This window comes from Balaenoptera borealis (genome assembly GCF_965194805.1).
Source record: "Balaenoptera borealis genome assembly, chromosome: 2".
Taxonomy (NCBI): Eukaryota; Metazoa; Chordata; class Mammalia; order Artiodactyla; family Balaenopteridae; genus Balaenoptera; species Balaenoptera borealis.
This window is the reverse complement of record NC_138867.1, coordinates 178,637,961-178,912,335: the sequence shown is the minus strand read 5'-3', so window position 1 is coordinate 178,912,335 and position 274,375 is coordinate 178,637,961. Positions and strand designations below refer to the sequence as shown.

General features: G+C 40.4%; 7 protein-coding genes, 2 long non-coding RNA genes and 3 pseudogenes across 40 annotated transcripts; 3 read left to right on the top strand and 9 right to left on the bottom strand.

The window, feature by feature from the left end:
- Positions 1-14,339: 14,339 nt before the first annotated feature.
- Positions 14,340-15,597, bottom strand: ACTL9 (actin like 9; the record flags this gene model as incomplete). The annotated part of the gene is made up of 1 exon (XM_082381970.1): positions 14,340-15,597. The coding sequence occupies exon 1, from the start codon at positions 15,588-15,590 to the stop codon at positions 14,340-14,342; it is 1,251 nt and encodes a 416-aa protein (XP_082238096.1). The 5' UTR covers positions 15,591-15,597.
- Positions 15,598-20,521: 4,924 nt separating this feature from the next.
- LOC309624184 lies at positions 20,522-23,150 on the top strand. Its single transcript, XR_014241806.1, has 3 exons — positions 20,522-21,233; positions 21,444-21,608; positions 22,029-23,150. It is a non-coding gene; the product is annotated as an uncharacterized lncRNA (long non-coding RNA).
- Positions 23,151-48,003: 24,853 nt separating this feature from the next.
- On the bottom strand, positions 48,004-72,258 carry ZNF558 (zinc finger protein 558). 5 transcript variants are annotated; one of them, XM_082381967.1, is made up of 11 exons: positions 72,015-72,258; positions 71,114-71,201; positions 63,905-63,991; positions 63,666-63,782; positions 62,899-63,024; positions 62,253-62,341; positions 61,527-61,613; positions 61,189-61,315; positions 55,608-55,703; positions 55,013-55,095; positions 48,004-54,510 (listed from the first exon to the last, which is right to left on the bottom strand). In XM_082381967.1, the coding sequence occupies exons 5-11, from the start codon at positions 62,927-62,929 to the stop codon at positions 53,728-53,730; spliced, it is 1,296 nt and encodes a 431-aa protein (XP_082238093.1). In that variant the 5' UTR covers positions 62,930-63,024; positions 63,666-63,782; positions 63,905-63,991; positions 71,114-71,201; positions 72,015-72,258; the 3' UTR covers positions 48,004-53,727. The 5 variants fall into 5 exon arrangements, with proteins under 5 accessions (XP_082238093.1, XP_082238091.1, XP_082238094.1 ...); XM_082381965.1 differs by having other exon boundaries at positions 63,673-63,782; XM_082381968.1 differs by lacking the exon at positions 63,905-63,991 and having other exon boundaries at positions 63,673-63,782.
- Positions 72,259-87,572: 15,314 nt separating this feature from the next.
- Positions 87,573-90,684, bottom strand: LOC309624183 (vomeronasal type-2 receptor 26-like; annotated as a pseudogene). The gene is made up of 2 exons: positions 89,579-90,684; positions 87,573-88,343 (listed from the first exon to the last, which is right to left on the bottom strand). The product of its transcript is annotated as a vomeronasal type-2 receptor 26-like (transcript).
- A 361-nt stretch (positions 90,685-91,045) lies between these two features.
- LOC309624177 (olfactory receptor 7E178-like) lies at positions 91,046-104,907 on the bottom strand. The gene is made up of 2 exons (XM_082381971.1): positions 98,667-104,907; positions 91,046-93,090 (listed from the first exon to the last, which is right to left on the bottom strand). The coding sequence occupies exons 1-2, from the start codon at positions 98,679-98,681 to the stop codon at positions 92,128-92,130; spliced, it is 978 nt and encodes a 325-aa protein (XP_082238097.1). The 5' UTR covers positions 98,682-104,907; the 3' UTR covers positions 91,046-92,127.
- A 13,923-nt stretch (positions 104,908-118,830) lies between these two features.
- Positions 118,831-136,778, bottom strand: ZNF699 (zinc finger protein 699). 8 transcript variants are annotated; one of them, XR_014241801.1, is made up of 8 exons: positions 136,480-136,778; positions 136,337-136,398; positions 130,523-135,310; positions 129,503-129,629; positions 125,033-125,131; positions 124,448-124,631; positions 121,219-124,092; positions 118,831-120,352 (listed from the first exon to the last, which is right to left on the bottom strand). XR_014241801.1 is itself a non-coding variant. In XM_082381949.1 (8 exons), exons 4-8 carry the CDS (start codon positions 130,568-130,570, stop codon positions 122,634-122,636), a joined length of 1,917 nt encoding a protein of 638 aa, XP_082238075.1. In that variant the 5' UTR covers positions 130,571-130,575; positions 132,214-135,310; positions 136,337-136,398; positions 136,480-136,778; the 3' UTR covers positions 118,831-122,633. The 8 variants fall into 8 exon arrangements, 7 of the variants coding, with proteins under 7 accessions (XP_082238075.1, XP_082238072.1, XP_082238076.1 ...); XM_082381949.1 differs by having other exon boundaries at positions 118,831-124,092; positions 130,523-130,575; positions 132,214-135,310; XM_082381946.1 differs by having other exon boundaries at positions 118,831-124,092.
- A 10,063-nt stretch (positions 136,779-146,841) lies between these two features.
- On the top strand, positions 146,842-180,448 carry ZNF177 (zinc finger protein 177; the record flags this gene model as incomplete). Of its 6 annotated transcripts, XM_082381955.1 has the most annotated exons (8): positions 146,855-146,966; positions 155,413-155,502; positions 157,455-157,537; positions 175,909-175,994; positions 176,601-176,727; positions 177,164-177,256; positions 177,769-177,960; positions 178,389-180,448. In XM_082381955.1, the coding sequence occupies 6 exons, from the start codon at positions 157,480-157,482 to the stop codon at positions 179,492-179,494; spliced, it is 1,662 nt and encodes a 553-aa protein (XP_082238081.1). In that variant the 3' UTR covers positions 179,495-180,448. The 6 variants fall into 6 exon arrangements, 5 of the variants coding, with proteins under 5 accessions (XP_082238080.1, XP_082238081.1, XP_082238083.1 ...); XM_082381954.1 differs by lacking the exon at positions 155,413-155,502 and having other exon boundaries at positions 146,842-146,966; XM_082381957.1 differs by lacking the exons at positions 155,413-155,502; positions 157,455-157,537 and having other exon boundaries at positions 146,891-146,966; positions 178,389-178,549; positions 178,710-180,448.
- Positions 161,980-182,188, bottom strand: LOC309624182. Of its 3 annotated transcripts, none has more exons than XR_014241803.1 (4): positions 182,111-182,188; positions 181,362-181,472; positions 180,936-181,003; positions 161,980-163,371 (listed from the first exon to the last, which is right to left on the bottom strand). It is a non-coding gene; the product is annotated as an uncharacterized lncRNA (long non-coding RNA). The 3 variants fall into 3 exon arrangements; XR_014241805.1 differs by lacking the exons at positions 161,980-163,371; positions 182,111-182,188 and adding exons at positions 179,161-180,298; positions 181,615-182,076; XR_014241804.1 differs by lacking the exon at positions 181,362-181,472 and having other exon boundaries at positions 182,111-182,163.
- Positions 182,189-182,229: 41 nt separating this feature from the next.
- LOC309624174 (olfactory receptor 7D4-like) lies at positions 182,230-270,958 on the top strand. 7 transcript variants are annotated; one of them, XM_082381959.1, is made up of 6 exons: positions 182,230-182,540; positions 194,784-194,867; positions 195,460-195,586; positions 196,190-196,273; positions 197,342-197,406; positions 197,885-200,340. In XM_082381959.1, exons 2-6 carry the CDS (start codon positions 194,838-194,840, stop codon positions 199,232-199,234), a joined length of 1,656 nt encoding a protein of 551 aa, XP_082238085.1. In that variant the 5' UTR covers positions 182,230-182,540; positions 194,784-194,837; the 3' UTR covers positions 199,235-200,340. The 7 variants fall into 7 exon arrangements, with proteins under 7 accessions (XP_082238085.1, XP_082238084.1, XP_082238086.1 ...); XM_082381958.1 differs by having other exon boundaries at positions 182,230-182,625; XM_082381960.1 differs by lacking the exon at positions 182,230-182,540 and adding an exon at positions 182,635-182,980.
- Positions 213,946-221,239, bottom strand: LOC309624179 (olfactory receptor 7D4-like; annotated as a pseudogene). The gene has a single exon. The product of its transcript is annotated as an olfactory receptor 7D4-like (transcript).
- Positions 228,729-259,486, bottom strand: LOC309624178 (olfactory receptor 7D4-like). 5 transcript variants are annotated; one of them, XM_082381974.1, is made up of 5 exons: positions 259,410-259,486; positions 239,268-239,688; positions 237,737-237,824; positions 233,684-233,798; positions 228,729-231,061 (listed from the first exon to the last, which is right to left on the bottom strand). In XM_082381974.1, exon 5 carries the CDS (start codon positions 231,043-231,045, stop codon positions 230,071-230,073), a length of 975 nt encoding a protein of 324 aa, XP_082238100.1. In that variant the 5' UTR covers positions 231,046-231,061; positions 233,684-233,798; positions 237,737-237,824; positions 239,268-239,688; positions 259,410-259,486; the 3' UTR covers positions 228,729-230,070. The 5 variants fall into 5 exon arrangements, with proteins under 5 accessions (XP_082238100.1, XP_082238098.1, XP_082238099.1 ...); XM_082381972.1 differs by lacking the exon at positions 259,410-259,486 and adding an exon at positions 258,638-258,654; XM_082381973.1 differs by lacking the exons at positions 233,684-233,798; positions 259,410-259,486 and having other exon boundaries at positions 239,268-239,804.
- Positions 259,118-267,326, bottom strand: LOC309624181 (acyl carrier protein, mitochondrial pseudogene; annotated as a pseudogene). The gene is made up of 2 exons (XR_014249957.1): positions 266,029-267,326; positions 259,118-262,331 (listed from the first exon to the last, which is right to left on the bottom strand). The product of XR_014249957.1 is annotated as an acyl carrier protein, mitochondrial pseudogene (transcript).
- Positions 270,959-274,375: the final 3,417 nt, after the last annotated feature.

Here is a 274,375-nt window from a genome sequence, read left to right as displayed (position 1 = left end):
TCTGCCTCAGGTTTCTGTCCTTGCTGTTTCCTCTGCCTATAATGCTTTTCCCTCAGTCTTTATATGACTCTCCTGGGGACTTCCCTGGCAGTCCAGTGGTTAAGACTCCGTGCTTCCACTGCAGTGGGCATGGGTTCAATCCCTGGTCGGGGAACTAAGATCCCACATGCCATGCAGCATGGCCGAAAAACAACAACAATAACGAAAAAAAAATCCCCCCCCAAACCAAAAAACTCTCCTTTTCCATTTTTAGGTCTTGGTTCAAACACTTTCTTAGGAAAGGCTTTCCCTGAATACCCACTCTAAAATGCCTCTGCTTATTTACATCTATCCTACACACAGTAGGTATTCCATAAATATTTGTTGAATGAATAAACGAACTGGATAAGAACAGTTGATCCTCCTAGTAACAACTTCAACTGCAGTTAAATCCTGTGTCACCAGTTTTGTCTGTCTCCACCTCGAGGATGAAGGTGCCATGGGAATAGGGGGGTCCGTCTGTTGTGTTCCCTGAAGGAGCCCGAGTATCTGGGACAGGACCTGTCAAAGAGCAAGTGCGTGATAAATACTGTCGAATTGAATCTGAGGATTGACAAGGAAGTTGAGGCCACGTTATGGGGGCAGAGAGAGACAAGGAAGGACAGCGTCACGTGAGTCATTCATTCAGTCACTGCCAACTTTTCAGAGAGGATGAAACCCAATCCTTGCCTTTTGGAGCCTGTGTCTTTGAGGAGAGGGACAGCCTTTGAGTGAACAAATAGACGGCCAGGATTATGTCAGATGCCGCTGAGGGCTGTGGGCTGAGGCATTTGGTGGTGGGGGAGAGGTCAGGGAAGGTCCCTCAGAGGAGGTGACATTTGAACCGAGATCTGGAAAACATGAGTGAGAGAAGCCAGTCACCAAAGGCCACGTGTTGTATGATTCCATTTATACGAAATATTCAAAATAGACAAATCCACAGAGACAGAAAGCAGGTTGGTGGCTGGTTGCCAGGGGCTGGGGAGAGTCAGGAATGACTGCTTAATGGGCAAAGGGATTCCTTTTGGGGAGATGAAAATGTTTTGGAACTAGAGAGAGGCGGTGGTTGCATAACCTTGTGAATGCACTAAATACCCCTGAATTGTTCACTTTAAAATGTTAATTTTCACCACCTAGAGTGGTGGGATAGGGAGGGTGGGAGGGAGATGCAAGAGGGAGGGGATATGGGGATATATGTATACGTATAGCTGATTCACTTTGTTATAAAGCAGAAACTAACACACTATTGTAAAGCAATTATACTCCAATAAAGATGTTAAAAAAAAAAGAATAAAATGGAATAATCCTGACACACACACAAAATGTTAATTTTCACCTCAATTTAAAAAAAATGCCATTGAGTCTGCCATGCACAGAGGACAGATGGGCCCTCGAGAGATGGAAAAGAAGAGATTGACCAGGGAACTGGGCACAGAGCGCAGAGGGGGATGTGGAAGGACATGGCCCCCTGTCGGCTCCCAGCCTGGACACACTGACCTCAGGGAGATGGGGGAGGGGCTGATCTAGGGTGGCTTTGGCCTGCAGCGGCTTGAAGCAGGACTTCGGTCCCCCGGCCAGAGATTGAAGTCAGGCCGAGGCAGTAAGAGGGCTGAATCCTAACCACGAGACCACCAGGGACCAGCGGCCGGTGACATGGCCCTGGCCTCTCAGCACTGTAGAAGTAAATTTCCACAAAGGGACAGAAAGTGGTGAAACAAGTAAAGTGTTTATTAGGAAGAAAAAGAGTACGTGTGGATAGACACGTGGGCGGACTCAGAGAAAGAGTCGAGCCCTCATGGTAGTTTGAATCACTCATATGGGGCTTTTCTTCCGGGTCTCCTTTGGCCAATCCTCTTGCTTTGCCTGGTTCTGAGTCCGAATTTGGTTTATCTCAGGGTCCTCCCGTGTGTGAGAGCACATCTCTTAGCCAAGGTGGATTCTAGCGAAGAGGCTTATGGGTAGGTTGACATCAGTCCCTTTTTGACCTCCAAGGAGCCTTTCTGCACATGTACAGTCAGGAAGGTCTCCTTGACCTCAAGACTGAGAAATATGTGGTCTCTGTCTTTTATCTGGGCAGGGCCCAGCCTCCTCTCTGGCTCCTGCTATTTTGGAGTATCTGTCCACAGGGGACAAACTCCAGCTGCCCAGCCTGGGACCCATCTATCTCCTGCCTCAGGGGAACTCCACCAGCCCCCCACTTTGTGGTGTGCCTGGGTGACTGGGGGTGAAATGCCTGGGTCTGCTTGAGTTGACTCTCGCGCGCGCGCGCGCACACACACACACACACACACACACACACACACTCTGGCCTGGGTGTGCACGTGTGACGTGACAAATGCATGCACATGTGTGTGCTAGGATCTCTGTGGGGACATGAAGCACACACGTGCACACATATGCTAGAGCCTGGTGTGCAGGGAGCCTCTCGAGTCTCTGCATACGTGGCCCCCTAAGCCCTCTCGCGGGGGTTGAGGCTCAAAGAGGTGGGGGGATGGAGGAGAGCGGAGCCCCCTCGCATAAGGCGCGAGCTGGGCCCCCTCGCCGCCCACTCTCTCCCGTCCCCTCTCTGCCTGTGGCTCCGCAGGTTCTGGGGGCACCCCCAACCTCCCCTCCCCCCATCATACTGTAAATTCTGAGAAATCCTGTCCGCGGTTTGGCCCGGCCCCTCCCCCGCCCTCTAACAGGGCTGTCCTGGCCACCGTCTTCCTGTCTTGGGGCCTGGGCGTGCGGCTCGAAGCGAAGAGGGGAAGACTAGGAACCACCCACTCGTGGCCCCGGTCCCCAGACCCAGGGGAGAGGGCTCTGCACTGCTTCTGGGGCCTTCGCATCCCCTCCCTGGGCCTCAGTTTCCCCTTCTGTAGAGTGGAGATAATAATAGTTCTAACCTCAGAGGGAGAAGAGGAGGAGGTAACGCGCCCTGGGTGGTTAGCGCAGCAGCGTCTGGTAGGTAGGAAGGGCAGATACTTGCTAGCAGTTATTATTCTCCACTTCCTGCACCTTGCTTTCCTGCGGCTTCCACACCGCTACCTTTGCTGTTCCCCTACCCAGCATGTCCTCACTCCTGTCCCCCTAGCCAAACCCAGGAATCATTCAAATTTCAGATCCTCAGGAAATAAGGGAGAGCAGCGAGACCAGCTGGATCCGGGAAACAGGGAACCTGGGTTCGAATCCGGACTCTGCCAGGGGCACGCTAGAGGGCCTCAGGTTCCCTTGTCGGGTTCTGATGCTCTGTGGTTCTAAGCCTTCCTGATGAACGATCTTCGTGGGGACCCTCACCCTGTACCCTGCCCTGCCCCAAGCTTATCTGTCCTCTCCCGATGCTGAGCCATCTTCCTGGGCTGTTCTTGCCGCAAACAATGAAACTTTTGGAATATATCATGCAGGAGGCTTGGGGACCTTCAGAGACCTGCCTCTAATTCTCATGCTTCTGTCCACTCGCCCTCCAAAATGCAGCTTAAATCCACCCACTTCTCAGCTTGACCTACGGCTTGGGCATCTTCACAGTTTCCCTGGATCCGCTTGGTTGCCCCAACGGCACCATGGTCCCTCTTCTATTGCTCCTACGAAAAAGAAAAACCCAAAGTCCTTCTTGCAGCTGTCAATAAAAAACAAATCTGGACTTAGTAAGGAGAGCCTTTATTCAAAAGGATTATCGCAAGGGGAGAGGAAAGGGACTATGCCCCAGGGAGAACGCTCTGACTGTGAGGTCTGCAAGCCGCCCAAGGGTGAGGCGAGAGGGTTTTCTTTTCATAAAGCGGAATGAACAAGCCAGAGAGGACCAGGTGTGGGGGAGTGGATGAGAGGATGGCAGGATGAGATACCAGATCAGAGGATGGTTTACTCTGGGGCCATCCTGTTCTCAGGAGGGGTTGTCTGCTGGCTTGCGTGAGGGAAGGGGTCTAAGTTTAGGGGCCCAAAGGAAGGAGAGAAGCTTAACCAAAGTTTGGTTAGCAAGCTTTTCTAATTGGTCAGTGGGGACATGCAGTTCAGCTAACAACTTATGAGGCAAAGAATGGGAATTTTGGAGGGTTTGCATTTGGCCTTGTCATACGTACACAAGGAAATCTGTTCTGGGAGTATTCAGAGATAGAACCAATAGAATGGATCTATCTATCTATCTATCCATCCATCCATCTGCAGTTCTCTCTCTCTCTGTATCTGCCATATATATCAATATCTATCTATCTATCTATATATCTATGTATCTATGTATTTGTCTACCTATCATCTATACCTATAGATATATAGATTATATAATATAGATATCTATAGATCTTAGAGATATATAGAGATCTATCTATATCTTAATATAGATATCTGTTGACTATACATGTCTATACATTTATATATTTATACATTCTATATATCCATATCTATACATCAAATATCTATACTATATATAGATATCTATATTCATCTATCTATTTAGATTATCTATCTAGATATCCATCTATGTATATTGATATCTATCTGTAGATCTGTCTATTGATCTAGATATATGTCTATAGCCTGGCATATATATTTATTATAAGGAGTTGGCTTATGTGATTATGGAGGCTGGCAAGTCCCAAGAGCTACAGGTTCAAGACTCAGGAAGAACTGATTGTTCAGTTCAAGTCCAAAGCCCAGAAAACAGATGAGCCCGTCAGGGCTGTCAGGCAGGTAGAATTCTCTCTTAGTAGGAGGACGGTCAGTTTTCTGTTCTAGTCAGTCTTCAACTGATTGGGCGAGGCCCACCCACATCAGGGAGGGCAATCTGCTTTACTCAGTCTACTGATTTAAATGTTAACTCATCTACAAACACCCTCACAGACACACCCAAAATAATGTTTGACCAAATATCTGGGCTCCCTGTGGCCCAGTCAAGTTGAGATATAAAAGAGTAGGCATCTGTGAGACTCATCTAAGTCATATGAGAAGGTGGTTCCTTATACTAAGCAGTTTCCTGGAACATGAAGGGTGAGGAGGGGGAATTCTTAATCTTCACCGTTTCCCAAGATCACAGAGCTTGGGTAAAGTTTAATATTGTTGTGGCCCACAGGGGCCTGCACGACCTGCCCTCACCCCCTCCCTTTTTCCCCCCACTCACTCCACTGTGTTCTCCAAACACACCAAGTGGGTCCTGCCTCCAGGACTTTACCCTTGCAGTTCCCTAGGCCTGGAATGCTCTTCCCTCATCTTCTTGGGTCCTGTCTGATCACCCATCACATCACCCTGTTTAATTTTCTTCAGGGCATATTGTTTTTATTGGAGTATAGTTGATTTACAATGTTGTGTTAGTTTCAGGTGTACAGAAAAGTGAATCAGTTATACATATACATATATCCACCTTTTTTCAGATTCTTTTCCCATATAGGTGGGAAAAGAATCTGAAAAATATACTCTACAGAATATTGAGTAGAGTTCCCTGTGCTATACAGTAGGTCCTTATTAGTTATCTATTTAATATATAGTATTGTGTATTTTTACCATCTAAAATTCTTATTTCTTTTTGTGTTTATTATCTGTTCCTTCCACTGGGCAGAAAGCAATCAAACTGTCAAGTAAGTGTTGGTTGAGGACCTACTATGTGCCAGTTTCCAGACCTCCCAGAAGTCACAGTTCACTGGGGGAGGCTGACCTGGGCTGAGTCACATGCACAGACATAATGTACAATCCTGATAAATGTTAGGTTGGACTGATGCCTGGTGCTGGTGGATCTGACCCACCTGGGCAGTCATAAAGGGCTTCCCAGAGCTGAGATTTGAAGCAGGGATATAGGCATTAACTAGGGAAAGACAGGAGAAAGGAAAGTGTTCCAGGTGGAGGGAACAGCTTGTGCAAAGGCTCTGAGGCGGGAGGGAAAGTGCTGAGTTCCAGGGAATGAAAGAAGCATTTGGGAATGGAATACAGAACGCAATGGGGAGCCGTGGGGGGTTAACAGGGCTTTGGTCCAGGCTTTACTGGGGTTCTGGGAAAATTATTTAGCCCTAGGGCCATAGGGAGCCATGGAGGGATATTGAGCAGGAGAGGAGTGTGATCACATTTGCTTCTTGCAAAAGAGATTCATGGGTTTCTAAGGAGGGGGGCAGGCAGAATGGAGGAGAAGGAAGGGATGCTGGGTGCCCGTCGTGAGGAAGGGGGTGGCAACCTAGGTTGGGGAAAGCATGGACTGGTGAGAAGGGGGTGGAAGATAGTGAGGCCCTGGAGCTGACTTGCCCCCTGAGGGGTAACTGCCAACCAGGTGGGCTGGGCTTTTCCACCCATTGCTTGGTGGCTTGGTCAACTGTGAGTGGGGTTCCTGGAAAATCCATTAGCCCCTGATCTTGAACCCTGTCACCCTGCCCAGTACCCCCTCCTCCACCTTTCTTCCCCACATCTGGCAGCCTCATCTGTCCATACAAAGTTTCAAGAGGCCCCAGGTGATAGCTGGGGTAAGGGTGTGTGTGTGTGTGTGTGTGTGTGTGTGTGTGTGTGTGTGTGTGTGTGATTGTGTGAACAATCCTGCTAAAACCAGAATTCCCTGTCTGTCGGGAGTTAAACTTCCCTGTTGGGTTTAAGTTCACTGTGCTGGGGTGGGGTGGGGTGTTGGCTGAGTCCTTCTTGCTCCTGGCGCAGTGACCTGGCTGGGGGTGGGGGTGCGATCAGCAGCTGCAGGTACCCCACTGGGGGTGTGGGTGGTGGTGTCGGTGATTTCCTGGTTTCCGTGGGAAGCAGGCCCTGCGGCCAAGGTCTAGAGGAGTCTGATCTTCCTGTCTCTCTTCCTGGGCCAGTCTCACGAAAACCATCATCTCCTCACCACCTCCTAGTGTGTTTGTCCACGCAGCTGGGTTTAGGGTGAGGCGAGTGAGGCATTCTCATGAGCAAATATAAGGGGGATCCCAACATCTCAGTAATCAAAGTGAAGAAACTTTGAAATATATTTTGCATATAACATTGTGTAAATTTAAGGTGTACAACATGCTAACTTGATACATTTATATATTGTAACACGATTGCCACTGTAGTGATAGTTACACCTCTGTCGCGGTCCATTATTATCATTTGTCTTTAGTGGTCGGAATAATTAAGTTCCAGTCTCAGCAAATCTGATGATGATAATACAATATTGTTATCTATATTCACTATACTGTGCGTTAGATCTCCAGGGCTTATAAAGTAAAGAATATTTCGGGGCAATGCTTTTAATCGAGATTATCTCCCATACCGTACAATTCACCCTTTGAAAGTGTACAGTTCCGAGGTAGTTAGTACATTCACAGGGTTGTGTAACCATCACCCCTGTCTACTCCAGAACAGTTTCATCACCCCAGAAAGAAACCCTATACCCGCAGGCATCACTCTGTCCTCCTCCCTACCCCCAGCTCCTGGCATCAATGCAATATGTAAAAAAATAAAAATTAATGCAAAAAATTCCATGATAAACAAGCGGTCAAATTTTAAAAGGAAGCCAGGCTTTGATGCTGTACTTTTTGGCCATGCAATCTTCACTCCACCTTAATCTCCAATTGGTCTGTGATTTACCTGGTGGGATGACCTCCTCTCCTCCAAAGACTTCCTCTGCTGGGTCCCCCAAAGGACAGGCAGTCTGGATTAAGGTGACTTGGTGGATTCTCTCTCTGGTCAAATTCTTGGGGGAGGGCCTCCAGACTCTTGGTGGCCAGTGGGCTGGCTGGACGACATGGACTTTGTCTTTGGCACACTCTAGTTGAAATGGCAGCCTCATCACCATGTATTAAGCACTTGCTGTGTACCGAGTGTGTTAAGTCCATTTTATGCATTACTCAAAATGGTTTGAAGGAATTATTTCTATGGAGGCATTTGCAGTGTAAAACATTCAAACAATGCATTAATATACAGAGTAAATGCAAAAGCTCCCCTGTCCCTCCTCACAGCCCCAAAGACAAGGGCAGTTTGACATGTATCCTTCCATACTTCCCAGAGCACCTGTGTGATCTGACTTAATCCTTATAAAGCCTCCCTGCAGTGAGCACTGATGTCACCCTCACTTTACAGGTGCGTTGAGTGAGACTCAGAGAGGTCTGGTTACTTGTCCAAGGTTGTACAGCATGTGAAGAGATGAGGCTAGAACCCTGGTCTCTATGACTCCAGCGTCAGGAGGAAGAGAGGAAGAGGGGTCCATATGTAGGAGGATTCCTCTTAGTTCAGCCAAAGTCATAGCTTATTCGTTTAGTCATTCAACAAACGTTTATTGGGCATGACTGTGCGCTGGGTACATGATACACATGGGGCCTCTGCCCTCCCGAAACTCAAGACCAAGGCGGGAGATACCATCCATTGACAAGAAATCAAACAAATCAGAGGATCACAGCTAGGGAGAGAGAAAGAAAACAGAGCTACCTGGGTGGACACCAGAGGAACCTAAAATAAATCTCCATATTAAAAAAAATATATTCACAGGGACACACAGTTTTGAGGGCATTACCCATTGTGGCCCCCTTCGCCTGGCAAAACAATAAAGCTGTTCTTTTCTACTTCACCCCCCAAAAACATATTTACATGTTTCAAAATTTTAATACAGTAAGTCCCTTACGTACGAAGGAACTTTCAAAGATGCAAACGTGCGTTCTCATGTCCAATCACGTAAGTTAGTTCACGTGTCTGGCGTACATTGTCATGTGTGTTCATCCTCTACAAGTGGTTGTGCTTTTGTGTACTTTACTGTATCTTTATTTCAAGCCCAGGATGTCCGGAAGCAAGCGTAAACGTAGTGGTGATGTAGCTGGTGCTATTGTACTTTTCAAGGTACTATAGTGTAAGATGAAAAATGTTTCCTTTATTTTTTGTGTTTGTTTGTTTTTTATGTATTATTTGTGTGAAAAGTATTATAAACCTTTTACAGTATGGTACTATATAGCCGATTGTGTTAGTTGGGTACTTAGGCTAACTTTGTTGGACTTACAGACGAATTTGACTTACGAATGTGCTCTTGGAACGGAACTTGTCTGTATGTAGGGGACTTACTGTACTTCACAAGGGAAGGCAGTGAGCAGTCTCCTTCCCACTTTACAAAGGCTCCTTGGTCACCTCCCCAACAGCATCAATCCTCAGGAGGTGATATTGTCCCCAAAGGAGTGAAAATTGGTTTGGGGGTGTGTGCAAAAAAATCTGTTTATGTATAAAGCACAGGTATACACAGACTATATATGTATAGATATAGTATAGATACATAGTAGCTCTGTTGTGTTAAACTTTTGTACGGGTCAATTAAGAAAAAAAATGTCTAAAAATGATTGTTCCTTGAAGCGTAATAATGAAATAAAACTTGAGAAAATTTGGTCTAGCAGCAACCACCACTCAGATTTCTTGTGAGAGCATCTAGAGATATTCTAGGCATTTCTAAGCAAATATCTACATATCCCTTTAATCCTTTTTTTATTTTTTTTTTTACATAAATGGTAACATACCATTCTGGGCCTTCTTTTTTTTTCACTTAAAATATATGTTGGCTTGCACTCCATGTCAGTGAACAGAGCTTGCTGGTTCCTTTTTAAGGGCTGTGTAGTATTCCTCTATGTTTGAATGACATTTATGTAACCAGTTCCCATGGATGGTCACATAACGTTGGCAACACATAATGTTTTTTCCTATGTTTTGCCACAATAAAGTGCTGCAGCGTGCAGTGGATAATTGCACTGATGTCATTTCACATACAAGTGAGTGTATCTGAAAGAGAAATTCCTGGAAGTGTGATAGCTGGCTTGAAAGTTGTGTGCATTTGTCATTTAGGTAGATATTACCATTTGTTCTGCCTAAGGGTTTGTACCAGTTTCCTTCTTCATCATCAGAATCAGAGAGTGCCAGTTTCCCCAGAGCCTCACCAACCTGGGGAGTTATCAAACCTTTTGATCTCTGCCAATCTGATAGGTTAAACATGGTCTTGCAGTGTAGTTTTAATGTTCATTTCCCTTATGAGATTGAGAATCTTCTCTTGTGACTAAGAACCATTTGTGTTTCTTTCTCTGTGAGCTCAAAGTTCATATCCTTTGTTAACTTTTCCATGGACTGTTGTAATATTTTTCTTATTGATTGTTTCCAAGAGCTCTTTATATATTATGGACACTGTCCCTTTGTGTTATGAGCTATAGTTTACTCCATTTGTCATTTGTCTTTTAAAAATTATTTATAATTTATTTAATTTATTTTTTGAATGGTCATTTGTCTTAACATTGTTCAGGGTGAGGAGATAAAGTAATTGAGTTACGTTTACCCTTCCCTTTGATACCCTAATTTAAATACTATGATGTAAAGTGAACAATATTTAAATACTATGCTATAAAGTCAATACATCTTATGTTACATGATATGGAGATAAAAGGCGGAAGAAAACAAAGATATTTAGTTTATATATATATATATACATATAGATACATATGTGTGTATATATGTACTATACACACATATTCATAACAAAACAAGAGAGAAATACTCATGACAGTTACAGCCCTCATTTCTGTAATTGGCCACATGGTTGTAGCTGGCATTATAACTACCTTCCGAACCACACTTGGTAAAATCACTCTTAGTCTACTGGGGTTGCCATAACAAAATAGATTACAGACTAGGTGGCTTATACAACAGACATTTATTTTCTCACAATTCTGGAGGCTAGAAATTCAAGATCAAGGTGTTGGCAGGGCTGGTTTCTTCTGAGGCCTCTCTCCTCAGCTTGTAGATGGCTGTCTTCTTGTTGTGTCCCTCACATGGTCTTCCCTCTGTGTGTGTTGTCATAATTTCCCCTTTTTATAAGGACACTCGTCCTATTGGATTACGGCCCGCCCTAATGGCTTCATCTTAACTTAATTATCTCTTTAAAATCCCAATCTCCAGCATAGGAATTCTGGGGGGGGGGACACATGCAGCCCGTAACAGTATGTTTGAGGAACAGAAAGGAAACTGGTGTGTTGGGGGTGAAGGTGGTGGGAGGGAAAGCCAAGGAGAAGTCTGGAGAGGTTGGCAGAGGATTCAGAGGTATCATAAGAACTTGGGTTTTGTTTTCCACCAGAGGGTTCTAAGTTATGCTTTGCAGAAATCCTCTGCAAGGACCTTCCAGAGGGTGAGAGAGGTGACCAGGGCACCAGGGAGGAGGGTCCCACGATCCTCCAGGTGAGAAATGAAGAGGCCTGGGCTGGGGTGGGAAGGAAGTGGGTGCTTTTGAGGCCATAAGAAGGAAAGGACTTGTGGGTCAGTGTGTGGAACAGATATCAGGCAGCTGGAAGTTGATGGAAGAAGTGACCTGGTCAGACCTTCCGAGGAGGGTCTGGGAGTTTGAGACCCCATTTCTTGTTCACTGCGGTTTCCTTAGATTTGAGCACGGTGCCGGGCATGTAGTGGGTGGCCAATGAACGTTTGTGGAATGGATGCGTGAATGACTTAAAGCCAGAAATGGAAAAAGTTGAGGATGTTGAGTTTGGGAGAGAGTAGAGTCCAGGGGTGCGTGTGGGCCTGAGTGGGGGGCTCAGGGTCTCTGGTGCTCTCAGTGCTCTGGATGGGGGTTCGCAAGCAGACTGCAGAGGTTTACCTAAGACTCCTGGGATGACTTGAGATGTTTTTTTTAAAAAAATTAATTAATTAATTTTTGTGGGCTACTCTTCATTGCGGTGCGCGGGCTTCTCATTGCTGTGGCTTCTTTTGTTGCGGAACATGGGCTCTAGGTGCGCGGGCTTCAGTAGTTGTGGTGCACGGGCTTAGTTGCTCCAAGGCATGTGGGATCTTCCTGGACCAGAGATCGAACCCGTGTCCCCTGCATTGGCAGGCAGATTCTTAACCACTGCGTCCCCAGGGAAGTCCATGAGTTGAGATTTCTAACACAGACTTGAAGTAGTGAGCTCCCCATCCCTGGGAGTGTGCAAATGGGAGGACACATTTCCAGAGGGTTGTGGAGGAAACCTCTATCCCAGGGAAGGTTTGGAGCTGGGGGAAACTTAGTCTGGTCTAAATGAGTGTCCTTTGGGTTTCCCAGCAGCCCAAAGGTGGCAGGGGTTTCTGCATCCTCCTCACTTCCTGTGACTTCTGAGACTCAGCCTGTCCCACATCCCTTCTCTGTGTGTGTGTGGCTGGCAGTGCCCTGACATCATGGTTTGGGGTGGGTCTGGGGTGCCAGGTTTGCTGCAGCCATCGTGGTTCTAAATTCGGCTCTGCCCTTAAGGCCTTGTGCTTGGAGGTGCTGCCCCCTGGTGGGAAGAATGAGCAGTTCTCCTCACCACTTCATAACCTCCTGGGAGTTCTTGCTGATTCTACAGGTTGAGGCTGCCTGCAGGAGCGAAGGCAAGGGAGGGGGTCCAACCTTGCATGTTTGTGATATGGGGATCTGAGCCTGTCTGTGAGGCTGTCCTCTCAGCTGAGGACCACCCACTGGCCTGTGAGGGGGCTGGAGCCACTGCCCAAGACACAGTGGTACAGGGTGGGTGGGGATGACCAGGGCCTTCACTCCCTCCATTGCCTGATGGCAGATGCAGGAGATAAGTGGGGTGGGCTCACACGCTCCATGAATATAGGAGTTTCCAGTCTGGAAAATTCCTGCATAAGAACTAGTGCTGGCAGGTGAGTCGGAGAGAAAAACACATCAAGTGAGCAAATAAAAACCAAAAACAAAGAGACACACAGAAAGACTCAGGGAGAGACCAAGACAGCCTGTGAGTGAAGCTCAATAAGCATTGACTGTTTGAAGGAATGAATGAATGAATGAATGATCCCTTGGACCCAGCGTGAACGTGGATAAGCTCTGGCAGCTCAGGCTTATTTTGTTAAGGATGGGGAGGATGTGTCCTGGCTGCTGGCCAAGGGTCCTGACATTAATTGGGCTGGGCTAGATGGCATAAAGGCAAAGGGCCCTGCCTCCAGCAGGGGCCTCGGTGGCTGAGGATAAGGGCAGAGCAGGGAGAGGGGACTGAGGCCACCCTGCGGGGAGAATGTCCAGCCCCTCCACCCTGCAGGTGGGGTAGTAGAGGCTTCATAGGACATCCTCAGGGCAGGTCCCAGAGAAAGCCCCTGGGGTGGCATAGTAGGAATACGCCGAGAGAGGTCTGGGGAGATGGTGAACTTGGAATGAAACACTAGTGGAACGGAAGGTGGTGGGGATGGACAGCCCAGGACGACTGGCCCTGGAGACTTGTGTGGGGTTGGCAGGAGCGAGCCAGTGTCCAGGGGGACCCCCCACCTGGGGTATCTGCCTCAGGGTCACATTGCGTTGGGCAATCCTTGTGAATGTCACTGGCCGTTGGTGTCTCAATTAATGGGATGGGACCTTGTGGCTGGTCCTGGAGGTGAGTTCCAGGAGTCTGAGAACACCAGGGTGGGGTGTCCTGGGGTTCACCAGAGGGCAACCCTGGGAAAATGTCTTTGGGGAGGAAGTTGGGGGATTCAGAACACAGGTGCATTACTGGGGTCATCACACGATGGTCCTGGGGGCCCTAGCCTTCCTGGGAGGATGTTCCAGGAGCTGAGGAACGGGGTCAGGAGATGCACTGAGAAACCGCGTGGGAGTATTTCTGGAGGAGTTACAGAGCAAGGTGGGGTGGGGGGGTGGGCTGAGAACAGAGGGGGCCATCTTGGGGGCTTTGGGGGTCTCAGAACTTGGTGTTCTTTGGGGGTAAAGATGGGGGATGGGATGTGGGAGCTTCTGGATGGAAGGAGTTTGGGGAAACAAATCATGTAGGGAGGTCAGAGCTTTGGAGGAGGGTGGAACTTGGGGGATGGACTTTGAACACTGGGGGATCCTTTAGTGTGCCGTTGTAGGGGAGACCCTTGAGGGTCAGAATTTGGATCTTTGTGGTGGTGTGGGGATGCAGCACTTGTGGGGGGATGTTCAGAACATCAGGCTGTCAGAGAACTTTGGATAATCAGACCCGGGAAACCAAAGAGTGGGTGGATTTGGGGTGCTGAGAACCAGGATATCTTTGGAGTGGGCTTGGGAAGGGGATCCCAACCTGAGTGTGGTGGGAGACTAGGATTGTGGGAGATGGCTTTGACAGGGTTAGCACATGGTGGTGTGTGTGTGTGCGTGTGTGTGTGTGTGTGTGTGTGTGTGTGTACGGGGGTTGATCGTGGGGGATGGAGGGTCAGGGAGTCAGAACTGGGGTGTCTCAGGGGATGGCTCCTGGGAGGTGAGTCAAGGCAGGGCAGAACCAGGGATGTCTTGGGAGGTGACCCACCAGGGCGGGTGGGTCTGTGGGGTCAGAACCAGGCGCATCTGGGTGGGTCCAGCAGTGGACCGGGCCAGGCCCTGGGGGAAGGCAGGACGGAGCCGGCTGGGTAGCAGAAACTTTACTGCCCATAACTCCCCCCATCCCCGCAGCGTCCACACCCACCCCTGCCCCAGGTCAGCAGCATTTGCGGTACACGACGTGGGGCCCCTGCTCCTCGTAATGCTCCCGCAGGACCCAGCAGAACTTGAAAGCGCGCAGCGAGGCGAGGATGGAGCCGCCGATCCACACGGAGAAACTCCTGATGGGCTGGGCCGCCACTACCACGTGGGCCTCTGGGGGCAGAGCACGCAGCAGCTCAGCGCGGAAGCGACCCTCAAACCCGGCGAAGAGTGAAGAACCCCCGCAGAGCAGCACGTTCTGGGCCACGTCGGTCCGCACCTCCAGCGGCACCTTCTGAAGGCTCTGTTTCGCCATGGTGGGGACGCCCACGGGCGACAGCCCTGGGATCTCGGGGGGGCTGAACAGCAGCTCAGGGCACCGGAACAGCTCTTTGCCCAGCGTGACCGTCCGCCCGTCAGGCAGCTTCAAGGTCTGGCGGCATTCCCCCTCGGGCCGGGCCTGTGCCTTTAGGAAGTCGGAGGCCACATAGCAGTAGCGGCGCTTGATGTTCTCCACCGTGTCCAGGTCCTGCTGCCCCAGGGGCAAGCCGGAGCCCAGCAGCATCTCCGCCAGGAAGGCGGTCAGGTGGGTGCCCGCCAGGTCCAGGCGCTGTGTGGCGTGAGGCAGGTTGTAGCCCTGGAAGACGGGCACCGTGTAGGTGACCGCATGGCCCGCGTCCACCACCAGCGCGCTGACCCGCCCGTGCGCGTAGGCGGAGAGCACTGACTGGGAAGCCACGTACATGGCGGGGGAGCCCAGCGACTCGAAAACCACCTCCACCAGCTTCTCGCGGTTGGTGGTGGGGCTGAAGGGCGGATCGGAGAACAGCAGCGGGTGGTCCCGGGGGGTCACGCGGAGGTCGTGTTCCAGCACGTGGCGCCAGATCAGCTCGGCTGCGTCCCAGTCTACCACGATGCCGTTCCGCATGGGCTGCACCCGCATCAGCTCGGGGCGAGTGCGGGCTGCTTCGCCGATGAACGCCTCCAGCACCGGCGGCCCGGTGGTGGTCGGCTTCTTGGGCTGGCAGCCAACGACGGTGGGCACGGTGTAGGTGGGCCGGGCCTGCCCCGCGAAGCCCACCTTACAGGTGCCTGTGCCCATGTCGATGACCACCGCCCGGGTCTTTGGGGGCAACCTGTCGCCCACCATGCTGGGGGGGTCCTGCGGCATGGTATTGTTCGCCAGGATTGAGCAGGGGTTCAGGCTAGGCTTGGGGGCCTCTGGGGAGGTCTGGGGCCCCGGGGGGTTGCCCCGATTTGGATCCATGGCTGTTAAGTGGTCGTGTGGGTTGCTTGGCAAGGCAGACCACTTTCCTCTGGGGTGAGGGGGGTGTGGAGAGAAAAGGCTGAGTCAAGGCCTGGGGCAAGCACAGGCGGAGGGAGGGAGAGGGGGCCGGGCCGCTGGTCTATGACATCATTTTGCCGCTCACAATGCAGGAGTGGGGTGGTGGGGTGTAAGGGTGGGCCCTTCCTTGCTCCAGAAAGCTCCCAGAGTATTTAATCTGGGTTCCCCTCCGCCCCCCTCCCACCCCCAGTGCCAAATCTGGAGAAGGAGCAGGATAGAAGGCTCCCAAAGAGGGACCTCTGACCCAGTTCCCTGATTCAGAACCCGGTAAGACCCAGGAATCCTTCTCTTGGTGCCTTGTCTTGAAGTTATTTATAGTGTGGTATCTGAGAGCTGGTCACAGACCTCCTTAGAATATTAATGTATTAATCCTTCAAATATTAATTTGAAAGTAGTTGGCTTTAGAGTGGCTTTCTGGTTTCCAAGAGGAAACAGAAGCCAGCCCGGGGTGGGGGGCAAGGAGAGGCACAGACACCCCTATACTAGATTCTTTGACACTTCTGCTCTTCCTGCTTCCCGGAGCAGCCTTCCCATTCCATTCCTGCAGGGCAGGAATTTGCTCTTCAAATATCAGCAGGACACCACTGCCTCCTGTAAGTCTTCCTTGATTTCTCCTCCCTCTCTCTACCACCTGGTGGTGGTAGGAGGTGTCTGCCTTCACTCCAGGGACTTTATCTGCTTCCTCTTGGTGGAAGGGGGTGTCCGTGGAATACAAAAGGGGGATTTCAGGGTAGATAAAAGGGGGATGCATTTGAGAGGAAGACACGTTCGACAAAGGACAGCAGGCTCCACAATGGATCAGGAGTTGCTTTGAAAACTGTTTTTGTGGTGATAGGTATGACCTGTTAGTTAAAACAAATAAACAAATAAAAATCTGTGTGTGTGTATTTGTGTGGAGTGCTAGAAATTACCGAGACTAGTGCTGAATGAGTCACAGGGATATCAAAGTGAGGAGGCTTTACTTCCTAGCTGTGTTGAGATTTACTATCCTGACCAAAGAGTGATGTTGAGTTTTTATTAAATTAATTATTTTTTGTGTGATCTAATACATGTTTTTGGAAATTTTCATTTACTCAGCTATTTATTGAGGGTCCAGGCAGTCCCCCTGCTTCCAGGTTTATTGAGATGTAATTGACATATAACACTGGGTAAGTTTAAGGTGTACAGTGCGATGATTTGATACACTTATATATTGCAAAATGAATACCACTGTAGCATTAGTTAACACCTCCATTACCTCACATAATAACCATTTCTTTTTTTGTGGTGAGAACATTGAAGATCTACTCTCTTAGCAACTTTTAAGTATATAATATAGTATTGTTAACTGTAATCACCATGTTGGACATTAGATCTGCAGAAATTATTCATCTTCTAACTTGAAGTTTGTACCTTTTGACCAACATCTTCCCATTCCCCCCACTCTCCAACCCCTGGTTACCACCATTATACTCTCTGTTTCTATGGCTTCAGCTTTTCTAGATTCCACATATAAGTGAGATCATACAGTATTTGTCTGTCTCTGACTTATTTCACGGAGCGTAATGCCCTCAAAGTCCATCTATGTTGTCACAAATGGCATTATTTCCTTCTTTTTTCATGGCTGAATAATATTTATCTATCTATCTCTCTGTACATCTACATATCACATCTTCTTTATCCATTCATCTGTTGATGGACACTTAGGTTTGTTTCCATACCTTGGCTATTGTGAATAATGCTGCAATGAATATGGGGGTGCAGATATCTCTTCTAAATCCTGTTTCTTTTTATTGAGGTATAGTTGATTTATAATATTATATTAGTTTCAGGTGTACAACATAGTGATTCAAAATTTTTGTAGATTATACTCCATTTATAGTTATTATAAAATATTGGCTATATTCCCTGTGCTGTACAAAATATCCTTGTAGCTTATCTATTTTATACATAGCAGTTTGTACCTCTTAATCCTCTGCCCCTATCTTGTTCCTCTGCACTTTCCTTTCCCCACTGGTAACCACTAGTTTGTTCTCTATGTCTGTGAGTCTGTTTCTTTTTTGTTATATTCACTAGTTAGTTTTATTTTTAAGATTCCACATATAAGTGATATCATAGAGTATGTGTCTTTGTCTGACTTATTTCACTAAACATAATACCCTCCAGGTCCATCTACGTTGTTGTAAATGGCACAATTTCATTCTTTTTTATGGCTTAGTGGGATTCCATTATATATATATATATGCATGCCATGTCTTCTTTACCCATTCGTCTGTTGATGGAAGCTTAGGTTGCTTCCATACTTTGGTAATTGTAAATAATGCTGCTATGAACATTGAGGTGCATGTATCTTTTCAAATTATTGTTTTTGTTTTCTTTGGGTATATACTCAGGGGTGGAATTACTGGATCGTATGGTAGTTCTATTTTTAATTTTTTGAGGAACCTCCATACTGTCTTCCATAGTGGCTACACAAATTTACATTCCCACCAACAGAACAAGGATTCTTTTTCCTCCACATCCTCAACACTTGTTATCTCTTTTTAAAAAATTAATTAATTAATTTTTGGCTGTGTTGGGTCTTCGTTGCTGCGTGTGGGCTTTCTCTAGTTGCGGCTAGCGGGGGCTACTCTTCGTTGCGGTGTGCGGGCTTCTCATTGCCGTGGCTTCTCTTGTTGCGGAGCATGGGCTCTAGGTGCATGGACTTCAGTAGTTGTGGCACGTGGGCTCAGTAGTTGTGGCGTACAGGCTTAGTTGCTCCGTGGCATGTGGGATCTTCCTGGACCAGGGCTCGAACCCATGTTCCCTGCATTGGCAGGCGGATTCTTAACCACTGAGCCACCAGGGAAGTCCCTGTTATCTCTTTTTGATGCTAGTCATTCTAACAGGTATGAGGTGATGTCTCGTGGCTTTGATTTGCATTTCCCTGATAATTAGTAATGTCGAGCACATTTTCATATACCTGTTGGCCACTTGTATATCTTTTTTGGAAAAATGTCTATTCAATTCCTCTGCTCCCATTTTTAAATTGAATTGTTTGTTTTTTGTTATTAAGTTGTATGAGTTCTTTATTTTGTATCCAGCCGTTTTTTGGACTGTTCACAACAACGAGAAATATACTAAAGGACAGCACCTTGTTTATCGTTTTCAAACTTGGTTTTCAGTTTCAGGTTTTAAATCTAAAAAGGCAGAAAAACACAGCCTGAGAAGGTGAAACCACCCCTAATTTCATCACATAAAACTTATATAAAGAAAAAAGTTAAGGATTCTGCCTCTGATCTTTTTTTTTTTTTAATTTTTTTATTTATTATTTATTTATTATTTTTATTTTTGGCTGTGTTGGGTCTTCGTTTCTGTGTGAGGGCTTTCTCCAGTTGCGGCGAGTGGGGGCCACTCCTCATCGCGGTGCGCGGGCCTCTCACTATCGCGGCCTCTCTTGTTGCGGAGCACAGGCTCCAGACGCGCAGGCTCAGTAGTTGTGGCTCACGGGCCCAGTTGCTCCGCGGCATGTGGGATCTTCCCAGACCAGGGCTCGAACCCGTGTCCCCTGCATTGGCAGGCAGATTCTCAACCACTGCGCCACCAGGGAAGCCCAGTCTCTGATCTTTTGATGCCTCTGCTCAGAGGTGCCCCAATTAACATTTTGTTGCACAGCCTTTGTTTTCAAGTGTTTTTAAACTAAAGAATAAAAATAGGCATTTTGGCTGGAAGAGTTTTCCCCCCTCATGTTTATAAAAAGAGCCATAGTACTATGTAATCAATTTTTTTTTTCTTTATCCTTCAGAGGGTTTATTGAAATCACACTTTAAAAAATATTTTAAAGAAAAGTTTAACCCAGCAATCCCACTACTGGGCATATACCCTGAGAAAACCATAATTCAAAAAGAGTCATGTACCACAATGTTCATTGCAGCTCTATTCACAATAGCCAGGACATGGAAGCAGCCTAAGTGTCCATCGACAGATGAATGGATAAAGAAGATGTGGCACATGTATACAGTGGAATATTACTCATCCATATAAAGAAACGAAATTGAGTTATTTGTAGTATGGTGGATGGACCTAGAGTCTGTCATACAGAGTAAAGTAAGTCAGAAAGAGAAAAACAAATACCATATGCTAACACATGTATATGGAATCTAAAAACAAAAAAAAAAGGTTCTGAATAACCTAGGGGCAGGACAGGAATAAAGACGCAGGCGTAGAGAATGGACTTGAGGACACAGGGAGGGGGAAGGGTAAGCTGGGACGAAGTGAGATAGTAGCATTGACATATATACACTACGAAATGTAAAATAGATAGCTAGTGGGAAGCAGCTGCGTAGCACAGGGAGATCAGCTTGGTGCTTTGTGACCACCTAGAGGGGTGGGATAGGGAGAGTGGGAGGGAGATGCAAGAGGGAGGGGATATGGGGATATATGTAAACATATAGCTGATTCACTTTGTTATAAAGCAGAAACTAACATACCATTGTAAAGCAATTATGCTCCAATAAAGATGTTAAAAAAAGAAATGTTTAATGATAAAATAAATATAACATAAAATTTACCACGTTAGGGACTTCCCTGGTGGCGCAGTGGTTAAGAATCTGCCTGCCAATGCAGGGGACACGGGTTCAAGCCCTGGTCTGGAAAGATCCCACGTGCCGCGGAGCAACTCAGCCCGTGTGCCATAACTACTGAGCCTGCGCTCTAGAGCCCCCGTGCCACAACTACTGAAGCCCGCGCGCCTAGAGCCCGTGCTCCTCAACAAGAGAAGCCACTGCAATGAGAAGCCTGCGCACCGCAACGAAGAGTAGCCACTGCTCACTGCAACTAAAGAAAGCCCGTGCGCAGCAATGAAGACCCAATGCAGCCAATAAATAAATAAATAAATTTAAAAAAATTTTACCACTTTAGCCATTTTCTAGTGTACAATTGAGTAGTGTTAAGTACATTCACATCCTTATGCATCCGATCTCCTAAAGTCTTTTCTATCTTATCAAGGAGATTATCTTCAAGGTTCATCCATGTGGTAGTGTGTGTCAGAATTTCCTTCCTTTTAAAGGCTGATTAATATTTTGTTATATGTGTATACTTCGTTTTGTTTTTCCATTCATCCATCCATGGACACTTGGGTTGCTTCCCCCTCTTGGCTATCGTGCATAATGCTGCTATGAACGTGGGTCATGAGTCTATGATGCCAAATCTCGGCTCCCTGTGCACCGATGCCGAAGAAAAATACGGAGACAGAGATTTGGAAGATAAGAAATAGAGAGGCTTTTTATTTTCTTTGCCAGGCAAAGGGAAGACACAGTAGGCTAGCGCCTCAAGAACTGTGTCCCCCTGTCCTGGGGAATTACAGGGGATCTTTTTTTTTTTTAATTAAAAACATTTTTTTTAATTAATTAATTTATTTTTGGCTGTGTTGGATCTTCGTTTCTGTGCGAGGGCTTTCTCTAGTTGTGGCAAGCGGGGGCCACTCTTCATCGCGGTGCGCGGGCCTCTCACTATCGCGGCCTCTCTTGTTGCGGAGCGCAGGCTCGAGACGCGCAGGCTCCTTGTTGCGGAGCGCAGGCTCGAGACGCGCAGGCTCGAGACGCGCAGGCTCGAGACGCGCAGGCTCGAGACGCGCAGGCTCGAGACGCGCAGGCTCGAGACGCGCAGGCTCGAGACGCGCAGGCTCGAGACGCGCAGGCTCGAGACGCGCAGGCTCGAGACGCGCAGGCTCGAGACGCGCAGGCTCGAGACGCGCAGGCTCGAGACGCGCAGGCTCGAGACGCGCAGGCTCGAGACGCGCAGGCTCGAGACGCGCAGGCTCAGCAATTGTGGCTCACGGGCCCAGTCGCTCCGCGGCATGTGGGATCCTCCCAGACCAGGGCTCGAACCCGTGTCCCCTCCATCGGCAGGCAGACTCTCAACCACTGCGCCACCCGGGAAGCCCGTTACAGGGGATCTTATAGGTGGAACTCACAGTCCAGGGTAAGTGATAAAGAGAAAAGTGGTGAAGGTCTTGCATTCTTCTTATTCTTGCAATATTTTAAAACAGTCACTGCTGGTGTCAGGTGGCCTGGTAATGGGGTTCAACAGCCTGGTAGTTGGGTCCGTTCATCTCTGGGTTATCGGTCTGTGACCTCCTTTCTGAAATGCAAACAGCTACAAGGGGTGATTTGCACCAGAGATTATAGGGAGAGTAAAGAGTAAATACCAGGTGCAGGATGTAAATTACCTAAATTACACAGGATTATGGGTGACAGGTTAGCTTTGTGAAGGACAAATCTAACTATAGACACTACAGATTAGTAACAGTTAAAATAAAACTAGGAGCGATTAACTCTTTCAGGCCAGGTTATGTTTCCTCTTTAGCCTGTTCACTGTTCCCTTTATATTCCTTGTTCTCAGTAGAGAGAAAACTTCATTTTAATTTTTTTGCTGCAGTTTTCGAGAGACCATCATACTGTTTTCCATAGTGGCTGTTATCGAACTAAACTTGGGTCCACTCGCCCTCAACCACCGTTCAACTAATGTTCTATTGAAGACTTCAATCACCTACCCTCTCTGATTTTCTAAAAAATAATTCTTCCAGGATAGAATTCTCCTAAACTAATGTTACCTTGTTTGGCAGTAATGTCTCCTCCTGAATTCCGATTGCCTCAGATTGGGTCACTGAGATGGACATTTGGGTGTAGAAAGTTTATTGGGAATAATCCCAAGATGCACCTGTGTGGATGTGAGAAGGCTGGATTGGGCAGAAGGAGAGGATAAATTCAATATAGTTATAACTGAGTCTCAGCAGATCCTTCAGTGTGGTCCCAGATTGAGACCACATATCCAGGCCTGTGTATCCCCATATCTGCCAGTCATTGGTCTCTAGCTGTCCCCTGAGATAGGTGTAAGCTGGAATGGGGCAGTTCCCCTGGCTGTGGCTATTTCCTAAGAAGCACACAGCTGTCAGATGTCAGAAGTCAATATTCCCAGCAGCTGGGCAATGGAAACAATGGCCCTAGGCAGGAATCTGGATGGAGGCTCACAGCATCCCCTGTACTACCCCTTTCCCTCTTCCTCCTCCTGTCACAGTTTATCATCTCACAACCCGAGGAATTCCCTAGGCTATATTTTAAACTTTCGTGGGATATGTAAACCTAGCTTCTACATTTCCTTTTGATCAGATGAAGGAAAATGGTACTGGTGAAAATCCAAACTTTTCTCCTCAGAATTAAAAACCCACTCACCTGTGGGCTTCTGTAGAGCTCCAGAACTGTTCCTATCTCGGCTGAAAAATGCCAACGCGGTTCCAGTAACAATGGCCACAGATTTTCTCTGTCTCTGGCAGTTGTAGTTAGGGAGAGTCTGATTTCCTCCAGAGAGTCCAAACAGGGCACTCTCCAAGGTCCTCTGGTCACTGGGAAAGGCATTGTAGAGGTTGAAACCCAAGGACAGATTGGGGAGCAGATGGGAGTCCTTATTGATTTCCTCAATGGCAAAGAGAAATGCCAGGACGTATTGGTAGTTCTTCCAAAGCCACCTGAACAGAGGGCGCAGCATTAGGGAGAATGGCCCAGTCATGTCATCTAGGGGCAACTGTCTCTGATGTACTACTCAAATCCCCAAAATTATTGCCATAAAATGTTTTATTCCATATTTTGGCTAAATGATAGAGAAAGAGACAAAGAGGGAAGGACACTTGAGATGAAACAGCTAGAAAGGATACATACTGGGCAGGCAGAAGTCCTCACACAAAGGAGAGAAAACAAAGCTGAAATTCCATCACAAAGATCAGCAGCCCTGCTATCACCTTTCTCCATGGCAAGGGTACCTGCTGACATGACCAGAGTTAACCACAAACTTAACCGCTAAGGATAGAGACGCCCCATGGAAACAAATTGCATGTTGCCTAACCCTCTTCTGAGGACGTGGGCATGGTGGTAAATTTAATGCCTTGGAAGCATAGTCTCCCTTGCAAAGTATGCACAGAGCATTAATGCAGTTTCTGCATGTTACCTGGAGAAGTTAGTAATCAGGATAAAAGAAAAGGGCATTAAGTCCCTCTGAAAGATGATCTCCTTTTCTTTTTTGACTTTCCAGATCTTGGACCAGAATGCCTCATGGCCCATAGGATATAATTACTGGTATTTACTGGGATATGTTCTGTTTAAGGTAGTAGATCTCAAAGACCCATGACGTCTCCAGGAGGCTCATGTCACAAAGTCCTTGTTGGCACAGGACACCCAGACTGAGCCCCTGGCTCCTGATGCTGACTTCAGGCCAAGAGGGTCAACATTTCAGGATGCCTCTGTGCCCTAATCTATGGGTCCTGGCAGGGAGAGGGCGTGGTGTCCAAACAGTCTCACTCATTCTAAGCCATCCAGGTACTGATCAGGGTAATCAGACTAACGGAATAGACAGTAAAAGTTGTTAAGTTCTCTCTTCTCTCATGAAGGTACTGAGGGAAAAAGGAAAAAGAATAGACAGACCCTCATTATCCACTCGTCTGCATTAATGCCATCTCTGTGCACACTTTACATAATTATCAAGGAGATTAAACACCCCCCCCACACACACACACACTCAAACACACACACACACACACAAACTTACACATTAGGTGTCACTTGCTGTTTTGGTCTGAGTGCAAAAGATACCCGCATCTGTCTGGTTCCTGTTCCAAGGAATAAAGGGGGAAAAATACATCCATCACCAGGTCCCCATCTCTATAGACACTTGGCTTCATGTTTCTAAAACATGTCCAATTAGGCATCTCACATGGAATGTGTAAAGCCTGCAGGAGCAGGAAGAGACTAATCAGACAGAACAGGGGCTTCCCTGGTGGTGCAAGTGCTTGAGAATCCACCTGCCAATGCAGAGGACACGGGTTCAAGCCCTGGTCTGGGAAGATCCCACATGCCACGGAGCAACTAAGCCCGTGTGCCATAACTACTGAGACTGCACTCTAGAGCCCGCGAGCCGTAACTACTGAGCCCGCGAGCCGTAACTACTGAGCCCGCGTGCCACAACTACTGAAGCCCGCATGCCTAGAGCTCGTGCTCTGCAACAAGAGAAGCCACCACAACGAGAAGCCCGCACACCTCAGCGAAGAGTAGCCTGGCTCACCGCAACTAAAGAAAGCCCACGCCCAGCAACAAAGACCCAGTGCAGCCAAAAATAAATAAATAAATAAATTTATACGTATATAAAAAAGAGAGAGAACAACATGGCAGGGTCTGTCCAACAGGGGTTAAAAATACCCTGTGTCTAAGTTGAACTGAGGAGAATTTGGAGCTGGAGCAAATCTACAGTTTCTGCCCTCTGAAGGGAAAAGTGATCTCTGTGTAGAGCTCAGCAGACTCCCATCGCCAGTGTAAGCCTTCAGCCTGGAGCCTGTGCCAGGTCACAGCTAGAGCCGATAAAGGCATGTATAAGGGAGTCGTGGTATTGAGACCTCGCCTTTAGCATCCCTGTGATGAGAGCAGCCTGGCTTCCCCTTCTTTTCCCTGCTTCACTTCAGTCCCATCGTGGAGCTCTGGGGATGCCCTGCCTTGGGGCTCTGCACCTGTCCCTCTCCATCCTGGTGAAAAACAATGAGGAAAAACATGTTTAGAACTCTGCTCTCCTGGAATCTATGATTTCATCATAGTCCAGGTAAGCTTTGGGGACCACTGTATCCTGGGACAAGGGGGCTCTGCAATCCTGTGCCCAGAGGGGGTTGTGGGTAGTTATGACAGAAGACTGCTCTGAGGGCTCAGGCAGAGTTCAAAAGAGCTGGTGTTGAAATCAACAGAAAAGCCTAGAAACATATCCCATATGATGCTTTAGCAAAAGGAAAACACCAGCATCAGTTGTTGAGGACCACCTGTACCATCAACAGAGGGCACTTCATCACCCTGACCTAACATCGCTTCCAATTCTGCAATAGCATCCTGGAAGAAAATGGGCTCATGACTTACAGACCAGTAGTCTACAATCCAGAGACCATTAGGTCATTTCCTCCCCACAATTAAACTACTTATCCCTCAGCCTGATGTTCTGTGCTCTGCCTATTTATAATTCTGCCACCAAACACTCAGCATTAAATGGTTTAACGTGTCATAACTGAAAAGAACTGTGTTCTTCACCCAACATGTTCCTCCTGCTGTCATATCTTTTTTCTACCATGTTTCACCGAAAATGTTCTCGAGAAAATTTTTTCTAAGGACACACTTTCCATCTTCCATTCTCTCATGAACATCTTAAATCAGACTTGTATTACCCCCTAACCACTGGAGTCCAAAATGCTCTTTTCAAGGTTATCAAGCTTCTCTTGTATTCAGTAGCCTTTGCTGTGTAAGGAACCACTACATGATTTAGTGATTAAAACAGTTATTAACTCAAGTTTCTAGAGTTCAGCAATGTGATCTGGGCTCAGCTCTGTGGTTCTTCTGTAGGTCTTTTCTCACCCACTCTTGAGTCTGCCACCAGTGGGTGGATGACCTGGGGCTGCCGGGTCTAGGATGGCATCACTCACAAGTCTGGTGACTCATAGGCTAGCAGCATGGGTGTCTTGGTTTTCTCCCCCGGGTCCTCTACAGCAGGATAACTCAGACTTATTCATGCGGCAGTAGCATTCAAGAAGACAGGAGAGGAGCATGCAAGTTCTCTTGAGAACTGGGCTCAGAAATTGTACAGTGTGCCACATTTTGTTGGCCAAGCCAAGACCATCCCAGATTCAAGGGGTTTGGAAGAAGATTCCACCTCTTGATGGAAAGTAGCTCTTTTTTTTTTTTTGGAAAGTAGCTCTTTGTAAGGTACCTCAACTCTATGTGTCCAGATCGTCTTCTTACTTCATCAATTAGCATGATTTGACCCCATCAGCCATTGAACCCTCTTCCTCCTTTAATACAGCTTTATTGATGTGTAACTGAAATATAATAAATTACATCTCTTTAACGTGTACACTTTTGTATGTTTCATCTGCAAACAGTGACAGATTTACTTCTCCTTTCCAGGTTTGGATGCCTGTAGTTTCTTTTACTTGTCTGCTTGCTGTGGCTAGGACTTATAATACTATGTGAAATAGAAGTGGGGAGAGTGGGCATCTTTGTCTTGTTCCTGATTTTAAGGAAGAGCTTTGAGCTTTTCACCATTGACTATGATGTTAGCTGTGGGTTTGGCATAAATGGTTTTTATTATTTGGAGATATGTTCCCTCTATACAAACTTTGATATTTCATTATTTTTTTATTTAAAGAATTGAAGTATAGCTGATTTATAATATTATATTAGTTTTAGGCATACAGCATAGCGATTCAGTATTTTTGCAGGTTATACTCAATTATAAGTTATTAAAAGATAATGGCTATAATTCTCTATGCTATACATACATTCTTATCTATTTTATACATAGTAGTTTGGATCTCTTAATCCCAAACTCCTTATTTGCCCTTCCCTTTTCCCTCTCCTCTAGTTTGTTTTCTATATCTGTGAGTCTGTTTCTGTTTTGCATCATACTCATTTGCATTATTTTTTAGATTCCACCTCTAAGTGACATCATACAGTATTTGCCTTTCTCTACCTGACATTTAACTAAGCATAATATTCTATAGGTCCATCCACGTTGCTGCAAATGGCAGAACTTCATTCTTTTATATGGCTGAGCAATATTCCATTGTATATATATACCGCATCTCCTTTATCCATTCTTCTGTAAATGAGCATTTGGGTTGCTTCCATATCTTGGCTGTTGTAAATAGTGTTGCTATGAACATTGGGATGCATGTATCTTTTTGAATTAGTGTTTCATTTCTTTTCTGTATATACTCAGGAGTAGAATTGCTGGAACATGTGGTGGTTCTATTTTTAGTTTTTTAGTTTTTTTGGAACCTCCATACTGTTTTTCATTGTGGCTGCATCAATTTACATTCCCACCGACAGTGTTCAAAGGTTCTCTTTTCTCCACATCCTCTCCAACATTTGTTATTTGTAGATTTTTTGATGATAGACATTCTGACAGGTGTGAGATGATAGCTCATTGTTGTTTTGATTTGCATTTCTCTAATAATCAGTTATATTAAGCATCTTTTCATGTGTCTGTTGGCCATCTGTATGACTTCTTTGGGAAAATGTCTATTCAAGTCTTCTGCCCATTAAAAAAATTTTATTTTTGATATTGAATTGTAAGAGCTGTTTACATATGTTGGATATTAACCCCTTGTTGGTCATAACATTTGCAAATATTTTCTCCCATCCCGTGGGTTGTCTTTTCATTTTGTTAATGGTTTCCTTTGCTGTGCAAAAGCTTTTAAGTTTAATTAGGTCCCATTTGTTTATTTTTGCTTTTATTTATTTCACCTTAGGATACTAATAAAAAAAATATTGCCATGATTTAGGTCAAGTGTTCTGTCTTTGTTTTCTTCTCAGAGTTTTATGGTTTCAGGTCTTATATTTAGGTCTTTAAACAATTTTGAGTTTATTTTTGTATATGGTATGAAGGAGTGTTCTAATCTCATTGTTTTATGTGTAGCCGTCCAGTTTTCCACTAGTTGAAGAGACTGTCTTTTCTCCATTGTATATTCTTTCATCCTTTGTCATACATTAATTAACCATAGGTGTATGGGTTTGTTTCTGGGCTCTGTACTGTGTTCCATTGATCTCTGTGTCTGTTTTTGTGCCAGTGCCATGCTGTCTTGATTGCTGTAGCTTTGTAGTATAGTCTGGAGTTTGGGAAGGTGATACTTCCAGCTTTGTTCTTTTCTCCCAAGATTGCTTTGGCAATTCAGAGTCTTCTGTGGTTCCATATAAATTTTAGGGTTATTCTAGTTCTCTGAAAAATGTCATGGGTATTTTGATTGGGATTGCATTAAATCTGTAGATTGCTTTGGGTCATATGGCCACTTTAACAATATTAATTCTTCCAATTCTAGTGTATGGTATATCTTTCCATTTCTTTGTATCATCTTGAATTACCTTCACCAATGTTTTATCATTTTCACAGTATAGGTCCTTCACCTCCTATGTTAAGCTTATTCCTAGGTATTTTATTCTTTTGATACAATTTAAATGGGATTAAAATTTTTTTCTTTTTCTCATAGTTCATTATTAGTGTATAGAAATGCAACAGATATCTGTATATTATTCTTGTATCCTGCAACTTTGTTGAATTCATTTATTAGTTCTAATAGTTTTTTTTGTGTGTGTGGAGAGTTTAGAGTTCTCTAAAGTATCATGCCATCTGCAAATGGGGACAGTTTTCCCTCTTTCTTTCCATTTGGATGCCTTTTATTTCTTTTTGTTGTTGGATTGCTGTGGTTAGGACTTCCAATACTATGATAAATAGAATTGGTGAGAGTGGGCATCCTTGTCTTTTCCTGAATTTAGAGGAAAGACTTTCATCTTTTCACTGCTGAGTATGATGTTGGCTGTACATTTTTCATAAAAGCCTTTATTATGTTGAGATATGTTCCTTCTATACCAACATTGATGAGAATTTTTGATCATGAATGGACATTGAATTTCATCACTTGCTTTTCCTGCATCTATTGGGATAGCATGTGATTTTTATCCTTTGTTTTGTTAATGTGGTGTATCATATTGCTTGATTTGCAGATATAGAACCATCCTTGCATCCCTGGAGTAAATCCTTCTTTCTTTTTTTTCTTTCTTAAGGACTTTTTTAATAGTAGTTTAAAAATTTTTTTAAAATTATTTACTTATTTTTGGTCACAATTGTCTTCGTTGCTGCACGCAGGCTTTCTCTAGTTGCAGCGAGGGGGGTTACTCTTCATTATGGTGCACGGGCTTCTCATTGGGGTGGCTTCTCTTGTTGTGGAGCATGGGCTCTAGGCACACGGGCTTCAGTAGTTGTGGCTCGCAGGCTCTAGAGCACAGGCTCAGTAGTTGTGGCACACGGGCTTAGTTGCTCAGCAGCATGTGGGATCTTCCCGGACCAGGGCTCAAACCCGTGTCCCCTGCATTGGCAGGCGGATTCTTAACAACTGTGCCAAGAGGGAAGTACAGTAAATCCTTCTCGATCTTGGTGTATGATCCTTTTTATATAATGGTGAATTCGGTTTGCTAACATTTTGTTGAGGATTTTTGCGTCTATATTCATCAGAGTTAGTAGTCTATAATTTTCTTTTTTGTAGTGTCTTTCTGGTCTTGGTATCAGGCTAATGGTGGCCTCATAGAATGAATTTGTGAATGTTCCTCTCACCTTTAATTTTTTGGAATAGTTTAAGAATGATAGCCATTAACTCTTCTTTATATATTTGGCAGAATTCCCCTGTGAAGCCATTCAGTCCTGGACTTTGTTTGGAGAATTTTGATTACTAATTCAATTTTAGTACTCGTAATTGGTCTGTTCACATTATCTATTTCTTACTGATTCAGTTTTGGATGATTATATATTTATAGAAATTTATTTTTTTCTTCTAGGTTGTTCAGTTTGTTGGCATATAACTGGTTGTAGTATTCTCTTATGATCTTTTGTATCTCTGTGGTATCAGTTGTTATTTCTCCTCTTTCATTTCTTTTTCTCCCCGACATTTTCAGCTTTTTAATAGTGGTAGTCTTACTGTTACAAGAAGAATACAAAATATGGCCTTGGTATTGCTTTAGGCTATAGCATCACCACCCGTTTCTAATTTTCTAGTCCTGTGGTTTTGCTGTGATACCCAAAGCATTTTCAGCTTTTCTGTGTAATCACTCTTCTGATTTGTGAGGGATTTCTCCATGCACATTCTACAAAGTGATGATTTTATGGGGATGATAGGATACACGTGGTGGCTTTTAGTGTTGGATAGATTTTGTATTATACACTTTGCTCTAAATTAAGCCTCTATCCAACTGAAAAGAATGAGGTTACAAGCATTGGTGCAATTACCATGGGATGTGTGTGTGTGTGTGTGTGTGTGTGTGTGTGTATTGGAGAGAGAGGTGAAGATATTGAGAGAGAAAGAAAGAGTGAGAGAGAGAGAGAGAGAGAGGAATATGAACAACAGGCTGCCTCAGGCACATGTAATCAAAAGGACTATAGATAAAAACAGACCCAAGAGGCTGGATTAGAGCTTTCTTTAGTGGACACGAGGACAAGGCTTAATTGAAAATCTTAACTGGAGGATTAAGTCTCTCTGCTCAAGTTCAAAACTGCTAAGGTGAAGGAAAGGGCCATGTCAAGCCCTAGCCAAACTAAATCCAACGCAAGCTTTATGGAATGGAGGCATATGCCCAGTTCCTTTTTCTCTTGCAAATACCCTTCACATGGAGGAAAACCTAAGAGCCACCCGCCACAGGCACACACCAAAGGCAGGAGAGAACATTGAGGGAGGGCGTTGGGTTTCAGTTGGAGAAGTTGGAAAGCAGGCAAAAGACAGTAGGACAGGGACTTCCCTGGTGGTGCAGTGGTTAAGAATCTGCCTGCCAGTGCAGGGGACATGGGTTCGAGCCCTGGTCTGGGAAGATCCCACATGCCACAGAGCAACTAAGTCCGTGCACCACAACTACTGAGCCTGTGCTCTAGAGCCCCCGAGCCACAGCTACTGAGCCCGCATGCCACAATGACTGAGCCCGCATGCCTAGAGCCCATGCTCTGCAACAAGAGAAGCCACCGCAATGAGAAGCCTGAGTACCGCAATGAAGAGTAACCCCTGCTCGCTGCAACTAGAGAAAGCCCGTGCGTAGCAACGAAGACCCAACTCAGCCAAAAAAAAGACAGTAGGACCGTCTCAAACACTGAGAGCATAAGCTACAGCTCTGCAGATGAACAAAGCCACACGCACCCCATGGTGTGCAACACCAGGCACCACATTCACCACGGCTCCAATGTTTCCCAAGCCCTCCGCTGACCTCAGCCTTAGTACAACTCCAGAACCAGCTCTCCCCTCAGGACACACCTGACTTCTCTAGCAGCCCCTGATACTCATTCTCCCATATCTGACATACCAAGAGGCAAGGAGACCCACCAGTATTGCACAGTTCCCCACTTCCCCTTCCAGGGTGTCATACCCTCCAATTCCCTTCAGAAGCCCTTCCTGGCCAGGGCTCATCATCCTGCCCCACAGACCTGCTCTCATGTATCATATCTCCTCCCAGGGAGTGACACCTTCCAAGCTAGGGACCTGAGAGACATGTTAGAGGCCACCCTGGTCTAGTACAGCCCACATCCAGGTGGTCACATGGTCCTTTGAAGTCTACCCCCTACAACTCTGGAATACCTTCCACTTAGCTCTCTTCCCAACTGTTACAGACCAGGTCCTTCAGGTCTTATGCTTAGGTCACAGTGGGAAGAGCCTTGGCTCCTCTTCCAGGCCATGACTACCTTCTAACTTCCAAGGCTTCGTTTGATCAGGTCTCCAGCAGATGAAACATGGTGAAAAAGAGCTGTGGACATTGTCTTGTCAGCCAATAAGCCCTAAAGACCCACAATCAGCTGGATCAGTGTTTTTTATTGTCCTAATATGTGCAACTAAATCAACCATGGTGGACAGATATGGCCAAGAGAACAAAGAAATATCAGGTTACTGAAAATGTTCCAAGTTCCATATCCAACAAGCAAACCATTTATAGAAAAAGCACAGACTTCATAAATATTCAAATACTCTGGCCTCACCTCATCCCAACAAAAACAAGACTTAGCCTTGCTAGGAGCTTCCCATGAACTAGTGCCAGTAATACACGATGAAACGATATTTTAAATGTGCCAGTTTCTAGAAATATAATATCGACCAACTTCGAGCAAAACTGTAAAGCAAGCTTCCTGGACCAGGTCAAAGCTTCAAAATGAGAATGCTAATTTCCAAAAAGATGCTTTCCTGGGCCAGATCTAAGGAAGAAAACATGCAACTTGACATGCCAGGAAATGACCTAAACACCCTCTGAAGGCAAACGGGGGCAAGTCGATTAAGCTCTGAGGTACAAAATCCAGCCCCAAGAATGTGATTTTAATGGCACCAAAGATAAGACATCCAGGCCAGCACTGAGAAACATCCCAGGAAAAGAGAAGTGACCAAGAGAAGGATTCTGACCAGTCCCTGTTTCTATGTAGTATCTGCAGAAGGATCTGCAGCTCAGAAAAGAACTAGTCTCAGGCTAAAATAGTCATCAGTTAATCAAAAGCTCAGACTTTAAAAAAGTGATAAAAAACCCCATAATTATTGAGCATTTTCTATTAAAAAGGCAGTAATACCAAAGGAATGCCATCAGACTGTCCTCTAAAGGTGAAATGTTTAGTCAACCAACCAGCTGTTTAATTAGCACAGTGCCAAGCAAAAAGGGCTGACAAATCGTTTCTCTGAATCAGCTTTGTTAACATTCTGGCTCTGCTCATGTATGAACAAAGTCAGGATGAATTTCACAGACCCAGGTTTACACCAAAAACTCGACTTAATGAAACTTAAATGAAAAAGATATTATCTTCCCTTATTTAGAAAACAAAAATTTAAGAAACATCTCAAAGCAAAAAGTCAAATATGAGAACTCAGGTATAAAGCAGTCAAATTAAAAGGAAGTCATCAAAGAACCCAGTCCTGGACTTCAAATCAAAGGAAAATCAAATCTAATGGACCAAAAGTCAGGACCTCAAGAAAAAAGATCAATTATTAACCAAATCTTCAAATCCAAAAGAGAAGAGAATTTTTACCATTTGATTACCTAAACCACTAAAGTGGTTTCTAAAATCTGTTTCCTGACAAGATCATGTGAGCCCTGGATTGATCACATGTCAATCAACACCAAATAGTTACTGACCTGTTTCCACATATATGACAAAGTTTTTTGTGGTATACCGAAAAAAAAAAAACCCCTCTTACTTGAAATTTTACCATTTTTAAAGTAATTCATACTCTATTTGGTTTATGACAATATTTGTTCAGCAACTGCAAAGGCACTTAGGCTACTAATGGTTACCTGGCTCTTCTGGAATGAAAAAGATGGGCAAATACACATGTTTTAATTATTTACTTCATTTTAACTCCCAGGTAGAAAGGAATAGAAGTGGTCACAAAGATTGTGTCTGGAAATGACCTAAGGGGTCTACCTTGCCAACTTGATACTTCTTGCACCTTTGAAGATCTGACTTTCTTTCTACAGTGAGTCAGTCTGCATTAGTCCTAAGTCTGGAGCAAAACCCTCAGACAGAGACACTGAGAGCAAAGACAGCTGAACAGTATGCCTGGATCATGATGTTGGCAAGCTGCCCCGGGGCCCCCCTTGGAAAGCAGCATTTGGTCGGCAACCCTGTGCATCACAGAGAAATATTTTGTAGGGGAGGAAAGAAAAGGAACTCAAATCTTTTACAAGTAGCATCTACTCTAAATGCTGACCTGACAGTAACCCATTTTCATCTTTGAATTAGAGGAAGAGAAAAGAAACAGAAGAGGGAAAGACTGAAGAGAAAAAGAGACAATAACAAAGAGTGGTACAATATAAAACACTGGTTAACCGATTCATGTTGCTGTACACCTGAAACCAACACAACACTGTAAATCAGCTATACTCCAATAAAATTGAAAAAAAAAAAAAGTTCTGGAGTCAGAGAGACTCAGGATTGAGTCCTGGCCGTGACATTTAACAAGTTTCTGTTAGACCTTGGCCAATCTGCTTAATCATCATGAACCTTTGTTTTCTCATCTGTAAAATGGAGTTAATAATACCCTACTGGGTAGTTGTGAGGAATAAAAAAAAAATTATGTAAACCACTTAGCATGCTGCCTGCCACAGGGTAGGGGGTCAATATAAAGTAGCTGAAGAAAGAAGAGGGGAGTGGAGAGGAGGGGAGAGGAAAAAGGTCTCCAGGGTTCAAAAGAATAGCCTAAACTCACTCAGGCCTTCTACTCTTTATAATCGGTCTGACAATACTTCCCGATGACTTACTACATAACGAGCACTGTGCTTCATTCAGAAATGAATGTGCCCTCCTCCTCTTCCTCTCAAGGTGCATACAATCCAGCTTCAGGAAACGGAAATCACACACGTGTAATACGTAAAAAATAACCTAAATTGTGCTAAGTTGTTAAATATTCCACATGTAGTAAAGCAAGCACTGCAGCCATTTGGAGAAGGGGGCCAGCGAGCGCTGGCTTCTTGGGGAAAGCGTCCGGGAGTGGATGGTAGAGACGTGAATGGACTTATAGGAGAAGGGGGGGAATGTCCGGCAAAGAAAAAGTCACATGTCCCAGCCTGAGTTTTGCCACTGGAACACTGAGAATCCCAGCAGTGAGTTGTGGAGTGAGGAGAGCCTGGGTTAGGGAGGGGACAGGCAAAAAGCAGCAAGCACAGGAGCCTTTCAAAGCAGAAATGGACAGGACTTCAGAATGGAATATGAAAAAAAAACAAAAACAGAGAGAGAGAGAGGTCTGCCTCCATCTCTTCTGGATTTCTCATTTCTATTTGAGGCCAAGTGTGCTTATTTCTACCTTCCCAGTATTTCTTTTTTTTTTTTTTTTAAATTGAAGTATAGTTGTACAATATAAGTTACAGATGTACAATATAGTGATTCACAATTTTTAGGTTGTACTCTATTTATAGTTATTATAAAATATTGGCTATATTCCCCGTGTTGTACAATATATCCTTATAGCTTAATTTTTTAAAGTTAATTTTTATTGGAACATAGTTGCTCCACAATGCTGCATTAGTTTCTGCTGATTCATAGCAAAGTGAATCAGCTATATGTATACATATATCCTCTCTTTTTCCGATTTCCTTCCCATTTAGGTCACCACAGAGCACTGAGGAGAGTTCCCTGTGCTATACAGTAGGTTCTCATTAGTTATCTATTTTATACATAGTAGTGTATATATGTCAATCCCAATCTCCCAATTCATCCCACCCCACCCTTCCCAACTTGGTATCCATATGTTTATTCTCTACATCTGTGTCTCTATTTCTGCTTTTCAAATAAGTTAATCTGTACCACTTTTCTAGATTCCACATATAAGCGATATTATATGATATTTGTTTTTCTCTTTCTGACTTACTTCACTCTGTATGACAGTCTCTAGGTCCATCCACATCTCTGCAAATGGCACAATTTCGTTCCTTTTTATGGCTGAGTAACATACAGGTACCTCATCTTTTTTTAAAAAAATTGGAGTATAGTTGCTTTACAATATTGTGTTAGTTTATACTGTACAGCAAAGTGAATCAGCTACATGTATACATATATCCCCTCTTTTTTTGATTTCCTTCTCATTTAGGTCACCACAGAGCACTGAGTAGAGTCCCCTGTGCTATATGGTAGGTTCTCATTAGTTATCTATTTTGTACATAGTATCAATAGTGTATATATGTCAATCGCAATCTCCCAATTCATCCCACCCCCTTTTTCCCCCTTGGTGTCCATACATTTGTTCTCTACATCTGTGTCTCTATTTCCGCTTTGCAAATAAGGTCATCTATACCATTTTTCTAGATTCCACATACATGCGTTAATATATATTTGCTTTTCTCTTTCTGACTTAACTTCACTCTGTATGACAGTCTCTAGGTCCATCCATGTCTCTACAAATGACCCAATTTCATTCCTTTTTATGGTTGAGTAATATTCCATACATGTACCACATCTTTGTTATCCATTCCTCTGTTGATGGACATTTAGGTTGCTTCCATGTCCTGGCTATTGTAAATAGTGTTGCAGTGAACATTAGGGTGCTTGTATCTTTTTGAATTATGGTTTTCTTAGGGTATATGCCCAGTAGTGGGATAGCTGGGTCACATGGTAGTTTTATTTTTAGTTTTTTCAGGAACCTCCATACTGTTCTCCATAGTGTCTGTATCAATTTACATTCCCACCAACAGTGTAGGAGGTTCCTTTTTCTCCACACCCTCTCCAGCATTTATTGTTTATAGATTTTTTTGATGATGGTCATTCTTATCAGTGGGAGGTGATAACTCATTGTAGTTTTGAATTGCATTTCTCTAATAATTAGTGATGTTGAGCATCTTTTCATGTTTGTTGGCCATCTGTATGTCTTCTTTGGAGAAATGTCTATTTAGTTCTTCTGCCCATTTTTTGATTGGATTGTTTGTTTTTTTTCTGATATTGAGCTGCATGATCTGTTTGTACATTTTGGAGATTAATCTCTTGTGTGTTACTTTGTTTGTAAATATTTTCTCCCGTTCTGAATGTTAGATGTTCATTCCTATAAACTAACAATGAAAGATCAGAGAGAGAAATTAAGGAAAGAATCCCATCTACCATTGCAACAAAAAGAGTAAAATACTTAGGAATTAACCTACCTAAAGAGGCAAAAGACCTGTACTCAGAAAACTATTTTCCTTTCCCATATTAGGGAAGTTTTCAACTATAATCTCTTCAAATATTTTCTCAGTCCCTTTTTTTTTTTCTCTTCTTCTTCTGATTCCCATGTAATTCGAATGTTGGTGTGTTTAATGTTGTCCCAGAGCTCTCTAAGACTGTCCTCAATTCTTTTCATTCTTTTTTCTTTATTCTGCTCTGCAGTAGTTATATCCACTATTTTATCTTCCAGGTCACTTAACCGTTCTTCTCCCTCAGTTATTCTGCTATTGATTCCTTCCAGAGAATTTTTAATTTCATTTATTGTGTTGTTCCTCATTGTTTGTTTGCTCTTTAGTTCTTCTAGGTGCTTGTTAAACGTTTCTTGTATTTTCTCCATTCTATTTCCAAGGTTTTGAATCACCTTTACCATCATTACTCTGAATTCTTTTTCAGGTAGACTGCCTATTTCCTCTTCGTGTGTTTTGTCTGGTGGGTTTTTACCTTGCTCCTTCATCTACTATGTGTTTCTCTGTCTTCTCATTTTGCTTAACTTACTGTGTTTGGGGTGTCCTTTTCGCAGGCTACAGGTTCGTAGTTCCTGTTGTTTTTGGTGTCTGCCCCCAGTGGCTAAGGTTGGTTCAGTGGGTTGTGTAGGTTTCCTGGTGGAGAGGACTGGTGCCTGTGTTCCAGTGGATGAGGCTGGATCTTGTCTTTCTGGTGGGCAGGACTGCGTCCAGTGGTTTGTTTTGGGGTGCTGTAACCTTATTATGATTTTAGGCAGCCTCTCTGCTAATGGGTGGGGTTGTGTTCCTGTCTTGCTAGGTGTTTGGCATAGGGTGTACAGCACTGTAGCTTGCTGGTTGTTGAGTGGAGCTGGGTCTTAGCATTGAGATGGAGATCTCTGGGAGAGCTTTCGCCATTTAATATTACTTGGAGCCATGAGGTCTCTGGTGGACCAATGTCCTGAACTCGGCTCTCCCACCTCAGAGGCACAGGCCTGACGCCCAGACGGAGCACCAAGACCCTGTCAGTCACACAGCAGCCCAAGAAGATTTTCTGCTCACCCGCCAGTCGGGACCCTTCCACCATTATTTGAAGAGTATGTCTGCTGGCAACAAATTCTCTTAGTTTTTCTTGTTCTGTGAAGTCTTTATTTTCCCAATATTACCACTAAATATAGAATTTGGGGTTGACAACTACTTATTTTTTCATCACTTGAAATGTATTTTGCCATTTCTTCACAACTTTGGTGGTTTCAGATGAGAAATCCACTGTCGTTTCAATCTTTGTTCCCCTATAGATAATATGTCTTTTCTCTCTAGACGCTTGCAAAATATTTTGTCTTGAGTTTTCAGAAGATTAATTGTAATGTGTCTTGGCATGGGTTTTTGGGGGGAGAAGAAGGGCAGAAGACCTGTTTGAGATCTGCTCTGCTTATTAAATCTGTCATTTTATGTCTATCACCGTGTTTGAGATATTTTTAGCCAATATTTCTGAATATATTTCTCAGCCTCACACATTAGATCTTCTGTTTATTGGACTCCATAGACATAAATGCTACATAATTTGCTATAGTCTCACAGGTCTCTGAGGTTTTGTTCACTTTTTTTCAATCTATTTTCTCTCTCATGTTTAGACATAGTAAATTCTATTGACCTAAACTCAAATTCACTGATTCTATCATCTGCCATCTCCAATCTAGTATTGAGCCCATCCAGTGAGTTTTTCTTTCAGTTATTATAGTTTTCAACTCTACAATTTTCATTTGGTTTTATGTCTTTTATTTCTTTGCTGAAATTTTCCATATTGTTGTTTCAAGATTATTTCTAATTTTTTAACCAAAAAACTTTGTGCTGGCTGCCTTAAAATCCTCATCATTTAATTTCAAAATCTGAGTCATTTCAAGGTTGGCAACCTAAGACTGTCTGTGTCCTAGTTGTGATTTTCCTGGTCCCTGATATGATAAGTGATTTTTATATTGTATTCTGGACATTTTATATATTATATTGGGAGACTCAGTGTCCTATTTAATCTTCCATTTTTGCAGAATTCATCTTGGTTAGATTTATCACTCAGGTCCTGATACAATTTTGTGTGCCATCATTCCCATGACAATGTAGTTTTCAGAGCCCTTGGAGTGCTACTCTGTGCTGCCTCATTTGTGTTCTGCTGGGAGGACATGCTGAAAAGACAGCATAGGCTCTCACCCTGCAGTTCAGGTTTTACACTTTGACATGTTCTATCAGTTCATGTTTGCATCATGAGGTGTCTGCCAAGCACTAGTTGTGCTGCACTGAAGAGTCTCTTTCTCCAGCTCCTTCCTCTCCAAGGTTCTCCCTTCCTCTCTAATTGGAAGAATGAAGAATGCCCCATGTCACCTCTGAGTGGGAGTGGAAGTTCGGACTCCTACTCCATCTCCACTGAGAAAAGAGAAAGGGAGCGCCACCCTGGGTTGCCAGCTGCCACTGCATGGGAGCAAATGTCCAGACTTCCTTCTCCGTCTTCCCTGATATTGATCCAGTAAACTATGTCCTACAACACCTGTGGGAGACAAAGGGGCAGACTCCCAGCTCCGTCTCCACTGATGTACATTGTATAAGAAAGCACCCACCTGGACTGCTGGCTGTTGCCTGGTGGAGTGGGGAGTGGGCAAGAGACGAGGTATCTGATCTTGTTCTTGTTGATGCTGCCCAGTGGGACAGGAGAGTGAATTCCTCAGCCACTTGCTTCTCCTGGATTAGAGAGTCAGTTGATACCAGATCAGTAGGCAAGAAAGTGCCTTCCTGGGCTACCTGATGCTCTTGGATGGGTAACAGGCATCTGTACTTCCCACTCAGCCCCCACTGACGTCATGGAGGGGGTCATCCATGTTGTTTGGGTGGAGTAGGGCAAGTGTTGTCAAAAATGCTTCTGTTCTCCTGAGATTCCCATGCCCTGTTCTTTTGGCCAAAGAGAATAGGTTTCTCTTAGGGTTCTTTTGTTCCTTTGTTTGTGTCTGTTGGCAATTCCAGGTTGCAAGCTTTTCTGCTGAACAGAGAAATGGGAAATTCAAAGACCATATCGTTGTGTTATTCCTCAGGTACTGAGGTCCTTTGCCAATCTACCTTTGTCTTTCCAACCTTCAGTCTTCATACAATTTTATGCTGAATGATTTCCCAGGTTTTAGGTTGTATTTAGCAGGGAGAAACAGGAAAAATTGAGTCTACACGATCTTGTCCAGAATTTAATATTTTTTAAATTTTGATAAAATATAGACGTAAAATTAGCCATTTGAACCATTTTTAAGTGTACAATTTGGTGGCATTGATTACATGCACAAAGTTGTCTACCATCACTATTTAGTTCAAAACTTTTCATCATCCTGAGCAGAAACTCTTACCCACTGAGCAATGACTCTCACTTCTCCTGGTCAGTTTGTGAGCTGTTGGTATTTGTGAAGCACTTTTCCATTCATATTTTCATTCAACTGACCCTGATGGTACAGGCTCTGAGGCAGGTGGTGGGTACCACAGTGACAAGACAGGCACTGCCCCTGCCCAAATTGAGTGAGGAAAACAGATACCTAGCAGGGGAATAAATGCCTAGGTAAAGTGATTTCAAATCCAGTAAAAGCATAAATAAACAGAGATGGGAAAAGCAGCTTTATCCAGGGGTCTGGGTTACCTCTCTGTGCAGGCGACATCTGAGTTGTGTCCCAATTTGGCAAGAAGGATTTGGCCATAAAAACTATTCTAGACAGAGGGAACAGCATGGGCCAAGATCCTGAGGTGGGAATGAGCTTGGCATAGTCCATCAACAGTGAGAAAGCCAGTGTGGCTGAGCAGAGAGACAGCAAGAGAGAGGGAGGAGATGAGATTTGAGACAATCAGCAGGGTCTACACCAGGTAGAGTCTTGGTGGATGTTGATTTTTTTAACTGTGGTAAAATACACTTCACGCAAAACTCATCATCGGAATCATTTTTAAGTGTACAGTTCAGTAGTGTTAAGTATACTCACAGTGTTGTGCAACCAATCTCTGGAACTTGCAAAACTGAAATTCTATGCCCATTGAACAACAGCTCTCCATTTCCATCTACCCCCAGATGTTGGCAACCAGATTTCTATTTTCTGTCTCTAAATACTTGACTGTTCTGTGTAGGTCATAGAAATGAAGTTATCTGGTATTTGTCCTTTTGTGACTGGCTTATTTCATTTAGTATAATGTCCTTAAGGTTCATCCATGTTGTGGCATGTGTCCGAATTTCCTTCTTTGAAAGCCTGAATAATATTCCACTGTGTAGATATACCACATTTGGTTTATCCATTCATTAGGACTTTGGTTTTTACACAGAGCAGGCAATGTGCTAGGTGCTGGGGGTTCGACAGGATAAAGGTAAACTAGATTGTCCCATTCCCTGACCTCATGGAGATCACCATCTGGAGGGAACAAGGACAAATAATAGATGCTCACATAGAAGGTAAACAGGGCTGTGATGGAACAAGCAAGAGGTATTGGGGAACCAAAATTGGTCCCTGACCCAGCCTGGGAGGGTTCTTGGAGGAGGAGGAGGCATCTAAGTGGAGACCTGAGAGATGATCAGGAAATTACCTAGATAAGGAGAGAGGGGGAGAAACGTCCAGACAGAAGAGACTGCATGTGCAGAGACCCCAGGCTGAGAATGTATGACCGGGTGGAGAAAGTGAGAATGATTAAAGGAGACTGGAACACAGGAAATGAAGTGTGCAGTGACCACAGAACGAGAGTGTCAAGGGGACTGCATCCCCCCAAAGTCAAGCATTTGCAAGGGTGACCCTGAACAGGGCTAGTGACGGACAGAGCATGGCTATGGTGAGGTACAAGAATAACTCAGCTTCCCTCCTCTCTGTCCCCAACCTGGGAATGGAGTTTGGCAACTCACACTTTCTTATCACCATTGCCCCATCAGGTGGACAGGGAGACATCCTGGTCCTTTATGACTCCCATTTTAGCAAAGAGGAAAACAGAAGTACAGAGAAGGGAAGGGACCTGGTCACACCACAGTAGCTTTGTGGCCAGTGTGGGTATTAATATTCCCTTCACTTTGGCCATTGCAGGGGCCAGTTTATGATTTCTCTCCCTTGTAAACTGCACAACTTACATGCTTCATTGTGTTCACTCATTCAGCATTTACCAAGCATCTACTATAAACCAGCCTCATGACTAGCACCAGGGACAGATAGGCTACATGTACAACCTATCTAATGGAAGCTCCAGTGAGGCAAAGACTTTGGTTCAGCAGTATATTCCCTAAATGTAAATGGAACCTGGTACATTGTAAGCTCTCAGTAAATATTCTTTGGCTGCAGGGACAGATTGGAGGGAGGGTGAAAGGGCAGATGGTAGGGAAGATGGATATTTGGGGGCAAAAGTGTGTGAACATAAATGTGATGAGAGTCTCTTGTTGGGGGCATGCTGGAGATGTGGGTAAGGAAGGGTGATTTATAATCCAAAGGTCTTTATAGTGGAGATGACATTTGAGTCTGACCCTAGAAGATGCACAGATGCTCACCTGGTACAGAGGGAATGGCATCCAGAAAGGAGCCCTACACGGACAAAGGCATAGATATCTGGGATTGTTCCTCCACCTCCCCTTACTGTGTGACTTCTTTGTTTCCAGGTGAACATGGTCCAGAAGAACCTCCTACAAGTACACATCTTTGCATCCATTCCTTGTTTTAGCGTCCGTGGATCTTGGGTCAAGCTTTTCTTCTCACTGACAAAGGGAGCTTGCCCCTAACTCAGGCCGGTCTCCTGAGTGGAGCCACGGTGTCAGTTGGAGGAAGAATGCTGAGTCTTCGGTCTCCTTTTGGACCTGCAGCAATGGTGTTGGCTTACCGAACTTTATTTTCTACACTTTTCTGGGTTGGAGTGTGACCCACCTGGGTTCTTGGATTCTTTAATCAATAGAAAGTGGTAAGAGGCCAGATGAGAAATTCAGGCAAGAATTTATTGGCACCTGTGCTGCAATAAATTGGTCTTGGATGGGTAACAGGCATCTGTACTTCCCACTCAGCCCCCACTGACGTCATGGTGGGGTCATCCATATTGTTTGGGTGGAGTAGGGCAAGTGTTGTCAAAAATGCTTCTGTTGTGGGGGGTGTTGAGTCCAGTTCATTGAGCAAGGAGTAGGTCTTGTCTATTACATATTTGGTTTATGGAACGGTATCTGTGCTAATTTCAAACCCTTGTTTTATGCATCACCCCACCTCACCTTTCCCCTTAAGCAGCCATAGTGTGTTTTCTAAATGTGTGACTCTGTTCTGTTTTGTAATTCAGTTCATGTGTAGCGATTTTTACATTCCCTCTATAAGTGATAGCTTATGATAAGTGTCTTTTTCTGTGTGACTTATTTCACTTAGAATCATCCAGCTAAATCCACTCATTATGCTGCTACTAGCCTAATGAGCTGGTCCTTAAACAGGGTGAGGGTAGGGGCTGGTCCAGGGATCAGGCCTGAAGGATGGCTTGGGTGGTCTGCTCACCCCTTTGGTGATGCCCTATTCAGCGATCGTGTGCAATATTCTGCTTTTGCTCTGGATACCTCAAAAGTGGCAGCTGGGCTTTTGGCCTTTTTGTAGCTTGTTGTTCATAATTTGCCCCAACTGCCCATGCACCCAGTTATTTTTAGTTCCTTATAGTTTCTTTGTATTCTGTTGCGCAGGAGCCGCTTGTCCAGGTGCAAGCACTGCAGCAAAGGGCCCCAGGTCAGAGCCTGTCTCAAAATGCAGAGGGATCCCCATGGTGCGGGGACACCCGTCCTCCTCATGGGCAGAGAACACATGGCTGTCACAGACAGATCACCCCAGTGGGCAGTGGCAGGGCCTGAGGAGCAGGGAGGAGAGCAGCGGGAGAACTGGAGCTCACGACCGCTTGCTGGTGGATGCTGCCGGCAGCTCCGGAGCCGGAACTGCACAACCGCCCCCATTCTCTGCGGTCCTCGCCTCCGCATCCCGCAGCGGTGCCGCCGGCCTGTCCTGTTTCAGCCACCCAAGGTCCTCCCAGCAAGGCATTGGCTGGGCTCTCCACCACTTCTTGGTTTTTCAGCCACGCTGGGCTCCCGAAGCCAGACCTCGGGTCCTTCCGTCCAGCCTCGGCTCTTCGCGCCAATCTTCGGCCTTTCCCCCCTCGCCTCGGCTCCCTCCGCCTCTCTCCACCGCTTCTCGGCTCAGTTTGTTGATTCGGCTCCCTCCGCCTGGCTTCGGCTGTCTCCGATCTCACAGCTCTTCGCTGGGCTCTTTGTGTTCCTCCCCGCCCCGCGCCCGGCTCCGCTGGGCTCTGCCTGCCCGGCCAGGTTCTTGTGTCTGTGGGCAGAGGTTGTTCAAATTCACCTCCTTGTTATTGTGGTATCGGAATGCCACTTTCCCCACATCCTGGCTATTACATTAAACTTAAAAAAAAAAAAAAAAAGTTCGTAATCTGATACATGAAAAAAGGAATCCCTGTGTTTTACTTCGTATTTTTCTTTTGACGTGTGGATTTGGGAATTATCTCTGATGTTAAAAGTATTCATTTCCCGTGAACTTTTTGTTCTTAGCATTTGCCCATTTCTCCAATGCATTCTTGGTCTTTTCCTTTAGTTGGTAGGAGTTCCTTAATATTAATAAATTAGCCTTTGATGTTGCCAGTATTTTCGTGTGTGTGTGTGTGTGTGTGTGTGTGTGTGCGCGCGCTTTGTCTTTGCCTCCAGTTGCCGCGCAGATTTTTATAAACGAAATCAAATGTATTGATTTTTGTTTCTTCTTATTGCATGTTATACTTTAAAAAGACCATCTCTCCTCTGAGAGTGTATACAAAATATGTATCCTTTGGTTGCTTCAAGGATTTTTATAGCTTGAATTTTTGTATTTAAATCTGTGATAATCCCTGTTCCACAGACCAATTAGTGGTTCCAAGGTGATTTCGTTTTTTTAACAATCTATTTTTTCTTTACTGACTTAGCACACATACACACACACACACCCCCATTTTATTATGAAAAAATTTTAAGTGTTGAGATTATTTGAAATAGTTTTACAGTGAATATACATGTTATGGACGGTATTGTGTCCCCTCCCTCCATCCCTTCTACCCGCTCCACCACCCACACATTTATATGTTGAAGCCAAATTCCCTAATACCTCATAATGTGACTGTATTTGGAGCTCAGGCCTTTAAAGAAGTAATTAAGGTGAAAAGAGGCCATTAGAGTCGGCCCTAATCTAATCTCACTGGTGTCCATATAAGAGGTGATTAGCACATACAGACCTAGAGACGCCAGGGGCATGCATGCACAGAGTGACTACCCTGTGATAAGGCAGCTAGAGGGTGGTCGTCTGTAAGCTAAGGAGAGAGAACTCAGGAGAAAACAACCTTGCTGGTACCTTGATCTTGAACTTCTGGCTTCCAGAACTGTGAGAAAATTAATTTCTGCTGTTTAAGCCACCCAGTCTGTGGTACTTTGTTATGGCAGCCCTAATGTCCATCACCTAGATTCCATCAGTAACATTTTGCTGTATTTGCTTTGCCACTTCCATCCCTCTATCATCCATCAGGTCATATTTTTTTAATGAATTAAAAAACATTTTTTTTGGGCCACACTGCGTGGCATGGGGGGATCTTAGTTCCCGAACCAGGGATCAAACCCGCACCCCATGCAGGGGAAGCTCAGAGTCTTAAACACTGGACAGCCAGGGAAGTCCCCAGGTCATCTTTTTTTTAAATGCATTTTGAACTAGGTTGCAGACAGCAGTAGATTTCACCCCTAAACGTTTCAGCACACGTATTAATTAGACTTCAAAATTTGACTGGGGCTGGAAAATCTTCCAAGGCGGCTCATGAAATGGCCAGCAATTTGGTGCTGACAAGCTGTTTCTTCTCCACGTGGACCTCTCCACGGGGCTGCTCATGGCATGGCAGTATCCTCATGGCATGACAGATGGCTTCCCTTAGAGAGGGAGCAATCTAAGAGACCAAGGAGGAAGCTTCAGTGTGTTTTATGACGTAGCCTCAGATGTCACAGCCGTTTTTACAGCATTGTATTGATCCTGTGGGTCACATCTAAATGTGGGAGGAGACTGCACAGGGCATGAATAACAGGTGTCTCAGATCATTGGTGACCATTTTGGAGGGTAGCCAACACACCCTTTTCTCCGGGTCACATCTCCACATCAGCCCAGAATTTCTTTTATTCTGCTCAAGCTTGCCCCTGAGTGACTGGTTTGATTGTAGCTGTTCAGGGCCTCTGGAATTCATGGCTGGGGTTGGGACAACTTGGAAGGTCTCCTTTCCCCCTTTATTTTACTCCTCTTCCCTCTCCATCCTCCGCCTTACTCCAGCTCCAGCCTTCCTTTTCCACAAGTCCTCTTCGAACAGTAGAAGATGTTCTGAGGGCCAGCTGGGAATGCAACAGGTCAGGAGGGTCTGCTGGGGCAGGAAATGTTGGGGAAAGGTTTGCTTCCTGAGATTCTGTCACCTCCTGTGTAATGGGAGCTTGGAGCAACAGTTGGCTTGTCAGAACTGCTGTTGTGTTCCTTATTCTGAGACTGGGGTCCTCAACATTTCCTAGGGCAGGGGACACTTGTGTTGGTTGGGCTCTACCCACTACAGTTGGGGACAGAAATATCTGCATTGCAAGAGGAGGCTGAAGAGTTGCCAGCTGGGGCTCAAAATATGCCTTGTGTTTGGGATAAAGGAGGGTTTACGGAAAGGGCAGGCATCTCTCCTGTTGGGAGGAACTTGAGAGACTTGCATCCTGGGGTCCCGTCCTCATTTGTCTTGAGAATGTTGCTTACTGATGCTTCTATCAACTCTTATTTTGCGATAATGAGAAGAGAGGTACTTTTCTGGGGATCTATTTGACATTCCTTTTTTTTTTTTTGGCTGCACCACGCAGCATGCAGGATCTTAGTTCCCCGACCAGGGATCGAACCTGTGCCCCCTGCAGTGGAAGCACGGAGTCTTAACCACTGGACCACCAGGGAAGTCCCGACACTCATGTTGGAGAACCTGGTGGGTTGCCTGTTGAGACTCTGGTCATTACTGTTCTTGGGGGACACAGGGGATACTCTTTGCTGGGGATACTTTTATATCCAGTGTTGGGGAACCAAGGGAGGCAAGCTGGGGTTTGTGTTGGGTGAGAATGGTGTGGCATTTTTTGGGTGCCCTTTCTTCTTTAGTGTGTAGGGAGTTGTAAATTGCTCTTTGGGGTTTCCATCATCTCTAACCTTGAAGACATACGGGGGGGATCACTTGCTGAACGTTCCACCATGGAACCGTTATGATGTTGGAGTAACTGGGTGGTATGAGGCGAGGGTTCTTGTTTCTCTGGTGCTGGGAGACTCACTGCTGTCTGGTGCACTCATTTTTCAAGCGTTGGTGTGACAGGGAGGGGTTCACTGGATGGAGATCCCATTGTCTCTAACTTTGGAAGAGAATTGGAGTGACAATTGCATGGGATTCCATTTATCTCTAGTCAGGGGACTGGGGGGTCTTTTACCTAGAAGGGAGGGAATGACTAGAAGAGTCACTTCCTGGGCCTCCCCTTGTCTATATTGTGTATATAGTTGGGGTCGGTCTTTGAGCTGGGGTTGAGAATCGGCTGAGGGACTCACTTATGGGGCTGCTGTCATGTTTAGTATTGAAGTGAGTGGGGAGGGATGTTTGCTGGCGTTCCCATCATGTCTAGTTTCGGGATGATGCAGGTCTTGTTTGCTTGGACTCCATCATTTGTGTTTGAATGACAGTTGTCTGAGGTCCTGATGCCTCGTGTCGGGGGTGAGGGGACAGGTGATCACTTCATAGGGCTTCTGTGGGCTCTACTGTTGGATGCAGACTGAGCATTACCTGCTGGAGCTCCCATCTTGGGGGTGGATTGGGGGGTTGCTTGCAGTGGTTCCCATCATCTCTAGTGGGGTATTGGTTTAATGTGTTTTTTAAAATTATTTATTTTTATTTATTTATTTATTTTTATTTATTTTTATTTATTTTTATATTTATTTATATATTTATTTATATATTTATTTTAATATTTATTTATTTATTATTTATTTTTATATTTATTTATTTTATTTTTATATTTATTTATTTTTATAATTATTTATTTATATATTTATTTATTTATTTTTATATTTATTTATTTTTAATATTTATTTATTTACTTACTTATTTACTTATTTATTTATTTATTTATGACTGTGTTGGGTCTTCGTTTCTGTGCGAGGGCTTTCTCTAGTTGCGGCAAGCGGGGGCCACTCTTCATCACGGTGCGTGGGCCTCTCACTATCGCGGCCTCTCTTGTTGCGGAGCACAGGCTCCAGACGCGCAGGCTCAGTAGTTGTGGCTCACGGGCCTAGTTGCTCCGTGGCATGTGGGATCTTCCCAGACCAGGGCTCGAACCCGTATCCCCTGCATTGGCAGGCAGATTCTCAACCACTGCGCCACCAGGGAAGCCCCGGTTTAATGTGTTTTTAAAGCATCTTTCTTTGACAGTGAGAAATTAGCTCTCATATTCTACTATATATTTACTTAGTTGTTCAACACTAGTATACACACAAAGTAGTTTCAGAAGTGCTAACGCGTGTCATCTGTAAAACAATTTTTTTTTAGAGTACAGAATTTCTGGACAGTTCTTTTTGTATTCAACTTTACATTACCCAATCAAAACTGTCTTCTAAAGTAAATTTGGTTTCCTTTTTGCCCCGTTCGTTGTGGTTATGTTATTCATTTGTCATACAGTTAGGTTCATTTGTTATAGTCTGCATTCCCTCCACTATCTGGGGGATTAATTTTTTCTTTTTAAACCCACAATAATATTTACTCTCTGTGGTGGTACAGTTCTGTAGGTTTTGGCAAATGCTAGAGTTGTGTATCCATCGACACAGTCACGACTGAACATGATACGCACAGGAACATCAACACATTTGTAACAGAACAATTTCATCGCTCTCAAATCCCTTTGTTCTGCCCCTTTGTGGTCACCACACCCCCTCTTACTCCTTGCCCCTAGAAGCCACTGATTTGTCCTTCCCTAAAGTTTTGCCTTTTCCAGAATGTCATACAATGGAATTATACAATAAATGTCTTTTCGTCTCTGGCTCCTTTCACTTGGCACTAATCTGATTTAAATTTAGGTATGTTACATACAGTACCATGTACAGATCTTAAGTGTTCAGTTCAGTGTGTTCTGACAAATGCTGTACCTGTGCTCCTAAGATACAAAACATTCTCCTTGCCCCATAGAGTTCCTTCAGGTCTCTTCAATCCCTGCTCCTCCCTCACAACCTGAGCTTAGATGCAACCACTGTTCTGATTACTTTCCTATCACAGATTTTTTGCTTGTTCTTGAAATTCATACAAATATAACTGTACAATATTTACTCTTTTGAGTGTGGCTTATTTTGCTCAGTATAATCCTACAGTGAATTTTAATTAATTCATAATAAAAGATGAAATAAATATACAATGTTTCCTATATGCCAAGAAGTCTCTTAAGTGCTTTACATGTATTAATTGAATCCTTAGTATATGTCTAAAAAGTAGGCACTCTTATTGTTTCCATTTTACAGATGAAAAAACTTTGGCATGAAAAATTTGTCACTTGCCTAAGGTAACTATCTCTAAAGTAGAGAACCGGGATTGAGCAGAATAAGAGATTGAACTGTGATAACTTAAAAATGAAGACTACCCTTGATCCCATGGGGAGTTCCGGAGCTGGGGCTGACCCTTCAGGGGTGTCTCAGATTGAGGCAAAGTAATTGTACCTTTGTACCCCCCAAATGAACCAGTCATTGGAAGTGGACTGGCCCCTGGACAGTTGCCATAATCTTAGGTGTGGCACTTTTCTTTGGCCCAAGGGAATTCCCAGAGAGGCTGTCAGCATAAGCCATTAGCAGCCAACACTTCCAGCAGCTGGGGAAGTGACTTAGTCCTAAAAGAAGAAACTGGGAAATATGCTGGTCTCCCTTATGGTCCTCCAATTATGCCACTCAGATGTACTTGCTTCTTACAGCGAATGCACATAGGATTCTGGTTGCTCCTGTTGACTGGAGAAATTTACAAGAGAAAGATAAATGGGACAAACTACAGATAATTGTCCACAGCAGCTATTCTCAGCTGTTCTAAGCGTCAGCTGCAACTGACACTTATCATCACGTTCCTCTACTACCCTACCCTACCCTACATTCCTTTCACCCTTGACTAGCATCTCCGCTGGTCTAGGTGGCTTACCTGGCGGGATGATCCAGATCCTCGTCGAGGAGTCTGAACACCTGGTCACCGTACCTTTCTCAGGATAGAGCTGCTACACTTGTTCATCAACAAAATTGGGAAAAGAATATCAAGAGACATCTCATTGGATTACCTGAATGCCGAACGTTTTCTTTGCCCTCACTGTATAATAGAAAACCCACATCTTCTGGGTGACAGGACTAATTACCCATGCCAAAAGCCATGGTGACGTCTTTCCTTGTGTGCTGGCCTCATAGCAGCCATAAAGTTCAATGGGGCTCTTACTTTGTCTCCCGGTGGAAGTGTTCGCCTTCTGGGAACCAGGACCCTTAGGTTATTTTTTGCACTTTCCTCCCAAGAACCCCATATCCATCTTGAAGAACACTTGTAGAGGAGACTATTTTAGACCACAGATGGGAGTATATCAGCACTTTGACAGCACCCAGGATGCTAGTTGATGGAATTCCTGGGTAGGGACATGAAGTTTCCACCCAGGTGACTGTTAAGAGTAGATTCTAAGAAGCAAAAGGGGTGAGTTCTGGTTTTCTTCCCCCCCAGAGAACCCACTTACTCTACCTTGCTGCATCTTAGAAGGTTAGTCAGTATGAACTGTTATCAACGGGCTTTCTTGCCTTATGGCTTCTGGTTGGGTTTAGTCAATGGGGAGCCTGGGCATGAAACAGGAGGATGAAAGAGACTGAAGTCTGACACTGGCTATTTCTTACAGAACCTGGGTCTGGACACCACCCCTGTCATCCTCTCAGCTCCTGGAATACAATTCTCTCCTCTCTTATCTCTGGATTTCAATAATCATTCCCTCCCCTTGCCCCTTCAGGCTTAGGGGTGTTAGAGCACTGCCTTTACCAGCTACTGGATACCAACCGCCTTTTGTGGTCCTTTTATTGATACATCCTTCCTACACTACTCTGTAAGTAGCCCTTTTACGAAAACTCTACTTGAATTGCCCTAGTCTGAACGTCTCAGTTGTTTCCTATTGGGGCTCTAAGAGGCCAACTCATTGAAAGTATAAGGGAAAGTCCTAACAATAACCCATAAAACCCAACAAGAGCAGGATCCACCAAGTCTTTTCTGCCACTCCATCTTCTCCCACTCCCTCACCGTCCCCAGCTTGTTCTACTCCATTCACACTGGCCTCCGTGGTGTGGGCCTCGGCATATGCCAAGACCGCTCTTGCCACACGAATTCATGTGACTCACTGTTCCAACTCATTAAGGTCTCTATTCGAGTGCACCTTAACTAGGAGACTTTTCTTTCCTATTCTACCTAAAATAGCAGGATCCCAATCCCCTTTATCTTACACTGCTTTAGTTTTCTACATCACACTTATAACAACATATTTTCTTGATTTTTCTGTAGGGAAAACCATTAGGATGTATTTTAATGGCAAAACTTGAGTTTCATTCATTGCTATAGACACCAGTGTCTCAAACAGTGCTTGGCATATAGAATACACTCAATAAATAGGCTAGTGGTTAAGAGCACAGACTGTCTGGATTCAAATATGGGCTCTATCATTTACTAGCCAGTGAACTTAGGCAAGTAATGTTAAGTGTACCATGACTGTTTTCTCATCTGCAAAATGGGATATTAATAGTACACTTCTCTTAAGCTTATACTGAGTACTAAGTTAATATCCATAAGGCATTTAGAAGAGTGCGTGGTCTTTGGGAAGAGCTATATAAACGTTCAACCATTTATTATTGTACTGAAATACTTTGCTATGAAAAAATACGGCCCCTACATAAAAAAGAACAATTCACAAAACAATACCTAACCATTTATGTACCTATTTACATCAAAATACGTAAAGAAAAAATGACAATTACCAAAAAGAATTTGTCAATCCATAACAACGGTGGAAGACTTTAATTCACATCTATCGCTAAATAAGCTTGAGAGAAAAAAAAATACCAACCTGAATGTACATACTATATCTGAACATCATAAAGTCCACTTACTTGATAAAAATGTCATTAAATTAGAAAAAGGTATGTAGCAAATATAATCTAATTTCTACTAGGATAATCTAAATCACTCAGGAGATAATCAGAAATACCTTTATGAATAAGCAATGTGTTAATATTTTTAGAGTAAATGATGATAAACATATTACATATAAAACTATGGAACATAATTTAAGGTTTATCTTAGGGTATAGCTATAGATATAAATGTTTATACTTAAGCAAAGACTGAAAATTAAAGAGCTAGTTGCCCCACCCTAAGGATGAGACACTGATAAAGGTAATCCCATGCTCATAATATTTACACTTTTCATTCCCAGTTTAAAGTATTCTGTGGCCACTCAGAAAAGAGCTGAGGCAATCTCATGTTGAGTATCTTCTAGGGTTCCCCGCCTGCGTGACTTCTCAGAAGTCAACAGACAGGACTCACCCAAAGATTTCCCAAAATTAATCCACAGGTTTTGCATCCAGGAATTTAATAGTTTTCCTAAAGTAAGAGCTATCATTAAAGGCATTCCCTCATTCTTTATACTCACAAGTTTCTCTGCAACGACTTTTCACAGTTTAAGGAATGTGGGAAAATGGAAGGCTTTCCAATACTGATGCCATTCAATGGGACTTTCTCTCCAGAATAAATCATCATATCTCTTAAAAATTGAGAGAACATTGAAGGCTTTCCCATAGTACTTGCACTCGGAATCTCTTCATCTTCTGTTCAATAATGTAAACGCTTGTGCTATAGGGTTTTCCACATTCCTTATATGAGTGAGTGTTCCTCTGTAGTGATTCCTCACGTGTGTTCTAAGGGATGAGTGTCCCTGAAGACTTTTACATTCTGATGATATTCATAGGATTTTCCCCTTAGTGTGAATTGTCACATGACTCCCTAGATATCACCACTGTATTCCTCAGATTTATACCTAATACTTAATCTTTTGTGTACATTAGGGTGAATTTGAGCTGAAAGCTTATCACAAAGACTGGACTCATGAGGTTTCTTTCACGGGTGAATTAACACGAAAGTTATTAAATATTACTTCATACTGAACAGACTGAAAGAATGAGGGTCTCCTGAAGGCCTTACATCAGTGATTTCATGGAAAACTTCTCAGATGGTTCCCAACAATCTGTTTCCTGGTATTCATACTGAGTATGGTCTCTTCCCACACTGTATCAGGATTGGTCTGTGTGACCATTAAAATATGGAATAAGTGATGATATGTCCTTCTGAGACTAGGTCATAAAAGACACTGTGGTTTCTGCATTAGCTCTTCTTTAAATCAAATGCTTTGGGAGGAACCTGCTTCTATGTCATAAAGATACACAGCCCTGTGGAGAGTCCTACATGGTGAGAAAATGAAGGTTCCCTGCCAACAACCAGCACTAACTTGCCAGGCATGTGACTGAGCTATTCTGGAAGTGGACTCCTCAGCCAGCAGTAAAGCAGATGACAGTAGCTCATGCTGACATCTTGACTACAACCTCATGAGAGATCCTGAGCTAGAACTACACAGCTAAGCTGGTTCTGAATTCCTGACCTATAGATAATATATGTTTGTTGTTTAAAGCTACTATGTTTTGAAGGGAAATTTGTTATGCAGCAACAGATAACTCATACATCTAGTGTGAGTTATCACAAGTTGTCTGAGAGATAAGAAATCAGTGAATGTTTTCCCAGTTATTGTAGTCATATCCACCTGTTATGGATTCTCTTGTGCACAGAAAGGTAAGAGTTAGTGGTGAAAGATTTCCCACAATGATTACATTCATAGGGTTTTTCTCCAGTGTGAGTTCTTACATGTTTCTTAACAGCTGAGAGATTATTAAAGGCTTTCCCACAGTTACTGCATTCATAGGGTTTCTCACCGGTATGAATTCTCTTGTGCACAGTAAGAGAAAAGCTACTGCTAAAGGATTTCCCACACTGATTACACGCATAGGGTTTTTCTCCAGTATGAGTTCTCATATGCTGTGTGAGATATGAGCTCTTCCTAAAGGTTTTCCCACAATCACTGCACTCATAAGGTTTCTCTCCTGTATGAATACTGTTGTGCCCAGTAAGGGAGGACCTTGTGCTGAAGGCCTTGCCACACTGATTACATTCATGGTGATTCTCCCTCGTATGAATTCTCTTGTGGCTTTTGAGGTTACAACTAGTACGGAAGACATGAAAACACTGGTTACATTCGTAGGGTTTTTCTCCAGTGTGGATTCTCACATGCAGTCTGAGGGAGGAAGGATCATTGAAGGCTTTCCCACAGTCATTGCATCCATAGGGCTTCTCCCCATTATGTATTCTCTTATGAATAGTGAGGTAGGATCTACTGCTGAAGGATTTGCCACACTGATTACAGTCATAGGGTTTTTCTCCAGTATGAATTCTTTTGTGCTGAGTAAGGTTAGATTTTGTGCTGAAGACTTTAAAACACTGATTACATTCATTGAGTTTCACTCCCAGATGACTTCTCTCCTGTTAAGAGATGAATGAAAACTATAATTTATAATATTTTTTAATATTCAATGCTGTTATACAAATTCTCTCTCCCAGGAATTCTGTTACATTATTATAATTGATGCTTTGGTTACCTATTTTAAATGCTTGTCAAACTGGGCTTCTGCCCAGTTTGAGCTCTTAGAAGTTAAAAAAAAAGAGACACATTGCCACAAGTCCTTATCATATTCACAGAGCATTTTCTGATAAATTTAAGACCACTTTATATTTCAACAGTCAATATTTTAATCACATTTAAGGAAATATTTACTTGTGGAAACTCTTAGTAAAGAAACAAGTCTGGAGTTAATTTATAGTTTTCTCCAAATTCACAACTGATTTACAGTATCTCTCCTGAGACACCATTATCTCATATGTAAATGACATTTCCCTTTAATGACTCTCCTGTTTATTCTGTGGCTTTCTATCTTATGGAATTCTCCTACTGTGAAAAAACAGCAATCAAGCATGTTAGTCTTACCACTTTTACACCATTAGAATGTTCTTTTCTAAAAACATGTTTCTTAGGAGTTAACCATTTTGCTTTAAGTACTGTCTCCAAATCTGAAACAAATTGAAAAGAAATTTAAGTTGACGGAGAAAAGAAATACAAAAGTACACACGAGTATAGACAGACTGAGGGATTAGGGTTTTTGAGGAAGTTTGCAATGAAAGGGATATGAGTATTCAAATTACAGGTATTAAAAAAGGATTCTAAAAGGATTAGGACTGATCAGAGATTTACAAAGGGAGGAATTATCAGGAAGGTAAAGTAGGAAGGAATCGGATAAAGAGCTCATATGAGACTTAAATTTAAAAAGGAAAAGAGACGTCTTTATTTTTTCCCCCACTGAGTCCAAAGTAAAGTATGAGATGTTGAACAGAAAGTTAAAGAGGAAAGAAAGAAGGTGCATGAGGAAGCTCATAACAAATGTTCGTGGCCATCTCTGTCAGAAAAAAGGACATTTTACAAAGTTCCGTGATTGGCATTTCCGAATGTAATACTCCCATGCCCTGAATCATTGGCTACAGCTATTCCTCAAAAAGACTATTTCTCATATCTTCCTAGTGCTCACCTGGACAGGTGCCTGGAAGAATTCCTCTTTCCTCTGTCATCACCTTGTCTTCTTGCTCCAACTGAGAGATCAGACTGGGTTTATCAACGTGATACCCTATTTGTGGAAAAAAGATGTGTTATAGGGGGGCTGTGCAAGTGACAAGCAACTGCATGAAACTGAAGCCAAGAATTCTGAAGACGGGCAAGTGTGGCTTTGGGAGCAATGAAATAATTACATCTAAATTCTAATGAATATAGTAACTCTCAGGAAACAAAAATACAAGCAACTCATTCAATATCCAGGTGACAGGGCACACATAGGCCCAAAGTCCATGCCCAGGTTTTTAAAAAAAATTATTTATTTATTTATTTTGGAGCAGAGAAAGGTTTATTGCAAGGCCATGCAAGGAGACGAGGTGGCTCATGCCCTAAAAAGCCTCGAGCTCCCCGAAGGGTTTTGGCAAAGCATTTTTAAAAGCCAGGTGGTGGGGGTGGGGGGGGGGTGGGGGCAGGGGGCTTGCAAGGTACATGATCAGATCGTGCACAATTCTGATTGGCTGATGATGAGGGAACAGGGTGGTGTCACAAGGGTTAACTTTATCAGTCCTTAGGCTCCAGGAGGCCTGAGGCTATGTGCTCATGGTCATCAAGTAGTTAACATCTTCCATCTGGTAGTGGTGGTGTGGGGAAGGAATCATGCCCAAGTTTAAATACACACTTCAAAAGCTATAAAGCTTTTAAATATGGAGAATATAAAGTCAGGGTAAGGAAATATTCAGTTCATAGGGAAGGAATTAAACAGAAAGCTCTATGAGCATGGGGACCATGTCTGTCTCCATCACTGTACTCCTACACCCCAGTAACAGACCCAGAAACAGACACATGCTTGAAGTCTTGAGAGAAATGATGACAATGAAAATCATGGAATATGGAACTTCAGAAGTCCCCTTCTCTATAAAAACAGTGAACAAACTGGCAAAAACTGTCAGAACAACTTTATCGCAACTCTGAAAACTTATCAAAAGTCTACAGCAACCAGGAAAATACTTAATCAAAGACAAAAAACAGCTGACATTTTAACTGACCCTTGCCTCATCCTCTACTCCTTGCTTTGGCTGTGACATTGCAGACAACTCCTAGTACTAGAGGGAGTAGGATGGACCTTATTCTCAACAAGCTGTGGTTGTTTGTTTTGACCTTTCTGGTGGCTCCCTGAAGGACTGGCTCAAAGGGCTTGCCTTTACTTATCTAACCCCAAACTCTCTGAAGGCTGAGCTGGTTACCCAGCAGGCATGTGCTGAAGACATTAAAAGGCAATATATTAGCCACTACTGCCTGAGGCAAGTAGAAACAGCAAAGGAAAGCAAAAGGCAAACCAAGAAGCCTGGAGGAAAAGTATAGAATAAAATGTTTTGGGGAATTTTTGAGAAGTTTTCTGAAAAGCTCCCTCATACTCCTTTGAATCTAGAAAGCCATGTGCATACCCAGGCTTGGGCACATGCTCAGAAAAGACATGAGAGGGCACTAAGTCCTCACCTTTGGCAGACCTTCAGGCTCTGCACAAACAGGAAGTGAAAACTAAGGCAGAGTTATAAACTGCTTGATTTTGAAGGTATGCCCCTGTATAGAGAGACTAGGAGTTTTTTATTTTTTGTTCCAAGTGTTCAAGGAAATCTGATAAATCACTAGCTAACCATTAAGCTAACAGAACAGAGTCTTCAGTGGCCACATACAACAAATACTGACATTACAAAAATGAGTTCAGAAATATCACTAAACATACATACCACACCAACTAAAACAAGCAACAACAACAAACTCTAGGGATGGGGAAAAATGTGATTCCAGAATTACTATGTTGTAATATTCCAAATGTCTAGTTTTCAACAACAAAAAGTTATAAGGCAGGCCAATACACAAAAGTATGGCCCATTACAGGAAAAAAACCCCAAAATTTAGTAGAAACTATCCTTCAGGAAGTCCAAACATTGGACTTGCGAGACCAAGAATTTAAATCAACTGTTTTAAATATGCTTAAGGATCTAAAGGAAACCATAAGAACAAATTCTGACCAAAGAGAAAACATCTTAAAGAGACAGAAATTATAAAAAGAAACCAAACAGAAATTATGGAATTGAAAAGTACAATAACTATAATGAAAAATTCAGAAGAGTGGTTCAACAACAGATTTGAGCAAGAAGAATCAGTAGCCATGAAGATAGGACAACTTATATTACTCAGTTTGAAAAACAGAAAGAAAAAAAGAATAAACAAAATACGACCAGCACCTAAAAGACCCATGGGATACCATTAAACATACCAACATACACATAATAGAAGTCCCTTAAATGGAGAAGGGGCAGAAAGAATATTTAAAGAAATAATGGCTAAAAACTTCCCCAAATTCGATGAAAGGCATAAATGTACACAACCAAGAAGCTTAACAAACCCAAAACAGGATAAATTCAAAGAGTCAGAATCCATCCTGAAACATATAATCAAACTCTGGAAAGACAAAGGCAGAGTATCCTGAAAGCAGCAAGAGAGAGGAGATTCATCATGTGCACAGGACCATCAGTGAGAGTAATAGATAATTTTGAATCAGAAACCACAGAGGCAACAGGCATTGGGATAATATACTCAAGCTGCTTTTAAAAAAAAAAAAAAAAAAAAGAACCAAAAATTCTGTCCTTCGAAAATAAAGAAATAAAGACATTCCTATAAACAAAATCTGAGTGTTTGTCACTAACATATCTATCCTACAAGAAATGCAAATAGGAGACTTGCAAGCTCAAATGAATGGGCAATGAATACTGACTCAAATCCACACAAAGATATAAAGAACACCAATAAAGGAAAATAAATAGGTAAATATAAGTCAAAAACAATTGTTTATTTTTGGTTTGTAACTCATGTATGTTTGGCTATGACTCCTCTTTTTTTCTAATATGATTTAAAAGAGAAATGTCTGAACTAAAAATTATAAATCCATGTTAATGAAACAATGTATAAAGTTATAATTTGTAAAAAACAAACAAACAAAAAACAGCATAAGGAGGGGCACAGATATACAGGAGCTAATTTTTTGTATACTGTTGAAATAAGCTGATATGAAATCAAAATAGATTGTTTAAAATTAAAATGATAATTGCAATCCCTCAGGCAACCACTAAGAAAATAACTAAAAAATATAAACACAAATGAGAAGGGAATCAAAATGGTCCACGAGAAAATACCTAACACAAAAGTAAACAATAATGGAGGAACTGAGGAATAAAAATGATATAAAGCATGTAGAAAACAAACAGCAAAATGACACAACTAAGTCCTTCTTTATAAGTAATTCCATTAAATGTAAACAGACTAATCTGTCCAATTAAAAGGCAGATTTTGGCAGAATGGATAGAAAATAATCAATTATATGCTATCTATAAGAGACTCACTTTATATCTAAAGACACTAACAGGCTGAAAGTCAACAAGTGGAAAAAGATATTCCATATAAACCACAGCTAAAAAAGAGAGAATGTGACTATACTAACATCAGGCAAAATAGACTTTAAGACAAAAATTCTCACAAGACACAACAAAAGATATTATATGATGATTAAAAGATCAATTAATCAAGAAGATATAATAATTACATATACGTATCTAACAACAAAGGTCTAAAATACACAAATTCAAAACTGACAGAATTGAAGGGAGAAATAGAGTTCTACAATAATAGTTGCAGACTTCAATGCTCCACTTTTAATAATGGGTAGAACAACTAGTTAAAAGACCAACAAAGAAACAGAGGACTTAAACAATCCTATAAACTTACTAGACCTAACAGACATAAAACACTTCACCCAACAACAGAATACACATTCATCTCAAGTGCATGTAAAACATGCTCCAGAATAGAGCACACGTTATTCCACAAAACAAGTCTAAATAAATTTAAAAACAATAAAATCATACAAAGTATCTACTCTGACCACAACAGAAGCAAATTAAAAATAAGCAACAGAGGATATGTATTGAAAAATTTAATATTGTTAAGATGACAATAATAGCCAAAATCATCTACAGATTCAATGAAATCGTTATCAAATTTCTAACAGCTTTTTTTACATAAATGGAAAGGTGATCCTAAAATTCATATGGAATTGCAAGGCATCCTGAATAAACAAAGCAGTCTTGAGAAAGAACTAAATAGGAGGAATCACACTTACTGACATCAAAGCAATGGTAATGTGGTAATGGCACAATGCTAAACACAGATTAATGGAAAATAATTGAGAGAACATAAACTCGCATTTTATGGTCAAATAATTTTTGACAATTGTGCCAAAACAATTCAATGGGGGAAAGAATAGTCTTTGCTACAAAGATGCTGGGACAACTGGATTAATACATGCAAAAGAATGAAGCTGACAATTTCTCCTAAGCCATATAAAAATTAACTCAAAATAGATAAAAGATTTCATTGAAAAGGTAAAACTATAAAATTTTTGGAGGAAAACATAGAGGTAAATTTTCAGGACCTTGGTGGCAATAACTAGGTATGATACCAAATGCATAAGAAAAAAAAGGAAAAAGTACATAAATTGGACTTTGTCAAAATTAAAACTTTTGTGTATCAAAGGATACTATCAAGAAAATGAAAAGATACCATACAATGGAAGAAATCATTTGCAAATAGGATCTAGTATTCAGAATATAATAAACCTCTAAAACCCCAAAACAAAAAAGATAACCCAACTAAAAAATTGGCAAAGAACTTGAATAGACATTTCTCCAAAAACGATATACAAACAGCCAACAATTACATGAAAAAAATGTTCAGTGTTATTAGTAATTAGGGAAATGCAAATCAAAACAACAGTGAGATACCACTTCATACCCAAGAGGATGGCTATATTCAAAAAAGCAAATGTTGGGGAAGATATGGAGAAACTGGAACCCTCATATATTGGTGCAGCTGCTGTAAAAAACAGGTTGGCAGTTCCTCAGAAAGCTAAACATAGTAATCTATAACCCAGAATTCCACTCCTAGATACATACTGGAGAGAACTGAAAGTAGGTGTTTGAACAAAGACTTGTACACAAATATTCAAAGCAGCATTATTTACAATAGCCAGTAAGTGGAAACCACCCAAATGTTTATCAACCAAATGAATGGATAAACAAAATGTGGTATATATCCATAAAATAGCATATTATTCAGTCATAAAAAAGAATAAAGAAACTATACATGCTACAACATAGTTAAACCTTTAAACATAAAGTTGCCTGAAAGAAATGAGACATAAGGATCACACATTTTATGATTCCATTGGTATGAACTGCTCTGAATAGGCAAATCCATAGAGACAGAAAGCAAATTAGTGGTTGCCAGTAGTGGGGAGTGGGGAAGGTAACAGGTACTGGCCACTTAATGGGTACAGGTTTTAGGGGTGATGCACAACACTGTGAATTTATCAAAAGCCACTGAGCTGCATACTTTAAAACGATTAAAATGGTGAATTTTATGTTATGTGAATGATACCTCAATTTTTAAAAAGTCTTGTTACCTGAGTCATTAAATAAATGCAGGAATGATGTCAGGCTTACCAAGTGAAGCCAGGTTCCTGCAGTTCTCCAGCATCACATCTCTGTACAGTGTTCGCTGAGAAGGGTCCAGCAGTGCCCACTCTTCCTGGGTGAACTCCACAGTCACATCCTCGAAAGTCACCAAGTCCTAAACCACCACAAACATCACGGCTTAGCCAAGGACCAACCCCACCAATGTTGACAGGAAAAGAGCCAAGGATGAGAAAGGAGTAGGAACAGGGAATCCAAAGCAGAAGCTGTATGGGCAGGGTTCTGATCTCTGCTCTCAACTGCTCCTAGGGTCAGCCCTGAACTCTCTTCTCCTGTCTATTCATGCTCACCCCCAATGTTAAATGTACCTCTAACACACAGGTGATTTTCTTTTCCAGTGAGACTGTGACATCCTGCAATCGAATTCCCCTCAATCTCAAAGGATGAGCATAGGCCTAGGACAGTGCAGAAATCAGAGAAGTACTTGGTAAATGGATGAATGATGCCCTAACGGCCATCACCAACTGCCTGAGTTTAGGGCACAGTCATGTCTTTCCTTAGCTTCCCCTTAAAACTCTCAGCAAAGGGGGAGGAGAGTAGGGAGGGAAGGATTGGGAGTTTGGGATTAGCAGAGGTAAACTATTATATATAGGATGGATAAACAGCAAGGTCTTACTGTATAGCACAGGGAACTATATTCAATATCCTGTGATAAACCATAATGGAAAAGAATATGAAAAATAATATATATATACACACACACACACATATATATATATATATATTCTGTCACTTTGCTATACAGAAGAAATTAACATGACATTGAAAATCAACTATACTTCAATAAAATTAAAAAAACAACAACAAAAAACAAAAAAAGACTCTCAGCAGAACATGGTGTAGACAGTGACCCTGGAGGAGCCTCTACATTGCAGTAAATGCTGACATACGCTAACACTGTTTGGGTTGCCCCAAACCCTCCATCAGATGCCCGAAGACCTGATTTGACTCTGATGCTGCAGGTCACTGAAGGATAACAAGTCCAACTTCTGGTCAAAGGAATAATGATTTGGAAACAGGAATATCTGACTCACCTGTAACCAGTGTGTCAGGAAGCCATTAGCCAACCCTTCCTCCTCTGTGCATCCTTTCTTGTGAGAGGCTGGGTACGGGGAAGACTGAGCTGGAGAAGAAGAAATGTCCCAAGAATCCAGGCTTGCCCCCTGTTCTCACACTCACAAATCTGGAGGCTCCCTCACCTACTTGTGATTGACTGCATCCCCAACAGACACAAATGACTATTCCCACACACAGCACATACCGACACCCAAACACCCACACCCAGCTTCCACAGGAAAACGGAACAGAGCACTCTCTCACCCAGGGCCAGAAAATAGGGCCAAGCGTCCCACCACGCTGGAGGAAAAGACTACTATTTCCATTTTGCGGATGAAGAAACTGAAGTCCCAAAGGACACCACTATTATTTTTTTTTTCAGTTTATAGAAAGAATTAGAAGTATAATTCAAAAGCTCCCACACATTTGCCACGCAGGTGACATCTCCACAGACACTCAAACCAGCTAAGTCCCAAATCCCAAGAACCACAGAGTCAGGCACCAATGACGTCCAGGTTCCTGGGGTAACACACCTGCCTCAACTTCTCAGTCCCTTCCCTCTACCTGCTCTGTGGTGCAGGGGCCTTTAACATCGGGGCTCTGAGGGCTGACCCCCAAACTCACCACAAGTGGGGGACAGAACCATGGTGGCCATCCTGTGCTTCAGACAGTAAGTTTTCCTGGGCAACAGGGAGCGGAAGAACGAGGACGCTCCTCCTCTTATCCCCGCAGTGCACTCAGGACAGGGCTCTGGAATGAACGGGAAAGCACAAAGTGTTCACAACCAATTTCCCTCTCCAGGCTACTGAGGATGAATCTTTCTTAGCCTGTCCACCGTTTCCTCCTTCAAAATGCGTCTGCCTCTGCCCACAGTGGTGGCTACTGCTCCATCTACCTTAAAACCTCAGCTTCACTGAGTCTCAGGGCACATTCTTCCCATCCACGTGGTTGTCACAAACACATTCCCAGCTACAACCCCTCATTCACTGGAGACTGTGGCCCCTGACTCCCAATATTCTTTCAACCTCTCATCCTACCGCACTCGAATGACATCAGAGCCCAGGAGGGTGACCCTCACAGTACTACGAAGTCTGTCCTCACTCCACCTTGGCCACGCACTTCCCCAGGCACCACCCCAGACTTTGTCATCACCCGACATGATTCTACACCTACAACAATAGTTCAGAAATTTCTCTCTCTGAAGCCAATCTCCCAAACTTCGACCTTGTTCATTCATGTTTTTCTTTCACTATATGTGTTCTTCTCCCACGCAAAGGTCTCAGTCCACACACTCTCCTACCCTCCTGCTAGAGCCACCTCCTCTCCTCATTTTTTACTTTCCCAGCTTGGGTCTCACCGTCCTTCATTTCAACAAATTTCTTCACCCCTACCTCCTACCTTCACTCTGGCCCAGCAGAACTCCAGCCAGGCATGATTCCAATCATCTGCCTGCTCCACGGCAACATCTGGGCAGACCAACCGGCACAAGAGTGGTCATGTTGCCACCTCTAGAAAAACACGGTCAGCAATGTGAAAAGAGCCCTCAACACAGCAGGGCAATTCTATAAGTCAATGTAACTTCCTACTCATGAACTCTTCTCTTATCTCTTTAAATCTCACACAGCCTCACCTTTTCCCTCTATGGTTATCAGCTTCCCGAATAGCTTTAATGATCCAAGCTTCCTGGTATTCACAGCCACACTGAATCAGGGTTGACCTGTGTGACCAACAGAAAATTGTGGAGGTGACTTCTGAGGGTAGAACCCTACAAGGCACTGTAGCTTCTGCTTGGTCTTCTGAACTGCTTGCTCTAAGGGAAGGCAGCTGCCATGTTTCAAAGACACTCAAGCAGCGCTGTGGAGAGACATACTTGGAAAGGAACTGTCCCCTCCAACAGTCAGCACTGATGTGCCAGAATGTGAGGGAACCTCCTTGGAAGTGAACCCTTCGGCACCAGTCAAGCCTTCAGATGACTGCAGTCCCAGCTGATAACCTCCTGCAGCCTAATGAAAGTCCCAAGCCAGAACCTTCCAGCTAAGCTGCTCCTGAATTCCGGAACGACAAAAACTGTGAGAGATGGCAAATGATTATTGTTTTAGTCACTAAGGTTAGGGATGATCTGTCATGCAGCAATACATAACAAATACACCCTCACTTTCAGCAGATGGTCCTGCACCTTACTTCTCAAAGTCATCTTCATGAGAAGGAATCTACCTTCGTATCTTGCCACCAAAACTATATTCTGCACCATGGTTTCCTGCCTCTCTCGTTATAAACCAGGACCTGCCTTTTCTATAACAGTGGGCTCTGCAGTTCTGTTCTGTGTTCCACTCCATCTGCCTTTTTAGGAGCGGACACCATCGATTCTCTCTCCTTGACACTTCGCTTCAAGCTCTCCCACTCTACCGGACTCCCTCACACCATTTAAACTCAATGAAGTGTTTTTGGTAGTGAGACAAATTTATCCTAAGGGCATAGTTTTCTTTCTAGTTACCACCCAGTCTGTCTCTCTCATCTTTTTTTTTTTTTTTTTACTCTGTCTCATTTCCTCATGTCCCACCCACTCTGAGACACAGTTTAATTTGGTTTCCACCACTACCAATTCAATCAGTAGAATCACCATTGATCTTATTCACAGAACGAAGATGTAGATTGCAACTACACTGATACCATTTCTTATCTGTCAGATCAACAAAGACACAGGGGACCACATCTTTCATTGGCAAGGCTGTAGAAAAAAGCACTCTCATGCACTGTTGGGGTAGAACACCTGTGGAAGGAAATTTGTTATCCTCAAGCAAAATGCAAAAACATTTATCATTGCCCTGTCAATCACACTACAAGGAATCTATTTGAAAGATACACAAATCCTAAAAGACATGAGCGAGGTTATTCACTGTAGCATTATTTATAATATCAAAGGATTGGAAACAACACAAATTGCTATATATAGGAAATTGGTTCAGTAAACTACAGAATATCCACATAATGAAGAAGCATGAAGCCAAAAAAAGAAAGACACAATCTCTAGGTATTGATGGAGAGTTTTATCTCCAATAAATTTAAATGAAAAACAAAAACAACAACAACAAAATCAAGGTACAAAGCAATAGAAATGGAATGTTTCCTTTCTATAAGGGAATGCCTCTTCTCCCTGGAGTTACAGAATACAACGTAACTCCATAAAACCAGCTTCTCAAGGTGTCTGTGTCCTTCCTGCATCCAAAAGATAAAAGCAATAAAGTGAGTGTGTGCAGGGAGAGGAACACTGGACACTACGGTTGAGTGTCCAGGTGAAAAATTGTTGCTGACAGTCTTTGACTCCTGGGCTTGTGGGATAGACAGATTAATGCCTCTGCCCCAAAGATGTCCACGCTCTACTCCTCAGAATCTGTGAATATGCGACCTTACATGGCAAAAAGGATTTTGCAGATGTAAGTAAGGTTAGGATCTGGAGATGGAAAAAATTATCCTGGAATATACATGTTGACCCAATGAAATCACAAGGGTTCTTCTTTATAAGAGGGAGGCAGGAAGGTCAGGGTCAGAGAAGGAGATGTGAGAATGGAAGCAGAGGTCAGAGAAAAAGAGAGAGAGAGAGACTTAAAGATGTTCTCACTGGCTTTAAAGATGGAGGAAGAAGCCACAATCCAAGGAATACAGGTGGTCTCTACAAGATGGAAAAGGAATGCAGCTCTGCCAACCCATTTAGGATTTCTGACCTCCAGAGCAAGAAAATAAATGTGTTACTGTAAGCCACTAAGTTTATGGTAGTTTGTTACAGCAGCCATAGGAAACTTGAACAGCCTCTCATACCAAATCTTCCCTGTGGTCTTAGTGTGACTCCAGCAGACCCAGATAACTGCTGAAGAACTTCTCCACTCTCTGCAGGTGGAAGAAGTCTACATTCTTCCCACCAGGAACCCAATTTGCCTTTAGGAATAGTTACAGTCATGAGCTGAGGAGTGACAGGAGGGGTGGGATCCAGACACCCCCAAAGCCCCAAGAGGAAAGCAGGCTGGGAAGGTGCCCAGGACACTCTCAGGTCCTGAGTACCCTCTCCACGTCTTCTGGCAGCTGAAGTCTCCTATTAGGGGAGGAAGGGTCTCTGTTCAGTTTACAGATTCAGTGACTCCTGCACCTGGAGTCAGTGTTGAGAGAGGGTCAGAGGATGGGCCACTCTATACCAGTGCTGCTCAACAGAACTTTCAGGTATGATGGAAATGTTCTATACTTCTGCTCTGTCCAACATGGCAGTTCATATTTTCTATTTCTCTGATGAAACAGAAAATCTAAACAGACTGATCACTAGCAAGGAGACTGAATCAGTAATAATCAAAAACCTCCCAACAAACGAAAGTCCAGGACCAAGCAGCTTCGCAGATAAATTTTACCAAACATTCCAAGAAGAACTAATACCAATCCTTCTCAAACTCTTGCCAAAAACAAAAGAGAGGGGAGTTCTTCCAAACACAGTTTACAAGGAAAGTATTACCCTGATACTGAAAACCAGACAAGGATGCCACAAAAAAAGAAAATTACAGGTCAACATCCCTGATGAATACAGATGCAAAAACCCTCAACAAAATATTAACAAACCAAATTCAACAATAAATTAAATCATACACCATGGTGTAATCATACACCATGACCAAGTGGGATTTATTCCAGGGATACAAGGATGGTTCAAATCAATCAATGTGATACACCACATAAACAAAATAAAGAAAAAATATGATCATCTCAATAGATGCAGAAAAAGTATTTGACAAAATTCAACATCCATTTATGATAAAAACTCTCCACAAAGCAGGTATAGAGGAAACACACCTGAACATAATAAAGGCCATATATGATAAGCCCAAAGCTAACAACATACTCAATGGTGAAAAGCGGAAATCTTTTCCTCTAAGATCAGGAACAAGACAAGGATGCCCACACTTTTGCCACTTTTATTCAACATAGTATTGGAAGTCTTCACCAGAGCAATTAGGCAAGAAAAAGAAATGAAAGGCATCTAAATTGGAAAGAAAAAAGTAAAACTTTTTAACTATTTGCAGATGGTATGATTTTACATATAAAACCCTAAAGATTTCATTAAAAAACTGTTAGAACTAATAAACGAATCCAGTAAAGTTGGAGGGTACAAAATCAATACACAAAAATCTGCTGTTTCTTTGCACTAATAATGATCTATCAGAAAAATAAATTAAGAAAACAATCTGTTCACAATTGCATCAAAAAGAATAAAATACCTAGGAATTTAACCAAGGGTGTGAAAGACCTATATATCGAAAACTACGAGACATTAATGAAAGAAATTGAAGAAGACACAAATAAATGGAAAGATATTCCGTGCTCATGGATTGAGAATTAATGTTGTTAAAATGTCCATACTACTGAAAGCAGTATGTAATCCCTATCAAAATTCCAATGGTATTTCTCACAGAAATAGAACAATCCTAAATTTTGTATGGAACCACAAAAACAATCTTGAGGAAGAACAAAGCTAGAGGCATCACACGCCCTGATTTATACTATATAACAAAGCTATAGTAATTAAAACAGTATGGTATTAGCACATAGCTCAATGGAACAGAATAGAGAACCCAGAAATAAACCCACTCATATGTCCAATTAATTTATGACAAAAGAGCCAAGAATATACAATGATGAAAGGGCAGTCTCTTCAAAGAATGCTGTTGGGAAAATTGGAGAGCCAAATGCAAATGAGTGAAACTGGACCACTACCTCACACCATACACAAAAATTAACTCAAAACGGATTAAAGACTTGAACATAAGACCTGAAACCATAAAACTCCTAGAGGAAAACATAAGTGGTAAGCTCCTTGACATAGGTCTTGGTGATGATTTTTTGAATCTGACACCAAAAGCAAAAATAAGCAAGTGAGACTACATAAAACTAAAAAACTTCTGCACAGCAAAGGAAACCATCAACAAAATGAAAAGGCAACCTACTGAATGGGAGAAAACAATTGCAAATCACATATCTGATAAGGGGTTAATGACCAAAATATACAAAGAACTCATATAACTCAATAGCAAAACAACAATCTGATTAAAAAAAAAGGCAAAAGACATTTTTCCACAGATGACATACAGATGACCAACAGGTACATGAAAAGATGCTCAACATCATTAATCATCAGGGAAATGCAAATCAAAACTGCAGTGAGATATCACCTCACTCCTGTTAGAATGACTACTATGAAAAAGACAAGAAATAAGTGTTGGTGAGGATGTGGAGAAAAGAGAACCATTGTGCACTGTGAGAAATATAAACCAGTGCAAACACTCAGGAAAACAGTATGGAGGTTCCTCAAAATTTTTAAATAGACCTACTATATGATCCAGCAATTTTACTTCTGGGTATTTATCAGAAGAAAACAAAAACACTTTTCAAAAAGATCTCTCTCTCTCTCTCTCTCTCTCTCTCCATGTTCACTGCAGCATTATTTACAATAGCAAGATATGGGGAAACAACCTAAGGATCCATCAATGAATGAACGGATAAAGAAACTGTGGTATATATACAATGGAATATTATTCAGCAATAAAAAAGAATGAAATCTTGTCATCTGCCACACATGGATGGACCCCGAGGGCATTATGCTAAATGAAATTAATCAGACAAAGACAAATGCCATATGATCTCTCTTATACGTACAATCTAAAGAACAACAACAACAAAAACAAGCTCATAAAGAATAGACTGGTGGTTGCAAGAGGTGGGGGATGGGGGTAGGAGAAATGGGTGAACTGTTTTTTTTCTTTTCTTAAATTTTAAATTGAATAAAATTTTTTTTAAAAAAAGAAAGAAATGTTCTATACTGCTCTGTCCAACATGGTAGCTACTAGTCACATGTGGCTCCTTGAAATGTGGCTTGTAGGATTGAGAAAATGAATTTTTAATAGCATTTTTCATTGGTTTAACTGAAATTGCTACATGTGGCTAATGGCTACATGTAGCCATTAGTAGTCCAGCCCTAGACATACTCAGGTCTGCCCTTCTTCTAGCATGTGGAGAAGGGGCCCTGTGAGAGGCAAAGTGGGGTGAAAAGGGGCCTGAGTGAGGGGAATGCCTGCAAGACTGCACAGCCAGCAGCTGGGAGCACAGAAAGAGTTCTGTGCCACCTAACAAATGCATAAATGAATGGAAACACCAGGACATTCTCTCAGTTCTAAACTCCAAGCTCTCTTCTTTCCAACTCCACAGCCATCATCCAGGCTTAGGGAATAATCATCTCATTCCCTAAACTTCCCTAATATCTTGCCTCTTAAGTCTTCATTCGTAATCCTGAAGTCCATGCTAATCCACGTGCACAGTCCAATCATTCTTCTGCTCACACCTCTTCGCTGTCTTCCCCCTGGTGTTAGAACAGAGTCCACAGTGATGTCTGACCGGACCCTGCCCACTCACCATTTCAGTCTGGTTCGCGCCCCTTATCCCTTGACCGGCTTGCCTCAGCCATCCCGTCTTCTCGGGTCATGAAGCACACCAGGCTCTCTTCTTCGGAGGCTCTCCACATGCAGCTCCTTCTGCCTGGACTGCTCTGTTGAGCCCTATGACTAGCTAAATCCAGTCCCAACTTTAGCTCTTTTATAAATATCAGTTCTTCTCAGGAGGGCTTCCCTGTTAACCTCAGGTTGAGTTCTCTTGTGCCAAGCTCTCCCATCACTCTTGCCATTAATTGTTTAAAACCCAAACTCCGTATTAGAATATACATCTCACAGAGGCAGGACAAAGTCTGTTTGGTTCTCCAGGGTCCCTATACATCTGGCCCTAGGCCTAACTCATGGAGAGGATGAGCCATCCTGGTTTGCCTAGAGTTCTAATCCTAATTTGAACCCAAAATATCCTGTGTCCTGGCAAACCTCTCAGTCCTGAATAAAAGAGCATGGTTGGTCACCATAAATAGTGCACCTGAAGAATATCTATTGCATGACAAGCAAGCATTCCCCTTAAGAATGTTACAGGAAAGACAGAATGACAAAGGCGCACGCATACACACACACAACTGATAAAACCCAACAATATAAAATTACTCAAGATGACTATCTGCAATATGAATCACCAGACTGTTATTTCATAAAAGTTTAGAGAAACAAAGTTAATTCTTATAGAAGCCAAGTTGTAGAGTACAATCTTTGGAAACTATTGCCCTACCCTTCAATCTGCAAGTTGTTGCTTAGTATTCCTCCAAGTGATTTTAAATATCATGAAGAAAAAATAAAACAAACAAAAAACAAAAGAAGAAACAAAACCAAACAGAAAACACTTGCAAACAGAAAATACATCTGGTTGCTGGTCAATTCAATTTTAAATTTCTGTTGCCAATATAAAGAAGTTCAAATTATTTTTCCCCTATGTACCCCTATATTTTGAATCTTTGTGGAAGATTTATAGGGTTTTAGAAGTCAAACTGAACTGGGCCTGAGGAATGTTGTTGAGTAATCCTGAAATACACATAAAAAAATTACATATTTATACTTATATATAAAATCCTAAAATTTTTAGTATTATGGAATGCAAGTAAATCTACATTTCTGTTACTTATTTATAGTTATTTACATGCTTGTTTAACGTGTATTTATTTGCACATAACTGTATTTACTTATTTATACTCGCATCACCACACACCTTACTATCTTTCCCTTGAATATAATCCATCAAAGATAAATCATTTTTTTTTTTAAGATGCCCTCACTCTTAGTGACTCCTTGTGTTTACACCTGAGCACAGGGAAGGCCTATTAGCAGTTCTGCACAGCTGAGGCTGCTGGCACCTGTTGTTACAAGTTCCACATGGTACTCACCTGGTCACACAGAAATCCACGGGTCAGTGAGGACAGGTGAAACTTGAGGCTGGTTTCAACTCACACTTGAACTCCAGAGATAACTTGTCTGTAGGAAAAAAAAGAAGGGTACAAAGATTTCTTTTGAGGCCTTTTATAGGGCATAATACAGCTGCTGGATGGAAAGGCCACACCACTCGCTTTTCTTTTTTGTATTTACTGTACTGATTTAACGTGTAATTGTTGGCTATGACTGGATTTTCCTGATTCCTATCCAGCCATCTGCTCTCCAAGTGGGAGAAAGCGGCTTCATGCGGTGTGCATTCATTCGCCTTGCTGAACTCATCTGGCTGGATAGTGATTTTTTTGTGACTCCAGACGCTTTTAATACTGCTTGTCACTCAGGGGCGCTAAAAGTGACTCAGCTAACCTTTAAGTTCATTCTGGGGTTTGAAGATTGTAAGACCCTAGAGCAGGGTTTCCAAACCTCGACACTACTGATAATGCTTTGTCACGGGTGCTGTTCAGTGCGGTGTAGGATGTCCAGCAGCATCCGCTGCCCCCACACACTAGATGCCAGTAGCAGCCCCTCCCATTTGTAACAACCAAAACAATGCCTCCACACGTGACTAAAAGTCCCCTAGGGGGCAAAGTCACACCGGGAAAAGGTGATGGGGAGAGGGGGAACTCTGAGGAGGGGACGGCGGCGCCCAGAGCTAGGAGGAAACGGACGCTATGGGCCAACCAGCGGGATGAGCCTGAGGCCCCAGGGGTCGAAACGCGGCTCGCGGGAAAAGGGGAGGAACGCCGGAGCCTGTGACGGGGGTGCCCCAGACCCATGCCCCTCCCTAGACTCCTACGGGAGCCCCGGGACTGCCCGCCGCTCACAGAGTCCTGACCCTCGCACTAAGGCCGAACGTACCACGTAAACCCAGTCCCCCGCGGAGAAAACTTTACACACAGCGCAGTGAGCCGCCCCGCGACTCTTTCCTCAGCACCGCCCGGCGCTTCCGCTTCCGGTCTCGGGCTGTAGCCAGGGACTTCAGTTTCCGGTGCCTAGCAGCCGCAGACAGCGGGGCATTGCGGGGCTCTGGGTTAAGGCGGCGGGCGGGGCGGCGGGCGGGGCGGCGGCCTTGCACCCAAGCCTCCGACGAGGTATTCTCGTTTGCTTAGTGAGTGCAAGGCTGGGCAGTGGGCTGGGTCAGCGCCAGCGACTGAGACCCACTCTAGGGGCGGGGCTGTGGGATGGTACCAGCTTGTGGGCGGAACCAAGCCCAGAAGGCAGGGTTGTGGGCGGACACCCGTTTCTTGACGGGACTGAGGGCGGGGCTGTGGCTGGGTACCGGATCTGGGGGGCGGTGCTAGAGTCTCAACCTGAAGGTGGGCAGAGACTAGGCCCAGGGGCGGGGATAAGGCGGGGGTGGGGCTTGGGTAGGCGGGCAGGAGAGTGGGAGAAAATCAGCTTCAGGGACGTGGGTGAAGGCGGGGCTTTCCGTGGATTCCCCAGGCTGTACAGGTAGACGGATACTAAACAACTTTTCTTCAAGCCTTTCCCCATGTTCGCGGAGCCTCACACAGCCCAATTAAACGATATGCTCATATTTAGGATTTTTTTTTAACTGATGTTCTTACATTTTAAAAAAAAAATTGGATCATATATTCACCTTTCTCTTTAACTTGCTGTCACAAGCCGGTAGATAGGGATCTAACGCTATTTTTTTTAAATGTTTTTTTGTGGGGGAGGGGGCTAGGTCATAGATACACATATAGGAAATCTTCAAACAGTGGTAGTCAGTAAAATATTCTCACTCCCATACCGTCTCCCGGTCCTTCCTCCCAAAGATAAACATCATTTTCTACTCTATCCTTCCAGATACAGTGTGTATATGTATGTATGTGTGTATGTATGTACAGGCCCAAGAGGGATGCCCCCCAGCAGGAAATGAAGCTGGTAAATTGTCTCATTCATTTGGATCTACTGAAAAGAGATTTAAATTTATGTTGGAGAGGATGAACCAGTGATGAATTGATAGAAATAAAACAAAGAAACAAGGGAATTTTACCATTTAAAAAATCCAGAGAAAAAAAGTGAGAAAGAGAATGTATTTATAAAATCTGGATCAAAAATAAAATGAAATCTGGATCAGATTCATATGTCATAAAATGGTAAACATCTATGTAATAAAACAATAGACACTGACTTTCGATTTATCCTAATTTATTATATAATTATATTGGGGGAGGGGAATTATGTTTTAAAATAGCAAGAGAACTACATGCTAATTTTTTCAGAGAAGAAGGTAATTAGAAAAAATCAAAAGCTGAAAAATGAAAAAGCTGTATAAGTAGCTAATTTAGAAATACAGAATTACAACCAGAAAAACAAATAAGTTGTTTGTGGGAGTCAGAATAAAGACTGGGGGATGCAGCTTTTCATAAGACTTAAAATATTATTTGAGATATATGTGTATAGACACACATACACACACACACAGAAACCTGAATTTTTATTCCAAAGGGATCATAAAACTCTAGGCAGAATTTATTTTTAAAAAAAGGTTCACTTTGCAAAAATAGATTTTAAGAACCGCAGACTTCAAGCATTAAAAAAAAAAACAAGCTATAATCACCCTGGTGGAAAAAGGAATAGGCATTACATTCCACAATACATGACAAGCATTTTATGTACATTACTCCTGAGTATTTTCACGGAAACGCATAAGGAAATGCTATTATCTGTCTCCATTTTACAGACGAAGAAATCAATGGAAGCGTATTGCTAAAATGTTCATATTTCATTGAAATTTTCAACAGATATCATTTTATTTCAAAATCGTTTATTGAACTTTATTTTCATTAATAAAATATCTCATTCTAGCAAATAATCAAACAGTAAGTAGAAAACAGTTTAATAAAACTACAATTTTCTTTTGATATAGTTAAATATATCAATCACTTTATTTTTTTTTTGGCTTTCTGCCTCACATCTAGGAAGGTACTTCCTATCCTAGAGGTTTACTAGAAAACTTTACTAAATATTTAAGAATCAGGGAAACCCAGGTGATGCAAGCTTCCTGAACATACACACAAAAAATCCATTATAACAAAATATTTGATGCAAAAATATTAAATTATTAATGAACTAATATCAATACAAATCATAATTAGGCAAGACTTATCTATAGAGTAATAAATATTTACACTTTAGAAGTTTAGAAAGGTAATCTATGACACTAGTTAATGTATGTAAGAAGAATTTTTCCAGTCTCACTAAGTGCCAGAAAATCATTTGAGAAAATGCATTGCAGCATTATTAAAAATAACAAAGAGATGGAAACAACCTAAATGCACATTAATGGATGAAAGAATAAGGAAAATGGAGCATATACATACAATAGAATATTATTTAGCCTTAAGAAGGAAGGAAGGACTTCCCTGGCGGCCAGTGATTAAGACTCCATGCTTCCAATGCAGGGGGTGTGGGTTCGATCCCTGGTCGGGGAACTAAGATCCCACGTGCTGCACAACGCAGCCGTAAATAAATAAATAAATAAACCGGAAGGAAGTCCTGTTATATGCTACAACATGCATGAACCTTGAGGGCGTAATGCTAAGCGAAGTAAGTCAATACGGAAAAACAAATATTGCATGATTCCACTTAAATGAGGTATCTAAAGTAGTCAAACAAAAACAAATTAGAAAGGTGATTTCCAAGGGATGAGGTAAGGGGAGCTGGGGAGCTATTTGGTGGGTGTACAGTTTCAGTCATGCACAATGGGGGGTGGGCAGTTTTCTGAGGATCTGTTGCACAACAGTGTGCATGTGGTTGAAAATATTGTAATGTACACTTGTAAATTGTTGGCAGGGTGAATTTTATGTTGTGTTTTTTCGTCTGCCACAATAAAATAAATTTGAGAAAATATAATACCCATCCTAATATGTAACTCAAAGAATGGAAAGATCTTACTCAATATGGAAAATATTAAAAGGGCATTAAACACTTAAAGAAAAAAAAGGTGTGTCTTCTGGTTCTGGACAAGATGGTATACACTCACATTTCTTTGATAATCTGTACTAATACAATTTAAAAATGTGGAAATAATTAAACAGGCAATTGTATGAAAACTGAAAGATGTAAAGAGGAAGGCAGACTGACAAAGGACCTCAGCACTTGAGGAATAACACAACTATGAGGTCTTTAGGTTTTATTTGAATCTCCTATTTATCTCCTACTGATCACCAGAGAAGGTTGCAACCTGGAACTGACAACAGGCACAAAGAAACAAACAGAACCCTAAGAAAAACATGTTCTCTCTGGCCAAAAGGTCAGGCCATGGGAATCTCAGGAGAACAGAAATATTTTTTACAACACTTTTCCTACCCCACCCAAACACCATGGATGACCTCCTCCATGATGTCAGTGGGGACTGAGTAGGAAGTATAGATGCCTGTTACCCATCCAAGAGCATCAGGTAGCCCACGTGGGCACTTTCCTGCCTGCCCACCTGGTCTCCACCGACTCTCTAATCCAGCAGCACCAAGTGACCCAGGAAGTCACTCTCCAGTCCCACTGGGCAACATGAACAAGAGCAAGCCAGATACCTGGTCTCCTGCTCATCTCACCCCCACCAGGCAACAGCAGGCAGGCCAGGTGGGCACTTTCCTATTCAATGTACATCAGTGGGAGTCTGTCCTATTGTCTCCCCCAACAGGTGGTGTAGGAGATAGTCTACTGGATCAGTATCAGGAAAGACGGAGAAGGAAGTCTGCACATTTGCCCCCATGTGGTGGCAGCTGGCAACCCAGGGAGGCACTGCCTTTCTTTTTTCTCGCTGGACATGGAGTAGGAATCTGAACTTCCACTCCCACCCAGGGTGGCATGGGGCATCCCTCATTCACCCAATTAGAGAGGAAGGGAGGATATTGGAGAGGAAGGAGTTGGAGAAAGAGACTCTTCAATGCTGCCCAAGAAGTGCTTGGCAGACACCTCATGATGCAAACATGAACGGATAGAATATGCCAAAGTGTAAAACCTGAACTGCAATGTCAGAGCCATGCTGTATTTTCAGTGTCCTCCAAGCAGAGTACAAATGAGGTAGCACAGAGTACCACTCCATGGACTCTGAAAACTAAATTATCATGGGAATGATGGCACACAAAATGATATCAAGACCTGAGTGATAAACCTAACTGAGATGAATGTTTGCTAAAATGGAAGATTAAGTAGGACCCTGAGTCTCCCAATATAATATACGAAATGTCCAGAAAAGAATAGAAAAATCACGGATCATGTCAGGGACCAGGAAAATCACAGCTAGAACACAGGCAGTCATAAGATGCCAACCTTGAAATGACTCTGATTTTTATTTGTCAATCATTCCTCAATAAAGCTGGAAGAAAGGGGAAAGAGAAACATATCAACACATAAGATGGTTTGATTGATGATACAGAGATGATAGCTATGTGATAAAGCAAGTACAGCAAAACATGAATGGTAAAATTCATGTGGCAAGTATGTCTTGTTCACTGTAAAGTTTGTTCAGTTTTTCTGTATGTTTGAAAATGTTCACAATAAAATCAAAATCTAAAACAAAATCTGATATAACCAAAAGGAGAAAGAGATGAATATAAAATAATAATTGGGGATTTCAATACTCTCCTCAGCAATTGACAGTACTGTTAGACAAAAACTCAGCTAAGATAAGGAAAACTGAACAATGCCTTCAAACACCAATAGTCAATTGATTTATAGAACACTAAATTGACATTTATTGGACACTCCATTCAACAACATTAGAATAAACATTATTCCCATGCACCCATAGAAGATCCTCAAAAATAGAACATATTCTGGGTCATAAAACTCCCAGACATAAAAATGGAAATCATACAGAGTATATTCTCTGACCATAATGGAAACAACCTTAAATCAGTAACATAAAGATAACAGGAAAATTTCAAAATAATTAGAAAGTAATCAACACATTTTTTGAAAAACCTAACGTTCAAGTGAAAATCTCAAAAAAACCCTTGAAAAACAGATTAAAAGTAAAGAACATGAAAATATAGCATAACAAAATTTGTGGGATGCAAATAAAATAGTGCTGAGAGGAAAATTTATAGCACTAAATGCTTACATTAGAAAAGAAGAAATGTAAAAGAGAGTAGGAATATAAAACCAGAGCAATCAAAAGAAAGGCAATAATAAACATAATAACAAATCAGTGCATTCTAAAAAAAACGCAATGGAAAAAGTGATACAAAACATGATTAAGCAAAGAGAGGAAATAAAAGCCCTGATTAAATAGATATGTACCATACTTATTAATGGTTATAATATTGTAAAAACCTCATTTTCCCCAAAGTACTTGAATCAAAGTAATAAAGTTAAAGCCATACTATAATTTTAGAAAGTAGAGATGTTGATTCTCAAATTCACAGAAAAGGGAATTTTTCAAGAAAAAATAAGAACTCTTCTGAGGGGGAAAAAAGGACCATAGGGAAAGATATGAAAAAAAGGAATATACCAAATACTCCCTAAAGTTTGTTATTGTGGGAAAGAAAACAATGTTCAATAGAAAAAAAATGTGCTTGGGGCTTTCCTGGTGGCGCAGTGGTTAAGAATCCGCCTTCCAGTGCAGGGGACAGGGGTTTGATCCCTGGTTGGGGAAGATCCCACATGCCACGGAGCAACTAAGCTCATGCCACAATTACTGTGCCTGTGCCCTAGAGCCTGTGAGCCACAACTACTGAAGACCACGCGCCTACAGCCTGCCCTCTGCAACAAGAGAAGCCACAGCAATGAGAAGCCCACACACCACAACAAAGAGTAGCCCCCACTCACCTCAACTAGAGAAAACCCGTGTGCAACAACAAAGACCCAATGCAGCCAAAAATAAATTAATAAAATAAATCTAGAAAAAAAAGAAGAAAAGGTGCTCAAGAAACAAGCTCATGTATATATAAAAGTTTACTATTTAATGAAGTTACCAGTTCAAGTAAGTTGGAAAAAGATGATTTAAAATGACTTAAGGAGAATACATTACAATTTGTAAAAACTGGCTAAGTACTACATTCAGAAAAAAATTAAGCCAAAATAAAACGTTTAAACTCTAAAAGATTTAAAACGAAACATGGGAAAATCAGATATAACGTAGAAGTTTTACCCAAGTATAAGTTTTTACCCTCACTGCAAACCGATGAACCAAAACAGAGAAGATATAATAAGAAGTAATCTGAAAAGTTCTTAGTTATAAAGAGGAGTTTCTGGGATACAGGAGTGGCAGAAATAATAAGGATATGCTTTCTGTATACTTAATGATGGAAGAAATGGCTAGATTCAATAGCAAAAGCTTTGAGAATAGCCACTTATCTGATATAGAACACTTATCTATGAGTCTGCATGGCTAAGGGTAGTTGTACACCGATACTCTTAAAAAGAGATGGAAGACTTCATTGATGAATAGAGGTAAAGCAGATTTGATGGTTTCTAATATCTGAATGAATAAACATAAACTATTATGTTTCTGATTGGTTTATTGTTCAAAACCAAAATTGTGATACAGACTTATGAAATAAAAACCTCAAAAAACACACTTTCCAAAGCATATGGAACACAGCAATAGCAGTTGTTAAATGGAAGTTTATAAGGATAGATGACTATCTCAAGAAACAAGAAAAATCTCAAATAAACAACCTAACCTACCACCTAAAATAGGAACAAATGAAGTCCAGAGTCAGCAGAAGGAAGAAAATAATAAAGATTAGAGATAAAATAAACAAAATAGAGAACAGCAAGCAGGAAAAAATAAAACCCTAATGGAAAAGATCAATGAATCCAAGACCTGAGTTTTGAAAATATAAACAAAATTGATAAGCCTTTAGCCAGGCTCATTAAGGAAAAAAAGAGAGGATCCAAATAAATAAACAAACAAAAAATTGAAAAAAACCCCAAAAAACAAACAAAAGAAACAAGAAATAAAAGAGGAAAGTTGCAGCTGATATCAGAGAGTACAAAATAACCATAAGAGAATACACGGATCAGTTAGATGCCAACATTTCGGAGAACATAGAAGAAATGAAAAAATTCCTTGAAACTTGCAATCTTCCAAGAGAAAATCAGGAAGAACCGGAAAGTCTGAACAAACCAACCACTAGTAGTGAAATTGTATCTCTACTCAAAAAATTCTCAAAAGAAAAGTTCAAGACCATATGACTTCACAGGGGAATTCTAAAAAACATATAAATAAGAGTTCATACCTATACTTCTCAAACTATCCCAAACACTTGAAGAGGAGGGAACACTCCCAAATACATACTAGGAAGCCACCATTACCAAATACCAAAACCACACAAAGAAATTACAAAAAGAAAAGAAAAGAAAAAGAAAATTATAGGCCAATATCTCTGATGACTATAGATGCAAAAAGCTTCAAGAAAATCTTAACAAATTTAGTTCAACAATATATAAAAAGGATCATCCAAAATTATCAAGTGGGATTTATTCCAAGGGTACAAGGATGGTTCAGTATCCACAAATCAATAAATGGGATACACCTCATTAGATAAAGGAATGATATAAATCACATAATCATCTCAACAGACACAGAGAAAGCATCTGACAAAATGTAACATCCAATTAATAAAAACTCTCATGAATGTTGGTAGAGAGGGAACATATCTCAACATAACAAAAGTCACTTAGGACAAACTCACAGCTATCATCAAGAGAAAGACAAGGATGTCCAGTCTTCCCACTTCTACTTAATATAGTATTGCAAGACTAGCCACAGGAAGCAGAGAAGAAAAAAAAAAAGCCATCCAAATTGGAAGGGAAGAAGTTGAACTATTTGCAGATGACATGATACCATACATATAAAACTATAAGGTCTCCACACACAAAAAAAAAACTATTAGAACTAATAAATGAATTCAGTAATGTTGCAGGATGCAAGATTAATCTATAGAAATCTGTTGTTTTCCTATACACTAATAATGAACTAAAAGAAAAAGAAAGGAAGAAAACAATTCCACTTAAAATCATGTCAAACAGAATAAAATACTTCAGAATAAACTTAACCAAGGAGGTGAAAGACCCATACTCTGAAAATGACAAAACATTGATGAAGGAAATTGACCATGATACAAAGAAATGGAAACAAATGCCAGGGTCATTAACTGGAAAAATTAATGTTGTTAAAATGTCCATAGTACACAAAGCAATCTACAGATTTAATGCAGTCCCTATCAATATACCTAGGACATTTTTCATGAACTAGAACAAATAATCCAAATGTGTATGCAAGCACAAAAAACCCAAATAACCAAACCAACTTGAGACAAAAGAACAGAGCTGGAGACATCACACTCTCTGACTTTAGACTATACCATAAAACTATAGTCATCAAAACAGTGTGGTAATAATGCAAAAGCAGACACATTGATCAGTGGAACAGAATAGAAAGTCCAAAAATAAATGCATGCACTTATGGTCAATAAATCTATGACAAAGGAGGAAAGAAAATACAATGGAGGAAAGACATTCTCTTCAATAAGTGGTGGTGGGAAACTAGACTGTTACATTTAAAGGAATGAAATTAGAACATTTTCTCATCCATGTACAAAAATAAACTAAAAATGGATTAAAGAATTAAATGTAGGACCTGAAAGTATAAAACTCCTGGAATAGAGGAGTTTTAGGCAGAAAACTGGGGCAGAAAACTCTTTGACTTAAATCGTAGAACTATTTTTTGGATCTGTCTCCTAAGTCAAAAGAAACAAAAGCAAAAATAAACAAATGGGACCGATTAAATTTTAAAACTTTTGCATAACAAAGGAAAGCATTAATATAAAGAAAAGACAATCTACTGAGTGGGAGAAAAAATTGGTGAATGATATGTCCGAAAAGGGATTAATATCCAAAATATAGGAACAGCTCATACAACTCGACATCAAAACCATCAAACAACTCAATTAAAAAATGTCAAAAGACCTGAATATATATTTTTCCACAAAAGACACAAATGTGGCCTCCAGTCACATGAAAAGATGCTCAACATCTCTAATCATCAGTGAAATACAAATCAAAACCACTATGAGATATCAACTCACACCTGTTAGAATAACTCTCATAAAAAGGCTACAAATGACAAATGTTTGATAGGAAATGGAGAAAAAGGGGACCCTGGTACACTGTTGGTGATAATGTAAATTGGTGGAGCCACTAAGGAAAACAGTATGGAGGTTTCTCAAAAAACTAAAAATAGAACTACCATATGGTCCAGCAATTTCACTCTTGGCTATGTATTAGAGGAAAACAAAGACACTAATTTGAAAAGCTACAAACAACCCAGTGTTCAACAGCAGCATTGTTTATAAAGGCCGAGATATGAAAGCAACCAAATTGCCCACCACCAGATGAATCGATAAAGAAGACATGATATTTTTATGTATCTGTGTACACATATATATATATACACATATATATGTATATATATGTATATATATGTGTTTGTGTATGTATATATTTACACATATATACATATATATATATACATAAATATACATACAAGCAATGGAATATTACTCTGCCATAAAAAAGAATAAAATCCTACCATTTGCAACAATGTAGATGGACCTAGAGGTATGTTGCTTAGTGAAATAAGACAGACAAAGAAAGACAAATGTTGTATGTTACCACTTATGTGTGGAATCTAAAAAAATAATACAAATGAATTGATATAACAAAACAGAAACAAACTCACAGATATAGAGAACAAAGTGTGGTTACCAGTGGCTCAGGAAGGGGAGAAGGGCAAGGTAGGGGTAGGAAATTAAGAGGTAGAAAACTATGTATAAATGAAGCTATAGTGATATATTATCCAACACAGGGAACATAGCCCATACTTTATAATAACTTTTAATGGGGTATAATCTATAAAAATATTTAATGACTATGCTGTATGCCTGAACTACTATATCAACATGTGAAAAAAAATGTAACAATAGGGAAAAAGAAGCATAGAAGTATCATAAGATCAAGCAATTCCCTTCTAGGTTTATACACAAAAGAACTGAATGCAGTACCTTGAAAAGACACTTGAACAATTTTCTTAGCACCACTGCTTACAAGATCCAAAAGGTACAAACAACCCAAATGTCCATCCATGAATGTATGAGTAAACAAAATGTGGTATACTCATACAATGGAATATTATTCAGTCTTAGAAAGAATGCAAATTTCTGACATAGGTTACAATGTGGGTGAGTCCTGAAAATATTATGCTAAATGACATAAGCTATGCTACAAAGGATGAATACAGTATGTATCTGCTTATAGGAGTTAATTAGAATAGTCAAATATTGATACATAGACTATGGGGGAGGGGAGAGTGGGAGAAACTGTTTCAAGGTAACAACAATGAAATTTGACATGATGAGTTCTGTAGACGGATAGTGGAGATGGTTGCACAAAAATGGAAGTGTACTTAATGTCCCTGAATAGTACTCTTAAGAATGGTTTAAACGGTAAATTTTACATTATGTATACTTTACCATAAAAAACCAAGTGTTCAAAACAATGAATAAATGCATGAATTAAGAAACTGGTGCATAATGACTCCTTTACCAACGCCTTCAGTTACCTTTTGGTTGGTAATAGTTAAGAAGTGGAGTTATCATAGGGTGATTATAAATTTTTATACCTGTGCTTGGAAATGTGTCTCTCTGGGCAAAAAGCACAAGTAAAGCAGCAAATTGGCCGTCCTTCTTGTGGAACTTTTCTGAATCCTGAAATGCAACTCTGGCTACACACAGATTTTGGTGTCTGAAAGGAAAAATAAAGAGTCATTGGTCATAATTTTGCACATGAATAGCTGGTATCAGAGGATATCTATATTTCTCCCAGAAGAAGAAAGGACATTTCACCTTCTGTTACATCACTGTGTCTCCTCCTCAATCCCAACCTTGTCATATTCTCTAGATTCTAAGTATGAGATACTAAGTTACGTTTCCACTTTCTTCTAAATTATTTACAGAGACAACCAAAATTTTACCAAAGTATTTCATGGTCTTTATTCCATACGTTCCTGGCAATATACCTTATTTTTCTTTTGTTTAACAACCTAATACAAAAACCCTGTCAGTGCAGATATCCATGTGGTCATGATACTGAAGTTTTGTGTACAGAAAAATATTTTACTCTGCTCTCGTATTGGCTGCATAGAAGGATGTAGGTTTTAGGTAAAAGAACCTAATAATGTGAAAAGCTGACACGCTACTAAAAGTAGCTTCATAAAGAATAAATGTAGGCCATAAAGAGACAGACTATAAGAGTGTGTTATGAAATGCCCAATTTGATGAACACAATTCAGGGCTCCTGATTGCCAGGTATGACACAGGCTTGTCAGAAAATTAGAAACATTTTTATATGTTAAATATTGAAAAGTCACACAAAGAATCATCTTAAAATTACCCTGGACTTTTCAAATGTGGGAAAAAATTTGAAAATAGTGGTCAATGCTTTGAGATACGAAGTAGAATGAAGTTTGATGATCACATAACATGCAAATAACCAAGGGAATGTGTAAATGGAATCTACAAAGTCATAGCTGACATCCATAACCTACTTGTGTTTAAATATAAGAAGGACTCTTACCATACATAAATAAGACCAGGGTATCCGATATATCCATTACCATTATTTATTGCATTCACCCAACTGCTGCAGGAATAGATACACTCAAACTAAAAACAATCGCCTATACAACCTGCTCCTTCTCGACGTTGCCTGAGAAAGTATGTAAGATTACATACTATGAGTGAAAACGCTGCATTCAAAGAGTGAATTTAGTGCTCAGTTAAATGCATGCACACTTCATCTGATAGGAGGATTCTGCTCTGATAGCTTTACAATGTAAAAATCTAATCTTGAAAACAGGTCATACCTCTTTGAATCCAATAGGCCATTCTGTCATCCCTTTGTTGATCACCAAACCTTGATCATATGAACTACTGGAGCCAAACTCTCCTACTTTCACCAGAAGCCCAAGACCACCTGGAAAACTCACAGCATTCAGGATATCATACTGCACCACATGGCTTCTTTATTCGTCTAAGGACATGTGCTCCCCAGCACTGTTTCTAAATTGGATTTTATCCAAGAATGGGTGAAGCTAGAAAAGAAGAAAGATTGAAAAATGGAAAGTGCGTTCAAATTAGAGATGGAAGGCTCATACTTACAAAGCAACCATTCTTTCCCACCTCCCCAGCCTCAAGCTTTCTTGTTCGTAGAAGCTAAGTTTTGTTTGGGTGTTTACTATCTCTTGGACTCTAGTGACATGAACTTTTCCTCTCATTCTAAAAAACAAAAAAGGTATTGAATACAATCAGGACACAATAAAGTATGCCTTAACCATGGATTTTGGTGCATCCCTGACAAAGTTTTCCTGAGGCTTCTGGAAGGAAGTGCCTGTACTGTAAATCAGTACTTCATGGAATTTTTTTCTCTTACATTTTTGGAATGTAAAAGAATATGATTTGTGACAATGGAGGGAACACTTTCCCTATGAGAGAAAACTAAAACCTACAACTCGTAGAGGATTAATGAGACTGTTGATATAGCCTTTTAATCTTTGAGCCCCAGAGCTCTTGACACTCTGTTGTGGGAGATAATAAATCTACAATGTTTCTTTTAGATTAAGGTAAAATTCACATAACATATACTCTGCCATTTTAAATAGTGCAGTTCGGTGGGTTTTACACATTCACAATGTTGTGCAATCCTCACCACCCTCTGATGCCAGAACATTTTCTTCATCCCAAGGGAAACCCAGCACCAATTAAGGAGTCCCTCTTCATGTCCCCTAAATCAGCATCTGTGAACGACTAATTGACTTTGTTTATAGACTGGCCTCTTCTGGACATTTCATATAAATGGAGTCATACAATATTTCTCCCTCTGTGTCTGGCTTCTTTCACTTAGCATAATATTTTCAAATTTTATACAAGTATCAGAAATTCATTTCTGGTAATGGCTGAATCTTATTGCATTGCATGCATATACCACATTTTGGTTATCCATTCATTGATGGGTATTCGGGTTGATGGGTATTCAGGTTGTTTCCACTTTCGGCTATTATGCCCACTGCTGCTGTACATAGTCATATATACATCTTGAGCTGAACACCTGTGTCAAATTTGGGGGGGTACATATCTAGGAGTGAAGCACTAGGTCACAAGAGAATTCTATGCTTATTTTTTTTCAATTCATGTATCATTAAGGTTGAAATAATCTACACAAAATTTATTTTCTTCTCTAGGTATAATACCAAATGTTCTGTATTATTCCTAGATAGACCACAAAACACTTATTTTTATAGATTCCAGGTTTGATTGTAAATTGTGATGAGGCAGCAGATATAGGCATGGAAAAAGACAGAGAAAATAGACAATTAAGTTGTCATTATCCATGACCTTGGATATTGTCTCAACCATTAAACAGAAGTATTCATCATGACTGCTCAAAAGCTTATGAAGATGTAGGCTCAACAAAGGAATGTATACAGCAACCACCAGTTAGAGTGTTTGAGCAGCAACCTTTGAGGGGTTCCTTCATGGGCCATTTCCATTCATTTATTTTTCCTAAGTATGAGTCATTCTTTCTTGTCTCTTTGATAAAAACTTAACATTTGAAATATTAGATCACATTCTAATGAGAAAACTATGGAAATCAGGTTCTCTCCCTACCCAACAAATGTAGTGATTGCTTATTGTAACAGTTGTTGTTAGTTAGTTTAGGGCATTGTCTGATCCAATCTTGTAAATTCCATATTCTTTGTCATGTATGGTCACTGAAGGCTTTGTTCCAGTAGCCTAATGACCAGCTAGTGACTAAAAATAGATTTCCTTAAATACCAAAAAGAAAAATAAAATAAAAAACCAAAGAACTATTTCCCTGTCTCTACAAGTGTGCTCTCTGGTGTGTTGGAGCAAACTTTTAACATTCAACATGGCAGTTTACAGCTCTGCCTTAGCCTTCACTTCCTGCTTCAATGAGGCCAGAAGGTCAGTCAGAAATGGAGCTTAGGGCCTTCTCAATGTTATTTTCTGATTATGAGTCAAGCACTATGCATGATCTTCTAGATTCCATGGAAAATGTGGGAGCTTTTTAAAGCCTTTATTATCGAAAGCATCTCTTTCCCCAGCCCTTCTTCCAATGCTTTAGAGTTTTTATATAGTTTTCCCCAACTGTTATCTCTGACCCCAGGTAGCAGGTAATCCATTTACCTTTATATGTTTTCAATAAACAGGACTCAGGTTGCCACCTCAGCCCTAGGAAATTTCAAAGACACATGAAATAAAGGAAGTCTTAGATTAGTCCTTCAGAGAGCCACCAGGTCAAAACAAACAACCCTCATTTTTTTAGAATAAAATTCATATAGCTCCTTCTGGTATGAGTAATCTGTACGAATAATGTGGGGTGTTGTTTAAGAGATCTCTTTTGACCTGGAAAGTAAAGAATGCTACCAGCATAAATGAAAACATCATGAAGTCTCTACCAAATTTAGATCTGTTTTTGATTCTTCATTAAGCATTCCACATGTTGGAAGCTTTAGTTTGGATTCCAGAATTCAGACATGTTTGCTTTAAATTGATATTAAAAGCTATTAAAACATATGCATTTTATTTGATCTGATTAGTTTATTTTATTTAATCAACAACTTGATGAAATGTATTTGTCCCTTGTGTATGAGGACAGAAATTTCTAAATATAGTCGGAAAAGGATTTGTAGATTCACAAAAGCCTGTGTTAAAATCCAGATGAATTCATTTCTAAACCATGGAACTTATGTTGAGTTGATAATCATCATCATTGTCCTCACATTTAAAAGTGTTTGCAAGTTTTGTAGGAACAGTTATGTCTAAAAATAATTCATTTTCCAGGGTCAGTGAAGGATATCAGGGAGACCCCATTTCTGTTTTTACCACAATCATTTCAAAGAACACTTGGACCACAGCATGTACACCACTATAGATGAAAGTATTGGATTCTGTTATGGTAATTATGTCAATATTTTCTGACATTGAGTACACTCCAAGGAAATGTATAGATTTCACTCATTTTGGTTCTCCTATGTTTTGTTAAGGCTTGTCTGGATATTTGACTGCATTACATCCTAAACTAGGAATATTTTTCTGGTATGATTTCTAATACAAATAATTAGAAAGTAAAGACAACCCCCCCCCCCCCGGTAGAGTTCTCCAAATAGAACTAGTAATTATAGATACATGTATAACCAATGTGAAAGAACTCAGCGTCCATTGGGCCCTAATCCTGTGGACCTTGAGACAAAAGTATGGTCATGATGCTGCATCTCAATAAAATACAACCAGATACCCTCCACCTGTCTATTCATGACCTGCAGCTGAAGGACATTTACCTTCCAGGGTAGAAGCATGGGTTGGTCTGCAGCTACTGGAGGTCCCATTTCTGTTTTCACCAAAAGGCTTTCGTGGAGTGCTTGGGCAATTGCATACACAGCATTATAGATGAGATAGCTGGGTTCAGACAAGGTCATCATGTCAGTATTTGTTGGCATAAACTCTAAGGAAGAATTTGGTGGGCAGTCTCCGATTTTTCCACAATGCGATCCAGCAAGCGAACACCCAAAAATTTTAAGCCACACACTACTGAAGTAAAAGTCTTCTGGGTATTAGGAAGGTTTAACTGTCTTGAGAAAGTGTTTAAAAAGAGGGATTTCCCTTCTCTGGAGTGAGACGGAGAGACTTCCATGCAAAGAGTGCACTATATAGTACACCTCACCCGAAACAATATCCCCCTTTGCTACAATAATCCACACCTTGTCCAGGGTTAAATAGAATTCTGCTCTTATGTCCATAAAAGAGAAGCATCCCACATCACTGTGTATGATATACACATTTGCAGATGAAATTCTGGGCCTCCTCTTCGAATTTACATTAGTTACTTGATACAATTCCCTACTGGAAAGAATCTTTTCACTAAAGGCCACACATATACTTTTTTTTTTTTTTACCTTCTCTGCTTTCAGGTCCCAGAGGTACTGTTCCCTTCCCCTACTTCAGAGAAAAATGCTGCCACCCACGTCCAGTCAAAATGCAGCAATAGCCTGATCATTCCATGGATGAGAGAGCTGTCCTTGCTGGCCATCAGATAAAGAGATGGAAATTGGCCTTTATCACTCAGTAAAGGATCAAAAGGACCATATGTCACCTGAATAAGAAAACAAAAACATGATTCTGAGCTTAGTGGATTGGGGTTGGTCTTTCTAGGGGAGAGAGTGAGCCAATTCTCTCTGTGACAGGAAGAGTGACCAGATTATTTGATGAAAAGAAAGACTGCAATGGACATTCTACAGTTCTCATTTCATTTTGGGCACACAGAAGACCATGTTTCCTAGACACCTTGCTTTTAGAAGAGACATGTGGCTTCATGAGACTGATGGTATCACTTTGAGCCAAGGTATAAAAGAGACTGTGTAAGGTTCCTATGTCCTTATTATCTCCTTCAATAGCAGTTGAAGAAGGCATGAGTTTCAGATGGTGTGCCATGAGTTTCAGGCGGTGGTGTCTCCATAAACCTTGCCCTGAGTGACTTGTGAAGAAGAGATTCATTCATCCTAGGAACCTGTTTCATGTAAACGGTGTGGGTAAATAAATCCTGTCTTATTAAATTCTACATGTTGGATTAAATTGATTACCACAGCATTACCTAGGTTCTCCTGGAGATTACAATGCCCTACTCTCTAAGATTTCCTTTAAAAAAAATTCCAGAACAGAATTCTCCTAATCTAACACTGATATGCACAGAAGTGATATCTCCTGCATGCTGGTGGTCAGATTGGTCCCTGGAAAGACAACCTGAGATGGTGAGTTCCCTGTGCAAAGTTTAGGGAGGGTTCTCCAGAGATATACCTGTGGGAATGGAGCAAGGCAAAAATGGGAAAAAGGAAATGCTGAAACACAAAACAGTTGCAGCTGAGTCTCAGCCAATCCCCAGGGACCTCTGGAGCTGGGATGGCCCTTTAGTGTTGTCCCAAATTGACACTAGGGAACCAGGCTTCTTATTCCCATATCTGCCAGACACTGGCTTCTGTCTGTGCCCTGAGAGGGTCCTATCCGTGGGTGAGGAGGTTCCCTATGCTGTGTGCATTTCCTATGATGTAAAGAGCTGTGAGCCATTATCAGTCAGTATTCCCAGTAGCTGTAGAATGGATGTCTTGGCCCTGAGCATGAATCTGAACATTTAAGTGTGCACTGCACTTCTCCATCACCTTCCTCCTTTTCCCAACACATGTAAATATCTCATACTCTGAGGAAGTCTCTGGAATGTGTTTATAACTCTATGGGATGCATACACACAGCTTCCATCTTTCCCATTGATTGGATGAGAGGGAAAGGCATTGGGGAAAAGCAGAATATCTCTCACCAGAACTCAGATCCACTCACCTATGGGATTTTGTACAGCTCCAGAAGTGTTCCAATCTCAGCTGAAATGCCTAGGCTGTTACTGTAACAATGGCCACAGATTTTGTTTGTCTCTGGCAGTTGTAGTTAGACACAGTCTGATGATCACCAGAGAGCCAAAACAGGGCACGTGCCAAAGTTCTGTGGTCACTTTCAACGGCATTATGGAGATCATAACCCAAGGACTGGTTGGGGAGTAGATGGGGGTTCTTGCTGATCTCCTCAATGGCAAAGAGAAAGGCCAGAACATATTGGTTGTTCTTGAAGTACCAGCTAAACAGAGGGGAAAGCATTAGGCAGAATGGCTTTGTAATTCAGGGATATACCCTAAGCCAAGCCAAGGGAAAGGAAGGGTTTTAAACTCAGGTTTCCCATTCAGAGATTCTCTGTCTTGTCATATGGAGATGGTGTGAATAAGGTTCCGAGGGTTCTGGAAGACACTGGCATGGCTCTCTTATTCTGAGGAAGCAGATTGTGGTAAATCCACGTAGAGAGGTTGGTAGGGTAGTGTGAGTGGGGTGAGGTGATATAGCTGTCAAGGGACAGATTTTCATTAGCTCTTTAAAGGTGAGGTGCAAAATAGTAAGATATTCTCCTATGTGAGTAAGGAGTTCAAACACCATCTCATAAACAATTTTGGAAAGATTTAGTTGAGTCTCAATTGTCATCTTCTCTTTCTTAGGGCTGAAAGCCTAGATACAATACTTCCCCCTTCTTCATGCTTGGAATGCACTAAATCGCACTAGACTTAACAGTTCTTAAAAATTGTTAGAGGATTTCTTTCTGACATCATATTCACATGAGCCATTTCAACGGCCTTTCCTATTATTTTCTATTCTGATTAGTCAGCTCTTAAAAAGCCAATTTTGTTAAATTATATTTTCCTTGAAAAATATACATTTCATCTGTGATTCTTGTTTTTATTCATGGATTTTAGCAAACACTGTCCATAATATTTCTTCTATCATATCTCACTTAATATTTGATTTTTCTTATATTTCCTCAATTCCATACTCTAAATATTTAAGTTATTTCATATTTAAAATAGTTCTAACATTTTTGGATTTCCTAAAGAATTAATGTTTGGTTTTGTTTGTTTGTTTGTTTTTAACACCTTTATTGGAGTATAATTGCTTTACAATGGTGTGTTAGTTTCTGCTTTATAACAAAGTGAATCAGTTATACATATACATATGTTCCCATATCTCTTCCCTCTTGCATCTCCCTCCCTCCCACCCTCCCTATCCCACCCCTCTAGGTGGTCACAAAGCACCGAGCTGATCTCCCTGTGCTATGCAGCTGCTTCCCACTAGCTATCTATTTTACGTTTGGTAGTGTATATATGTCCATGACACTCTCTCACTTTGTCACAGCTTACCCTTCCACCTCCCCATATCCTCAAGTCCATTCTCTAGTAGGTCTGCATCTTTATTCCCGTCTTGCCCCTAGTTTCTTCATGATCTTTTTTTTTTTTTCTTAGATTCCATATATATGTGTTAGCATACGGTATTTGTTTTTCTCTTTTTGACTTACTTCACTCTGTATGACAGACTCTAGGTCCATCCACCTCACTACAAATAACTCAATTTCGTTTCTTTTTATGGCTGAGTAATATTCCATTGTATATATGTGCCACATCCTCTTTATCCATTCATCTGTTGATGGATGCTTCGGTTGCTTCCATGTCCTGGCTATTGTAAATAGAGCTGCAATGAACATTTTGGTACATGACTCTTTTTGAATTATGGTTTTCTCAGGGTATATGCCCAGTAGTAGAGAAGCTATGTGAAGAAAATAATCAGAAATAATGGGGAAAACACATTGCCTGTTACTACAGTAGGCTCTTCATATCTTCCCCCTTTGACCTCTGATCTCTTTCAGATCTTGGGCATTTGTCCATGAGCAGTTAGGACACAAGGCATACTGGTCACCTTTGAGTGAAAGATCTGACTGGGACCAGTAGTTCTCAACCTTGGCCACCCACTAGAACCACCTGAGTGGTTTTTTAAATCCTCATGCTCAGACCACACCCAAGTCCAGTTAAATCAGAATATCTGGTGGTGAGACCCAGTGGTCAGTATTTTTAAGCTTCCCAGATGATTTCGATAAAAGCCAAGGTTGAGAAGCAGTGACAGGCATCCTCACACATAGCTGCATTCACAGATTGAAAAATAGAATTTACTATGGAGAATACGTAAGAGCTGTGGGAAACTTGTAAATTTTCAATATATTAAAGGGAAATTAGTCATTTTTGAGGATGCTGGGGCTACCAAAGATAAACTATAGAATTTCCATAGATGTAATGAAATTCAGTCAAGGAGTAATTATGACACCCAAAGGATCCTAGAATTCTCCCCCAGTCACATTAAACCATAAAGAGAAGCAATATCCAGGTGTTAAACTAGGAGAGGCATGAAGGTCATAAGAGCTACAAAAATGATGTGATGAGAGAGGTAGAATTTTCAGGTCTAGATGTTAATTTTGCTACATTTGCCAACCCACACTCCAAATGGATGACACGGGTACTAAGATTAGAACGTTTTGCTGAGGAACCTCCACATGGCCTTTTTGATGTCTCTGTTCCTCAGACTGTAGATGTAGGGGTTCAGCATGGGTGTGACCACAGTGTACACTACCGAGGCCACTGTGTCCTTCCTGGGAGATTGTGAGATGGCTGAGCTGAGGTACACACCAAGGCTGGTTCCATAAAATACACAAACAACTGCCAGGTGAGAACCACAGGTGGAGAAGGCTTTATACATTCGACCTGATGAGGGGACTCTCAGAATGGAAAAAAGAATTTTATAGTAAGAGAAAAAGATCCCTGAGAAAAGGAGAAAAGCAAAGGTGGCACCAAAAAAGTACAGGACTATGTTATTGGTGAAAGTGTCAGAACAGGCAAGCTTGAGGAGTTGAGAAGGGTCACAGAAGAAATTAGAAATTTCCACATTCTTAAAGCAGGCAACTTGTAACACAGTCAAATTGTGCACCTGGGAGTCCAAAAGGCTAACAAAAAATGACACCAAAACTAAGAAGCAACAGAGGCGTGGGTTCATGATGATCTGGTAGCGCAGTGGGTGACAGATGGCCACAAACCTGTCATAAGCCATTGCAGTCAGAAGCATACCATCCATACACACAAAAAGGATAAAAAAAGACATCTGTGCCAGGCAGGCTTCATAGGAGATGACTCTGCTATGAGTTTGGATGTTCACAATCATCTTGGGGACGGTGGTGGAGATGAAACTGATGTCAACCAAGGACAGGTTGGAGAGGAAGAAGTACATGGGGGTGTGAAGGTGGGGGTCAGAGGTAACAGCCAGGATGATGAGCAGATTCCCCAACACGGTGACCAGGTACAAGGACAGGAACAGGATAAAGAGCAAAGGCTGCAGTTCTGGATCATCTGAGAGGCCTGTGAGGAAGAATTCTGAGACACTTGTTACATTTCCAGTTCTGTGTAGCTTAGACACCTTTGGAAAAAGAAAAGACGGCTGGAAAAAAAAGGAAACAAGTAAATGGGCATGCGGCACTGTGTCCATATTTTGGATTCAAGCAATTCATTTCTAAGATCATACACCTCAGCACCTTCAGCAATATTTCTCAGTGTGACAAATTCTATCTGCTTCGAATTGTTTCCTCATTGGTTTCTGTGTTTTTCACCTCCGTCTATTCACTCTTTCTTTATAAAACTTCACTGAAAATTGAACGGGAACAAGAACATTAGAGGTAATACATTCATGATCTCAGTTAAATACAACCTACTTTAGAAATAATACAGAATGTGAAATTCCCTTCCCTCTTTATGAAAAAATATAATTCGAATTTAAGAAGTTAAGTCATAGATATATAAATCTTATTTTACTCAAATAAAATTCTAGATATTTCTTTTATTTAGAATATTTATAAATCTCTATGAAATGAGGGAGTGTGTCATCTGGATTCTAAATTAAAAATAAAGGTTCATAATCAGAAAATATTTTTATGTGATATTCAGAGTTTTATCATTGGTTTCTCTGTCTTCCCTCCTTCATGAAATAAGTAATTACTCAAATATCAGGGTTGTGTTTTAAAAGTTATTAAGTATATAATTCATATCTTTGACTTTGGTGGACTTCAAATTTTGATCAGTGTGGTTTATTTAAGTACACATGATCAATCATACAGCATTGGTGACTTGGAATGCGGTGTTAGTGTATAGAACATTGTCAATGATTAAACGGTAATAAAATTTAAGAAACCCTCTTGAAGTTTTTTATTTTATACAAGGTTATTTGTTTCAACCCAATACCATGTTGGTAAAATGTCTGATGTGTGAAACCACTTTACTTTTTGTGAACTCTATTCTGTGCTGTGATAGTAGTAGTAGGATAATACTACTTCATTGTTTTCCTTTTTTACAATTTATTGAAGTATGATTGACAAAATTGTATATATTTGGGTTGTGCAACATGAAGGTTTTTAAAAGATGTTCTAGATGATGATTTAATACACATAGATATTGGGAATGATTACCAAAATCAAGTTAATTAACATATCTGTCACCTCACATAGTTTCTACTTGTGTGTATGTGTAGTAACAGTTAAGCAGATCTCTCTTAGCAGATTTCAAGACTACAATACAGAATTATTAACAAGTCATCAGGCTGTATATTAGATCCTCAGAACTTATTCATTTTATAACTGAAAGTTTGTACCCTTTGACCAACATCTCCCCACTTTCTCTACCACCTCCTCCTCACAACTACAGTTCTAATCTATGGTTTTCAGAATTTGATTTTCTTAGCTTGCAAACATAAGTGAGATCATACAGTATTTGACTGTGTCTGGTGTATGTATTTCAATAAGCGTAATATTCTCCAGGTCCATCCATGTTGTCACAAATGGCAGGATTTCCTTCTTTTTATGGCTGAATAATATCCCTTTGTTAATATATACACACCACAGTTTCTTTCAAGAAAAAGAAGAGTACAAGAGTTCCCTTAAACTCCACATCCTCATCAACATTTGTTATCTTTTTTTTTTTTCAATAATAGCCATCCTAACAGATGTGAGGTGATATTTGATTTAGGTTTTGACTTATGTTTCCTGATACTAACTGATGTTGAGCACTTTTTCATATACCTGGTCTTGTTCTCATCATAAACCCTATTTATGGTTGAGGAGTTCAGCACCAGGGAAGGTCCCACAGCCAGGTCAGAACCCAGCCTTCTGATGTAGATGCAGCAGATTTTCATGTCAATTCTTCCTGATACAGGGATTGCAATTCCTTGTCTTCTCCTACCTGAAGGTAACTCAGTTTAATTATTTTGGCATGTCACACTATGATTTAATCTAGAATTATTCAAAATAAGTACTGTAAACACAGTTGGGCAGTTTCCTTATCTATGAAATTAATAATAATTTAACCTACCTAGTAGGAGTATTGGAAGAATTTTTTTTTAATTATTAATATTGCTTAGACCAATGGTTTTCATCTCCAGCTGTTTGGTAATTTACGTGTGCTTATTTTAAAATTCACAGGTACCCTGGTCTCAGCCTAGGACCTATTTCAGGATCTCTACATGTGCTTTTCTTGGTCACCCTGATGTCAAGCTGGACTTGATAAATACCGCTTAGAATATTGCCCAACACTTATAAAAAGTTCCATTAATATTACCTATTATTAGTCTCATCAATAACCAAAACCTATTTTTAAATATAAACATTTAATAATACTTCCTTCAGATCTCAGCTTTTATAGAGGTTTGAACATTTACTCATAAAAAGGAACTTTCTTGGTATCTAGCTCAATCTCGTTCCTCTATATAACTGTCCCCCAAAAGCAACCATTGTCATGAAGTTGATGGGTATATTTCCCTGTCAATGCTTCTGTAATGTCAATATTCATTTATGTATCTAAACTGCATTCTTAAAATCTTCCCTAAACAGAATACTACACATATTTCCTCTGAAATGTGCTTGTTTACCACAACTTTGTGGTTAAGTCTCTTCGTGAAGTATATACAGTTACTTCAAACATTTACCCAATGCACATTATTACGTAAGGGAAAACATCATTTACTTTATAAATTTATATTTATACATATAAATTAACAAATTTATATTTCACATATATTTAAAATGTAACAATATAATATAATGTATTTTCACTACCTATTAAATAAATATTTAATTTACATTACATATTTTATAGTATATTATTATTTATATCATTTTCTTCTTACAACAATCCTATGAAAATTCTGTACCTCGCTCATATGCTATCATACAAATGAGAATTTGTATATAATATGTGAGTGGTGGCTAGTTGTGCAATTTCTAAGAACTGATGCATGTTCAGTTTTACTAATGTTGTCTGTATTTGTTTCAATGCAAATATCATTTTCTATCAACCACATCACCACTTATTAAGGTATCATTTGAAAATATTCCTGAGGTCTATCTTATGACAATGTCATGATACCTGCACATGACATTTTCATCTTATATAGGAAATTGTTTCAACCTTAGATTTCAAAACTGGACTCCACAACATGACTATTTATAGAAAATCCTATAATCCATCATGTCAGTGCCATTCTGGCCCCTGTGAACTACTGGTGCATTCCTGTAATTCACAGATAGACTCACTGAACCAAAGAGGATGAATCAATTCTTCTACCTTCATTTCACTTTCTGGGCCAACAAACTAGGTTAGAAAAGAAATGCTATTTAGCTACAGTGGAGATGTCTGAGAACTGGTGTAGGAATAAGCAAATCGAGGATTGAGTCCTGGATTTTTCACCCCATGTATGTGGAGTGTGTATAAATTTCTCCTCCTCTCTATGCTTCTGTACCTTCCTGGAAAAAAAAAAAAAGAGTCTAATACCCAGCACTACACCATGTGTGGCACTTAAGGGATGTTTGTAACTTATAAATATTGGGTCATTTTTATAAAGAATGTCAATCATTATTGGGCTAGTATATTTATTAATTAAATATAATCCCCCAAATTTAATAATGTTTTATGGATTATATGGCAGAAAAGATCGAAGCCTTTCCTGTCTCAGAGCACTGGAGCATGGAATGATATGAAATCCTAAAATGTGTTTCAGCCCATGCATTAAGATGTGTAGTCCCCTCCTTTTCTGACTCTTTTTTCCCCATACTTATGAAAATTTCTGCAATGGCTTTTCAGTGATTGAATCCTGCATATGCTATTAAATGGAAAGAAAATATGTCCCTTAGAAAGTCCATGACATAGAGAGAAACAAGCACTATTTTATCTTGTCTCTATTCCTATGCGACATTCTGAAAAAGATGAAAACACCAGCATGAATGGTCCACTGTGTGGAAGCTATATTGCCCACACGGTTTATTCAACACTTAACTGTTTTCTCTTTTTTTTAATCCTTGTTGCCTCTTCTGTGCCAACGAGGTATAGGCTCTGGGGAATCAGAAATAAATGAGCCTCAGTCATTTCTCTTCATCTATGAAGAATGTACTTGTATAAAATAAAATAAAATGTCCTGTCAGGGATGTAGGGAAACCATAACATCAGACCAACAAATATTTAAATCTAATGACACGAGCAGTAGCTTTATCATTATTAGTAACAAAATATCAAAAATGTATTTTGCCCTTTCTTTATGCATCCATCACATAACTATTGCATAGAGGGTGACCATTATTTGTTTAGTCCTGATTCAGTGGGTTTGAATCAATGAGGAATCAACTCAGTTGACAATACTAAGTCTCATGGATTCTAAGAAATTGTCCCATAACACACTAAGAATTAGTGGAGCATACACGATTCAAAATTAAGTTTTGTTTTTGTTTTTGTTTTTTAAAACATCTTTATTGGACTATAATTGCTTTACAATGGTGTGTTTAGTTTCTGCCAGAGCCCCCGAATCAGCTGCTCCAAAAGTAAGTTTTTATTCTCTAAGTTCCATGCCCTAAATATCATTGTTTTCAGGCTTTCTGAAAGTTTTAAGCAGAGGTACAGCAGTCTAACGACAGACGCATCTCGGGTAGATTTTTTAAACTGTTTTCATTTTCCTGCATAGGAATGAACCCTAAGACTCTGATTTTATGTCTCCTTTCATGATTGAGTCAGACGATTATAAGTACAGAGGAGAAAGTGGACAGGTGATGTGAGATCCAGGAACAGGGTCAACAGAGAGATCCACCCTGAAATGTCAGCTGCCAATTATTTCTATGACTTCACCTGTGTTCGTAGACATCCTTCCTATAGTTGATGCAGCAAGTGCTATCTACTACCCTCCCCTGTGTCCTCCAGAAAACTCCAAATAGGAAGGGCAAAGTGAGCAGAGAATCTCTATGAGGACTGACAGGAAAGTAACATGACTGTTTGGGGTGGCAGGGGGAAAACTGCCCAGATGCCCTGTGTCTGGACTCAGTCTACCCAGAATGACTGACTTCAACACTTTCTAACTCATGACCTGGTACCTGCTACATAAAATGCTGTGCTTCTTTCCTCTTATTATAATAATACTTATGTGTGCACTTATAATTTGGGAGAAATTATGCAGATGTAATCAAACAAGAAACATAAAAGACACACCTCAGAGCCTGACACTTAGGAAGCCTTCAATAACATAACATAACATAACATAACATAACATAACATAACATAACATAACATAACATAACATAACATAATATAACATAACATAACTTAGGGGGAAGTTTACAGAGACCCATTTGCTGCTACAATGGGAGAGATGCCAGCCAGAACCAGAACCAGTGAGGGTGGAAGCAGATCTCTGAATGAGAGTTCTCACACCCCAACCAGAACAAAGAACGTAAGCTTCAAAAGGCTTTATTCCAAAACTGTTTGTATTCGTGCCCTCTCATCTTTCTATACCAAATATCACATCTGTCCTCTTGAGGAGGAAATCCCAACCAGAACCAAGAACATAAATGTCATAGGGCTCTAATATGAAATTTGTATACTGGTCCCCCCCCCCCATCTTTCTGTCCCAACTGCCGTGTTTGTCTTGTTGAGGAAAAAATCATGCTCCCAACACTCCCTTCATCCATCACTTTCTCCCTCAGCACTTACTGGGCTGGGCTGCATCTCTGCTGGAGCATGACCAAGGAGCACAGATTCACTGCCCCTCTCCTGCCTGCTGTGTGATGAAGTCTCAGGGTGTGCCCTCAGGACTGGCAGGAAGACAGACTCAGGCTGGGACCTTCTGATGCAGCTTCCTACAAAGGATGGAGACACAGGTGGGGAGTCACAATGTTAGAACTGGCCAATTAATGAGCTGAAGACACTGGCCAATTATTTACAATGATATGACCTTAGGGCTCAATGTCCAAAGCTCATAATTAGCCAGATGGTCCACATTGTCCCAATCTTTGGAGACTTGCTAATATTAATGGAACAGGAAAAGGATAAAAGTGAATGTCCTGGGAAGGATCTAGGTCCCTCTTCTCCTCAAGAGGAAATTCACCTGTACTCTTGCTTCTTACTTCTAACTTGCAGGATTCTAACATAAAACTCAGACATTTTTTTTTCTCAATTTAACCACTCAATGTGTGGTTTTGATATCTACAAATCCATTGTATCAATCATGAAATCTATGCAGCACTAGGTCTATACCAAGGATGTGATACTTTCCATTTTCACAGGTAATATTTGTCTCTAAGGATAACTTCTTATTTTCATTTCCTTACCCTTGCTCAGCTGGCATTAGATATGGTAGAGATTACTGGGTTGGACTTTTTTCTTTCCTTTTTTTTTGTGTGTGTGCTAATTTGAATGAATCTTCATGTCTAAGTTTTTTCTCTAAATGAATTACATTGGCATATTAGAAAACTATTGACTTTTACTAATTCTTTAATACCTGATACTTTAATTAAATATTTCAGTGGGCCTCCCTCCCAGAAGGTTGCAGTCAAGATCAGCCAGGGCTGCAGGCATCTCAAAACTGGATCAGCAGATGTCCACTTTCAAGCACACTCACGAGGCTGTTGGTAGGATTCACCTGTTCACAGAATATTGTCCAGAGAATTCTTTCAGTTCCTTGACACATGGCCTCCTGGTTGGGCAGTTGGTTTTTATCAATATAAGCCATCAAGAATGCAAGAGAGAGGCAGCAAGAAGAAAGCCAGATATTTTTTACTCTATTCTCAGCAGGGGCTTCCCAACCTTTCTTCCACATTCTCATTGTTGGAAGTGGGTCTCTATGTACATCTCACCCTCAATGGCAGTAAGATACACAAAGCAATGAAAACCAGGAGTTGGGATCAGTGAGAGTATCTCAGATACTGCCCACCACACAGGGCTCATCCTCTATAAAGTCTATGTGCTCCAAGCAATTCAAGACTCAGGCCCTGTTCATCTACTTTTCAGCATATCCCCAAATTAGTCACACCACCATGATCTCAACAAAAATTCCCTGGACACAAACTAGCATATGGGTAGAACTTTCTCTCCATTGGGTACTGCATTTGGTACGACAGACCCCACTCTACTGCTTCAGGTCATGCAGTCTCAAGTATACCCCCTTGTTTCTGATGCACGAGGAGAGCCCCTCCAACACCAGGCCAATCTACAGCTATTCCATGGTCAAACGTAGCAAATGTTCCCAGTGAACATGATTTCTTCTAAGTAGAGATGAATCAACTCACTCCAGAATATATATTTTCGTTAGATTTCATTGTGGTCTTAGATCTTGAAGACTTTAATAAATAAAATGTGGTTGGGCTCACCTGTTTTTTTCTACAGTATAAAGTGGGATGTAGGTGGAAAGTGGAGTGATGTAACCTTCTAAATCCTGTCCATGCAGCCTTCCTGACTCAGAGACCTCTTTCTGAGGAAGGCAGAGATTGGTTTGTCATTGATATGAAGAAAACTTTATACCAAAATCAAATTGGATATGGAGAGAAGGATGTTATTTACCTTGTGGGGATAAGTGACAGGGGGTATTTTTAGGGTAGAGCACATGGTGGATAGGTACATGTGGATATGAGAGGGAGAGACTATGTGTTGACATATTTAAAATAATTTGTCCACGGCAAAAATGTATTACTAAACTGCAGTTATTTCATAGAGAGTGAAATGAATAAGTTACTAGAGTCAACGACAAAGTTGAATTTATAGGAATTGGGATATTAAAACAAAAGGTACTTAGGTTGCTTCCATGTCCTGGCTATTGTAAATAGAGCTGCAATGAACATTGGGGTACATGACTCTTTTTGAATTATGGTTTTCTCAGGGTATATGCCCAGTAGTGGTATTGCTGGGTCATATGGTAGTTCTATTTTTAGTTTTTTAAGGAACCTCCATACTGTTCTCCATAGTGGCTGTATCAATTTACATACCCACTAACAGCGCAAGAGGGTTCCCTTTTCTCCACACCCTCTCCAGCATTTATTGTTTGTAGATTTTTTGATGATGGCCATTCTGATCAGTGTGAGATGATATCGCATTGTAGTTTTGATTTGCATTTCTCTAATGTTGAGCATTCTTTCATGTGTTTGTTGGCAATCTGTATATCTTCTTTGGAGAAATGTCTATTTAGGTCTTCTGCTCATTTTTGGATTGGGTTGTTTGTTTTTTTGATATTGAGCTACATGAGCTGCTTGTAAATTTTGGAGATTAATATTTTGTAAGTTGCTTCATTTGCAAGTATTTTCTCCCATTCTGAGGGTTGTCTTTTCATCTTGTTTATGGTTTCCTTTGCTGTGCAAAAGTTTTAAGTTTCATTAGATCCCATTTGTTTATTTTTGTTTTTATTTCCATTACTCTAGAAGGTGGGTCAAAAAGGATCTTGCTGCAATTTATGTCAAATAGTGTTCTGCCTATGTTTTCCTCTAAGAGTTTGATAGTGTCTGGCCTTACATTTACGTCTTTAATCCATTTTGAGTTTATTTTTGTGTATGGTGTTAGGGAGTGTTCTAATTTCATTCTTTTACGTGCAGCTGCCCAGTTTTCCCAGCACCACTTATTGAAGAGGCTGCCTTTTCTCCACTGTATATTCTGGCCTCCTTTTTCATAGATTAGGTGACCATAGGTGTGTGGGTTTATCTCTGGACTTTCTATCTGTTCCATTACCTATATTTTTGTTTTTGTGCCAGTACCATACTGTCTTGATTACCGTAGCTTTGTAGTATAGTCTGAAGTCAGGGAGCCTGATTCCTCCAGCTCCGTTTTTCTGTCTCAAATTGCTTTGGCAATTCGGGGTCTTTTGTGTTTCCATACAAATTGTGAAATTTTTTGGTTCTAATTCAGTGGAAAATACCATTGATAATTTGATAGGGATTGCATTGAATCTTTAGATTGCTTTGGGTAGTATAGTCACTTTCACAATATTGATTCTTCCAATCCAAGAACATGGTATATCTCTCCATCTGTTTGTGTCCTCTTTTATTTCTTTCATCAGTATCTTATTGTTTTCTGCGTACAAGTCTTTTGCCTCCTTAGTTAGGCTTATTCCTAGGTATTTTATTCTTTTTCTAGTGATGGTAAATGGGATTGTTTCCTTAATTTCTCTTTCTGATCTTTTGTTGTTAGTGTATAGGTCTGCAAGAGATTTCTGTGTATTAACTTTGTATCCTGCAACTTTACCAAATTCATTGATTAGCTCTGGTAGTTTTCTGGTAGAATCTTTAGGATCTTCTATGTATAGAATCATGTCATCTGCAAACAGTGACAGTTTTACTTCTTCTATTCCAAGTTGGATTCCTTCTATTTCTTTTTATTCTCTGATTTCCATGGCTAGAACTTCCAAAACTATGGTGAATAATAGTGGTGAGAGTGTGCACCCTTGTCTTGTTCCTGATCTTAGAGGAAATGCTTTCAATTTTTCACCATTGAGAATGATGTTTTCTGTGGGTTTGTCATATATAGCCTTTATTATGTTGAGGTAGTTCCCTCTATGCCCACTTTCTGGAGAGTTTTTAATCATAAATCGGTGATGAATTTTGTCAAAAGCTTTTTCTGCATCTATTGAGATAATCATATGGTTTTTATTCTTCAGTTTGTTAATATGGTGTATCACATTGATTGATTTGCCTATATTGAAGAATCCTTGCATCCCTGGTATAAATCCCACTTGATGATGGTGTATGATCCTTTTAATGTGCTGTTGGATTCTGTTTGTTGAGGATTTTTGCATCTATGTTAATCACTGATATTGGCCTGTAGTTCTCTTTTTGGTGATATCTCTGTCTGATTTTGGTGTCAGGGTGATGGTGGCCTCGTAGAAGGGCTTGGGAGTTTTCCTTCCTCTGCAATTTTTGGGAAGAGTTTGAGAAGGATAGGTGTTAGCTCTTCTCTAAATGTTTGATAGAATTCACCTCTGAGGCCACCTGGTCCTGGATTTTTGTTTGTTGGAAGATTTTTAATCACAGTTTCAATTTCATTACTTGTGACTGGTCTGTTCATATTTTCTATTTCTTCCTGGTTCAGTCTTGGGAGACTGTGTCTTTTTAAGAATTTGTTCATTTCTTCCAATTTGTCCATTTTATTGGCATACATTTGCTTGTAGTAGTCTCTTATGATCCTTTGTATTTCTGTGGTGTCAGTTGTAACTTCTCCTTTTTCATTTCTAATTTTACTGATTTGAGTCCTCTCCCTTTTTTCTTGATGAATCTAGCTAAAGTTTTATCAATTTTGTTTATCTTTCCAAAGAACCAGCATTTAGTTTCATTAATCTTTGCTACTGTGTTCTTTGTCTCTATTTCATTTATTTCTGCTGTGATCTTTATGACTTTTTTCCTTCTATTAACTTTGGGTTTTGTTTGTTCTTCTTTCTCTGGTTGCTTTAGGTGTAATGTTAGGTTATTTGAGATTTTTCTTGTTTCTTGAGGTAAGATTGTATTGCTATAAAGTTCCCTCTTAGAACTGCTTTTGTTGCATTCCATAGGTTTTGAGTGGTTGTGTTTTCATTGCCATTTGTCTCTAGGTTTTTTGTTTTTTGTTTTTTTTCTTCAGTGATCCATTGGTTGTTTAGTACCATATTGTTTACCCTCCATGTGTTTGTGTCTTTTTACAGTTTTTTTTTCTTGTAATCAATTTCTAATCTCATAGTGTTGTGGTCAGAAAAGACGCTTGATGTGATTTGAATTTTCTTAAATTTACTGAGGCTTGATTTGTGACCCAAGATGTGGTCTATCCTGGAGAATGTTCCATGTGCACTTGAGAAGAAAGTGTATTCTGCCACTTTCCAATGGAATGTCCTATAAATATCAAGTAATTCTATCTAGTCTAATGTGTCATTTAGGGCTTGTGTTTCCTTATTAATTTTCTGTCTGGATGATCTGTCCATTGTTGTAAGTGGGGTTTTAAAGTCTCCCACTATTATTGTGTTCTTGTTGATTTCCCCTTTTATGGCTGTTAGCATTTGCTTTATGTATTGACATGCTTCTATTTTGTGTTCATAAATATTTAAAATTGTTGTATCTTCTTGGATTGATCTCTTGATCATTATGTTGTGTCCTTTCTTGTCTCTTGTATCAGTCTTTATTTTAAAGCCTATTTTGTCAGATATGAGTTTTGCTACTCTAGCTTTATTTTGATTTCCATTTGCATGGAATATATTTTTCCTTCCCATGACATCCAGTCTGTATATGTCCCTAGGTCTGAAGTGGGTCTCTTGTAGACAGCATATGTAAGGGCCTTGTTTTTGTATCCATTCAGCCAGTCTATGTCTTTTGGATGGCACATTTAATCCATTTATATTTAAGGTAATTATTGATATGTATGTTCCTGTTGCCATCTTCTTAAATGTTTTGGGTCTGTTTTTGTAGGTCTTTTTTCTTCCTTTCCTCTTCTATTCTCTTCTCTTGTGTTTCTTGCCTAGAGAATTTACTTTGCCAATTGTTGTAAAGCTGGTTTGGTGGTGCTGAATTCTCTTAGCTTTTGCTTGTCTGTAAATCTTTTGATTTCTCTGTCGAATCTGAATAAGAACCTTGCTGGGTAGAGTATTCTTGGTTATAGATTTTTCCCTTTCATCACTTTAAATATATCCAGCCACTCCCTTCTGACCTGCAGCATTTTTGCTGAAAAGTCAGCTGATAACTTTATGGGGATTCCCTTGTATGTTTTTTGTTGTCGTTCCCTTGCTGCTTTTAATATTTTTTCTTTGTATTTAATTTTTGCTAGTTTGATTAATATGTGTCTCAGTGCATAGAGAATGGACTTGAGGACACAGAGAATGGGAAAGGTAAGCTGGGATGAAATGAGAGAGTGGAATGGACATATATACACTATCAAATGTAAAATAGAGAGCTAGTGAGAAGCAGCTGCATGGCACAGGGAGATCAGCTTGGTGCTTTGTGACCACCTAGAGGGGTGGGATAGGGAGGGTGGGAGGGAGAAGCAAGAAGGAGGAGATATGGGGATATATATATATATATATATATATATATATATATATATATATATATATATATATAGCTGATTCACTTTGTTATAAAGCAGAAACTAACAGACCATTGTAAAGCAATTATACTCCAATAAAGATGTTAAAAAATCAATATGTGCCTCAGTGTGTTTCCTCTTGGGTTTATCTTGTATGGGACTCTCTGCGCTTCCTGGTCTTGGGTGACTATTTTCTTTCCCATGTTAGGGAAATTTTTGCCTATGATCTCTTCAAATATTTTCTCAGACCCTTTCTCTTTTTCTTCTTGTTCTGTGACCCCTATAATTCGAATGTTGCTGTGTTTAATGTTGCTCCAGATGTCTCTGAGACTGTCTTCATTTCTTTTCATTCTTTTTTCTTTATTCTGCTCCTTGGCAGTTATTTCAACCATTCTGTCTTCCAGTTCACGTATCTTTTCTTCTGCCTCAATTATTCTGCTATTGATTCCTTCTAGTGTATTTTTCATTTCAGTTATTGTCTTATTCATCTCTTTTTGTTTGTTATTTATTTCTTCTAGGTCTTTTTAAAACTTTTCTTGTGTCTTCTCGTTCTGTGCCTCCATTCTATTTTTGAGATCTTGGGTCATCTTTCCTGTCATTACTCTGAATTCTTTTTCAGTTAGATTGCTTATCTCCTCTTCATTTAGTTGTTCTTATAGTATTTTATCTTGCTCCTTCATCTGCAACGTATTTTTTTGTCATCTCTTTTTGTCAAAGTTACTGTGTTTTTTGGTCTCCTTTCTGCATGCTGCAGGATTGCAGTTCTTCTTGCTTCTGGTGTCTGCCCCTTGTGGGTGAGGTTCGTCCAGAGGCTTCTGCCATTATCCCCTTGATAGGACATTTGGTTGGTGTTGTGATCAGAGCCTGCCCTAGATACTGAGCAAGGCCTCCCCTTTGCTACGTGGTTGTCACTGCCCTGTCAGGCTCAGGGTCTGCTCCCTAGTTGTTGGAGTAGAGACCCCCAGATCTGTTTCTTAGCTGTGTTTCTGATCTGCAGTGTGAGGTAGCCAGGATTGGAGCACTCCCATTGGGAGGGAAGACACTTAGTTTTCCTCCTTTGGAGATGTTCACCTGTGAATGTGCTCTGTTGTGTCCCCTTTCACCTGTTGTGTGGGCTCACAAAATATACTGTTGTTGGCACTGTTCTCAGTCCCACCTTAACTGTGGGTATGCTGGCAATTTGTCCTGGTGACTCTCAGGCATTTTTTTCACCTGGCCACTGGTGCAGATCCACTGAGGTCAGGTCCCAGGACTGCAGTAGTTGTGCACCTGGACCCACTGTGGGAGCTATGGTGGCAGCTCAGACTCTGGCCTGGCCCAACTCCCATGTATATGTGCCCACAAATCCCACAGCTGCTAAAGCCAGACCCATCCCAGCTGCAACAGCACGTGTTGTCCTTTTGGATGTTTTGCAGGTGCTGAATTAAGGAAGCCATCAGCAGAGGTGTAACTCTGCAGTTCACACAGCCACGAGGAGAGATTCACCTCTTCTTCCTTAGTCACATAGCCCCTGGCTCTCAGCTGTGGTTTCAGCCCCTCCTCTGGGCAAATTTCCTAGTGGGGGGAGCTTTCTGCAACCTCCCAAGACGGCAGGGCAGGTTGCAACACCCACTGGTGGATTTCCTAGTAGTGAGAATTTCTGCATGCTCCCAGGATGGCGGGGCAGATCCTGGCACCTACTCACAGATTTCCTAGTTGGGGGAGTTATCTGCACCTCCCAGGACAGTGGGGGCAGGTCCTGGCACCCACCGGCAGATTTCTCAGTAGCAAGAGCTATCTGCACCCTCCCGGGACAGTGGGGAATGTCCCAGTACCCACTGGCAGATTTTCTAGTAGTGAGAGGTTTCTGAGCATTCCCAGGACAATGGGAGCAAGTCCTGGCACCTGCTGATGGATTTCCTAGTGGGATGAGTTATCCACGCCCTCCAGGGACAGCAGGGGGTTTCAGCACGCACTGACAGATGTCCTGGTTGTGGAAGCTATCCGCACCCTCCTGGGACAGCAGGGCAGGTACCGGCACTCACTGGCAGATTTCCTAGTAGCAAGAGCAGGGGCGGGTCCTGGGGTCTGCTGGCAGAATTGTTAGTGGCTGGATCTGCATGTGCCCTTCCGAGTCAGTGGGGACAGGTCCTGTGACCCGCTGGCATAATTTCAAGTTTTGGGAGCTGTCTGCTTCCTTCCAGGTCAGCAGGGGCAGGGTCTGGCATCTGCCTGAGGGTCTGGAAGAGGTGGCCAGTGCCTGCCTCAAGAGTCCAAGATGGCAGCAGTGACTTGTACCCGCCCCTAGAGCTCCTCTAGGTGGTGTCCTGTTGCCTGGGAGCTCTCACAGAGATAGAAGTTCTTATGGTTGTCCCACCCCTTTCCTTGTGCACCTCCTAATAGTGGTGTCTTGCATCTCTGGCAGGCCCAGGCTTCTTCCTAGTACACACTCAGTTGTCACAGCCTGACCTCTTCAGGCTGTTTCTGTACCTAAGCCTGGTCCTCTCCCTGGGACTGAGCTTCAGAGTCTGAGCTGCAGCACCCAACCTCACCCTCACTGACAGAGGAGTCTCTCAGGATGGGGAACACAGGATGGCTGTGCCAACCCCCTGTGCAGGTTATTCTTTGTTTTGGCTTCCACAAATTGGTTGCTGTTCTCGCCTTTTAGACTCCAAAACTCCCCTTCTGTCCAGTCTAATTTCTCCACTGGTGAGGAGCCTTCCCAAGGTGCAGGAAATTTTTCTCCTTCACAGCTCCCTCCCCAGGGCACAGGCCCCATGCTGATTCTTTCTTTTTCTTATTCCCTTTGTCCTACCTGGTTACGTGGACGTTTTCTTGTCTTTTCGGACATCTGAGGTCTTCTGTCGGTGCTCAGTAGCTGTTCTGTGTGAATCATTGCACTTGTAGATGTATTTTCAATGTTTCTGTGGAGGGCAGTGAACTCTGCTTCATACTCCTCCGCCATCTTGGTCGCATCTCTCTCCATTCATTATTGATGGACACATTGGTTGTTTTTATCTTTTGGCTGTTGTGATTAATGCTGCTATGAATATTGGTGTGCAAGAATTTGTCTGAATTCCTGCTTTCAATTCTTTGGGGCATATACCTAGGCAGAATTGATGAATCTTGAAAGTCTACCTTTAAAAGCATGCCAAATGATCAGACATTTGAGTAAACACTGTCCCAGGACATCGAAGAACAAATCCTGGAAAGTCCCAGTGACCCCTATTCTTCACTTTAGTAGTCTTGAAGAGGTAAAGCATTAGGATGTCAAATCAGTGAATCTGGAAATTTTTGATAGGCATTTTGCACCTTGGTGTGTCATAAGTTAATTGCTCAAATCTTTACTGAATGATTTAGGCCAGGTATTGGTTGATCATGCACCCTGCAATCGTCTCCCTCACCCTGTCTTTAAAAACCTTTCCCTGAAGGCCAGCAGGGAGGTCTGGGTCTTTTGAGCATTAGCTGCCTATACTGTGTGCTTGGTCTTGAAGTAAACGCTGCACTCTCTTTCACCACCACTTGAGGTCAGTAGATTGGCTTTACTGAATGCAGGAAAGAGGACCCAAGTTTTGTTCAGTAGCAGGATGGCCACCCTGAACATCCCTCCCTCCAGCATGCAGAACCTTTTGGAAATATAAATTGGTGTCAGGCAGGGGCTAAGTTGGACAGTGTATGAGACAGATGGACCATCTGTTTCCTGTCTCTCCCCCAGAGTTTGATCTCTTAGGACTGGGCAGAGAGAAGAGAGAATTGAATATCTTGAATTGTGGAGATTGTATCTTTCTCTGAGTCAATGCCCTCAAAATGGCAGGACCTTCAATTGGGATAATTGATGCCTGTTGGGACAAGAATAAAGCCAAGGCCTGTGGTCTTGGAGACAATTGCAGAGACACTGGCAGGGATGAAATGCAAATTCAGATGAGACACAGGTGAGGCCATAATGCTCAGAAACATGGAATGCCATCTGTTTCATGGATAGAAAATAAGGACAGTGTAATTGGGTGACTGCCTTGCAGAAGAGGTGAACAGTTTACCAACTTATTTCTTTCTCTCTGTCTCATTTTACATCTTACCAATTTAAGAGCTTTGCAGGAACACTGCGATTCTCCATGTAGCTCCCTCGGTAAAACCATATAAATTCAAATTGTGGCAGCTTTAAAATATGGCTCCCAAATTCTTTGATATTCCTCTCATGAGACTGGAGCCCATGTCCCCTGTCTTGACTCAATCAACTCGTAATGCTAAGTATGAGTTGTAGTTGAAACTACTTACTATCTCTGAAAACTTTAAGTTATCCAGCCTATTGAAATGTCAGTTTCCTAATTTTAAAATGGGGCCAATAATAATTACAATTTTCCATAACTTTTTAAAAATCAAGAATCAAATATCCCAGCTATTTATTTTCACATGCTACCACACTGAATGGCACAGGTATAGATCCCTTTTTTTTTTTATCTCTGTCAACTCTATACAACTTAATTTTGATTTCATGCAAGCCGTTTCTCCAGGGACTAGGGGTGGGGAAAATGGGGGGGGGCTATTAGTAAAAGGGTACAAACTTCCAGTTAGAAGATGAATAAATTCTGGAGATCTAACTACAGTCAGCATGGTGACTATAGTTAACAATACTACATTATACACATGAAAGTTGCTAAGAGAGTAGATCTTAAATGTTCTCACCACATATTAAAAAAAGTTAATTATGTGAGGTGATGGAGGTGTTAACTAACCCTATTGTGGTAATCATTTTTGAGATATATGCATGTAGTAAATCATCACATTGTACACCTTAAACTTACACGATAAGTCAATTATATCTTGACCAAGCCAGAAAAAATAATTTTTAAACTGATTATAACTCAGGTAAAAGGAGGAATTGTCATAGTATTTTTTATTCTGGCAAGAGCAATGTCTCCAAAATACAAATTTGACCAAATCACTCCACCACCACGTGGATCAACAAGTCACATCACTGGCTTCCAGTGGCTCTTGAGAGGGAAGTCAATTTAGTTACCATGGCCCATAGGGTCCCACATGAAATTCAGGCTCTTCACTCAGAACAGAATGCTTTTTCATTTTTCTGGAATGCGTTTTCATTCTTTCCACCACTAACTCCACTCATACTCATCATTTACTTCTATACTGTGCCTGACTCTCCCATCACCCACTTCCTAGTCACCTGCAGTTTTCCTTTCTTGCACGTATTGCAGTTGAAATATTATAGTACTTTAAGGATTTCTTAAATTCATATATTCCCCCTCCATCATCCCAAATATAAACTTCATGTAGCCAGAGACATCTCTTTTTGTTCACCATCATATTCCCGTGATCTTGCAAATTAGGTGCTCAATAAATATTCACTACTAATAAATGAAATGAGGCTTAAAGCTGTCAAATAAAATACAAAAGAAAATAATTGATAACTAATATCATGAGTAGAGCTGTAAAATATGATATAAAATATTAAATACATTTGTCTGTATTGTCAAAGTAAAAATTGCACCAGAAAAAGTAAAATAGCAAAGAAGATTTTCTTTAAGACTACTGCAGGGCTTCCCAGGTGGCGCAGTGGTTGAGAATCCGCCTGCCAATGGAGGGGACACGGGTTCGAGCCCTGGTCTGGGAAGATCCCACATGCCACGGAGCAACTAAGCCCGTGCGCCACAACTACTGAGCCTGTGCTTTAGAGCCCATGAGCCACAACTACTGGAGCCCATGTGCCACAATTACTGAAGCCCGTGCGCCTAGAGCCCATGCTCCACAACAAGAGAAGCCACCGCAATGAGAAGCCCACGCACCGCAGCTAGAGAAAGCCCACGCAGCAACGAAGACCCAACACAGCCAAAAATAAATAAATAAATAAAATTAAAAAAAAAAAAAAAAAGACTACTGCCAAAGAGGAGAGAGCCTGAACTGAACTCTGCTGGAATATAAGGCAGGAGGGGTTTTGGTGCTGAGTGAACTAGTGCAAAAGTACTGGAGGATGTTGGTGGGGAAAGTTGATCAATGGGATGTGTCAAGCACATGGAGTTATTCCTCAATTTGCAAATGTTTTTCTCTATCATTAAGCAATCTGTATTTGCTAATTGATGCCCATAGAAGTTAGGCTCTTACCCTCCTACAGACACTGGGAAATAGGGGTGCTATCTTCTTTTATGTTTACATTTTAAAAAGATGGGTCCCAAGTCATTGAGAGAGGCATTTCTTTGGTTGTAAAACTGGCAAGAGGATGGGAGAAAATGTACATATATGTCAAAAGGCAGAGAAAAAATTTACAGCTGCAAGTTTTCTAAATTAAATGTTCTAAGAAAAGAGAAGTCAGGGGTCTAAGATCAGGAAGAAACCTGTCTAAAATTTACTCAAGCTGAGGGGAACATTGAGGCAGTCTTGGTCAGTATATTAAAGAACAATACACCATGGGCCACCCATGCTTATTGCAGGAATTTAAATATGCTTCAACTTTAGGAGGTGTATTTACATGAATTTATTGCATAAATATATCAAAATAAAAGATGGCAAGTTTGATAGGAATCAAAATGTATTTGTTAATTTTTTTTTTTTTTTTTGCAAAACACGTTTTTTTAAACATCTTTATTGGAGCATAATTGCTTTACAATGTTGTGTTAGTTGCTGCTGTATAACAAAATGAATCAGCTATATGTATACATATATCCCCATATCTCCTCCCTCTTGCGTCTCCCTCCCACCCTCCCTAATCCACCCCTCTAGGTGGACACAAAGCACCGAGTTGATCTCCCTGTGCTATGCGGCTGCTTCCCACTAGCTATCTATTTTACATTTGGTAGTGTATATATGTCCATGCCAGTCTCTCATTTCGTCCCAGCTTACCCTTCCCCCTCCAGTTATTGTTGCAAATGGTAATGTGTATATGTATGTGTATGTGTGTGGGGGGGATGTGCAGGCTCTCAAGCTAGAAAAATAAAGATATATCTTTAAAATAATAAACAATCTTGATTTTTAAATGAGAGGTAATGTTCAATTGAACGTGGAAGCATTAAGAAATGGCAATTAATGAACATCATATAGCAAATATTACTGCTATAAAGCACAGTATTTAATATTGTTTTGATAATTCAAACAAATGCATGAGATGAAAAAGAAAGGGGGCATAAGCATTAAGTCAAAAAACAAATGTATTATCATTTGTAGATCAGATTTTGGAAGCAGAGAGCTCTCAAATCTCTGAAGATCTAGGCTTGTGACGGTCTTTCATCATCCATTCCAACATATCCCCTAGGGCAGTTATTTTCTAATTGTAGCCACACATAGAATCCACCTGAATGTCTTATTAAACACAGATTGCTGGGCCTGACCCTGAAATTTCTGACTTAGTAGATCTGGGATGAAGGCCAAAATGTGCATGTCTAACAAGCTCCCAGGTGATGTTGAAGCTGCGGGTCTGCAGACAACCCTAGGAGAAACACTGTTCTTGTTTGTGTCCCTAGGACACTGTTTAATAAAAAGTTTTCCCTCCAAGGCTTACATCTCCTCTCTTCTATCCCACCCCCAGCCTTTACTAGGATGCACTGGCTCTTTCAGATGGCATTAAGGAAAACCCTGGCTGCCTTGGCTCTTTTCCCACTGTGGCTTTTCCTCCAGAAAGTACAGGGAGATTATCCAAGAAGGGAATTCATACCATATCTCTGGGAAGCCCAAGATGCTTTGCCTTGGGGACACTGAAAGCTTATTTCAAAAGTTTCCAGGACTTCACTGGCTGAATTCTCAGATTGCCTCATTAAATAAATTGTTCTGTTGTCATTATACTCTTTAAACAATTAAGCTCCCTTGGGGTAGAAGGAGAATAACAGAAAAGAAACTTTCTGCCATTGCTGTTTCCCTGAAGATAGCTGTGAAGAAAGGCAAATTTCTTTCTTCCATTTATCCCTTCTTTACCTGGTATGCTCAAACATTTGCAGTCCAGATCATTCCCCTGGAGTTTACAAAGGCTTCTTTATGAAGAAGTCTGCCAGGTCTCCTTAATATATTGCCATAATTCTTGCTTCTCCTTCACAGGATTTAATTTCAAAGTTAGAAGTTTCTCCCTGAGCGATGTGTTAGTGTTACAAGTTGCCCTGTAGACTTGACTCTGGAAATCCTATTGTAACAAAAATAAAATGCATGAGAAAGGTCCCTATTTCAAGAAAGGGAATGCAGCCGTTAGTGATATTGCTACTGGAAAATCATGCATTTTGAAGAATGGAAATATCCCTTAGAATGTATTTGGCACATGAGATCACCGCAGACCTCAGGGAAGGCAATTGTGATGGAGGTAGAAAGTCTCCAGATGAGTTGGTTGAGGAGAGAATGAGCAGTGTGGAAATGGAAGTAGCAAGAATAGACCAAATTCTTTAAAAGTTTGGAGCAATACCCAAAGGGGAGTATGGGCCTTTGAGTGAGTTTTATTTTAATTGAAAGAAATGGGAATGTGGAACATTGGATATTATAACATTGCATGCGGACACTGGAATATAAAGGATTAAGAAAGGAAGTGATAGTGTAAGTTCTCCCCAAAAGTTAGAAAGTGATAGAATCCAAAACTCAGGTGAAGGTTTTAAAGATGCAGTCATTAATAAAATAACTGTACAAATAATTATGTAATTACAATGGTGGCTCATGTTGTGATGGATGGTGTAGAGAAGAAATGGGGCCATTAATTTTCTACAATGTGGGAGTGAAGGCCATGGTACTTAGACCATGAGAAGCAACTACTGAAGGAACGAAAGGATAGATCCATTAAGAGTGGTCACTATTGAGCATTCAAAAATTGTAGGCAAATATATATAGATCCCCGGCTTTAACCAATGGACACTCAGGACCCTTGGTGTTCCCTAGGTGATGAAAATTAAGGCATTCCAGCAAATTAGGGCTCAGGGTTTCCCTTGGAACCACTGATACCAAACCTCAGTAGAGATGGAGCCTGCCATAGAAACAGACTAGCAGTATACTGGGCTTTCTCAATCTTAGCACTATGGCATTTGGGGCCAGATAATTCTTTGTTTGGGGGACTATCCTGTGCCTTGCAGCATTCCTGGTCTTTACTCACCAGATACCAGGAACACACACACACCACACTACCACCCACTGTGACATCCAAAAATGTCTCCAGACACTGACAAATGTCACCTGGTGGGTAAAATCGCCCCTGGTTGAGAACCACTGCTGTATACACTGGCCTATTTAAGAGTCTTATCTTGCCAGAGGCAACAGACATGTATCACTAGACTCTCAACTCCACATTTACAGTCTCTCAACAGGAGTGTAATACCCTATTCCTAAATTGGATTCCAGGTATGGAATTACAGGAGCTTTGAGAACCTTCACAAAATATAGTCACAATTATATGTGCTTGCATCATTCATTATGGAAGTTCTGGTCAATATGCTTCATCAGATTCTCAGAGTATTAGTGACTTAGAACCACTGCTATTAAGTTTTACTCAGGATAATGTGTCCAAAATTTTGAGAAAAATAATTTATCTGAAGATTCAGGCAGTGTCACAGGTCCCTTGGTTCCTAAACCTTTGTACACATAATTTTCACCAAATACTCCAATGTCACAATTCTTGGAGCACACAAGGGACATTCCTGCCTCGAGCCGTTTGTTCCTGTTGTTTGATCTACCTGTACTTCCCTTCCTTAATATCCACCTCGTTCCCTTTCTCACATCCATCATGATTTAGTTCAAATCTCCATTTCTCAATTTCGGAATCACCCAATTTAAAATTGTAACCTCCCAAATCTTCTCTATCCCCCTTAGTATATTTTTCCTTAAAGCTTTCATTGTTCACTTCTTGACTAATTTCACTAGAATGTAAACTCCATGTGGGCCATGATATTTGTTTGATTTGCTCACATGTATCCTGAGCAGCAGTTAAGAGTACCTAGATATACAGGCACTTGGTTTTGTTTTGTTTTTTCTGCTTATATTTCTACCTTAAGAATTGGTCTCTCTCTTCAATGACAGAAAATTCTTAGACATTACTCTTGAAATGTTTCTATGTCATTCTCATCCTTTTTTCTTCTGGGAAACCTATTAGACACATTATCTATTGCATCTCTTGATGTACCTTCCAGGTCTCATAACTGTTCTATCATGTTTTATATCTTTGTATTTCTGTCTTCAAATGAATAATTTTCTCTTCAACCTTGTAACTCTAGAGTTTGCAAAGAAAAAAGATTCTATTTTTTAATTTCAATAATCATCTTTAAAGTTTAAAATTCCTAATTTATTCTGTTCATATCTTCCTATTTTTGCTTCATTTTTACAATGTTTCATCTTTTTCACTTAAAAAAAAAGCTGGAATTCAAATTACAAGAAATACATTTGCTGTTCACAATGGAATTTAACTAGAAACCAATAACTGAAAGACAATAGGACAATTTCCAAACACATGGAAAGTAACCAGCACCCTTCTAAATAATTCATGTGTCAAAAAGGAAGTCTGAAAGGAAAATTTTAAAATACACAGAATTAAATGAAAATAAAATTATAACATATCAAAATATGTGGAATGCAACCAAAGCAGTGTCAACATGGATATTTATAGCACTAAATGTTTTCACTAGAAGACACATCTCAAGTCAATGATCTAAACTCCCATCTCAAAAAAAAAAAAAAAAAACCTAGAAAAAAGAAGAGCAAAAAACCAAAAACAAGCAGAAGGAAGGGAATAAATAAGAGCAGAAATCAACAAAATTGAAAACAGGAAAACAGAGAAACTCAATGAAAGAAAAAGCTGTTTTTTTTTGAAAAAAATCAATAACACACAACCACAATTAGATAACCTGAATAGTCCTACAACCATTAAAGGCATTGAATTAGTAATTTTAAAACTCCCCCACAAAGAAATCTCCAGCCCTAGATAATTTCACTGGAAAAATTTGCCAAATATTTAAAGAAGATTAGCACCAATTTTACACAATCCATAAAAGGAGAGGGAACACTTTCCAACTCACTTTGTGAAGGCAGTAATGCCTTGATATAAAAACCAGTCACAGGACTTCCCTGGTGGCGCAATGGTTAAGAATCTGCCTGCCAATGCAGGGGACACAGGTTCGATCCCTGGTATGGGAAGATCCCACGTGCCATGGAGCAACTAAGCCCCTGTGCCACAACTACTGAGCCTGCGCTCTAGAGCCCACGAGCCACAACTACAGAGCCTGTGTGCACAACTACTGAAACCTGTGCACCTAGAGCCCATGTTGTGCAACAAAGAGAAGCCACTGCAGTGAGAAGCACACACACTGCAACGAAGAGCAGCTCCCGCTCACTGCAACTAGAGAAAGCCCACGCAGCAACAAAGACCCAAAGTAGCCAAAAATAAATAAATAAAATAAATTTTAAAAATAAATATAAAAACCAGTCAGGGACTTCCCTGGCAGTCCAGTGGTTAAGACCCTGCACTTCCAATGCAGGGGCTGTGGGTTCAATCCCTGGTCAGGGAACTAAGATCCGACATGATGCGTGGCGCGGCCAAATTAAAAAAAAAAAAAAAGTCAAAGAAAGGACAAAAAAGAAAACTATAGACCAATATATTTCATGAACTTAGACACAAAAATCCTCAACAAAATGTTAATAAGCTGAATCCAGCAATATGTAAAAGGAATTCCACATCACAACTGGAGACACATTCCAGATGTGCAAGTTTGGTCCATTACATGAAAATCAATGGAATCCATCATATCAACAGGCTATGGTCATAGATAAGCAACAAGGATTTACTGTACAGCACAGTGAACTATATTCAATACCTTGTAATAACCTATATACGGATAACTGAATCATTATGCTATATACCTGAAACTATCACAACATTGGAAATCAACTATACTTAAAAAAAAAAAAAAACCAAAAACCAACCAACCAAACAAAAAAACAGGCCATGGTCATATCAATTGGTGCAGAAAAGACATGACAAACCCCAAAACCTATTCATGATATTCAGGGCTTTTTGTTTTTTTTTTACATCTCTGCAAACTAGGAAGAGGGTAACTTAATTTGATGAAGAGCATCTCCAAATAATCTATCACTAACATCTCAGCAATGAAAACAAACACGGCCACACACAAGAACTTGGATGAATCTGAAGGGATTATGCTGAGCGACAAGTCTATCTCAGAAGGTTATATAATGTATGATTCCATTCATATAACATTCTTGAAGTAAAATTATAGAAATGAAGAACAGATCAGCGGTTGTCAGGGCTAGTGACAGAGAGGTTTGGCTGTGACTTCAAAGAAGTAGCCTAAGAGAGAGTTCTTTTGTGGTAATGGAACAGTTCTGTATCTTGATTGTGGTTAGTGGTTCCATTAATCTACACAAGTGCTAAAACTGCAAACACACACACACACACACACATGTATTTAAAATTGGTGAAATCTGAATAAGTTCTGTGGATTTCCACTGGAGGAAACTGGGTGATGAATACATGGGACTTCCATATGCATTTTTTTTTTACAAAAATATGAACTTGTAATTATTTCATAATAAAGAGTTTAACACACACACACACACACACACACACACACACACACACACAACCAAACTAAGGACCAGAAAGCTTAAATGACTTTTTTCGAAGGTCACAGAGGTAGAGTTGAAAAGTGAAGACTAGAAATCAGGTGTCTTGATTCCAGTCCAGCTTTCTTTCCATTCCAACAAGGAAAATATATGGCCTTATGATAACAGGCACATAAAGGTGATCCTCTGCATATATCTCAAATGTATTGCAACTGATAATGTTAATAGTAGAATATTCTGATTGGATGGTTATATAAGCAAACTGGACACAGTAGAAGGCAGGTACTGATACAAGCTACTATTGCAAATAGCTAGGGAAATAAGAGAAAATTAAACCCAAATTCAGTAGAAGGAATAAGACCAAAAATTAAAGAATTAGAAGCAAAATAAACTGAGAGTTGGTTCTTCAAAAAAAATTAACATATCAAAATCCCTACCAAGATGAAGAAAAAGAAAGGGACCACATAAACTACCAAGATCAGGAATGAAAAAGGGGATATAATTACAGCTTTCAGACATTAAAAAGAAATTATAGGATATTATGAATAACTTTATGCCAACAAATTTGGAAAGTTATGGAATGGACAGATACAATTTAGCAAAACTAACACAAAAATAAATAAAAAATTTAAATAATCTTTTGTCTATTTATACGTTTGATGTAATTCACGAGTGAAACTATCTTACAAAAGCTTCCTATGAAGAAAACCCAAAACTAGATTCCCAGGTGAATTTTTCCAAACACATAAAAAATAGATAGTAGATAGTTTAAATTTCATATAAAGTCTTTCAAAACAATTTCCAACTTCTTTTATGAAGCAGCGCAAACCTGATACAAAGCATACAAGTATGTTAACATAAAAGAAATTACAAGACAAGCCTCATTAACACAGACACAGAAATAAGTTTTTTTAAAATAGCATTTTGAATCTAGCAAAATGAAAAGGCTAATAAGCTAACATATACCATTTCCAAGTATGGTTTATTCCAGGAATACATCTTGTTTTACCATTTGAAAATCAAGGAATGTAGTAATTCACCACATTAAGAGACCAAAGGAGTTTTTAAAGACTCTGACATAGACAGAAAAGGCACCAGATAAAATTCAATATCATTGATGATTAAAAAAAAAACTCTTGACAATCGAGGAATAGAATTCCTTTCATTTAAAAAAGTTATCTATGAAAAACTTACAGCTATTATTATACTTAATGGTAAAATATGGAATACTTTCCCCTAACATCAGGAACAAGGCAAAGATGTTCTTTTATACCATTTCTATTTATCACTATAAAGCAATGAGGCAAGAAAAATAAAAGGTAAAGTTTAGAAATCAAGTAAGACTGTCTTTTATTGGCACTGACAGGATTGTATACACAGAAAATACAAAATAATTCATAAACTATTTGAATAAATAATTGAATTTATAAATGTCATGGATAAAAGATCAATGTACAAAAAGAAATTGCAATCCTATGTGCTAGCCTCCAAAATCGAAAAATAAATAAAAATATTTACAAAGGAAAACATACCACATACCTAGAAATAAATTAAACAAAGTTACTTCAAGACCTCTACAATTAAAACTACAAAACACTGTTAAGAGGAATTAAAGATGACCTAGATAAATGGATAATTATATTATGTTCATCAATTAGAAGACTCAGTATTGTAAAGATGTCAATTTTATTCAGGTTATTCTCTAAAGTCAATGCAATTCCAAGCAAAGTCCCAGATTTGTGAAAATTGATAAGATCTAAAATTAATATAGACTCAAATCAGGAATAGAGAAGGAAGACAATCCTGATGAATAAAAAAGTTGGAAGGCTCTTGCTACCGGATATCCAAAAATACTGCAAAGCCAAGTAAAGATTGAGAAACCATCTTAGCAATCTAAAGAGATGGTAACAGATGGAATCGAACCTTTCTGAAAGGATTTCTAGAACTACTTAGCCTTGGCTGAGAGTTCCCAGACTTCATAGTTCCCTCCCAGTGCTAAGACCAGAATAAGCATATTGTGCTAGCTGATGTTATTATTACCTCTATTTCTACACCCCACCTGCCCCCTGCTGTCTCCTTCCCTTCACCATATACAACACGATTGCCAGGACCCTATGATTCAGTTAGGACTGACTCCACTCTCTTTTTCTGGATGAGTATGGGAGCCAGTCCTAAACAAAGCAGAGAATTACATTCCTCTGGCCACAGTGATTCGACAACAGTTGGCAAGTGAGCCAATCAGATTCAACTGTAATAATCATATTGGAATTGTTCAGAAAGACAATCACTCTCTTCTCCCTGAGACTGAACCCAGAAAGAAAGCAGCCTGGATCTTCTGAGGGCCACTGTGAAGAAAAAGAGCCCACAAGGAAGAATAGGTAATGCAGAAAGATGCGCAGACAAGACATGGAAACAGAACTCATCCAGATAACATCTTTTTAGCTCCAGGACCCAGGCACCTCTGAAGTTACTTATACCCAAGGATTTTTCAGTAATCAAACCAATAAATTCCCTTTATAGTTTACAAAAATGAAAAGCATGAAGACATGTCAGAGACTGGGAAAAGTTGTCTGCAATACACATATATATATAATAAACATAATTTACGTGTATTATAACATGTTTTACGTATATGTATGTAACTAGATATAGACAGAGATACACATACATTAAAAAAGGAAAAATAACCACAGGAAACCCTTCAAATAAAAAAGGAACCAAAAATGAGTGAAATGCTTCAATAGGTACCCTCATAAAAGAAGATCTCCAGGAGGTTCTCTGGTGGCCTAGTGGTTAGGATTCTGAGCTTTCACTGCCGTGGCCTGGGTTCAATCCCTGGTCAGGGAACTGAGATCCTGCAAGCCGTGTGGCACAGCCAAAAAAAAAAAAAAAGGTATCCAAATAGCCAACAAGCACATAAAAAAGTATTCACCATTATTATATATCAGGTAAATGCAAATTAAAACCAAAAACAAGATATTAGCATATCCTGTGTTGAATGGCTAAATTAGAAAGTGCTGACCAGGTATGTGGAACAATTGGGACTTTCATGCATTGCTTTTAGGAGTACAAGTGGAATCAAACTTTCTGGAAAACTGGAATACCTACCAAAACTAAACATAAAGTCTATCCTATGATTCAGTAATTTCATTCCTATATACATAGCATATACCAAGAGAAATAAGTTCATAAGTCTGCCAAAAGAGCAACTAAAAGGCAAATTAGACATTATGTTGAGAAAAGAAGCCAAATGCATAACTGTGCATACTGTATTTTAACATTTACATGAAGATCAAGAACAAGCAAACCTAATAAATTATAATAAAAGCCAAAATTGCAGTTGCCTCTATGGAGCAATTATTGAGAAGGCAGATGAATGACCTTTCTGAAATCCTGGAAATGTTCTCTGTCTATCAGAGTATATACAATGTGAAATTTCATCAAGCTGTACACTTAAGATTAGCACACTTCATACATATTAGTGTATGTATGCCTTAACAAAGCAGTAAAAGATGATTAAGGGGAAGTGGTACAGCTATACTTTTTGAGGTAAATGGGAAATAAAATGGAAGGAAAAAGTGTAGCTAAATGTACCTGAAGAAGCATAAACCAAATAGCTTTCATCTTCTCAAATAAAAAAGGAGTACACTCTTCCCCGTTTGAAGGTGTTAAATATAAACTTTCCTCCACTAAAATGGGATGACACCTGTCTGATGCTTACTTCAATTATACCTGGTCTTCCTCATTGTCCACAGCTCTTCTTCCTGTCTTGAGATCACAGGGAACTTGCACAGATGTGTCTTTTCCCCTTGAGCAGAGTGACATGATGGGGCTGGACTACGCAGATGACAACAATCCTGCTCCAAACTGGGGCCAACTCTATACAGTCAGTTGATGTGCCAGAGGGGCTGTAATATCAGCAATATTACAATGCAAGAACTTGCCAGAAAAAATCCAAGAAGCTGTGTATGGCCATGACAGAGGAATTTATGGAAATGTCTATGGAGTTGCTGCCTCTGAGATAACTGAAGTCACACATTTAATGTTCCGTTTTGAGCCAGTACTGATCAGTGGATCCAATAATTAGGAAAATGAGCTGGAAACTGGAGCTTACCAGGACCTATGCATGTCTTCCTGTCTCATGGCCCCGCTAAACTCAGAATAATGGCTTCTTCCCTCTGCCTTCCAATTCTCACATAAACTCTTATTTTAGACAACTCTAACCTGGAACTGGATAAGGAAGTAATTCTGGGAAATGTAGTCCCAGCCATGTCCAAAGTAACACAACATAAGCCAGCCCAACCAACTTCTAGCTTTCCTGTCACAAGGTCTCTTTTATAAAAATTCAAAACATTGGGTCCAATTCCCAGTCATGAGCAAGGACAAAGAACAAAATACAAAAATATCATAACAGATGAGACTCTTCTTTCAAAACCTTTGTACTTATTTCCACTGGATTACTTATTAGACAGGAAAAGCTTTTAATAATAAAAACTGATAATCTTTTAGTAGAAAAAAAAAGGGGTTGGGGAATATTGGGTAGGCAATTTCCAGTTTCTGCCATACTAGATCAAAATGAAATTACCATTTACGAAAAATTACAAATACCGAAGTGTTGATACCACAATGACTGCATACTTAGAGAACAATGAGAGTTAATTAGAAACTAATAATAATTTTTAAAAGACCGTATGCCTGCATACGAAAAAATACACTTCAACTCCCCAATGGGTCCAAAAAACTCTGTAATGGAAATAACATTTACATCCAAACCAAAACAAAAGCACCTCATAAAACATATGCAGCTACAGCTGAAAGGTATTAGAGGAAATTTATCACCTTAAACATTCATCAGAAAATTAAAACTGGAAATCAATGAGCCAGCAGTAGTCCACTTTAAGGATGAGGCACCGATCTTTGCTTCTAGTATGAATTTTCTTAGAACACAGTAAGTGATGTTCATGAAGGTGTTACCACATGATTTACATACACAGGGTTTCTCTTAGTTGTGAGTTCTCAAGTCTTCAAAAAGATGAGCGACAATTTCTTACATTCACAGGGTGTCTCCACAGTGTGAGATCTTGCGTGCTGCCTAAGATCTGAAAAAGCCTTGCAGACATTTCCTTATTCCTTACTTTATATGTTTCCTCTAGTGTGAGTTTTCAAATGTCTTCGAAAGTAAGCGGGACAAACAAAGGCTTTCCCACATTCCTTACATTCATAGGGCTTCTCACCAGTGTGGCTTCTTACGTGTCTTCGAAAGGATGAAGGACAACTGAATGCTTTCCCACATTCCAGACATTCAAAGGGTTTCTCTCCAGTGTGCATCCTTGTGTGGACAGTAAGGTATGAAGAATGGCGAAAGGCTTTCCCACAGTCCTTACATTCATAGGGTTTCTCCCCAGTGTGCGTTCTCATGTGGATCCTAAGGGCTGAGGGGTAAATGAAGGCTTTTCCACATTTCTTACATTCATAAGGTTTCTCTCCAGTGTGAGTTCTTATATGTACCGTAAGGTGGGAGGAACTAATAAAGGCTTTCCCACATTCCTTACATTCATAAGGCTTCTCTCCACTGTGAGTTCTTAAGTGTTCGGTGAGGGATGAGGAACGACTAAAGGCCTTCCCACATTCCTTACATTCGTACTGCACCTTTCCAGTGTGATCTCTCACATGTGCTCTAAAGGACGAGGGGCAACTGAAGGCTTTTCCACATTCCTTACATTCGTAGGGTTTCTCTCTACTTTGATTTTTCACATGTGTATTCAGGGAAGTGGGAAGATAAAAGGCTTTTCCACATTCCAGACATTCATAGGGTTTCTCCCCAGTGTGTTTTCTCATATGGATACTTAAGGAGGACGGACAATTGTAGGCTTTCCCGCATTCCTTACATTTATAGGGTTTCTCTCCCGTATGTGTTCTGACGTGTACGGTGAGCTTTGAGGACTCACTGAAGGCTTTCCCACACTCTTTACATTCATAAGGCTTCTCTCCAGTATGGATTCTTATATGTATTATAAGGTGAGAAGAGGAACTGAAGGCCTTCCCACACTCCTTACATTCATATGGCTTATCTCCACTGTGAATTCTTTTGTGTTTGGAGAGTGAGGAGGAACAACTAAATGCTTTCCCGCACTCCTTACATTCATAAGGCTTATCTCCACTGTGAATTCTTTTGTGCTCTGTAAGGGATGAAGAACAGCTAAAGGTTTTCCCACATTCCTTGCATTCGTAGTTTGTCTTTCCTGTGTGAATCTTCATATGTGCCCTAAAGAATGAAGAACAACTGAAGGCTTTGGTACATTCCTTACATTCATAGGGTTTCTCTTCAGTGGGAGTTTTCATATGCTTCTTAAAACAAGCAAAAAAATGAAAAGCTTTCCCACATTCCTTACACTGATAGGGTTTGCTTCCAGTGTGAGAACTTATGTGATTCTTAAGGGATAAATGATCTGTGAAGGCCTTTTTACACTCCTGGCATTCATAGGCTTTTACTTCAGTAGTTCTCTTGAGTATATTAAGATTTGAGATATGGCTGAAGGTTTGTCTACACAGATTTTCTTCATTATGTTCATAGATGTTCTCCACCATGTGACTTCTTTTAAAAAATAAAAAGCACATTATTAGCAGCAAGTAAATTTTTACCATTTTCAGTGACTACATCTGTTTTCTGCCCTGTCCAATGATAAGCTGAAAGTTCTCACAGAGGGCTCTACGATAGCTAATATTATCACTGAGTTTTTGGCTTATGGGGTTTTTCTGATGGTTGCTTACAAATGAATTACGTGTCAAACATGGAAGAGCTCGGTCTCATTTGTGGAAAAAATATCTTATGAAAATTCCATATGAAATCACAATTTTTGACCAAGTTTTATATACATGTTTTTAAAATTTCGTGACATTTTAAGATTCTCTCCTGAGACACTACTTTCTCTTATATGAATGGCACTCACCTCAAATGTCTCTCATGGTTTGTGTTCTGATAATCAAAACCATGGTATTCCCAGCTTCTGTGTAAAATGGACAACGAGGAAGCACTCCTTTTGAATCTTACTACATTCTGTTCACTGGATATTTTTTCTCGATAAATATCTTGTGGAGCGACTAATTCATTAGTTTTAAGTTGAGTCTCAAAACCTGAAACAACAAAATAAAGGCATCATGAGAGAAGGACTTTTGGCAGCATGGCTGGTTCAGGACTTTCCCAATAAGCACAGGGTCAAAATGGAAAAGCAACTAAGAAATAATCCCACGAAGATTGAGACTGATGGTAACATAAATAGGGTATTCCTAGGGGAGTAAAACAAAAAGGAACTGGGTAAAACGCACATGACCGAATACTCCATTACAAAGAGGAAATATGGGCTTTCCCAAGAACAAGGAAAGTGTGAGAGGACTGATGAAAAGTCAAAATAGTAATCGAAGGTATCTGTGGAAGATCAGCTTCCTCAGACAAGGCAAAGTTTCACTTTGCTTTTATTTGATTTTTCCAAATGTAATATCCCCCAACCAAGTCAGTTTCTCCCAAGGATTCTTGCCTTCCTGATGCTCCCCCTGGGTGGGTCCTCTCTCTGCTATCTCCAGGTCCTCCTCTTGTTTCCACTGGGAGATCAGATAGGGTGTGTGTAGTGGATACCCTGTTCATGCGGAAAGGTATATCATGAGGTAAAACAATGAGGAACCATAAACATTTCCATGAGACAGGGCAAAAACTTTGCTCTTCTGTTACTCTAAAGCAAGTAGGAATTTAACTGTAACAAAATGTTGAATTTATTTTTTTAAGGTGGGAGGGGGTGGTCTGATGTCTAGAACTGATCTGCCATTCACATCTAAACCTCAGCATTATTAGAAACTGGTCCAATATTCACAGGCAGGACATACTGTTCTCCTGTTGAAGATAAATAATCTCAGAATACCAATCTCAGACAAGGTTACTCTGAGATCATGATAAGATGAAACAAAATAAGGCTACTTCATAATTTAGCCTAGGGACAGACAAAAAAAGTCGCTGTGCCATCCACAAAATACTAATAGAGTTTCCCCTGCATCCAGATTTCTGTCAGCATCCAATCTAAAGTGAACACGTATGGACTGGGTTGAACGGTACCCCTCAAAAATTCATGTCCATATATACACTACTATGTATACAATAGACAACTAATGAGAACCTACTGTATAGCACAGGGAACTCTACTCAATGATCTGTGGTGACCTAAATGGGAAGGAAATCTAAAAAAGAGTGGAAATATGTATACGTATAACTGACTAACTTTGCTGTACAGCAGAAACTAACACAACATTGTAAAGCAACAATACTCCAATAAAAATAAATAAATAAATAAATGACAGCATAATATTAAAAAAAAATTCATGTCCAAACAGATCAATGGAACAGAATAGAGAGTCCATAAATAAGCCCATATAAATATAATCAACTTATCTTTGACAAAGGTGCAAAGGCAATACAATGGAGAAGAATATAGTCTTTCCAACAAACGGTGCTAAAACAACTACTAGACATCAACATACATTTAAAAAAAAAAAAAGAATCTTGACACAGACCTTACACTCTTGCAAAAATTAACTCAAAATACAGGGGGAGGCATCCAAAGCTTCAGGACAACTTGGGGCCCCATCAATAGGGAGTAAAAAATTAGCTCAAAATAGATCACAGATCTAAATGTAAAACGTAAAACTATAGAACTCCTAGAAGATAACATAAGAAAAAATGTAGGTGACCTAAGATTTGGCGATGACTTGTTAGATAGGTGAAAATTAATCAGGGGAAACTTCACTAAAATGGAGTTGAGAGGCCAGAAGCGGAAGCTTTCATGCAGTTCCACAGGACATCAATTATAGGAAGATGGCTTCTCTGGTGGCACAGTGGTTAAGAATCCGCCTGCCAATGCAGGGGTCACCAGTTCGAGCCCTGGTCCAGGAAGATCCCACTTGCCGCAGAGCAACTAAGCCCATGCACCACAACTACTGAGCCTGCGCTCTAGAGCCCACGAACCACAACTACTGAGCCCACGTGCCACAACTACTGAAGTCCACGTGCCTAGAGCCCATGCTCCACAACAAGAAGCCACCAAAATGAGAAGCCCGCGCACCGCAATGAAGAGTAGCCCCCGCTCGCTGCAAATAGAGAAAGCCCGCGCGCAGCAACAAAGACTCAATGCAGCCATAAATAAATAAATTTATAAAAAAAAAATTACAGGAAGAATTGTCAATTACAGACTCCAACAAAAGAATCATCAACAAGAATCACCAGTTATAATCCTGACAGGAAAAGATGTACATTGCATCCCCTATAAGAAATCAACTACCCCAGCAACTAAGCCAATATGAAACCATCATCACTCATTTTTCTCCAATAGACTTTTTTTTCTCCAATAGACTTTCATCCAAAACAATCTCTCCCAATTTCCTCCTTTTTCTCTATAAAATTATGTTCTTCTCCCTTGTTTTTTGGACTTGCCTATGGCTTTTGTTATAGCTTTCTTGTCCTAAATTGCAATTCCTCTGCTATGCCCAAATAAACCATTTTTGTTGGTAAAATAACTATCTTATTTTTAAGGTCAACAGATAATGACCTGAAAGACACAATTCATGAAAGAAAGAATTGACAAGTTGGACTTCATTAAAATTAAAAACTTTTGCTCTGAGAAAAAAACTGCCAAGAGAATAAAAAGCCACAGACTGGAAGAAATTATCTGCAAAAGACATATCTGATAAAGAAGTGTTATCCAAAATATACACAGAATTCTTAAAACTCAACAATAAAGAAAACAAACAACCCGATTAAAAAAATGGGCCAAAAACCTTAACAGATACCTCATCAAGGAAGATACACAGATGGCAAATGAGCATATGAAAAGATGTTCCACATCATATGTCATCAGGAAAATGCAAATCAAAACAATGAGATACCACTATACACCTATAAGAATGGCCAAAATCCGGAACACTGACAGCAAAGAATTTTGAGAATGTGGAGCTGGTGGGAATGCAAAATGGTACAGCCACTTTGGAATACAGTTTGGCAGTTTCTTACAAAACCAAACATACTCTTAACCATACAGACAGGCAATTGCACCCCCTGGAATTTACCCAAAGGAGTTAAAAACATGTCTACACAAAAACCTGCATGTGGATGTTTACAGCAGCTTTATTCATAATTGCCAAAACTTGGAAGCAATCAAAATGTTCTTCAGTGGGTGAATGGATAAACAGACTGTGGTACATCCAGACAATAAAATATAAATCAGCACTAAAAAGAAATGAGCTATCCAGCCATGAAAAGAGGTGGAAAAACCTTAAATGCATATTACTAAGTGAAAGAAGCCAATCTGAAACGGCTATATATATACTGTGTGATTCCAACTACATGACATTCTGGAAAAGGCAAAACTATGGAGACAGTAAAAAGATCAGTGGTTGCCAGGAGTTGTGGGGAAGGAGAGATAAATTGGGGTGGAGGGGATACAGGATTTTTAAGGGTAGTGAAGCTACTTTATGATATTATAATGGTGGCTATGTCATTATATATTTGTCCAAACCTTAAAATGTACAACACCAAAAGTGAACACTAATATAAACTCTGGACTTAGGGTGATAATGATGTGTCAGTGTAGGTTCATCAACTCTAACAAATATACCACTCTGGTAGGAAGGCTGTGAGTGTATGGGGACAGGGGGTATATGGGAAATATCTATCTGTACCTGTCACTCAATTTTGCTGTGAACCTATAAACTGCTCTAAGAAAAATAAAGTGTACTGAGAAAAAAATCCCTGTCCTCCCAGAATTTCAGAATGTTATTTTATTTGGAAATAGGGTCTTTGCAGATACAATCAAGTTAAGATAAGTTATACTGGATTAGGGTAGGCCCTAAATGCAATGACTGGCATCCTTACAAGGACAGAAAGACTTAGAGACAGAGGATGAAGGCCATATGAAGATGGAGGCAGAGATCAGAGTGATGCAGCTGCAAGCCAAGGATTGCTGGCAACCACCAACAGCTAGGAAGGGGACAAGGAGGGATTTTTCCTGAGCCTTCGGAAGGATCATGACACCCTGATTTCAGACTTCCAACCTCCAGAAATTTAAAAGAATAAGGTTCTGTTGTTCTTAGCCACCCAGTTTGTGGTGCTTTGTTATGGAAGGCCTAGGAAACCAATACAGCCTGCTTCCATAGACCTACCCCCAAGTCATTCAACCTAAGTACACAAATCCGATAATATTTACTTTCTAACACCTTCTTTCTGAGATACGCCATGGCTCCCCATGGCATGTGTTCTCCCTCACTGCTCCAAGTAATAAACCCAACTTGCTTAACTGGTGGTCTCTGGGTACAGGACATTAACAGCAGTAAAATTCTCAAAAGGTCCCAAACCACCAATTTTCTCCCTGTGCCCCAAAGTGACCCCTGAAGTCTGTGCCCACAATTTCTACACTTAATAAGCCTTGAGGCTTCCAACCACAAGAAAAAGAGAAAGTCAGTTCAATATACATGTTTATTTTCTTTCTTTTTTTATGTTAATTTCATATTTATCTTCTTGCCCATTACACCTAAGCATTTTGAATACAGGGACATCTTGTTTTTTATAGTATACATTCAAAAGGGTTTGATATAGAGTTCACCCTCAAAAAAATGCTTAATGAATGAAAGAATGATTGAATGAAGAAAAATAAGACCAACAGCATCTTTGTAACACTGGATGAAATGAAAACTCTGCATTCAGTGCCAGTGTCAGAATGGATAAGGAGATTTCCACTGATTCTTTTTTTGTTGTTGTTTTATACTGGTAGAATATTTTAACAATATGCATTGTTATTGTTTATTTTCATGGTGAAGCCACTAGACTGTAAGTTCCTTGGGGTCAGTGACCATGTCTGTCTTATTTACCAATTTATTCCAATTCCTCAACCCAAATCCTAGAACAAAGTCAATTAGTAAGATAAAACTGTTTTCTAAACGACTAAATGAAGGAATGTTGCCATCCTTACCTAATGAGGCCAGGTTCCGGAAGTTTTCCAGCATCACATCTCTGTAGAGGTTTCTCTGAGCGAGATCTAGCAAAGCCCACTCCTCCTGGGTAAAGTCCACAGCCACATCCTCAAAGACCACTGGTTCCTAAAACATTCCACATATTTTGTTCAGAAAAGTGCCAACTCCCCCAGTGTGTGCAGGAGGATGAATGAGCCTGGAAATACTGAGGAACTGAGAATCAATTCATAGGAAGTTCAGAAGATTCTATTCTCCCAACATCTACCCTAAGATTCAGTCATCAGATCTTCTTCGTTCTACATAAGCATCCTGACTGATCAAATTTTCTCACAGATTTAACAACACTTTTGAAACAATAAATTTATCTTTCCACAGTTTGATGGTGACCAATTCCAGTCTTACAATAATCCAGAACATCCAGAGGATATAGCAGAAATGAGAGAAATGCTCTAGAAATGAAATAATAATTTCCACATTGAAACCAGCAAAAATTCCTTGTTACAGAAACAATTTCACTGCTTCCTTATATTCCACCATAGCAACCAGCACAACACAAAACACTGGGTCAAATCTGGATGAGGTTTTAATGAATTAAAACACACTGAGGGACAGAGAGCTTTTCTTTTTCTTTTTCTTCTTTCCCCACAAACCTGGGGCCCAGGAGTCTGCAAGAAGCACAACATTCAACCCAGGCCCACAGCCAGCCACATTTTCTTGCACTCAAGGCCAGGGGGCTGTAAATTGTACAACATGAGCTAAATTCAGCCTATCATCTATTTATGTAAGTAAAGGTTTACTGGAACACAATAAAACATTTGTTTATACACTGTATATGGCTGCTTTCACAATAAAATGGCAGAACTGAGTAAAACAGAAACTCTATGGCCTTCAAAGCCTAAAATGCTTACTATGTGGCCCAATGCCGGAACACGTTGCTGACCTCTGCTCTAAACGGTTAGGAGATCGATGGCCCGGGGGAACTGAAATATTCTTTTGGAGAATTATTAACTCTTACTTACCTGTGTCATATTTTTCTGTAACTCAGCAGCTGTTCTTTCTTCCTCCATGTTCCCTTCATGAAGAAAGACAGAGTATTGAGAAGTTAGAGCTGAGGCAGGAGAAAGAAGACACGAGAATCTGGGTCTCCCCACAATTTCCATAATCAAGACTGTGGATTTTGCAGCACATCTGTTAGGAGTGATCACTCCCCTCAAAACACACACACACACAGACATGCATAGCCCTAAGACACCCAAGCAAACACACATCAATCTTGTAAGAAAATAGAGGGGGGAAAAAAAAAAGAAGTTAGAGCAATCTTATCTCCTCTAGAGCTATAAAACAGTCCTCTGGTTCTTGTAGATCATAAAAAAAAACAGATTAAGAGTTCCATTTTGTAAGCAAGTTAACTGTAGTCTAAAAAAATTTAGCTGTCAATTTGATCATAATAATGAAAACATAAAAAAATCAGAGAACGCCTTCAATAGTAAGAATATACACACCATCTCAAATCCAGGAAAGTGTGACCTGTATGCCAGACTTCCGGGGGTTCCACTCCCAATATTTATTTCTGCACCTCTTGGCAGGCTAACATGTATTACTGCTCAGCCCCTGACTACTAGACCCTCTCCCACAAGGGCTGCAGGGTCCCCAAAACCTGGTTTTTGAGAAACAGCATCAACTGACTGAATTCCACATACAGGTGGCAGAGAAGACTTCTCCTATTCAATTCTGCAGGAATTGTACAGGAGGTACAGCAGCAGCAGAACAAGAACACTCGGAGTGAAGTTAGCAGTGTGTGTCATCTCTCACAGTGATATCTGTAGCACTACTGCACAAATTTCAAATAACGAAAATGCAACAGTTTCTTCCACTGCCGTGGATGAAGTATGTATTTTAAAGCCAATACAAACTGTAACATTCTTTACTAACAACATGTTCCACTTGAGCAACCAAGATATGAGAATGACTTGGCAAAGAGATGCCCATACCTCTGCAAAAAGATTATTCATAGAAACTCTGCAAATGAGATACTAACACAACCAGTTTATAGTTGAAGAATCTTGGAAAGAGTCACTTTAACTATGTGCTCAATGCTACCCAATTAGAAAGCTGCTGAGGAGCTGTGTGTATGCACGTGTATTTACCTTCAAAGCCTAAGTGCCCAATGAGTGTATTTCTGAACATATACCTTACAATTTAGTTGTCAGTGAGGCCCTTATGCCCTAACATTACCAGGGTCTGGCCTAGAACCCTGTTGGGCACACTATGGAGAGTAAACAAATGAAGTATTCTATTCAAGTGTTTTATCTTTGAGCTCCTTCTCTTGACTAAGCCCTATGTCTTCAGCAAGGATGCTTCCCTTAAGGCCCTTACCTCCTGCTCCTTCATCTCACATTTATTTAGGTAATATTCACCCTGTCCTACTACGTGCAGTCACAGGAGACACAGCACTGAACAAAACAGAAAAATCCTAAAGTGCCTGGGTCGTTTGAAGGAGGACCACTAAATTAACAAAATATTATCAGGTGGTGGTATATGCTATATAAAAATGCATCACATTATAGGGATAAGGAGATACACACATATTTATCTTTAGCAAATCAGGACTGCTTATGTGACAGGGTAGAAGCAGGAAATTAAAATAACTGTTTCAGATAACACTAGAAATCCACGGCTGGTGTGGTATATATATTTATATACAACTGACCCTTGAACAATTGCAGGGGTTGGGGCACCAACCCTCCGGCAGTGGAAAATTCGAGTATAACTCATAGTCAGCCTTCAGTATCCAAGGATTCAACCAACCACTGATCCTGTAGTATTGTAATATTTAGTACTGAAAAAAATCTGCATATAAGTGGACGCGTGCATTTCAAACCCATGTTGCTCAAGGGTTAATTGTATTTACAAAAATCATCAATTCCTATAGAAGAAAAATCAGTATCAATGGGTTAACCATTGACTTATAAGGGCAGAAAAAGAACAGCATAAAGGTTTAGAAAAAAAAATGAGTATATGACAAAATTAACAATATTTTAAAAAACTTAAACAGAATCAGAAAAGCTAAAATGGCAATACTACCCAAAGCAATCTACAGATTTAATGCCATCCCTATCAAATTACCCATGACATTACAGAACTAGAATAAATAATCCTAAAATTTATATGGAACCATAAAAGACCCAGAATTGCCAAAGCAATCCTGAGGAAAAAGAACAAAGCGAAAGGCATAACGTGCCTAGGCTTCAGACAATACTACAAAGCTACAGTAATCAAAACAGTGTGGTATTGGCACAAAAACAGACACACAGATCAATGGAACAGAACAGAGAGCCCAGAAATAAACCCACATGCCTACGGTCAATTAATCTTCAACAAAGGAGGCAAGAATACACAATGGGAAAAAGACAGTCTCTTCGGCAAGTGTAGCTGGGAAAGTTGGACAGCTGCATGTAAATCAATGAAATTAGAACACAACCTCTCCTGTGGAGAAAAGGGAAAGCTCCTACACTGTTGGTGGGAATGTAAATTGGTACAGCCACTATGGAGAACAGTATGGAGGTTCCTTAAAAAACTAAATATAGAACTACCATATGATCCAGCAATCCCACTCCTGGGCATATATCTGGAGAAAACCATAATTCAAAAAGATACATGTACCCCAAAGTTCACTGCAGCACTATTTACAATAGCCAAGACATGGAAGCAACCTAAATGTCCATCAACAGAGGAGTGGATAAAGAAAATGTAGTACCTACATACAGTGGAATATTAGTCAGCCATAAAAAAGAATGAAATAATGCCATTTGCAGCAACATGGATGGACCTAGAGACTGTCATACTGAGTGAAGTAAGTCAGACAGAGAAAGACAAATATCATATGATATTGCTTATATGTGGAATCTAAAAAAAGGTACAAATGAACTTATTTACAAAACAGAAATAGAGTCACAGATGTATAAAACAAACTTATGGTTACCAAGGGGGCAAGGAGGGAGAGGGATAAAGTGGGAGATTGGGACTGACATATACACACTACTATATATAAAATAGATAACTAATAAGGGCCTACTGTATAGCACAGGAACTCTACTCAGTACTCTGCAATGACCTATATGGGAAAAGACTCTAAAAAAGAGTAGATATATGTATATGTATAACTGACTCACTTTGCTGTACACCTGAAACTAACACAAAATTATAAATCAGCTATACTCTCATTAAAATTTTTAAAAAAAGAACACACCCTCTCACCATACACAAAAACAAACTGAAAATGCCTTAAAGACTTAAACATAAGATGTGACACCATAAAACTCCTAGAAGAGATCATAGGCAAAGCATTTTCCAACATAAATTGTACCAATGTTTCCTTAGGTCAGTCTCCCAAGGCAACAGAAATAAAAACAAAAATAAATGGGACCTAATCAAACTTATAAGCTTTTGCACAGCAAAGGAAACCATAAACAAAACGAAAAGACAACCTATGGAATGGAAGAAAATATTTACAAATAATGCAACCAGCAAGGCTTAATTTCAAAAATACACAAACAGCTCATACAACTCAACAACAAAAAAACAAACAACCCAATCAAAAAATGGGCAGAAGGACTTCCCTGGCAGTCCAGTGGTTAAGACTCCACGCTTCCAATGCAGGAGGCACGGGTTTGATCCCTGGTCGGAGAACTAAGATCCCACATGCCACACAGCCAAAAAAAAAAAAAAAACGGCAGAAGACCTAAATAGACATTTCTCCAAAGACATATAGATGGCAAATAGGCACGTGAAAAGATGCTCAACAATGCTAATTGTTAGAGAAATGCAAATCAAAACTATAATGAGGTACCCCACCTCACACTGGTCAGAATGGCCATCATTAAAAAGTCTACAGATAACAAGCACTGGAGAGGGTGTGGAGAAAAGGGAACCCTCCTACACTGTTAGTGGGAATGTAAGTTGGTGCAGTCACTATGGAAAACAGTATGGAGGTTCCTCAAAAAACTAAAAATAAAACTAAAAACTAAAAAACATATGACCCAGCAATCCCACTCCTGGGCATATACCCAGAGAAAACTATAACTCAAAAAGATACATGCACCCCTATGTTCAAAGCAGCACTATTCACAATAGCCAAGGCATGGAAACAATCTAAATGTCCATGAACAAATGAATGGATAAAGAAGATGTGGTACATATATACAATGGAATACTACTCAGCCATAAAAAAGAGAAGGGAATAATGCTATCTGCAGCAACATGGATGCAACTAGAAATTATCATACTAAGCAAAGTAAGTCAGAAAGAGAAAGACAAATACCATATGATATCACTTATATGTGGATCTAAAATATGGCACAAATGAAACTATCTACAAAACAGAAACAGACTCACAGATATAGAGAACAGATTTGTGGTTACCAAGGGGGAGAGAGGGTGGGAGAGGGATAGACAAGGCGTTTGGGGTTAGCAGATGCAAACTATTACACACAGAATGGATAAACAACAAGATCCTATTGTATAGCACAGGGAACTATATTCAATATCCTGGGATAAACCATAATGGAAAAGAATATTAAAAAAGAATGTATATATGTGTATAACTGAGGCACTTTGCTGTACAGCAGAAATTAACACAACATTGTAAATCAACTATACTTCAATTAAAAAAATTATAAAGTGAAAAAAAATGTTTAAAAAATTAAAAAATATAGGGACTTCCCTGGCGGTCCAGTGGTTAAGACTCTGCGCTTCCAACGCAGGGGGCGCGGGTTCGATCCCTGGTCAGGGAGCTAAGATCCCGCATGCTGCAGGACCAAAAAATAAAATAAAATAAAATAAATAAATGAATATAAACACAAAACCTGTTTACATCCAGTCATTAAAGAAAAAAATTAGCAGTTTAGAACATACCTACAAAGGAAACAGAAGTTGCAGATTGTTTTACAGACAGGTTCACCAAGTAAGTAAAGGATTCATAATTCCATTTTGGGGGGGGGGGTGCTGTTTTCCTGTGTATCTCCAAGACCAGAAAAGTACTCAAAACTCAAATATATGTGTATACACACATACACACATATATATATGAAAGATCTCATTCATATACACAAGAGCAAAATATTAAAATATTAGTCCAGAAATGAATAATGAAGATAATAATCACAAACTAAGTTCATTTCCTCCTAGGAATGAAGTGTGGTTAAAATGATTAACATAATTAAAATGATTAATATAATTCACATTAATAGAAAAAGATCATATGACTCATCCCCTTCGATACAAAAGTGACTGATCTCTATCAATATGCATTGATGATAATAATTTAACCCACTAGGACTAGAGGGAAATAGGCTTTAATTAGAAAAAATATATATTATTTACAAACACCTACAGCAAACATCCTATTTAATGGTGAAATGGCAGAATAATTCCCTCTGGGATCAGGAACAAGACGAGGATGCACTTAAATGCTATTCTACATTGAACTGAATGTCCTGGCAAACGCACTAAATAAATAAAAAGAATATAAGGTACAAAGAATAAGAAAACGCTGAAACTGACATATGATCACACTTTCGGTGTGAAATTCAAAAAAAATCTACAGATAAATGACTAACATTTAGAGCTGCAACTGGCAAGGGGGGTTAAAAAGATACTAAGTAATCACTTCACTTTTATGCAGCTGAATATAATGTAGCAAACTGATGCCCACAGGAAGAGAAAAAAAACATCACAGGTTAAGAATAATATCTCTCGCACCAGGAAGGGAGAGGTGGGGACGGAGTGAGGCAAATGTCACCCCATTCTCACGGAACAAGCTGAAATCCACAGACCTGCGCAGAGACGAGGTTGAGACTCGTCCCCGTGACCCGAATGGCAGGGATGCTTTTCCTTTCTGGAAAGAGAGCAGAGGATGATTTTGGAGGCCGATTAAATACGAGGATGGCTCTCCAACTCTCGCCTGCAGCAGACTCACCCCGACTGCTGGCCCCTCACAGAGTTCCTGATTCAGTGAGTTTGGTACCAGCCGCGGCTGCTGGAGGCCCCGGGCGCGGGTGTCCCAGCGTGGAGCGGTGGGCACAGCCCAAGCGGCCGCCTTTTGGCCTCAGACCCCAAGGCCAAGCTCTCCACCTCCCGCGCACCGGACTTGGGGCGGGCTGGGCTGAACCAGGTAGGACGCGGACCGAGGCAAAATTTACATCAGATTTAGACGGGGCTGTAAGGGGACATGGCCGCCAGCTTGCGCACGAGCAGAAGTGCACGGCTGCTTCCGGTTTCTGCGCCACGCAAAGCGTCAGGGGCGGGGCCTCAGGAGCTGGGAAATTTGGGTTGGGAGGGGCGGTGGCATCTTCCAGCCGCAAGTGGAGAAGTGCTAATTTCCTTCCGCGGAGAGATGCGACTGGGTCTTGGGGTCGGGTCAACCTAGGACTTGGGGTTGGAGAGGGCCTGGAGCGGGACCAGGCTATGGGCGGGGCTTGACTAGGCCTGTGGGGCGGAGATGGGGCGCGACCAGGCCTAGGGGCGTGGCTTAGTTGAATATTCCAAAGAGCTGAGTTTAGGGTGGGATCAGGTCGAGGGGTGGGACTGTAGCAAGAGGAGGTCCCACAGTCAGGCTGGTGATATGGGGCACTTTGAGACAAGACGATGTCCTCATCCCTGGGGACCACTGTAGCAGGTTAACTAGCCAATAAGGCAGAAATGGCAAGCCAAGGCCGGTCCCCGAAGCACAGTTAGGGGAGGCATCTTTGTCCACAGCCAGCACGCCTCTGCTGTGACCCAGTCAGATCTGCTATGAAGGACACCATCATCATTCTAGCTGCTCCCCAGAGGGATATTGAGACACCCCCCCCCCCAACTCTTGGGCTGGCCCAACTAAAACACTGCTTAAAGTAACTGAAGTCAAGGAAGTTTATATCCCTGCCTCCCTAGGAGCCCAAAGGAGGTGGCTTACCCTACTAAAAGAATGCTCCAAACCACGAGATGGGCGTTGGGCCCTGCTTAAGGGAGCTTCTCACCAGGAGGACACCTAGAGAGGAGGTAGGAGCCCAAACTCTTGGGGAGATGAGAAATGATGGAGTGGAGGATCCTGGAAAAAAATGTCTGGTGCCCTCTACTGGAGAAAAAAAATTCAGCACGGTGTCCCACAATAGGAATACTGTGTAGAAAATGAGATACTTTATCCTCTGCTTTGCCAGTGACCATCCAAAAAGTAACAAAAGACAAAAAGAGCAAAAGGAGAAGGCCAGAAAAAGAGGGGCTGATTCTCTCTTGAAGGAGGAAATACACATCATATCTCTCCTTAAGGACCTCCCCCCAAGAAGCACTCCCCCTTCACCCCAGGAAGTGAATGAATTGGGAGGAGGATGAGTTAAAAGGGCAATTACCTGCTTAACTATTAAAATTGGCCCACTTTTGCTAAGAGATGCTTCTGTCCTGGTTGTTCCTCCCAGACTCTCCCTTTTCCCATTATTGGAATGGACCTCCTTGGTCAACCTCATGAAACAAGTCTAAAGCTTTTGCTATGGTGGGTGTCACCTGGTGGGAACCAGTTAACTTTCTCCTACCCATGTGGGTGACCAATATGCCACAGTACTGCTAAGGACAGGCGCTGAAGGATTACGGCCTGTCATAGCTGACTTACTGAAAGAAGGGGTACTGATTCCTACCATGTCACCTTTCAATTCCCTGGTGTGGCCTGAGCCAGTATGAATATATGGAGGCTGCCTACAGACTATAGAGGGTTAAACAAGACTACTCCATTATAACATCCCTACCAAATATCATCACCTTAATGGATGACATTCAAAATAACATGGGTAAATGGTTTGAAGTTATAGATTTAGCTAAATGCATTCTATTCAGTAAAAGTTTCACAGGAGAGAGAGACGGCCTCACCTACTGCCCATGTACTTTATCCTTTGCTCCACTAAAGGCAAAGTGGAACAAACTCGAACCTGCTCTGGAGACCCAGGAAGTGGAACTAAGAACCTTGGACTTGGGAATTTCCTGGCGGTCCAGTGGTTAGGACTCCACGCTCTCACTGCTGAGGGCCAGGATTCAATCCCTGGTCCGGGAACTAAAATCTCACAGGCCGTGTGGCACAACCAAAACAAACAAACAAACAAAAAAACCAAAACCTTGTCTATTTTTTGCTGTTCAGTATCTGTATTTATTTATTTATTTTTTATATAAACTGATCTTTTTTTAACTTTTTATTTTATATTGGAGTATAGCCGATAACAATATTGTGGTAGTTTCAGGTGCACAGCAAAGCGACTCAACCATACATATACATGTATCCATTCTCCCCCAGACTCCCCTCCCATCCAGGCTGCCACATAACATTGAGCAGAGTTCCCTGTGCTATACAGTAGGTCCTTGTTGGTTATCCTTTTTTTTTTTTTTTAATTTATTTATTTATTTATTTATTTATTTATGGCTGTGTTGGGTCTTCGTTTCTGTGCGAGGGCTTTCTCCAGTTGCGGCGAGCGGGGGCCACTCCTCATCGCGGTGCGCGGGCCTCTCACTGTCTCGGCCTCTCCCATTGCAGAGCACAGTCTCCAGATGCGCAGGCTCAGCAGTTGTGGCTCACGGGCCCAGTTGCTCCACGGCATGTGGGATCTTCCCAGACCAGGGCTCGAACCCGTGTCCCCTGCATTGGCAGGCAGACTCCCAACCACTACGCCACCAGAGAAGCCCGGTTATCCTTTTTAAATAGCAATGTGTACATGTCAATCCCAAACTCCCTAATTATCCCTTCCCTCCACCCTTCCCCCCCCCCCCGAAAAAACCTTGTATTAGACCACACCATTTGAGCGATACCCTGGGGACAATCAGATCCTCTACTACTGGCTCCAAATGACCACCAACTTTAACCCCTAATCTGTGACTGGGCCTCTTCCCTGTAGTCGAAGAGCCAAATCTAGACACAGCTAAGCAGTTTTATATTCTGAAGGTGGCAGAGCAGAAAGTCTCTTACAGCATCAGAACCCAGGAGGCAATGAGAAACTCTCACGACAGGCCTCCCATCCTCTCATGTTCTGGGAGGATCACAGGGCCAACACCCAGTTTCACCACAGGTCAAGTCTTTGCCTGCATAGTCTATGTGGATAGAGGTAAAGTCTCAAGGGCACCATTTCTCCACACCTCTAGCCCCCAATCTTTCATGTATCTAGCTAAGAATTCTTTTTCGGTACTTTTTGTGGTAGGCAGAATAGCTCCCCTTGCCAAAATTACCCATGTCCTAATCCGCAGAACCTATGAATGTTACTTTATATGGCAAAAGGGACTTTGCAGGTATGCCTTAATTAAGGCTTTTGAGATGGGGAGATTATCATGGGTTACCCAGGTGGACCCAATATAATCACAGGGATCCTTGTAAGTGAAAGAGGGAGACAGGAGTCAGAGAAGGAGATGTGAGGATGGAAGCAGAAGTCAGAGTGATGTGGAGCCATGACCCAAGGAATGGAGACAATCTCTAGAAGCTGGAAAGACAAGGAAATGAATTCTTCCCTCCAGCCTCTGGAAGAAATACAGTCCTGTGGACCCCCTGATTTTAGCCCAGTGAGACCCAATTCAGATGCCTGACCTCTACAGCTGTAAGATAAAATACTTGTGTTGTTTTAAGATACTAAGTTTCTGGTAACCTGTGATAAAAAGAAATGTTCACATATTGAGGTATGGGGAAGTCATTCTGGCCTATACATGAGTTAACTTGCATTTTATGGTAACTAAAATAGCCTGTTTGTGGCCTATCAAACATACATTGTACATCTGCTTTAATTATTAAAGAAAAGTGTGCATTGACTAGAAGTAAAGAATGTCCATGCTAAAAATAAAGATTAAATGCCTCCCTTCCTGGGACACCAATGCTGGTACTCCTTCCATACTAAGACTCCCTTCCCAGGTGCCAAGGCCATACTGACTAGCTGTGCACATGCTGATCTGTTTTTTTTGAAACCTTAAAGGAATGTATCCCTGGCTTGCTTAATGTTTTTTGTTCTCACAAGACATAAAGCTGTCCTGAAAACCAGGCTTCTCTAGAGAAGTTTCTCAAAGTAACCTGGGAAGCTGGCTTCCAAGCTATAGTCCTCAGTTTGGCTCAAATAAAACTCTTTTCTATTCCTACTGTAGATTGCTTATTGATAACTTTTGTCGACACCTATCATAGCAGCAATAGGGGACTAACACACAGATACCCTAACAAACTGTACTGATAGAGCTTGGACCAAAATGGTTCTGTTCCTTTTAGGGACCATCTGACAAGAGTGGCTGGGACCATGACTCCCAGTAGGGTGATTGGAGGTAAATGGAGGATATACCACAGCCAGGCTCCCCATCCAGAGCCAAGCCAGTTAAATATTAAGCCCAAATGCTGGCAGCCAAACACACCCTGCTTTGACTGGCCAGCAAGAAGTCCAGGGTAGTATGATTGTTCATTACGGGATCCTAGTTCCCCGACCGGGGATCGAACCCGCACCCCCTGCAGTGGAAGCTCAAAGTCTGAACCACTGGACCACCAGGAAAGTCCCATATACCAGAGTGTTTAGAACAATGTCATCATCTGTGGAAAATGTACAAAATAGGCACCAAAAATAATAGGATAAGGCTAAAGGGAATAATAGTGTCCAGAAAGTGAATTTTGTCCTGTCATTTCAAGTTCAATCTCAAGGGAGGCTGCTCCTTCCGGGAGGCTTTTTGAAGTGTCTACATGTGGGCATCCACTTCAGAGGTCACTGTGGGGCGTAGAGAGAAAGTTTGTGGAATGAGACCTTGTTAGAGTTTTACTGTGTTGATTACAAATTCAACATCCTCATTTTACTGCAATTAAACTGATACTTTCTCATCTCCAGAGACCCTGGAGACCAAAATGTTGAACCAATCTCATAAAAATGTTTGTTACCCTACAGAGCTTCTGTTTGGGATGATGGAAAAGTTTTGGAGATGGATAGTGGGGGTAGCTGCACAATATTGCGAATGCACTTAATGCCACTGAGTCGTACACTTAAAAATGGTTAAAATGATTAAATTTTATGTTATGTATATTTTACCGCAATTTAAAAAAATGTTTGTTGTCCTTTGCTGTCCTACGTCATTGTTTGCTTTTGTGCCTGAGCAGCATGTCAGCGATACACACTCTTTCTGATCTCCCAGGAGGAGCAAGGGAAGAAGCTGGAGAGAGTGGACGAAGGACTTACCCTGGGCCACTGTGCAGGGAAGCCCCAGATATTGGAAAACAGAGGCCCTATCCTTCCTGATGATTACATTTCAAAGGAAAGGCTCCCAAATCCTTAGAAACACTTCAGAGTTATAAGAGATATGTATTCACAATGGTAAACGTTTTCAGGAAATGCTCTAGGAACAAGAGGTCAGCGGCCTATCATCAGGTATTGGCTAAAACAGTAACTTTTCCTGGCAGTGTCGACCTTTTTCAGGCAGGCATTTTAATAGGGGTGGGGAGTGCTGGGGCCATTCTAGAGACACAACCTTATGCTGCTAGAAGCCATGCTAGACTTTGGTCAAGTTGCTTATTGCAGGAGTTTGGGTGGAATTGTTATGTGCCAAGGTAGTCCTCACTGCCTTCTACCTTCTTCCACTACCAATTCCATATTTCCTTTGACCTCAGTTGATCATGTTCTTTGCTTAAGAAGGTGACTGAAACCTTCATTCCTAAAGAGTCTGAGCCATTAGTAGTCCCACCTGCATTGGATTGTGGAGATTTCCATTGACTTTATTCATAGGACAAGGGAATACTAAGAGATGCCCTTGGATACCTCCTACATCCCAGACATATTCCCTCCTGCTCCCACTGTGTAGTAGCTACCCAATTTCCCCTTGGTAATCAGGATCAGACACCTCAACTGGTGCAGTAACCACCCCTCCCATCTTTGTTGATTCTTTGATGATCCCAAAGTTGCCAGGTGGCAGTCTTAACCTCCAGTTCAATAGAATTATTTTTATGCCTCCTGGTGGAAGAATTCTTCCCTTTGGAGCTAAGACCTCTAGATCAGCACAACCTATCATGGAGATGGAAGCAAAATTTTGCTAGTGGATCATTAGGGGTAATAGTAAGTGGAACCATTCCCATTTCCAGCCCTTGATTCCTAGACTCATGAATCCTGGCTATGGGAAACACAGCACCATATATTGGAAGCTGATTTAAATTATACACCACATCCTGGAGGTCATTGCCGCAGCCCTGCAAGCCTTTGCTATCTAGCTGCCACAACTGAATCTTCAAAAGGCTGTTCTAGAACAGTAAAATGATTCTCTAAATGTGTTAAAATTTGAGCATGAGCATGCTATGAAATGAGTTTCTTGGTTAGAAGTGATACTGTGTGGAGTAACATGAGGGTGCATAGGTATTCCTCAGTTGGTGGGTTTTGGCAGAAACACAAGACACAGAAGGCAAATTCATACGCAGAGTTAAGTGTCTACTCCACTAAGAAACAATCACTTCCCTTTACATTACAGATGTGGTCCAATCAACCTGCCACCTGGTAAATGGCTGATTCTTCCAAGGAATGGTGCCATATCAGTGGCTCAGTATTGGTCTTGCTGTTGGCATACTGGGCGCCCAGCCTGGGCTTTAGCAGATCAGCCTTGGTGAGTAGTAGTGTTAGTGAACCAAACTTGGGTCCACTTGCCCTCGTGTAGTAAAGCCAATCTACTGACACCGGATTATGGTGAAGGAAAGTGCAGCATTTATTGCAGCGTGCAAAGCAAGGAGTCCAGGGTAGCTAGTGCTTAAAAGACCTAAACTCCTGAAGGCTTTCAAGGAAAGGATTTTAAAGACAGGGTTAGGGAGGGGGATTGTTGGGTGTGTGATCAGCTGGTGGACATTCTTCTGATTGGTTGGTGGTGAGGTAATCGGGAGTCAACATCATCAACCTTCTGGTTCCAACCAGTCTGGGGTCTACATGCTTGTGGGCAGCATACAGTCTTCTTCCACCTGGTGGGGCCTTCAGTATCTGCAAAACAGCTCAAAGGATGTAGCGCAGAATATTATCTAGAGCCCTTGAGGAGGAACTAAATGTCCTTGAATCTGTTTAATGGCTAAACTATTATTATTTTGTCTTGCTTGACTGTTTTCCTTTCTTTCTGCATTTTCTCACTTCTCTCATTAAATTTATTGACTAAAGGTTTTCTACAGACAAAAGGCAGGCAGAGGACATTGGGGGGAGCGGTTCCTATTCTGGGAAGGTCCCATAGGGTCCTGCTCAGTTACGGTAGTCCATATTGCTAAGCCCACACATAACTTCCTTCCCTGCCATCATGGCTACTTTGTTCAGGAGCCCACTGAGGAGACAAGAACAGCTGGAGAAGGAGGCTAATAGCCACAGAACCAGTTGTCCTATTGTCATGGTCACTCTGCTGATACAGAACAGATTCCCCACCCAAATTTTGTTTGGATGTCAAGACTGACTCTGCCACACACAAACACACACAGAGGGTATGAAAATGTTCATAACTTACATTACAAATGACCCTTGGTATATAAAATAGATAACTATTAAGGACCTACTTATAGCACAGGGAACTCTACTCAATACTCTGTAATGACCTATATGGGAAAGAATCTAAAAAAGAGTCGATATATGTATATGTAAATGATTCACTTTGCTGTACACCTGAAAATAACACAACACTGTAAATCAACTATACTCCAATAAAATTTTTTTTAAATGACCCTTGGGTCAGCAAGGTGAAATAACTCTATTTGTAAATAATGGCCATCAAATGTCAGTTTTTGAAGACACTGGAGACATACTCTCCACCATTAATTTCTCTCAGTCTTCCATGAACGTTCCTTGGAGCAATAAAAAGGTCTCGATGGTGAGACTTACTAACCAAACATATTCACATTCTCTCCTTCTCCCTCTCTTTCTCCCAACATTGCCTGTCTCTTTGGGACCCTTAATTCTCAACACGTCTTTCTCAGTTCTTCACCCCCACTAACCTTTAGATGGGAACTTTTGGCTCAATGAAGAGCCAATACTAGGTGCACACCTGAAAGATGTTGTTGTTGTTTTTGTTGTTGTTTAATCTCTCAGGCTCTGATGTCCTAATATACTAAGTTATGGTGGCTTTCCTTGAGGACTCTCCACTCTTGTGTCTCCAACTCACTTCCCCCTTATAATTACTTCAGTTTTCTGATTTACTTTCCTCAGTACCTGATGTCTCATCTACAGAGGCAACCTCATCTACAGATGTGGGAAAAAGAAAGATTATAGAACCCTTATGAATCAATATAACAATGCCTCTGCAAATTGTGCCAGTCTCAAATCTCAAAGCACTAGAGGCAGTATGACCTATTGTTGCAGATTTCATAGTCAAGAGCTTACTCATTTCTTGTACTAGTATAATAATAATAATATCCTATCCCCTTAAAAAAATAAATAATAATGAGAGTTGATATTGTTTTGTAAAAAACTTAAGGGCTATAAATTTTACTGTGTGCCCACATTTCCTGTGGCCCCCAAACCAAATGCCATTCTGGCTTCTTTACCTCTGAAATCAACATACTTCACAGTAGCAGGTCTCTCTTCAGCTTTCTCCAGTATTCCTTTACATCCTGACTCCTAATACTATTTCAGTTTCATGAGACAATACAATACACCTGGACTGTTATGCCACAAGTCTTCACTAAAAGCCCCTAATACTTCTTCCAGTTTCTCAGCCATAATCTCCAAGACTTTCGACCTCCCTATTCTTCTACTTTGATTCTAGGTGTAGTCACCTGATCTAACCTCCTCTCAAGAGGAATCTCTTCATCTCTGGAAAACGTTGCTATCTAAAGCCATAAAGTTTCTGGGAATTCCCTGGCGGTCCAATGGTTAGGGTTCCACGCTTTCACTGCCAGGGCCAGGGTTCTATCCCTGGTCGGGGAACTAAGATTCCCAAGCTGCAGCGGCCAAAAATAAATAATAAAGATGTAAACTTTCTAAGGATAAATTACAATTCAATCAGATTTAGTAGGTTCATTATATAGTTCATGACCATAACGCTGGGAAACAAGTCCCTCACACCAGAGTGAATAACAGCCAGTAAAAATTCCCTTTCCTTTTACTGAAAGACGACTTATAAGATTCCTAAAACTTACTGTAGACTGTGCATCGACACCTTAACTATTTGCCTCCTTCTATGACATGATTATTAACACCCGTGAATCTCTACCGTGAGAGGTCACTGCACCGTTAGCCTTTGACTGACTCCAGGCTAATACTGAGAACTCCACATTTCTTGGTCTCCCAAATTACAATAAGCTGTTTTCGTTATCTGTCGGTAGCTAAAATGGATCGTCAAGCTCAAAAGCATAATGGAAACCAGAGTCCAACTGGGTATTACAGTCACTCTCGCAACTCAGTGGCTAAAGAATCTCCCCATTGCTTCAGGACAACAGCCTCAGCCACATAGTTAGCAGAAGCCATCTTAGATTTAAACTTAGGGTCACCTCTTCACCTCCAGTGTCAGAGGCCCCAGACTGAGATGCAGAAGCGTTTGCTCCCTCTCGCCCTAACTGCGGTTTGCAGCTCCCTTCCCAGGTAAGGGGAATCACAGAGAGGAAGCTAAACTATACTGAAAAAATGAATGGTGCACAGTGAATTTATGTTGCCATGTGAAAAGGTCAAGTACAGCTAGGCGGTAACTGTATACATACCTCCGTGGGGAAAGTGCAGCAAGAGTTGTGCAATGACAGGTATGATGCATTCAACTATGCACCAAAATTTAAAAGCAATTGTTATTCATGTAAGACATGTAAGACGCATGGGCTATGGAGGAAAACAAACCATTACGCAGTTCCTGGGCCACAGCCCCGCCTTCCGGGGCCTAACCCAGCACACCAGCACCAAACCGCGGGAGGAAAAGGGTAGCTCTCCTCTACTCCGAGATGAAAGAAAAGCGGCCTCCGGCGTCTGCCCAACCTCCGAGGCCCCGCCCCTTACGCTGTGCGAGGAGCCTTGAAGTGCGCGTGCGCGTTTGGATCTGCGCGTGCGCAAGGCAGCGGCTGTCTTTGCTTCGCGCTCCGGCGCGGGTCTGAGGTAAAATTTTCGCTTCTTGGTGTGTCCCTCCTCTGTGCGGTCAAGCAGGAGGGGAAGACACCAAAGAAGAGGCTTGAGGTCAGAGGACGCTGGCCTCGCGCGCTGACCTGGCCGCCCCGGCCTCCGGCCGGCGCTCCCGGGCGGCGGCCCTTCCCCCGAGAGCCCGGGCCCGCTCGGCCAGCCGAGGTCCGGGCGGCAGCTCTGGGAGGAGGCGGGTCGGCCAGGCCTTGTCTCCATCCGCGATGCTCCCGATTTCAAAAGGCTCCAGAGCAACCTTTGGGTTCTTTCTCCACAAGGAAAAGGAATAGCATCTCCGTCGTTCTCGTCACGGTGACTCCGGCCCCAATGGCCCCCTGTTCCCGGGTCCCTGTGAGCACTCGGTGGCTTTGTTCCGGCCGTGGGTGTCGGTTATTGAAGTTTGGTAAGTTATATTACGTTGGAAAGAGAAACCTTTGCAGGTTATTAGGCAGCACGTGTGTGTGATCTAAATAAATGCAGGAGTGAAGGAATTCATATAAATACTAAATTTACCACATCAGAGCCTGTAAAGCCCCAAAGCTTCAAAAATATAGGAGTCTCTGGGAAGGAAGACGACGCAGGCTGGTTTCTGTTAGTAGCAGAAGTTGGAATTGAATTTACCGTAAGTAAGATGAGTTTTGACGGGTGGATTTTTCTTTCAGGTATTCATCTTGAAATTATTATTATTATTTTTTGTCCGCGCTGCGCAGCTCAGTGGATCTTAGTTCCCCAACCAGGAATTGAACCCCAGGCTCCTGCAGTGAGAGCGTGGAGTCCTAACCACTGGACCACCAGGGAAGTCCCTCATCTTGAAATTCTTATCTAAAGAAAATCTGTGGCGTCAATAAAACGAACATCCATGAACCTTTCATCTAGATTCACTAATTAAGATTTTGTCTCTCGTTATGTATATTATGATGAACCATTTAATGGGAAATTGCAAACATTCACTTCCGCCTTTAATCTTCAGCGTTCATCTCTTAAGAATGAGGACAGTCTCCTACTAAGAACAAAACTGCATTGTCCACCAAGAAAACCAAAATTGGGGCTTCCCTGGTGGCGCAGTGGTTGAGAGTCTGCCTGCCAATGCAGGGGACACGGGTTCGAGCCCTGGTCTGGGAAGATCCCACATGCCAGGGAGCAACTGGGCCCGTGAGCCACAATTACTGAGCCTGCGCGTCTGGAGCCTGTGCTCCGCAACAAGAGAGGCCGCGATGGTGAGAGGCCCGCGCATCGCGATGAAGAGTGGTCCCCACTTGCCGCAACTAGAGAAAGCCCTCGCACAGAAACGAAAGACTCAACACAGTCATAAATAAATAAATAAAAGAACGTGAATTTCTTTAAAAAAAATAAAAATAAAAAAATAAAAATTAAAAAAAAAAAAGAAAACCAAAATTTTTCCAGTTTTCCAAGAGTATCTTTTATAGTTGTCCGGTTTTTTGGAGAGCTAGGATCCAAATAAGATTTGCACGTTGCATTTTGGTTTTAGATTGCTTTTACCTAAAACATTTGCCTGTATTTTTGGTTCCTGCCAATTCCAGGATTTTTGTATTGTAAAATGTTGGCATTCTGATATGATGTTTTCCTGTGATTTCATTTAATTAACTTGTCTATCTCATACAGTGGACATTGGGTCTAGAGCAGTAGTGTCTAATACAAGTATAATGTGAAGTACAGATGTAATTTTAAAAATTTTAGTAGCCAAGTTAGGAAAAAATGAAGTTATTTTTAATAATATATCTTATCTAACCCAATTTATCTAGTTATTAATATATAATTATTGGTGAAATTAATGACTAATGTAGCTAATATAAAATTATTAATGAAAAATTTTACATTTCTTTTGTACTAACTGTTGGAATCTGGTATGTATTTTACATTAAGCACATCTCAGTGTGGATGCTAAATTTTTGTTGGAAATTCTTGATCTGTATTTAGTTTTCATAAAATTTACTGTTGAAAAAGTAGATTTGGAAACCCAGATTGCTCCAAACATGCTGAAAAGTTTTTTAGTAACTGAGCAGTTTTATTTCTAAACTTAATTAAAAGTAAGTAAAATTAAGAATTCAGTTCCTCAGTCACACTAGCCACATTTCATGTTCACAGTAGCCACATAGAGCGAGCCAATGGCTACTAAGTTAGACTGCAGGTTTAGAGATGTGAAAATTTCCTAGGTGATGTTGTGTACTTCATATTGTATCCCATCAGGAGGCACATAAATGCAAGTTGTCCCACTGCGTATTAGGAATGGAAAGCATTTAGTCAAGGTGCCCATCTCTCTCTTGTGTAGTCACATTTTTCTTTTTGGTAATCTGTGGGTGATACTTGGCAATATGGGAATAATCTCTTCCCTAATCCTTTCAATCAGTGGTTTTAACATCACTTGTTGATCTTCGCTTCAACCTGTTTTTACGTTGGGGGCTTACGAAATGGTATTTTTTTTTTTCTAATTCTGTCATTCCTTCTCCATTCTTTAGCTGTCAGTCTTCTATAAACAAGAGCTTTCCCTCCCCACTTCCCCTGCCCTCTATATTTTTTTCCCTTTCGGAGTGTCACAACATATCCCTGGATTTTTCTTTCATTCATCATATTATAAACAGTTGCTGTCATTTGATGCTCAAGCTGTCCCAAACTTGGCCAGGAGTAGTCCTTTTTTTTTTTTTTTTTTAAAGATTGTTTTTTTTTTTAAATTTATTTATTTATTTTTGGCTGCGTTGGGTCTTCGTTTCTGTGCGAGGGCTTTCTCTAGTTGCGGCGAGCAGGTGCCACTCTTCATCGCGGTGCGCGGGCGTCTCACTGTCGCGGCCTCTCTTGTTGCGGAGCACAGGCTCCAGATGCGCAGGCTCAGCAGTTGTGGCTCACGGGCCCAGTTGCTCCGCGGCATGTGGGATCCTCCCAGACCAGGGCTCGAACCTGTGTCCCCTGCATTAGCAGGCGGATTCTCAACCACTGTGCCACCAGGGAAGCCCCAGGAGTAGTCCTTTTAATTTGATTCATGTGTCCGTTCAACACATACCTATTAGTCTTTGAGTGTAAATCCCCAGTTCACTTTGTACTTTCCAGTTACAGACCTGTAATCAATGATTTCTCCAAGAAGCCTCTTTCCTTATAGACACCAAGGTCTCTGTGATAGGCTCAGTGCTACTGGGGTATAAGTGTATCTAGATCTTTCAGTGGTTATCTAAAATATATATATATATATTTGAGACAAAATTGATATCAGATTGTATTTATAATTTTATATCCTCCTTTTCATATAAATTATTATCATGAGCATACTCTCGTATTGTTATTCTTCAAAAACCCAATTAAAATGTATATTTTCTTACATTGTAAGTTCATACTCATATTCCTAGTAAAAATTTAATATGTGCTTTTTTCTTTATTTTATACTTGTATCTCTTTTCTCTTATTATAAAAACCTTGGTCTGTAATACCATTAATATATTGTTTTATCCAACAGTATGGGTACAGTAGTTTCAAAAATTATAATACCAGTATTACTACCAACGGTAGACTTGCTCAAGAAAGTACTAAGTTTCTTTGCATTTTTTTGTCCTTAATGGTTTATATTAAGTATATGCAGTTCATAGTACTGTGCTCAAATATTTGTATGAACTCTAAGTCTTTTCTCTCATGGTTTTGTTATCAGTTTGATACACTATTATGTGCATTTCTGTTTACATTTAGTTTTAAGGTTTGCTTCCTTTCTGAATTAACTTATTTTTTTAATTTATAAAACTTTTTCATGGTTCAAAGGTAAAACTGTATAAAAAGGTATATTCAGAAGTCTCACATCACATTACCACCAGTAGCTAACCATTTCCATTTTATTAGTTTCTGATGTAAACTTTCTCAAAATTCATATATATATATATATTCCTTCCTTCCTTCCTTTCTTTTTACCTTCACATGAATGTACTTCTTTCCCCAATTAAACTATATACTGGAAATCCATCTATATCAGTTCATAGTGATTTTCCTTTTTTTGTGGCTACTGAGCCCTTTATTAGTGCATGTATGGTAGTTTAGTCAACTAGTGTTCTATGGATAGAATTTGTGTTACTTCCAATTATCCTAACCAAAGCAGCCTAATAACAGTAGGAGCAAACCTGTAGTGCAAAACAACCCAGATTTTTTGACTCATTGCAGTGAGGGAGACTGCATAGCAGAGGAACCGTGGATGTCTCAACCAAACAAAGCAAAATGTATACTTACTGGATTATGAGAATTGTGACATTTAGCTGAAATTTAAAGGAAGCAGTAATTTGATAGTCTCAAAGCAAAGCAGGACTGTGTTAAGGGGTTAACATCAGATCCGTACTACAAACAACCCAGGCTCTTGTTTCCTTGGAAACAATAAAATTAAGATAAATGTGGAATATTGTGTCCAGAAACCCTTTATTTGAAGCTCAGTTCCAGGTTTTTAAATCAAGACTCCTTCTTGATGTCAAATATCAAAATAATGATATATATCTTCCAGGCAAAATTGGGATGTTTCAGTCTTACTGATACAATTTCAAACAGTGAATCTCTGATAGTCTCCGATTTTACAGAACAAAGTTTCTCCGTGAATAAGAAAGCAATAGTAGCTCTGTTACATATTCTTTCATGAGATGGTCAGTCAGGTGCTGCCACAAGGGGAGACTGGAGGCCCAGGAAATAACAAAGTTTATTATACTCTTAGGTCCTAGAGGTGAGGCAAGATGTAACCATGCAGGGTGATGTGGGAAAACACCAGGATGGTCAAGAGGCAGAAGGCACAGGAGAGAGGGGAAGGTTTAGGCCACTGCTTTTATTGGGGTTTCCATGGGAAAGGCAAGGCAGGGCAGAGGAAACAGCCAGGATTGACTGCTTTGAATAATTTTGGCAGGCTTTGGGTATAAGAGTGGTCTCTAGTTGCCGGCTACCTGGCCCTGGGATGTTTAAGGCAGAGAAATATTGCCTCCTACAGTGGATGGGTCTGCTGGAGATAGTATGGTTCTCTATTGGTTAGTTTGCATATCAAAGTCATGCTCCAGGTTGAATCCTTTGTTATTTCTCAGAGTTGGCTAGCCCCAAGAAGCAGTCTCTCCCCAGCCAGAAAGGATTTTTTCAGATGTCAAAAGTCATAATATACAGAAAATGTGTGTGTGTGTGTGTGTGTGTGTGTGTGTGTGCGCGCGCGTGTGAGTGTCCAATACAGTCGGTACTCGTGTTTTGATGAGAGTAAGGAAACCGGGGCAATGATAGTAGAGACTTTTAGACAGTGTGGCGTAAGTTCCCCTAACCAACACAGAAAACATTTTACTGTGATAATGGAAAGGAGAAACACAGGTAAAGTACGAGGAGTCCTTGTAGGCCAGCCCATAATTTAAGTTTCCCATTTATATTGCATTAGTCAAGAAAATAAATCTGAAATTTTTTGCAATCTCTACCAATATCTTAGTGGAGTTGTAGAGTAGATTAGAAATACTCTCATATCAGGGTGACACATCTGGCAGTGGTGGTGTTGGAGGGGATGAGCTGATAAGTTAGTAAAGTATATGTAAAGGGTGGTGGTGTGTGGAACCAAGGGGAAGGAGTGCTGGTGGCTGCAACGCAGAAGGTCTTGGTGGAAAGTTGGAGGCGGTTAGTGGAGGAAAGCATCATGGAGTGGGTGGCCCTCTTCCCAGAGGGTCCAGGGGTTGGCCAATATGAGGCACGTGCCTCCTGGGAAAAGCAGTAATCTCCACTAATTCCTTTTCCTTTTTAAAATGAAAACTTTGTTTTTAGAGAGTTTCAGGTTCACAGCAAAATGGAGGGGAAGGTACAGAGAGTTCCCATCTGTCCCCTGCTCTCCCCCCAGCCTCCCCCATTATCAGCATCCCCCACCAGAGCAGTACATTTGTTACAGTTGATGAACCAACATGGACACCTCATAATCACCCGAAATCCGCAGATCACATTACAGTCCACTCTTGGTGTTGTACGTTCTGTGGCCTTGGACAAACACGTAATGACATGTTTCCCTCGTTACAGTATCATACAGAGTATTTTCACTGCCCTAAAAACCCTGTGTCCTGCCTATTCTCCCTGACCCCCACAACCGTTGGCAACCTCTGGTCTTCTTACTACTCCATACTTTTGCCTTTTCTAAAATGTCATGTAGTTGGAATCACACAGTCCATTAATTTTTGGAATGATATCGGTACTAGTAACCTCTACCAGATTTCCCTGTAGGCATGGAGTGTAGGGGTGTATGTTTTGGCAGAGAGCAAGGAGTATACCTGGATCGTGGGCTAAGCAGACAAGGAACTCAGAATCATAATAGAATTCCTAATATCAAAGGAAGAAAAGCACAAAGTGTCCTATGTCCAATCTGTGCGTTGGAAGAAACAGTCCCTGGGGTTTAGTGTCAGGGTCAGGTTAGCCCAGGGGGCAAAGTCATCTCCAACGGCGAGATCTCAGACTGGGGTGACGTCATCTCTGGTGGTGAGCTCCTGGGCCAGGGTGATGTTGCTGAGTGTGAGACTGGAGTATCCTTTTCAAGTGGGTACCTACTCCAGTTGATGTGGATCTCAGCATTTGCCATGTTGGTTGAAACACTGTCTTATTTGGAGGGTTTGGGCCTCTGGATTGTAAACCAATGAAAGCACCCAGACCAATAATAAGTCCACAGTTACCTAAACTGTGGTGTGTAGCTAAACTCGACAGGGTTTTTATTTTTTTTATGAAGTTTAGGCTCAAAGCTTAGGCTCCCATATCAGTAGAACAGCTGCCTGGTCTTTGGGACAATCTATGGTTAATAGATCCCAGTGGAGTACACCCCCTCAACCTGGCCTCCAGCCCTTATGGGATAGGGCAAGATAAAAAAAAATTATAAATACAGGTTAAGGTTTGGGGCAAAATAGAGACCTTTTCAGGTTTATTTGTTGGACTGGAATTTAATGAATAGGAATTGTTCAGGAGACTATTAAGCATCTCAGTTAAACCAGTTATTGGGGTCATGAAAGTTCTATGAATGCCTTTTCCGAGAGCCCAGCCTTGTGTATTCTAAGCAGTGAAATGCGTGTCTTTGTTACTAGTAGTAATGGCTGTAACTCCAAAGGGAATAAGGAGCATCCTGGCAAGGCCTTGTATTGTAGTCTTAGTTATATGTAAAGACATGTGATTTTGATTTATATTTTTGGTGCCTGTGAGGCAAGAGATTGCCAGAGTTCTGTACCATGAAATAGGACAATTTTTAGATAATAGCCCAACAGTTTATAATAAATGTGAGATGGGACCATTTGTTGGCTAGGGCATCCAGTGCTGAGATGACTGCCTGAAGTTTGACCAAGTGTGTTGCTTCTTGGGTCCCATCCTTTATTTAGGGACATCATGGCTAAGGGATGGAAAGCAGCAACATTCCATCAGGCTCCATCACATATGATGGTTAACAGTGCCATTTGTATAGTCCTCCAATTCTCACTGCTATTTACTCAGTTAATCCCAGGGGGCTTCCTAGGTAGTCAAGGGTCTGGGGGAGGGGTGACATCCTCCAGCACCATGGCATCTGGCAAGAGACAGGGGAGGCCACCCCTCCTGAAGGTGGAATATATCAAAGGGCCCAGATTTGGTTCCCTCCTCTCGTAAGGAGGCCTCAGCAGTCATGCTGAGTTTATGGGGTATTGTTTCCATGACCCAAAGTTTAATGGACAAGTGGTTATGGAGGGTCGCAGGCTCAAGGTCTGTGAGAATGTCTGTTTCCAAGAAAGTATGTTGACAGCAATTACAGTTTATAACGTAGAGGCATACCTTGTTTTATTGTGCTTTCCTTTATTGTGCTTAACAGATAATTGCATTTTTTTTTAATTGAAGGTAAATTCTCATATTGGAGAATAACAGTAACCTCAGGAGTTCAGGCTTTTGAGACAGAGTAACCTGCATTCAGACTCTGGCTCACCACTTCTTAATTGGTGATCTTGGGCCAATTACTACTCCTGTTTGAACATAAGTTGCCTCAACTATTGAATGACAGTAATAATAACTATGTTGATAATCATATGAGCTTCCACTGTTTCTGGCACATAATGAGTACTCAGTAAACGGCAATTATTATTTATATTCATGTGGTCTACAGTTTCTAATGACTTTCACATAATATAACTTCCATCTTCTACAGAGAGATGGCTAATGAATGATGCTTGATGACAGATGAGTAATGCCTCCTGCATAAACATTGATGGTATGAGGCAAGATTCCTACTTAATCAAGAGGAATTGAGATTAACTTATCCATTAAATTCAGAAACTGTCTTGAAGAGACTTTGGGAATAAGACATGTTAAGGCAGATTTCATTAACAGATTCACAGGATGCCAGCCATTGACTTTTCCCTTGTGTTAAGTCCTTGTTGATGCTCCTTTCAGAGACCGTGCTTTAACTGGCCTGTGAGCAGCCTGTCTTGTGGTCTGGGTCTATGCAGTCCTGCTTCTGGGCTGTCTAGAAGGGGGTTTAAGTATATAACAATATCCTTTTGTCTAAATCCTGGGACTTGGGAAAGAGGGGTAAGTATGCCTATTTTTGTAGGAGAGGTTCTGCTTAATCACATGGTGAGTTGTTATTGTTAGCCAAAAAAAAAACCCAACAGTTTTACTTCTCTGGACTTTAATTTCTTTATCTGTAAAATGAGATTAGATTATTAAACTCTTCTTCTTGTTTATCAAAGCCCCAAATCCCATTTCTGACTTCAGATGAGGCGGGCTATAGGGCATTTTATGGCAGCAGTGTGTGTGTGTGTGTGTGTGTGTGTGTGTTCATTTAGAATTAGTGTGGAGTGGCTGCCAGGCTTGTGAGTATGGAAACTGTGGGCAGCCTGGATTCTCAGGTTTTGTTTCTTCTCCTCAAGGTTGTCTTTCTCAAGACTTTTTCTCTTTTTCATGAGGAGAAGTCAGAAGGGGAAAAGATTGTGACTGGGTGTCTGACAAATTATTTTCAGGTCAGTAGGAAATCTATTCTTTTATAAAAGCGTATGCTTCTTCCTACCAGGTGGATATGTTTCCTACTAGTGAAACAGAGCTTCTGTTTCAAATAGGGCCTGCTTAGGGACTGAGTCCCCAGTTAAATTTCCTCAGGTCTTAGGGCCTTTCATTTACACAGGAGAATGATACTATCACTCCAGTATTTACTAATTCATTCCAGTATTTACTAATTCAGTCCAATTCATCCATGCTGATTGTGTGCTCTCATTTTGCTCTGATAGACAGGGAGCCAACATGTGCTTCTGAGAATTTGTACTGTCACTGGAGGAATAATTCATTTACCAGCATTTACTGTGTCTGTAATGTGCTCAGGACTATGGCTAACCTGTCAACAGAGAAAAATAAGACCAGAAGAGGTCACAATCTAGTTGTGGTGAGATACGTTCAGTTAGGTGAGAGAGGTGCTCTTAAAGCTGCGTAATTGGATGAGGTCACCATGAATACGTCCAGGTAGAGAGGAGAAGGGGCTTGAGGACCATCAAGCCCTGGGGTTGATTATGGAAGAACATAAAACCTGTCTAGGCTTTGAGTCTCCCTTCCTCTTTCTCCAGGGAACATTGATGGAGATGGCAATTGCCTGATGCCAGGTTGTTCCTCTTAAAAATGAAGATCTGTTCATTGTATTGGCTTTAATTTTTCTAGGATAAAAGGCTTAGGCCTTCAAAATTATGTATATAAGCTTGAACTTGGGTTTTAGGCAAAAGACTGACAACCCTTTTGGTGCACAATGAGAGAGAGAGAGAGAGAGTATGTGTGTGTTTGCATTTTAGTTTTATTTGAAAATTTACTGGTTTGATAAAGTTGACATGAACAATTTTGTTGCTTCTCAAGTTATACCTGACAGTATTTGGTATCTGTGAAGAGCAGAGTCTTGGCCCCTTATTTGTGGAAGTATTTGTCATCCCTTGCATGCTCTTCTTACATCAGGCATCTTTCTCTGAGAGCAGGGCACCAGCTATGCAGACCTGGTCTGATCTTTCAGGTGGAACAAAGAGGAAAGCTGAAGAAAATGGAAGAGTTTTCCAAGTGAGGGAGAAGGCAGATGTGATTCTTTATGAGAAACAGCTGTAATCCATGAGAGCTGCAGTCCATTTGGAAATGTTAAACAGGAGGCTTTTGAAGAATTTTTTTTCTAAGGATGCTGAGGTCATTTGGTTTCTGAGGTTCCTTGGGTACCTCACACTTCCCTTTCTTTTCAACTTTTCATTCGCCTTCTTAAACTTCCTTTTGGCTTGACAGTAGGATCTGTCCCATTTTTTTCCTTTAAATTTTGCATTTGCATTAAGCTCTTTATCCATTTCCTTTCAATGTTGTTTTCCTGGTTATGCTGCTTTCTGTTCATTGTCAGTCTCAACATTTATAGAATCATTTCTTAGTAAATCACCTACCAATTTGACCACAGCACCTTATCATGCCAAACTCTTAGTCCAGCCAAACTTCTTATCTTTTTTTTTTTTTTTTAATAAATTTATTTATTTATTTTTGGCTCCGTTGGGTCTTCGTTGCTGTGTGCGGGCTTTCTCTAGTCGCGGCGAGTGGGGGCTACTCTTTGCTGTGGTGCACGGGCTTCTCATTGCGGTGGCTTCTCTTGTTGCAGAGCACGGGCTCTAGGAGCGCGGGCTTCAGTAGCTGTGGCTCGAAGGCTCTAGAGCGCAGGTTCAGTGGTTGTGGCGCACGGGCTTAGTTGCTTTGCGGCATGTGGGATCTTCCCGGACCAGGGCTCAAACCCGTGTCTCCTGCATTGGCAGGCGGATTCTTAACAACCACACCACCAGGGAAGCCCCTTTCTTTTTGTTTTAAAATATATCTTAAGTCAATGTTTGAAAGTAAATACACATTGGCCTTCATTTTTAACATCTTCCTTCCATTTATTTCTCCAAGAACATAATTTTTTTAAATCTCATTTCAGATTGGGAAATTTGTCTTAATGCCAGATGGTCATCACCTCAGTGGAATATTTTGGATGGGAAAAAATCCAGTGTGGTGGAAATGGTAAGATTCACAGGATATAATTCCTTGCTTTCCACACTAGTGGAAGATTAGTAGTTCCATAAGATAGGAAAGCAGCACGATAACTATGACAGATACTTGAGACTAGTGTCATTCACCTGTTTTTCATAGTCTCTGGGCATTGTGAATTTGGCAAAAACTTTAAACACCCCTCACGATATATTTCTTCACACAGATTCACTCAGCTGAATATTCCCATGTATGTCATTCAGATGAAGTTTTGATAAATAATTTCATCTTGATCAATTATCAGCTAAACTCTATAAAAATCCCTGTGAAAGTAAAGAATACAACAAAACTTTCTAGTAGAACGATCACTTCATTCTGCTTGAAAGCACTAAGGGTCTGGAACCATGCATTGCAGTGAAAATGGAAGAAAAACAAAAACAAATAAAAAACTTCAACCATACTAATTTGTTTCTTGTATAGAAAAACAGAATTCAAGGCAGAGGGGAAAATCTCTGAATATAACAAGGTTGGAAAACCTTTTAAGTCATCATTAATCTCTTCATCGACAGGAGAGAAACTACATTGGAGAGAAATCAATTTTAACCATTGTGAAGAAGCCTTGAGTGAACACTCATGCCTTAAGGCTCAAAGGAAAACTTACATTAGAAAGAAAACTTGTGAGTGTTATCAGTGTGAAAATGCCTTCATAAAAAACTGTGCCCTTGATCTACACAAGAAAACCCATTCTGGAGAGAATACTTCTGAGTATAATCGGTGTGAAACAGGCTTCAACCAAAATTTACACCTGGTTCACAAGAAAACTTACACTCAAGAGAACCCTGTAAATGCGCTGACTGTAAGAAAGGCTTACCTTCTTCCTCATACCTTAGGGAATGTATAAGAATTCATGGTGGAGAGAGGACGTATGCTTTTAAAGAACGTAGGAAAGCTCTTTCTCATTCTACAAACCTTTTTGTACATATGCGAACTCACTAGAGAAATACCCTATGAGTGTAAAGGATGTGGGAAGACTTTCACTCAATCTTCATGTTATTCAACATTTAAGAATGTAAGAAACTTGAAAAAGCCTTTTCTTATTCCCCAGATCTTGCTAAGCATATACGATTTTATACTAGAAACACTGTGTTTGTAAGGAGTGCAGCCCAGAGTTTACTTTCCTCAAAACAGTATTCACATGCGAATTCAAACTGGAGAAAAACCTTATAAATGTAAGGAATGTGGAAAAGCCTTTGCTAGTTCCTCATACCTTACTGTACATATGAAGAATTCACACTGGTGAGATGCCTTATCATTTTAAGGAATGTGGGAAAATATTTAGTATTTCATCTTGCTTTAAAAGGCACCTGGAAACTCACCCTGGGGTAAAACCTTATAAGCACTGTGGGAAAGCCTTTATTTGATTCTCATTTCTTATTTGACATTTAAGAATGCATGGTGTAGGGACTTCCCTGGTGGTCCAGTGGTTAAGACTACGCTTCCAGTGCAGGGGGCACGGGTTCTATTCCAGGTTGGGGAACTAAGATCCCACATATGCTGGCATAGCCAAAAATAAATAATTAAATTTTAAAAAATTTAAGAAATGAAGAGTGCACAGAAAGACCTTTTGAATGTAAGGAATGTGGTAAAGCATTTAGATAATCCTCATACTTTAGTCAACATAAAAGAAACACATACTGGAGAGAAGTGTATAAATGTAAAAAATGTGGGAAAGCCTTCACTATTTCATCAGGCCTTACAGTACACATGAGAACTCACACTGGTGAACAACCTTTTGAATGTAAGGAATGTGGGAAATCCTTTACTCGATCCACATGTCTTATTCAACATTTAAGAACTCACAGTGGGGGGCTTCCCTGGTGGCGCAGTGGTTGATAATCTGCCTGCCAATGCAGGGGACACGGGTTCAAGCCCTGGCTGGGAAGATCCCACATGCCGCGGAGCAACTAAGCCCGTGAGCCACAACTACTGAGCCTGCACGTCTGGAGCCTGTGCTCTGCAACAAGAGAGGCCATGATAGTGAGAGGCCCGCGCACCGTGATGAAGAGTGGCCCCCACTTGCCACAACTAGAGAAAGCCCTCGCACAGAAACGAAGACCCAACACAGCAAAAATAAATAAATAAATTAATTAAAAAAAAAAAAAGAACTCACAGTGGGGAGAAGCCATATATATGAGGAATATGGGAAAACCTTTAGTAATACTTCATGCCTTTCTGAATGTATACACATTCACACTTGAGAGAGAACTTACGCTTGTAAAGAGTGTGGGAAAGCCTTTGATACTTTCACACTTACTGAACATGTACTAATTCATAGTGGAGATAACCTTATTGTAAGGAATGTGGGAAGCCTTTTGCTCTGCCTTATACTTTAATATTCAGCTGTGAGTTCACAGGTGTGAAAATCTTACTAATGTAAAAAGTATAGGATTTTGTTTAGTTTTTTTTTTCTGCTTTGGGAAAGTATGAAATCACACATAATGAGAAATCCCCTGAGTGAAAGGGATATAGGAAAGCCTTTGATTGTTCTTTGTCATTAGGAAACATGATTCACACTGGAGAAGAACCATAAATTATAAATATAGGGAGTGTGGAAAAGGCTGTGTTAATTTATTGTAAAATTCACACTGGAGAGATTATGTATGAATGTAAAAACAATTAGAATGCTTTCAATGAATATCTTTTATATATTTTTATAAATAAAAATCCTAAAATTTTTTTTTTTTTTTTTTAATGAAAAACCTTTGTTACAAAGAGGTTTTTAAATAAGACCGTGGGAAAGTTTTGGAGTACATGTTTTCACTTACTGCATACAAGAAAATTGATACTGGAAAAGAAAACCAAGTAAATTTTTATTTAAATGAGTTGCCTTTCTGTGTGCGTTTTTTTTTCAAGGTAGACCCATACTTTTAAAGACTAATGATGTTGAGCATAAATATGGTCAACTGATCTTTGACAGAGGAGAAAAGGAAATGGAATGTAGTAAATATAACTCTTTTCAACAGATGGTGCTGGAACAACCAGACACCCACATGCAAAAGAATAAATCTAGACACAGACCTTGCACTCGTCACAAAAATTAACTCAAAATGCATTGCAGCCCTAAGTGTTAAACACACAACTATAAAACTCCTTGAAGATAACATAGAAGAAAACCTAGAAGACCTTGGGTGTGGCAATACTTTTTAAAATATGACATGGAAGACATGATCCATAAAAGAAATAATTGATAAACTGGACATTATTAAAATTAAAAACGTCTCTAAAAAAGGCACTGTCGAGAGAGTGAGAAGACAAGCACAAATTGAAAGAAAATATTTGCAAAAGACACAACTGATAAAGGACTCCTAAGACTCAGCAATAAGAAAATAAACAGCTGATTAAAAATGGATTAAGACCTTAATAGACACCTTACCAAGGAAGATACGCAGATAGCAAATAAGCATTTGAAAAATGGTCCACATGATATATCATCAGAAGAAAAGAGACCACTACAAATCTATGAATCTATGAGAATGGCCAAAATCTGGAACACTGATAATGATAAATGTTGGTGAAGATATAGAGCAACAGGAAATTTCATTTCATTGCTGGTGGGAATACAAAATTGTACAGCCACTTTGGGATACAATTTGGTGGTTTCTTACAAAATTAAACATAGTCCTACCGAGTGGTACAGTATTCACACTCCTTGACATTTACCCAAGTAAGTTGAAAACTTATGTCCACACAAAAACCAGTACATGCATGCTTTGGGGGTTTTTTGTTTCTTTGCACATGAATGTTTATAGTAGTTTTATTCATAATTGCCAAAACTTGGAAGTAGTCAAGATGTCCTTCAGAAGGTGAATGGATAAACTGGCACATCCAAACACAATATTATCCAGTGCTTAAAATGAATGAACTATCAGGCCATGAAAAGACATGGAAGAACCTTAATGCATATACTAAGTAATGCATATTACTAAGTGAAAGAAGCCAATCTGGAAAGATTACATACTGTATGATTCCAACTATATGACGTTCTGGAAAAGGCAAAACTGTGGAGATCAGTGGTTGCCAGGGATTGGTGAGAGTGATGGGTGGAACGTATAAGCAAAGCACAGAGGATTTTTAGGGCAGTGAAAAATACCCTGTATGATACTCTAATGGATATACGTCATTACAGTTGACCCTTGAACACAAGATTTTGAACTGCATGGGTCCATTCATATGTAGATTTTTTTCAATGGATGTACTACAGCATTACACCATTCATAGCTGGTTGTATTTGCAGGTACAGAACCCAGAGGGCCAACTGTTAAGTTGTACTGGTGTTTTCGACTTTGAAGAGGGTTGGGGACGCTAACCCCCATGTGTTTACAGTGGAGCTGAGAAAGGCTAGTGGGCACTTTACTTCTGCCTCAAAACACCATGCTTTTGTTGCTTGAGCAAAGCCTGGAGTCCACAGTTCACATGATACTGCCTTGTCAGGCTGTGCTCATTATGTGGTGAAAGAACCTAGCCTCCTTAAAATATTTTTGGAATGGAATATAGATTAATATTTTTCCGGTTTAAACACATGTTCCTAGTCTTTAATATTAGTAATTAAGTGCCTAAGATTTCTGGGCCCTTCTGTACATGGGCAGATATTTTATGGAGCCGATCTGCCTGAGAGGCATGGTCAGCCGCGAGGGGTTGAGCTTTTAAATACAGATCTCCAGATATGGGTGATTCCATTAAATAATAAGGACCCTCCTAATGATTAAGTTTATGTCTAGGCAGATGTTTTATTCATGGGGGTGTCTAGAAAAGGCACAGAGAGGAAGTTATTGAAATTTTTAAAATCCTTATTTTGCGCTGTCTAACTGTAGTAACAACAACCCCAAAGCACCGTAAAATCCGTCTTTTCTCTACTACCAGATTTCCGTTTTAAATCATGGGTTCCGGTTATGCATATTTAAGAATCAGCCCTCTTTTGGCCCTGATAAAATCCATTTCTTGGCAGGTAGCTTAAAGTGCTGATCGAGACTGTTTTTTGTTTTTAATACCAGGATAATCATTGTTTAAATTGGAGTCCGGACAAAAAAGTTCTCTGACTTCTGGGGGGCTTGCTTTGGTTAGGAAGAGGGGAGGGGCAGTGACCCCGCAAGAGAATCCATAATGGCTGAGTAGTGAAGTTTGGACTCCTTTTCCCTTATGACTGCTCAGTCTCCTTTTCAAAACCTTGGGGACCTCTACTTTTTCCATCGAGGAGACCATATGGAGTCAAAGACCCGGGCTCAAGTGCCTGCGCACCATTTTACTTAAATGTGCAATCAAGAGTAAGTTACTCTACTTGATAAGCCTCCTTCGCTTAAAATAAACTTGCCTGCACTTCGCCTCAACTCTGTGCCCAGGCTCCCTGGCCAGGCCTCAGACACTCTCTCCGGGCCCGCCTCCCAGCCCCGCTCCCCCGTCGGAGTTCCGGGGGGTACTGAACTACTGGAGGCGGGAGCCTCAGACCCGGGACCCAAAGCGGAGGTGCGCGTCCGCTGGCGGCTTGGTCCTCAATAGCTGCTTCGCGCATCTTGCCCGTTTCCATAAACGTTGGCGTCCGATCCGGCTGGGCCCAAATCCAGGTTCCGACCACGAGTCTGGAAGGGCCGTTTGATAGTGGGGAGGGGTCAAGGGTAAGGTTTACGGCGCCAGCTGCTCCCGGACCGCGGCGCCTCCTGCCGGGCTTCACGCGCGACTTCCCGCCCGCGGCCTCAGGACGCCCCGCTTGTCCTCCGAGCACCAACCCGCTCCATTCGCGCCTGCTGGGGCCGCGGCTTCTTCCCGTCTCCCGAACGACTGCTCCGGCGGACTGTCCCCGGGAGGAGGAGGGTCTGGAAATAAAGGCAGGGCGCGTCAGCAGGGTCTTTTCTCCATCGCCTGTCCTCCCCTCTTTAAAAGGCCTCCCCCAAGTCAGACTTTACTTTTCCTTAAGAAGATGCCCTTTCTTGTACCTCATTTTCTTCCGTTATGACATTTTTTGAAGTACTCATCAGTTCACTGAGATCTGCCCTTTTTTTCTTTGAACTGGCTTACAGTTCTCTAGTGTGTGGAAGCAGCCTAGTTCCCTATGGTGGACGATTGAGTTGTTCCCATCTGAATAGGCTTGTGCATGTTTCTTCATATTTCTGTACTTAGGACTTTAAGGTCGATTTTTAGAACTAAGGTTGTCGGGTCATGTGTAATATTCCTAGGTATTGCCAACTGCCCCCGTTCTATTTTGAGCGCTCAGAACGTGTATTTTGCATCCAGCAAGCTGCACACCTCTCTTAGTTTTCAAATAATCTTAACCTATAGATGCTTTTGGATGTTTACATATCATCCATGAATGACAGGTTTATTCTTCCTTTACAGTCCTCCAACCTATCATGTCTCCCCATCCTTTTTTGCTCTCCCCAACTTACTGCACTGTCTATATCATGATTAGTAGAAGGAGCCACTTCTTTTTCTGTGTCTCAAAGGCCTTCAGCTTGTATCTAGTAAATAGAAATGTTTGCTCTATGTTTTCGATACATTTTCAGGTTTAAAGACATTTCCTTCTATTCCTCTTTTCCTCGTTTACTATAATTAACATGTAACTAAAATGTACAATTCAGTGAATTTTAGTATATTCCCAGAGTTGTGCAACCATCACACAATCTAATTTTAGAAAATTTTCATCATCCCAGAAATAAATCCCATGCTCATTAGCACTCACTCCCCATTCTTCCCTACCCTCCAGGCCCAGGCTACTACTCACTAATCTATTTCTTGTCTTTCTAGACTTGTCCATTCTGGACATTTCATGTAAATGGAATCATACAATATTTTGTCTTTTGTGAATGGCTTCTTTCACTATAATGTTTTCAAAGTTCATCCACATTGTAACAAGTGTCAGTACTGATTCCTATTAATGGCCAAATAATATTCTTTTGTATAGATACATCACATTTTATTTATCCACTCATAATTTGATGGGCATTTGGGTTATTTCCACATTTGGGCTATTGTAAATAATGCTGTTATGAACATTCTTGTTAAAGTTTTTGCGTGGACTTACGTTTTCATTTCTCTTGGGTTTATACCTAGGAGTGGAATGCTGATTCATATGATAATCGTATATTTAACATTTTGATGGACTACCAAACTGTTTTCTAAAGTGGCTGCACCATTATTCTTTACCACCAGCAAATAAGACTTCTGATTTCTCCACATACTCACCAATTGTTATTTGTCTTTCTGATTATAACTATCAAAATGAGTGTCAAGTGGTATCTTGTAGTTTTGATTTGCATGTTCCTGGTGGCTAACAATAAGCATATTTTCATATGCTTAATGGCCATTATATTTTCTTTAGAAAAATCGATATTTTGCCCATTTTAAAAATTGAGGTTTTTTTAATAGAGTTGGCTAAAATTATTTTTAAATCATTATGCAGTGTTGGGTATTATCAAACACTTTTACTGTATTATTGAGATGATCATACTGTTTTCTACTTTGATCTATTCATGAAACAAATTATATTAATTGATTTTCCAGTAAGCCTCTCTTGCATTCCTGGGATAAACTCAACTTGGTTCTGATGTATTATCTTTCTCATTTTTTGATGTATTTGATTTGGACTTATTTTCTATAGACTCTTTGTATCTATGTTTATTAATGAGACCTGCATATCATTTTGTTTTCTTATAATGGCTGTCATGTTTGATATCAGTATTATACCAATCTCAAGGAACATTCCTCTTCCTTTATCTACTTAGTCAAGGTAATCCCTTTGATAAGGCAAACTGTTTTGTGACGTCATCTTAAAAGTGGCATGTCCATCCCCTCCCCTTCTTTCCCCCCATGGTAATTATGTAAGGTACTGTCATAGATTAATCAAAATGCACACATGACGTTTTGGATCGTGCACATTTCTGGAGTTTTGCATAAGTGTGTCTAATCCCTGAAAGATTTGAGTCAGATTGGAATTCTCTCTTCTTTGAATGGCAGAACTGATCTATAAAACCTCTGAGCCTGGTGTTTTCTTCATGGGAAAAATTTATATGCCTAGTTCTTTATTTTGTTTTTGCTTTTTTGGTTGTTGTTTTGTTTTTTAAAGAATCTATCTGGGCAGTGAATTATTTGGGCTGGAGAGACCTGGAGTCTCTCTGAGGGGGTCAGCAACAACCCAGATTATTCCACTTTTATACATTTTTTAAATTGTGGTAAAATATATACAATATAAAATTTGCCATTATAACCATTTTTAAGCATACAATTCAGTGGCATTAATCACAATCACAGGTTGTGCAACTCTCACTGTCCAGGTCATTTTTGATAATTATTTTAGGACTATTCAGTTTGTTATTTCTAGTCTTATTTCTCTAGGAATTGAGCTATTTCCTGTGACTTCTGAGCTTGATTAGCATACAGTCATTCACAATATCTTACATGTTTAATCTCTGCAGCATCTATAATTGTGTTCTTTTTTGCTTTTCAATTTTCTTTGCACCTTCTCCCTCTTTCTTTTCTTGAATAATCTTGCATGATTTTTCCTATTAATTTTCAAAGAATCAATATTTTTTGTTTGATCTTTTCTGGATTTTTGTTTTCTAGTTCATTATATTATTCTTTCTTTCCTTCAATTTTTTAAAATTTATTTTGAGATTTTTTTTCCTCTAAATCCTTTTTTTTTTTTTTTTTTTTTTTTGGCCATGCCGCGTGGCATGCGGGATCTTAGTTCCCTGACCAGGGATCGAACCCAGGCCCTTCGTAGTGAGAGTGCTGAGTCCTAACCACTGGACTGCCAGGGAATTCCCTAAATTCTTAAATTGGAAACATAGACTAATTTTTAACTTTTTTCTAATATAAGTACATAAAGCCTAATTTTTTTTCCCTAAGGCCCACTTTAGCTGCAACCTACAAGTTTTGGTACTTAGCACTGATCAATAACCATAGTATTAATGTACTTTTTAATTTCTAATTTAATTCATTAATTATATCTTTTACCCATGAGTTATTCGTAAGTGTAATAATGTTCTCTAAACTCCAGATGTCAATGGCTTTTTTCTATTAGATTGAACTATGGTGAAACTGCTAACGTTCAACCTTTTTTTTTAACCTATAAAAATGGCAGTTTCATATGGTTCAACATAATTTTCTTTTGTAATTAATATATAACTTAATTTCATTTTGGTCAGAGAACATATCTGTATACATCTTCTTTGAAAGACTTAAGACTAGCTTTATAGTATAGCAGTGGGGTCAGTTTTGTAAACATTCCACTTATGCTTGAAAAAGATATGTATTCTCTATTTATTGAGAGTAGTGTCTATAAGTGTTTTAGATGAAGGATGTTCATTTTACTATTCAGACCTTCAAATCCTCTTTTTTTCCTCTGATCTATCCATTACTCAGAATAGTGTGTTAAAGTCTCTTACACTGATGCAGGTTTGTCAATTTCTACTTTAATTCTGTTAGCTTCTGTTTATAACTTTTATGAAACTATGTTACTTGTGTATACAACTTCAGAATCTTTATACTTTCTCATTAATTGAATCTTATATCCTAATGTAGTTACCTGTTGTAGTGCCTTTTGTCTTAAAAATGTGTGAAATTAAGTTAGCCAAACAAACTTTATTTTGGTTAATATTTGCCTGGTATATCATTTCCATTTTTGAGATTTAGTCTTTCTGTGTTGTTTTATTTTTAGGGCATCTCGTGAAACAGCATAGAGCTGAAATTTATCTTAATCTAACATGGCAGTCTTTGTTTTTAAACTATAGAGTTCAGTCCATTTATTTGTACATTTATTGTGATTATTGATAAAGACATTTTCTGCCATCTTACAACATGCTGTTTATTTTACTTGCTTTTGTTGTTTTTTTCCCCTGCTTATTTTTCTTACCTTTGTAATAATTGAAGTTTTTTCCTCATTCCATTTTTTCTTCTAGCCTGTGAGTTAAACCCACTGTGTTCTTCAGTAGTTGCCCTAGCTATTTTATCATGCACACTTAAAGTCTAAAGCTAATCAATACCTTTATTCTCTAACGGAAGAATACCAGGAGCATAAGACTACAGTCACATCCCTCCCAATTTATATATTTTTATTATTCGGTAGCATTCCAGCTTGCTTTTCCATCTCACAAATTAGATATTGCTATTATTATTTTATATAATCAAAGTTCACTTAACATTTCAGACATACAAATTCCTATTTCCTGGAATACTGAGAATTTACTTTAGTGATGATCTTTAGATGGGTAAGCTCTCTTGGGTCTTTACTTAAAAATGTCTTTATTTTACTCCCCTTTTAAAACTTTAAGCTTTTCATATGGAAATTTTCAAGCACACACAAAAGTAGAGAAAATAATATAGCGAATCATATCTTCAACACTCAGTTTTCACAATTATCAATATTTTACCATTCTTGGATCCCGTAGGCCTGAGCTGTCTAATACACTAGCCATATGTGGCTATTCAAATTTAAGTTAAAATGTAAATTACTTAAATAACCCTAGCCTCATTTCAGGTGCTCAATAGCCATATGTAAATGGTGGCTATTGTATTAGATAGTGTACATAAGAGTTGGACAGTGCTGGTAGCCTAGTCACCTGCTTTTTCTTTTTTCTGGAGTGTTTTTACAGCAGATTCTGGACATCATGTCCTTTCATCGGTACTTAAGCATGCGTCTCTGGCTGGTACATAACCATCACCGCATTTTCCCACCTGGCAAACTCCAAAGTTCCCCAGTTGTCTCCAGAATATCTTTTTACAGTTTGTTCAAATCAGGATCTTAACAGGGTACCCACCTTGTTTTTTTGAATATGTATCTCTTAAGTTTGTTTTATCCCCTCCTCCTCCTTTTTCCTTTTTTTTTTTAATCCACTGACTTATTGGAGATATCAAGGCGTTTGTCCTACATTATGGATTTAGCTGATTGCTGCTGCTTTGTGTTATTTAACTTGTTTATCTCTGTATTTCCTATTAAAAGTAGTTAGGGGCTTCCCTGGTGGCGCAGTGGTTAAGAATCCGCCTGCCAATGCAGGGGACACGGGTTCGAGCCCTGGTCCGGGAAGATCCCACATGCCGCGGAGCAACTAAGCCCGCGCGCCACAACTACTGAGCCTGCGCTCTAGAGCCCGCGAGCCACAACTACTGAAGCCCATGTGCCACAACTACTGAAGCCCGCGTGCCTAGAGCCTGTGCTCTGCAACAAGAGAAGCCACCACAATGAGAAGCCTGCGCCCCGCAACAAAGAGTAGCCCCCGCTCACTGCAACTAGAGAAAGCCCGCGTGCAGCAGCGAAGACCCAATGCAGCCAAAAATTAAATAAATGAATAAATAAATTTATAAAAAAAATAAAAATAAAAATAAAAGTAGTTAGTCCAGAAGCTTGATTAGATTCAGGGTTTGATTTCATAAATTCACCCTTGAACCTAAAGAAGATATTTTAACTGGATTTAGAATTCTAAGTTGATAAGTTATTTTTCTGTCAGCACACTGAGGGTGTCGTCCTTTCTTCTGACATACCTTGTTGCTCTTGAGACGTGAGACATCAGTTTGTCTTTCCTTTTTAGGTGACCTGGGTTTTTTCCCTGGCTACTTTTAAGATTGTGTGTGTGTGGGGGGGGGGGGGGGGAATCAAACACCAAAGAAGAAAATAAATGTAGGTGTGGATTTCTTTTTATTCTTTCAGCCTGGGATTTATTGTGCTTCCTGGATCCAAAGGTTAGTGTCTTTTACTAATTCTAGGAAATTCCTAGCTAGTTTCTCATCAAATGGTGTAACAAAGTTCTAATCTGGTGGTTAATCCTTGCATTGAATTTCTAACTTCAACGAGTCTGTTTCATTTCTAAAAATTACGTTTGTTTCTTAAAACTGTTTCATCATTTCTAGCGTATCTTATTCCATATTCATCCAAATTTCTCTTAATTTCTTTAAGCCTGTTAAATATAGGGTTTTTTTACATAATGTCTAAAAAGTCTAATACCTGCAGTATTGTGCTTTCTTTTTCCTGCTGCCTGTGTTTTGACTGCTTCTCACTCATGGTACACTATATATTTTATATATTTGTGTTTCATAATTTTTTTAACTGTGACTTCCTCAGTTTACTTAGAATTTTATCTGTGGGAATCCTTTGAGGCCTGGCTTGAAGTTGAGTTTTCCAGAGATAGGTCCATTTGCTCACACTAATTGCCTAGGAGACCCTCCTTAATGAAACCTAGAACCTTCTTTAAATAAAATTATTCTCTTGAGGGAATAATTTTGGATTACACAAGTAATGTGAATTTGGACTAAAACGTAAGATTTTCTTTTTCTACTATATCTGTTGCCAAGGTCTAGACCAGTACATTTTCTGTCTGTCTCCTTCTGTATGGAAAGTTATCTTTCTTTTCTTTAGAACTTTTATTTATGGATTTTCAAACATACTCAGGAGTGAAGAGTACTAAGATGAAACCTCCCTGTACCCATTATCCAGCTTCAGTGATTACCACGATTTTGCATTCTTAATTCTTCCCCTTGCTTACTATAATAACTGAGTTTTGTTTTCCTGGAGCATGTTAAAACAAATATCAAACATCATGTCATTTCACCCAGAATTTGAGTTGTATCTCTAAAAGAAAAGGACAGCATAAGGATACAACCAGCCTAACCCAGTCTGGGGGCAAAAGAGGAAGGAGAACTGTTACAGAGCAAGAGACTTACGAGACAATTCTTTTTTTTTAAAAACATCTTTATTGGAGAATAATTGCTTTAAAATGGTGTGTTAGTTTCTGCTTTATAACAAAGTGAATCAGCTATACATATACATATATCCCCATATCCCCTCCCTCTTGTGTCTCCCTCCCACCCTCCATATCCCACCCCTCTAGGTGGTCACAAAGCACCGAGCTGATCTCCCTGTGCTATGCAGCTGCTTCTCACTAGCTATCTATTTTACATTTGGTAGTATATATAAGTCCATGCCACTATCTCACTTCATCCCAGCTTACCCTTCCCCCTCCCCGTGTCTTCACGTCCATTCTCTATGTCTGCATCTTTATTCCTGTCCTGCCCCTAGGTTCTTCAGAACCTTTTTTTTTTTTAGATTCCATATATATGTGTTAGCATACGGTATTTGTTTTTCTCTTTCTGACTTACTTCACTCTGTATGACAGTCTCTAGGTCCATCCACCTCACTACAAATAACTCCATTTCGTTTCTTTTTATGGCTGAGTAATATTCCATTGTATATATGTGCCACATCTTCTTTATCCATTCATCTGTCGATGGACACTTAGCTTGCTTCCGTGTCCTGGCTATTGTAAATAGAGCTGCAGTGAACATTGTGGTACATGACTCTATTTGAATTATGGTTTTCTCAGGATATATGTCCAGTAGTGGGGTTGCTTGGTCATATGGTAGTTCTATTTTTAGTTTTTTAAGGAACCTCCATACTGTTCTCCATAGTGGCTGTATCAATTTACATTCCCACGAACAGTGCAAGAGGGTTCCCTTTTCTCCACACCCTCTCCAGCATTTATTGTTTGTAGATTTTTTGATGATGGCTATTCTGACTGGTGTGAGGTGATACCTCATTGTAGTTTTGATTTGCATTTCTCTAATGATTAGTGATGTTGAGCATTCTTTCATGTGTTTGTTGGCAACCTGTATATCTTCTTTGGAGAAATGTCTGTTTAGGTCTTCTGCCCATTTTTGGATTAAGTTGTTTGTTTTTTTGATATTGAGCTGCATGAGCTGCTTGTAAATTTTGGAGATTAATCCTTTGTCAGTTGCTTCATTTGCAAATGTTTTCTCCCATTCTGAGGGTTGACAAGACAATTCTTTAATAAAAATAAACTTTTAATTTAATTCCTAATTTAAATAAATTAGGAGTTTGGGATTAACAGATACACACAACTATATATAAAACAGGTAAAAATTAAGGACCTACTGTATAGCACAGGGAACTATATTCAATATCTTGTAATAACCTATTATGGAAAAGAATCTGAAAAAGGATATATGTGTGTGTATGTATATATATATTTATATACACACACATATATAGCTGAATGACTTTGCTGTACACCTGAAACTAACACAACATTGTAAATCAACTATACTTCAATCAAAAAAATTTTTAAGTAAACTTTTAACAGAAGTTTTTAGCATTATCACAACACCATTATCACACACCCCCAAATTAACAGTATTTCTTGATGTTATCAGTGGTCTTTAGCTAAAGACCACCAGGGGCACACAGAGTTAAACAAGTTGGATTTATTACTTACTGCAGCAAGGCAGAATGCACACCATGGTGAACTGTGGGATATCTCAGTAAGAGAGTGTTAGAAAAGACTTATTAAGGAATTTGGTTTTGAACACGTGAAACTTATATTTTATAAATCATTGTTATCTCAATTAAAATAAATTTTAAAATTACTTTTAAAAAAGAAAGGGGAGGGACTTCCCTGGTAGTCCAGTGGCTAAGACTCCCAACGCAGGGGGCCTGGGTTTGATCCCTAGTCAGGAAACTAGATCTCACATGCTGCAACGAAGATTGAAGATCCCACGTGCCACAACTAAGACCCGGTGCAGCCAAATAAATAAATAAATATTAAGAAAAAAAAAGGGAACATTGCTCTTGATATAAATACTAGCAAATTGGCTAGTAAGTTTAATAAAAAGTCATACATCATTTTAACATTCAAAAGGTTGCTTTAAAGGGCATCCAGGATAAAACTACTGACTCAGAAGCATACTGCATATTGGAATTATAAAATGTCATTTCAAGGATCAAGAGTGTGAGTTGTGGGCTTCCCTGGTGGCGCAGTGGTTAGGAATCTGCCTGCCAATGCAGGGGACACGGGTTCGTGCCCTGGTCTGGGAAGATCCCACATGCCGCGGAGCGGCTAGGCCCGTGAGCCACAACTACTGAGCCTGTGCGTCTGGAGCCTGTGCTCCGCAATGGGAGAGGCCGCGACTGTGAGAGGCCCGCGCACTGCGATGAAGAGGGCCCCCGCTCGCGCAACTGGAGAAAGCCCTTGCACAGAAACGAAGACCCAACACAGCAAAAATAAATAAATAAATAAATAAATAAATAAATAAATAAATAAATAAATAAATAAATTTATTAAAAAAAATGTGAGTTGTAAGTGAATGTGATTTTTCAAGCTATAGTGATATTTCCCGAGAGATGGTGATATTTAAAATAAAATTGTAGTTTAATCCAACAACAATACCTTTTTTCCACTTTGGTAGAAATAGCTATTTTTGAAGGCAGATTCTCTAGTTTTCAAACTAATTTCTTTGTCAATGTTGGGCATTTTTTAGACTTTGTCAATGTCTAGTTGACCTTTGTCAATTGAGAACCTAACATCATATAACTTAAAGGGATATATTTTTAAGATGCCAGCTGAAACCAGGAACTTAGTAAATGCAACTACAAAGCCTTAATATAAAAAAACAAACGAACCCACACATTTTTCTAACCTATAAAAAAAAGAATTGGGGCTTGTATTAGGTGCTTTTGGGGTGAGTTCTGGATTGGATGTTGTAGGGTGCAAGGGTATTCTGTGTTGGGCATCTTAGTAAATGTTACCTACAAAGGGGGAAAACTATACTGAGACTAAAATTATAATTGATAAACAAGCAGCAGTCACTCATATTAGCCAGAAAAGGGGGATGTTTGGTCATTTTTGAGGTGTAAATATTGTTTATATTTTGTCCATGTTCAGACACGATTACAGAGTGTTCTTGCTTTTGTCTCAATATATCATGGTCACAGAGTGACCTTGTCTTGTTGCTGTTTTGGGTGTTGAACAGGAGAACACCCAGACGTTGCTGTGAGTTTCAGGCCAGCTCATCACAACAGCAAGGCCTAGCTGAGAGTACCAGGTCAGCTCCTGCATATCAGGGGCTGCTTTCTCTCTCTCTCTTTTTTTTTTTTTTTGGTACTGAAACCCAGGATGCTTTTCTCTTTACCAATATCGTCTAATACCCTGTCTGTGTTCTGTTAACCCCAAGTATCTCAAATGTGTTTTTATAGTCGTTCAAATCAAGATCTAAGGGCCACACTTTACAATGGATTGTTACGCCTCTTAAGTCTCTTAATCAGGAAGAGTTCTCCCTTCCTCTTTCTCCTCCAAACTGGATTTGTCTGATTATGTCCTGTATATAATATCATTTAACATGTCCTCTGTCTCCTCCTCTTACCCTTCTATAAACTGCTAATTAAAGGATTTGTTAGGATTTTTTTTTTTGGCAAAAATATTTTATAATTGGTGTTGTTTCTTGTTACATCATATCAGAACTAATGATGTCCAGATATCTCTTTTGAGATGTTAAGATTTATCAGTTGGTCCCAGTGTGAGCTTGACCTTACTTTATAAAGTTCCCCAGCACATGTACTTAGTCTTAAATTATCTCCTTCAGATTTCTTGTTAATTACAAAAGAAAAAAAGGGTAACTTAATGGGGAAACATGCTGCATACCGCCTTAACCAAATGATCAAAGTTAATATCAATAATGAGACAAGACTGGCATCATAAGCCTCCTGAAGTGATGCAGAGAAGGACAAACATCAATCACATAATACGTCATCCAAAAATGAACTTTGTGAATCTAATCATGAGAAAACAACAGATGAACCAAAACTGAGGCTGTCTGTAAAACATCTGGCCTGGACTTTTCAAACCTGGGAAGATGAAGAAAGGCTGAGGGGCTGGTCCAGATTAAAGAAGATTAAAGAAACATACTTTGAGGGCGTGATCCTGGATGGGAATTTTAAAAAGTGACTGCTATAAAGGATATTACTGGGCCAGTTGGTAAAATTCTGCATATGGATTGTATGTTAGATAATATTAAATCCTGCTTTCAATCATTGTGTTTGTGTTAGAGAATGTTCTAAGTTCCTATGACACTCTGAAGAATGTAGGAGAAAAGGGTCATGACATCCGCAATTTCCTCTCAAGTAGATTCCTCTCAATATCATTCTTGATGAAACACCCACACCCCCACACACGCACACAACACACACACACACACACACACACACACCCCTACAGAGAGAGGAGAAAGAAAGCAAATGTGATAGAACTTTAACAACTGATAAAGAGTATAGGGAAGTTCATCATATTTACACTATTCTCACAACTTTTGAGTTTGAAATGTTTTCAAAATTAAAAGTTGAAAATAAACATCCCCATTCACTTTTCACCTAATATTTTAATAGCCATTTATTGTCATTGCCTAGGTCCATTAATTTACTAGTGGTTGCAGAATGGTGACTTTCTGATTCTAGCATTTTCTTCATAATAAATGAAGCTCCTAATAAAGTTTCTATGATTGTTCTATAAAGAGCTTTCCCTTATCGCAACTATTTGGTAATCATAAAATATTGTTCATAAAGGAGGGAGCGGGGTGATACATGCTTGATTCTCTTTTTTAATTACATTTCTTTAAATAAATTTATTTATTTATTTCTTTATTTTTGGCTGTGTTGGGTCTTCGTTGCTGTGTGCGGGCTTTCTCTAGTTGTGGCAAGCAGGGGCTACTCTACTTTGCGGTGCGCAGGCTTCTCATTGCAGTGGCTTCTCTTGTTGTGGAGCATGGGCTCTAGGCATGCAGGCTTCAGCAGTTGTGGCACGTGGGCTCAGTAGTTGTGGCTCGCGGGCTCTAGAGTGCAGGCTCAGTAGTTGTGGCACACGGGCTTAGTTGTTCTGCGGCATGTGGGATCTTCCCGGACCAGGACTCGAACCCACGTCCCCTGCATTGGCAGGTGGATTCTTAACCACTGAGCCACCAGGGAAGCCCTACACGCTTGACTCTTTTCACGAATTTTCAGAGTAACAAAATTATATCCTGGCCACCTCCAGTAGTGACCATTGAGGGTTTTTTTTAGTAACACTATAGACTCATGGCTTTGTTTTACATTTGGTATATTTCAACTGATTGTAGTCATTATTCTTTATTAAATTGTTCCATCTTAAGCCAGTGGGAACCTTTTTAAGTTTTCTCCTGTGTGGTAGGTTCCTTGCTTTCTGGTATAAGCTGTTCCAGGCTCATCTTGAACATTTCTTGTTCCACATTGGACTCAGCTATTTACCAAAGGAGCCCTGGTTTCTTATACAGACAGATGGCATTTTGAGGAATTTTAACACTAGAGCGCTCATTGCTCCTGAGTTGTGAGTGACTCTAGGCATTTTTGGTGGTTCAGTCTAGGGAAAAGTTTAAAAAATAAGTACATACAGTATTCCCATTCCTAACTGTTCTTGGATAGGGAGATAAAATCTGTACTGTATTGTTTGTATATATATGTGCATTTGTGTGTGCATGGTTAAAGCTAGTGTGAGGAAGCTTCCAGGCCTGTAAGTGTTGAATATCTGTCAGGCCTTGACTCTCATGGCTTCTTTCTTCTTCTCTAGGTCTGCATGCTCCAGGCCAGGAGCCTGACCAGGAGGGAGACACAAGAGGAAGAATGGCTGCAGGATCGCTGACAACCTGGTCACAGGTATGTGGGAAGTTACTGTTTCCAAAAAAGCATTGCTGTTCCTAAAGGATACATCTCTTGCCCATGACCCACAGCTTCACAGCCCAAGCAGGCTGGCCTCAGGCTTCCCCAGTTCTCTGGGCTTCTCAGAATGGGAGATAGAGGATGTCTTAGGAAAGGCTTCAACATGTTAATTTTTTTTTTCCAGATAATCCTCCAGGGTGAGTATTAGTTGCATATTCTGCTGGGTGCCATGAAGGAAAATAAAGACTTTTTTCACTAGGAAAGACATTCATTCCTTTTCTAAGTATTTTTCTCATTCTGCAGTATGCTCAGTCTTGATCTTCAATAAGACTGGCAGATTCCTCACAACCTAGTTGTGGAAATATCAGTTCCACTGTGTTAGAAAAGCTGCTAAGCTGCTGGATGATATAGTCCAGGGAGTGAGGACAAAAGTGGAAATTTCCAAGAATTGAGTCTTGGGTCAAATAATGAGACCTCTGAAGCATGTCTGAGCTTCCTACACATTGGGTCTCCTTCCCAAATCCTGTCAGCCTCACTCGCCATCTTTCTGGTTCAGAGTTAGAGATGGTCCTTGGCTGAACCTGTGTACGTGTGATGTTTTAGGACTCGGTGACCTTCGAGGAAGTGGCAGTGGACTTTTCACAGGAGGAGTGGGCACTGCTGGACCCTGCTCAGAAAATCCTGTACAGAGACGTGATGCTGGAGAACTTTAGGAACCTGGCCTCAGTGGGTAAAGTTGACCTCATTCCTTCATATTCATTTGTTCATACACGTAATAGTTCTTCATCACATATCTGTTCCAGAAACTGTGAAAAGAATGGCAGTACATGGTAAACACAGAATGGATGGTTCCTGCCCTTGTGGGGCAGTCTTGTGGCTTCCCATGAAAATGCACTGATTGTATTTTCTCGATCCTTAGAAAATTTAGGTAATTTGCAGATCTTGGGCTTGGAATTCAAGGGTCAGGTCGTGTGGGACAAGGAATGTGCGTGTCTGTTTTGGGGCCCTGTGAAATAGTTATATAATCTGATTGTTTTGCTGCTCCTAAAGCTGTACTTGCCTATCTTCAGAATCCTTTAAAACCAAAGTATTGGAATCAATTTTGTGGAAAGATTTCTTGTTTCTTTCACAGTCTCCCCACATCATGTGTCTTTCCCCATGAGCAGGGTATCATCTCTGCAAACACAGTCTGATCACTGAGGTGGAGCAGGAAGAGCTGAGGCCAGAGCAGAGAGGAATTCTCCAAGGTGCATATAGAGGTGAGCCCCAGGCAGAAAGGGGTCATTGTATGGAATAGCCACAGCCTGTGAGGGGTGATACAGTTGGGAATGTCAGTCATTGTGGGAAAGAAGGCAGAGGCCATTACATGAGCTTTTCTTCTTTCACCATCTCTCCATTCATTCATACTTCCATTTGGTCTCAAAGAAAAAACTATTTTAATTACTCTTTCAATTTCACATTTCCTTGAATACTTTTTGTTCAGTTCTCCCCACTTGCTTTCCAGATAATACCTTCTCTTATTGTCTCAAGCCTCCAGAATCCTTAGTAAAATACCTCTCATTTCCATTGCTTGTCCCTATCATTGGCATCTTTTTCCAGAGCCAAGTTCCTAAATTAATTTCTCTGGTCACTGATTGCATCTTCTCTTTCACATTTTCCTATATTTAGTGTTATTATTTGAAAGCAAATCCATAGGGTGCCTGCCTCCTTTTTTCTTTCATCCCTACTTTTTCTCCCAATAATTATAAAAAATTTCCCCATTCACTTTCAGACTGGGATACTCAACTTAAATCAAAAGACGCAATTCTTACGCAGAATGTTCCTGGGGAGAAAACTTCCAGTGGCATAAAAATGGTGAGATTCACTAGAAATGATTCCTGCTTTTTTAGAATGGGAGAACTCTGTGAATTTCAAGGAATTAAAACAGCAGCAGCACCCAAACAAGGGGAGACACTTGAGGCAAGTGGAATTCACTCATCAGAAAGCTGCTTCAGGAAAGCCTTTATGAATCCCATAAAATTGGAGAAATCTCCAAACCTACCTCAACACTTGCTGCCTTGCAGAGAATATCAAAAAGTAAACATTTACTTAAATGTGATTCAGTTATTAAGTATTTAATAAATAATTCATTCATTCTTCACACATGACTAGAAAAACTATATTTAGGATGCCCTTTGATGGGAATGAATACCATGGGGCCTTGGGAAGAGTATTCAGCTATTTCAACTTGAAAGAATAGCGCAAAAGGTATACACACACCCTGAAAATGGTAAAAATGTTAGTCATAATAATATGCTTCATATATATGGCAGAATCCACATGGGAGTGAGTTCCTCTGTGATGAAAGTGAGAAAGCCTTTAGTCACCACTTATTCCTTATTCTGTAGGCAGCAACTCACCCTGATGAGAAACCAATGGAATTTAATCACTGTGGAAAATTCTTCAGAAAGAACTGTCACCTTATTTGTCCAAGATATTGCAAGAGAGAGAAATGCTACAAATATAAAGAATATGGGCAAGACTTTGGCCATCCCTCAACTCTTAGGAGTCATGTGAGTACTCACACTGGAGAGAAAATTATTGAATTTAATGGTTGTGGAAAAATTTTCAATCAAGAGTCATCCCTTAGGAAACACTTAACTCTCACAGGAGAGAAATCTTCTGAGTGTAATCAACATCTAATGTCCTTCAACTTACACTCTTCCTTTTCAGTACATGAACAAATACCTACTGGAGAGAAACTCTGTGAATGCAGTGACTATGGAAAAAGATCTTCCCTTAGTTTCCACAAAAAAATGTGTATTGTGGAGGAAAGCTCAAAATGTAATGAACATGGGAAAGTTTTCACTGGCCCCTTGTCCCTTCAGATATGTGTGAGACCTCACACTGGAGAGAAACGTTATGAATGTAGCAATTGTGGGAAAGCCTTTGTTTTTCAGTCTTCCCTTAAGAAACATGTGAGATCACACACTGGAGAGAAACCTTACGAGTGTAATCATTGCGGAAAATCCTTCAGCCAGAGCTCTCATCTTAATGTGCACAAAAGAACTCACACTGGAGAGAAACCCTACGACTGTAAGGAATGTGGCAAGGCTTTCACTGTTCCTTCATCCCTTCAGAAACATATGAGAACCCACACTGGAGAGAAACCCTATGAATGCAGTGACTGTGGGAAAGCCTTTATTGATCAGTCATCCCTTAAAAAACATACACGATCTCACACTGGAGAGAAACCTTATGAGTGTAATCAATGTGGAAAATCCTTCAGCACAGGCTCTTATCTTATTGTGCACAAGAGAACTCACACTGGAGAGAAAACCTATGAGTGTAAAGAATGTGGGAAGGCCTTTAGGAATTCCTCTTGCCTAAGGGTACATATGAGAACTCACACAGGAGAGAAGCCCTATAAATGTATTCAGTGTGGAAAAGCATTCAGCACCAGCACTAACCTTATAATGCACAAACGAATACATACTGGGCAGAAACTATATGAATGAAATGACTACAGGCTAGCCTTAAGGGGTCCTTCACATCTCACTCATTTTAGAACTCACTCTGGAGAGAAACCCTATCGTGACCAATTTAGAAAGCCTTCAGGCACAACTCTTAAGTCACATTGTACTGGGACCAACCTTATAAATGTTATGGTTCTGTGATTGTATTTATCAGTGAGTGTTTAATCTTTAAAGTGTGACAACTCATTAACTGATGAGTATTAAAGATTATACAGCACTCTAAATTCCCCTTGATCTACATCACAAAAGTTTTGATATATAATGTTTTTATTGTAATTAAGTACTAAATATTGTCCATTTCTCATCAAGATGTCTTGGACCAAACTATAGGTTATTTAGAAATATATATTTTAATGTGCAGACTCTGCAGATTTTAGTTATCTTTTAGTTATAGATTTCTAAATTAATTGCATTATGCACAGAATGCATGGTCTTCGTGATACAGATCCTATAAGACATAGATTCAAACAGAAAATTATTAGAGACTTGCTACATGGCCTAATGTGTGAGACACAAGAAGTTGCTGTCCCAGTATCCATTCCTCCCCTCCTTCTTTCAAGTAACAAAACTACAACTGTGTTCAAATTAGCAGTGTGGACAGTTCGTAAGGATTCATCTCCCAGCTTTCCTTGCAGCTGTGAGTGCCCATGAGCCCACAGTCCTGGCCAATGAGAAAGGAGGCAGAGGTCACTGCTTGTGGGTTCTAAAGAATTCCATGGAGATGGGAGCATCGCATCTGGCGTTTTCACTTTACCATTTGCCCTTTGTCTTATCTCTTCTTTTTTCCTAGAGAATAGACCAATAGGATGACAGTCATACACTACTGATTATATAATAAGGACATAAAATATTATTTAGCTATGTATAAGCAGCTATGGGTTGCTTATTTCTGGACTTCTTGTAACATGAAAAAAATAAACTAACTGGTTTAAACCATTCTTGTGGGAAGAGTCTGTTTCAGTGGATTTCAGTCTCAACTGATACATCTCATATGGTCAAGTTTTAAGAATCCTTCAAGTATAGTTGAAAACAATGTGTATTCTATAATTTGTTGGGTATAACAGATTTTCAGTATATCTGATGGATAAATCTTATTGTGTTTTTAAAATCTGTATCATTACAAACCTTATCTCATGATCTCCCCTTTATTGAGAGAGGTATGTTAAAATGCCCCAGTATGACTGTGGGTAGTCAGATTGTTTTTTAAATTCTATCTTTTATTTTGAGGCAGTATAACTGGATGCATAAAAATGTAGTCATTTTGTATGTTTCTGGTAAATTGTCCTTTCATTCTTATATAGTGTTTATCCTTTTCCCCCTAATAATGATGTTCATTAATTCACTTGATATAAATGTGAGCTATTGACCTAGTGGATAACATTTAATGCCTACCAATTTTTAAGGACAACCAGAAACAACTTACCTTTCTTCATCACCATGTTAATTATGATGTTCCTTGCAACACCAAGAGAGATATCCTCCATGACATCCCTTGTGGGAGACAAAGAGATCAGGAGTTCCCCAGTGGCTGTCCCCACCAAAGACACCAGCAGCCCTCACCTATCTCTCTGTTGCTCCTTGCTTTGCTTCTGTAGTGATTTATTCCCCAGCCTAGTGGGATATGAGGGATCTCATCCATAGAGACTGATGGCTCAATGTTTAATGAAAAAGGAAAAGGGGAAGGAACATTTTGTTCTTGCTCCCAAGAAACCTCAGAAGGTTTCTCAACTCAAATCAGTTTGTAAATCTCCTGGTCAGTGTGCTTGGGCTCTCTTGAGTGCCACTGCCTATCAACATGTAAGAGCATCCTCCTGAAAACCAAATTGTTACAAAATAAGGATTCCCCCACCTTGGATATAGACTCTAGTCCCTCTCAGGTTGATCGGGACAGTCTAGAAAGGGAGGCCACTGCTCACAGCAGGGGTCACTCGGGACCACCAGGAGCTTAGCAGGTAAATATCTAAAGAAAAAAGAAATAAAGAAAAAACAGGGAAACACAAGAGACCAAAAGAAAAAAATTAAGTATAAAGGCTGGGGCTTTACGAGGCTACAAGCAATCCCCCCACCCCCTACCAAAAGAAAGGGGAAACTTTAAATCTTACGTGCCAAGTAGTTTTGAGGTCTAGCAAACGTAATGCTGTCTTCGATTGCTTACTGATTTAACAACAACAATGAAAAACCCCCAGATGCAGGGGACAGCATTAGAGTTTAGCACTGTGTCCTGCCTTGTGGAATTGACCGGAGGAGACAGACTACTTCATGGATTGGCAGGATTATCGATATGGGAAAATCACTGTTAGGGCTCTAGGAACGAGGGGAGAGGCATGTAGAAGACCTTTTGATGTGCTTGCTTGGGGTGGGTCCCTGCCCGCAGCCACGCCCTTCAGGCGCCAGTATTCAGCGATCTAAATACGCACAAGACGTATCGCACCTCCAACCCAGCCTCAGAAACAGGCCGCGCCCCCCACCAGCAGCCCCGCCTAAGGACTGGTTCCAGCCTCGACCTTGTCTTTGGGGCTCATTCGGTCCCCAGCCCCCGCACCTAGCCCACCCGGAACCCATCTGTACCCACGCCAGAGAAAACTAGAATTTCTCCACCTGAAGGGATCGAACGTGGCCGACGGCGCCATCGCGGAAACCCCGCCTCTTCCGACCCCTCCCGAGCCGGAAGCGGAAGTGGCGAACTTCGTTCGCCTCAGTCTCTTCCGCTGCTGGCGGGTGCTTCTTGAGCCGTTTCCGGTTGGTCGTGGTCCGGCTCAAGCCGGCGTCCGGTAGGCCGGCGCGTAGGAGAGGGAAACAGGTGGAAGGAGGAATTAGAACGAGTTTGTCCCGGGCCACCCTGGGGTCTGCTTAGAGAGGCCTACGCTGCTCACTTCCGCCGCGGCCTCGGGGCCTCCCGGAACGGCCAGGTCCAGAGGCCGCTCCGGCGAAATATCGTAAGGGCGCTTCCGTGGGGTCGTTTAGGTTTCATCCTGTGCTCCCCTCTTCAAAAGCCTCCAAAGCAGCCTTCGTGATTTTTCTTCGAGAGGTAAAGAATTTTCGCCTTTAGGGTCCGTTGACTCCAGCCCCGTGTCCTCGAGTCCTCACGCACGCGGCGATTCCGGCACATGCCGGTGAGCAGTGGGGGAAAGGGCCTCCGTTTCCTTTTCTATGCAAAAAAAGAAGTTTCGTCTGAGAATTTGGCGTTATCTTTGCGCGTTCTTTATTCTTGGCGCATTACATTCAGGTAGAAATGTACTTTCATGGATGTCTATGGGGTGCGTTTTTTGTATAGAAATGTAAGTTTATATAGGCCACAGCTCTTTCTACAAAAGAGAAGCAAGGATGCCCCCTTATCTCTTCATCTGAACTTCCTAAACCTGTACCTCCCCACAAAACTTCAAAACATGGGATTCCAAGAAAAACGGATGGAGGCTTTTTTGCCCTATATCTAGGATAATTGAACTTCTGATTAACAGGATGTTTGGTGTAAGTACTGTTTCCCCATATTTTTCGTTTGAAAAGTCGTAAACCTAAATAAAATGTGAAGCTTCGGTACAATTAATGTCCGTTGAAGTAGAGTCACCCATTTTGGACATTTTGCATGTTTGCTCTCTCTCTCTAGATAAATACATTTTTTTGGTGAGCTATTCGAGGGAGTAAGCTGAAAATAAATTGCAGCCATGTATTAATACTTGACCTTTAAATACTTGGTAATGCATCTCCTAAAGATAAGGACATTGTGCTAATTAAACCACAGTACTATTATTTACCCCAAGAAAATTTAAAGTAATAGTGTCACCTTCTATCTACTCTGTGAAAACTAAAATCCTCCACATTGTTCTGAAATACACTTATGAGTGTCTTTGGATCTGAGATGCAATCAGGGTTTATATACGGCAATTTTTTTGTGTCTTTTAGTCTCCTTTAACCTAGAGCGTTGGCTGTTATTTCTCCATTATATTGATTTTTTGAAAAGTAACACGTTTTAAAAAGTCACACGTTTTGAAGTTTTTTAAAGTTGAGATATAATTGACATATATTAGTTGCAAGTGTACAACATAATGATTCAATGTTTGTATATCTATTCCGAATTAAGTCTAGTTAACATCCATCGCCATCCATAGTTACAGATTTGTGTGTGTGTGTGATGAGAACTTTGAAGATCTACTCTCTAAGCAACTTTCGAATATACAATACAGTATCATTACCCATAGTCACCATATTGTATATTGCATGTACTCAGGGCTTATTTATTTTATAACTAGAAGTTAGTACCTTTTGACCACCTTTACCCATTTATCCCATCCCACTCTCACCTCCTCTGGCAACCGTAGATCTGTCTATCCATGCATTCTAGTTTGTTTTTTTAAGGTTCTACATATAAGTGAGGTCATATGATCATATGGTATTTGTCTTTCTCTGTCTGACTTCATTTAGCATAGCGACCTCAAGGTCCATCCATGTTGTTGCAAACAGCAAGATTTCCTTCTTTTTTTATCCCATTGTGTGTGTGTGTGTTGGGTATGTATATGTGTGTGTGTGCATGCAAACACACTGTGTTTTCTTTCATTATTCATAGATTGACACTTAGGTTGCTTCCATGTCTTGGCTATTGTAAATAACATTGCATTGAACATGGAGGTACATATATCTTTTGAGTTAGTGTCTTTGTTTTCTTCACATAAATACCCAGAAGTGAAATTGCTGTATCATATCATAGTTCTATTTTTAATTTTTTGAGGAACCTCCATACTGTTTTCCCTAGTGGCAGCCCCAATTTACATTCCCACCAGCAGTGCACAAGGGTTCCCTTTTCTCCACATCCTCACGAACACTTGTTATTTGTTGTCTTTTTGATAATAACCATTCTGAGAGATGTGCTGTCTCGTTGCATTGATTTGCATTTCCCTTAATAGTAACGTTGAGCACCTTTTCACATACCTTTTGGCCATCTATGTCTCGTCTTTGAAAAAACATCTATTCAGATCCTCTGCCATTTTTAAATTGCATTATTTGTTTTTTCCTGTTGAGTTGTATGAGTTCATATATTTTGGATATTAACCCCTTAGCAGATCCATGATTTGCAAAAATTTTCTCCCATTCTGTAGATTGTCTTTTCATTTTGTTGATGGTTTCCTTTGCTGTGCAGTAAGTTTTTTACTTTCACATAGTCCCACTTGTTTATTTTTGCTTTTGGTGCCTTTGTTTTTGCTTTTGCTATTTTTGCTTTTTTTATCAAATACAAAAAACCATCTCCAAGACCAATGCCAACGGGCTTACTGCTTATGTTCTGTTCTAGGAGTTTTATGGTTTTAGGTCTTACATTCAAGTTTTTAATCCATTTTGAGTTAATTTTTGTGTATGGTGTAAGAGAGTAGTCCAGTTTCATTCTTTTGCATGTGGCTGTCCAGTTTTCCCAACATTACATGTTGAAGAGACCATCCCTTTTCCATCATATATTCTTGGCTTTTTTGTCATAAATTAATTGTATTTGTGTGGTTTTGAATTTCTGGACTCTGTGTTCTGTACCATTGATCTCTGTGTCTGTTTCTGTGCCAGTGCCATACTGTTTTGATTACTATAGCTTTGTAATACAGTTTAAATTGGGCAGCATGATGCCGTAGCTTTGTTCTTTTTTCTCAAGATCACTTTGGCTATTCAGAGCCTTTTGTGGTTCCATACACATTTTAGGATTGTGTGTTCTATTTCTGTGAAAAACGCCATTGGAATTTTGGTAAGAATTGCATTGAATCTTTATATTGCTTTGGTACAGGGGACATTTTAACAATAATTCTTCCAATCCATGAGCCACAGAATATCTTTGCTTTTATTTCTGTCTTCTCCATTTCTTTCATCTACGTCTCATACCTTTCAGTGTACAGGTCTTTCACGTCCTTGGTTAAATTTATTCCTAGGTATTTTACTCTTTCTGATGCAATTGTAAATGGATTGTTTTCTTAATTTCTCTTTCTAGTAGTTTGTTACTAGTGTATAGAAACCCAATTGATATTTTTTATAAGTTCTTGCTTCATTTATTAGCATAATTTCTTGTTTTTTCAATTTAATTTAGTTTTTAATTTATATTGGAGTCTAGTTGATTTACAATGTTGTGTTAGTTTCAGGTGTACAGCAAAGTGAATCAGTTATACATATACATATATCTCCTCTTCTTTTAGATTCTTTTCTCATATAAGTTATTACATATTGAGTAGAGTTCCCTGTGCTCTACAGTAGGTCCTTGTTGATTATCTATTTTATATATAGTACTGTGTATATGTTGATCCCAAACTCCTAATTTATCCCCCTGCCATGCAGTTGATTTTTGTATATTGATTTCACATACTACAACTTTACTGAATTCATTTATTAGTTCTAACAGATTTTGGTGGAGCCTTTTGGGTTTTCTATATATAATATCATGTCATCTGCAAAGAGTGACACTTTTACTTCTTCCTTTCTAATTTAGATGCCTTTTCTTTCTTTTTCTTGCCTAATCGCTCTGGCTGGACTTCCAATGCTATGTTGAATAAAAGTGGTGAGAATGGGTATCCCTGTCTTTTTCCTGACTTTAGAGGAGAAGCTTTCAGCTTTTCACTGTTGAATATGATGTTAGCTGTGGACTTGTGATATATGTCCTTATTATGGAGCAGCATTCCCTCCGTACCTGCTTTGTTGAGTTTTTAATCACGAATGGATATTAAATTTTGTCAAATGCTTTTTTCTGCCTTGTTGAGATTATGATATGATTTTTGTCCCTTTTTTAACTATTCTTTTTAACTTTTTAATTTTTTTTTTTTTGGTTGTACCAGGTCTTTGTTGCAGCAGGCAGGATCCTTAGTTGCAGCACATGTGCTCCTTAGTTGCTGCACGTGCGCTTCTTAGTTGCGGCTCACTGGCTCCTTAGTTGTGGCATGTGTGCTCCTTAGTTGTGGCATGTGAACTCTTAGTTGCGGCATGCATGTGAGATCTAGTTCCCCGACCAGGGATCGAACCCATGTCCCCTGCATTGGAAGGCGGATTCTTAACCACTGCGCCACCAGGGAAGTCCCCAATTTTTGTCCTTCATTCTGTTACTGTGTATCATATTGATTGATTTGCAGATATGGAACCATCCCACATCTCTGGATATATCCCACTTCATCATGGTGTATGATCCTCTTAATGTATTATTGATTTGGGTTTGCTAATATTTTGTTGAGGATTTTTGAATCTGTGTTCTTCAGGGATAGTGGCCTGTAATTTTCTTTTCTTGTAATGTTCTTGTCTGGTTATAGTATAAGGATAACACTGGTCTTATATTTGGAAGTACTCCCTCCTTCCTGTTTTTTTGGAAGATTTTGAGAAGGATTGATATTCATTCCTCTTTAAATGTTTGATGGAATTCACCAGTGAAGCCTTATGATCCTGGACTTTGGTTTGTTGGGAGGTTTTTTACTACTGATTAATCTCCTTACATGTAATCAGTCTGTTCAGATTTTCTGTCTCTTCCTGATTCACTCTTGGTAGGTTGTATGTTTCTAGGAATTTATCCATTTCTTAGGTTGTCCAGTTTTTTGGTGTACAGTTGTTCATAGCAATCTCTTATGATCCTTTGTATTTCTGTGGTATCAGTTGTAGTATCTTTTTCATATTTAATTTTGAGTCCTCTTTCTTTTTCTTGGTGAGTTAGCTAAAGGTTTGTCTTATTTTGTTTATCTTTTCAAACCTCTCAGTTTTATTGGTGTTTTCTATTTTATTTTTATTCTCTATTTCTTTGAGTTCCATTCTGATCTTTATTATTTCCTTCCTTCTACTACCTTTGGGCTTTGTTTGTCCTTCCTTTTCTAGTTTCTTGACGTGTAAAGTTAGCTTGTTTATTTGAGCATATTGATATTTCTGATTTTATTTTCATGGTGTGTTTAAATGTTTATTCTGTTTCTTGTATTTCTATCAACTGGTAATTTGATCCAGAACAACAGCTAGCACACACTTTGTCTGAAAAGGGACAGGGGACTTTCCCGGTGGTCCAGTGGTTAAGACTTGCACTTCCAATGCAAGGGGCACAGGTTCGATCCCTGGTGGGGGAACTAAGATCCCACATGCTGCAGGGCGTGACCAAAAAACAAAAAAAGAAAAGAAAAGGGACAGATAGGAAGTACTTTATGCTTTCCAGGCCACAAGGTCTCGAATTAGTCCATTCTACTTTTGTTGTGGGGAAGTAGCCATAGATCTCAGTAAACAAGTGTATATGGCTGTTTCTCCATAAAACTTTATTCACAAAAAAAGGCCTGTGAGTCATAGTTTGTCACTTACTTTTTGGTCTGCAGGCTTCAAAAGATCATTTACAAAATATATCATAGATGATGTTGTATATCTTAAGTTGTATTTCATCAGGAAGACCTAGATTTATATCATTCTTCTGTTAGTGATGCTACATTTGATTACTTAAGGTAATGATCACCAGAGACCTGTATTTTAAAGGTAAACTACTTTTCTTCTTGAATAAGAAAGTAATATGTAGGGTAATATTTTGACACTCAGAATATCTTGTTTTCTAAGAACCTTTACCAATTATTCTGGCATCTGTGATTTAGCACTACTAACAGTGATCCTCTGCGTATGTTGTTTCACGTTTGTAGAGGTGTATCTTCAGGACTAGATTTTAAGGTTGGGTTTCTAGGTCAAAGGGCCAAAACACGGTTAATTTTTCTGGGTATATAAGTCCCTTCCATAAATCTTGTGCCATTTGGTAGTTTCCAAATCAACATTAAAATAGGATTAAAATTATTCTGGAGAAACATAAGGAACACATTTTAGTTTTGACTTCAAGGCACTTGTTTTCAAAAATGATATCCAGGGAATTCCCTGGTGGTCCAGCGGTTAGGACTCCATGCTTCCACTGCTGGGGGCCTGGGTTCAATCCCTGGTCAAGGAAACCAAGATCCCACAAGCTGCGAGATGAGGGGAAAAAAAAAAAAAGTCGATATCCAGTCCACTTTCTTCCTAAGAGTACTCAAATACGTTTTCAGAAGTACAGTGTTTTGATTTGTATTGTGCACAGACATTTTATATGATTCCTATTTCATTTTGTGTTGTAGTTTTTTGTTTGTTTTACTTCAATTTGTGCATATCTATGCTGTAACATTAGTGTGGGGATTGGCAATTCTGACAGTCCACCTAATGAGCTAGGCTGTCTTCGAGAAATAAGGAAACAATGGAGATCAAAATAAGGATAGTATTGCTTCTATGGGGTTTACAGTTTATTTAGGAAGACATTTTAAGTGATTGTTGGCAAGTTTGTTATCTGGACATAATAATGGCTTAATATGAGGGGAGAAGATATATTGGGAGGTGTTGATATTTAAGTTGAGAATGAAAGCATGGATATGACTTAGCTAATCAGGTTGTTTAGCTAAGGTGAAGAGGTGTAGAATGAATGAGAACATTTCAGATGAAGGAACTTCATGAGCAAAATTCCAGAGAAGTTGCGAATTCAGTGTATTTCCTAAGGTGAAGAAAGTGGGTTGTCTGAAGCAGAGCAGAACCAGAGAGTGTTGGGAGGTATATTGGAGAGTGGGGGACAGGGCCAAGGGAATTACTTACTCTGAATTATATTCTAAGGCCATGGGAAACTTAGGAAATATTTTAATCAAAGGAGTAATTTGAATCTACTTACAACTCCTAGTTTGAGAATGGTCTTCAGAAAGTGTGAGAGTGAATGCATGGAGTCAACCTAGAAGCTTATGATAAATAAGCTTTAAAACACGATGGTGGTAAATTACAATTGGATTATTATTATGGAAAAGGAAATAAATGAAATGATTTGAGAGTTTTATAGAAGGTAAAATTGAGAGAATTTTACTTGATGAAGTTATTCCTTCATCTGTTGATTTACTAAAGGATATATTATAGTCAGTGCTTGAATGATTAAGACATAGTGAAGAAAACTGAATTCCTCACATTTGTTCACAGACTTCCAGATATAGTTTCCTAAAGACTAAATGGTAATGTTAACCTCTAACACCTTATGTATAAAATTAAAATGGGGAAGAGATAGAAATGAATCGTTAGTTTATATAAATAAACATATGCATTAAATAAATGCATGCATATAATAAGCAAAGAGAAAATGTGCAAAACTACTACGGTTCTTGTTTCTCTAATTGGTCTTGAGGTTGTGGTTGACATCCATGGGTTACTTCTTCAACAATCAGTTTCACATTTCCCTTGCCCTCAATGAGACCCTCACCTGGTCTGGGTTATGTACCTGGTGGAGTGACCCAAATGTTCATTCCCAGGCACACAACTGTAGTGTTAGCTGGATCATCCATGGAAAAGGGAAGTCCATATTGTTGAGCCCACAGATAGGCTTCATCTCCATTAGCATGCCCATTTGGTTCATGGACCCATTGAGGAAACACTGTTTTGGCTGGGAAAAGTAATCGACATCTATGGACTGCATCATTTTGTCCACCTGATTATTAATAGTCTTATTTATAGTGGATTGCTCTTGGTGGACATTCATATAGGGCACAAATAACTTTACAGTCTATGTGCATTCAGAGACATCCTTTCATATACCTTTTCCCAGACTACTTTTCTTGTCATCAACCTTCCAATCTTGTTCCATTCACATCTTTGACTCTACAGTCAAATGATTGACAACTGTTTGTGAATCAATGTGTATCCATACATATGGCTGTTTTTCACTCCAGACCTAGCGACAGCCAAATATACTGCTTGAATTTCTGCCACTGGGAAGATTTTTAATTACTACTGCCTTTCAGGGTCATTCCTTCAGTAAGGATATAGAGCTTCAGCTCTAAACTTCCAGGTGTAACTAGCTTACTATGCAGACCCATCTATAAACCAGGTTTTGTCTCAGCCAGCTGGGTGTAAGGAATACCACAGGAAGCCATAGACATGGACTGAGGAAGAGGAGGTAGTGCAACTGTACTCAGGTGTTGAAAGAGCCTGGCAGCCTATCATACAATTTACTTGCACTCACTGGAACTGCCTGAGCTTAATCCCTTAGGAACTCCTAGGAGTTTACATGTTCACCAAACTCTTTTGATACACATTTGCAGAGTTGGGGTTATTTTGTATGTAAGCTGTTTTCTCCTACCTTATGTGGCATACTGTCTTGTCCCCTTGGATTTTGCACTAGTTGTGTGTCCAGAGGCAACGGCAGGTAATTGTGGTGGGTCTCAAGAATGAGCATTCCTTCCAAGGCATCTGCTGTAAGTGAGATTATCACACATTCGTCAAGCAGAGGAAGGCTAGTATCTTCAGAAACCTAAGAGCAAGCTACTTCCCTGATAAGGGAGGCTCAGAGTGTCTTGGGGGTTCAATATTGTGTCATCAGGGTCCCCGTAGATGTCCCCATTTCAAGTTTCCTGTCTCATTCTTCCCTGATCAGTGCCTCATTTTCACATGAAAAAGTACGTGAGACTGACTTTTAAGTATGGTTGAATACTTGAACTCTGCATTTGATTTTTAGCAATATCTTTCCCATGTGACCACATGAAATGAGTTTTTAACCTGTCATGGAATCTCTGGTTTCAGACTTTGACTTGAGATAGCAGATCTGAGCTTGTCATTGTCTGGGCAACTACACTCAAAAGAATCCATCTCTTACCACAACCATTATAATCACCGTTATTTTTGTACCGTTAAGTGTAGTATTCACCTGGTCTCCCAAGGCAAGAGCTGTACCATAATCATCATAGGTGATAGCTTGACAGTTGTAATTCTGTGAATGTCTTTCCCATTGGCAAGGCTTTTAGCTCTATGCTTGAGTCCAAAGGTTTGACCAAACATATCCCAAAATGTCATCTTTACTACTTTGTCTCCAGGGATCACCTATTTTCACTATTGTGTATAAGTCTGCATGAAATGAAGAGACAGAAATCATACTTTGATTTAAACAGGAAAAGTATAGTATAAAGTTGTAAAGAGAATTCTGTCATATATCCTAGAGTTCATGGAGAGTACCTAAGGAAGGCCAAACTTATAGTGGGGCCCTCTCCCCAAGATTGATTTCAGACCTTGTTAGAGAAGGTATCATGGCAACCCATTGAATGTGAGGAAATTTGCTAGGTTGCCAGGGCCAGAACTAGTTAACAGTCACTGGGCAAGGAGGAAGCTCCCCTCTGGAATGCAGGCAAGCCATGACTGGTATGTAGATGTGGAGAGGGAATTGGGGTGCCACTGCCAGTGCAGGACCTAGAGCACTAAGTGTCCACGCAAGGAGGCTGTGGGAAACAAGTGACAGGTGTGCAGATAAGCCGACGCTGGTGTGAGTGCTTGAAAGAAGATGGTGTTCCTCCCACCCTTACATTCTTAGAGTAATCAAATATATTTCTGAAAACAGATATATGTTGTGTTATGAACAGTTATTTAGGTATAATCTAGGTGTATTTGAAGAGTGATGTGAAGGAGCTCCACTCTGTCAGTCACCAGTCAGTGGGTGCCTTTGGTGTGCCAGACACCGTGCCACTCTTTGTACTGGCAGACACTGGCATCCAAAACAGATACAGTGCTACCAATGATATGCCAGAAAAAGAAACTCTCCCCAAAAAAGCTGATCCTAATGTCAGACAATGTTGTCAAGAAGCATTACTACAGATACAGAGATCATGATAAACAAATCTGTTTCTCCAAAAATATAAAAAATCAAATGTGTATCCACTCAATAATATTGTTGTTTGCAAGTACATAAAGCATTACTTGAAAGAAGTAGAAGAAGAACTAAACAATTTCAAAATTCTAGTGGGAGATTTTAATGTATTTTGCCCATAGTTTCACTAAACAGTACACGAAAAATCAGTTAGGACCTACATTTGAAAATGCTGTATTAACTGCCTAATATACATATATAGCATAATGTATCTAGTAACAATGAAATCAGAAAGTGCTTGTCTGAGCGCAAGAAGTAAGGAATGGATGGAAAGGGACAAGAAGGCTTTCCAGGGAAATAAATATGTTCTGTTCTTGTTTAGGCTGGTGATTATACAAGTATATGCAATTATCAAAATTCATCCATTAAATACTTAAGATCTGTGTATTTGATTAGACATTAATTATATCCAACTACAAAATAAACAGAAAAATAAAACATTTTAGCAGATACCGCCTCACTAAACTTACTCAGCCTAAGGACTCCTGGTTTGAGACCCCTAGTAGTAAGTACAGTTACAGGGGAGTCTAGACACATGATTTTTTTTGACCTCATGTATGTATGAGTTTTAGTCTTCTCTACTGAAGAATAAGGACTGTGGGGACAGTGAGGATGAATATGGTTCATAGGTTCATAGGTAATAAACTGTGGAACTTCCATTGTCATCATTCGTATACCGTTTTGTAGACCAGCATTTGGCCTGGTGGTCTGTGTTTGATATATTAAAGGTTATTGATATTTAACAAAAAGAAGTTAACTTTTAAATACAGAATGTTAAAAGACAAGAAACATGAAGAAAGTCTGTGGAAGAAGTAAATAAAGATAAAAGCAAAATTTTCAGTTCCATAAAAAAGGAACTGAAAAATAATATGAAAAGGTGATTGTCTGAAAAGATTCATAAAATAGACAAATGTTGGGCTAAGTATGACAGGGCCTTGCTCCTTGTCCAAGGCAAGGAGAGAGTACAGACCTGTTTGATTTGAGTGTTTCCAAACGGAGACCCATGGAGGCTTCCCAGTACGTTTATGTATTCTGAATTATTTTGTAAAAAGTTTGATAAATTTTTTTCTAATCTTTTTGGACCAAGTGTGGAAGACCTAATGATTTCCCCTTTCTTTCTTTATCTGGCCCAGGAACTAACAGAATATATGTGGGGTGTGTGTGTGTGTGTGCGCGTGTGTGTGTAGGATACCCTTTATTTTTTTTACCTGCTTGATTGTTCTCCCATGTTACTAATGAATTGATATATCAATTATTAGTTTATTGTCTATCTTCCCTAATAAGAATGGTGGATATTTAATGCCTAGAATATTTTCTGTATATGTTACTGCTCTCAACTGATTGCCTAGCACAAAGTCACTGAAAGAAAGGAATAATCCAGTGATAAGAACTAAAGGAGGCCTAGAGCTTCAAACTTCTCCAACATCCATCAAGAGAAGCTCAAGGATGTTGACCGAATAGAATGTTTTATTTTTTCCCTTCGTAAGCCCAGCAGCAGCCTACACCAGTGCTTTTCCAATACAAATATAATGTATAGATCACGTATATAATGAAAATATTTTCAGTACCCACAATAAACAAAAATGAAGATTACTTATATGAATATATTTTATTTTATCCCATATATATTAAAATATTACTTAAACATTTAGTCAATTTAAAAATTGAGATATTTTACATTTTTTTCATTTGAAGGGTTTTAAATTTACTGGACACTAAATTTTTATCATATACACTTAATTTCTGCTTAGAGCATACATAATTTACAGTTGAAAAAGTAGATTCCAATATTCAAGTTGTTCCAAACATATAGGTAAGCTGTAAGCTCCTAATGAGATATCTGGTACATAATGTCCTCAATGAATAATAATTGATGTTACTGATATTTTTGTTGTAGAGCATACTCTTTTAGTAACTATGTTATCTACATAGAAAGAGCTAATTTATGATGTTGTGTGTGAGATAACTAATATTTGTTGATTAATGATTGATATGAAGCAGGACTCCAGGTAACCCGATCTCCAGGGGGATGGAGATGTCCCTGTCCATTTGTATTCATAAGCTGCCTGACATGATCTTGACATCAAAGAAAGGAATTTTCAGGCAAATTTCACCATCATTGCAACATGACAGCTATATGTCCCATGAGAAGTCCTTGTTAATGTCCTTTTTCAGAGACTCTACTTTAGGATCTGCCAGTCCTTTGGTCTGGGCCTGAGCAGTCATGCTTCTGGTTCATCTAGGAATTGCTGAAGGGAGCCAGATAATGCTGTTCTCTAACTCGGCTTTCTGGTATACGCATTTAGGTAGAGTTGCTGCATAATCTTATTTGTGTATTTTATTGCCTTGACAAATGAAGAGTCACATTACTCAGGTCTTAAAGTTCCTTCCCTGCAAAATGAACCCATTACTCTTTTCCTGATGGGCAGCATGGCTCACCATCCCCTTTTCTGGCTCCAGGTGAGACAGGACTACTCTGGCATTTCACAGCAGTGATGTGTATATATGTGAGATTTCTTGAGTGTGCAAGGATAATTGGGAATTTCGAGCTAGAGTTGAATGACTTCCAGGCAGTGACTGTGGGAATTATGATCATCTCTGGGTACTCATGCCTTCTTTCTTTTCTCCTAGGTGTTCTAAGGACCCTTTCAGCTTCCTGAGGAAAAGATAGAGGCAGAAAGGATAATGGCTGAGTGTTTGAGAAGTTGTTCTCGGGTAAGAAGAAAGTCTCTCCTTCTAAAAAATGAGCTACTGTATCCACCAGATGGACACATTCTGTCTTGGTAGACCTGTGTCCAGAGCTTCTTAAAGAAATAAAGCCACTGCAGGACTCAGTCCCTGATGAATTCCCTTCCTAAGTGGAGGCTCATACTGGTGACACATTACCCTGAATAATCTCAGTATTTCAGTAATGACCTCCTAATCTTGCCTCTCATGATGGTGACTGCATATTTTTTGTTTTGCTTGGCGCTCTTACACAGTAAGAAAGATGACTGTGCATTTCTCAAAGAATGTATTCATTCATCAGCGTTTACAAGTGCTTCCAGTTGGCTTAGGACTATGCTACAGGAGAGAAACAAAACACTTTAAGGCTCATTCTATTGAGATAAGTTCATGTATTACACGTTCCATTAGAGCTGTAGCTGAAGGATATCAATCATGAGTGAGTGTAGATAGAAGAGAACCTAGGACCAGTGTGTCCTGGGGGAGATGATGAGAGACCTTGAATCATGGGTCACCCGTCTCCAGTCCTTACCATTGGTGGAGGGCTTACTTTACTGAAGCTAGTATGTATGTGATGGTTTAGGACTCAGTGACCTTTGCTGATGTAGCTGTGGACTTCACCCAGGAAGAGTGGACGTTACTGGACCCCTTTCAGAGGAACCTATACAGAGATGTGATGCTGGAGAACTACAAGAACCTGACCACAGCAGGTAAGGCTGCCATCATTCCTGTAGCCTCTTAGGGAACAGATATATGTGATGCACTTACTGTGTTGCAGCATGGGTGATGTTACATATGAATATAATGGAAACTAACAGACACTGTTCTTCACGTGAATGGGTTTTAATTCGGTTGGCATCTGAAAATGTGCTTCTAGGACTAACATTATCACCATCGCTCTTAGAAATGTGCATTCTCAGACTCCACCTTTCACCTACTGAATGAAACTGCGGCATTGGGACCCAGTCATCTGTGTTGTGACAGACACTGGACTTGGTTCTCATGGACACCAAAGTTTGACACTCATTGGTATATTGGTTTCTCCATGTGAATGAACATCTTTTTTTGCACTTACTTTGTTTCCTGTATCGAAAAAAGTCTTAAGCTTTGTAATTGTTTATATCAATCTGAATGTGGGCTTCAGGGACCAGAGAGAAACAGTCTTTGTGGAGAACAGAAGGAGGTGAATTTCCTGTTTTATCTTTTCTGAAATAGTTTTACCACAGTTTTAGACATATAGGAGCTGATTCAATGGACAGTTTCTTCTATTTTTCTGGAGCTTCTTTCATTAATTTATCTTTCCTCATAAACAGGGTATCAATCATTGAAACCCACTCTGATCTCTTGGTTGGAACAAGATGATTTGAGGACAGTGGAAAGAAGAGGAGTCCTCCAAGGTGAGTGATTCCTGATCAATGAAAATTTCAGTGTCTTTGGAATAATGATGAGGAAACTTGTTAAGATGTGCTTTCTCACAGAAGGCTGAGGTCACTGGTCTCTGATGTTTCAGGATATATTCAAGTTGTCATACGTACATACTTCACATTTACTCACAATTTCTTATGAGCTCATAAAATGGCTTGTTCTTTTTTTTTAATATAATTTTATTGGAGTATAGTTGATTTACAATGTTATGTTAGTTTCAGGTGTACAGCAAACTGATTCAGATATATATATATATATATATATATATATTCTTTTTCAGATTCTTTTCTCATATAGGTTATTACAGAATACTTAGTAGAGTTCCCTGTGCTATACATTAGGTCGTTGTTATCTATCTTATATATAGTAGTGTGTGTATGTTAATCCCAAGCTCCCGATTTATCCCTCCCTCCCACATTTCCCCTTTGGTAACCATAAGTTTGTTTTTGATATCTTTAAGTCTGTTTCTGTTTTGTAAATGAGTTCATTTGTATCATTTTTTTAAATTAGATTCCACATATGAGTGATATCATATGATATTTGTCTTTCTCTGTCTGACTTACTTCACTTAATATGATAATCTCTGGGTCCATCCATGTAACTGCAAATGACATTATTTCATTCTTTTTTACAGCTGAGTAATATGCTATTGTACATATGTACCACATCTTCTTTATCCGAAATGGCTTGTTCTGTTTCTTTTTTTAACTTTATCATTTTGATGTAGGCTATTTTTCCAAACATTCCTCTTTTCCTTCACTGATAATATTCAGGTTTTTTTCCGCATCATATTTAATTTTCATAGAATTGTTTTTAATCAGGTACTGAATTTTGACTCTGCATTCCTATCATTGTTAAATATTTGGCATAGCCAAACTCCTCAAATCTAGTATGTATGTATTGATATTTTTAACATCTTTAATTTGGAAGCCAATACAAACGAGTATTATTATTTTTAACTCCTTCAGCCTCCTGTTTCCTTCTACAAACTCTTATATTTGTTATTCTTTTTTTATGGTAAATGCAACTTAAAACGAAAGGCTCAGCAATTCAGCAGGATAATCTTGGGGGAGAAACATCTGTTGAGATGGAAACAGTAACATTGGTAAGTTTAAAACATCATATTTCTCTTTTTCCACATTCAGAAAAGAAAGGGAATTTCATTTATAGCATGAGCACAAGTGATAGATGTTTGCAATAGGTGGCAGTCACCCAGGGGAGAGCAATGTCTATGGTGAGATACTCTGAATAGGATGAATTTGGGGATATCCTAAACCTAGCTTGATACTTATTGCTTCAGAGTTCCCATAAGTCCTCATTTCCACATATGTAACAGGACACTTGAGATTTTACAACAATCCATGAAGCTGTACAGGATTATTTGAAGGTTGGAGTAGATGGAACATCATTCTGGCAGAAGGATTCCATCATTCAACTTGAAATAAATCAACAGGGCAGAGGTGTATGAATGTAGTAGAAGTGGTCATCTTCATCGTTGTAATGATGTTTCAAGTTTGAGATGAGTAGGATCAATTAATGAGTCTGAGCAATCTTTGCATCATCATTCATCTATCCATCCACAGGCAAGAATCCACAATGGATGGAAACTCTGTAATTGTGAGCAATATAGGAAAGACTTCAGTGAACACTTGAGCCTTAGGACAGGCAGGAGAACTCAAAATGGAGGTAACACTTACGAGCATAATGAGTATGGAAAAGGCTTCCTTACTCTGCAGAAGAAAACCTCTACGGTTGCGAAGCATTTTGTGTTTAATCACTGTGGGAAAGCCATCATCCTGACTCCAAATATTGTGAACGGGAAAACCAGTGTGGGAGAGAAAGCCTTGGAATGCAGTGATGGTGAGGAAGCTTGTGTGAATCAGCCTTCTCTTCAGGCACAAGTAGTAACTCAGAATGGGGAAAAACGCTGTGAACAGAGGGAACATGGGAGAGCTTCTGTTCACTCCACAAGGCGTGGTATACCTCTACGAAATCACACCACAAAAAAAAGTTATGAATGTAAGGAGTGTGGGAAAGTCTACAAATATCATATATCCATTAAAATTCACATGGGAACCCACAATGGAGAGAAACCCTATAAATGTAAGGAATGTGGGAAAGCTTTCGTTATAGCTTATGAACTTAAGAGGCATATAAAATCTCATACTGGAGAAAAGCCCTTTATATGTAAGGAATGTGGGAAAGCCTTCATTAGAGCTGATCACCTTAGGAGCCATATAAAATCTCATACTGGAGAGAGGCCCTTTATATGTAAGGAATGTGGGAAAGCCTTCATTAGAGCTTATCACCTTAGGAGCCATATAAAATCTCATACTGGAGAGAGGCCCTTTATATATAAGGAAAGTGGAAAATCCTATTTTTATCCCTTATTCCTTAATGATCACATGCAAAATCATAGTGAAATAAAAGTACATAAATGTAGGGAGTGTGGGAAAGCCTTCCTAACTTCCTATAGACTTAAAGAACATATAAAATCTCATAGTGAAGAGAGGCCTTTTCCATGTGAAAAATGTGGAAAATTCTTTAAAAGTTCTTCATATCTTAAGATTCACAATCGAATTCACACTGGAACAAAACCATATAAATGTACGGAATGTGGTAAAGCCTTCATGAGGCCTTTTGTACTTACTGAACATATGAAAACTCATGCTAGAAAGTTTTTATGTGAAGATTGTGGAAAATTTTTTGTCAGATCTCAGTTTAGGGACCATAGAAAATCTCACATTGGAGAGAGGCCCTTTCTATGTGATCAGTGTGGAAAAACCTTTAAACATTCCTTATACCTTCATCGTCACAAGACAATTCACTCTGGAATAAAACCTTACAAATGTGAGAAATGTGGGAGAGCCTTCACTTGGAAATCAGACCTTTCTAAACATGTCCAAACTCATGGTGGAGAGAAAGAAACCTGAGGATGTAAACAATGTGAGAAATCCTTCAGTTATTCCAATTCCTCAGGAAAAACTCACCCTCTAGCAAAATCCTGTAAATGAAGAATATGTGAGAAAGCCTTCAATTCTCTTAGTTCGTTTGTCTTGAAAGAAATCACTTTGTCTAACTGATGTCAGGTATGTGGGAAAGCCCTCAGTGGCCCTGATACACTTGACGTGAAAAGAGCACACTGGAGAGATGGTCTTCAAGCATAAGGAATGTGGGAAAGCCATCCATCTCACAACCCAGCCTGTTAGGACTCACAGTGAAGCCATACTATTAAGAAACATGGAAAGCACTTTACTGTTTGCTAGGGGAAATATATATTCCCTAAATATGGGAGATCTTGCAATGCAGAGGAACTCTACTGATATAAGATTTCTGGAAAACTGTACATCTCTTGAGTACTTTGATGATCACTTGTGATCTCGCTGTGGAGAAGAATATTAGGAATGTGAGAAATATTGTTGAGTCATCATTTTTTTCCATTAGATTGTTGCTCATGCTTAATAAACATGGGGTGATTCACAGGCCAGAGAAACGGAGTGTAGTAAATATGGGAAATGCTACCCTGAGTCTGAAATCTTAGGGTTTCTGAGAAAGGATAGTGTTCCAGGTGGTCCCAAAGATCTATTTTGAACATTTGTCATTTGGCCGTGACCTTTCCTGGGCAGTGATACGTCTTCCCCTCATCATCAGGCCAGGCCAGTCTAGTTGCTACATTTTCCAGGTCACAACCTGGCCAAAAGTGGGCCTACAGGATTCACACTTAATCCTCTTTGGACCCCCTGGTTTTTCCTGTTGGATGGACCTGGTCTTATATTGTGAAGACAGGAACTGCTTGACTATGTATGAGGCTCACCAAGTCCATCTACATCAAGTCCCAATGGCCAAAGTGGAGGATATAGTACATCTCTGTAAATCTTGTAAAGATGGCCTTGTCCTCTCTCACACCTGATCCTTTCAGGGTCAGGGTCAAGCATGGGATGAGTGGAGAGGAAGTGAGATTTCATCTACTAATGTGAGACACCCTGATTTCCTGAGCTTTGTGGGAGAACCAACACCCCAACACCTGTGGAGGACATTCAACCTCAGGCCTTGCAGGAAGAGGGTGAGAGCAATGATTGTTCCTTTTCACCCCTATATTCAGCTCCACACCCATGCAAAAGAATCATGTCATGTGTCTGGATCAAGCAACGTCTGCTGTAGGTGACATGTCCTCCCTCTGGGTTTGTCCTCCAATCCAAGTGCTTGAAAAGTGAAAAACTCATGTGACTGGCTGTTCCTGATAATGTGCGCTGCTTGATGCCGTGAGTGGCAGTTCCTGAAGGTGGGCTTTGGGTTCAGACACAGACAAATGACTAGTACACCTATTATTCCTCTTAAAGGTGGCTTTACGGAGGTTCATCTCTCCTCAGCTACTCCCCCATCTTTGTCACCACTGGGAATTACAGAAATTGAACAGGATCTGTCAGGATTTTTTATTGGCTCAATTCTACTAGCTGTCAGTAATGTCCTCAGTACAGGTGTACCAACCGCACCATTATTGCCACCAGAACTAGCCAGTCCCTCATTTATGTGCCACCAATGAACCCAGCTACTGCATTACCAGGTCTGATGCATTTACCAGCAGGTATGCCTAACCTCTGCACCCTCCCCATTCTTAAGCTTCCTGCACCCCACATCATGCCAGGTGTCAGTTAGCCAGAACCCAGCTTCTGCCTTCCTAGGACTTTATCTAATAATAAAAACCTCATTTCAGCCTCTGATGAAAGATTACACAGTTCTCATGCTCGAGCAGCCTTGGGTTACATCATGTATAGCCAATCAGGGTACAGCTTTTTTTTTTTTTTTAAAGTATTTATTTATTTATTTGGTCCTGCTGGGTCTCAGTTGTGGCAGGTGGGCTCCTTAGTTGTGGCATGCAAACTCTTAGTTGTGGCATGCATCTGGGATCTAGTTCCCTGACCAGGGATTGAACCTGGGCTCCCTGCATTGTGGGCGTGGAGCCTTAACCACTGCACCACCAGGGAAGTCACCAGGGTGCAGCTTCTTGATGACACTTTCTTGAGGCTAATCAAACCATTGTAATGATAATCCAAATCAAGCTTAAAACAAAGCCTGGACTGGAATTAACCTCTGAACCTTCATTTATACATATTTATATGTGGAGTAATGTGTCATGTTTGGTTCTTTTTTGTGTATGCATATTGCTATTTGGCCTATCTGTTGACCTCTTTAATTATTGGCAGTGACACTGAATTATCAGCAGGTTAGTCTTAACTCCCTTGAATGCAGTGTAATGGATTACATACTAGCCCTGGATGACATTCTGATTTTCTGAAATAAGACCTATATTTCCAGCAGAATTTGTTGCATTTGCCTGAGTCTGAGACCTCATGGGTCATGTTAGAGGTTTAAATGCAGGTTGGCCTTATTCTGCTGCTTGGATTCCTAGTGATAGTGTCATCAACAAGTGCTCACTGAGATCCATGAAGCAGATTTCGTCCCAACTCTTGTTCTTTAGTGGTTGACAAGGTGTCATTTTCATGTGAAAATTCTCCAAAAGTCAAGTTGATGTGTGAACCAGGAGCTTGCTGAAGATCCTCCTCCGTGCATCGCTCTTGCTTCTGCTGATCATGTTGTACATGTGAATACAAGGCTGTGATCCCTTTTTTTCTCAGAATTGAGAAATGCAGTGAGGGAAGTGGAAAGATGAGATCATCTCTCCCATTGAGACAACAAGCAGGCTTGGTTACTACTGCAAAGAAACTGAAATAAATTCCACAACCTCAGCATTCCTCTCCTGTAAGACAACCCAATGTAGTACAGACTCGACATGGGCCCTCTGTGTCACCCCTGAGAGACTCAGGGACAAAGGGACAAAGGGAACCAATACAAACAGGCTAACTTTCCTTGGAGGAAGGGAATAATCAAGTCACTGGTCCAACAGTTTTGGTGATGGAGACGTGGCTTCCTGGAAGAGGCAGAACAGTAGTGGCCAGGCTGGGTGGAAAGACAGAAAAGCATCTGGAATCCAGTAATGACAGCTCTTCCCCAGACATTTGCCCATGTTTGGGGCAAGAAGAGGGGACAAGGATACCTGCTGTCCTACTTCTTAATGAGGCTCAACAGTAAGTGTATCAGTAGTTATATCAGTTTGCTTTTCCTTAATTTCTCAATCTTATACTACGCTTAATTTTTTTTTTAATTTTTGATTTATTTTTTGGCTGCATTGGGTCTTCGTTGCTGTGCTCAGGCTTCCTCTAGTTGCAGCAAGCGGGGGCTACTCTTCGTTGCTGTGCGTGGGCTTTTCATTGCAGTGGCTTCTCTTGTTGCAGAGCGTGGGCCTAGGCCCACGGGCTTCAGTAGTTGCAGCATGCAGGCCCTAGACTGCGCAGGCTTCAGTAGTTGTGGCACATGGGCTCAGTAGTTGTGGCTCGAGGGCTCTAGGGCACAGGCTCAGTAGTTGTGGCGCACGGGCTTAGTTGCTCCAGGGCATGTGGGATCTTCCCGGACCAGGGATCAAACCCATGTCACCTGCATTGGCAGGTGGATTCTTAACCACTGTACCACCAGGGAAGTCCTATGCTTAATTTTTTAATGTCACTTTATACACAGAAGTTATGTGGACTTTAAAAATACCTACGTTTTTGCTATCCAATCTTAAAATCCTTTTCTTTTACTTGGAGCATTTACTGTATAATATAATAAATTACTAATAAATTTGGGTTTGTGTGTATCATCTTAGTTTTCCCATATTTATCTCATTTTCCATCTTTCTCTACATTGTTAGTGTATTTTCATGCAGATGATTTAACTGTCGATGATTGAAATTTATATGCTCCACTACTTTTCCTTTAGTTGCTACCCTGAAACCTTTTAAATTAACGTCTTTCATTGAAGTCTTTTTTTTTTTTTTTTAATTCATTGAAGTCTTAATACCTTTTCCCTTGTACAAAGTGTACTGGGACTTGTGAATACCACAATGCCCATTGTCAACTCCTCAGCAACACACTGACCCAGCGACCCAGAAATCAGTCTGTAGTCAGAAGAGCCACAAAACAGGCCCAGGTGACAAAAAGAACCAAGTCCCCCCAGGGAAGTGGCAGAGCCGCCCCTGTCTCATGAGAGGTTATGTTTGACAGGGAATGGATAACCCCAGTGGGGAAGTGCTAAGTATCATCAGAAACAGTGAAATTAGTGCACTATCATGAGGTAAATTGACCACCACCATAAGGGGACACAGCTGTGGAGACTGACTGCATGATTGCCCCGCTGTGGCCAAACAGTAATGATGATGCGAATGGCTGTGACTGTTCCCCAGCTTTCCTGGGTACTTCATGTTGGCCTTTTCTATCCCAGACGACTTTGGAGCTGGCTGTCTGCCTCAGCCCCCAGTGGTGCCGTCCATTGGGTTTCCCATTGGCTTTGTCCCCTGGCCTTTCTGGGACCCTGCAGTCAGTGCAGCTCTGGCCCTTTCTTCACTCTTTACCCAGACCTGCCGCTCTCACAGGCAGCTGTCTTCCTGTCTCCTTCTCTCCCTCTGACTGCCCTGTCACTTGTCACATAAAGGGTGGCTTGTGGGTCCCTGGTGATGGGGACATTATATAAGACGTTATTGCCCCTGAGCAGTATGTCCTTCCACATAACAGCAGAAAGGCATCTCTTTAGTACAGGAGCTTTGAGGCGAGGAGTGGGGAAGATTATTCATCAGAGTGAAGGGCGGAGCAGGGTCAGCTTGTGTTTGTGCTCCATGAGGGGAGGAGAGAGCTGCACCCTGAGCTTCTGAACCAGTTCACTTGTGACCCGTTGGAACACAGTGCCTTTCACCACTACGAATCACTTTCGTCAGTGGAATCAGTTTCATCATTCTTATCTCAATGTTAATGGAAAAGTTAAGGGACAGGTTGGGGATATCCTTCCGCCTGAATCTATCACGTCTTGTCTCTAGAGCAAAGCCCAGAGTTCTTGGTCACGGAACATGTTTAGACAGGTACACCGTTCAGCCCATGGTGACTCTGGGTGCACCAGGCCCCTGCGCTGGCCTGGAAGGCCATGTGGTGCCTCAGCAGCCAGGCAGATTTGAGCCCAAATATCTACAAGGGCAGCTCCAGGAACTACTGAGCTCCCCTCAGCTGGGAATACAGAACACTCTACTGTGTGGGCTTCTTCCTTGAAGCACTTCTTGGTGGCTGATTTGTGTCAAAGCCCACCTTCTCTCCCCAACCACCGGCTCTCAGTGATGTGTGTCCGATGCTCTCCCTGCATGACCCACTGCATTTGGCCTACCCTCTGGTGCCTGCCTGGGAACAGGGCGTTCCTGTTTCTGAATGGCTGAGGCAGCTGTGCTTGTGAGGCTACTGACCTCCCTGTGCCGGCCGCCTACAGGAGTGACACTGCATGTGGGCATTTAAAAATACTGTTTTGTGTTAGGTGTTTTGTTCAGTGGTTTAGTCTTTGAAATAACAGCTAAACAGTTTGTTTTTTTATATTCACTTTTTTTACACTCTACATTTCTCCATTTGGGGTCTGAGTTTAGTAGTTTAAAAAAATACTAGCCTTTTTAAAATATCTGACTTTTGATTTGCAAATTGATTTAAAATGTCCATTTTAAATAAACAGCTGATATATATACATTTAATATTACTAAAGGAACCTGTAGCACTTTACTGTCCTTTTATGGGCAGGTTTTTATACAGCTGGGTCTCTAAGAGAGGCACTGCCAACCAAACTGGTTTAAAATTTTTTTTCCCCCAGATCTATTACCTTTGGAGGATCCATTAAATACTACTACTAATCCTCTACTCACAGTTTTCTACTACTGTAAATACACATCAAGTAAAATTTACTGTCTTAACCATTTTAAGCATACAGTTCAGTGGCATTAAGTATACTCTTTTTTTTATTTTTTTATTTTTTGGCCGCCATGTGGCATACAGGATCTTAGTTCCCCAAGCAGGGATTGAACCCGGGCCTTGGGCAGTGAGAGAGCAGAGTCCTAACTACTGAACCACCAGGGAATTCCCAAATACACTCTTATTGTTATGCAACTATTGCCACCATCCATCTCCAGATGTTTTTCATCATCCCAAATTGATGCTTGGTACTTATTAAATCACAACTTCCTGTTGCCCCTTGCTCTAGTCCTGGTAACCACCACCGTACTTTCCATCTCGGTCTCTATGAAATAGATTCCTCTAGTTACCTTACCTTGTGTATGTGGAACTGTATAGTTGGCCCTTGAACAACATGGGTTTGAAATGCGCCGGTCCACTTATACTTGGAATTTTCCTCAGTAAATAGTACGGTGCTACATGATCCATGGTTGGCTGAATCCATGGTTGCAGAACCTCGGATCCAGATGGCTGACTCTTGGACTTGAACATCCCCAGATTTTGTTGTCCCTGGCAGGTCCTGTAAACAGTCCCCTGCAGATACCGATGGACAGCTGTATTTGGCTTTTTGTGTCTGGCTTATTTCATATAGTAGAATACCTTCAAGTTTCATGCATGGTGTTGCATGTGACAGAATATTTCTTTTTAAGGCTAAATAATACCCCATTGGATATATATACCACATTTTGTTTATCCAGTCATCCATTAATGGACACTAAGGGGACTTCCATCTTTTGGCTACTGTGAATAATGCTGCTATGAACATGAATGTGGATAGAACTACCAAGTTCTTTCAGTTCTTCTGGGTGAAACTCAAAGGGGAAATTGCTGGATACTGTGCTAAGTCTCTATGTATCCTCGTTCACTTTTAAATCTTACCTTATCTTGACAGGTGTGTTATTCATAGGGATGTTGGGGAAAACTACAAAATGGGAGCTTTTGACAGAGAAATTTTGTCAGTTGGGTGTAAAGATGTAGTAAGAGTGTCTATAGCACTAGAGCACTTTAAATTTATGTTTTTGTTTCCTGCATTTGCCTCTACAGGGATATTTATTATATCCCATGGGGGATTGTGTATTACATCAAGCAACGTAAGAGCCAGTGATTTTGCTATATCTAGGTATCGTTTAACAATCGTAAGAAGAATTGCAGTTTTGTGTTAGTCACAAGTCACTGGATTCCTTCAGTGAACAAGGCTGTCTGCAAGGTACTATGCCATTGGTAACCAAAAGACATAAAATGCCCACAATGTGCAAAAACTCTCCAAAAGAAGGCAGATCCTAATGTCAGACAATGTAGAATTTAAAGCATTTCTACAGATAATCGATAAAAGATTCCAGTTCTTCAAAATAGGAAAAGTTGAGATGTGTCTCCACTTAAAATATTTCTGTAAAATATATAAAGGAATGTTTGACAGAAATAAAAGGATGAAGAGATAATACACAGGGACTCCCCTGTTGACGCAGTGGTTAAGAATCCGCCTGCCAATGCAGGAGACACAGGTTCAAGCCCTGGTCCGGAAGGATCCCACATGCCACGGAGCACCTAAGCCCATGTGCCACAACTACTGAGCCTGTGCTCTAGAGCCCGCGAGCCACAATTACTGAGCCCACGTGCCTAGAGCCTGTGCTCCACAACAAGAGAAGCCACCGCAATGAGAAGCCCACGCACCACAACGAAGAGTAGCCCACGCTCGCCGCAACTAGATAAAGCCCATGCACAACAACAAAGACCCAACGCAGCCAAAATAAATAATTAATTAAAAATAAATTTAAAAAAAAAGAGAGAGTACACAGTTCCACGGGGGGACTTAATCACCTTTCTCCCCATAATGTTTCTCCAAACAATAGAGAAAAATGAGTTAAGCCATATATGTGAAAACAGTGAGCGAAGGCTTAATATATGTGTACTGAATACTGTCTCTCTAATAACTTACAAATCAGAAAGTGCTTGTCTGGGGATGAAGGTGAGGGGATGGACTAGAACAGGCAGGAGGGCTTTGGAGGAAAGATAATTATGTTCTGTATCTTGTTTCAGCTGGTGATTACTCAAGTATGTGCAGTTTTCCAAAGTCATTCCCTGAATGCTTACATGTGCTTTTCATTGTACACTAATTGTATCTTTTTAAAAATTTATTTATTTATTTTTGGCTGCATTGGGTCTTCATTGCTGTGCACGGGCTTTCTCTAGTTGTGGCGAGCGGGGGCTACTCTTCGTTGCGGTGCACAGGCTTCTCATTGCAGTGGCTTCTCTTGTTGCAGAGCACGGGCTCTAGGCGCGCAGGCTTCAGTAGTTGTGGCACGCAGGCTCAGTAGTTATGGTGCACAGGCTTAGTTTCTCTACAGCATGTGGGATCTTCATGGACCAGGGATCGAACCCGTGTCCCCTGCCTTGGCAGACGGATTCTCAACCACTGCACCACCAGGGAAGCCCCACTAATTGTATCTTAACAACAAAAAGTAAACATCCTATGCAGTCACCAGGAAAATAAACAGATTTCTGGCCCTGTTCAGTACAGGGTTTCCCAGTTTGAGGAATGTGGTATTAAGTAGAATCTCTACTATGAAATAGATAGCTGGTTTTCACCTGTGACCATATATGACTTCAGGGTTAACAAAATAACATTGGTAAACAAAAGACACATAATGCTGCCCAGGACATTTAAAATCTGTCCAAAAGAAAGCAGATCCTAATGCCGGACAATATAGACTTGATGTATATGGTTTCAGGCTTCAGGCTTCTCATCTGTGGGGTTATCATGATGGTGGATTTTGTTCATGCATAAGAACTGTGGAACTTTCCACCTTTGTCATTCGAATACTGTTGTGAAGATTACCATTTAGGCTGCTCTTCAGTTTTAGACTGTGATTGGGCACGGCACCCTCTTGCCTGCCCACTTGTAAGCCTCACAAGTGTCCTATTGTAATAAGTCGCTTCTTATCAAAAAATTAAAAAAACAAAGACTGTGATTGATTTTAACCAAATAGAGTTGACCTTTAAAACCACAGAAGGTTAAAAGATATCAAATGGTTGAACATGAAGGAAATCTGAAGAATAAATGAATAAAAGTAAAACAGAAGAACTGATAAATAATTCCCAGTGGTGGTTCTCTGAGAAGACACACATCCAGGGAGACTCATACAATACATAGATGTTGGAGAAAGTCTGACTTGGCATTTCCCCTTTGCAAAGGTGATGGGGAGAGCACAGACCTGTTTCAATTGAATTTTCCCAACCAAGACTTTCTTGAAGTTACCCAGTACTTAAAATTTATTTAGAGAGTTTTGGGCAAAATTTATTTAGAGGGTGTTGGGTGGGGGGGGAATCATGACATTGTTTTTCTAATCTTTTTTGGTTCAAGGTATAATAGTCAATATTTATTTTCCTTTTCTGCCATTATCTGCCCCAGAATATTTATGCCACTGTGGGTGTATATGTAGGACCTTCCCTATTTTCTTGCCTGCTTCATTTTTCCCATATCACTTTTGAACTGGTATATTAATCATTACTTTATTATCTACCTCCTACCATCATATCAGATCGTCTAGACCGCGTACATGTTTTTTTAACTTTTAACTTTTTATTGAAATAAAATATTACATACAGGAAGTACACATGAGTGTTTAGCTTGATACATTTTCACAGTGGAACACACCCATGTAACCAACACACAGATCAAGACACAGGACGTTACCACCACCCCAATATCCTCTGGTGTACCCTTCCAGACACACGCCTCCCAGGGTAAGCACTTTCCTGACTTCTGATAGCACAGGATGACTTTTATGTCTTTGTATTTGACATTAATGGAATCATACAGTATCACATTTTTTAATATAAATATATTGTTAAATTTATTTAGTTGGCTGCATTGTGTCTTAGTTACAGCACATGGGGTGTTCGTTGCGGCATGTGGAATCTTTCCTTGTGACACGTGGGCGTCTCCCTACGTGTGGCACATGGGCTCTAGAGCATGCAGGCTTAGTTGCCCCGCAGTATGTGGGATCTTCGTTCCCCAGCCAGGGATCCAACCCGCATCCCTGCATTGGAGGGCAGATTCTTAACCACTGTACCACCAGGGAAGTCCCCAGTATCACTTTTTATATTTAAATAAACTTCTAAATTTCGGAACAGTTCAGATTTTCAAAAAAAAAAAAAAAAAAAACCGTGTAGACGGTACAGAAAATTCCAGTGTACCCCACACCCAGTTTCTTCTATTGTTAGTATCTTACCTTGCAATTAGACCTCGTACATTTTTTGTATACGGTGCTCATGTCTTCTCAGTTTCCAGCACAGGGACATAATTATTTACTGAGAGATTAAAGGAGAAAACCAGAGAGAAGGACTTAAAAGGAGATACAGGTCTCCAGGCTTCTCCAGGCTCCTTCAAGGGAACGTCAACTATGTTGACTGAATATTTCATTTTTCTTTTCTTCATAATTCCCAGCTGCAGTTTATACTGTGTAAGCCACATAGAGACTTAAAATTTTTTCAATAGCCACAATAAACCAAAAAGAAATAACTGAGATCATTTTCTTAATAAATTTTATTTAACCTAACATATCCATAACATTTCAACATAGTAAGTGGTAATGGTGATATTTAAATCCTTATGGAGTATTCAAAATTCTCTGGTTACTATATATTCTTCAGATGTAACTGATACGTGTTTAGCTCTCAAAAAATTACAGTTGAAAAGGTAGCTTCTAATATCCAAAATATTTCCAATAATTGTCTACATACGGGTGTGAGGCCAGGAGCTCCCGGAGCCCTGGCTGCAGATTTAACCTCGGACCCCCGTGTCCTGAGTAGTCGTCACATGGCCCTCCAGACCCGCTTCATAATTGAAACAATGTCTCAAGTCTGGAAATCCAAAGACTGATTTGTGTCATCACAGTAGAAAATCACAGCCCACTAACCAATTTCCAGGCATACGTCAATAAGAAAGAACCTTTTCATCAAAGGGAAGACCTTGCACCATCACCACAATCCATACTAAATCTTCTCTCAAACCGTCCTCAAAAGGACTTGCAGTCTTTGCTAGAGTGACTAGGCACTGGGGAGAGGAAATGCCTAGATGGTCTCAGATGACACGAATTTCTGGAAATCCAAACTCCCATTGTAGCCCTCCACCAGTAAAGCAGAGTGTTATGGTAGGATTCCTCCCGCATGGCTGTGGATGGGCCAGGGGTCAGCTAGTGGGGGGTGGGGTCCAGATGCAGCCCAGAGGACATGGTTCATTCATGTTGGCCTCGGTGGCAGAAGGGACTCTGCAGGTGTAATTAACTTCAGGATTTTGAGATGGGAAATTTATCCTGTATTATTTGGGTGGGCTGAATGTAATCACAAGTGTAGTTATAAGAGGAAGGCAGTGGGGTAAGAGAGAGATTTCAAGCTATATTTTTACTTTTAAGATGGAGGAAGGACCACCAGCCAAGCACTGCAGGGGGCCTCTAGAATTTGGAAAAGGCAAAGAAAGAGATTCCCCTCTAGTGCGTCCAGAAGTAAGCCCGTTGCTGATACTTCGTAGAATTCTGACCTCCAGAAGTGTAAGACAATAAACTTCTGTCATTTTAAGCCACTGGACTTAATAGCAATTTGCTACAGCAGCATCAAGAAACTAATACACCTCTCTTCCAAAATCTACCTGTCTTACTGCCACTGGCTTGGTCAGGTCCCCATCATCTTTCCCTGAACTACTTCAACAGCCTCCTAACTCTTCACTGTGCCTCCAATTTCCCCCGCTTATAGCAATACTAAAATCCTCATATTATGCCCATGATTACAGCATGGCCCTTGTGCTCAATTGCTTTTAGAATCCTTAATATGTCAAACTAGACTCTCCTCTCAATAGTCTGTTTTCCATCTTCATATCTATGCTTATTTCTAATAAGTCAGACATAAGTTCCAAATATCTTACTGAAATGCTTTACTTGAATTCCCACATGCATGTGTGTGTGTGTGGTTTCTTCTTTCTCAAGTTCCCAATCTCCTATCCTGTTTTCTACCCAAACCCATTATCCAGTTAAATTTCTACTGATTATTTGTTACTCTTGGTCAAGTATATTCTCCATTAGAAGTTTTTCTGAATCCTAAGTGTTGGCAAAAATGTGAAAAAACTGAAACCTTCATTCATTGCTGGGGGGAATGTAAAATGGTGCAGCCACTTGGAAAACAAGTTTGGCATTTTCTTAGAAATTAAATACAAATTTACTGTATGACCGACCCACTAAATTACTCTGCAATACCTACCCCAAAGAAATAAAAGCACATTTTGGCACAGAGACTCATATGCAAACGTTCATAATAACATTATTCATATTAACCCCAAACTGGAAATACCCACATAGCTGTCAATTGGTAAATGGATAAACAAAATGTGGTACATCCATACATTTGAATACTATTCTGCAATTATAAGGAACAAAATACTGATGTATGTTTTCCACATGAATAACCCTGACAAATCATTATGCTAAGTGAAAGAAGCCAGATACAATAGATCATCTATTGTATGATTCCATTTATATAAAATAGCTAGAAAAGGCCAGTTTATAGAGAGAAAGAAGCAGATAAGTGGTTACCTAGGACTGAGGTGGCAGTTGATAATACCTGCAAATGGGCATGAGGGAACTTTCTAGGGTGATAGAAATGGTCTGTGGATTGTGGTGATGGTTGCATAACTCTATAAATTTACCAAAACTATTGAACTTACGCTTTCAATGGCTGAATGAATGGTATATAAATGATCCTGCAATAAATCTGTTAAATAAATTTAAAAAAATTTTTTTTCTGGACTTAATCAAGGTGATTTGAAAAGTTTTACCTTTGTTTTCCGCATGCCTTATTACACACCAATATTATTATGGTTACCACTCTGTATTTCAGTCATGTTTACCTCTTTGGTCCCCAGTTGAGTTTGTATGAAGTAGGCAATAAATACACTATGGATTAAACTTAGTAGAGTCAAATTGAATTAAAGCCACACTGAATATGTTTTTCCTCACTAAAAAATTATGATTTTCCAGTACTTTTGAAGATCTTAGTACATACCCGATACTTGTTTTATTTTGTTTTTGTTGTTTTTGCCCCCAAAGTCCTTAGTTCCATTCATGGTATTGTTTGGATACTCTTCACAGTCTTTATCACCTGTCTCAGCTTTGGTTCCCCAGAAGCAGATCCAAGGATTCACGTGCAAGTACTTTATTGGAAGGAGCAAGGACCATGGTATGTGGGTTGGAGAGAGGAGAAGTGATACAGGGAAGAAAACACATCCAGTAAAGTTTACCTTAAGTCAGCTCCCGCAGGAGTGAGCAGAGTTTCCATCCCGTAGGGAAATTCTGGAAAATGGCACAAAATCTAAACTTCAGAATTATTCCAGCTGAGGGGTGAAGAAGATGGTACACCCCACACCTGTCCATCAAGAACTGTCCCTGGTAGGGCATAATTCTATGTCACGTCTACCATCATGCGTTGGGAAAAGTAGGTTCCACCTGGTGGTGACAGTGGCAGTCAGGCTGGTGTGCAGTGGGGATGTGAAGGGATCCCAGGGAATGTAGGAGAAATATTGACCACTTCTACCATGCCATCCTTCACTGCAGACTCAGTTCTATCAATATTCTTCTCAAAAAGTGGACTAAGTTCTGAATACATTTCAGAAATGTGTAACTATCATTCCTGCTGGCACCTCCAGAGACATCCCTTCCCCAAAAGTAAACCACATTACAAAACAAGGTTTATTCTGTTGTATTCATTACTAGATGTTTTAGGATCTTCGGTGTATCTTCAAACTGCCATGATGGGAAATAAATGTCCAATAAAACAAGGAAAGGAAAGAGGAAGGGAAGAAGAAGGAAGGCAAAGAATGAAGCAATATAACAGAGTTATCTGATGCAATATATTACTATGAATCACCTGAACAAACTAGCTGTCAAAACATTCCCACCTAAATGTCCATCAACAGAGGAATGGATAAAGAATATGTGGTACATATATACAATGGAATATTACTCAGCCATTAAAAAAGAATGAGATAACGATATTTACAGCAACATGGATGGGCCTAGAGATTGTCATACTGAGTGAAGTGAGTCAGACAGAGGAAGACAGTATCATATGATATCACTTATATGTGGAACCTTAAAAAATGACACAAATGAACTTATTTACAAAACAGAAAAAGATTCACAGACTTCAAAAACAAATTTATGGTTACCAAACAAAGTGGAAAGATGGGGGATTGATAAATTAGGAGTTTGGGATTTACATATTCACAGTACTGTATATATAATCAACAAGGACCTCTTGTATAGCATAGGGAACTCTACTCAATATTTCGTAATAACCTATATGGGAAAAGAATCTGAAAAAGAATGGATATATGTATATGTATAACTGAATCAGTGCTATACATCTGAAACTAACAACAATGTAAATCAACTTTAATATAAAATAAAAGTTCAATTAAAAAAAATTCCCACTCTTAAAGTTGAAAATCACGTCACTGTTTTCAGGAAAACTGTGATAGCAAAGTTAGCAACGTGGGCTCAATGCCAGGTTTCCAGGTTAGCGTCCATCCCATTCTCATTCTCTTTTAAAAATGGGGTAAATGAGAGAAAATACCTTTAAAAATGTTGTCAAGATTACATAAAATATACACATAATACAATAAGAACAGACTTGATATATGAAGCAGTTTGGTCATGAGTATTGTGTGATTTTCATTCCATTTTTTTCCAGAGAAAGACAAACACAACCAAATTAAGGTGAAGAACATCAACATTTGAGAGGATAATTTTAGGGGGAAACCATGCCACATTTGATATAAATGCTACAAATCTAATGTCGGAAATCACTGGAATGGCTGTAAGAAAGCTGGCCCAAGATAGAAATGTATGGTCTGCAAATAGGAAACAAAAGTTAAAAAGGAATTACTGAGGAGGGTGTTGAAGAGAAACTAATACAAAAACAAATAAAAGCAAAGTCATAGGTGCTTTGAGAATAGAAGAAATGAAGCATGTCTTTCAGGGTCAAAAAAGAGCCAACATATTTAAATTCACAACATTTGTTTTTGAGCCTCACAATGTCCACTTAGTTCTGAGGCCAGTGACCCATCACAGACAAGGGGCACCTCGGCTGAGGAGCCTTCCCAGGGCCCCTTTCACATACATCCTTGTTCCTCAGGCAGTAGATGAAGGGGTTCAGCATGAGGGTGACCACAGTGTACATTACAGAGGCAAAGGAGCTTCTCTGGGAAGAATGAGTCACATCGGTACTGAGATAGATCCCCAGGCTTGTCTCATAGAACAAGGAGACCACACAGAGGTGAGACCCACAGGTGGAAAATGCTTTATATTTTCCCGCTGCAGAGGAGATTCTCATTAAAGAGGAGACAATTCGAGAGTAAGAGAAGAGGATTCCAGTGAGGGGAAACACACCCAGCAGGGCAGTGGCCACAAACAAGAAGATGTTATTGATGAGGGTGTCAGAGCAGGCCACCTTGAGAATCTGAGTCAGTTCACACAAGAAATGTGGAATTTCAGTGCCAGTACAGAAGATCAGCCGCCTCAACAGAATATGAACCAGGGCAACCCAGAAAATGATGAACCAACACATCAGAACCAGGAGGCCACAGAAGCGTGGGTTCATGATGACCATGTAGTGCAGGGGGAGGCAGATGGCCACAAACCGGTCATAGGCCATCACAGTCTGAAGAAAACCATCCATTCCAGCAAAAATCATTTAAAAAAATACACCTGAGTGAAGCATCCTGTGTAGGAGATGTCCTTGCTCTGTGCCTGGATGTTCACCAGCACCTTTGGGACAGTGGTGGAGACGAAACAGATGTTAACAAAGGAGAGGTTGGCGAGGAAGAAGTACATGGGGGTGTGGAGGTGGGAGTCCGAGCTGACGGCCAGGATGATGAGCAGATTCCCCAGCACAGTGACCAGGTACATGGACAGGAACAGTCCAAAGAGGAGGGGCTGCAGCTCAGGATCGTCCGAGAGGCCCAGGAGGAGGAACTGTGATACTCCCGTGTGGTTTCCTGCTCCCATGTGGATGGTGCGTCTGCTGGGGAAGGAGGCAAAAGCAAGGTTCAGCTAACAGCCGATTGTGGGAAAGATTGGAGAAGAGGTAGTGATTCTCTGGGAAATAAGTCTTTGGAGAGAGGGTCCAGATTCCACAAAATGAGAGAAAGAAACAGAACTGGGTTCAGTAGAAACTAAAGTATCTGAAAACTACAGACCTCACTGTCATAGATTAAATACATATGGAACTGTCCCAGTCCCACTATTCTAGAGGTAAAGCCCAGTACCCACCCTCTCTCCTCTTTTCCTTCTTACTCCACCAGCCTTTACTGGGACACGGTCCCTGATGGTCATCACTGAAGCTTTCTCTTCTCTGCGGTCTATCTAGGGGAAACCCATTTGTGTTTCAACTGAGGCAGGGGTCACAGAATTATAGTGAAGGGACAACAGGGACATGTTGTTATCATCTCAAGGGTTGAATTCTCAGGGCTCCTCATTAAATAAATTGTTGTATTGACTTTCCTCTCTCCAAACAACTCAGCTCCCTTGAGGTACAAGGAAAAGAAAATGGAAACATTTCAGCCAACGCTGTGTGTGTGGAGGCAGCAATGGGGGAAGAAGGTATATTCTCCAAGGAGAAATTCTTCCTTCTTTGGTTTGACTTTAAAAGTGACAAGGTATCCCCTAAGGAATGTTTAATTTCTACAAGAACCAAAACATGGAAGCCTTTGTAGATATTATGGAGGGCTCCATTTATTACCTCTAAATAGAGGGGCAGGGGCAGCACTTAACCAGGTAGATTGGATTGAAGAGTGTGTATTGAGGAAATACATGTGGCAAATATAAATGATCTGTAAAGTTTGTCAAGGAAGGGGAGGACAGAGGTAAAACATAGCCTAAAGGGAGTATCTAATATGAGAGGGTTAAACCTAAGATTCAATGGAAGTTATGGGAACACATTTAACTTCAAGCAGAACTATGTTGTTTAGTGCAAGCATTTGAATACACAGGAATTTCTGGATACATAATTCATAGGATGCACTGTACACTCTAAACCAACAACAATCATAATGTGCTGTATCTCCAGTTTATAGGACATGGTTGCAGAAATCAAGGGTTGGAAGCAGAAGTGAACCCTTGTAATATCACTCCCAGTTAGTCATGTGGGGAGTTTGTGGTCCAAGCCTACACACTTCTGGCCTCTGCAGGTTTGGAGGCCTGGACACCTAAAAAGATAACAGTTCCAGAGACATGGCGAAAGTCCCATTGAACATTTTTTTTTTTTTTTTTTTGGCCGTGTTGCCAGCTTGTGGAATGGTCGTGCTGCCGGCTTGTGGAATCATAGTTCCCTGACCAGGGATTGAGCCTGGCTCCGTGGCAGTGAAAGCTCCGAGTCCTAACCACTGGACCACCAGGGGATTCCCGCCATTGAACTTCAACCAATTCTACTGCATGAACATTTCAAGTTCTTTATGCTAAGAACAGGAGTCACCTTCAGGCAAGGGTAATTGACCCTAGTGATCAATGTAATTGTATGACCATGGCAGTGGACACTGGTACTCTGCTGTGCTCAGTCAATGGCTGGCAGCAAGAGCAATCTCAGGGCACAGTGGTGGATACAGATGGTGGTCAGTTATGCTCCCACAGCTAGAGATCTGAGTGGTGTGACCTTGGGTGAGGCAGCTTCCTTTAGCCGAGGACAGTTCTCAAAGAGAAGGCTCAGGGCTGTCATATGCTTGGAAAAATAAGCCTTTAATTCTGAAGAGAGAAGTGGGCAACACAACACAGGATTCGCTACAGTGAATCCCGATGGCTGTTTGGATTGTGATCTGTAACAACATGGACAGTGTCCCATGAGAGCTTATCTGTGATGCATGGGGGGTCAGGAGTTGGGAAGGCCTTTCCTTAGGAAGTGAGGGCCAAACCAAGAACTGAAGCATCATGAGTAAGGCTCAGCTAAGCATAATCTTGTCTTTCTGACCTGCTTCTCTATAAAAATCCAATTCTCTCTACCATTACTGACATTAAGACAGAACACCAGACCAACACATGTCACTGCCAAGTGGAAATTAGTGGGCTGTTTCACAGGCACATCCAACCAAACCTTTCCAAGAACAAACCTACATTTTTTTCTTCCTTTCTTTTCCTCAACCACTTTATATCAGAGACAGTAACACCGTAGGGAAGGTGAACAGATCCACACGTGGAATTGTTCTAGATGGTTAAGTAATAATAAAGTTATATTAAAATAATTTTCCTAATTAGTCTTTACTTTTTTATTAGCATTTATCACAAAGTCTAGGTTTACCACTTATTTATATATTACTGTCTACCAATAGAATGTACACTCTATGAATTTTGGGCCTTTACTTTGTTCCAAATCTCATACCCATACCCAGAAGAAAACAGTTAATAAATATTTAAAGGCACGAGTCAGTGAATCAAACCATTGCTATTATTAGCATTTGAAATAAACTGGTTTCATCATCTGGAAGAAAAAGAAACGAAAAAATAGAAAAAAAAAAAGAACTTGGAAGCAGAGAAATGTTCCAATTTTTCTCTCTCTTTCCTAGCCTTTGCCTGATATTAAACTTCACCTACACAAATTGAACATTTGTAACTACCAAAAATTTGTATAATGGATGTAATCCATCTGTTAATCTCAGAATGTCTTGTTTTCCACATACCTTTTAATGACATGTAAATATTAGGTAATTTTTGTCTGTAAGGAAAAATTCCAGATCTAATAGTAGTGTAAAGGAATATAAAGGGGAAAAAAACCCTATGGTCAAGACAGCATCAGGTTCCTCTTTTTCAGCATGTTTTCGGTACGATTAACAAAAGGGAATAGTTACAGAAGGGTATATTACATATCTTGGGTACTATTATGGGCTGAATTGTGTTCACTCAAAATTCCTGTGTTGATGTCCTAATCCCGGTGCCTCATAATGTGACTGTATTCAGAGACAGTGCCTTTAAAGAGGTAATTAATTTAACATGAGGTCGTTAGGGTGGGCCCTAATCCAATTTCACTGGTGTTCTTATAAGAAGAGGAGATTAGGAAACAGAGAGATCAGGGCACACCTGCACAGAGGGATGACCATGTGCAGAGGCAGCAAGGGGATGTCCATCTTCAAGGAGACACACCTGAGAGGAAACCAACCCTGCTGAGACCTTGATATTGAACTTCCAGCCTTCACGATTGTGAGAAAATACATTTCTATTGTTGAAGTCACCCAGTCTGGTATTTTGTTATGGCAGCCCCAGCAAACTAATGCAGGCACCAATTAAAAATCCTCTTGCGTCATCTTTTCCTTGAGCCAGATCTGCTGTAATTTCTTCTTTTTTTCCAACAATTTAAAAAATATTATTTATTTATTTATTTGGTTGCTCTGGGTCTTAGTTGTGGCAGGCGGGCTCCTTAGTTGCAGCTCACCAGCTCCTTAGGTGTGGCACATAGGCTCTTTAGTTGTGGCATTCGAACTCTTAGTTGCAGCATGCATGTGGGATCTAGTTCCCAGACCAGGGATTGAACCCAGGCCCCCTGCATTGGGAGTATGGAGTCTTAACCGCTGTGCCACCGGGGAAGTCCCTGCTGTAATTATTTCAATGGAAGCAGTGACACGCTTTGCCCAGCTCCAGCTGGACAGCACCTTCCCACACACCCATGCCAAATACCCCCTGCTTCCTGCCCTGAAGCTTCTCTGATACCACACTATGGGACATCTGAGGGAATCTGGTATATATTCAGAAGTGCGCAACTCAGAAATGTGGGGATGCTAATTTCTTTAGGACCACCTCTGGCCCATAGAAAGCATGAGCTGATGTCTCTTCATCTACTGAGTGGCAAGTTCTGAGACACATATCACGATGCACCTCAGAAGGGTTTGGTGGATTTAGCACCAGTCATCAATAAAGGAATCAAAACGATAACGATTACTTTAATTGGTTGGGTTTTCCTTCCTTCCCTGGTAGATAATAATAAGAGATATATACAACAAATATATATATATATATATATATATATATACATACATATATATGTATCTACATATGTGTATATGTGTGTGTATATATATATATATGTATATGTATATATATTTGTTCTGTTTCTCTGGATAACCCTAATAACAATCCCCAAGAGAAATTAAAATATGTCTGAACAAAAGGACATACATGAATTTTCATAGCACCATTACTCATAATATGCACGAAGTGGAAACAACCCAAACATTCATCAACTAATGAATAAATAAAACATAACATATTCATACTATGGAATATCATTCTACAATTGAAAGAAATCATGTGCGACAACACATATGAGTCTTGAAAAACATACTACGTGAAAAAATTATACTGATGAAAGATTTTATGATTTGATTTACAAGAAATGTCTAGAAAAGGCAAATGTATAGAGACAGAAAGTGGAATCATGGCAATGTGGATGTTAAGTGTGTAGGAAAATGGTATAACTAAAGGGTACTTTATAATTGAACCAAAATTCCATTATATTTTTACAACTAAATTTTCAAATAACATAAATCTATTGCTATCTAAAGAGTCTGATACAGACATAAGTAAATATTTCTGGCATAGAAGACTCTAAAGCCTGATATAAGTATATATAGGAATTTATTGTTTAATAAAGGTAGAATTTCAAATTCCTATGTCAAGGATAGATTATCACTAAACAATTGGCTCTCTTTCTGGAGGAAAAAAATAATTGGATCCACTACCCCACACCACATGCCAAAATACATTCTTTGAGGATTAAAGGTTAAAATGTCAGGGACTTCACTGGAGGTGCAGTGGTTAAGAATCCGCCTGCCAATGCAGGGGACACGGGTTCGATCCCTGGTCTGAGAAGATCACACATGCCGCAGAACAACTAAGCCCATGCGCCACAACTACTGAGCCTGCGCTCTAGAGCCTATGAGCCACAACTACTGAGCCCACAGGCCGCAACTACTGAAGCCCACACGCCTAGAGCCTGTGTTCCGCAACAAGAGAAGCCACTGCAATGAGAAGCCTGTGCACCACAATGAAGAATAGCCCCCCATCGCCACAACGCCACAACGAGAGAAAGCCCACGCCCCTGCGCAGCAATGAAGACCTAATGCAGCCAAAAAAAGACAATGTCAGTAAAAATATTCAATTTTAGAAGAAAATTAAGAAATCTATGTAACCTAGAGTTGGAAGGGAATTTTTAAGGCTAGTAGGAAACCCAGAAATTATTTTTAAAAAGAAAAGAGTCCTTTGGCTACATAAAAAGTGAATATCTTGTTTGCAATAAATGAAACATTAACGTAGCAAAATAATTATCAATTTAATAGATGCATAAAATACACTTGATAATGCACATAAACAATTTTAGTAAAATGTGCTAGGAAACAAGATTTCAAAAGACCTTTATAAACTCCTCTGGGGCCACCCACTGAAATATACAGCAAACATGATTTTGGAGAAAATTTAGAACAATTCCTGAATGAGTGAAGAACGCCTGGTATCAGTGCTGTTTCTCAACTTAGTATGGGAGGCTCTGTACGGTATGGTAAGATCGGGAAAATAAAAAACAGAAATACACACTTGAAGAAGATAAATACAAAGGTTGCAGAAAAATGTCACTATGAATACTAACAGAAATCCATGATTAGAGTTTAGCGCGGTATCCAATGTAAATAACAAGTAATACGGGGAAATAAAGGTTAAATACAGGACTGAACGGAGGAGATAGACCATCTCATGGACTGTCAGGCTTATCAATATGTAAGGATCATTCTAAGGGCTCCAGGAAGTTGAGGACAAGCAGGTAGAAAAGCCCTTGAGGAGCATCCTGAGCGGTGAGTACGCAGCCCCATCCTCTTCTTTTAACCTCTAATCCTGGCGCTGGGCCTTGCACCGCCTCCCACACCACTTCCGGTTGTGGACCCCGCCCTCTGGCCGTAGCCCCGCCCACAGGCCTAGGTCCAGCCTCAACTTTGTCCGCTGGGCCTGTTCCTGCGCCCGGCCCCGACCCCGAATCGACCCCAGGCCCCTCAACCGCAACGTGGGGAGAAATGACAAGTTTCCTCCTGCAATGGTGGAACTTGGCTGACAGCCCCAACCTCAGAGCCCCGCCCCGCCACGACCGAGGTAGGAAGCGGAAGTGCGTCACTGGTGCGCGGCAGTCTTCTGTCCCGCGGTTGCGCGCCTCGAGGAGGGAGTCGCTTTGGTCGTCGTGAGTTGCAGCGTGTCCTTGGTGAGGCCCGCGTTAAGGGAGTGCTCTGGGATGTATGGAGCGCGTTAAAGGACAGGTTTGGCTCGGGCTTTCAGAGCGGTCTCCTTGGGCAGGCCTGGCCCCTCCTCTCACGTTCGCCCGGACCTGAGCCCCCGCCTTCAGCGAGGTCGTAGGTGCGGCAAGGGACGTCTACGGGTTTTGTCTTGCACGTGCTTCCCTGTTCGGAAGCCTGTGACTTTAGTCCATGAGGACATGAATATCCGCTGTTCCAGCCGGGTTGCTCAGGCCCCTGCGCCTTCTGGTTGTCATGAAGGTAGTGATCCTGCCGTGTTCGTGTGCGTATGAGGGTGTCCACTTGAAAATGCAAGAGTTGTGAGTTGAGTTTATTGAGTGTGTTAGTGAGGACTGTTGCCCAGGAGTCAGCCTCTGAAATGGCTCTGAGAAATGGTTCTGGAGAGGTAAGGGGGGATGTTAGTATATATGTGGTTTTGGAGAAGGGTATGTATAATTGTCCACGAAAAATTAATCAGTCGATCTAAGAAAGAATTGGAAAATATTATTCAAGCCAAATTTGAGGATTATAACCCTGGAAGAGCATCTCAGAACGGTCTAAGCAGTGTTTCGCCTTTTAGAAGTCAAGACTCAGTTTATATAAGTTTTTTGAGACAAAGGGCTTTACATTAAATGACTTTTTCCCCGCCGCGCCTCGCAGCATGCAGGATCTTAGTTCCCAGGGATGGAACCCACGTCCCCTGCGCTTGAAGCGCGTAGTCTTAATCACTGGATCGCCAGGGAGTCCCTCAGTGGTGCATTATTGACAGTTTACATAATCCAGATTGAAGCGCCATCGTGGTGGGTCATGTGACCCTTTACAAGCTTAAGAAGGGTTAAGGGTTAACCTTTTAAGTTGTCTTGATGCTAGGAGAATGTTGCTGTTTATGGTTGAGCATGTATTCCTGTGGATGGGGGAGGTTTGGTCAATGCATAATGTGGGTACACAATACACAGTGGGGGGAGAGGGGAGGCCAAAGGGCAGAGAAGAGTTTTTTATGGCTAAATTTTCCTTGTCTTGCCATAAATAAGGATTTTATTTCACATAATCAAGCATCGTGGTGCAAGGTTCCTGCTAGTCAGGAGGAACAGATACTTTAGTTAATGGTTTTAGTGTGTTTCTAAGTATAGGAGAATGCAAGAATTGGGGTTCATAAAATTTTCTTCTGAAAATATCTAACTATCTGAATGCATGCATAATCTGCCAGTTTTCCCAGAGCACAGAGTGCCTCATTTCTGACCTGTGTTCTGAATTCCTTTCAGGATGTGTGAAGGTGAGCCACTGCAGTGGTCAGTGAGTCAATCCTAGTAGACCCAGATGGTGGGCAATATTCTTTGGCTGGCAAGGGAAAGTTGGTTCACAGGGCCTCCTCTTTTCTTATGCAAAGTTTCATTTGAGAATTTGTCTTCATCTTTGCATGTTCTTTATTTTTGAATAGTACATACAGGTTGGAAGATGAGATGCTTTCTCGGGTATCCATGGTGTGCTAATTTCTGTATATTAATATAAGTGTATGTAGACCACAAGTCTTTCACCTAAAGAAAAGCAAGGATCTTAGATGGCTGAACTTAGATCGGTACACGCGCACAGAGTTAAAACAGGGTCCTCAAGGAGAAAATGATGGGAGGATTTATGACACTGGTTCTAAAATAATTGAGATTACCATTAACAGGATGTTTGGAGTACATGTGTCCCCAACACACCTTTTTTTTTTTTTTTTTTTCGTAAAATCTTTAACCTAAAGAAAATCTAAACATCTAGTACAATGAATGTTCACTATAGTAGATACACTTATTTTTATTGAGCATTTTGCATGTTTGCTCTCTCAAATAAATAAATGCATTTTATGGTGAACTATTTGAGAGTCAGTAAGTTGAAAATAAATTGCATACATGATACTTAACCTTTAAATACTTGGTAATGCATCTTTTAAAGATAAGGATATTGTCCTACTAAAACCACAATACTATTTTGCTCACAAAAATTAAAAATAACATAATCTATTGTCTACTCTGTGTAAAAACTAAACTTTTTTGTGTTGTTCCAAAATATGATTTTGGTTGTTTTGGGATTTACGACCCAATCAAGGTTTATATGTAGCAATTGTTATGTGTTTTAGTCTTTTTTATACCAGATCAGTTCATATTGTTCAGTATATTGACTTTTTGAAGAGTCACACCCAGTCTTTTAGAAAGTCACACATTTTGATAGTTCACATTTTATTTTCAGGCTGTGTTTAAATGTCTCCTCCATGTCTTAAATCAATATTTCCTGTGAAATGGCAATTGGATCCAGAGCAGAGGTTGGCAAACCTTTTATCTGAAAAGGTCCAGATAGGTGTGGAATTACTCAGCTTTGCCTTTGTACTGGGTGAGCTGCCATGGGCATAGCTGTGTTCCAGAGAAACTTTATTTACAAAAACAGGCCTGTGACCAAAGGGTGCCAACTCCCGGTGTAGAGGCTCCAAGATAAGTTCAGGATATGTTGAGGGTGATGTGTCCATCAAATTGCATTCTGTTAGGAAGATATAAATGTATGCCATCCTTTGATTTGTGATGCTAAGTTTCATTACTTGCTGAAGGTAGTGATCACTAGAGCAGTCTGTTTTAAATATAGAGTTTTCTGTTTGAGGAAAAAATATTGTGGGATGATATATTGATGCACAGAATATCTTGTTCCTCAACAACCTTTCTAACAATTGACTTAGCATCTGTTAATAACTTGCAGTGAGTAAACTTGTGTATATCTTGTTTCACATTTGTAGGGGTGTATTTTCAGGGTGAGCTTCTCAGGTTGTTTTTCTAGGTCTAAGGGCAAATATACTTTTGCTGGATATTACAAATTCCCTTCCATAGGTCTTTTGCTGTTTTTCTGTTGCTCATCAACTTTTTAAAAGCATGTCTAAAATTTATTATGGAGAAACATAAGGAAAACCTTTTGCTTTTAACTTCAAGGCATTTGTTTTCAAAAAGAATATCCTATCCAATTTCATCGTGAGTAAAAATATCACAAATATTTTTCCAGAAGTACAGTGTTTTGGTTTCTATTATATTATGCCCAGACATTTTATGTGAGCCTTATTTGATTTTTATGTTGTAATTCTGTTTTTTGTGTTCCTCTTTTTGTGTGTACTGTACTGGAACATTTTTGTGGAGAATGGCAAATTGTCTGGCAATCCACAAATGGTCATTGAATTCCTTTAATGAGTTAGGCTGTGTGCCAGGGACAGGAAAGCAATGGCCATGAAAAGAGACATAGTACTGCTACCATGGGGTTTACTGTGTCTATCTAGGAGTTCCGATTGAAAATGAAAACTGGCAGTTTTGTAATATGGACATATAGTGTCTTACTAGGAGGTGGTACTATGTACTGGGAGGAATTGATATTTAAACTGTGAAATAAAGCATGAGTAGGATTTACATAGTCAGGTCATTGAACTAGGGTGAGGATTTGTAGGTTGGGGAGAAAATTACAGGTGACAGGAACTTCATGAGCAAAATACTGCATAGTTGGGAGCTTATTGTTTTTATTTTTTAAACTGAGAAAGAGGTTTGGCAGAAGAAGAAGGGAGAGTCGGGGGAGTTAGAGTGGAGAGCTGGGACAGGACCGGGAATGAGGTACCCTGGACAATACTCAAAGGCCAAGGAAACTTCTGAAACATTTTAAGCAGGAAAGTGATTTGACATCATTTACAACTGAAATAGAACCCAATAACTCCTACTTTGGGAAAGGACTTTTGGAAAGATGAGAGTGAAGTCATGGAGACAAGATAGAATCCTGTGTTACATGTTTTAAAACAGAATCATGGTTATATAGATGTCACAGTTGTTACAGAAAGAAAATGATGAAATGATTTGAGAGTTTTTGTAGAAGGAGAAAATGAAAGAATCTGGGCATTTCCTTCACCTATTTATTTCCTAGAGGATATACCCCCCAATTAATGCATGCTTGAGTAGCACTTAGTGAAAACATTCAACCCAGGGCTGTTCTTAGGGAACTTGTAAACTACTGGAGGAGGCAACCACCTTTCCAAGAAAATAAATGTATTATTAATAAATGTATTATTAAAATGTGTTAGGGTTCTAGAGCTAAAGTAGAGGACCATATTATTTTCTCTATCTTTATGTGAGAGTAGTTGAAGGTAAGAAAAGAATGATATTTAAGTCATAAAAAGACAAGGTGTAGGAATTATCCATGTTGGACGTGAGGGGAGTAGGAGGTAGGGAAAGCGTTCTGTATTTGGTTGATTACATTTCTAGGGTGACAGAGGGGAGTGCATGAAGGGTTACTCCCAGATTTGACAGTGCAGGCATTTTACTTGATTGGGAAAAATGCTGAGGGAGGAATCTAATCTTCAATGTACAACTGACAGGAAAAACAAGTAGTATCTTTTTAAAAAATTTTTTATTTATTTTTGGCTGCATTGAGTTTTTGTTGCTGTGCGCGGGCTGTCTCTAGTTGCGGCAAGCAGGGGCTACTTTTCATTGCGGTGCACAGGCTTCTCATTGCGGTGGCTTCTCTTGTGGAGTATGGGCTCTAGGCACATGGGCTTCAGTAGTTGTGGCTTGCGGGCTCTAGAGCGCAGGCTCAGTAGTTGTGTCACACGGGCTTAGTTGCTCCGCGGCATGTGGGATCTTCCCGGACCAGGGATCACACCTGTGTCCCCTGCATTGGCAAGCAGATTCTTAACCACTGCGCCTCCAGGGAAGTCCCAACAAGTAGTATCTTTTTAAATGCTGTGAATTGAGAGAAAATATGAATGTATTTTAATTCATGAACAACAAATTCATTCAACAGTTTAATTAGAATCAGTGGCTGAGGGCTTCCCTGGTCTGGGTCTGGGAAGATCCCACATGCCGCGAAGTAACTAAGCCCGTGTGCCAGAACTACTGAGCTTGTGTTCTGGACCCCGTGATCCACAACTACTGAAGCCCGCGCGGCTAGAGCCCATGCTCTGCAACAAGAGAAGCCACCGCAATGAGAAGCCCGCGCACCACAACAAAGAGTAGCCCCCGCTCACCGCAACTAGGGAGAGACCACGCGCAGCAACGAAGACCCAACACAGCCAAAAATAAATAAAATAAAATAAAAAATTAATTAAAAGAAAAAAAGAATCAGTGGCTGAGCACTGAAAAATAGCTTCTCCATGAAAATTCAGTTTGTTATTATAATCTGAGCAAATGCTTATCTTCATAAACATATAGTGGTTTTGAGATACCTTTTCCTACTCAAAGGAGGCCTCTTATTCCCTAAAGGTTCATCCATAGTAACCAGTCCTGTTTGACTCCTTATAGACACTGATGTATTAGGGGACTAGGATCACTCCATAGGTAAATGATGAGAAGGTTCCCCTGGCAATGTAGGTTGCCACAAAGCACTGAAGTGTCCATGTGATGTGGCAATTTCCTTATTACCGTGTGTATTTGCAACTTCTTTGTCCCAGTGAACTAGCTGTGACATAGTGAACTAATTGATGAAGGTTCTGAAGATAAAGTTGGTGAGGATGTGCATATGCTGTTGGTTGGGGAGTTCATTGGAAAACAGTTTAAAATTTATACATATGCCTGCACATGTGTATCAAGATAAAAGTAAAAACTTTTCATTCCAGTATTATCTGAAAGAATCCTAAGCTGGAAACAATTCAAATGAAGATTAACAGAATAATGGACAAACTGTGGTATGCTTATACCATTGGAAAACTCTAAAGCAAAAAAATGCAAAAAAAAATCTACCTGTCTTATTGCCACTGGCTTGGTCAGGTCCCCATCATCTTTCCCTGAACTACTTCAGCAGCCTCCTGACTCTTCACTCTGCCTCCAGTTTCCCCCGCTCATAGCAATACTAAAATCCTCACATTATGCCCATGATTATAGCATGGCCCTTGTGCTCAATTGTTTTTAGAATCCTTAATATGTCAAACTAGACTCTAAATAGTCTGGCATCCATCTACATATCTATGCCTACTTCAGTAACTTATAACTCAGTCATAAGTTCCATATAACCTCCTGAAATGCTTTATTCTTGAATTTCCCCATGCAAGTGTGTGTGTGGTTTCTTCTTCCTCTAGTTCCCAATCTCCTATCCTCTCTGCTTCCTACCAAAACCCATTATCCAGTTAAATTCTACTGACTTTTTGTTACTCCAATCTCAACTACACCCCTCCATTAGAAGATTTTTTCTGAATCTCAAGTGTTGGTGAAAATGTGGAAAAACTGAAACCTTCGTTCATTGCTGGTGGGACTGTAAAATAGCACAGCCACTTTGAAAACCAGTTTGGTGTTTTCTTAGACATTAAATATAAATTTACCATATGATCCACCAATTACTCTGAGATATCTATCCAAAAGATATAAAAGCACATTTTAGCACAGAGACTCATATGCAAACATTCATAATAGCATTATTCATATTAACCCCAAACTGGAAATATCGAAATATCTATCATTTGGTAAATGGATAAACAAAATGTGGTACATCCATACATTTGAATACCATTCTGCAGTTATAAGGAATAACATACTGATGTACGTTTTCCACATGAATAACCCTACAATATCATTATGCTAATTGAAAGAAGCCAGATATGAAAGATCATACATTGTATGATTCCATTTTTATAAAATAGCTAAAGAAGGTCAGTTAATAGAGACAGAAGCAGATAAATGGTTGCCTAGGACTGAGGTCGCAGTTGATACTACCTGCAAATGGGCACAAGAGAACTTTCCTGGGGTGACAGAAATGTTCTAAAACTGGATTGTGCTGAAGATTGCATAACTATAAATTTAGCAAAACTGTTGATCTTATGCTTTCAAGGGCTGAATTTCATGATATATACATGATCCATCAATAAATCTGTTACATAAATTTTAAAAAGTTTTTCTCTGTAATTATTCAATGTGAGATGACAAGTTTTACCTTTGTTTTCAGCATGCCTTATTACACACCAGTATTTTTATGGTTAACCACTCTATATTGCAATCATGTTTACCTCTTTGGTCCCCAACTGAGTTTGTATAGACAATAAATACATTATAGATTAAACTTAGTGGAATCATATTAAATTAAAGCCCCACTGAATATGTTTTTCTTCACTAAGAAATTATAATTTTCCAGTAATTTGAAGATCTTAGTACATACCCACTACCTGTTTTATTTTGTTTTTGCTGTTTTTGCCCCTCAAAGTCCTTAGTTCCATTCATGGTATTGTTTGGATACTCTTCACAGTCTTTATCACGTGTCTCAGCTTTGGTTCCCCAGAAGCAGATGCTGAGCCAAGGATTCACATGCAAGCTGTTTATTTGAAGGAACAAGGACCATGGAACATGGGTTAGAGAAAAGGGAAGAGATACAGGGCAGAAAATACATCCAATAAAGCTTAAGTCAGCTCCCACAGGAGTGAGCAGAGTTTTCATCCTGTAGGGAAGTTAGGGAAAATGGCACAAAATCCAAACTTCAGAATTATTCCAGCTAAGGGGTGAAGAAGATGGTACACCCCACACCTGTCCATCAAGAACTGTCCCTTGTGGGGCATAATTCTCCGTCAGGTCTGCCGTCACGCGTTGGGAAAAGTAGGTTCCACCTGGTGCTGACAGTGGCAGTCAGGCTGGTGGGGATGGTGAAGGGATCCCAGGGAATGTAGGGGAAGTGCTGACAGCTTCAACCATTCCATCCTTCACTGCAGACTCAATTGTATCAATATTCTCAAAAAGTGGACTAAGTTCTGAAAACACTCCACAGGTGTGTGACTACCACTCCTGCTGGCACCTCCAAAGAGTGCCCTGCCCCCAGAATAATCCATGTGAGCAAGAAGTTTTATTCTATTGTATTCATTATTAGATGTTTTAGGATCTTGGGGTATATCTTAAAACTGCAGTGATGATGGGAAATGTCCAATAAAACAAAGGAAAGAGGAAGGGAAAGAAGGAAGGAGGAAGGAAGGCAAAGAATGAAGCAATATCTCAGAGTTACCCGATGCAATATATTACTATGAATCTCCTGAACAAACTAGCTTTCAAACCTAAGTTCCCACTGTTGAAGTTGAAAATCACATCACTCTTTTCAGGAAAAGCATGACAGCAAAGTTGGGAATGTGGGCTCAATGTCAGGTTTCCAGGTCAGAGTCCATCCCAATCTCAGTCTCTTTGAAAAATGGGGTAAATGAGAGAAATACCTTTAAAAATGTTGTCAAGATTACATAAAATATACACATAAAACAATAAGAACAGTCTTGGTATGTGAAGCAGTTTGGTTATGACTACTGCATGATTTTCATTCCATTGCTTCCAGAGAAAAACACACACACAAGCAAATTAGGTGAAGAATATCGATATTTGAGAGGATAACTGTGGTGGGAAATCATGCCACATTTAATATAAGTGCTTCAGATGTAATGTTGGAAATTGCAAGAATGCCTATAAGAAAGCTGGCCCAAGATAGAAATGTATGGTCTGCAAATAGGAAGCAAAAGTTAAAAATGAATTACTGAGGAGGGTGTTGAGGAGAAACTAATACAAAAACAAATAAAAGTCATAGGTGCTTTGAGAATAGAAGAAATGAAGCATGTCTTTTAGGGTCAAAAAAGACTCAAGACATTTAAATTCACAACATTTGTCTTTGAGCCTCACAACGTCCACTTAGTTCTGAGGTCTGTGGCCCATCGCAGACAAGAGGCACCTCGGCTGAGGAGCCTTCCCAGGGCCCCCTTCACATCCTTGTTCCTCAGGCTGTAGATGAAGGGGTTTAGCATGGGGGTGAGCACGGTGTACATGACTGAGGCGATGGAGCTTCTCTGGGGAGAATGGGTCACAGCAGAAGTGAGAGAGATTCCCACGCCTGTCCCATAGAACAAGGAAACCACAGAGAGGTGAGACCCACAGGTGGAAAATGCTTTATATTTTCCTGCTGCAGAGGAGATTCTCATTAAAGAGGAGACAATTCGAGAGTAAGAGAAGAGGATTCCAGTGAGGGGAAACACACCCAGCAGGGCAGTGGCCACAAACAAGAAGATGTTATTGATGAGGGTGTCAGAGCAGGCCACCTTGAGAATCTGAGCCAGTTCACAGAAGAAATGTGGAATTTCAGTGTCAGTACAGAAGGTCAGCCGCCTCAGCAGTAGAATATGAAGCAGGGGAACCCAGAAAGTGATGAACCAACACATCAGAACCAGGAGGCCACAGAAGCGGGGGTTTATGATGACCGTGTAGTGCAGGGGATGGCAGATGGCCACAAACCGGTCATAGGCCATCACAGTCAGGAGAAAACTATCCATTACAGCAAAAATCATTAAAAAATACACCTGAGTGAGGCACCCTATGTAGGAGATGCCTTTGCTCTGTGTCTGGATGTTCACTAGCATCCTTGGGATGGTGGTGGAGACGAAACAGATGTCAACAAAGGAGAGGTTGGCGAGGAAGAAGTACATGGGGGTGTGGAGGTGGGAGTCCGAGCTGACGGCCAGGATGATGAGAAGGTTCCCGAGCACAGTGACCAGGTACATGGACAGGAACAGTCCAAAGAGGAGGGGCTGCAGCTCAGGATCGTCCGAGAGGCCCAGGAGGAGGAACTGTGATACTCCCGTGTGGTTTCCTGCTCCCATGTGGATGGTGCGTCTGCTGGGGAAGGAGGCAAAAGCAACGTTCAGTGAACAGCCAAACGGCACCTCAGCTAGTCATCACTTACGATTCCACCTTTAGGTCGATATCCTTCACCTTCTATTAGTCCTTCCAATGACAGTGATTCACTCAGCCAAATGGTAGACCATTTCCATTTTACATGTATTTATTTAGCAGAAAAAATATTTTTATCTCCTACTCACTGGTTCTAATTTTTTTTTGTTATTGGAGTATAGTTGATATACAGTACTGTGTTAATTTCTGCTGTACAGCCAAGTGATTCAGTTATACATACATATATATATGTATATACATTCTTTTTTTTTTTTTTTTTTTTGGCTGCCCCATGCTGTCAGTCACTGTAAGACTGAGGAACAAGTCCTGACAGCAGGTGAGGGGATTAAGAAGAGACGGGGTCAGGAGGGTGGTGTACAAGCACACACACACTTTATTTCCTACCAAACCTCTTTTTATATATTGCAGTAGACAATACATGTTTTTGTTAAAATCACCAGACAGAATCATCAGACAGTATCTCCTTAATGTTGAAGTTATAGTACAAAACATTCTGCGAACCAGGATATAAACATGCGTGAGAACAGACTGTGACTACCGAAGCATGCCAAGGACAAACTATAGGTAGAGAAACCGCAAGCAACCTCACGGGCCAAGACTCATATCTTCTCTAATAACTCTTTCAGGTCCTGTCAGGAATTAAGCAGGACTTTGCCATGCTTTAAGCTGCAAGAACTGTGTCAGCTTGCAGCTGGTTCCCGACACCATGCAGACTTTGGGATCCTAGTTCCTCAATCAGGGATCGAACCTGGGCCCACAGCAGTGAAACTGTGATGTTCCAACCACTGGACCACCAGGGAATTCCCTATAAATTTTTTAAAATATTCTTTTCCATTATGATTGATCTCAGGATATTGAATTTAGTTCCCTGTACTATACAGTAGAAACAACTTGTTTACTCACTGGTTATAATTCTGTATGAAGCTATGGATATAATTCAATTTCATCGATGACATGACCCTTGTAAAATGACTGAAGACATTTAATGTCTTTTCTTTTTATTCTCCATACTTCCTTCACTCTAGTAACTCAGTAATAGTTACTGAGACATGGATTCTCAACTCAGACAAACAGTTCTATGACCTGATGCTCCCTATTGTTGGGATACTTTAACTCTCAAGTGTCTTAAGTGCCTTATTTTTTATTTCTAAAAGTATGGTTACTGCTGTTAACTTCTTTGTGAAGATTAAAAATGCCTTTGTGCACAGTAGGATCCCAGTAACTGATAGCTATTATTATTACTAATCTATTACTTTTATGACAATTATTTTTGATACGTAACTCTCCCACAGTATGATACAGAGATGTCACTTAGAAAATGGGATCTTGAGTTAGAATTCCTAGAGTAGAATTTTGATCCACCAAGGTCTGTGTGATGTTGACAAAGTTATTTAATCTCTCTTAGCCGCAGATGCCTTGCTTCTACAATGGGAGTTATAAATATTTCCTGCATTATAAGACTGATGAGTGAATTAAATGAGATGATGCATGTAATTTTTCTAGTGTGGTTCTTGTGACATACAGCAGACACTTGATAAATGTGAGCTTCTTAACAATAAATCTGTCTTGTGTGACTATCATTGATCATTATTACACTTAAACAGGGGCAGCCAACAAAGATGGAATTCTGATCATTATAAACACACCAGCTCTGTTAGCTCTTTGGACCGCAGTGCAGTACTTCTAGTTAATGACGATCCCTTTGGCTCCCTCTCTCAGATACCGTCTGCCAGGTGGATTCTTCCAAGAAGAGGGAAAAGTATGTGAACTACACACATAAGAGGGGTAAACAAAATCACAAGACCATAAAATAAAATGCAATGCCCATGTGAGAGTGTGAGCTCATATATAATGCTGAGTGGAAATGTGTTGTATTAAAAATCAGCACAGTTAATTGTAAAAGGAATGACTGACAGATTTGATTAAAAATATTCAAAGCTTCTATAAAATAAATCAAACAAATCATCCTTAAAAAGATAAAAGGCAAATTTAAGATGAATATAAATGTTTACATTCTCCATGATAGGAAAAAGCTCAGTATTATTATGCCTAGAGAATGCAATTAATATTCTTTTATATAAGCAAAGTGAAGATTTATTAAGCGATAGTACACTCGCAGGAGGGGAAGCGGGCAGGCTCAGGTGAGGAGCTGCCAAGAATGCATTTAATTAAGAGAAAAAAATAACTGGGCATCAATTTAGTCTGGGAAGGTGTATAGAAAATGCCTCTCTGAAATGAGAATATTGAGCTACGAGAGGAAGGATGGGTAATTGTTAACCAGAGGAAATAAGGAAAGGGCAAGCATTTTGGGCTGAGAGAACAGAATTCACCGTTTGCCTTGGGGTTGGTGAGCTTGGTAATGGAAGGGATGTGAGAGGCCAGTGACATGGAGAACAGAGTGAGGGTCAGAAGGACAGAGTATAAGGCTCACAAGTCGAGCATCCTGTACTGTTCTTGATGTGCCTCTCAGGTTGGTAATTTTATGTTTATTTGCAGGTGAGACAGAGGTTGTGACCGTTTTTGCTCATCGTCTTTCCGGGGACTTACATGGTGCCTGGAACATAGTAGGTGCTGAACACATGCAAATGTTAGGTATGTAATAAAGACTGAGACCAAAAGCATCGTTGTAACACAAAGAAAGAAACTTCCAAGTTCATCATACCTGAAGAGAGGCACAAAATAGAATAGTAAAATTAAACAAAGTGCATTCATATACATTTTAAAAGAATAATATATCATGAACAAGTAATTCCTACTCTAGGAATGGATATCTGGTTAGTTATAGGATGTTTGCTGTCATAATTCATCTCAAAAATAGGCTAGTGAAGAGGAATCATAACCATAATTACAGCAGAAAATACATTTGAGAAAATGTAACAGCCATTACTGTGGTTAAGAGCCAGGACAGAGCCTCTCGCTAAATAAGGAAACTTAGAACAATGTCTTAACTCAATAAAAAACAGGTATTTTAAAACTGCAGCCAACAGGATATTCTACATTAAAACACTAAATAATTGCTTTAAATTCATGAAGAGGACAAGGTAGTCTACTCCAAATTCAATCACTGGATATTCTCTTAACAATTTAAAGAGAATGGTAAAAACAAAGTGAAATTAGCCTGAATACCGAATGTCAGTAATAATTACACTGTTCTTAGATGATACTGTGGTGAAACAACAACATCAATAGGGAGATATCAGGTCCTATCATGAAGTCAAATCTGCCAGCAGAAAAAGGGAACCTAATAGAAAAATCCAAGCACATGAGGAACAAAATTGATAATACCTGTGCATAATAAATCTCCAGTGAGTAGTTAATGAATAAATCATTGGACACAGGATATCTAAGAGGAGCCTACAATTGTGGGAAAGATTGGAGAAGAGGTGGAGGATCTCTGGAAAATAACTCATTGGAGAGAGGGTCTACATTCCAAAAAAAGGAGAGAAAGAAACAGAACTGGGTTCAGTAGAAACTAAAGTACCCACAAACTACAGACTTCCCCGTCATAGATTAAATAACTATGGGACTGTCCCAGTCTCACTATTCTAGAGGTAAAGCACAGTACCCACCCTCTCTCCTCTTTTCCTTCTTACTCCACCAGGCTTTAGTGGTACACGGTCACTGAAGCTTTCTTCTCTGCGTTTTGTCCCAGGGAAACCCATTTGGGTTTTCACTGAGGCTGGGATCAGATAATTACAGGGAAGGGGCAATGGGGACATTATTACCATCTTAAGGGTTGAATTCTCAGGGCTTCTCATTAAACAAATTGTTCTAGTGACTTTACCCTTTCTAAACAACTCAGCTCCCTTGAGGTACGAAGATAAGAAAATGGAAATATTTCAGCCAGTGTTCTGTGTATGTAGGCAGTAGTGGGGGAAGAACGTACATTCTCCAAGGAGAAATTCTTCTTTCTTTGGTTTGACTTAAAAGTGACAATGTATCTCCTAAGGAATGTTTAATTTCTACAAGAACCAAAACATGGAAGCCTTTGTTGATATCAGGGAGGGCTCCTTTTATTACCTCTAAATAGAGGAGTAGGGGCATCTATGTTCCCTTGCACAAAGTGTACTGAGACTTGTGAATACATAAATGCCCACTGTCAACTCCTCAGCAGCACACTGACCCAGAGACCCAGAAATCAGTCCAGTTAGAAGAGCCTAAACAGGCCCAGGTGGGAAAAAGAACCAAGTCCCTCCTGAGAAGTGGCAGAGCCACTGTCAGAGTCTGACAGGGACTTGAATACCCCTGTGGGGAGGTGCTTGGTATCATCAGAAACAGTGAAATTTTTTAAAAATTAATTTTTATTGGAGTCTAGTTGATTTACAATGTTGTGTTAGTTTCTGCTGTACAGTGAAGTGAATCAGTTATACATATGCATATATCCACTCTTTTTTAGATTCCGTTCCCATATAGGTCATTACAGAGTATTGAATAGAGTTCCCTGTGCTATACAGTAGTTTCTTATCTATTTTGTACATCGTAGTGTGTATATGACAATCCCAGTCTCCCAATTTATCCCTCCCCCCTTCCTCTCTTACCATAAGTTTGTTTTCCACATCTGTGATTCTATTTCTGTTTTGCAAATAGGTTCATTTGTCAGAAACAGTGAAATTAATGCACTAATGTGAAGTAAAGATTGGCCACCACCATAAGGGGACACAGCTGTGGAGACTGCATGATCGCCCACTGTGGACATAACAGTAATGATGATGGAAACGGCTGCGACTGTTCCCCAGCTTTCCTGGGTCATGAAGGCTTCCTGTTGGCCTTTTCTATCCCAGACGACTTTGGAGCTGGCTGTCTCCCTCAGCCCCAGGCGGTGCCATCCTTTGAGTTCCCCATTGGCTTTGTCCCCTGGTCTTTCTGGGTCCCTGCAGTCAGTGCAGCTCTGGTCCTCTCTTCACTCTTCACCCAGACCTGCCGCTCTCACAGGCAGCTGTCTTCCTCCTGCCTTTTCTCCCTCCTGACTGCTTGGCCACTTGACACATAATGGGTGGTCTGTGATTCCCTGGGGATTGGGACATTCCTGTTTTTGAATGGCTGAGGCAGCTGTACTAGTGAGGCTACTAACCTCCCTGTTCAGGAAACCTACAGGACTGATACTGCGTATGTGCATTTTAAAATTCTATTTTGTGTTAGATGTTTATTCAGTTCTTCTTCTGTGAAATGCTGGCTGAGTGGTTTGGTTTTTTTCTTTTCATTTTTTTACCCAATACATCCCTCAGTTCAGGGTCTGAATTTAGTAATAATTTTAAAATCTAGGCCTTTTAAAATCTGAGTTTTCATTTGCTAGCTGGTTTAAAACGTCTGTTTTAGGGACTTCCCTGGTGGTCCAGTGGCTAAGATGCTACACTCCAATGCAGGGGGCCCGGGTTCAATCCCTGGTCAGGGAACTAGATCCCACATGCCACAACTAAAGATCCCACATCCCGCAACTAAGACCCAGCGCAGCCAAATAAATAAATAATGCAGGGGACACGGGTTCAAGCCCTGGTCCGGAAAGATTCCACATGCCGTGGAGCAACTAAGCCGGTGCGCCACAACTACTGAGCCTGCACTCTACAGCCTGTGAGCCACAACTACTGAAGCCCGCACACCTAGAGCCCATGCTCTGCAACAAGAGAAGCCACTGCAATAAGAAGCCTGCGCATTGCAATGAAGAGTAGCCCCCACTCGCCGCAACTAGAGAAAGCCGGTGCGCGGCAATAAAGACCCAATGCAGCCAAAAATAAATTAATTAATTTTTAAAAAAAGAAAAAAAAAGAAAAATGGTACTGATGAACCTATTTGCAGGGCAGGAATAGAAACGCACATGTAGAGAACGGACTTGTGGACACAGGGTGGGAAGGAGAGGGTGGGACAAATTGAGAGAGTAGCATTGACATATATACACTACAATGTGTAAAACAGATGGCTAGTGGGAAGCTGCTATATATAGCACAGGGAGCTCAGCTTGGTGATCTGTGATGACCTGGAGGTGTGGGAGGCATGGGGGGAGAGAGGCTCAAGAGGGAGGGGATATATGTGTATATATAACTGATTCAAGTTGTTGTATAGCAGAAACTAACACAACATTGTAAAACAATTATACTCCAAAAAAATATATATATATATAGTGCTGCCCATGACATGCAAAAACTCTCCATAAGAAAGCAGATCCTGGGGCTTCCCTGATGGTCCAGTGGTTAAGGCTCTGCACTTCCATTGCAGGTGGCACGGGTTCGATCCCTGGTTGGGGAACTAAGATCCCACATGCCGCAGCAAAAACAAACACACACACACACAAGAAAACAGATCCTAATGTCAGACAACATAGACTTATGCCATGATTACAGGTTTCAGGCTTCGCATCTGTGGTGTTATTGTGAGAGTGAATTTGGTTCATGCATAATGAAGAGTGGAACTTTCCATGTCTGTCATCATTAAATACCAGTTTTTAGATTACTAGTTAGGCTGGTGTTATGATTTTGATTTATTAAAGACTGCAATTTATTTTAAACCCAGAAAAGTTGACCTTTACGTAGGGTTAAAACACACCAAATACATGAACATGAAAGAAATATAAGGAACAGATTAATAGACATAAAAACAGGGACTTACCTGGTGGTCCAGTGGTTAAGATTCTTTGCTTCCAATGCAGTGGGCAGGGGTTCGATCCTTGGTTGGGGAACTAAGATCCCACATGCCTCTTGGCATGACAAAAAAAAAAAAAAAAAAGGAAAGAAATAAAACATAAGAAAACCTGATAAACAGTTGTACATGGGTGAACTGTATGGTATAGGAATATTTCAATAAAGCTGTTCCCCAAAACAAAAGAGAAAATTATGATAGTGCCCATATCATTGAGTAGTTACATTTAAGAATTTTAATGTATGAAACACCTAGAACAATAACATGCAAAAACATTAGCTACCATTATATTTTTACTGCTAGTATTAAAACTTAAATTATTGTCATCAAAAGGAAATATAATGATATTGGCATTAGTAAATATCTTACTGGCACAGAATAATCTGGGACTTGATTCAGGTATATATGTAAGAATTTGTTGTTTAATAAACTAGGGATTTCAAATCAGGCAGGCAAAGACAGTTCTTCAATAAGTGGTACTAAAAATTTTTTTCGTATTTCTGGAGGAAAATATATTGGATCTACCCCAGTCCACAGAGAAAAATACATTCCATGAAAATTATATATTTAAATGTTTTTAAAGCAGTACATTTCAGAAGAAATTTAGGAAATTTGTACATGATCAAGAATTTGAGGAGACTTTTTAAAGCAAGGTAGAAAAGCCAGAAATTATTTTTAAAAAAATTTTTTTATGTAACTGAAGAATTCTTTAGTTACATAAAAAATTTTACAGCAAAAGATGAAAATTTAATGTAGCAGAATAACCATTTGATAGATGTAAACACTCTTAATAATGTATGGGAACACACCTCATAAAATGTGTTAGTAAATGAGGATTTTTTAAATTTTTATTAACTCTCAAAGGCCACTCACTGACACAATAAACAAGATTATCAGAGAAACTTTAGTACCATTCCTGAGCAGGTGAAAAATGTCTGGTATCAGCGCTATTTTAACATAGTAGGGGAAGTCCTAGCCTGTCTTGTTAGATATGAAAAACAAACTCAGAAATATGTATCTGAAGAGAAAACAATTTTTCAAATTTACAGAATATATCTGTACATTGAAATCGCAAAGGAATCCACTATTAGACTTTAGCATGGTGTCCATATAAATAAAAAGCAATCAGGGGAAACAAAGGCCTAAAAACAGAATTGACTGAATGGACCACCACTTCAAGGATGAGCAGGCTTTTCAATATTGGAGAATCCCTATAAAGGGTCTAGGAAACTGGACAGGTGGTGGGAAAGCATCCTATGGGGTAGACCCTCAACCCCAGTCTTGCCCTTCCAGCCTCTAAACCCCGCCCTGGGCCTGGTCCCGCAGCCCCACCCCTGGGTGTGGGCAGGGTCTTCGTAGCCCTGGCTACAAGCCTGTTTCTAGCCTCTACCTCGTCCCTTTGGCCTGATCCTGTCCCCAGCTGCCGTGCTTAGCCGAGCCAAAGGCCCATCCGCATCCACTCCGGAGGGAACTATGTACAACTTGTGTGAAGTGGTCTAACCTGGCTGATGCCCGAAGCCCTGCCCCTCCTCTCCGAGGCAGGGAATGGAAGTGACACAAGCGGTTCAGTCTGTCTTTCCAGCACCGAGTCTGCGTCTCCCAGAGAGATTCCACTTTCGTGGGGGTCAGTCCCATCCCGGCTTGGTGAGGCCCACGTGAACGAGAGGGTCCTGGGCTGGATGAGGGTGTCCAAGGACGAGTTTGTCCGAGGAGGCTTCAGGGGCCTCCTGGGGGCGGCCTGGCCCGCTCTGCTCGCGTGTGCTGGGGCCGCAGGTCCTCCAGGTCCAGCTGTGACCTAGAGATCACTCCTGTGATCAGCTGAACCAAGTTGGGAGATGCATCCAGAGAGTGTCCACCAGGTCTTTCCACCCATTCTCTACCTCTGTTCAGAAGTCTTCAGAGCCAAGTTTGTTCATTTTTCTCTGTAAGGAAAAGAATTTCTGCTGTTGGAGTCACGTTGACTCCGGCTCCATGCCCTCATGTCTTCATGGATCTGGCGATTCCCCCGTATTCTGGTGAGCACTGCTGGAAAGATGGTTCAAGGGGTCCTTTATTACCTTTTATATGCAAAAGAAGGTTTCATCTGAGAATTGAGCTTTGCCCTTTATTTACTTTTGACACTTTCGGTAGAAAGAGAAGATACTTGAGTGTCCTGGGCATACTTATATCTATATGTAAGTAAAAACGTGTGTAGACCACAAGTCTTTCTTCTGACGAAAGGCAAGAATACTTGGTTTTCGTCATCTGGTCTTCTGAGACTTATACATCCCCACCAAGCTTCAAAACAGTCCCCCAAGAAGAAAGGATAGAAGATTTATTACACTAACACTAGATTAATTGAATTTGCCATTAACAGGATGTTTGGACTGTTTCCCTCACACCCCACCTCCCACATTTTTCTTTCAAAAAATCTTAAACTAACCAAACAAAAAATAGTAGAGTGAATCCCCATGACAGTAGATTCACCCATTTTTAACATTTTGCATGTTCTCTCCCCAGATAAATAAATTTATGGTGAACTATTTGAGTAAGTTGAAAACAGAGACTTGATTTTTGATCTTTAAATACTTGATCTGCATCTGCTAACGTTAAAGACATTGTCTTACTAAAAATCACAATACAGTTATAACACCCAAGAAAATTAAAAATAATATCATCTAGTACCTACACTGTGTAAAACTAAAATTCTCCACATTGTTGGAAAACATTTTTGGGGTGTTTTTAGATCTGCCATCCATTCAACAAAGACCCAACGCAGCCAAAAATAAAAAATAAATTAATTAAATTAAACTTTAAAAAAAATGAGGACAGTTTCGGGATTCCCTGGCAGTCCAGTGGTTAGGACTCAGTGCTTTCACTGCTGTGGGCCTGGGTTCGATTCCTGGTCAAGGAACTAAGATCCTGCAAGCCCTGTGGCATGAAAAAGAAAAAAAGAAAAGACAACAGTTTAAGGAACCTATGGGACAATATGAAGCATTCTAACATTCTCATTATAGGGGTCCCAGAAGGAGAAGAGAAATAAAGGGGTCAAAAATGTATCTGATGAAATTATGGCTGAAAATTTCCTGAACCTGAAGAAGGAAACAGATATCCAGGTACAGAAAGCACACAGAGTCCCAAACAAGATGGACCCAAAGAGATCCACACCAAAATATATCATAATTAAAATGCAAAAGTTAAAGAGAGAATTCTAAAGGCAGCAAGAGAAAAACAAAGAGTCACATACCAGGGACCCCCTTAAGGCTATCAGTTGATTTTTCTGCAGAAACTATGCAGGACAGAAGGACACGATACATTTAAAGTGCTGAAAGGGAAAAACCTACAAGCTAAGATACTCTACCCAGCAAGGTTATCATTCAAAACTGAAGGAGAGATAAAGAACTTCTCAAGCAAGCAAAAACTAAGAGTTCATCAGTACTAAAACAACCCTAAGAGAAATGTTAAAGGGTCTTTTCTAAGTGGAAAAGAAAAAACTACAAGAAGAAGAAAGAATGTATAGGAAAGAAAAGTCCCATATAGTAAAGGCTATGGACCAACCATTAAGTAAGCTAGTACAAAGATTAAAAGAAACTAATAACTACAACAATCAGTTAAGGGATAAACATGAAATACAACATCAAAAACAAAATATGTGGAAGAAAGAGTAAATAATGTAGATCTTTTAGAATGTGCTTGAAATTAAATGACTATTAGTTTAAAACAAGTAGATCTAGTTACTGGTCAACATATGAACCCCATGGTAACCACAAATTAAGTAAAGCTAAAGACACACACAGACTGAAAGTGAAGGGATGGAAAAAGATATTCCAAGCAAATGCAAACAAACAAAAAATCTGGAGTAGCCATACTCATAGCAGACAGAGGAAACTATAAAACAGTCTAAATACAAGACAAAGAAGGGCATTATGTAATGATAAAGGCATCAATTATAACATTTGTTAACATATATGGACCTAATACAGGAGCATCTAAATAAATAAAGCAAATACTTGCAGACATAAAGGGAGAGACTGACAATAATACAATAATAGTAGGGAATTTTAATACCCAACTTACATCAGTGGCTGGATCATCCAGACAGAAAATCAATAAGAAAACAGTGGTCTTAAAAGAAACATTAGGCCAGGGACTTCCCTGGTGGTCCAGTGGCTAAGACTCCATGCTCCCAATGCAGGGGGCCCAGGTTTCATCCCTGGTCAGGGCACTAGATCCCGCATGCTGCAACTAAGAGTTTGCATGCCACAACTAAAAAGTTCCCATGTGCCACAACTAAAAAGATCCCATGTGCCCCAACTAAAAAAAGATTCCGCATGCTGCAGCTAAAAGATCCTGCGTGCCACAACTAAGACCCGGCGCAGCCAAATAAACAAATTAACAAATATTTTTAAAAAAAGACAAATTAGGCCAGTTGGACTTAATAGATAACCTACAGGACATTCCACCTCCAAACAGCAAAATAAACATTCTTCTCAACTGCACATGGAACATTCTCCAAGAGAGATGACATGCAAGCTCAACAAATTTAAGAGGATAGAAATTATATCCAGCATTTTTTCTGACCACAATGGTATGAAACTAAAAATCAATTACAGAAAGAAAAACGGGAAAAGAACAAACAGGTAGAGACCAAACAACATACTACTACAAAACCAATGGGTCAATGATGAAATCAAAGAAGAAATCGGAAAACACCTCAAGACAAATGAAAACAGAAACAAAACTTTCCCAAATTTATGGGATGCAGCAAAAGCAGTTATAAAAGAGAATTTTATAATGATATACGCCTACCTCAAGAAAAAAGAAAAACCTCAAATAAACCTAACTTACCATCCAAATGCACTAGAAAAAGAAGAACAAACAAAACAAAGCCCAAAGTTAGCAGAAGGAAGGAAATAATAAACATCAGAGATGAAATAAATAAAACAGATGACACCCCCCCAAAAAATAGAAAAGATCAGTGAAACCAAGAGCAGGTCTTTTGAAAAGATAAATAATGTTGATAAGGCTTTAGTCCGGCTCATGAAGAAAAAAGAGGACCCAAATAAACAAAATAAGAAATGAAAGACAGACTTCTCTGGTGGCGCAGTGGTTAAGAATCTGCCTGCCAATGCAGGGGACACAGGTTAGAGCCCTGGTCCGGGAAGATACCACATGTCACGAAGCAACTAAGCCCCTGCGCCACAACTACTGAGCCTGCACTCTAGAGCCCATGAGCCACAACTACTGAGCCTGCGTGCCACAACTACTGAAGCCCACATACCTAGAGCCCGTGCTCTACAACAAGAGAAGCCACCGCAATGAGAAGCCCACACACCACAACGGAGTAGCTCCCACTCGCAGCAACCAGAGAAAGCCCGCATGCAGCAACAGAGACCCAACACAGCCAAAAATAAAATCAATTAATTAAAAAATAGATTAAAATAATCTCATAAAAAAAATGAAAGAGGAGAAATTACAACTAATATCACAGAGATACAAATAATCATAAGAGAATACTATGAAAATAAGAGAATACTATGAACCGTTATATGCCAACAAACTGGACAACCTAGAAGAAATACATTCCTAGAATCATACAACCTTCCAAAAGTGCATCAGGAATAAATAGATAATCTAAACAGACTGATTACTAGTCTTGAAATTGAATCAAAAACTCCCAAAAACCAAAAGTCCAGGCCAGACATCTTAACAGGGGAATTCTACCAACCGTATAAAGAAGACTTAAAGACCTTTTTTTTTTTTTTGGCTATGCCATGCTGCATGAGGGATCTCAATTCCCCAACCAGGGATTGAACCCATGCCCCTGCATTGGAAGCATGGAGTCTTAACCACCGGACCACCAGGGCAGTCCCTTAATACCTATTCTCAAACTATTCCAAAAAATTGAAGAGGTGGAAACACTCCCAAATTCTTTCTATGAGACCATTACCCTGATGCCAAAACTAGAAAAAGGCAGTATAAAAAAACTAAACTACAGGCCAATATCCCTGATGAATATAGATGCAGAAATACTCAACAAAATATTAGCAAACAGAATTCAACAATCTGTAAAAAGGATCATTCACAATGATCAAGTGGGATTTATTCCAGGGATGCAAGTATGGTTCGACATCTGAAAATCAAGCAATGTGATACACCACATTAACAAAAGGAATAAAAATCACACAATCATTTCAGTAAACAAAGAAAAAACATCTGATGAAATTCAACATCTATTCATGATAAAGACTCTCATCAAAGCTGATATAGAGGGAACATATTTCAGTATAATGAAGGCCATTTATGACAAGCCCACAGCTAACATACTCAATGGAATGCTGAAAGGTTTTTGTCTAAAATCAGAAGTAAGACGAAGATGCCCACTCCTACCACTTCTATTTAACACAGTATGGGAAGTCCTAGCCACCAGTATCAGACGAGAAAAAGAAATAAAAGGCATCCAAATTGGAAAGGAAGAAGCAAAACTGTCACTATTTACAGATGACACGGTACTATATATATAAAAAAACCCTAAAGTCTCCATCAAAAAACTATTAGAATGTATGGCTGATTCACTTTGTTGTGCAGTGGAGGCTAACACAACATTGTAAAGCAACCATACTCTAATAAAAATTAATTTAAGAAAAACTATTAGAACTAATAAATGAATTCAGTAAAGTGGCAGCATACAAAATTAATACACAGAAATCTGTTGCTTTTCTATATGGTAATAATGAACTATCAGAAAGAGAATGCAAGAGAACAATCCCATTTAAAAACATATCAAAAAGAATTAAATTACTAGGAATAAACTTAACCAAAAAAGACCTATACTCTGAAAACTATAAAACACTGAAGGAAATAGAAGATGATATTACAAAGAAGTGGAAATATAGTCCATGTCCATTGATTGGAAGAATTAATGCTGTTAAAATGTCCATACGACCCAAAGCAACTACAGATTTAATGCAATCCTCAGCAAAATACTCACAACACACAACTAGAACAAATAATCCTAAAGTTTATGTGGAACCAGAAAAGACCCTGAATACCCAAAAAAATCTTGAGAAAAAAGAACAAAGCTGGAGGTACCACATTCCTTGACTTCAGACTATACTACAAAGCTACAGTAATCAAAACAGTACAGTACTGGCACAAAAACAGACACATAGAACAATGGAACAGAATAGAGAGCCCAGAAATTAACCCACACATTTATAGTCAATTAATCTACAACAAAGGAGGCAAGAATACACAACGGAGAAAAGACAGTCTCTTCAATAAATGGTGCTGAGAAAATTAGACAGCTCATGTAAAAGAATGAAATTAGAACATTTTCTCACACCATGTATTAAAAAAAACTCAAAATGAATTAAAGACCTAAATGTAAGACCGGAAACCATAAAATCCTAGAAGAAAACAGGCAGAACACTCTTTGACATAAATCACAGCACTATGTTTTTGGATCTTTCTCCTAAAGCAAAGGAAACCACAGCAGAAATAAACTAATGGGCTTTAATTAAACTTAAAAGCTTTTGTACAGCAAAATAAACCATCGACAAAATGTAAAAACAATCTACTGAATGGGAGAAAATATTTTCAAATGATATGACCAATAATAGGTTAATATATAAAATATATAAACAGCTCATACAACTCAAGATCAAAAAACCAATCCTATTAAAAAATGAACAGAAGACCTGAAAAGACATTTTCCCAAAGAACACATACAGATGGCCAACAGGCACATGAAAAGATACTCAACATCACTTATCATCAGAGGAATGCAAATCAAAACTACAATGAGATATCACCTCACACCAGTCAGAATGGCTATCATCAAAAAGACCATAAATAACAAATATGGCGAGGATGTGAAAAAAAGGGAACTCTCATATTCTGTTGGTGGGAATGTAAATTGGTACAGCCACTATGGAAAACAGTATGGAGATTCCTCAAGAAACTACAATATGGTCCAGCAATTCCACTCCTTTGGGTATAGATCCAAAGGAAATGAAAACAATAATTTGAAAAGATACATGCACCCCAATGTTCACAGCAACATTATTTACAGTAGCCAAGATATAGAAGCAACCTAAGTGTCCATCAACATATGAATGGATAAAGAAGATTCACAAAATGAAATATTCAGCCATAAAAAAGAATCAAATTTTGCCATGTGCAATAGCATGGATAGACCTGGAGGGTATTATGCTTAATGAAACACGTCAGACAAAGACAAATACTACATGTTATCACTTATATGTGAAATCTAAAAAATGAAGGAAACAAATGAATATAATAACAGACTCAGAGGTATAGAGAACAAACTAGTGGCTATCAGTGGGGAAGGGGAAGAGGGGCCAGTAAGATCAGGGTAGGGGACTAAGAGGTACAAACTATAAATACTATGTATAAAATAAATAAGCTACAAGGATATACTGTACAGCACAGGGAATACAGCCAATATTTTGTAACAACTTTAAATGGAGTATATTAAAATATTGAATCATTATGTTGTATACCTAAAACAAATATACTATTGTAAATCAACTATACATCAACAGAAAATTAAAAAGTAAAAAATAAAATCAACATTGCAACTTTGGGATAAACACACATTAAAAACCAAAAGCTGAGACTTCCCTTGAGGTGCGGTGGTTAAGAATCTGCCTGCCAATGCAGGGGACACGGGTTCGATCCCTAGTCTGGGAAGATCCCACATGCCACGGAGCAACTAAGCCTGTGAGCCACAACTCCTGAGCCCACACACCACAGCTACTGAAGCCAGCATGCCCTAGAGCCCGCATGCCACAACTACTAAGCCCACATGCCGCAACTACTGAAGCCTGCACGCTTTAGGGCCTGCGTGCCACAACTACTGAGCCTGTGTGCTGCAACTACTGAAGCCCTCGCACCTAGAGCCCACGCTCCGCAACAAGAGAAGCCACCACATATAAGCCCGCACACCGCAACGAAGAGTAGCCCCCACTTGCAGCAACTAGAGAAAGCCCTCGCACAGCAACGAAGACCCAACACGGCCAAAATAAAAAATAATAATAATAAAATAATAAAATAAAAACGAAAACCAAAAAAACTCACAAATACACATTACTGCCATGAAATAACAGAGTAGTCGTGTCTCACCTGGAGCCAGAGAGGTAAATGGTGTGCCATGTTACCCACCTGGCAAAGAATAATGGGTTCATTTCACAGGTTAGGAAACATAAGCCCTGAGTAATGTGACTCTTCACTTATCAAGGCAATAAAATACATGCATAGGATTACACATGCAGCAACTCTACCTAATGCATACAGATCAGGAAGCTGTCTTAGAGAACAGCATTCTCTGGCCCATTTCAGTTCCTCCTAGATCAACAAGCAGCATGACCACTCCAGCCCAGACCAAAGAAATCTGCATTGTAAAGGCAGAACCTAAAGCTGAGTCTCTGGGAAAAAAAAGCATTAACGAGGACTTATCATGGGACATATGATAGGCTGTCATCCTACAAAGCTGAAGGTGAAATTTGCATAAACACTCTTTTCCTGAACCAAGATCATTTCAGGGCAGCTTAAGAATATAAGTGGATAGGGCCATCTCCATCCCCCTGGAGATATCATTATCTGGAGCCCTGCTTCATATCAATCATAAATCAACAAATATTAATTATCAATCATCCAACATGATAAATTAGTTCTTCCTGTGTAGATGACATATATGAAAGCTACTAAAACAGTGTGCTCTATAACAAGAGTATCAGTAACATCAACTGCCATTTACTGACAACCATCACGTACCAGATGTCTCACAAGGAGTTTATAAGTCCCTTATATATTTGGAACAACTTCAGTATTTGAATCTACTCTTTCAACTGTAAATTTTGTATGATCTAAACACTAATCAAGGGACTCCCCTGGCGGTTGAGTGGTTGAGACTCCACACTTCCACTGCAGGGGTCACGGGTTCCATCCCTGGTTGGGGAAATAAGATCCCGCATGCCACGTGGCATGGCCAAAACATATATATAAATAAATACACACTAATCAAGTATAGCTGATAAAAATTTATGGTGCAGTGAATTTTGGACACTTTAAATGAAGAAAGTAATGTAAAATATCTCATTTTTAGTAGATTACATGTTTAAGTAATATTTTAGGATATATGGGGTAAAATAAAATATATTCTTATAAATGAGCTAACTTTTTTTCATTTGTTATTGTTGGTACTGAAAATATTTTCACTGTATAATCTATATACTATATTTGGTTTTTTAATTATTATTTTAATTTTATTGAAGTATTCACAATGTTGTGTTAGTTTCAGGTGTACAGCAAAGTGATTCAGTTATATATATACATATATTCATTCTTTTTCAGATTCTTTTCCCATATAGGTTATTACAGAGTATTGAGTAGAGTTCCCTGTGCTCTACTGTAGGCCCTGGTTGGTTATCTTTTTTATATATATAGTAGTGTGTGTATGTTAATCCCAAGCACCTAATTTACGCCTCACCCTTACACACTATATATGTATTGGACAGCAAGGGTGTAGGCTGCTGTTGCCTATATGAAGAGAAAAAAATGAAGTGTTTTTATTTTTTGGCTGCACCACACAGCATGTGGGATCTCAGTTCCCCAACCAGGGATCAAACTCGTGCCACCTGCATTGGAAGTGCAGAGTCTTAACCACTGGACTGCCAGGGAAGCCCTGAAAAATGAAATATTTTATTCAGTCAACACACTTAAGCTTCCCTTAATAGACGCTGGAGAAGTATGAAGCTTTGGACCTCCTTTTGGGATCTTTTGACAGGCTTATTATTCCTTTATTCTTTTAGTAAATAATTAGGAAGTTATAAATAGTACTGTACAAAGAAAATGTCTAGGCATTATGATTCAACATTCCTACTGGAGAATACAGACAATAATAACTGATGTATCAAGACATCAGTGAGGACTTCCCTGTTGGCGCAGTGGTTAAGAATCTGCCTGCCAATGCAGGGGACACAGGTTCAAGCCCTGGTCTGGGAAGATTCCGCATGCCGCGGAGCAACTAAGCCCGTGCGCCACAACTACTGAAGCCCGCGCACCCAGAGCCCGTGCTCAGCAACAAGAGAAGCCACAATGAGAAGCCCGTGCAACGCAACAAAGACCCAATGCAGCCATAAAGAAAGAAAGAAAGAAAAAGACATCAGTGATATGGGAAAACAAGCAGGTAAGAAAATAACACACACACACATACACACACACAGAGAGAGAGAAAGCACATATATTCTGCTGATTCCTAGGCAAAATAATGAAACAAAAGGAAAATAATCATTGGTTCTTCCACATCTGACTCAAAAAGAATTTCAAAGCTTTTACAAAAGAATTCAGAATACATGAAAGAACTGAGAAGCCCCCATAAGTCTCAGTTGGAAACAAATAGGTCTGCTGCCCTGTCATACATTGTTCAACATCTGTCTATTTTATGAATCTTTTCAAACAACTGCCTTTTCATATTATTTATCAGTTCCATTTTCTACCAATTCACTTTTATGTTTATTCATTTCTTCCACAGACGTCCTTCGTATTCCTTTCTCTTCTAACATTTTGTATTTAGGGTTAATTTCTTTTGTTAAATATCAATAACCTTTAATATATCAAACAAAGACCAACAGACCAAATGCTAATGTACAAAATGGTATTCAAATGATGACAAACAATGAAAGTTCCACACATATAAATATCAGTGAAACAAATTCGCCCTCACTAACTCCACAGTACTTATTCTTCAGTTGAGAAGACTAAAACTCAAAACATAATGGTCATAAAAAAATATGTGTTTAGATTCTTAGTATAAATATACTTACTACTAGGGGTCTCAAACTACAGATCCTTGGTCTGAATGAGCCCAAAATGTCTTTAGTCAGGTGGCTTCTAATAGAATGTTGCACTTTAGGTATATTTTAATTGGATATAATTAATGTCTAATCAAATACACAGATATTAAGTATTTAGTGGATGAGTTTTAACAACTGCATATACATATGTGATCACCTTTCTATTCAAGATACTGAACAGTTATCTCCCTGAAAAGCTTTCTTGCCCCTTCCAGTCCATTCCTTCACACTCACTCCCAGACAAGCACTTTCTGATTTCACTCAGGTACTAGATACACAATGCAATATGTGTGTATTAAGCAGTTTCCACATTATTTTCAAATGTATATACTAGCTGATTTTCCTGTTTAATGAAAAATATGTGTGAAATATATTAAAATCTCGCACTAGAACTGCAGATTTGTCTACTTCTACTCCTGTCATTCAGTGTTTGAGATATTTGCAACAATATTATTGAGGGGATATACATTTTATTTTTTAATTTTTGGAGAAACAGAATCTTTTATACGATGACCTCAGTATTTGCAGCAATGCTTTTTCAGTGTTGTCTAACATTAAGATCAGCTTTTGCTTGGAGAGTTTTTGTCTGTTTTTTGGTTTTTGCACATCACAGGTAACACTGTGTCTGTTTTGGATGTCAGCGTCTACCAGTACAAAGAATAGCACAGAGTCAGGCCCAATGAAGTCAGTGATTGGTGATTGAAAAACACCAGAGATCCTTCACATCACTCTTCAAGTACACCTACATTATAGCTAAATAACTGTACATAACACAACATATATTTCAGTCTTCAGAAATGTATTTAGTTACTCTAAGAATGTATGTGTGGGGTGTTCCCTGGCGGTCCAGTGGTTAGGACTCCATGCTTTCACTGCTGAAGCCGGGGTTCAATCCCTGGTCTGGGAATTAAGATCCTGCAAGCCACAGTGTGGCCAAAAAAACAAAAACAGAAAGAAAAGAAAGAAAGAATGTAAGGGTGGGAGGAACACCATCTTCTTCTGAGCACTCACACCAGCCTCAGCTTATCTGCACACCTTTAATTTGTTTCCCACAGCCTCCTTGCGTGGACACTTAGTGCTCTAGGTCCTGCACTGGCAGTGGCACCCCAATTCCCTCTCTACACCTTCCCACAGTCATGGCTCTTCTGCAGCCCAGAGGGATGCTTCCTCCTTGCCCAGTGACTGCTGACTACTTCTAGCCCTGGCAACCTAGAAAACTTCTTCACCATCTAACAGGCTGCCACACCCCCTTCTCCAGCAAGGTCTGAAGTCCAGTCTTCGGGAGAGAACCCCCCTACAAGTTTGGGCCTTCCCTAGGTACTCTCCATGAACTCTAGGATATGCATTAGAATTCTCTTTACATCTTTATATCACAATTCTCCAGCTTAAGTGTGATTTCTGCCTCCTAATTTCATGCAGACTCATACAGAATTGAGTACAGTGATCCCTGGAGACAAAGCAGTAAAGATAAGATTTGGGATTATGTTTGGTGAAGCCTTCGGACTCGGCATAGAGCTCAGCACCTTACCAATGGAAAAGGCATTCACAGAATTACAATGGTCAAGCTATCCCCTATGGTGATTACAGTATTCACCTTGGGAGACTAGGCGAATGCTACACTTAATGGTACAACAATAACGATGATTATAATGGATGTGATGAGTGATGGATTCTTTTGAGTATAGCTGCCCAGAAAATGACAAGGTCAGATCTGCTACCTTGGAGGTCAAGTCAAATTCTGAGACCAGAGAGATTCCATGACAGGTTAAAAACTCTTTTCGTGTGGTAACACAGGAAAGATATTGCTAAAAATCATATGTAAAGTTCAATTTTTCAACACGGTTAAAGTCAGTCTCACATACTTTTTCATGTGAAAATGAGGGTACTGATCAGAGAAGAATGAGACAGGAAACTTGGCACGGGGACATCTACATGGACCCAGATGAAACTCACAATCCTGACCCCCAAGACACTCTGAGCCTCCCTTATCAGGGAAGTAGCTAGTCCTTAGGTTTCTGAGGAGACTCGCCTTCCTCTGCTTGATAATCTCACTTGGAGCAGATACCTTGGAAGGAATGCTCATTCTCAAGACCCACCACAATTACCTGCTGTTGTCTCTGGACTCACAACTAGTGCAGAATCCAAATGGACAGGTATGCACCATAAGCCAGGAGAAAATCGCTTACATACAAAAGAAATCCACTCAGCAGATATGTATCAGAAGAGACCAGGGAACATGTGTAGGAATGGATTCTAAGGTTGTTAGGCCAAGAAGATTGGAATATAATCTAAACAAGCCAACTGACTGACATGGTGTGCTTGCTAGTCTGGACTTAATATATTAGCTCATGGACTTGGAGATGGTTCTAACAGCTTGCTTTGTTGAATGACTGAAATTTGGACTCAGTGGTGACCTACATTTAATAAGGCTGATTTCAGTCACCAATACAGGAATTATATTAGAGGGCTGACTTCACCAGGCACAAGCCTAGAATTCTACAGAGGCTCCAGGCCCTCTCTGAGTTCAGACCCTCTGATAGCTGGCTTAATGAAGCATGTGACCATGTGTGTAGAAACTTTTTGTGGTCTCTAGGAGTCAAAGGTAGCCTCAAGCTGGCACCAGCAAGCTGTTCTACAGCTGTAAGGAAATGAATTTTTCAAGTTACCCAAGTGACTGTAGAACAAGTATCTTCCCTGGTTAAGCTCTCGTTAAGTTTCCCTAATTAAGCATGATGAAAAAGCAACTCAACAAATGCTTTCACTGCAGTGTGGAGAGATATCCTGAGAAGAGAACCTGCCTAAGTTATATCTGTACTCCTGACCCAAAGAAACTGTGAGATAATAAATGTGTGTTGTTTTAAGGCTCAAAATTTGTTTTAACATGTTAGGCAGCAATGGATAACTAATACATACACCTTCCCTAATGAGGTCTGCATCAAAGGGCCATGCTCTTTTTCTTTTCCACTATGGTTTATTACAGGATATTGAATATAGTTCCCTGTGCTATGCAGTAGGACCTTGTTGTTTATCTGTTCTATATATAATAGTTTGCATCTGCTAATCCCAAACTCCCAATCCATCCCTCCCCTACCCACTCTCCCTCTTGGTAACCACAAGTCTGTTCTCTATGTCTGTGAGTCTCTTTCTGTTTCATAAATAAATTTTGTGTCATATTATAGATTCCACATATAAGTTATATCATATGGTATCTGTCTTTCCGACTTATTTCACTTCGTATGATAATCTCTAGGTCTATCCATGTTGTTGCAAATGGCACTGTTTCATTCTTTTTTATGGCTGAGTAAAAGACATATATATATATTCCATCATATATATATAAATATATATAGATATCTATATCTATCTATATATAGATATAGATATATATGTATATCACATCTTATTTAACCATTCATCTGTCAATGGACATTTAGGTTGTTTCCATGTCTTGGCTATTGTAAATAGTGTTACTATGAACATAGGGGGTGCATGTATCTTTTCAAATTATAGTTTTGTCCAGATATATGTCCAGGACTGGGAATGCCAGATCACACAGTAACTCTATTTTTAGTTTTTTGAGGAAGCTCCACACTGTTTTCCATAGTGGCTGCACTAATTTACACTCCCACCAACAGTGTAGGAGGGTTCCCTTTTCTCCATATCCTCTTCAGCATTTGTTATTTGTAGACTTTTTAATGATGGCCATTCTGGCTTGTTTGAGGTGGTACCTCATTGTAGTTTTGATCTGCATTTCTCTAATAATTAGCGATGTTGAGCATCTTTTCATGTCCCTATTAGGGCCATGCTCTCTTTTATGTCTGGCTTCTTTCACTCAACATTATGTTTGTGAAGTTTATCCACACTGTAGCATCTACCTTTGATTTATATATTCCTTCCATTTGCTTCAGAGTTTTCCAATGGTATAAGCATACCACAATTTGTCCATTCTGCTGTTAATCCACGTTTGAATTGTTTCCAACTTAGGATTCTTTCAGATAACACTGGAATGAAAAGTTTTTACTTTTATCTTGATACACATGTGCAGGCATATGTGCAAATTTTAAATTGTTTTCCAATGAACTCCCCAACCAACAGTATATGCACATCCTCACCAACTTTATCTTCAGAACCTTCATCAATTACTTCACTATGTCACAGCTACTTCACTGGGACCAAGAAGTGGCAAATACACAAAGTAATAAGGAAATTGCCACATCACATGGACACTTCAGTGCTTTGTGGCAACCCACATTGCCAGGGGAATCTTCTCATCATTTACCTATGGAGTGATCCTAGTCCCCTAATACATCAGTGTCTATAAGGAGTCAAACAGGACTGGTTACTCTGGATGAACCTTTAGGGAATCGGAGGCCTCCTTTGAGTAGGAAAAGGTATCTCAAAACCACCATATGTTTATGTAGATAAGCATTTGCTCAGATTATAATAACAAAGTGAATTTTCATGGAGAAGTTATTTTTCAGTGCTCAGCCACTGATTCTGATTAAACTGTTGAATGAATTTGTTGTTCATAAAATTAAAACACATTCATATTTTCTCTTGATTCACAGCATTTAAAAAGATACTACTTGTTTTTCCTGTCAGTTGTACATTGAAGATTAGATTCCTCCCTCAGCATTTTTCCCAATCAAGTAAAATGCCTCCACTGTCAAATCTGGGAGTAACCCTTCATGCACTCCCCTCTGTCACCCTAGAAATGTAATCAACCAAATACAGAACACTTTCCCTACCTCCTACTCCCCTCACGTCCAACATGGATAACTCCTACGCCTTGTCTTTTTATGACTTAAATATCACTCTTTTCTTAATCTTCAACTACTCCCACATAAAGACAGAGAAAATAATATGGTCCTCTACTTTAGCTCCAGAACCCTAATACATTTTAATGATACATTTATTTTCTTGGATAGATGGTTGCCTCTTCTAATAGTTTACAAGTTCCCTAAGAACAGCCCTGGGTTGAATGTTTTCACTAAGTGCTAATCAAGAATGCATTAATTGGGGGGTATATCCTCTAGGAAATAAACAGATGAAGGAAATGCCCAGATTCTTTTACTTTCTCTTTCTACAAAACTCTCAAATTACTTCATCATTTTCTTTCCGTAACAACTGTGACATCTGTATTACCGTGATTGTGTTTTAAAACTTACGCAACATAAGATTCTATCTTGTCTCCATGCCTTCACTCTCATCTTTCCAAAAGTCCTTTCCCAAAGTAGGAGTTATTGGGTTCTATTTCAGTTGTAAATGATGTCAAATCACTTTCCTGCTTAAAATGTTTCAGAAGTTTCCTTGGCCTTTGAATATTGTCCAGAGTACCTCATTCCCGGTCCTGTCCCTGTTCTCCACTCTAACTCCCCCCACTCTCCCTTCTTCTTCTGCCAAACCTCGTTCTCAGTTTAAAAAATAAAAACAATCAGCTCCCAACTATGTAGTATCTTGCTCATGAAGTGACCGTCACCTGTAATTTTCTCCACAATCTGCAAATCCTCACCCTAGTTCAATGACCTGACTAGGTAAATCCTACTCATGCTTTATTTCACAATTTAAATATCAGTCCCTCCCACTACATAGTACCACCTCCTGGTAAGACACTCTATGTCCATATTACAAAACTGCCAGTTTTCATTTTCAATCTGAATTCCTAGATAGACATAGTAAGCCCCATGGTGGCAGTACTATGTCTCTTTTGATGGCCATTGTTTTCCTGTCCCTGGCACACAGGAATTCAATGACCATTTGTGGACGGCCAGACAATTTGCCATTCCCCATAAAAATGTTCCAGTACAGTACGCACGAAAAGTGGAACATAAAAACAGAATTACAACATAAAAATCAAATCAGGCTCACACAAAATATCTGGGCACAATATAATAGAAACCAAAACACTGTACTTCTGGAAAAGTATTTATGTTATTTTTACTCAAGATGAAAATGGATAGGATATTCTTTTTGAAAACAAACGCCTAGAGGTTAAAAGCAAAAAATTTTCCTTATGTTTCTCCGTAGTAAATTCTAGTCATGCTTTTTAAAGTTGATCAGCAACGGAAAAATGGCAAAAGACCTATGGAAGGGAATTTATAATACCCAGCAAAAGTATATTTTCCCTTTGACCTACAAAAATAACCTGAGAAGCTCACCCTGAAAATACACCCCTACAAATGTGAAACAAGATATACACAAGTTTACTCACTGCAAGTTATTAACAGATGCTAAGCCAATTGTTAGAAAGGTTGCTGAGGAACAAGATATTCTGTGCATCAATGTATCATCCCACAATATTTCTTCCTCAAACAGAAAACTCTATATTTAAAACAGACTGCTCTAGTGATCACTACCTTCAGCAAGTAATGAAACTTAGCATCACAAATCAAAGGATGGCATACATTTATATCTTCCTGACAGAATGCAATTTGATGGACACATCACCCTCAACATATCCTGAACTTATCTTGGAGCCTCTACACCGGGAGTTGGCACCCTTTGGTCATAGGCCTGCTTTTGTAAATAAAGTTTCTCTGGAACACAGCTATGCCCATGGCAGCTCACCCAGTACAAAGGCAAAGCTGAGTAATTCCACACCTATCTGGACCTTTTCAGACAAAAGGTTTGCGAACCTCTGCTCTGGATCCAATTGCCATTTCACAGGAAGTATTGATACATGACATGGAGGAAACATTTAAACACAGCCTGAAAATAAAATGTGAACTGTCAAAATGTGTGACTTTCTAAAAGACTGGGTGTGACTCTTCAGAAAGTCAATACATTGGACAAACAATATGAACTGATCTAGTATAAAAAAGACTAAAAGACAAAAACAGTCACAACATATAAACTTTGACTGGGTCTTAGATCCAAAAACAACCAAAATAATATTTTGGAACAACACGGAAAAGTTTAGTTTTTACACAGAGTAGACAATAGATGACGTTATTATCTTTAATTTTTCGTGGGCAAAATAGTATTGTGGCTTTACTAGGACAATATTCCTATCTTTAAAAGACGCATTACCAGGACTTCCCTGGTGGCACAGTGGTTAAGAATCCGCCTGCTAATGCAGGGGACACAGGTTCGAGCCCTGGTCCGGGAAGATCCCACATGCCACGGAGTAACTAAGCCCGTACACCACAACTACTGAGCCCACGTGCCACAACTACTGAAGCCTGCGCGCCTAGAGCCCGTGCTCCACAACAAGAGAAGCCACCGCAATGAGAAGCCCGTGCACCACGACGAAGAGTAGCCCCCACTCGCAGCAACTAGAGAAAGCCCATGCACAGCAACGAAGACCCAACGCAGCCAAAAATAAATTAAATAAATAAATATAGTGATGGAATTAAAAAATAATTTTAAAAAAGATGCATTACCAAATATTTAAAGCTCAAGTATAATGTATGCAATTTATTTTCAACTTACTGACTTTCAAACAGTTCACTATACAATGCATTTATTTATTTGAGAGAGCAAACATGCAAAATGCTAAATAAAAATAAGTGAATCTGGGACTTCCCTAGTGGCACAGTGGTTAAGAATCTGCCGGCCAATGCAGGGGACACGGTTTCGAGCCCTGGTCTGGGAAGATCCCACATGCCGCGGAGCAACTAAGCCCGTGTGCCACAACTACTGAGCCTGAGCTGTAGAGCCCGCAAGCCACAACTACTGAGCCCACGTGCCACAACTACTGAAGCCCACACGCCTAGAGCCTGTGCACCGCGATGAGAAGGCCGCGCACCTCAAGGAAGAAAAGCCCCCACTCGCCACAACTAGAGAAAGCCCACACGCAGCAAAGAAGACACAACGCAGCCAAAAAAAAAAAGTGAATCTACTATAGTGAACATTCATTGTGCTAGATGTTCAGATTTTCTTTAGCCTAAAGAATTTATGGGAAAAAAAAAAAACTGCAGTGGGGACACATGTACTCCAAACATCCTGTTAATGGTAATCTCAATTATTCTAGAACCAGTGTCATAAATCCTCCCATCTTATTCTCCTGAGGACCCGGTTTTAACTGTGCGCGTGTACCGACCTAAGTTCAGATGACAAGATAGCTAAGATCCTTGCTTTTCTTTAGATGAAAAGACTTGTGGTCTACATACATATATATTAATATACAGAAATTAGCACACCATGGATACCCAAGAAAGCATCTCATCTTTCTACCTGTATGTACTGTTCAAAAATAAAGAACATGCAAAGATGAAAACAAATTCTCAAATGAAACTTTGCATAAGGGGAGGCACTTTTCTTTTCTTTGCATAAGAAAAGAGTAGCCCCCACTCACTGCAACTAGAGAAAGCCCGTGTGCAGCAAGGAAGACCCAACGCAGCCATAAAGAAATATATAAATAAACAAATAAAATTAAAAAACAAAAATAGAAAAGAGGAGGCCCTGTGAGCCAATTTCCCTTGCCAGCCAAAGAATGTTGCTCACCATCTGGTTCTACTAAGATTGACTCAGTGCCACCACAGTGGCTGACCTTCGCACATCCTGAAAGGAATTCAGATGTGTTCTGAATGAGGCACTCTGTGCTCTGGGAAAACTGGCAGATCATGCCTTCAGATAGTTAGATATTTTCAGAAGAAAATTTTATGAACCCCAATTCTTGCATTCTCCTATACTTAGAAACACACTAAAACCATTAACTAAAGTATCTGTTCCTCCTGACTAGCAGGAACCTTGCACCACGATGCTTGATTATGTGAAATAAAATCCTTATTTATGGCAAGACAAGGAAAATTTAGCCATAAAAAACTCTTCTATGCCCTTTGGCCTCCCCTCTCCCCCCACTGTGTATTGTGTACCCACATTATGCATTGACCAAACCTCCCCCATCCACAGAAATACCTGCTCAACAATAAACAGCAACATTCTCCTAGCATCAAGACAATTTAAAAGGTAACAAACTTTCTTAAGCTTGTAAAGGGTCACATGACCCACCACGATGGCGCTTCAATCTGGATTATGTAAACTGTCAATAATGCACCATTGAGGGACTTACCTGGCGCTCCAGTGATTAAGACTCTGCGCTTCAAGCGCAGGGAACGTGGGTTCCATCCCTGGGAACTAAGATCCTGCATGCTGCGAGGCGCGGCGGGGAAAAAAGTCATTTAATGTAAAGCCCTTTGTCTCAAAAAACTTATATAAACTGAGTCTTGACTTCTAAAAGGCGAAACACTGCTTAGACCGTTCTGAGATGCTCTTCCAGGGTTATAATCCTCAAATTTGGCTTGAATAATATTTTCCAATTCTTTCTTAGATCGACTGATTAATTTTTCATGGACAATTATACATACCCTTCTCCAAAACCACATATATACTAACATCCCCCCTTACCTCTCCAGAACCATTTCTCAGAGCCATCTCAGAGGCTGACTCCTGGGCAACAGTCCTCACTAACACACTCAATAAACTCAACTCACAACTCTTGCATTTTCAAGTGGACACCCTCATACGCACACGAACACGGCAGGATCACTACCTTCATGACAACCAGAAGGCGCAGGGGCCTGAGCAACCCGGCTGGAACAGCGGATATTCATGTCCTCATGGACTAAAGTCACAGGCTTCCGAACAGGGAAGCACGTGCATGACAAAACCCGTAGACGTCCCTTGCCGCACCTACGACCTCGCTGAAGGCGGGGGCTCAGGTCCGGGCGAACGTGAGAGGAGGGGCCAGGCCTGCCCAAGGAGACCGCTCTGAAAGCCCGAGCCAAACCTGTCCTTTAACGCGCTCCATACATCCCAGAGCACTCCCTTAACGCGGGCCTCACCAAGGACACGCTGCAACGCACGACGACCAAAGCGACTCCCTCCTCGAGGCGCGCAACCGCGGGACAGAAGACTGCCGCGCACCAGTGACGCACTTCCGCTTCCTACCTCGGTCGTGGAGGGGCGGGGCTCTGAGGTTGGGGCTGTCAGCCAAGTTCAACCATTGCAGGAGGAAGCTTGTTGCTTCTCCCCACGTTGCGGTAGAGGGGCCTGGGGTCGATTCGGGGTCGGGGCCTGGCGCATAAACAGGCCCAGCGGACAAAGTTGAGGCTGGACCTATGCCTGTGGGCGGGGCTACGGCCAGAGGGCGGGGTCCACAACCGGAAGTGGTGTGGGAGGCGGTGCAAGGCCCAGCGCCAGGATTAGAGGTTAGAAGAAGAGGATGGGGCTGCGTACTCACCGCTCAGGATGCTCCTCAAGGGCTTTTCTACCTGCTTGTCCTCAACTTCCTGGAGCCCTTAGAATGATCCTTACATATTGATAAGCCTGACAGTCCATGAGATGGTCTATCTCCTCCGTTCAGTCCTGTATTTAACCTTTATTTCCCCCCTTTTTTTTTTCTTTAATTTTGATTCCGTTATTGATGGCTAGTGCTAAATCCCACCAAACCCTTCTGAGGTACATCATGATATGTGTCTCAGAACTTTCCACTCAGTAGATGAAGAGACATCAGCCCATGCTTTCTATGAGCCAGAGGTGGTCCAAGAGAGATTAGCATCCCTATATTTCTGAGTTGCACACTTCTGAATACACAGCAGATTCCCTCAGATATCCCATAGTGTGGTATCAGAGAAGCTTCAGGGCAAGAAGCAGAAGGTACTTGGCATGGGCGTGTGGGAAGATGCTGTCCAACTGGAGCTGGGCAAAGCTTGTCACTGCTTCCATTGAAATAATTAACAGCAGACATGGCTCAAGTAAAAGATGAGGCAAGAGGATTTTGCATTGGTGCCTGTATTAGTTTTCTGGGGCTGCCGTAACAAAATACCAGACTGGGTGACTTTAACAATAGAAATTTATTTTCTCACAATCCTGGAGGCTGGAAGTTCAATATTAAGGTCCCAGCAATGCTAGTTTCCTCTGAGGTCTGTCTCCTTGTGTAACCAAAAGTAGGGTCTGGCTGCTCACTGCTCAAAAGCCAGTAGACAGGCAAGGTTGGTGGACAGGAAAGTTTGCTTTACTTTGGATTCCAGCCACTGGGGTGGAGGGCAGATGCCTGTCCAAAGGCCGACTCCCCCCCCCCACCACTGACAATCAGGGGGCAAGAGCTTTTATAGACGAAGGGAGGCGGCTACATGCAGAAACAGTACAGTCAGCTCTGACAGTCTTCTTGAAATTGGTCATGTGGTAATATAATCAGAGTCATCTTGATTGTTTTAAGTACAGTTAACTTCAGTTCCAGGGTCGGTTTGTTCCCATTTCCTTGATGGCAATTCTCAGAATCGTGGCAGCTTATGTCATGGCTGCAGTCTGGTCATCATGTAGTTAACTTCTTCCACTTGGTGTGGGGGTCAGTATGTACAAGACAGCTCACAGGATATGACTCAGAATATTATCTATAGCCCTTGAGGAGGAACTAAAAGTACTTGATTCTGCTTAATAACTAAACTATTATTATTTAATAATAATAAACAACCTCCTTTAACTGTTTTCCTTTGTTTCTGCACTTTCTCACTTCTCTGATTAAACTTATTCTTTGGCTAAAGTTTTTCCACAGACAAAAGGGGGACATAGACCATAGGGTCCTGCTCCGTTTCACTTGGATTGCAGATGGCCACCCTCATGCTGACTCTGCACATGGTTATCCCTCTGTGCAGGTTGCCCTGGTCTCTCTGTGTGTTTTGATCTCCACTTCTTAGAAGGACACCAGGGTGACTGAATTAAGGTTCACCCTAAAGACCGCATGTTAAATTAATTACCTCTTTAAAGGCACTTTCTCCAAATACAGTCACATTCTAAGGCACTGGTAATTAGGACATCAACTTAGGAGTTTTGAGTGAACACAATTCAGTCCATAATAGTACCCAAATAGGACTTCCCTGGTGGCACAGTGGTTAAGAACCCGCCTGCCAATGCAGGGGACATAGTTTTGAGCCCTGGTCCAGGAGGATTCCACATGCCACAGAGCAACTAAGCCCGTGTGCCACAACTACTGAGCCTGTGTGCCACAACTGCTGAAGCCCGCACACCTAGAGCCCATGCTCCGCAACAAGAGAAGCCACCGCAATGAGAAGCATAGCCCCCGCTCACCACAACTAGAGAAAAGCCTGCACACAACAACGAAGACCCAATGCAGTCAAAAATAAATTAATTAAATAAATTAATTTTTAAAATAAAAATAAATAAAACATAAATCAAATAAAATTCTTTTAAAAAAATAGTACCCAAATATGTGTAATATACCCTTATGTATCTATTCCCTCTTCTTCATCATGTGAGAAACATGCTTAAGAAGAGGAACCTGATGCTTCTTGACTATAGTTTTGTTTTCTTTTATATTCCATTATTTACACTACTATTAGATCTGGAACATTTCCTTAAAGAGAAAAATTACCTAAAATTTACATGTCATTAAAAGACATATGGAAAACAAGACATTCTGTAATTAACAGATGAATTATATCCATTATTCAAATTTCTGATAGTTACAAATGTTCAGTTTGTGTAGGTGATGTTTAGTACCAGGCAAAAACTAGGAAAGAGAAAAATTGAAACATTTTTGTCCTCCCAAGTTCATTTCTTTTTTTTTTTTCTATTTTTTTCCTTGTTTTCCCCCAGAAGCTGGAACTAGTTTATTTCTAATTCTAGTAATAACAATGGTGTGATCGGCTGATTTGTGCCTTTAAATATTTATTAGCTGTTATATTGTAGGTACTAGTATGAAGTTTTGTACAAAATGAAGGCCCAAATTTCATAGAGCGTACATTCTGTTGGGAGAAGGAAAATAAAATAACATATAAACAAATGGTAAAACTAGATTTTGAGATAAGAGCCAATAAAAAAAGTAAAGACTAATTAGGAAAACTATTTTAACATAATGGAAATAATACTTAACCATCTAGCACAATTCCACATGTGCATCTGTTCACATCATCTATGGTATTACCTCTCCAATACAACTTGTTTGGAGAAGAAAAAAATGTTAGTTTGACCTTGGAAAGGATCATTTTAATGTGTCTGAGAAACACCCCACTAATAACTTCCACTTGGCAGTGGCATGTGTTAACAGGTCTGGTGTTCTGCCTTAATGGCAGTAGTGGTAGAGAGAATTGGATTTTTATAGCGAAACAGGTCAGAAAGACAAGATTATACTTGGCTGAGCCTTACTCATGATGCTTCAGTTCTTGGTTTGGCCTTCACATCCTAAGGAAAGTTCTTCCCAGCACCTGACCCCCATGCATCGAAGATAAGCACCCATGGGACACATTGCGTGTTGTTACAGATTACAATCCAAACAGCCAATGGGATGGACTGTAGCCAATCCAGTGCTGTGTTTGTTGCCCGCTTCTCCCCTCAGAAGTAAAGGCCTTTTTTTCCAAGCATATGGAGTGCAGCCATTTGACTGCCCTGAGCCTTCTCTTTGAGAAGTGCCCTCAGCTAAAGGAAGCTGCCTCACCCAAGGTCACACCACTCAGATCTTTTGCTGTGGGAGCATAACTGACCACCATCTGTATCCACCACTGTGTTTGCCCTGAGGTTGCTCCTGCTTCCAGCCACTGACTGAGCTCAGTTGCATACCACTGCCCACTGCCAGGGTCATACAATGACATTGATCACCAGGGTCAATTACCCCTGCCTGGAGGGTGACTCCTGTTACTGACATGAAGAACCTGAAATATCAGGCAGTAGTATAGCTTGAAGTTCAAAGGGACTTTTCCCATGTCTCTGGAAGTGCTCTTTTTAGGTGTCAAGGCCTCCAAATCTGCAGAGGCCAGAAGTGTGGAGACCTGGAGCACAAACACCCCCATAGCAACTGGGAGTGATGTTACAAGGGTTCACTTCTGCTTCCAACCCTTGATTTCTGCAACCATGTCCTATAAACTGAAGATACAGCACATTATGATTGTCATTGGTTTAGAGTGTATAATGCATCCTATGAATTTTGTGCCCAGAAATTCCTGTGTATTCAAATGCCTGCACTAAATATCATCATTCAATTTGAAATTAAGTGTGTTCCCATAACTTCCATCGAATCTTAGGTTTAACACTCCCATATTAGATACTTCCTTTAGGCTGAAAGAGATTTTGTCTCTGTCCTCCCCTTCCTTGACAAACTTTACAGGTCATTTATTTTTGCCACATGTGTTTCCTCAATACTCACTCTTCAACCCAATCTACCTGGATAATTACTGCCCCTTCTCCTCCATTTAGAGGTAATAAACAGAGCCCTCCCTAATACCTACAAAGGCTTCCATGCTGGCTTCTTGTAGAAATTAAACATTCCTTAGGGGATATCTTGTCACGTGTAAGTCAAACCAAAGAAAGAATTTCTCCTTGGAGAATATACGTGCTTCCCCCACTGTTGCCTACCTGTACACAAGGTTGGCTGAAAAATTTTCCATTCTCTTATCTTTGTACCTCAAGGGACTTGAGATGTTGGGAGAGAGAAGAATCACTAGAACAATTTATTTAATGAGGAGCTCTGAGAGTTCAACCATTGAGATGATAATAACATGTCCCTGTTGTCCCTTTCCTATAATTCTCTGCTCCCAGCCTCAGTGAAAACCCACATGGGTTTCCCCTGGACAGACTGCCGAAAACAGAGAGCTCCACTGATGACCATCAGAGACCATGTCCCAGTAAAGTCTGGTGGAGTAAGAAGGAAAACAGGAGTGAAGGTGGGTACTTGGCTTTACCTCTAGAATAGTGAGACTGGGACAGTCCCATAGTTATTTAGTCTATGATGGGAAGTCTGTAGTTTTCAGATACTTTAGTTTCTACTGAACCCAGTCCTGTTTCTTTCTCTCATTTTTTTGGAATCTAGACCCTCTCTCCAGTGAGTTATTTTCCAGAGATTCTCCACCTCTTCTCTGATCTTTCCCACAATTCTAGGGTCCTCTTAGATTTCCTGTGTCCAATCACTTATTCATTAACTACTCACTGGAGATTTGTTATGCATGAGGTATTGTGTATTTTGTTCCTCATGTGATTGGATTTTTCTTTTAGATTCCCTGACTATTTCTGCTGGCAAATTAGAGTTCCTGACAGGACCCGATATCTCTGTATTGATGTTGTTGTTGTTTCACCTTATCCACCTTGTTGTGTCCACAATATCATCTACGAACGATGTAATTATTATTGACGTTTGGTACTCAGGCTTATTTCATTTGCTCATTTTACCATTCTGCTTAAATCGTTTAGAGAATATCACGTGATTGAATTTGGAGTAGACTGCTTTGTCTTCTTCATGAATTTAATGCAAATATTTAGTGCTTTAATGTAGAATAGCCTTTTGGCTGCAGTTTTTAAATACCTATTCTTTACTGGGTTAAGAAATTGTCCTTAGCTTCCTTATTTAGCAAGGGGCTCTGTCCTGGCTGCTAACCACAGTAATGGCTGTTGTTACATTTTCTCAAAAGCATTTTCTACTGTAATTATGGTTATGATTCCTCTTCATTGGCCTATTTTTGAGATGAATTATGTTAGCAAACATCCTATATCTAACCAGATATCCATTCCTAGAGTAGGAATTACTTGTTCATGATATGTTATTCTTTTAAACTATATATGAATGCAATTTAATTTTACTATTCTACTTTGTGTCTATATTCAGGCATATGATGGGCTTAGAGGGTTCTGTTTTTGTGTTACAGTTGACACTTTTGGTCTCATTCTTTATTACATATCTAACATTTGCATGTTTTGAGCACCTACTATGTTCCAGGCACCATGTAAGTCCCTGGAAAGACAATGATGAGCACAAATGGTCATGATCTCTGACCCACAAATAAATATAAAATTACTGACATGAGAGGCACATCAAGAATAGTACAGGATGTTCGACTTGTGGGCCTCACACTCTGTCCTCCTATCCTCATTCTGTTCTCCATCTCACTGGCCTCTCACATCCCTTGTATTACCAAGCTCACCAACCCCAGGGCTACCGTGAATTCTGTTCTCTCAGCCCAAAATGCTTGCCCTTTCCCTATTTTCTCTGATTAACAATTACCCACCCTTCCTCTCATAGTTCAATATTCTTATTTCAGAGAGGATTTTTCTATCCACCGTCCCAGACTAAATTGGTCCCCAGTTACTTTTTTCTCTTGATTAAATGCATTCTCAGCAGCTGCTCACCTGAACCTACTCGCTCCCCCTCCTGAGAGTGTACTATCGCTTAATAAATCCTGCTTTGCTTATGTAAAAAAAATATTAATTGCATTCTGTAGGCATAATAACGCTGAGCTCTTTTCTATCATGGAGAATGTAAACATTTATAATTATCTTAAATTTGCCTTTCATTTTTTAAAGAATGATTTGTTAGAGTTTTTTATAGAAGCTTTGAGTATTTTAAATCAAATCTACTAGTCTTTTTTTTTTTTTTACACTTCACTGTGCTGATTTTTAATACAACACACTCTGACACTTCCATTGCATTTTATTTTATGGTTTTGGGATTTTCTTTACCCTTCTTATGTGTGTAGTCCACACGGATTTCCATCTTCTTGGCAGAATGCACCTGGCAGGCTGTATCTGAAAGAGGAAGTCATAGGGATCATCATTAACTAGAAGTGCTGCATTGCAGTCCAAAGAGGTAACAGACTGGTTACCCCTGTTTAAGGGGAATAATGATTAATGATAGTCACACAAGACAGATTTATTGTTTTGTTAAGAAGCTCACATTTATCAAATGTCTGCTGTATGTCACAAGAACCACACTAGAAAAATTACATGCATCATCTCATCTAATTCACTCATCAGTCTTACAATGCTGGGAATATTTATTACTCCCATGGTAGAGGTGAGGTATCTGCAGCAAAGAGAGATTACGTCACACAGACCTTAAGGTGGTGGACCAAAATTCTCTTCTAGGAATTCTGAGTCAAGATCCCATTATCTGAATGGCATCTTTTTATCATACTTTGGGAGAGTTATGTATCAAAAATAACTGTCATAAAATTAATAGATTAGTAATAATAATAGCTATCATTTACTGGGATCCTACTGTGCACAAAGGCATTTTAAGTTCTCACAAAGAAGGTTATAGCAGTAACTACACTTTGTTGCTGTTGTTGTTTTTGGTTTTATAGATTTATTTTCAAAGGGCAAAAACACTTAAGACAATTTAAATACAAGTCTAAACAGAATTACTCTGTCAAAGTCAGCAATGATGCAGAAATGCGTTCTCACTTCCAGACACTTCCCAGCAACTTCTGAGTCTTCTCTCAGTGAAGAAAAGGGGTCTGATTTTTTATTCATATACATCCTTCTTATCTGCAATGTAATCTACAATTTCTTGTGGGCACTTTAACTTCTCTGCATCTATATCAGGAACTTCAAACCCAAATTCGTCTTCCATGGCCATGATAATCTCCACTTGGTCCAAACTGTCTAAGCCCAGGTCTTTCATAACATGGGAATTTACTGAGAGCTGTTCTGGGTCAGTCTTGTCATAGAGTTTCAAGACGTAAAGAACATGGTCCTGGATTCCCTCTAATGTCAAAAGGGGAGAGTCACTGTACTGGCGGCACAGCTGTGTAACTCCACCTGGAACCTGCGCGAGCACCGAGCACCGAGGCCGGCTGCGGAGCCCCAAGCCTCGTCCGGGCCCCCACGGGGAACAGGGTGTGCTGCGCGCCCGGGCCGCGGCCAGCGTGGGGAGCCCGGGCAGCGGCACGAAGGCCGCCGGCAGTCGGCGGACACAGGTGCAAAGGACACGAGCCGCCATGGCTACGCCGACCCAGGATGCACTGCTACATTTAAAAAATAATAATAATAAATAATAATAAGGCACTTGAGAGATAACTATAACAACAACACGGAGCATCAGATCATAGAATTAAGTTTGTCTGAGTTGAGAATCCCCGTCTAAATAACTATTATTGAACTATTTGAAAGAAGGAAATATGGAGATCAAAAAGAAAAGATATTAAATGTCTTCATTCATTATGCAAGTGTCATATCATAAAAGAAATCAGTTAATGTCCATAGCTTCATATAGAATTAGAACCAGTGAGTAAACAACAAGGTCCTACTGCATACCACGAGAACTATATTCAATATCCCGAGATAAATAATGGAAAAGAATATAAAAAAGAATGTATATATGTGTATAACTGATTCACTTTACTGAACAGCAGAAATTAACACAACATTGTATATCAACTATACTTCAGTAACAAAAAAATTGGAACCAGTGACTAGGAGATAATAAAATTTTTTCTGCTAAGTTTTAAAACAGCTAAATATATACATTTAAAATGGAAATGGTCTACCATTTGGCTGAGTGAATCACTGTCATTGGAAGGACTAATAGAGGGTGAAGGATATCGACCTAAAGGTGGAATCGTAAGTGATGACTAGCTGAGGTGCCGTTTGGCTGGCTGTTCACTGAACGTTGCTTTTGCCTCCTTCCCCAGCAGACGCACCATCCACATGGGAGCAGGAAACCACACGGGAGTATCACAGTTCCTCCTCCTGGGCCTCTCAGACGATCCTGAGCTGCAGCCCCTCCTCTTTGGACTGTTCCTGTCCATGTACCTGGTCACTGTGCTGGGGAATCTGCTCATCATCCTGGCCGTCAGCTCGGACTCCCACCTCCACACCCCCATGTACTTCTTCCTCGCCAACCTCTCCTTTGTTGACATCTGTTTTGTCTCCACCACCATCCCAAGCATGCTAGTGAACATCCAGACACAGAGCAAAGGCATCTCCTACATAGGGTGCCTCACTCAGGTGTATTTTTTAATGATTTTTGCTGTAATGGATAGTTTTCTCCTGACTGTGATGGCCTATGACCGGTTTGTGGCCATCTGCCTCCCCCTGCACTACACGGTCATCATAAACCCCCGCTTCTGTGGCCTCCTGGTTCTGATGTGTTGGTTCATCACTTTCTGGGTTCCCCTGCTTCATATTCTACTGCTGAGGCGGCTGACCTTCTGTACTGGCACTGAAATTCCACATTTCTTCTGTGAACTGGCTCAGATTCTCAAGGTGGCCTGCTCTGACACCCTCATCAATAACATCTTCTTGTTTGTGGCCACTGCCCTGCTGGGTGTGTTTCCCCTCACTGGAATCCTCTTCTCTTACTCTCGAATTGTCTTCTCTTTAATGAGAATCTCCTCTGCAGCAGGAAAATATAAAGCATTTTCCACCTGTGGGTCTCACCTCTCTGTGGTTTCCTTGTTCTATGGGACAGGCGTGTGGATCTATCTCACTTCTGCTGTGACCCATTCTCCCCAGAGAAGCTCCATTGCCTCAGTCATGTACACCGTGCTCACCCCCATGCTGAATCCCTTCATCTACAGCCTGAGGAACAAGGATGTGAAGGGGGCCCTGGGAAGCCTCCTCGGTTTAGGTACCACTTGTCTGTGAGGGGCCACTGGCCTCAGAACTAAGTGGACACTGTGGGCAGCAAAAACAAATTTTGTGAATTTATATCTCCTGATTTTCTTTTCCCTTAAAAGACATGCTTCATTTCTTCCATTCTCAAAGCACCTATGACTTGGCTTTTATTTGTGTTTGTATTAGTTTCTCCTCAACACCCTCCTCAGTAATTCCTTTTGACTTTCCCTTCCTATTTGCAGCCCATACATTTCCATCTTGGGCTGGGTTTCTTACAGCCATTCTGGCGATTTCCAACATTAGATTTGAAACACTTATACCACATATGGCATGGTTTCCCCCAAATTATCCTCTCAAATGTTCATGTTCTTCACGTTAATTTGTCTGTGTGTTTGCTTTTCTCTGGAAGAAGTGGAATGAAAATCATACAACAGTCATAACCAAAGTGCTTCACATACAAAGGCTGTTCTTGTTCTGTGTATGTTTTATGTTATCTTGACAAAATTGTCAAAAGGTGTTTTCTCTCATTTATCTCATTTTTCAAACAGATTGCGAATGGAATGGAGTCTACCCTGAAAACCTAACACTATGCCCACATTCCTAACTTTGCTATCCAACATTTTCCTGAAAACTGTGAGGAGATTTTCAGCTTCAAGAGTGGGAATCTAGTTTTGAAAGTTAGTTTTTTCACATGATTCATAGAAGTATATAGCATAGAATAATTATGAGATATTGCTTCATTCTTTGCCTTCTTCCTTCCTCTCTCCCTCCCCCTCCCTCCCTTCCTTTCCTCTTTCTTTTGTTTTGCTGGACCTTTATTTGCTATCATTGCAGTTTTAAGATACACCCCAATATCCTAAAACATCTAATAATGAATGCAATAGAATAAAAATTGTTTTCTCTTGTGGCTTATTTGGGGGGAAGACACTCTTTGGAGGTGCCAGCAGGAGTGGTAGTTACACACTTGTGGAATGTATTCAGAACTTAGTCCACTTTTTGAGAAGAATATTGATAGAATTGAGTCTGCAGCAAAGGGTGGAGTGGTACAAGCTGTCAGCATTTCCCCAACATTCCCTGGGATCCCTTCACCATCCCCACTGCACAGCAGCCTGACTGCCACTGTCAGCACCAGGTGGAACCTACTTTTCCCAACGCGTGACGGCAGATCTGATGGAGAATTATGCCCCACGAGGGACAGTTCTTGATGGATAGGTGTGGGGTATACCGTCTTCTTCACCCCTTACCTGGGATCATTCTAAGTTTGGATTTTGTGCCATTTTCCAGAATTTCCCTACAGGATGAAAACTCTGCTCACTCGTGTGCAAGCTAACTTAAGATGAGCTTTATTGGATGTGTTTTCTGCCCTGTATCACTTCCCTTTTCTCTAACCTATGTTCCATGGTCCTTGCTCCTTCCAATAATGTGCTTCCACATAAATCCTTGATTCGGCACCTGCTTCTAAGGAACCAAAGCTGAGACACGTGATGAAGACTATGAAGAATATCCAAACAATACCATGAATGGAACTAAGGGCTGTGGGGGCAAAAACGACAAAAACAAACACAAAACAAATACTGGGTATATAGTAAGATCTTCAAATTACTGGAAAATCGTAATTTATCAGTAAGGAAAAACATATTCAGTGGGGCTTTAATTGAATTTGATTCCACTAAGTTTAATCCATAGTGGGGTTTTTAAAATTTAATTTATTTTTTTCTGCAGCAGGTTCTCATTAGTTATCTATTTTATGCATATTAGTGTATATATGTCAATCCCAATCTCCCAATTCATCCCACCACCACCACCCCGCTTTCCCCCCTTGGGAAAAAGATATTCAGTGTGCCTTTAATTCAATTTGATTCCACTAAGTTTAATCCATAGTGTTTTTATTGCCTACTTCATACGAAAAAAAACTGGGGACCAAAGAGGTAAACATGTTGCAATTCAGAGTGGTAACCATAATAATATGGTGTGTAATAATGCATGCTGAAAACAAAGGTAGAACTTTTCAATTCACCTTGAGTGAGTCCAGAATAAAACTTTTTAAAATTTACTTAATAGCTTTATTGAGGGATAATTTATATATCATGAAATTCAGCCATTGAAAGCATAAGGGCGATAGTTTTGGTAAATTTTTACTTATGCAATCATCACCACAATCCAGTTTTAGAACATTCCTATCACCCTAGAAAGTTCCCCTGTGCCCATTTGCAGGTAATATCAACTGCCACCTCAGTCCTAGGCCACCACTTATTTGCTTCTGTCTCTATAAGCCTTTTCTAGCTATTTTATATAAATGGAATCATACAATAGATGATCTTTTGTATCTGGCTTCTTTCACTTTGCAGAATGATTTTTCATAGTTATCCATGTGAAAAACACACGTCAGTATTTTGTTCCTTATAATTGTAGAATAGTATTCAAATGTATGGCTGTGCCACATTTTGTTTATCCACGGATATTTGGATATTTCCAGTTGGTCAGTAAACGTGTTCAGACACACACACCCTTCACTGATGCACTGTATTCATCCTGTGGTGACTCTTGGCACTCTGGGTGAGAGGGTGGGTCTGGAGGCCATGTGATGACTACTCAGGACAATTGAGTCCGAGGCTAAATCTGCACCCAGGGCTCTGGAGCACCTGGCCTCACACCTGTATGCAGACAATTATTGCAAATATTTTGGGTATTGGAAACTATCCTTTCAACTGTAATTTTTTGAGATCTAAACACAAATCAGTTACATCTGATGAATATATAGTATCCAGTGAATTTTGAATACTCCATATGAAGGATTTAAATAGCTCCACTACCACTTACTATGTTGAAATGTTTTGGATATCTTGGATTAAATAAAATTTATTAAAAATGATCTCAGGGGCTTCCCTGGTGGCGCAGTGGTTAAGAACCCACCTGCCAATGTAGGGAACACGGGTTCAAGCCCTGGTCCGGGAAGATCCCACATGCCACGGAGCAACTAAGCCCGTGCGCCGCAACTACTGAGCCTGCGCTCTAGAGCCCACAAGCCACAACTACTGAGCCCACGTGCCACAACTACTGAAGCCCACGCACCTAGAGCCTGTGGTCCGCAACAAGAGAAGCCACCACAATGAGAAGCCCCCGCACCACAACGAAGAGTAGCCCCCGCTCACCACAACTAGAGAAAGCCTGCGCGCAGCAACAAAGACTCATCGCAGCCAAAAAAAGAAAAAGAAAAAAAGAAAGATCTCAGTTATTTCTTTTTGGTTTCTTGTGGTTATAGAAAAAATTTAATGTCTACATATGGTTTACACAGTATAAACTGCTGCTGGGCATTATGAAGAGAAAAAGAATGAAATATTTTATTCAGTTGACTCAGTTGACGTTCCCTTGAAGGAGCCTGGAGAAGCCTGGAGGCCTGTATCTCCTTTTAAGTTCTTCCCTCTGGCGTTCTCCTTTAATCTCTCAGCAAATAATTAAGTTATGTCCCTGTGCTAGGAACTGAGAAGACATGAGCAATGTATACAAATAATGTATGAGGCCTAGACGATCCCATATGATGGTAGGAGGTAGATAATAAAGTAATGATTAATATATCAGTTCAAAAGTGATATGAGGGAAATGAAGGAGGCAAGAAAATAAGGAAGGTCCTACATACACACCCACAGTGGCATAAATATTCTGGGGCAGATAAAGGCAGAACAGGAAAGTAAATATGGACTATTACACTTTTAACCAAAAAAGATTAGAAATACAATGTCAAGATTTCCCCGCAAAAACCACTCTGAACAAATCTTAACTACTGTGAAACCTCAAGAAAATCTTAGCTGGGAAAATTCTATTGAAATAGGTCTGCTCTCTCCCTCTCACCTTTGCAGAGGGCAAATGCCAAGTCAGATGTTCTCCAATATCTGTGTATTTAATGGGTCTCCTCAATGTGAATCTGCTCAGAGAACCACCTTTGGGTATTATTTATTAGTTCTTTTGTTTTGCTTTTATTTTTTATTCATTTATCCCTCAGATTTCCTTATTTGGTATCTTTTAACCTTCTGTGGTTTAAAGGTCAACTCTAAAGGTTTACAATCAATCACAGAAACACAATGAAAAAATGGGCAGATCTAAGTAGATATTTCCCTAAAGAAGATAAACAGATGGCCAAAAAGCAAATGTAAAGATGCTCAACATCACTAATTTTTAGAGAAATTCAAATCAAAACTACAATGAGGTATCACCTCACACAAGTCAGAATGGCCATCATCGAAAAATCTACAAACAAGATTGCAGATGACTTGATACTATACATAGAGAATCCTAAAGATGCCACCAGTAAACTACTAGAGCTAATCAATGAATTTGGTAAAGTTGCAGGATACAAAATTAATGCACAGAAATCTCTTGCATTCCTATACACTAACAATGAAAGATCAGAAAGAGAAATTAAGGAAACAATCCCATTCATCATTGCAGCAAAAAGAATAAAATACCTAGGAATAAACCTACCTAAGGAGTTAAAAGACCTGTACTCAGAAAACTAGAAGACACTGATGAAAGAAATCAAAGATGACACAAACAGATGGAGAGATACACCATGTTCTTGGATTGGAAGAATCAATATTGTGAAAATGACTATACTACCCAAAGCAATCTACAGATTCAATGCAATCCCTATCAAATTACCAGTGGCATTTTTTACAGAACTAGAACAAAAAATCTTAAAATATGTGTGGAGACACAAAAAACCCCAAATAGCCAAAGCAGTCTTGAGGGAAAAAAATGGAGCTGGAGGAATCAGACTCCCTGACTTCAGACTATACTACAAAGCTGCAGTAATCAAGACAATAGGGTACTGGCACAAAAACAGAAATACAGGCCAGTGGAACAGGATAGAAAGCCCAGAGATAAACCCACGTACCTATGGTCACCTTATCTTTGATAAAGGAGGCAAGAATATAAAATGGAGAAAAGACAGCCTCTTCAATAAGTGGTGCTGGGAAAACTGGACAGCTACATGTAAAAGAATGAAATTAGAACACTCCCTAGCAACATACACAAAAATAAACTCAAAATGGATTAGAAACCTAAATGTAAGACCAGACACTATAAAACTCTTAGAGGAAAACATAGGAAGAACACTCTTTGATGTAAATCACAGCAAGATCTTTTTTGATCCACCTCCTAGAGTAATAGAAATAAAAACAAAAATAAACAAATGGGACCTAATGAAACTTAAAAGCTTTTGCAAAGCAAAGGAAACTACAAACAAGACAAAAAGACAACCCTCAGAATGGGAGAAAATATTTGCAAATGAATCAACCGACAAAGGATTAATCTCCAAAATATATAAACAGCTCATGCAGCTCAATATTAAAAAAACAAACAACCCAATCAAAAAATGAGCAGAAGACCTAAATAGACATTTATCCAAAGAGGACATACAGATGGCCAAGAAGGACATGAAAAGCTGCTCAACATCACTAATTATTAGAGAAAT

Bases quoted from the DNA above. Each gene is read 5' to 3' on its own strand.
- ZNF558 (XM_082381967.1), bottom strand. From the start codon at position 62,929: ATGGCCACCATGGTTCTGTCCCCCACTTGTG. The intron at 55,096-55,607 runs GTGAGCACTAGG...AATTTGTTTCAG, and splicing joins TCTTCCAGGCACCTGTCCAG to ATTTGGAGACAGTACTTAAA. The intron at 54,511-55,012 runs GTAAGACTAACA...ATCTCTTAACAG, and splicing joins ATTCTAATGGTGTAAAAGTG to GAGAGAAGTCATCTGGGAGT.
- ZNF699 (XM_082381946.1), bottom strand. From the start codon at position 130,771: ATGTGTGTTTGCTTGGGTGTCTTAGGGCTATGCATGTCTGTGTGTGTG. The intron at 129,630-130,522 runs GTAAGTAAGAGT...GGAATGTTTTAG, and splicing joins TACAGAAAAATATGACACAG to GAACCAGTGGTCTTTGAGGA. The intron at 124,632-125,032 runs GCAAGAATCCTT...TTGTTGTTTCAG, and splicing joins CCAGGGGGAGCATCAGGAAG to GTTTTGAGACTCAACTTAAA.
- LOC309624174 (XM_082381959.1), top strand. From the start codon at position 194,838: ATGGCTGAGTGTTTGAGAAGTTGTTCTCGG. The intron at 194,868-195,459 runs GTAAGAAGAAAG...GTGATGGTTTAG, and splicing joins GTTTGAGAAGTTGTTCTCGG to GACTCAGTGACCTTTGCTGA. The intron at 195,587-196,189 runs GTAAGGCTGCCA...CCTCATAAACAG, and splicing joins CAAGAACCTGACCACAGCAG to GGTATCAATCATTGAAACCC.
- LOC309624178 (XM_082381974.1), bottom strand. From the start codon at position 231,045: ATGGGAGCAGGAAACCACACGGGAGTATCACAGTTCCTCCTCCTGGGC.